The sequence below is a fragment of the Poecilia reticulata genome, chromosome 2, assembly GCF_904066995.2.
Source record: "Poecilia reticulata chromosome 2, P_reticulata-male-v2, whole genome shotgun sequence".
Lineage (NCBI taxonomy): Eukaryota > Metazoa > Chordata > Actinopteri > Cyprinodontiformes > Poeciliidae > Poecilia > Poecilia reticulata.
This window is the reverse complement of record NC_088831.1, coordinates 8,662,565-8,950,922: the sequence shown is the minus strand read 5'-3', so window position 1 is coordinate 8,950,922 and position 288,358 is coordinate 8,662,565. Positions and strand designations below refer to the sequence as shown.

Genomic DNA, 288,358 nt, shown 5'->3' with positions numbered 1-288,358 from the left:
GTAGCGTCATTAATGAAAACCAATTAGGTTGCTTTTTTTCTTCTTCTTCTTCCACCGGGCGCTTTCTAAGCATTAGCTTGTAATTTTAAGTTTTACTGTGCATGAGATAAAGCTGTCAAATGTACACTGTGAAATTAATTACTCAATCAAAACCTAATGATGAAAGCTCATTACTTTGCAAAAAAAAAAAAGTCAAATTCTTGCTGATAAAATGAGTTTGAGAGTTCTCAGAATGGCTTCTGAAAGGCTGAAGCGGATCTGGTGCAGAGGAGCATTTCACTTCTGTCATATGTTGTCAAGGTGAGTCTCATTGAAATCACTGAAGATATAAAAAAAATAAAAAAACATCACTTTTTCATGAAAACATATAATCTGATGATATCTTCCAGAGGAAATTGCCATAAAGCTGAGAGTCCAACGCATTCATTCTGCCTCGTTTTCCTCTTAAGAGTACAGCATTTGCAGAACTGGTGAAAAAAAAAGCACGTTTTGGTTTTTCCTTTGTGCGATATATTTTCTCCCGGCTCCCCGTTCGCCTTGTTTTCCCCCGTTCTTTTATTGGTTTACTTGAACCGCGAGCACCAAGCAGATGGGGAGACTGTGACAGCGACACACTGCTCGGGCAGCTGTGCGAGTGTGCAGACAAGAGGTAATGAATAATCAACCAGCAGCCCCCCAACTGCTTCATATTAATAGCTAGGTGTTCTAATTACATTTTCACAACTTGTTGGGTCTCAGCAAATGTGAGGGTGGTGGATAATGAAAGAATCAGACTTGCTTTAGTCTTGCAGCTTAACGATTACTTTTTTTTTTTTTAAACGTCCCTTAATTAAGTTGTCCAGGACAAATGCTCTATTAGTTTACTAAATCAAACCTATAAACATGGGGGAATGAATAACGCCACGTGAAGAAGATTGGATTTTGGGTTTGCGGAATGTTTCAAGCTGCTTCTTTAAAATAACCAAATTTCATTTTCATCAAATTCAACGGCAGGCCAGTGTAAGTATGATATTATTTTTCCCTCAAACCCCACTGTTAATAAGCTCAACATAATTATACTTGCTGCTGTTTTATGCAATGAAATCACATTTATGGAAATCTCTGTTTTGTATAGTTTATTTCAGCTGTTTATCTCATAAAACTAATAAGATATTTATTAATAAGGGGGTCTGGGTTTTCTTTTCTGTATTTTAAACCATTTTTGGACTCATTTTCCACATTACACAGTTTTACTCCACACACTGAAACACTCTTCTGTTTTAATGTAGAATGAAATAAAATAAGTTAATTATTTGGCAAAAACAAATATGTTTTGAGCTTTTTGTGCTAACAGGTCCTCAAGTTTTTAATTTACAAAAGCACTAAATAACGTGTTGGTAACATGGCTAACATGCAACTTGACAAAAAATGTATTGTTGCTCAATGTAAGATACTTTTTTTTTTGCTAATCTTAAAACAGCCTCTCTTTTAAACCTCCATCTAGTACTATAATACATCAAAATGATTATTTTTTTTAATTGCAAAATAAACTGATCAAATTTATTCCAATTTCTAAATCTTACTTTGAAGCAAGTCATTTCTTAATGTTTGACAACTTCAGACATTTTCCAGCAGCACATTTTGAAGTTCTTTTCCTGATAAAATATTTATGCCTTCTGGAAACAAAACAAATAACATAAAAGCCATTCATTTTTAAAGGGAAACATTTAGGTCCCGACACTTAACCTTGTGGGACTCCACTACAAACTCTGACCCTTTTTTGTGTGCCAAATAACTGCTCAGCTATTTATGAAAAAGTTTTTAAACCTTTGATATACCTCCAAGCATCGACCCATTAGAAACTGTAATAAACTGAGGCAATAAAAAATTATATATAAAAAAAAAATAGAGTTTCAGAGTATTAAAGATCAAACTCAGGTGTCAATATAGATAACCGCTTCCCTACTGTATCCATAGCATGAAAGTGAGATTAGCCTCCATAAAGCTAAAATTTACGACTCTCTGTTGAGGATTTGGCTCAATAAAGTTAATGTCTGCAAACAGCCAGATGTCCCTGTGCCTGAAGTCAAAGCACTTAAACCTCAACCTGCTGGTGGCATCAGGAGATGCTTTCTGGTGATGGCCCATTGATAGTGAATTATTGACCCAGTGGCTCCTCACAGAATTAGGTTTTATGTGAATGTAGGGCTTCCAGCTGCGTGTTGGAATACGTTCCCAGGCAGCGGTAAAGAAAAAAAAAAAAAATCACTGTTTCTGCTGCCGGAGTCACAGCGGTTGTTACATTATTCACCCCTCTGTGGAAGGGCTCTTACATCAGCGCCGCAATCGGCTGTCAATGCCCGAGAAGACACTTGTTCAAAATGCGCAAAAAGCTTACACACCGCCGTCCTCGAGCCTTCCAGCTGTAAACATCCTTAATGCAGCTTTAAAGCAGCAAGACTGCCGACATAAACTTTCGGTAAAATACTCAGCTCATAAACAAGGCGGTGAAACGGAGAGTTATCGGAGAACTGGAAGACAGAGCAAGGGTACGTGAAGGTGCTCTTGAGGTCAGAGAGGCCTTTATCTCGGAAACAAAAAATGGGTCGGGGAGGAAGGGCGTTGGCAGCCGCGGCAGCGGCGTCGACGTGCGTATGCGGGGCAATCTCGAGAACACCATGCATATGGATGTTGCTCGGCGAGCAGATGGAACAGAGGAAGTGACATTGTCGAGCGAGCGAACACCTGTGCAGTAGGTCTCCGGTCCCTGCAGTTTATGATCAAAGTGCCTTGTCTGCATTTTTGATGAATATGTGCATCGCTCTATGACAGCGGCTGGGGTGTTTGACACAGCATAGCAAGCACACTTAAATGCAATCCAAGCAGATTTATGAGCTGCAAACTTTGGGATTGGAAGCGGCCGAGTTTCAGTCGACTCCCTCGGTGCAGAGTCAATAATAACAGGAGAGAAATTGTAATTTTTGTAGAAAATCTGTACAAATTGCATATTGCATATACATTTTTTGCTTAAAACTTTATTGCGATTCAAGTTTGACAAAATTTTGAATGCAGGGGAATATTACTTTGTCTTGAGCAGTGGTTCCGAACACGTGGTTAGCCGGTCATTGAAGGCACTTGGTGGCAATTTGAGGTCACAAGTGTTTGTTTTTTCCTGTTCTTTTTTTTTTTAATCTAAAGTGCCTGACAATGACATTCAATAGTTAAGTTTTTTTATATTTTGTGTGTTCCGGGTGATGTGAACACACACATCGCATGTATTGTGGTCTTGCCTAGTGATGTGTTTTTTGATCGTTTGACAGTAAGGTCAAAAAGTTGAGCTTTGGTCTCCTCTGATTAAACTATTCCCTATATAATTAACTTCTGGTCCTGTCTCCCACTTAAGTGTAGAACAAACAGCCACTTGTAATTTTGTCAAATTTAAGGTGCTTCTATAAATTTTCTCTGAATTTTTGTGTCTTGTATTTGCTTTGCAAAGTTGAAAACCAGGAATTTAGACAACTTCCAAAAATAAAAAAAATAAAAAAAATCAAACTAACAGACAAACTTGTTATTGGATATCCTGAGAAAGTTACAAAAAATACCAATATTGGTTCACTTTACATTGAGGTACATTAATTACGTACAAAATGTGACACACCTTCAATATCTCAAGCAGCTTTTGGGCAAGAGAAAGAATCACCTGTTCATCATAGGACCATAAAGTAAATGCTTAAAAATGTTTATCTTAACTGAACCCCTCATAGTCCAGTACAACATCAGGTTTGCTGTTAGCTTTCAAGGCACTAGCTTCAAATTCAAAACCCTCAAACTTTGTCAACAGCCTCAACTTTTATTTCCACCATTAGTCACTCCGTCTACCTCGGAGTCATGAATCAGCATATCTTCAATATCTGTCTCCAATAACTGACATCAGCTGAAACTCTAATCTCTTGTGGAAAGAGAAAAAATAATAATCTGTCACCTACTTCTAAGATAGATGTAGGTACAGCAAAGTCACAGATGCTTAGGGAATTTCCCTAAAGACAGCAGCGGAGCTGTCCACTCCTCCCTGAACTCCATTTTTACTCATTAAGCAAGATGATATGCACACAGAGAGAACGGAAGGAGTGAGAAACTTTGCATATACTCTTGAATGTACAAGAACAGTTGACTCTATATTTTATGTCATTGTTTCGTCCCATTTTTTCTGCCTCTCAAGTGGGATTTCTCGCTCACTTTCCCCGACAGCTGAAAATCAGAATGGATCTTTCCTGTGGAGTTCTCAAAGCATTTGCAGTTTCCCCGTCCACGCATCGACATAATTACGATTCCCCGCTTTTGAAGTGACGTTCGCATGTTGAAGTCCAACGTTTTATGTTCTGATGTTCTGGAAAAAAAAAAAAAAAAGAAAAAAAGTGATTTTATGGCACTGGATTAATGGCAAATCCGCCGTATTTTACAGATTAAACATATCAAGTAAAATGTGTTTTCAAGCAGAAAACACATTTTACTCTACCGCCTTTAGCTGAAATAACTACTTGTAGCCATCTATCAATCTATCATCAGCTGAAAGAAAGTTTGATCCACTTGTAGGTTTGAGAGCTTTTTGTACATTTAAGTCAACCCACATCAACTCAACGAGATCAAAATGTGACCTTTGACAGTCCAGAACTTTCCATTTCTCAAATCCTTGGATTTTCTGCCATGTTTTGGGTAATTGCGTGACACAGGGTGTAGTTCTACTTCACATGTAATAACTATTATTTGAGACGTCTCACTCTTTGTACAAACGATACCCTAACATTTGACTATTTATGGATTCTGTGATGTTAGCTTGCTGGGTCCCGCTGCTGCAAACCACAACGCCTCACTTTTAAGAGGTCTTCTCTCGTAAAATGCTGCTTGATTCATGCCGAATATGTCGATCCCGAGTAACAATCTTCCCTTTTAAGTGAGAACAAAAGCGGAGCCTCCCACTTAATTTGTTAAATTACATCATCAAAAAAAGTTTTACATTTGCTTTTCTTCAGTGATTTATTTATTTATTTATTTTGCATGTGAAAGTTTGGAATTTTTCCAAATTAAAGACTTTCAATGGGTTCATGACTGTATGCTATTTTTTGCATCAAACATTTCAAATTATATAAAGCCGAAAAAAAAACAAAAAAAAAAAAAACGTAGGGACAATGATATTGAACAAACAAGCACACAGCTGTTGATTACATTTATCTTGAGAGTACACCACTGATGTACAACACTCCTTTGTTATCTGCTGAAAACCTATTGATTTCAACTTCTGAGAGGCAAAGATAGAAGCGTCGTTTGAATTACGACGCAGAGAGGAGAGACAATAGAATCATTTCCAGATATCAATGCGGCACTGTTATTACACTGCGTTGCTTTTACTCACTATCATAATAGACTTGATGCTAAATTATATGCCACCAGCCGGTTATCACTGCAGTCTATGATTTACTTCCAAAGAAGCCCGTCCGAGCCTTGATTAGTCATGTTTCATTGTTGCTCTTTGCAGAATTTTGTCAGCGTTGACGTTCGCTGCAAAATCACTAAGAGGAAATTGTCTGCATTTTGGATTCCTTCTTCAATGCATCACTGTGGAGGTTTAATAATGGCACCTGCTAATTCACTCAAATTAGAATATGTCACCTTCTTAAACAATAAAAGTTTGTTTTTTTTTTCCAATATTTTTCTCTGTGCGGTCCAAGACTTAAACTGGGTATGAACTGAACACTCCAGTACGTTATTTCGATACATTTTTCAGTGTTCGTTAAAATTAGTTGGATATTTATGAACCTGACTTTTGACCTGCTTCCATATGTCACATGTTGAATGTACAGAGCAGCGTCTAGAAATGCAAACAGTACCACGTCTGGGTGGACGCACACCCCTTTACTGAGCCTCGTGTTGCCGAATGCATCAGCAATGCAACTAATGTAAACAAGCAGGATTTATTGCCAGTTTTGATCAAAAGTAGAGTCCCACATGCTCTAAACGTTTGCCCCTGAAGCATGACTACAGGCAAGACTTCACAAATGCTCAAAAGTCCAAAGTTTCAAAATGAAGCGTGTGAAGACGAACGATCTAAACAGTTCATGATTAAATGCATTTTTATTCTACTTCATTCCTCCAACACACAGCAGGGTGTTACAATTTCAGACATTGAAGTTTTTCCTCATTGTGTGTGTTTTTTGTTTTAACTCGCTTTAAAGAATGTTTTTCTCATCTCTGTGCACAATGTTGCTTAGATGTAATATTCTTTTAAAAATAATGATTTTATTAATATAAATCGTTTTTCTTTCATTTATTACCCATCCCATCTTTTCTGTTATTACTTATTTCTACGTAGATTTAAAAAAAAAATAAAACTAGATCCAGACAACACTTCTGCTCATAGTTAAGGTAAATTATAAAAAAAATAAAACTATCCTTAAATCTTGAATCTTGAAGCTAATCTCGGTTAGCTTAAAGCTATTTTGGTCTCATCCCAAATTCCTTTAAACAAACCTTGGTTCTTATACATATTCACACTAAATATGTGGAGACATGTTGCTGCCAGCTAACTTTTTAAAGGGCAGCAAGTGCAACTTGGTAAACAAAAGTGAAAAAAAAAGATCTTGTATTAAACTTTTTGGTCACCAGCAGGTATTGCTCGCTTTTGAAAAACAAGTCAAACATTTTATTTTTTTGGCTCTTTTTTCTTACCTTCTCCATTACCTGCTTAAACAATATCCACTTAGTTTCTGCTAAGGTGACTAGATTATGTACCATGAGGATGCTATTGAACATTTTCAAAAACAATCAGGCACCTTTATTCTCCAAGAAAACAGCAAGAGCTGAAAACTACCGTTAATGACAACGTTGGGCTTGAATGCTTATACTCCTCATGAAGGCTGAATGCATTGAAATGACAGTCATTTCTTCACTACACTCATTCGGCAGATTCAATTATTTCCTCTGCATTAATTATTTAACAATGCGAACAAGTTATGACTACACTCGAAGAGGCAAACTTATTAAGAAAGAGGCAGAAAGAAATTTTTTTGCACACGTTGCTATAAATATCAGGAAATAGCAAAAATTCTGATGAGGATAAAATGGTCGAAACCAGACATGGCAACCGAGCATTTATGCGCCTGACACGCTTTTATCCCAGTCTGCTTATTGGATTTGAGGATATCTGAGTGGAAGGCAAACGGTTTTTGAAGAATTACTGAACAACTTTTCTGCGTGATAGAGAGGAACCGGTTTGGGCTTCCTGTTTGCTTGCATGGATCCAAAGATCCTCTGGATTAGCCATATTTGCCAGCGCCAGCAAATGGTGGATATGTCGAAAATTGCATTTTATCAAGAGGATTTGCTTTTTGAATAGTCTTTTTGTGGGGAAGATTAGGAAGAGGAGAGTGTCACGGCAACATTAATTCTAGCTCTGCGTTTGTTCTCGTAGTGCAAGCAGAAGAAACGCCAAACATCAAAAAACAAACGAAGCCGCACAACTTTTGGCAGATTCTGCGATTGTGATCTCCAAAGGGCAAGCACAACAGCAGAAATCTTTCTATCAAAGTAATTAAATAGTCCAAGACTGTTTGCCTTTGATTGCCTGATATCAGACAGAATTGTCAACTTGTTAGTCAACCCGGTGGAGTGGTTGAAATCAAAGGTCTGGACCCAGGCGATGCCTTGGAATCTGTCTTTGAAGATCAAGGAATGAACTTCAAATAGAGCTGCAGAAGCATTATAGGAAAAAAATAAAAATTCAAACGAAGTTGATTTGCTGTGATTAGAAGTAAAATTTGGCCAAATCTTTCCAAGACATGACCGACGCGTCCGAGAGATGTCCGACAAGCGCGGCGTCCTCGGAGCCTTGAAGGAAAGTCTGAGCCACGCTAGGTGTCTCTCAGCCGTGCAAACAATCAATCACTGGCAGTGGCAAGTGGATTACGATCCACTATCTGTGTTCACGCGCTTCTGGGTATCAGAGCACAGATATTCCCCAGACATGCTGAAAGTGAGTAAGTGGTGCAGGAGAAGAAAGGGCGCCGCAGTCTCGCAAGGAAGGTCTTCAGTCGGAGTCGTGGGTAAAGTATTGCTGCTTTACTGCACAGCTGTCCAGAGGGGAAGTTATGTTTTATTGTTACTGACACCGGACAGCAGGCTCCCCCCCCCATTTGGAGAAAATATCCCAAAGGGCTTCAAGTCCACCTCTGATGAAGCCACTGCTTTGATGTCGCTTTGAAAAATGTGCAGTGTGGAAGTGGAGGGTTTTGGATCGGCACAATGCTTGAAATGGACTTATAATTGACAGCTGAAGCAATAAGACGCAATGTGCTTTTCTTTCCTTCCCTCACACGTACAGCAAAATCTCATTTTCTCGTTGCTTTTTTTGATTTATGTTTTTTTTTTTAGATGAAATTGTAACCCGAAATAATAAATAATGCAAGACAATTACAATCTACTCTAATCAGAAATGTGGGTTTAAACAGCTTCTGTGCTTTTTCTACATTTCCGGAGGCTTTGACGTCATGGTTAATCACACAACGGGACGCCACAGTCCAAAATCTTCCCCAACAGGATCTGTATTCTTCTAAGTTTATTTATCTTCAATCTTTTAAATCAACAACATATTTTCTTAGGATTTACTTGCGAACAGTGAAAATTGATGGTGATCATATGTAATAGTAGAGCTTCAAATTTCATATTTCCAGTTAAGTGTAAACCAGAAGAACAGTTATGCTTTAATTAAATTCAGTTTGAAATAACTTTGCCTAACATTTGGCTATATTTTACATTTCTGTGCCTCTTTCTTTTTGGCACCATTGACAAAAATCTCTCAGTCATGGGTTTTTATTTGTCATCTTTCTTCTCTCCTGTAAGGAGAATGGGACGAGCCTCACTTGTGCTGAGTGCTACCCAATCTCCAATAGCACCGACGCTGTTTAAAAATAAGCTCTTTTCAAACAAGCGACAGCCTTAGAGAGACATGCCATTGTTTTAGAAAGGGCACACCTCGACAAAGAGAGAGGCCTCGTCCTCACACGAATTAGCTTTTAATAAGGAGAATGAAATCTCTTTCCAGTAATTGAATATTTTCTTATCGAATGTTTGGACAGACAGCACAGGCAATGCGGTGAAAGCTAAACCGAGTTTCACCTCTCATGCATGCAGCAGGTGGGTTTTCGCCAACTCTTCCCCCCTCAGGTCTCGACAGACGTATTCGCTCCATTTATGGTCATTTCTCACAATTCCAAGCGAAATGGAGGAGCACGACACAGAAATTGAAGCAAAAAAGCAGCTTCCGGTGTGAGGGGTCACGAAAGGCATAGCTGTTTGGTGTTGGGCCTAAACCATGGTGCTGACTGACAGAGATGTTGACTGATTTAGTGCAACAGATAAGCTAAAAGGTAGCTTATTATGCTTTCTTGTGTCATTTTCTAATTCATGTAACCCAAGGAAATTTACCTTAAAAGATGGTAAATTAAAACAAAAGTAGAAAGGTGCCAGGTCAAATATAAATGTACTTCTAGCAATTTTGCCTTTTGACCGTCAGATAATTCTGGCAACGTTTTAATGAATCTTCCCCACAGGTTTTTGGAATTGCTTCATACCGACTTCCTGCTGCCATACATCTTGTACTGACTACGGAAGCGATTATTTTTGCAATCTGCAGATGTTCAAGCAGTCTTCACCAACTTGTTTACCAACTTCTTTTTAGATCTCCAATGGGATCTTTGAACTCTCACAGTGTTCTGAGTAGGAGTCAGTCCGGTTGGAGCTTTCAGAAAACCTTTTTATGCTGCCGGAGACGCGCGCACCTCTTTTGATGGCCGTGATCAAGGAAAACCTTCTGAGCCACTTACTCAAAGCTTTTGGTGAAGGTACATTTTATATTTAGACCCTGTTGTGTAATCGTTCACTTTCGGGGAAAAGAAACAACGGCGTAAGTGAATCATTAAAGCAAAAACTAATATCCCGTCCAGTCCCATGAGGAGAAAGTATAATCTTCTGACTGTAAGTCGAGTTAAGATTCTTTCCTAACTTTTACATAAACTTCAGGGGTAAAATAAAATATTACTTCTGATTTCCTTCATGTTTCTTTTTTTTGTTTGAGTTGGCGTCTAGCCCGAAAATTTCACACCTTCACCTCTCTCTTGGCCACCGCTCCACTTGAGATTTGCATCGATCCCATGGCGCTCAATCAATAATAATTAGAAAAGCATTTAATGACTTTGTGAACTCCTAACCCCAAATGTTACATAATTGCAAAGCGGGGAGTTTTTCTGGTTAAGTAGACGGGGGTAAGCATAATGTAGTGGCTTCGAGTGTTTGCTGCAGATTTTCAAGTAGCCTTTTAGGATCAGATGAGAGGCAGCAGGGGGTGGATATTTATTTCTGGTGAGAATCCTGCTGCTGAGCAATGCACCCATTAAACGATGTTTTACTGGCGAATATTATGCATGATCATTCTTTTTCTTTTATATGATGCAATTTTCTTTTTTATCACTTTAACTCTAAATGCTCTTCTATGACTGGTATGAACCAAATCACAACTATATATGAAAAAGCTTTTCTTTTTTTTTTTTGGTCACATTACAATAACAGTTTGCAGTTTTTCCTTTAATATTTAAATAAACTAAACATTGTGGGTTGTGTTAATAGTCAGCCCCTTGAATGAACTATTCTTAGAACCTCATTTCAATCTAATTACATGTTCAAAATAGCTTGGAATGAAACAGAAAATTTTGTTCTATACTTATGGGGAAAAAAATAGACAAAGCTTCTGTGAAGACATTCTTAATTGCATTTAGGTTTGACATTTGACTAGGTCAGGGGTTAAAAAATGTTGACTGGTAGCCGACCAGTCATGGCAAATAACACTGTTATGATTGGAAAAAAAAAAAACAAAGGATAGAAAAATTAGAATTAAAAAAATAATTAATAAAATTAGCTTTTATTTGATATTTTTGCATTTATGTACCATTTATCTACCCTTAAACTTCCTGAAGCCCATCTATCGCCCTCTAGTGGCACCCCTTGTGGGCTGTGGCGCCTACTTTAATATGCACTGAACCAGGCCATTATAAAACAAGGCTGTGCTTTGAACTTTAATGTATGTAGAGGGTTTTTTCCCACTGGGAGATAAAGACTTTTAAAGCTTCTAAGAGACTTTCCTCCTACATTATCCAATATGTATCTCTATTAACCATCCCCCATTGCTTGTGATCAGTTGAAGAAATGCATCCCCACTTCATGATGCAACCAACGCCATGTTCTCCAAGTAAAACTTCAAGACCTTTACATTCTGAAGCCACAGGGTCACTCTAGCGAATCATCTGTGATCCATAATTATCCAGAAATATATATATTTTTTCAATCCTAATAAAATACATCACAGTTTGTGTCTGAAGAGGGAAAACATCACAGGGTATGGCAACTTCTGCAAAACACTGTAGTTGGTAGTTTAAAAACAAAAAACATCAATGACTTTTACCTCAAATTAATGAGTAGGTTTGCCTGCAGACTTTTCAAATATTAATGTAACAGGGGCACCACATGCTGTTTTAACACCTGAAGCGAGCAACATTCTTCCACGCAAGCCTTGTAACGGGGGGTCTTCAAAACTGAGCTGCCCAAAGCGAATGCCTTGCAAATGTATGATAATTTCCCCGCCCAATCGATAAAGACACGAAGGGCTTGTTTGCATAAAATAAATTAGGCTACGAGCAAATGGCCTGTGCCAAAGCTGGCCTTTTGAGATGATATTTCACTTTGTTAGGGCATTTTCAATCTGTAGCATGAGCGCTCCTTTATATACACTATGTTAATGAACAGTCAAACGCTGGCAAGATCCACTCCGAAAATCCATAGTCATTAATGTCCGGGCTCTTCTCATCAGAAATTACAATCAGGCAAAATTAGTTCATTTAAGAAGAAATCTATACAGTAACATTATCGTCATCATCATCTGCACTGCAGTGGTGTAGATTGAAACAAGGAAGCCTGTTCCAAATGCTCCATCGTCGAGAAAACATGTGTCATTACTAACAATGGGCAGCAATGATACAATCTGCATGTAAATAGATTGTATTTACATGATTGGATAGCAGAGTCTTACATTAGCAATTTTATTTTTTTTTATTTCTGCACAAAACGGTCTAGATTCTCGTCCTGCTGACTCCTATGTTAACACATATTTGACAGCTTGTTGGGGATTGTCACTTTTTACAAAAAAATCAAAACAGGACACTTGGTGGGGAAATGGGCTTCGTTGCCAAAATGCACATTGGCAGGAGGGGGTTTATTTGCATTTGTTGTTTTTGCCTCCGCTTGTGTCACAACTGATGCTTGTTGTTTCCAAAACAGTTGGGGTTTAATCACAAAGTTTTAATTTACAGACAATGAGCAAATATGCAGATATGCATTACCTTTGGATTTTGTAATCAAGAAATTAATGGATAATTCCATATATTACATTTTACACATCAGTAAAGCCATAAAGTAAACCTTTCCCTCACAAGCACAATGTAAAGCTCAACACATTAAATCAGGGGAGAAAAGTGATCAAATATTTCTTTATTAGCGTCTCAGTAGGCACATTTATGGATACAATTGAAATATTTATTGTATGTTTTAGTGTCTGTCCATGAACTCAACTAGTAATTTTGACTTCATGGGGGAGATGTGTGACAGACGACCATTTCTCCGTTCCTCTGTCACTCTTCAGAAATCAAAAAGACCATGAATATGCAATACAAATGTATATTTGTCTTCATAAGTCTGCAAAGAAGAAAAGTGGTATAGAAGCAGAAGGTAGGATCATATAAAAATGAAATAATCATTTTTTTTACTGTTCAATACGTACCGGAAACCATGGTGACCAAAAAGAGTAAGAGAGGACCCAAAAGCAAGGATCTTCTTTATTATTGTCAACTTATTAAACCTTTACACTAATGTTTTTTCTTTGAATACATATTTTTATTTACCATCTGTACAGTTAATTTTGTATGTAATAAGACTTTCGCAAAAATATTAGTGCACAAATATTTGGATTTTCTATTTTATGTAGCCACATTTACAAATGTGAATGTTTTAAATATGTTTTCTAAAATATTAAATATTTTCTAACGCCATTTTTTTCTACTTTTCTCATATAAGCTGAACTTATAACTGAATATTTCTCCTAGTGAACACAAACAAGAAAAATACTATCTTGGACTTGGGAAAATCTCTGTTTGAAGGGCTTACACTTGTTCTCCATCACGAAAACAACTGGGGATGAACAGCCAAAATAACATAAAGGAAAGACTACAAAGTAAATAGGAGTGACTTAAAAGAGAGTTGGGCACATAATTAATTTAAAAAAATTGCTAGAGGCAAGTTTGTTCCCCAGGAAACATCCTCTCGACATGCAACGGCAACGGGCCAGTGAGCAGCTCTATAATATCGATCGGCAATGTACATTTAAATTGGTTCACGACATAACTCAAGCTCATTGAAATTGATTGTCAATAGCCATGCCATTGATATGATCTGGATCAGTGTTTAAAATGCCGATGTCCAATGCATAAACAGGTGGATGGACGGGAATGTCTTATCAAAGCCTGGATAGGAACGATTCCAAACCGTTTGATCTGTTTGATCAAAAGGAGGCTGAAGAGGCCCAAGCAGGGCTGAAACTGTCGTTGCTTTTAACCACCATGACTCTGCACAATTGTCAAACCTCTAATTAGGGGTAATTTGCTTTCTTCTGAAAGTGCTGTTAAAATACTGTCTTGATAGGTCAAACCTCTAGCAAATTAAACCAAGAGTAATCAAAACGGAGTTTGCCATCACCGTAATCTGCAATTGGATCGAATGTCCGACGCTGCACCACCAGCAGAATATATATTTTAAAAAAAGAATTAAAAAAAAAGAAAACACATTGTGCGCATCCCGGACAGCGACTATTTTCGCTATCTGGGGCAAGTATCGGAAAGGACACAGATGTCACAAATTTGATGCGACCCAGATGTTTTGCAGTTTGCACGGCCACTGAAACATGGGACTCATTTGGACAGTAAAAGAAGAGCAGCATTCGACCCCATCTGTGCACACAGGCCACTTCGCAACTGGCAGCTGTTAAAGTAATATGGGACAATTCATGCTTGCAGCTGATAAAAACATTTACAGGGGGGGAAAGCTGTTGTACTGACGGGGGGCTTCTTGTGGATGCGACCTCAGAGAAACAAGACTACGAGTAAATGACCAGACTTTCGGATGTTTACTTATTAATCATCCGTACATGGCTGGATGGAAATACGTAAGCTGACATGACTCATTTCCTCTACGGTCATCTGGGTGAAGTTTGAAGACTGGCCAAGGCTGATGTGTGGTCTGCAGCGTTTGGAAGAGTGCCGAGCAAATGCTACACAAAGTAAACCATGGCCAACATTAAAATGGGGTTGAGGGTGTGTGGCTGAGGCAAGAAAGAAGAAATCCCTTCTCATTCCCAAGAGAGGAGCCAAAGTGAAAGACCTGTTGTGGTTGAAGAAAGAAGCGCAACACAAGCGAAGAAGAGTTTGAAATGTACTTGCTGAACACAAAGTGCTTTCCCAATAACTTTCCACTCAAATGTTTGACGAAGTGCAAATCAAACGTTCCATGAATTTGATTAATCTCCGAGGGTGGCCGAAGGCCTGCCGGCTGGAACAGTGGGGGACCTGTTGGCAACGCCGCTCTGACGTACCCGACTTTTGCTCTGCAGTGAGTCATTTCTTAATTGGGATGCAGTGAGAAATTCTCTTTGTTTTCGTTTATACCTTTGCACGACCCTTCTTTTCAGAGCCCAGAAACATCTCTTCGTGCTGGGCTGACTGAGTTGTTGATTCTCGAAGAGAAAACACTTCTTAAATAGGTCGCCTTTGAAGGGCTCGTGTCACGACTCTGCATTTATGTCAATCACAACGTGTGTCGTCACTCATTCATCTCTTCTCTTATTCGCCCCATTTGGGGCAAGACTACATATGCTGACACACATTAGACTGTATTCTCTAATTGGATGAACTGAAAGTAAGTGATTGTGTTCAAGACTCCCTAGCTCACATGATCTTTTTGATGTACAATGGACCAATTGTATTATGGGGACCAAAACTAGCCAAAAATTTCTAAAATCTGTGAATATTTGACATGCCTTACATAGAAATTCAAGAATAGAGGAATGTTTCAATAGAAGTTCAATAGTTTCTATTGCTTAATTCTAAGAGCAGTGTTCATAGGCTACTAACATGCTGCACACAAGCAACTTTAGATAGAGATTATTTTTGCACCACCGTGTTTCCACATTTCATTAACATTAAAAGTTTTAAGGTGCTGTTGAAGCATTCTTCAGAGCCTTAAAAGGCTATGTTCAATGCAGCGCTAAAAAGAAAGACAAAAAAAAAGACGGTGTGGGATTAAATAAAAAAGAGATTGGCAGCTGAAACAAGCTAAATCTTCAAAAGACAGCTCTCCCAAATAACTTTGGGAAAAAAAAACGTGCCAAGTGCCTACTTTAAAGTCAAGAAAAGCTCCCACCAAATATTGATTTGATTTAGTACTGTTTTTCTCTTAGCTGTAAAACTAGTCACGGCATTACTTTTGAAATCAAATTCCCTTTACTTTCATCTTCTGAACGTTTTTTTTCACGGTAGATCATATGCATACGACGACGAAAAGGGACAAACGCGAAACTAAATCCTCAGTTCTCAATCTATCCGATCTGAATTAGTAGATTGATACGATTTGAACACGTTTGCAAATTGCACTCCTGAAATCAAATCAACATCTGTTTTGCTTTTGGGTCGGGTTGTGATGTTCGTAGACAAATATATTGACCGGCTCGCTTGTATGAGATGAGCCATTCATTTGCTTTCCTCTCACAAAGATGCACACACAAGATCCTCCTATTTTGGTACTTCAGTGAGTGAGACGGATAACAGGCCGAAGGGGAGGAGCAGCAGAACACACAGTAAAGGAGTGTTGATTTGATATGCAAATATTGCATGACGTCAGAATAATATTTGCCCCACAAATAAACTTTTTAGTCTGTGTCGAATATTTTTGTATCACTCAAAAACTAAATTGTTTGATGATATAAATGTAGTTCCAAAACTCAATGTACAACCAATTAGTTAGCCTACAATCAAGCTAACTTCTTGCAAATGATAGTAGACAAAAAAACAAAAAATCTATTTTATTTTCCAACCCTTTCAATTATGACATTATTTAAATTGATTTCAAGTGCTTGGGAGATTCCAGATGGAATCAACTTTGTTGCATGTTGAAGTTGTCTGAGTTTCTAAATTGTTTGATATATGAAAACACCAGGAAATTAATTTGCTTGACCAAGCAAGAAATGTGATGCATAACAAGAAAAAAAAAGCAATATTGAGGAAAAAATTAAAAATAAACTGAGCAGCACGTTAAACAAACAAAGCCTTGTACCTCGGTTATGTGGCAACCATTTCACAGCAGGAGCTAACATAGCGACTGATTTAACGTGCCGAATTTGAGCTCTTGCAATGAACATTTCTGCTTAATTTGATGGCCAATTTTTTTCCCAATGGGGAGACTCATAATGTTAAAAATTTCGGTTATTTGGTTGTTATTGCCTAAATTATTCTCACAATTGACCACTCGGAAGCTAAATGGACATAACTCATAAAAAAAGGCAGTCTTGACTAAGCATGTTTTTTCTCTACACAACCCAGACTTTTCACAATATAACTTTAACTTAGGGTCTTTTAGATTAAGTCATATTGCACTTTTATCTGACAGCAACAAGCTTTAGTTCTAATTAGACATGCTACATTAATGTAAATAAACAATAGTCATACTCAGTTTAAAATTTGTTTGAAGAAAAAAAATATTACCTGTCGGGTGAGTTAACGGGTGTAGTCGAAATTAGAAGATTGAATTGAGAAACCGAGTCTACTATGAACCGATAAGATTAAAACAGCTATGAATCAACCAATATTTAATCACTGCTGATAAAAATACCCCAAGGAAATAAAAATACAAAAAAAAAACAACTAAACCAATTGAACCAAACCCTTTGAGCAGCCCGGCTACCACTTTGCCTCTTATGGCGAACGCCAAGAAAACCAAAGACAGACAAACTTCCTTCTTCACACAAAGTCAACAAAAATTAAATGGTGTCAAATTTCAGCAGTTGCCTAATTTGTTTTTTGTGTCGTTTGTAAAAAACTGCGAGTAATTACTCCTTCATTAGATACAGGTTGGTTTGGGCTGTATTTACCCAGAATGCCTTGCACTATCCTACTTTTGGAGAGTACTCGCTTGAGATAACTTTTTTTTAGAGTGCATTTTAGAGTAACTACAGCATGAACTTGGAGAGAGAGAATGTTATACTCTGCAGCATCTGAGAGAATTTGAGTGATGGTACCAATTTTAGTCCCAGTAATAAAGATTTTATGTAAGAAACAGGGTTCAGTAACAGTTTGGAGTGTCAGGAAAACAACTTATTTTGAGAAACCAGCTTATGTGTCCGTGAGTCACCCTAAAAGCTAAGCTAAGGGTTTGTTTTGGTTGAATCAGAAACTCCACTAAGACCAGCTGAAGCTGTCAGCAGAGCATGTTTGTGGACAAAAGATCAAAATTAAAAGGCCTCGATCGCTAAAATGTTTATTTTGCATCACAGGTATGCAGGAAGCGTGCTCTGTCAGAGAAAGTTTTAGAGTCCATTTCAGTTCCCATGCTTCACTGTAAATTTTTCACAATATTTCATTGATGGACATTTTCTCTGTTTTTTTAATTTCACATGAACGATGTGAAAACCATGAAATATATCAAATCTGGCTGCAGTTACTTTCCTATTTATTACACCAATTTCATAAGCATTTACTTCAGCCTATTTTTTTTTCTCCTCACTCTCTTCTGACAAAGTAAAAAGCCACATCCTCTCTAAAAGCCCCGTTCTCGGGATGTTTATTTCTTTGTGCCAACTGCGCCTTTCTATCCCGTCCACTTTAAAATCTATTTATTCCTTCAGTCTGACTGTCTGCTCTTTCAATCCATCCAAACACTCATGTTCTCCCGAGCCGAGCCCGGTGCCAAAAAGGTAACAAAAGAAAGTTCATCACAGTAAGCACCAAGATTCAATGACCACTGTTACTTAAAAAGGGTCTTTCAAATAGCTTTTCCAAGACCTGAAGAATATACATTTAAAAAAAGTTATTTAAAGGTCTATACTATCTGGATTTAAAAAAAATTGTTTAAGAGTTAAAGAAAAATAAGGGTTGAATAATCAAAGAGTAGATATTTAAGCTCTTAAAAGGATTAACCCAGCTCACCTTTTCTGATGCACCACAGCTGAAGATATCGAATATGACTTTTTTCCTTTAGAATGGTTTACACTATTATATAGCTTGACTTATGTGTTTTATTTAATTTCACATTGTTGATTCAAACCACAAATGAAATCATTTCTTTGACTTTTCCAAACATCCTTCATGAAAAACAGAAGACGGCAGACATGGATGCAACTCAATATGCAAAAGGCCAGGCGCTTGTGTGCCATTGGGAAATAATGTCATTATTTGAAGATACGTTAAATATGAGAGATGAGAGAGTTTAAAACAGAAAAACTGTTTGAGTAATTGCAGATGTATTTATACGGGACCCTACAATAGATGCTGTTAAACCTCTACAGCTGGTCAGAATTAATGGAAATAGTCACTAAATACATTTAGCTATGCTCATACGAAGAGTAGCTCAAAAGACTCGCAGTTGTAACTTGCGCCAAAAAATGGTTCCAAAAAAATAAAAAATCACTCCGATTACGTGAACACAAATACGTGCTTCATTTGTTAGAATATTCTGCGTAAAATACTTCAAAAACAATAAATCCGTCATGATTTGAGATGTAGATGTTGGACCCAAATGCAACCCAGACAGCACCAAGGTGATATTGAAACATTTTAAGAAAATTAAAAAAAGAACAATGTAGCAAATAAGTAAATAACTCCAAGCCTATAGAGTATCTGCGATAGTTGGGGATTTAAATTTCGGTCCGGCTCAAAGACACTTCATTACCAGATGCTTTTTCATCACAGAGAACTTATGTGCTTTCCCCCTAATTGCTATGCTGCCCCTTCTCTGCCACTGTTTGAAAAAGGGCGACTTATTTTAGAATTAAAACTCAAAGTATAGTTTGGGTCAAATTCAAAGCAAGTTCATGTTGACCGTGTCGGTCGTAAATTATAGTAGCTAATTAATTTTATCTTACACTCTCTCCTGTCTTCAAAAAGAATTAAAAAAACGGTAGATTCTGTAGTCTAAAAGCACTCGTGCTCACTGTTTCTCCCCTCTGAATACTAACGTGTACTTCTCTTTCTAAAATTGCCAATCTGTCTCTCCGATATTGACTTTTAAATGGTCGTGCCCTCATCTCCTGCATGTCAACACTGCAGAATCAACACGGCAATGTTCATCGGTGACTTACAACAGGGCTGAAGGGAGACGGCTCGCAGAAATGCCCAACTCATTTGAGCTGTTTTTGAAATGGGGAAAATAAAAAGGGGGGGAGGAGGGCAGAGACGCATTAAGGCTGAGGCAGGCTGTACACCGAGGTCAGCCGGGGTTAGTGGAACCTGGGTCGATGCTTAGAAAATGCTTAGGTAATCAATTGGCCTTTAGACCTCAGCGAAATACAGTGGCGAGACAGGAGCAAAACATCAGAAAGACTAAAAAATGTTAGAAATCGTCGTGTTGCTGCCTCCTCGTGCGTCTCGGCGCACAGCAAGGACTGAAAGAGCTTCAAATCGATAGTTAATTAAGCCTAAGTTTGTTTGAAGCTGCTCACCGCGGGCGCCTGAGCCAAGGACAGTGCTTTGCACCTACGTTCTGGTTCTAGATCTCTTCGTTACTGTTTGTTCTAATCAGCCGAGGTGAAGGTCAACCGTGCGTGTTGAAATGTTACCGTGCAGCATATGGGTATCACTGCCTTGGTAAATATCTATTTATGAAAGTGGAACAGTGGAGTCTAAGTGGCTATTCAAGCACATCGCGCGCACCGTGTCTCGGCTGTTGAACTGAGTGGATCTAATAGACGCTGCTGCATTGTACCCTGACCTTGTGGAGTGCAGTTATTTACAGGCGTCGGTAGAAAACAGATCCTTCCACTCGCCGTGACATCGAAAACGTTGCGCTTTGACGGATGTGTGGGATTTTAGAATGTCATTGCCTTTAGACGTGATCAGTCTGTTTTCTCTGAGTTGCTCCAAGAAGAATATGGAATCGGTCTGGCCCACGGCAGTGTTGATTTTTTTGGTATATAAAAGGGTCTTCAGTCTTGCCATCTCTCTGAAGACAATGGTTTCATTGCTTCAGGCCTGTCAGACTGAAAATCACCCTTATTGTTCCGTCATCATTGAGTTACTGAGCAACAGCTGAGTCCACTTGAAAGCAATTGTTGTTAATTCTCCGCAGATTCGATCTTACGAGAAAGAAAAAAATGTCTGCACTTATGAGTCAAACACTTGGAACGAGTGTCAAAAGATTTTTCCGGACCCAACGGTTCCACAGGCCTTCCAAAGCGCAATGTTTTTCCAAGGATTTCTTAAATTATTTCCTTGCGTGCGTTGAAACCCGGGACTTCATTTAAAATTGTGAAACAAGAGTGGAAAAACAAGGATCACGAGGAAACAAAAAGCACAACAAAACCGGTCACCGGAGGACACGAGGTGCACACCGGACCAGAGCTGCAAAGATCAATAGGTGGAAGAGTCTGTTGACAGGGTATCTGTTACTTATGCACTCTGCAAAGCTGTTTTCGTGGAGAAGTGCCAAAAAAACTCTTATTGAAAAGAAACTCTGGCAAGATGAGAGCGGAATGCAACTTTTTGACCTACATCAACAGCACTGCGTGGAGGGAAAGTAACACGGCACATAATGCTGGCGGTAACACCACGCTGCGAGGATTCCTTTCATCAGCAAGACGACGGGAGCAGCTCAGAATTGATAAGATGGATGTGGCACAACACGAGGCAATCCTTAAAGAAAACCTGGTAGGGGCCTGCAAGGCTTGAAACCGAGGTGGTGGTTCACTTTCCAGCCGGTGTACCTAAACACAACTGTGCTTCTGCTGTTCTGCAAAGAAAAAAAGAAAAACATAAACCTTCCAGAGACGGTGATTCTACAAAAGTACTGACCTGGAGAGGCTAAAAACAAAAAAAACCTGACATCGCCTGCATCTGTTTGGCTCTCACCAAGCAGAAAAAGTAGCAAGGTAGAGTCTGAAAAAGCATGTCTGGGTTTACTAGCACAGGCAGATGGACGAATTTATAATTAACCAACTTCTAAAAGCAGCTAAACTAAATGGATTCGGACTGCATATCCTCTTGATGTGACCCCCTCTTCTTACTGTCGCTGAATACAGGCAGATCTCATCAGCTGCACATTCTGACGTTTGAAATACCAACCCTGGCGCTTCAGCTTCCCCAAACGACAGAGGATGTTCGTTGCGGCTGAATACTTTAGTGTCAACTGCTAAGCGAAGCCGTAAATATGCCTGAAGACCGAGGATGCAGAAGAAGAGAGACGGGAGAGTGAAGCCAGGCGGAATGAAGAGAGTACAGCAAGTTGAAACATGAGCAAAATGGTAAGGGAGGCAATGACTCCATGGCAACAATAATGTGCTTTTGTTTCAGTCAGCATCATTACCAAGCTGAAATGTATGTTTGGACTTTAAACACTCAACTTTGATCCCACACAGTTAGAAGTACCAATAAATATGATGTATTACAGTAAACACCATTTGTAAAAGGAAAACAAATTGTATATTTTTCACGTCTTTCTCTTGGGAAGACATGAGTTCTTACTTGTTGAAATTCTTCCAGACATTTTCTTCTGGAAAGTTCTGGACATCTGTCAACAGTCTTCCCCCGTGATCATGTAGCAAACTGACCCGGAGTCTAACGGCTCAGCAAACTTTTGCAGGTGTTTGGAGTTAATTGGCTAATTAGGGTCGACACCATTCATTTTCATTAATGACCCATTTCCACAGTATTCTGATTTGAGACTTTGACTTTCGAGTTTTTATTACCAAAGTCACAATTCTCAAATTCACCCCTGGAATGTATTACTTTGTGTGCCGATTCTATGTAATATGCGAGTTTAACTTTCTGAGAGAACTAAGAAATATTGTGCCTTTATGCAATATTCGTTTTTCCGCCCCAGATGTATTAATTCAAATAGTGCATGAAAAAAAAAGGATTTTTAGAGAGAATAGTCTTGAATTTGAGAATTGCAGCTCTGGTCCGGTCTGAAGTACATTTCTTTTTCAAGTTCAAGCATTACAGCCTTAATGCAGAGGTAAAAAAATTACAGCAGTTATCTCCACACTGCAAGTCCAAATTTACTCTGGCCTTTTAAAAGGTAACCTTTCTGAAACGGAAACCTCAGGATTGGTGTGATCAAGCTATTGCCATAATGGCCCTTTGTTTAAAATTCCCCTTTGAAATGTATCCTGTAAGTACGTCATGTCTTCATATTATCTTTCTTGTAGATGGGTGGGGCAAAGCAAAGATTCCTTTCACAAAGATGAAGAGCCCAACTGAGAAGCTTTTTTAGATGGTTCTTTAATTTTTCTGCTTTTCATCCAAGTACTTTTTTTTTTTATAAGTTAATTGGTGAACTCCACGTACCGCTATCTAATGATCCATCCTGCTGCGTTTACACTCCGTTTCCTCCTCCTTCCTTCACCCCGCCGTCCACCTGCAGGCGAAGCTCCTCTCAGATCCTCAAGGCGAGTTTGCAGATAGCGCTTTCTGTGCACTTATCTGTTGCTCGGTATGTTGTGGCAGAATGCTACAGGACAAGACGGTTTGGGCAAAACGGAGAGAATTTAACAAGATATTGCTGTGATGTGGCTGCCGTTTCAGGCATACATACCTGCCACTCGATTTTAGCTAATTTCCTGTCATGTAAAAATTTAAATTTACAGTGAAAGTTGTTTTCTACTTGCAACAACACACGCTATGGTCAAGACGCAAAGAGCCTTCCACGATTTCCACGTGTCCGAGGTTAAGTTAGCAAAAATGTAATAGCTGTGCTCTTATTTCATTACGCTGCAAAATAAAGTCCAACACAATCAAACAAGTTCATACGAACGCAGACGTGGGTGAGTCATTTTGAAAGGAAAAAAAAAATACTAACAATGATCAAAAAATAACCTTTTACCCAACCTTTAGCTTTTAAGTGTTTTAGCACTGAAGTGCTCGTTTCCATCGTCTCAGAGTGATGAATCGAGGAGCTGCTCCTTGTCACCTTGCTTCATATAGATGCATAGGAGGTTGTGTGGGAGGGCATCTGCAGAACATTCGGCTCTGTACAAGCTAGATTAGCTCGCCGTCTTGGACTGCTGTGGTTTGGTGTCGATTCCTTTTTATGTGATACAAGCGCCGAGAGATGCATTAACTCATGCAGGACACGTTACATTTGCATGATCAAGGCTTAAAGTGTCGACAAAGGCAGCCTATTTTCAGATGTGGGCGGCCGATACGAGCCAATTCTTGCATAAAACATAGACGATCACCAAAACTCAAGTTAGACTCCATTCACCTTTCCCCCTTTTTTCTTTTTTTTATGCGTCTTTGAGTGCCAGTCAAACCAGAGCTGCCGCATGCGCATATGCATAAACATGAGTCCGAACCTGCTTAGACGACTTTGCCCTCGATTTATTCACTTTTTTACATTTTTTTATATATATTTTGCATAGCTAGATTCATGTAAATCATCTGCACCTGTTGAGAGGTGCTGCCCCTGCCACTTCCTGTCCCTCTGCGGATGTCAGCCTCCTGCTGACTCTGCCCTGGGATCAATGTTGCGGACAACGAGTTCCTTCAGGAAAACTTTGTTTCGTTGTGCTGGGCTTTGTGGAGGAAGTTAAGACTATTTTTCCACACGTGTGCTGATGTTAATTCAAGACTACGCAAAAGTACAGCCAAGGTAAAAAAGAAAAGTCAAACTGAAACACTAACTCTTTTTAGAACCTGCTGTATTAGTAGTTTTTTGTGACTTGATTGAGCAACCTTTGCTAGTTTGGCTGAAACTCAAACTTTTTCTCTCACCACTAACATTAAATTGAAATGGAGAGTTTTAGGGTTTAACTCTTGCGTTTTTTGCAATTTCTTGATCTTTTCTTGAGCTGAGATCGATAGCAGGAACAAACTGTTTTGCTGTCAATATTGCCAATATCTTTCCAAGTAATTCTTACTCTTCAGATAATAAAATATTCTGCTTTTATCAAGGTTTATGCAGACTAGATCATTTTCAATATGGTCTTAAACCCTATAAACTGTCTTGTGCTGTCTTGTATTTACAGTTTAAATGCGTTTTGTTTCCACAAAGATGCGATCTTAGATTCAACTGCCAACATGGGTCCAATCTTTTATTTTTCTTTAACTCCTCCAAATAATCCTTGTGTTGCCCAGATGACACCCTTTGCTGTCTGTTCCTTGGTGTTTGGCTCGTCAGGAAAATGACTTCCTCCATCTCCCGCATCAAAACAATGACCCATCTGTCGTCCTGCGCGGCCTGTCTTCCTCCCCCATCTTAAATAATTAGGGAGAAATCCGGATGCGCGTGCATCCTGAGCTGATCATCAAAAAGCCCTTTGAAACATAATGAGTAGACAGAAGTGACAGCGAACAAAGAATGTTATCTGCAAAGCCCGAAAGATCAAGCGGGTGTTCCATTCAATCTTTACACATTTAGAGGAAAATACATTGTCAGCGGGATCCAAATAATTCATTCTGAAGTCCCGTCGAATTGCTCTATTTAGTTCGGTTTGAGCGGGTTCATTGCTAGCAAAACAAAATATGAGATTTCAAAGCCTCTTCGCTGTTTGTTGAGATGAAATGCACTTCGACTGGATTATCAGTCTGCTTTCTATCGAGGGCTGTTCTGACACACAAACTATAAAAGGTAGAACATAATAAAAAATATATATTTACAAGGGATAAAGTAAAAGCTAGTTGAAATATATATATTTATACATTTATGCACTACTTTCAGTTGGCCCGTCACAAATATTCCCAGTGAAATACATTGTAATGTAACCAAATCTGAAAAATATCAGCGATGGCACCATAAATAAAAAAATCAAAATCGGGAAGAGAGAAAAATAATTAGGCAGTGAAGATGGAAGAGAAAAAAAGTCAGGTACAAAGAGTAAAAGAACAGAGAGAACAGGTAAAGAAAGAAAGAGCAAATGAAAAAAAAAGCATTAAAAAGATTATTTTAATGAGGCAGAGGAGAAACAAAGATGAGAGGGGAAAAAGCAGACGGGCAACAACATGCAGGGAACAGAGAATGGCAATTTATGGAAGTAAAGAAAAAAGTTATTAAATTTAATCACAGCAGTAGACAGTGTAATATCGTTCAATATAAAATAAAAAATAAAAACAAGTACACGCAGTGATTTATTTATACAGTTTAGAGTCGAGACATGACGATTTTCTCCGGGCTATTTCTGAAGCAGCATCAATGCCATCTGTGGAATGTGGTAACATCATTAAACATCTGATGTTTTTCTGCTTCGACGCATGAAGGATGACAGTAAGAAGTTGTCACAATGTTCAATACAAATTGGTTGCGGGCGTGTAATAGAGACGGAATGCGCATAAATTATGGGAGTCGTTCTTTTTACCCTCCATGTTGTACGTTTCGCAACGTCTCAAGCCGGCCGTACAACAGCCGATCATCCATTACGGCTCCGGTAATTCATTAAGTGCGTTCTTTATCATTATTATTGTGAACGATGCTTCTTTATTTCTCAAAGACACAATATCATGCCTGGGTGGCCAACATGCATCTTCCTCACGTTTCACTAATGAAGTGAAGCGTTTTCTGCGGCGTGAAATCATTTTTTTTTTCCCCCCACACGAGACGACCTCCCGCTGTTCACCATTTCGGCCCATTATTTACAAGACGGCGCCTTGCGCAATAAATCGCACTTGGGCCTCCACACAAGACTAAAGATCCTTCAAGTTCCCTCGGTTTCATGGCGTTTCCGTCACAATGATAGTCTTGTCGTTACGGTTTTTTTGGATGGGAGTGCACACTCTTCACTCTTCCGTCCAGCACTGAGCCGTCTCAATCGGTAAAAGGAAATCTGTCCATCAAAGTAGCCAGAGGCGGTTGACCTTTGATCTGTAGTCAAATTTCTGGTTGAACTTCACATCAAATGGTATTTCAGTTCGCTGTTGGACATGGAGGAGACTCGTAAAGTGCTCTTTGATTAAGATTTGTGAGCCCGGTAATAAAAACTCAGGGAAATTTTAACTTACTTTCCAACAATTTCTCAAATTGTGCCCGACGGAAGTAGAAATCCTTCTTAAAAATTGAACACTATCTATACTTCTCCACCCACAATAGAAAATCAATACGCACTAGATTTACTCCAAGATACTATCATCCAAGCTGACTAAAACTAAATAGCATAAAACAGACTAAAGTGCTGACTACATTGAGAGTTTGAAGGCTTTTAGCAAAGAATGGTTTTGGTAGTGATCACAATGACTGAGTGCTGCTGAGCACATCTCTTATTCATGGATGAATAGAACAAAAAAAATGTAATTAACAATCTGTAACTCCATACTTATAACTAAAAAACACATCCATGTATTCTTTAGTCAGGCTCTTAGAGGGACACTTCACATACAATCATATTTTTCAGCACTAAAAAGAAATCCTGATTGTATTAAATAACCAAGATTTTTCCTTTGCATGTCATTTAAGAAAAAAAAAAAAAAATGCTATTTTAGTCAAACACAAGGGTCCAACTGCCCAAGCATACACCGGTCTTTTGGTGGTTTGGTACTAGGCATCAGAGTAAGATCGTTTTGCTTCCATCGGGTGTGCTCGCCAAACAGGAAAACACCCGCTGGAGAGACAGGAGGCAGGAAGAGGATAACCCCTCGCTCAAAGGATTTGATGATCATGTCTGTGATCATCAAATCCTTTGAGTGACTGGTGTTAAAGAATCTGAAGGACATCACAGGCCCCCTGCAGGGCCCCCCTGCTGTATGCCTACCGGGCAAACAGCTTGGCAAATGATGCGGTTAACTTGGGACTACACTTCATCCCGGGTTCTCTCCACATTCCTCCTCTCTCTGTACACAGACCGGCACCTCAGCGGACCGGTCTGTGAAAGTTAGCGGCGACGATTCCCTCCCGTCACAAGAAGAACAACTTTCCTCTGCCCGATGTTTGTCAATCACTTGTGGCAAAATCCCCAAAACAGGAGTAGTCCAAACTGCAATGAACAATAAGACCTGCAGAGAAGATCATCGGTGCTGACTGTCCCTCCATGGAGGACTTGTATAGATTTAAGGTCATAAAACGGGCAGCTGAAATCTTTGCAGACCCCACACATGCTGGACACAAATTGTTTAAAAACATCAGCCGCAGAGAAAATTTCACCATGCCCAGAATGATATCTTGCATATTTCCACTAAATTACTCCTTTATCATAAAAAACAGATTTACAAGGAAAGAAATAAGGAAATTAAAAACATTATATATATATACACACATATATATATATATATATATATATATATATATATATATATATATATACATACATATGAAAGCTTATATGTATATAATATGTGCATGCGACTGAAATCAAAAGGCTTATACTTTCTGTTGATAAAGCAACATTTTAAAAAGGGGGACTTAATAAATCAAAGTATGCACAGAACGCAATCTTAGCATATGCTATTAAGTTTGGCATAAAAGTGCAAGGAATAGTTTTGTATGTAATTTAAAATCTCGCACCAATGGAGACAAGCTAGTGTGAAAGAATGTCATCCACTGAACATGTGTGACGTGGCAAAAAAGGCCTAATTATGCCAGTTTATATCACAAGACGACAGGATGTCATTCCTTCGCACCACAGACCGTGAATGACGAGCGAAAAATGCTAAACACTTTCCACTGACATACGTATCTTAAGGTTGTTATTCATAACCCCATTTCTCGTGACCATATCAAGTCAGATTACATCCTCTCCTTTTGTGACGTCTATTATTTAGTCTGCTACAGACAGCTGTGGTTTATTTGCCCTAAAAGAACAATTAGCAATCAATTACCACAATCTCAAAAATCGAAATGTGGGCAGCACTTCAAAGAAGTGCAACAAGAAAGTACTTAATTTGATTTTCTATGATTAAGCAGGATAGGAGATAGTAAATAAGGAAAGGATGTAGTCAACCTTTTTCATAGCCAAAGCACAGATTTGGCTAAGAAAGAAAGAAAGAAAGAAAGAAAGAAAGAAAGAAAGAAAGAAAGAAAGAAAGAAAGAAAGAAAGAAAGAAAGAAAGAAAGAAAGAAAGAAAGAAAGAAAGAAAGAAAGAAAGAAAGAAAGAAAGAAAGACTCAACAGGCAAGTACTTGGAAAAATTAAAGGGAAAAATCCAGACAATCTAGGAAAAATAAACTTAAAAAAAGGTAAGAAAGAAAAAAAAACAGAAATGGACAAATATGGTAACACCTTGGTGACATTAATGAACCCAAAGAAATGAACTGAATATGGCGAGACATAAACAATTTAAATAAACCACCACAGGAAAATGAGAAGAACATGCTTTTGTTAGCATTTTTCCTTAGTTTCTGAATATATATTGCAACACATAAGCAATTAAATAGTGTAATTGTAAGTTTTGAGACTTACAATTACAAGGATTATCTTTCAGAGCTCAAAGCAGAGTCTCAGAGTCTTCAGTGGTCAAATCCTTATTAGCTGAAATATTCATGAAGTCGGACGAACGGCTGTCAGTTGGAGCCACTTTAAGCATTCTGCATGCAGAGTGCAAACAAGGCGTTAAGACTACACTGCAGGTGTAAGTAGTGCATTTACTGCATCTTTGTTGCAACATTTCAGGAACCAATTTTCCATTACAGCAACTTGTATATGGCATACACTTTGACATCTCCAACCTGCTACATGTCCAAAGATAAAAAGTAAAAAACAAAAAAATAAATCACTGCTTGTTTGGCATCGCCTCAGATTTGCCAAAAACTTTACTAGAGCAGTAGTTAAAGAAATGCATTATTTTATGCAGTTTAAACACAAATCATGTGTGACCGACATTTTAAAATATGTGTGACCGACATATTTTAAAATGGGAAATTAATTACTATTACCTGGACTTTTGTCGTCTTGTCATAAAGCTGCATTAAGTTACAATTCACAGATTCAAAAGATGCTCGCATCACCCTACAGTCAAACAAGTACATCACCTGGCCATCGCAATGAAGGAAAGACGCTTTCTGAGTTAGACCAAGTGATTTGGATTTGCAGAGCAAATAAAGTAGATAAATAAATAAAGTAGAATCACTCCACCTCTTTTTTTTTTTGTTATAACAAGGCCGGTGTTGATCCTTGTGTGACAAATCAAAGCCTGACTAAAAATATATATTTGTTGAAAAGATGCATCATAAAGAAGCAATTCGTAACTCAACTCCAGAAGCAACTTTGAGGTATGAATAAAACTGTTTGAAGCTGAAAACTGCATCGCTACTGGCAAATTTATTAGTTCAACTTAACATAAATATCTAATGGGTAAATCACAGCACAAAAACTCAATGCATTTAGGAGTCAACACATGGAAAAGAAAACCTACTGAAAGTTTACAACAACGTAATTTTATGAGGTGAAACTCATATCATCATGATTGGTGTTGAGTAAGCTAGCAGTCTGTATTACCTTGCTATCAGTGCAGCATGTCCTGGGTATCATTGAACATTTTTAACACGTGAATGGCCATCTCATGCTAATGCACATGCTGTGTTGAGACTAGGGTTGCCACCTTTCAGAAATCAAAATAAGTACGCCCACCAAAACTACTCCAATCAGAGTAGCATACCTTCAACACGTTTATACTTGAGTGGATTCACTTAAGCTTTAATGAAGAAGGTGTAAAATGTGTCCAGAGACGGCCCAAAATATAAAAGTTATGTGAACATCCATCCATTTTCTTTACACCCTTGTCCCTCAGTGGGGTCGGGAGGGTTGCTGGTGCCCATCTCCAGCTAACGTTCCGGGCGAGAGGCGGGGTCACCCTGGACAGGTTGCCAGTCTGTCGCAGGGCAACACAGGACAAACAACCATGCACACACACACTCACACCTAGGGACAATTTGGAGAGGCCAATTAACCTAACAGTCATGTTTTTTGAACTGTGGGAGGAAACCGGAGTACCTGGAGAAAACCCACACATGCACAGGGAGAACATGCAAACTCCATGCAGAAAGACCCCAGGCCGGGAATCGAACCCAGAACCTTCTTGCTGCAAGGCAATAGTATTACCAAAATATTTATAGAAATAAGTAGATAGGTTTGATGTTTTTTTTCTTTTTTTGTGGGAAGCACTTAAAAAGAATGAAACAAACAAAACAAAAAAACAGAGCAATATATTTCATCATTTAACATTCTGAGCCAATCAGAGCGCTTGGGTCTCCAGATTCAGGTTGCAGATCCTGATCTAGCCGATGCAAATGGAAAATGTGATCCTATCTCCATACAGCAGCTAAAAGTGCAGAATTCTAATGTTTTATTATTTATTAAATATTTACCACTTAATATAAAAAAAAGGCATCTATTTGTTATAATTTCTTCTGTTGTCCCTCGTCTAGAACTGCCTCTGGGCTGCAGGTCTGTGTCTGGCGTATTCTTTGTTAGCATGTTTTTCTTCATTGATAGGAAGTCAATGTTACCCAAACTTGTAAACCACGTTAGTAAAATAACGTGGTTTATTTTTATTTATTTTATTTTTATTTATTTATTTTATTTCTCTAGTGAAATAATACATTAAATGACTGCTGAACAATTATTCATAAAATGTATCAACATTTCTAAATAAAACACACAGAAAGTCCTATCAAACCATTTAAAATAGGGAATATTTAGGTATGTACCGTTGATCTATTAGCATGATTTGTTCTTTAAATTGCCATTCATATTACTTTGGCTGATACTAATCATCAAAACTCAACACCTAAGCAAATAATCAAACCATAATAGTCTTTTAAAAGCGCAATAAGAAACTGAATCAGTAATAAAAAGTTCTGTACCGGATCAGCCTCAGGAGATGATTGAGGGCTGAAGAGACACAAACAGGTCTGCAGTTCTTCTCCTGATTCATTGTGTCTGATATCAATCACATCATACAGCAGCACACGGCACCACAATGGACATATTTTTTTAAATAATTGCCAGTTTAGCCTGGAATCAGACATTGTTCAGCCTGGAATGTGTGTCCCTTCATTCACGTCTGTATTTCTACCAGAGTTCTTACGTCTAAGGACGGAGTATCCGCTCGAGGACATTTTAAAAGTCACGGATTGATAGCAACTCACCGCGGGTGCGTAGTGTCCGTCTCTAGTCAACCTTCAGACCGTAGCGTTCCAGGGGTATGGAGGGGGGGTCCTTTATCTCCTACCACGACAATTTAGCTGACCTTAATATTTCCTGTGTTTTATTTTGGTCATTATTGTTACACTTAGTGCAGATATGTGTGTGACCCGTCCCGTATTGGACGATTCTGTATTTTACGGGGCGGGTGGCAACCCTAGTTGAGACCAATTCCTTCATCTGCTGTGCTTCTTCAACAAGAATGTTAGGGCAAAAATGGAAGTACTCTCACAGAAAAAAACAAAACAAAACAACAACAACAAAAAAAAAACAAGTAAAAAAAACTAACCAACGATTGGTGGTGGTGGTGGTAAAGGTGGGGATGCACTTGCGTATTTCATCATAAAGAAGGTCAGTCACATTGAAAGGCAGCAGAACATCCTCTCAATCAATTTGAAGTGGCAAAAAGATTTCAGAGAGACACATGTTGTGATTTGGAGAGACACATCTATTGCCACGGAGCAAATACAAGACATGCAACTTGAAACGAACATGTCAGTTACAATCTGCTTCTTCCTTCAGCTCTCACCAACACAGAGTGTTTGCAGTGAAGCAGAAAGACGCTGCGGATCATTGAGATGGTACATGACTTTTACATCCAATCATGGTATTGATTATGTAACCTTTATCCACCTATCCGGATGAAGGTCGTCATGTGTGGTTGTACTGTAATTACCATCCATCTTAAAAATCTATTTGATTTCTTGAGTATGAAGGGAAAATATCTTCTAACTCAAACACCCTGAATAAAATCACTTAATTTAATTTAATTACAATTATTCTTGCAGCAAAGATTGCTAAACTTTGATGGTCGTTGTGTCTTTCAGCATGAGAATACCCCAAAACACACACTCAGGTAAACTACAGAGTGACTCTGTCAGTAGCAATTGAACCGTCTGGAGGTGGCTAGGTAGTCTCTACACCTGAAACTGTAAAAAAAAAAAAAAAAAAAAAACCTTTAGAGAAGTCTGAAACAATGTATCTCAGTGATATCCCTGAAATCTGGAAAAAGATCTGTGTGGATTACTGGGCCAAAATCCTAGAAGACATCTGACTTTGTCAATTGCTTACTAAGGTTTCTCTACAAAATATTACATTCTTTCTTGTTCAGATCAAAAGAAACTTCATTCTTGTTCTCGGAGCTCTGGGTACGAGAACAAAGTTCTCTGTTCTTGCACAGAATGTACTGGCTTTGCTCCAACATAGTTGTTTTTTTGACATTTTGACTAAAGCCACAGTTGTAGTAACCCTCAACATTGCCTCACAGATGCCACAGCAAAACGCGAAACATCCATCATGTTGGTTTATACCTGGTTTTGTCATCTATTTTCTAATTTAATAGTATTTACTGAACTGAGCTGCCATAACTCTTATTTGATCTGATGTTCACGGGGTTAGGTTGCTGCAAAGTTGAATTTGAGTTGGGTTTTCGAAACAAAATTCCACTCCTGAGGGCCCATGTTTGACTGGGGGTAGTCTTGTGTGCCAGTCCCTCTAATAAGGTTGGAGATTCATGCAAACAGAACATCAACAAGGTCCCCAGCCAACAATCCTGCAGCCTCACTAAATGCCAAGTCCTCTGTACTATTCCGGTGTTTATCCCCTCTCCAAGTTATTGCCGTTACAAAACGGAGGAATAATCAAACTCTGGAGAACATTCAGAAATTTCTTGGCACCGCAAGAAAAACTACATGTTTATCACCCTTCACCCTTTCAGTGTCTCTCCCCGTTTCCCTCCAGCGGTAAGAGTAAAATTATAAATCATCTCCCTGCAGACAAAATTTCATGCTTGATGGGTGAACAACTCTAGCATCTGGTGGGGTCCTGTGATGAGGGGGTGTTCCAAGTCTCTTCTCGCTTCCAGCTTCCCCTGGGCTGATCCACACTGCTGCCAGCATCCTGCCAAACATGCACACGTGCAGCTAAAAAGATAAGACAAAAAAAAAAGAAGAAGAGGGGGGAAAAAAAACAACTAAATATGCAGGACACCTTTTGTATGGCGCTAGCAATGAGAGCTGCATGTAGGTGCTGGCTGATTCTTGTCGCATCACAAGATTTGTGCAAATCTCAAAGAGATTGTCTTCAGTGAGTGCCCACAGGACCCTGGAGAAGGTCCAAGCACACCTCGTCTCTCTAAACTACAAGCCTGGAGGCGGTGTAGCTCCAACTTCTCAATTCCCGTTCCCTTACCGTTAGGGTAATGACGACTGTGACAAGTAAAAGATTAAGAATGACATGGACGCACTCTTTCTGCCTCCTTTTGTCCTCAAAACCAACTGTTTAGACAAGCTGACCGCCTTTTTTTGATGATCAGCACAATGTGGAAACTCAAGAACAACTTCCAATCCTTCAAAATAAACCTCCAATATATGGATATCCCAGATTCCAGCGCACAATTATGCTAACTTCACAAGTTACAAGTCACAAAGCAAATGAAAAGCACCAGCATGCCAAACTTCGCTTTTCTTATGAAAGTTATCGCTGTTGCAATTCCATAACTTCTAATTCTGACAGAAACTTATTGCAATAGATTATAATAGTAAAACAATACTTAACTACAAAAGTTATTTTCTTCATAAAAAGGAATGTATGCTCTCCTAATTCTGTCGCTCCATTCATTTTTCATACTTTATTACATATTTGAGGAGTGGTTCCTTAATCTTTTAGCTTCTGACCAACAAAAATATCCAAAAATCTTACCGTACCTTTTCTGGCTGATGTACTATAAAGTATGGATAAAGAAATGGATTAGAATAGATTTCCTATCCTTTCACAAAAGCTAGAGTATATATTTTCTATCCTTTACAAAAGGCTCTAGGAGTCACACACAGCAACACCGTCTAACAAGATTTTGCAACAACTAGCTGGGTAAAATGGCCAGACATTTCCTGTCAGGAGAACATTATTACAGGTGTAGCTCCGGTTCTGCGAACTTCTTCCTTGCACTCTGGTTCCCAGTTATCGTCAAAAATTTTTTTTAACTAGATTGAACCCAATGTCTGAGTATTTTTTGCCACTTTATACTTTATTTTTTGTGAATTTTCTTGGTTTTGTGTCTTGTATTGACTTGCTGAAAAACCAACTCTCGTATTTTCTGATTCTTCAAATGTACATTTTGAGGTACACGGTCTTTAGATTTTTTTGTAGACGGACAAAATTCGGCATTGATCTCTTGCCTTTTGAGTGCGATATTGTGTTTACCCGACGCGACGGGTAAACACAAGCTTTTTCTCCGAGAAGAAAAAGCTTGCCCAACTTTTACGGACCGCTCCCCTGTCTTCATAAAGTTTTGGCAAGCCAAAATCACAGGTGTACAAGCATCAAGACAACAAATGCTAAAGTGTTCCGCCAAGACAGCCTCAACTTTCGGAGCAAATATATGCTTGTTTAACACGAAGAACAGCTTTTCGTAGCGGAGGAGACATATGGCTGGCTCCTGTTTCGACAACAAGTCACCATGTCACCTTGCCGGCCACCTGCAACCAGTGGCCAACCGAGAGGCGGTCGGACGGACGGGAGGAAGGGAGGGAGCAGTTGGGGGTGAAGCAGTCCGACAAACATATTTGTTGTTTTGCATTATCCCGAAAGGCCATATGCTTATCATCTTAACCTTTCGCCACGTCCGAAGGCATGTCACACACTCTGTCGCCGCGACCAAGCAGGCGTGAAGAGCAACCAGCCAGGGTCAGGACCACAGAGCCTTCTGTACAACACGCCCGTTCTCACTCTGCCTTTCTTCTTCTCTGCCCTCCCCCCACCTCCGTCCCCGCTCGCCTCCATTTCTGTTCTGATGCCCCGCACGTCCTGGCGAGCGACAGCGATTTGCATGATGTGATCGGCCTCTGCCTTCCTGCAGCTCTTTAGAAGTGTTTGTGTGCGTGTGTGCGTGTGTGCTCATGTGCGCGCGAGCGTTAATGTGTGCGGGCCGGCTGCCAGCCAGCTTCGCCGAGCTTTGAGCCTATAGATATCTCTTAGAGCAATCAGGGAAATATTCAAATACTCCGATTCGTGACAGGCAGAGTGTGTCACTCGGCTTGCATTTTTAATCCCGTGTGAGGTTTGGGTGTTGTAGCGCTGCCGCCGATTTAAGGTGAGGTGTTTGTTGGGGTAAAACTAGGGCAGGTAGCGTTTCTGGGATCCGTGCTTTCACACTTAACAGCCGCTCTGCGACTGCGTAGATAGCTGCGAGAAAATTGCCCATAAGAGGAGCAACTTTAATGGAGCTGCTGCTCTAATCCTCTAATTTGTCCCGTTGCTTTTAATATAGACGCAAGTGAGACAAAATGCTCCCTTTCTGGCTTTTATTTTCTTTAGAAAGAAAAATGGAGGCACAAGCCAGGCAACATGTTGCATAAATCACACTCAGAATTAGGCCCGGTCCAGTTACTCATGTAAAACACGGACTTGATATGTTAATATATTTAGCATTAGCATGGAGGGCGACAAAGATTAGTGAGATCTGTAATAGCAGCTAATCGTTAAAACAATCAAGTGTTTATGGAGTGATAGTTACAGAACCTTTAAAAAATGTACTCATGCCTCTTTAGGGCCAGAACAAGTCGGTCCTCCACAGAAACAACCGTTTTTAAAGCTCGATTTTTAGAGTTTATCGTTTCAAGACCCAAAACTTGAGTTTTAGAAAGAGCAGGAGCGGTTTTTAAAGAGACACAGGCCCAATTTTAAGACATTACATTCAAAAGTAGAATTTATTTTAAGTCAGGTATAATATTTTTACAACTGAAGTTAACATAAGTACTAGATTGTGCTTTAAAATGGCACTGTGTCTGGAAAACACATACATAATATCGCCTCTTTAAAAAAAAAATCCTTTTTGCTCTGCAAGTTTTATTTTTTAGTGGCGCAAAAGTGGCTTTTTGAATGGAAAACATAAACACTGAAGGTTGAGTTTGTTACATGACATTGTGACATTTGTATATAAAAAAAAAATAAAATAAAAATCTGCTTATCTGTAGTTTAGAAGTTTGGAAAACACCACAATATATTTGTCACTTTTTTATTATTTCTTTGTCAAAACCCTTCTCTAAATTCAACATTAGCTTTGATTAACATGCAAATAAAGATTCAGGGAAAAGGTTTGTTTCTGTATGGTGAAAGGGAAAAGCCAGCTTCCCATTCATCTTAATCACGATTTGAGCTTTTGTCTGCAGGTAGCTGAAATGGTGAGCAACAAGTTGCACCTAGAAGTGCAAAGAAAGGGTGAGGAGGGGTGAGGGGTGAGGAGGGGGGCACGTCTTTGTTCATTCGTCGATGGCATAATGAGGGATTCCAGTCACAGGCGGCTGGCTCCTCGCTGCTGGCAACCAGTCGGGCGCTGGCTGACTTGGTGGGGGGAATGAGGGGAAGAGAGGAAGGAGGTGAGAAACAGGCAGGTAGGAATAAGCGCGATGATTTAGAAGGAGGAGGAAAAAGGGGTTTGGGAATGAGAGGAAGTGAGATGGAGGTGGGAAAAGAGAGCACTCTTGAAATAGGGTCAAGGTTTCAGGATGTGCTGGCATGTTAAAGAGCATTCCCACAATCTGAAAGAAGGGTGCTGCAAAAGAGGGCTGCAGGGTTCATCCAGGAGTTCCCGTCTCCTCGTCTTCTGGTTTCTGATCTAACGACCGGCGAGTGGAAGGGCCAATCGCCGGGCGTCAGTCCACTGACACTGAACCCCATCTCCTGACGGCGACCGTCAACGCCAAGGAAAGAGAAAACCATTCAGAGAGACGGCGTGGAATTACAAGTTAAGATGTTGGCACGTAATTAAGTAGATATCACATACGTAGCATTCACTCTGCTAATTAATGCGCTGACTTAATTGAATCCCAATGAATATATAATGAGAGCAGCTGTCATATTTTCAGTTTAAATCAATTCACGCAGGAGTTCTTTCCAGAAGTCTGTATTATTATTATTACTATTATGTTTTATTCCTTCAAAACACAGAGGTGTTTTGCCTCCAGTGTTCAGCTAATCATGACTGCTAGCTCCGCTTTTGCGCAGTTGTTCTGTGGCCAAAAGGTGTTCTTAGACAAAATATGAGTTTTTTTGAGTTTCTCAGAAAAATGGAATATAATACGAGAAAAGCAAGAGCCATCGAACCACAAGGAAATCCTTGCCGTTTGCGTTCACACTAAAACCAGAATGATGGCGCACATCACCCCTGTTTTAAAAGTCTTTAAACTGGCTCCCCGTAGCTCGGAAAAAAAGACTTTTGAGTACTTCTGTATTTATCTGTTTCATAAATCAAATCAAAGGAAATTGGAGAAGAGGGCAAAAACTGTCAATGTCACAACGTCATTTCACAGGACGCCTGTGTTGAAAACACCTGCAGAGGTGTCAAAACTCAGAACAAAGTCCCATTAGAGAGGTTTTTGAAGACTTATTTTAAACACCCCGACTTTAAAGCTTGTTCTGGGCAGCTTTGCACTTGTTCTGCATTTTGAATGACTCCCGGTGTAAAGACGTGATAGAGCGACTTCAATCTGTTTCCTCCAACTGGCAGATTTTTATTTATTTATTTATTTTTATTTTTTGCCATCTCCAGCTCAGAACACGGCGGTCGAGTGATGCGTGCAGAGAACAAAGCCTGAACCTCTAAAACCGCCTGTCAATTGTCCGAATATTTTTAGATCAAAGACGGCGCTGAAAGAAAGGTGAACTAAGCCCGGTCCAAATATCGACAGAAAATCCCAGCTCCCGAATAAATTCATGGTTGTTTTTCGTTAAGAACTGCAAGCCTACACTCCCCTAATCATCTTTTGCAAAGCAAAAGGAAGTCATCACAGCAAAACTTTATCACTTAAGTCCACCAACAGTGTGTACACTCGCTAATTACCTTTCAGAGTCGAGTTCTTTTTTTTTTTTTGTCCTGCTGCTTCTGTGGACAAGCGCCTGTACCTGATGTCATCCTGTTACCGATAACAGCCTGTTTATTGTTGACTAACTATACGCTGCAGAGAGACTGCGTCAAGCTCCTGCTAATGGAGACAAACGCGCTAATTGTGAGGAACTACAACAGGTAGTCTTGCTGTTTTGTTCTCTCTCTCTATTCTTAGGACTGTTTATTTAATCTTTTTGTCTTCCAGGGAACAGCGCATTAAAAATGAAACAAAGCAACGATGAGTTGCTAAAAAGAGGAGCTGCGGGCACCGGCGTTGTGGTGTGTATTAAACCGTTTGTGTGCTGCTCATAATTGGATCACAGTCGCAATTATTATCGACTGACTACTTTATTAAAACTCAGCGAGTGTGTTCGTCTGTTGTGCTTTAGCTCTGAGTAAGCAGCCGGGATGATTGGGAACAAAAATAAATACATGAAAAACCCCAAAGATAAAAAAGAAAAACCTCAGCGGAAAAAAAAAAAGTATCATATTTTGCTGAATGTCATTGGACACAAAGCCGCAAAAACAAGGCAAGTTGGCGAAAAATCAGTCGGCAATTGTGAAACGCAGCGAGAATGTCTAATCCATGCAAACTGAAAAATGGCGATTCCTTAAAATACATGATAGTAAAATAGGCAGTGAAGTCATTATTAGCAAACAGGTGTGTTATCATGCCTGATAAACCTGTTAACCACTAAACAAAAGTGTCAACCAGACCAAATTTGACTACATCTCTACATAAATGACACAATTTAGAAAAAAATGAGAAAGAAACTGGACGATCTCAGTGCACAAATGATGTGTCAAACTTTTTTTTTAACACTCCATTATTTGCACGCACATTGATTTGCAGTAGCTTGAAGTGTCTTAAAAGACCAAACAGAGGTTCTTCACGGTTTCTCATAAACATCGCTTGTGTACACAGCCCCCCTCGGAGCTCACTCTGAGGAGGTGACGACAGCCCGCCGTGGCTCTGTGTTGCCGTCTGACGGCAATTTTCCCACCAAAGGTTAAAACTGTCGACTTGCATAAACTTAGCCCCGTCCTTTTTTCTTAAGTTTTTTTAATCATTTGGAGCAAGGTTTACAGTGGCGTGAAAAAGCTCTTGCCTACTTAAAACGTTCCTGTTTTTGTTGGGGGTTTTTTGTGTCACATTTACGCATTTAAGATCATTAAGCGTCACATTTTTATTCTTACACAAATATATAACCATGCTGTTTTACTATCATGATTTGATTTGAAAGTTAAAGGTTTCCAAACTAACCTTTTTTTTCCCCCTTGTTTAATCTAGATTTGAAATTTAATTTACGTTTTTTTGAAAGCTTCAGTTCATTTTCTGCTGCCAGACCCGTAGAATCCATCATTAAAGTAGAACATGTTTCACAACAGCAACCGTACGCCAAAAGATCTGAAAACAGAGCAGCATGTCATGGCCTGATTTTAAGAAATTCAAAAACAGTTGACAGAAAAAAAGAAAAGGTTTAAAAAAAGCCATGTTTTTTTGTTTTTTTTCCCCTCCCATACAAACTGGGGAAAAAAGAGAAAAGGCAGCAAACCTACTGAAGAAGGTTACCAAATTTACTCAAAGAATACACTGATGAGTCACCCGAGAGGTCACAAACTAAGAAAGAAAAATATCTAGAGCACTGGAAGCTTTTCTTGGCTCAGCTAAGGTCAATGTTGATGATTCAACAATAGAGACCTACACACAAAAAAAACCCTGCATCCTTGGGAGTCATCCAAAGTGAAAACCACTCCTGACCAAAAAGAAACACGACTGTGTCTGTATGACTGAAAAGTCCTCAAAACTTTTAGAAAACGTTACATAAAGGGTGAAAGTTTGCAAAGTTATGATGAAAAATAAGACAGCTAAAATAGCTTTAAATAAAAAATAAAAAAAGAAAGAAAACATGAAAACAGTCAAACATGGTAGTGGTAGTGTGATGGTGTGGGTGTATTTTTTAACATTTGGACGTTTTGTAGATATTGACAAGATATTGACTTGGCTTTCTGCCAGAAAATCCTGCAGGAATCAGTATGTGACCTTAAGTTCAAGCAGGACAATGCTTTAAAAACAACACTACTAAGTCCAGAAAAGCTCAACAGGAAATAAAACTTGGGACTTTCTGGAGTTTGATCAAGATATTTCACTCATATTGAGGAGCGGGCCTGACCACCTTCCTTCCCTAATGTGGTAAATCCCAGTTTCCACAAATACTACGTTTGCGCAATCAAGGCAGCTGCTCAGGGTCATTAAGTTTCTGCAGGTAATTATGTTTTTATATTGGCACCAAGTAGGCTTGGAGAGCGTTTTCCCCTTAATAAATAAAAACATTTACTCAGGTTACCTGTCTGATATTAAATTTGTTTCATCTTCTGAATACATTTAAACAGCATACACATCAAAAAGAAATCTGCAGACAGGGAAAAAAAAAAAAAAAAGCTTTTCCCAGCAGCGTTTGTGGCAGTTCAGTTTACACAGTTTAACTGGAGAGATCAAAGTGTAGCCAAAAGGTTTCTAAAAGTAAAGTTTACATTGGCATAATGAGCTTTAAATTATCGGGTTGAATCCACAGCTTTAATAGCAAAGACCTGATATTCGTTCATCACAAACTGTGACCTGTAAAAAAAGTGAGGATGTTTCTCGAACATTGAGAATCAGAGAACCGTCCGATCAGCAAGAAACATGCTTGGTCAATAAGTCTGATTTATTTTTCAGGTGAGGGCCATTAAAGCTTTTAAATGGGAGCGTCAAGATTTCGAGATCAATGCGAAATCCAGTGTGGAGCCGTCGCAGAGAGCACCGGGGTGATGAATCTGCGTCCTAACCATCCAGTGAATTAGTGAAGCCACGATGCTTTTTCCCCACCTGGAAACAGCGGAGGAAGTGCTGAATAATTTCCAAGTGTAGAACATTCGATAATCAGGGGCACTGAAGAGATAAAACACTGGACATTGATTTTCGAGCGGCAGCAGCTGAAGAAGATTTTGAACTTTGTCTTAAGAGGGGAAAAAAACTCAAAAACTTAGTAAAAAGATGGAAACTAAGATCAGAATCAAATGTTTTCTTTCAAATTCTTAACGATGTAAAGACTATCAATCTGTATACTAAGTTCAAGTATTTATTTTTTATATCTCCCCAAGTAATTCAAGGAATCAGGTGTTTATGTATTTATGTTCAGCTTACATTTTAAATACAAATTAGTTTTTAAAGTTTTTTATTTTTTTATTTTGGCTGCGTTTCGGCATCAATCTGCTAGGCGAGCTTTTTAAAACCGAAGCTCGACAACCGAGATGTTTTCAGTTGGGCTTTTCCTACAGCTTTAGCTGCTGCCGCCTGTGCCGCAGCGAGGAATTACTCGCTGATTTGGCATCCCCTTAAAGGAATGTAATTTGTCTAAATGCTAAAGAACAAGAAAGCGAAGGAGCTCAGGTTGTACATTATGCCCCTGGAAGGTTTTGTTGCTGCACTCTGCAACTTTTTTTCGGCTTTAAAAAAAAAATAAAAAATCGGAGCTGAGACGGCAATTAAAACAATTCCATCAAGCTGGAAATCACAGAAGTGTGTGTGAAAAAACATGCACTCAAAGAAAAACAAAAGACATTTAATTCACCCAGTGTTGGCTAAGCTCGACACGTGGATTTCACTTTGGCAAAACATACATCAGGGGTGGGTGATGAGCTCTTTGCAGGATCCTTTTATTTCCTGGATTAGCAACAAAGTCATGTTTTTGCATGCTTTATCATCATTTCACCCCTGCTGAAAGAAAATGTGCATTGTTTTATTAATTTCCAGCCATCCCCCAGGATGGACTTGATTTGGAAGATGGCTTAAAGTTCTCCCCAGGTCCGTCTTAATAAAGGCATGGGAAAGTGTTCAAGCAAAATCTCCCATTTCATATCCTTCAAAATTGCAGAGCGGCCGGGATTAAATACACTCATCTGTTTTCCAGACTCGACGTCACTGAAAGTCGGTCTGGATAAGAATTGTCAGCTAAACACTCAAAATGCGTTAACATGTATTTTCTCAAAGAAAATGCCCCCCAAAAAATTATGTGGGTTATGCATTCAGAGCCCCTTACGGTAATTATTAAAGAAGCACTTTGCAAACTAAAATATGTTGTTTAAAATGACAGCTAAGAAACAGATGATTGGATATCAATCATTCTTTATCAGTCGGGCAACAGTGCTTTTAATTCAGCTGCAGCCAGGCCAAACTGGAGGTTTATAACACAACAGAACAGGCGAAGGCATTAGGATTCAGAGCAGGGGTTCTCTCACAGCCTGCTGGACGCCAGGGCACGGTTCAGCAGACAAACACATATGTCATGTCACCAGTCTATTTGCAGTGCGGTGGCAGAAAAAAAAGCTATAAAAATGACCTTTAAACAAAGAAGTTTTAGAGGTTCGAGTCTACAAATCGAGAAGGGTGTCAGATTTTTTAAAGACGGCGCACTAGACTTACTGAAAAGATGGAAGACGAATGTAACGGACTGGGTTTTGTGAGCCACGGGAAAAAAAAGTAGGAGCACGAAATGCGACGTGTGATCTTCTAAGTCGCAATGTTGTGTTTAAAATTTTCATTCTCATCTATTAAGATGTCTGGAAACTACAAAGACGTGTTTTTAAATTGAAAATAATGGTTATGAATCCGAGTCAGTAGAGGTACGTTGTGGGGTTCCTCAGGGCTCCAGTCCTGGACCACTTTTGTTTGACATGAATGCTTTGATTATGGAGAACTGCAACATTTCTTACCATGTCTCTCCAACATAACAATCAGTGTGTCCGTAATAAGTGATGTGATGGGTCTGAATGTCCTGAAGGTTATTGCAAAGCAAACAAAGGTCAAAGTTTTTAGTCCCAAAAATGCAAGTTCAGCAATTTTTCAACCTCATACAATCAGGCTAAATATCACCTAGGATACCAGAAACCTGGGGGATGTTATGAATTAATTTCTAAATGTTGTGAAGAAAAAGCAAAATGGATAATGCATTCAAAACCTTAATGTTTATGTTTAACCTTTATGTTGCACTTTAGTTTTCTCATGGTTTCCTACTGTTAAATAATAATAATAATCTGAAATAATACCAACATTAATAATCTGATATTTTTAAGAGATTGCATAGAAACATAATCTGTCATTTCTATCAACTTTCACTGAATACAGTCTGTCCTTCTTTGCCCTTTTGAGGTTGAGGTTAATATACGCCACTGATTTTTAAAAAAATTTTTATACTTGTCCCATGTTTTCAAACGACTTAGCTGCTAGTTGGATGTTTGTCACAGAAATTGTAAGACTGCTAAAGCCTGCTTTATGTTACTGTTACCTGAGGTGATAGATTAGCCCTATAATCCTTTTAGTTTACAACATGGTGATCACAACGTGTTGATCATGGTCGTTCTCAACGCGCACTTCGCTTCGACGTCAAATAAAACAAACAAAAAAAAAACCCAGGCTTCGGGGAAACATTCTGCGCGTTTGTCTTTACTTTGACACAAAAGCGTGACATTCTCCTTTGTGTCGTACGGGTGACATGAATGGCGGATAGCGGAGGGATGCAAAGCGGTGAACTTGCCACCAGACTCACACCAGATGGCTGAATTCAAAGCCTCTCAGTTCACAGCGTGCTGTGACAGGCTGTCGCGGTGGGCGGCAGCAATTTCGGTCTTCAGCCTTAAAAATCATGCGACGATAATCAGTGGGGTCCAGTTTAAAGAGACGAGCGTAGTGGGCTGGCATCTGTGCTGCGGTTGCATTACGAAACGCAACACGGGAGGAAAAGGCACTCGGGCATCCGCTTACTCGTCCACAGAAAATCACAAAAGAAAGGCGTCGCGTTAGAGCAGCTTTTAATATAAATTCATCAGCATCTGGCGAAGAACTGACGGAAAACATTTGCCCCTGCAACACCTCTTGAAATAGTGGTGTGTGTTTACAAAAAATAAATAAATCTTTCCTCTTTGTGTTCGTCATACACATGAAAACATGTTTTTCTGCACCGACTTCTCAATTAAGCATGAATCACACACAAGTTTGTCACTTGGTACAGTTTTTTTTTTTTTTTTTCACAAAACACCATCACAAATATCTGTATGAGACCCACCGCTAAGATTAGTTATTCACACACTGAAAAAAAAGGATGTAAAATCAGATCAAAGACATAAACATGGTAGATTATTTGACTGCTTTTATATCTTAGTATTTAACGCCGAATGCCAAATTTGTTGTATTGCTAGAACAATGATTGAACTTCAACTCCCTTGACTACAGCCCAGCAAGTGATAACCGGGAAAAAAAAAAGATAAAATACAGTTGCAGTCAGTAATTTCTATACACCCATCTTGAGCAAGAACTCACGTATTTTGGGAGCTTGTAATTAATTTTTTGTTCTTTTTTTTCCCCCCCAAGGTGGAATGACTGTGCAATATGAAGGATTTATCTGAATAGGAATGAACAAAAAATGTGAGAGTTTGTGAGGTGAAACACCAAAACTCACGCACATTTCCTGAGTGGCTTTTCAGCATCTTTACATACATGCAGTATAATCTTCAAAACATTCACTTTGATATGTAAATATCACTCAAAACTTCAGCTGATACCAGCGTAACACTTTGACAAATCCTACCTAAATGGGGCCGGGAAGATGGAGGTGTGAATATCTCCTTTGCAACAAGGCTAGTTAAGGTGTGCCTCCTTCTCATTTTCTAAACTTGGCAGCAGAAACTGTAACACGGGAAGGTGAAAAGGGCAGCCTACAGTGCAGGAGAGCTAAATTGGAACTTTCTACAAAACACAGATGAGCCACTTAGAGATAACACATACCACTACACACACACACACACGCACACACACACCCCCACGCACACACACACACACACACACACACAGCTATCAGGATATACAATAAGTCCATTTCAACAGTTAATTTCAAATCTGATTACACCATCAAATATGTGTTGCGGGAGAGAAGACGGAGCGGTCTACGACCTCATTCCAAAGTCCAGTTTCTGTAAATTGCTTAATTCCCTTTTTCTATTTTGAAGACAGATTCTGAGTTAAGAGATTAGAAACTGGTGCAAGCTGACATGAATGGAAAAAAGAAAACGCTGGCTACAAAGAAATGCACCAATTTATTTGGTCAATTTTCTTTATGCCAAAACCTTAAATATTACAATTGCAGAGTCGAGCAGCAATCGAGGATCCTTAAATACACATTCCATATGTTAAGATTTCAAATATGACTTCAGTCACGGACTGGTCAAAGATGTCAAAACATACTAGAGCTTTGAAAACGTATGCTTAAATGTCGCCATGATTATGGTAAATAAAATAAAACATATTTTAATCTGATATATGTGTAGAAGGATAGATCACAGGCACAATTTATTTTCCCACAACTGCCTTTTTTGAACCAGTTTGTGATTATTTTGAAAAAAAGACGCCTTCAGAATCAGTAAAATCTTCCTTGAACGTGACGCCATCATTAGCATGCCGACCATTATTTCACTCATTTCAAAACCTCAGTTTGCCTTTGCCAAACACTCTCCTCAACTCTGCTGCGAGCTAGCTCAATCGTTGCCTCAAATAACTGCAAAAGGGATTCGGATCACCCATGTGGGAGGGTTCAAATTTCAGTAGTTATTCAACGTTAAAATTTTGGGACAGGTGTTGGTTTCTCTGCTAGTAACCGTGCTAATCTAAAACTGGCTTCACCGTGGAAGTCCCACTGGTTTTGTTGCAACTTTTAATAATTTACCTCAGGGGACACCCGAGTTTGTTCGTCACCAAACTAGGCAATTTCATCTGAAGGCAACGGTAATTTCCAGTCGCACTGTTTTTACTGCTAAAATGTCCCTTTATTTAGAAGCCAAAGAAACTGCAAGAGTGACTGGAGATTTTCCAGCTGGTTTGAGTGCGGAAGCGTACCTTTCCCTCACCTTAAGCCACACGCTGTCTGTTAGCTGCTATAATCAAGCCTATTATACTTTTCTTTACAAGCGAAACACATTTGGCTGTTTAGAAAGTCTCCCAGTGACAAAAAAAAAAAATGCTCCAAATGCACGAAAATAGATTTTTTCTTTTTTTGTCCGAACACCTTCCTCTTCTAACTCAAGAGACTAAGTTGTTAGGGTAACAAGACATTACAGGGTATTTAACCTCCAACTAATGAAGCCAATGACCTCTCAAGAGGCGTGATACATGGAACTCCAGGTAGGCCTGAGGAACCTGTCAGATTAAAGGTGAAACTCCCTAAATAACCAAAGTACTTAAGCTCTTAAGGGTCCTTTTTAGAATAATTATGTCTACGGGGAAAAAAAAAAAAAAAAAACCCATAAATGGAGCCAATAGAGTTTTGTGTTTCAAACTGGCCAAATAGTTCACCAGTACAAAGTTAATAAAAGCAACATATGAGTCAGTTTTCTACATAGTGTATTAAATGTTCTGCTTTCAGTGTTTGAAGAGTCTGACTATTAACATTTTTAAACTGGAGCTATTGCTGCCTCGTTTCTTCCTCATTGTTGAACCCGTTTTTACACATAGGTTCAAGATAGGTTGGAAAGGTCTTTGAAAATGATGCTAAATGACATTTAAATTGCCCTCTTGTATTTACTCAAGACTGAGTGAGAGGATAAATGCTTTTCCATGTGTAAGTAAGACACTCTAGAGTCTGGGATAACTTTACCCTCTGCTTTTCTCAAACTTCTCTCAGCCAGCGAGTCGATTTTTCATCTCGTACTCTACCTTACCACAAAGAGCTGCGCAGATCGATTCTGTTCAGTTTTCCCCACCCCGCACTTACCCAATGTATTTCTGAAAATAATACCAAGTCAGCTTGCATTGTAAGTAGGATAATAATGTTTCATCCGTCGGGCACCCTTCAATTATTCAGACGCAGTTATTGCTTATGCATGTCTTTTAAGCCTCGTTGATGACGCTCTGCCACATTACTCAGCATTTGGAAGTAGGTTACCATAAAAAAAAAAAATAAATAAAATTGGGATATAATTTCATATGAACTCTTATTTCGTAATGTGCTCCAACAAACAGCAAAATGCACCATGAGTTTATTCGTTTTGTTTTTAAATCGCAGTCGGGAAGCGTTGGGGATCCGGATGCCAAGCGAAACACGGCGCAGTTAGACGCAGAGCGTCACTGTCACTTCACATTAAAGGATAAGCGCGTTGAACCGGAGCCGAACGAAACGGTTGAGGTTATGACAAATGAACGATTGCAACAATTCAATGCGTATATATTTCAGCTCCTATTATTGGAGCTGGCAGAGTCACTCGTCTAATTTTATTTTTCACTCACCCAGGGTGTGTGTGTGTTTTTTTTTTTTTATCTCATAGTTACGGTTGAGGTGCTGCATTTGTTCATCTCTATTGTATATTTTCACGTACAATGCCTAGGAAAAAGAAATCATTGGCTTTGAACTTCATCACAAGTTTGTCATGTCACAAGCTGAGTTTAATGAGATTTCTTCATCAATTTTGAAGACTTTTTTTTTGCAAAAGCTTTCATCTTGCAAGTCTTTCATAAATGCCAGGATCTGTTAAGAGAAATAATTGTCCTGGTGACAGATCCTCCCACCTGACACGTGGATCTCAAACCTGTTTCTTTAATCAACACCTTCCTGGGCAGGTCAGTTTCAGTGGACGGCCATGTCTTGGTAGGTTTGCGGTATATGTCCTACAGTGAGAAGCTGCATTTATCATGAGAATCCAATCAATCAGTAAAATTTTAGGTTGCCAAATGACGCATTGTATTTGTACTACAGTCTACATCCTGGCTGCTTATGTGTGCTGTAGCTGAAGTTATCTTCATGTCCATTGTTCAAGGCCTCTGATGTCGTCCAATGAGTATTAGGTTGACAGCCTGTGTGAAATTCATCCCCCACCAACGGCAAACCCTTTAATTAGAAAGGAAACCATTGACGACGACAACAAACACTGGGCTTCCTTTATATGCCTCCTTGCCTTTTCAGCGTTTATCGGGAATCTAGCGTCTATCAGTCCATCCACCCTCCTGCCGCACACACCCGACGTCGCCTCTTCAGTCAAGTGTGATCCTCCCTCCATGGCAGAGAAATGGAGAAGGGTGAAATGAGAGATAGGGCGAAGAATGGAAAGAGATCCAAGAGGCCCGAGCCGCCTTTCATTTCCGCTGCTTGGCTGTGCAGCTTTGCCCCGCTTCCACGCTTCTGGCAAGCTGCACTTCTTCTTCCCCCCTTGAGAGGCCCATCTAGTTCACGATCTGAGCCCTCGTAATGCAGTCCCTGGTCTAAAAAAAAAAAAGATAGATCGCGCTACACGTGGGCTGCTATTGTCTGCCTTCGCCGATAAGCCGGTGGAGTCGCTGAGGCTGTTTTGCGTGCGCGAGCGCGTGTGCGATAAGTGTGAGGTTGCACTTCTAGATTAACATGTGCATTTTGGCATGACAAGTGTGACATCGCTCTCATTCCTCTGTCTGCCGCCCACCTGCCAAAACCCGAAACTGTGGCTTTTTGTGCCGTGATGTACGCTTCCGTAAGAGGCCTCGATGTTATTCAGAGGTGAGTCACTCCACGTGGAGGCCTGGTCCTGCATCACTAAAGACAAATCGCAGGGCTTAAGAGGCTGAGCATACGCACGTAAGTACCGTGACTCAGGCGAACAAAAATATCTCCCTGAGGCAGCTTCAAATGCGAACACGTGTAATGTATTTAAATAAATGTTGTCGTTTTCTGACTGCTATGAAGACTTCTGTATTCCCTCACATTGAAATATGTCCCCATGAAGTTAGGAAATCACCACACAGAGAGAGAGATAACTGAATCTATGTCACAAATAATTGTGAAAGTAAAAAGGGAATCTAACATTGCACTAGCAAGACAAATAAAGTTTATTTGGATAGTACATTTCAGCTAGTGGGCCGGTGACTTTAAATACTTTGCACACTTGGAACGGGTCACAATTACTATTCAAGCCTATATCAACTGACACTCTGACAGCCTGTATTAAATCAGGGGACATTCAAGGCCACTGCTTTCTTCTCCGATAGGTGGTGACCAATAAAAAGCAACCCAAAAGCAAAACAAGTAATAATCTGCAAGGTCGTGAGCAAAAATCCTTGAAAACAAACACGAAGGCTTTACATCTCAAGGTTATCTTCCTAAAATTCAATTCCCGACCACCAAGTCGCCTCATGTTTAAATTAAAACTGTGGCACAAATTCATCACAATCACCAAGTGTTCACAAATGTATGAGATTACATTTCACCATAGGCAGAGAGAACATGCACTAGTGTGAAAGCAGAACACTCGCTAAAACAGGACGAGAGGATTAATCCCTCCAAATTTTGGTATTCAGTTAAACCTGAATCTACTTTCAGGAGTATCTTTGTTGTACAATGTCTGCGCACTCTCTCTTTCTCTCTGCTCGAGTACACACAGGCGTGAAAAGCGTTGCTTTGAGCACGTTTTGGTGTGCGCGTGTGTGATGCATTTACGACAGCTTCCTTCCTGACTCCTTTGGGTGCCTGCAAATCTGGTTGATCTGAAGGGAACCTGACTGCCTAAATCACGTTGAAGAGGCAGAAACAGATGTTAATTAGCTTTAATTTGCCTTTTGTTGTTGTACTGCCAAGGCACCGCCAGACTCTTCTGTTTTACTGCGCTTGGTGTAACATTGCACGGTGGCGCGCACACGCACACACACACACACAAAACGAGAACAAATTTGCTGATTTTATGAAAGCAGTCGAGTCGCTCCGCTTTACAGCGACAGAGGGGAATAAATTCCAAAAGACAAAACTATAAAAACAGAAAGCATCAACAAATGGTAGAAATGTCTCACGTCACCACTGCCAACGCCTCTGACAGCTAGGATGAATGAACGACGCAGACGGCAGTGTCACTTTTTGATTTATAATCAGTTCCTTTTGAAAGTGCTGGTATTCAGTCACAGAAAACAAGTCTTTAAATGCCTCCTTGAATTTTATGATGCATTGTTTGTCAGGCAAACTGTTGTTTGATTGACAAATGGTCTTTGTCTGTCTGGGTTTGTAGACATCGATGTTTTCCATCCTCATAAAAATACTCTGTCTTTGTCTATTGCCAAATGTGCAAGCGAGCTACTGCTAATTCCTTTTTTTTTTTTCAGCGTCCGCTAACGGGAGTTCACCGTGTTCGAGAGTCGCATTCAAAAGTGTCTCAACTCCATGATAAGACAACTCATTCTAGTGACATAACACCATACGAAGGAAAAAAAAATAGGGTAGAGTGTGGATGACAAAGTAGAGCATTCCTCAGTTTAAGTCGCCTACTTATCGCCACTCTGCACCGTATGGATTTCTTGATTAGAAAGGCGAAAGTAGCTAAATAAATGTGCTAAAACATGATTAAACAAACTTGTATTTGAACAGTCTGAAGGCCGCGCGTCGTACAAAGACCGTGATTCGTGCGAGACATGTTTGTAGCCAAGGACGTACACTGAAGAAAATAATTAGATGAAAGAACAGGGACATACGGCAAGGGCAATACACTTGCTCACAACCAACAATTAACAAGGACGCGGCGTTCACAAGACACACAGCACCCATTAGCAATTACTTACTTGTGAGCACATCTTTATATATTTGAATCAGCTCCAGATCAATAAAGCGGCGCTGGGGAAAAAAAAAAAAAGACAAACATAAGGAGTGTTTTTTCTCATTTCCAAGCAACAAACATGCACAGCAAACAGGGCTTAGTTCTAAGCCATGCGTGTGATATTTAAGGCTCCCTGGTACTAATTTGTTGCAAGGTTACCACTGTGACCTCATTGCTAATTCAATCTCAGATGACTATCATATTTCAATCAACGTGTATCGGCAGACGGGGGGATAATGAGTACTGGTAACTGGATTAGTGTTGATACACTGATGGGAGAGATTAGTCGTGTGGAAGGCCGGTAAATGTTACCATGGTGAAATAAAAAAACATACAGTAGAGCTACATGAACTATATAGCTATACAAGTAAACACCAACATAAAGTGTACCAATTCCTGTAGTATTAACCAACACAAAATTTCAGTCCTACATTTATATCTCCTCTGCTTTTCTTGACATATGTACGCACACCAAAGTATTCAAGAACTTTGAAATTCAATAGTGCGTTTTTTTTTGTTTTTTTTCATTTTTTCTTCCACAAAAACAATTATAAAAACGTGGTATGCGTTTTTTCATTAGCGCCATTCACTTTGATTCCCCTAGATGCAATCCAGGGAAGCCAATTGTCTTCTAAAGTCATCTAATAAGTGTGTGTGGAATTTAATATCGGTGTGAATCCAGCTGTTCTCTGAAGACCTTAGAGGGTTTGCCAGAGAACATTCATCACAAACAGCAGGGGAAGCTCTAAACGGGACAGAGGTAAAGTTGTGGAGAAGCTTGCAGTGTACGCACTACTTTTTGGTAATCACTCACACACACACAAAAATCAGATCTGCTTTTATAGTGACAAACTGTGAAAATATTCAGTGTCTATGTATACTTTCATTTGCGTTACTTTGTTATAGCTTTAAGGAGGTTTTGCTTTGACAAATATCTCTTGTCGTTTTAATTTTGCTCATTTCTCCCAAGAGACCAAAGTGAGAAAGTATTTCTGGCTCCATTCAATTTTGTTCTTTGTGTCATGAAAGCGGAGGAGCTAAATATAGTTTTATATACTCAACAACAAAAAAAAGACTACAGATCTTAGCAAATACTGCAAAAGCAGTTTATACATGTGACCATCAAACACTATGGCCACTAAAAGAAATAGAAGAAATTAAAAAAAGTATTTATGGTCAAGAAAAAGGCAGACATTCAGCAGATTCTCACTTAGAAAAAAACTTTTCTTTTCTCAATGTGTCACACTAATTAACTCCCATCAACATCAAAGCTGGGAGAAGAGATAAAAAAATGTCTGTATAAATCTGCCAACAGTACTGTGAAGTTCAGAGAGATTAAAATCATGGAACCCATCAGTAGATCCCAATCATGAACAACAGATTTTTTTATTTATTTTTTCAGTAATTTCACAAAAAATTGTTTTTTGTACACCGGGTCCTTCTATTCCCTTGACAAGCTGCACTTTGAGAATTGTGTGTCTGCTGATGTTCCAAGAGACATTTTTTTTAGAGTTTCAATGCACAACCTGAAGCCCAGGTTTGCATGTGCTTCCTTATGCTAATGATGACGTGCCCAAGTCTTTGAAGAAACAAGGCCTAAAGTGGTCTATACTCTTAGAAGGCCTCCCCATAGTGTGTGCACACACACAGACTTCCCTCTGTAAAGGGCGGCAGATAAAATCATATGTTGAATATCTATAGAGAACATCTATAAAAGTCAATTTTCAAGCCTCACCACAGATTTTCAACTGAATTTAAATCCTCACAGCGGGACTCTCCCTCCTGCGTATTTCACCAGAGGGTAGGTGAATTCAGGGTGATTTGGGGAGTTAGTTTCCTGACTACACACACACACACACGGTTTTGCACGAAAAGCTCAATTTTAGTCACAATAAGAACAAAAGTCATTTTGGTACACTGCGGGTAGCAGTGTTCCTCACTCTCGTACAAGGTTTATGAAGTTTTTCTTCCACAGTTTAAAACAATGTTAGGTTAGCTGGGAGTCCTAAATCATTTCGGTAAACATGGATGTCTGCCTCTGTGTTAGCCATGCATCTGACTCGATGAGATGTTGATTTTCATTTTGACTTTAAGTTTATCATTCCCCCCCCCTCCCTTTGTTTTACTTCCTCCTCCTTTAGTGTACAACACTCTGTATTCAACACATCCACTGTTCCTTCTCTAACCTTTTCTTTTTAAATCTGTCCCAACTCAAACCGATCTTTACATTCTCACAAATCACCCACCGATTCATCTCCATTCACTCCTCCTCACATTTTTATGTAGCCTGCAGGTACTTGAACTCATCCACTTTCAGCATCTGTACTGTACTGTTCCACCCGTCTTCATACTTTTTTGTCACATGTCTTCTGTTTTCCTCTTCCAAGGTCTATTCATTTTGTGTTCAGAAAATGCCTCCACCTCCCCCCTCCATCTCCTCCACGTACCTCATGCAATCTGTAGATCACAGGATGTTGCCTGTACAACATCATTGTCCCAGGGGACTCATGCCTGACTTCATGTCGGCTCGCCTAGCCCCGTTACAAACAGGATGGAGCTCAGAGCTGATTTCTGATGTAATTCCACCCTTGCCTTAAACCCATCTGTCACTTCTGCACCACACCTCACCACTCGCTTGCTGGCATTTTGCATATGGCACATCCTCATGACTTTCTCTGCCACATTCACACAGCGCAGCTTCCCTGTGACCTTCGTTGTCATTTATCGTCCATTTTCTGACTACGGTCGCTCATGTTTTGCTTTAGACTGCACTTCTGGAGTTGGGCCCAGTGGCAATGTAATTAATATAAATGTTTATTTGGAGAAGAAATAAAGGACATCTCCGATTATATTATTTGGAATGCATCTGTAGAAAAGGGCAATGAAGTCTCATTCCTCGTAATATATCTTTAGTGGGTGAAGATTTTGTGAATTCAATTTTCTTGTCTTTAGATGAGTACACGTCCACTAAGTTTACACACGCTTATAAACCTGACTACCGTTTCACAAGTTTGATTTTACAGCATATTTTTAATCATCCACTTAAGCCCAAAACATACAAAAAAATGTATGTTAATATATTTGTCTATATCTTTCACTGAGTAATACCAATGTTTCCAGAATTTTATATTCCATTCTTCCTATGAAATTCCACCTGATTCTCATCTTCCTTCAGTACTCTGGGATTTCTCCTATTAACTCCCATTTCTCCAGCAGAAATGAGCTAATAGGCAGAGTTGTGGACGATTTATATGAATTTTCTTTCCTGTTTTAAAATTGTATTCTGGCTATACAGGGTTGTAGTTTGGCAATGACAACAGAGGAAGCAAACAAACTCATTCAGTCATTGTTGGCCATTCTTTCAAATATTGAGCAATTAGCAAGAGGAATGCGTTAAGAAATTTGATTGCTGGCTGAGATGTTTTGTTTATGTTGCATGCAATTTCTGGTAACCCTCTCTGACAACCACACAGACAACTGGATCTGACAAATCAGATCCAACTGCTTAAAACTTGAGTCCACGCATTCAGCAAGTTTATTTTTTCTATAGCCAAGAGTAAAGAAACTAAAATACTGTGGTCATATTTTGTATTTTTTTCTTTTAGAAATGTCAAACAATTTTATGGCTAGCTTTAGAAACACCATTACCGTCCTCCTTTGCTCTTAATGTGACTAATGCCATGTGGCAAGTCTGGAGCTTTTACACCATTTCCAGACACATCTGACGCTTCAAAGTCAGTCAGGGGACCTCGTGGCGTGCCGGTTACTGCATCTTCGCCAGCTGAGAGTCGATTGACTAGTACATTTTTGCCCGATTCGGGCCTGACATTACTTCCATGACTTCTAACTGTGAGAGTTGACTGCAGGCTCTTTGACTCACATATTCAAAAATGTCAGCAATGTGGCAGAAGCAAAGCGGCGCACAATGGCTGCCGGAGCACGGAAGTCATGCTGGAAATTGGCTTCAGGCTGTGCTTGCGTGAAAGAAAGCATTTGTTACATCTGAAAGCCCGTCTCTGATACCATCGTCACGAAAGATCCCACAGTGGAGGTAGAGGTGAGAAGAACAGTCAATGAATTTCCCTTTTTTTTGTGGCATCAATTATTTTCCAATTTGAGTTAAGTGTTTCCATTGACTGCTTCACAATGAAAGTGACTACTTAGCCATTTTGAACCGATCTGAAAAGGCATGTTAGATTTGTATTTCAATCTGGGTTTAAAAAACAGGGCTGGCTCACAGGACGTCCAAGCACAAAGTCTGTTCAATACCCACTAGCACATGATGCTCTTGGGCCAGTTATACAGCAACGTGTTTTCATCTGACCAACTCTGCAAATGAAATGACAAATCATTGATATTAATTCAAAATGCATGGCCAGAACAACACAAAAATGCTTCACTAGGCACGGAACCAAGTCTTCAATGACCATCTAAGTTATCAAATCTACAACAAATTAGATATTCAAAAATATATCATCTGTATGTTCTAACCTTGGAGAAGATTGTAGGCAAAGGCAAAGGCAAGGCGCTGTCGTAATAGCAAACAGGAAGAGTACACAATACTTACCAGCAAGAGAGAAGATTTGAAAACTAGAACCACTAAACAATTGTTTTACAATGGTAATGGAATAAGATGAAATGCAGCTGAAAAAAAAAAGATGAGAGCTAAATAAAATATTTACCAAAAAACGTCTAAAGCCATTTTATTACTTTGCGGTCTGAAAGTACTCTAATTACACTAACTGAATAGATGCATGAATAACTCAGTTTTTAACTTAGTTTCAGGCAACTCTGCATGAACTAAATCCTCTTACATTCTTTCACTGTTTAATATTTTATAGGACTGTCTTTTTCTTCCCCTTTCATCCAAAGCAGATGGAAGGTCATCTCCTTAAAAAGAAATTGATTTTCTTTGCTTTCTTGCTTTGACGTTCTTGTGTTGTTGTTAAACTGCGCTGCATGTTGACCACTAGGTCAGTTGTTGCCAACAAGTTTAGAGCCAGTTCTTCACAGCATGTGGATTTTTCTTGTCTATGCTTTCTTCTTCCAAAAATATGGACAAAGAAAAAAAATAATAAAATCATGTTCGCTTGAGGTTTGAGAAAATCTGGGGAATAAATATTCAGAGAAATTACATATTCCATTGGAGATAGCTGCTTGATTTCCTCAGAGTCTTTCGGCAAAGCGAGAGAGAATGGAGAGAGGAAGGTGGGTTGGGAGGCAGGGAAGATGCTGAGGGTAAAATTAAATTATGCCTAATTACCAGAACAGCAGATACCAAATTGAGTTGATATGCACCCTTCATGACTTAACTAGATGTGAGGATAGTGTGGTAGGATGTAAAATGAGTCGATGGGTAAAGGTGATGGAGAGGCAATGTTGATGGCGGGAGCAAAGAGAGAGAGAGAGAGTCCTGTATGATCTTATCTGTCAGATTTGTGGATGCTGCGTTTTGGCAGCTTTCCCAAAACCTGGAAATTGAGGAAACACGGGGGTAAGGTAGCTCTTATTGTCACTGGGGAACTTCTACCTCGTTGGACGTGTCGCGAAGCCCACACAGATCAAATTGTAAATAGGTGTGTCATTCCAAATGTCACTTTTAATTGAGAAATAAACAGGAAGTGGCATTTCTTTAAGCTACATTTCACAATTGTATTACCCTGGCGTGATCTTTTACGTGCCGCTGCTGCTGATTACCCATCGAATGACGTGAGAAGCGGATCTCATTGGGTTGAGGGGCCGTCCATCAGTTTCACGCCGGCAAAAATATCTGTCCCTCACATAAATGCCGTCCTTCCAATATATAAAAGCGTAAAGTTATATGACCTCGGCGTGTGCATTGTGACAGCTGATGATGGATAGCTGAAGTGATCCAAAGGGCCGCTCTGATGTCTCGGTAGACGACTGAGGCTTGATAATTAAAGAAAGCTCACTGTCAAAGTGTCACAAGCTCGATGGCTTTGATGATGCCTGAAAAGGAACATTCACACTTGACTGGTGGATGATCCGTCATTCTGCTCCAACCATTTGCTTTTGTTTAAAGTTATGACCATCAGTGTAATAGTGTGTTGATCTTTCTATTGCTCTCAAACCAACTTCAACTTATACACATGGACTGTAAATCAATGTGAAAACCAAAATGGACATGTTGGCAGCAAAAGCTCAGCTAATGCCCCCCTTATGTATCATTTTATATTTATATGAAGAGAAATGTATTAAAAAATAAGAGAGATGGTTTTTATACCTTTGATAAACATCATTAAAGCAAAGCCAAGTGAAACAGTGACACAACAAACTGTACCTAAAATTCTGCTTTCAATTTTTTTTGGGTGTACCAGCCAATAAGTGAGATCCAAGAACCTAAGCTGTTCAGAGTCGAAGCAACAAGCACAAGGACAATGTATAACAGCCTTAGTATGTCACCTTGTACTTATAATCAGGAGCACACCAGGAAGTCTAACTCTACCACCATTATTCTTTTTGAGTCATTCAGAGTGATTTTGTCAAAGTCTGAACTTAAATCTGACTCAGAAGAGAGTTATTTGCTAAAAAGGAAACAGCAGGCCAAAAATCCTCAGTGATGTAAAAGGGGACTTGATATTCTTCATTTCAGACAAGTTAGGATAGGCCTATGGGTTAAAAAAAAAAACCCATGTTTGTTATCTTTTTTGCTCGATCACTTTCAGATGAGATTTTTGGCCCCGCCTACAGTTTTTTACAGATGTGGAAATGGCTATAAACAGATGGGCGTTGCCGTTTCTCAAAACTTCCACATTTTCATGATTCTTGTGAAATTTCCTAAATGAGTTGGCAGTCTGATGCCGCATCATCTATTACAACAACAATGACGACAATTACACTCGCCGTTAGAGTTCCTGGTCACAACTCTTGAACCAAAATCTAAATATTACACACTTGTTTGATTATACAAATTACAGCCATTTTACTCCTGAGCTTAGACAGTTTGTGTCCCTGCATTTAGTGGATGATGTCAGGGTGGAGGCAGACAGTAGAAACTGGCCATGGTGATTGCATGAAATATTGTAGCAGAGCACTGTAGACATTGACACATTCAGTACCAACTGGCATCATTTATTGTAAACCGCTCCGTTTCTTCTGACCAAGTTTAGTTTGGCATTAAGGCTGTGAACGCATTCTAAGAACATTATTTTTATTTTTTCATTTGATCCAGTGGGTGGCGAAAGTTGTGTTTCCATAGCTCCCAGGTGCTTGATTAAAGTTGATTAAAGTTGCCACCTTTTTTCCCCCCTCTGAGCTTTGCAGAACTTTCCCTGACACGCAGTCTTTCTTCAAAACTACCACAAATTCTAGCAAAGCACACATTTATTGCGGTTTGAAGGACAAATTCACAGCTTCATTCTAGTTTTTATTGCTCCAGGCAAATGATGCAGTGATTGTCACTTGCATAAAACTTTCTGCCTTTTTCACTTTTGCTGGATTTCCAGCCCAGGTGGTGAAAGATTTCCGATCATAAAGACAACAGCCTGAACTGCCTGCGAGACACACAGATACAAAGCCAAACATCACAGAGGCACACAAAAACTTCCAAATACAGACAGACAATCTTAAGTTGTTCGTGGTGTTCTTTTGTCTTTGTCCGAGCCCTTCATCTCGCAGGTGTGGGCATCACATGTCACAACAAGCCGATGCTATTTGTTTTTGGCTCCACAGACTTTCTGCCATGCATTTGGAAAACGAGTGGGTATTACTTTTAATGATTGCTGATTGAAAATAATCTGTCTAATCAAAGGAACCTTTGCAATCTGTACACCTCGCACTTCCCTTCTGTTTATGCTGCGGGCTGTTTATGTTACACCTAAGTAGCACATATCAGCCCAAAGCGTTTTCCTCCTCCCCCCATCCATAATCAGGCAGACATTGGGTACGGATAATGATGTAAAGCTATAAGATGCATTTGCGTCACAGGTCCGAATGTCGTGCACTCACCTTTTTCTGAAGGACACAGAGAGCTTGAGGTAACTGGACAGAATTGTGAATATAAAGCAAGGACTCCATCTGTTGACGCAGTGACAAGAGATGTACAAGAGAAGATGTTGCATATATTAAGACATATTTTGCCTTAAGAACCAAAAGATTGATCAGTGCCTAACAAAACTATCAGCAACATTTTCTTTTCTAACTTCTGGAAGCTCTAAAAGAATCGTTTGGACTTTTGGCAGCTAATTGAAGTTTTAAATAAAATACAAGTACAACCGAGGCAATTCTTTGACGCTTCGATTTGCAGGAGCTGCATAAAAATGACCACACTTTTTTACATGTGTACTTTCACCTGACAGTAATGATCTACTTTGTTTTGTACAGTTTCAAAATTATCACAAGACTTCATGCACTTTGGTGTTGTAACTTGTGGGTATGAATGCATTTCTGATGCACTTGTGGTGACATATAGAGGAACATTTAGAGGTACAGCTTTTGCAAAATTAATGCAAAACTCTGAAGACAGTTTATTGCTTTTGCTTTGTCACTCTCCAAATGTTGTTAGGCGATAGACGGTATGGTGTTTGAAAACGTAGGTTCAAGAAAGTTTTTAAAGCCGTCGTAAATCTCGAAAAGTCTTTGCCGGTGTCGATGATGCTGATAGGGCCATATCTTATTATCTCTCAGTGAAATCCCCCATAAACCCTTCAGTTTTAGTATTCATATATAAATCCCTTTCAAAATGATCCATTGGAAAGTTTTATTTTTTGTGTGCACAGATCTCCTTGGCTGTCCTTGGTCAAGTCAGCCGGTGATGAATCATGCATCGCATCAAAGTGGGGCCGCCATCCTCGAGAGAGGGCACGGCGGTGTCTGCCATCGCCGTGGTTCCACCTGCCGCCCTGCGTCAGCGGCCACAGGTTAGCTTTCCTCGACGGGTGTCACAGCCGCCGTCCCTACCGCAACACCGAACCCTACAGAAGTGGGTTTTATTTAGTCCTATCCGGCGACAAGACTCTTCCTCACTCCACTGCCCCTGCAGCTGGTACTTGTTGGTGCCCATCTGTTAAGGGTATTGTTTATGTGCCTGGTGATCCAGAACTCATTAGCATCCCACCTTCCTCTTTTACACTATTGTTCTTTCAGCTAATATGGAGACTCTTCCTGCAGTCTGTCTTTGGGTGGAATATGAATTTGTGGTACAATGTGCCTCTAAGCAAAAAAAAAAAAAGACAAAAAAAAAAAAAAATCACACAACAGATGTTCAGGCTTGTTAAAAAAACGAGTGATTAAAATTCCTGATGCACAAATATGAGTTTGATTTTCTGAGTCCTTGGAAGTAGCGGCAAACTTGCTTTGTAACTTAAAAGTTTAACATTGCAACAACAACAAAAAAAAACGGCTTATGCAAAGACATTTCCAACAAATCCATTACTTTTAATGCCATGTTTTCAGGTTGCTATGAAAAATGCAACTTTTCTGCCTGGGAAGAGACTGAAATCATGGATTTATTTTTTTTTTTTTTTCAAATTTACCCTAATGAGCAAATAAAGTGATGATTAAAACAGCAAAAAAATCACATGCTGTTGAGATTGTTTATTTGTTGTCTCGAAAAAGAAACATGCACTGAACCAATAAGAATCTGCTGATCTGGCAACGTTGGGACGGTTTCTTTTTGCGTCCTATTCCCATGGAAATGTAATTCTAGATTGTTCCGTGTACATTAATGAGTTAATGGACCATCAATGCTAGTGGACCTCAAGACAGTTGACAAAATGCAATATTCTGTAAAGAAACAAAAGGCAACTGAGAAAGAATTAATCAATCTATACTAGTTCAACATCTCCTGTGTGTTGAAATATGCAACTTATTTGCATAGTGCAATATTTTTTCCGGTTTCACGGGCAATTTTTAGGCCTTTCATTCAAAAATCCATTAAAGAAGAAAATACCACCGTGCTTTAGAACCGCTCCTTTCTTTATTCCATTTCACATTCAAAGCCACCTCACTCAGTAGACTCAGATAAATGCTGCTGCAACTTCACCACAGTCGCCCAATTCTATCTCACACTTACTGTGAGCCAGGATTGTTTTACTGGAGCGAGTCTGCAGGGCACATTTAACTACCCATTGTAAACTTCTGTAGCACTCTTTGATTTGGAGCAGTATTGTTTAGCGGCTTCTGTGCTCTACGCAGTGCCACCCTCTTCGTCTTTATTCGTGTGAGCTGTGCCTTGAAACTTGGCTAAGGCTGCATTCTGCTGTTTGCAGCATAAAAAGAAACAAGCCTCCATGTCGACAGCGTCTCACAGAGTGTGAAAAAACACATCTAAGATCCTTAAATACTTGGGACCATCTTCAGTTTCCTGTGCAGCCATAGAGTAATTTAAGCTGCATTAACTGGCAATTTTTTCCTCTAAGCGATGCAACTAAGACAAAGCTTCTAGTGTCGCGAGATGTTTGCTTGGGCTTTTTTTCTTGACTGACCCGAGTTTGTTTTACACCAACCTTCACAGCATAAACAGTGTGCGCTCAATTGAGGCGATGACAGCATCAATGGATGGGCCCATCGGAAAACTGACAGCGGCGTATTGATAAGCCAAGTTTCCTCCATTTCATACAGCAAACCTGCCAATCCACTGGCAAAGTGCCCCGCAGAGTAGACCTGTTTATTCTCCACCTCTTGTATGAGCCCAGTTAGCTTCCATTTAATGGACTAAGCTCTTTTGTCCAACCCCAAGCGAACTTCAGCTGTTCAGAAATCAACCAATTATCACCCCATCAGTCTGCTATTTGCAGTCCCAGGTCCCAGGTGTCTTTCAAATACATATGCAGTTGCAGCCACTCTGTGAAATGCTCAAGGAGCAAATTGCTTCAATAAATACCCCGCGTGTATCTTAACAGGTAATATTAATAAATTCTCCAACAGCAAGTCACCCAAGCCTTGATAGATGTGTCTGGCTGCTGGGCCGATGAATAATGCAAATGAAGCTAATTCTTCCAGACCTGGTAGCCGAGCCCGGTACGCATTTATATGCGTTGCAAGTGAAAGATGTGCGGAGTTGCTTTTCTGAGAAAGAAGCATGCTGTATTTTAATAACAAAGCCGACAGACCTTGTCCTTGCTTTTCTTTAAAGGTTGATGTACAGCTTCAAATAAAAAGTTTGAACGTGAAATATAATACATTTCTTCCACCGGAGACAGAGACGAGTGTGATCAGATTACTGCACAATAACCAAGCTAGAAGATGAGCACCGACTATTGGTTTAATACCCCACAAATTATTTCAAATTGATGCCAGCAATTAATAAAAAAAAATTAAAAAAAACAGCTTTAGGACTTAAAGCAACTTTTCTTCATGAATCATTTTCCTCATCCATTGAAAAACCAATGTGGGAAACAGTCCTTCTAAACTTTCTTTCCAAATCATTTCAAACTTGTTCATGTCTGGATGTTTGAGAACATCAATTTTCAAGACAAAGAATTTTAAAAAGTACAATTTTCAGTAGTTTCCCATTTCTTGCACAGTACATTTTGTGATGTGAGCCTTTTCTTTTATATATTGTCATTATAATGTTCCCTTTTAGAAGATTTACTGGTTGGTGATGATTTTAGCTAACTCCTTGATAATTTTGCCTTAAATTAAAAAAATTTCCCAGTTTCTTCCATACTGATGAGATTCACGAATTAAAAACCTTGGGAAGAACAGATCTTATTTTTATGCTGGTTGAGCTCATGTGGATGACAAATTTAAAGTCTTATTCGCCCAAAAATATGCTGCAGATGTTTCAGCTGCTCGCAGACTGAAAAGAGCCCAACCATAAATACCCATTTGATTTTCACGTTTTTGAAAATACATAGAGATAAATCTTGGAGCATGGGCACGGCACTGTCCCGGGAGATTCCCGGCATACACAAGAAAAGTCTTGTTAACTTTAAATTGATACAGAGCTACCGCCTAATATTCTCATCTCACCACTCGGTTCGAGGCCCGGAAATGTACCTCAACCAAACCGCATTAGTTTAAATACAGAAGACAATTAGGGCCACTGGAAAAAAAAATAAAAACAGTTCTGACTTTAATCTTAGAATTCTGACTTCTGAGAAAAAATGTCAGAATTCTGACTTTTTTCTCAGAATTCAGATTTTTTTTCTCAGAATTCTGAGATTAAAGTCAGAACTCTTTAATTTTTTTTTCCAGTGGTCCTAATCCTCTTCCGTATTCAAATGATGTGAGCTTGTTTCCCTTTTTTTTTTCTAGATCAGCTACTGCTTTTAATAAAATCATATATCTGAGTTGACCAATTTAGATTTCCCCCAATGTAGTTTAAAAAGCTGAAACTGAAAAGTCTTGGATAAAATCTACAGAATCCAGGTAAGGAAAAAAAAAAAAAAAAAAGCAGGTTCTGTTCGTTGGCCCCGGCCCAGTCTCAGCTGACATGAAAATGACACACACAATAGTATGCAATGTCACCCCGGCTGGTACCTGTCAGGAATAATTCCACTCCATTTACCTGGCCATTTGCAAATTGGATATGACACTCTAGATGAGTTTCCCAACTTAAGATTCCAAACCAAATATCAGCACCTCGTCTCACCGTCTGCTAATTTAAACCGCCTGAAATCAATTTACAGGACCCAGTTGATGGCTTTGGATCGTCCCGGTGCACCTCTCTCTCCCCCCACTCGTTCAGCCGGGACCTATTCGAGGAGAACGCCTAATTCAACTACCACTCTATAAATTCTATTACATGGTGCCGGGGTACGGCGGAGAAGGGGCTGCGCCTAATGAAGAGTTCGCAGTACCTGACAGCCTGCTTCGAGTTGCGAAGGCTGCGGCATGTCATTCGGAGCAGCAAGTGTCCTGATGTGGAGAAAAAGTGGCAGAGATCAGTTTGGTCCAAGTGTAGCTATTTCTTCCCAGTAACATTTAGTTACTAGGTGCAGTCTCCAAGAGCAGAACTCGACAGACCAGGCGTTCCTGGGTTGGTGGCTTAGGAAACACCAATCCAAAGCCAAAAAGTGTACCGATTATTTCTGCACGATGGCGTTCTAACTTCCCCAGGTGCATTGTCTTAAAAATATTTAAGTATATTCTAAGAAAAAGAAGAAAAAATGGTGAACAGCCAGGTTTCCCCACATGTAATTTGAAATTTAGTTTGATAGAAAATCCCCCAAATAGGGGAATCTGCAAATACTGACTTAGTTTGTGTTAGTCTATCAGATCAATTTTAATACAATAAATTGAACATGCAAAATGATTCTGGTGGTGCGAATACATTTGCACAGTGATGCATATTCACAAATTTTCTCCCTTTGTTTCAGGTTCTATTGTTGCTGAAGACGCCGTTGTATGCACAGAGCTTTGGCCTGTGGAGATAAGTAGATAAGAACAAGAAGATGTACACAACGGATAAGACGGCAGTTAGACTGCATCATTATCATGCTGAATAAACACAATAAGCAGGATCCTATCAGTAGGTCCATGGTATGGTGTTTGTTTTTATTCTTTCTGATATTTTTTATTACAAGAGTCAGGTTTTACAGGAAATTAGCCACAATGCGTACTCCTACGTTTGTGAGACAATGCCGTACCAGTTCAAGGTAAAAAAAAAAAAACAATAAAAAAAATTCATCATCCATTTGTGGATAATCCTGTAAATTTATTCAACATGCAGTGCACTGCTGGTTCATCCGCTGTCGTTTCTGATTTGTGAATAAATGAGGTGGCAAGGTAGGTTCCATCTCTGCTCCAGTTTGGCAAAAACAAAGAAAAAAAAAACAACCTGAAGAGTGTACAAAAATTTTTAATGAATGCTTAATTTTAAATCTGGTTCCTTGTTTTAGTCAGCAAATATACCAAGCTATGATAGCATTTTAGTAATTGGAATTAACTGTGTCAAGGAAAGGTTTTTAAAAGTTAATAGTCAAGAATGTCCAACTATCCATCCTTCTTTTTCTACAGCTCCTTATTCCTTGTGAGGCGCTGGTCCCCATCTACAGTTTCAAAGAATTTCCATTGGTTAGGATTGTCAAGTACAGCAAGCAACACTGCCTTCTGTCAACACGGCGCCTGCTGAGATGCCCTTGGGCCAAGCTTTCAGTTCTCAGTTACCTCATTGGACCTACACGGTGCATAACTCTGGGAACTCTGCGGCTTTGCCTCAGATAGATTTCAGGGAAGTGTTTGAGTAAAGGGACATTTCAGCCGACTGCTGCTGCCCTCTTCAGATTTCTCCCATTGTGTTCATGATGTTTACTAGCTGCAGTGCATTTCTGGATTTCTAACACTTCGTTCAGCACAGTGTGTCCTTGATACAATTCAATTCTTCTTTACCACCAAACACTAAACTTTTCTGAAAAAAAAAAAAATATATATATATATATATATATCATTAAGTACCACTATGCTGACTTGAGTGAAATGTCTGGATTCTTTACCCACTGCGAGTAAATTCAACGGATGGAAAAACATAAAAGGCAAAAATGGCCAATTTATGTTAAAGCAAGACTTCTTTGTTTATGCACAAGCTTTGTTGTTTTGTTATTTTCTGTCTGCTGTGATAATTTATTAAAGCTGTCAGTAAACGTCAACCCCTTAAACAGCAAGACCTTTTTTCTTTTAATTTTAGCTATTCACAAGCTGTAATTGTGTTTTATTGTAAGCAAAATTAACCACAGAAATATGCTGCAAATCTTACAGGTCACATGCGAGTCACGGTCGGATGTATTGAACTCTAACCATCTGGACTGAACTTGGACTTTAACTTTCCTGTGACATCATTCACACAACCGCTCCTCATTGGGCAACCCAGTTGATCAGCAGTTTGTGTAATACTATGTCTGGTACCGTCAACCACAGATAATCACGAAGAAATAATGCCTAAATTTAAGGGCCGACTTTATCCCAAAAACAAAGAGAAAGGGTAAGTCCGATCGGTAGACTCAAAAACGAAATTGGCAAAAGATGTTAAAGAAAAAAGCCAATCCACAAAGTCACACATAATTATGCAATTGATTCTTTTTGTTGGCATTACAAAGACAGCAAAACAACAGAGGCAAAAGAGCAGAGCAGCAGTTTCTCTTCTACTGTTATTCAGTGCCAATTATCCTCTTGAAACCTAGTTTTGCCAGGGCTGGAAGAGCATGAATAGATTGGAAAAACCTCAGCTTGCTGCTAAGTAGTCCTGAGGAAGTTATTTCAAAGGGTGAGTGGAAGTGCATGAATAAATTTTGCAGCTCCGGTTCAAAAAATTGACATACCCAAGTGCAAATGGAGTGTTTTTATTCCCATTTTATTTACTTCAGGGTGTTTTTTCTTTTCTTTTTTTTCTGTAATGATGCCCTCTGATTCCGACATGGCATCTTGTCAGTAAAACCAAGTAAAACCGGGAGAGGAGGGGAGGAATGTTGCATTAAAAAAAATGAAATACAAGTCAAAGATTATGAAAGCAAAGGGAAATCGCGGCAACAAGAAGGAGAGGATGCTTGTCTGAGATGATGAAAAGTGACATTTGCTGAGAGTGCAAACAACACAGACTTTAGGAGACCAGTGTGTGGTTTTTTTTTCTTTTTTTTTGTCAGGATTTTTTTTTTTCCTTGACCACTGACAGCTTAAAATGAAAATGGACATTTCAATTCAGCTGCTGAAACCGCAGAGCTGCAACGCTTAGTGTTTGGGCACCTAGTGAGTACTAGTGCATACAGATGTTAAACACTAACCTAACCGAGGGAAAAGCAAAAGAGAAGGACCGGAGGCTCAGGGCTTTTGCCAAGGCTCGCAACAGTAAACAGACAACTTGCATAAATGCGTCACTCCACTTCAGCTATAATGAAAGTCTAAATCAGTTCTATAAATGCATCACTTTTTGATTTGTGTAATTTGTATTTCAAAGTTTATTAACATAGAAGCTACTTTTAAAGTGGTCTTAAAGCAGTTTCCCCATCTTGCTATGTATGTTGGTTTTTTATAAAATTAAAGGGAAAAAATGTGGATCTAAATTTGAGAAATTTGTGGAGAAAATTTTTTTTTTTTTATTAGAGGTTAGGGGAATTACAAGTTTCTACCCTCGGTGATGTTTACTTTAGCACACAGGTTGAAAAACATTAAATATTTACATCTATATTTTTGTTTTGGACCTCCAGTGACGAGTGTGTGTGTGTGTGAAAATACTTTTCAAAAAGTCCAATCTTCCGCCTCCTTATGAGAGGTGGGTGTTATATTTCACTGATAAAAGCAAAGTGCTGCTGTACATGATTCCCCAGTGCCAGGGGTGATATTTGCTTTAAAGTGGTGGTGCTGGAATACTTAGTTTTTCCTCTGTGGGATCTTGATAGTTTAGATTGCCTCACTTTAGCTCTCAGCTCAGCTTCTGCGAAAAGGAGGGGATAAAAACACAAACTCAACCTGCGTTGTAGAACCTTTTGTACGAGAGACACACAGAAGCTCAACACCACTTCCTAGTAAAGCACTAATCCAGTTTATTTCAACTGTGAATATTTTTACCAAACAAAAAAAACAACAAAAAAAAAATCAGAAATGGTCGCTGAACATGTTTTTTTGGCACGTCCATGCTAATATTTCTAAATAAAACCCACCCACGTGTCACCATTGGCAACAGCCTTAATATTACAGCTAAATACAGGTTTCTAAATGCACATTAGTGAACAAATAGCATAAAGAAACCCAATGTGTGCAGCAGACTGTCATAACACTGAATTTATAGATCAGTGTATTAACCCAACATGAAAGCTGAGAAGGTACAAATTTGTCTTCAAGGTGATGCATGCAATTACATCACGCAAGAACAAACAAAGATGTGTGTTTATACCCAAAAATATAAGTCAGTAAAAATCTTTGCAGTAGCCACTTTTGGCAGAAGTGAATGAAAATATTTCTGCCAAAAGATAGTCAAAGAAAAAAAAAATCTACAATATTTCCGAGCAGCCTTGGCTGTTTCAAAGGTTTTTCTTGTTTTTTTTGTTTTTTGTAGCCCTGGAAGAGCACAGTAGCCGGAATAAGTGCCGTCACTTGTAGTATGCTTCACATTGATTTTGACATGACTGATGTCACGACATGCTGTGAAATTTCTAGGAAAAGGCAGGAAAGAAAACACTTGTGCTCAATGAAATTACCACTTTGCCAGCATGAGGTCACTATGCCTGATCTGTTGCAGCATGAAAAAATAAATAAATAAATAAAATAAAAGTGTGTCTTTACGTGGCAACGACTGCATTAGTCTGCCGTAGGCTGTTGTACGTTTCGAGAGTGGAAGGTGTTGATTATGCAAATTGATTCATTTCATCAAAGGACAATTATAATGCGTAAAGTCCTTAAAAAATGCAGTACTAATCAAGTAAATGCACAAGGTCATGATCTCATAAAGTCCTGGAGAGCACACAGTTAGTCTATCAAGCTTCGTAATTCTGTATGAGTGAACGGAAAGTGCCAAAAAAAAAAAAATCTATATTTATCATCTAACTTTCATAATTAAGCAACTTGTCACATAAATTTATATTCTCAGATCCAAGTTTATTTTTTCCTCCCCAAGTGCCAGAAAGCTAACCGGACATCTGCGAACATTTCTTGGAAATAATAAACCGACAAACAACCCATGTAGCTCTGCGCAGTTTAACAACCGCATGCAATTCGACAGACTGAAATGTTTGATCTAAAAATAGTTTGTCTAACTACTACCTCCGGCAAATAGAAAGAACACACTTCTCTCATTCATTGTGCTTTGGCTTGACACAAATGAATGTGTTTGCCAATTCCCCCTGGCATCAGGGGTCAATACTTTGTCTTGAAGATGGATGGAGCTTTTACAATTGTCAAATGTCCTTGGGCACGTTACTTTTTTTTTTCTTTTTTTTCCCCCCTTTTCCTAATTTCTTCTTCTACATATAAACCCAACAATGATGGATTTATCAAACGAGAAAGTAAATCGACATTCCTACGGAACATCTTGGAGGGTCAGATAGCGCAAGTGTGTCTGTCCCAAACATTTTAGACAGATATATTTATACTTTAACTGGATTGCACACTAAATGAATGAAGTACGTACATGAAGTACGTCTCCAGATCCACAAAGCACATTAATTGGCCAATCATCAACTGACCCCCAACCACAAGGAAGCGGTCCACCATTTTTATTCTGTTTTTGGTTGCAAACCAGTGCCTCTTTGCCATTCATGGAATAAAACACGTTTCCAAGATTTTAACGCTTCTCCTTGTTATCACAGTAAAATCTGAAACTGCTCAGTATTTTGGCCATACTCTGTATGAACCAGTCAACTGTATGCACTCCAGTCTAATGCACACTAAAAATGCAACTCCTTTCAAACGCCATTAAGTTCTGGTAATGGCGTCTAACGAGGCGTGCCCTGTGTCTCGTGACCGTCCCTCACTCGATTGGTGATGTCACTCTGATGCGCATTTATATATATATAAAAGAACCGAAATGACCATGTATAATAGATCAAGTGAAACAAACAGATCATTAAATCCTTAGTGTGACAAAAGTTGTTTTTTTAATGCAGACTATACAGGCTCTCTACAGGCATGTACTGTATGTCACAGGGTGACATTAATAGACCCCGTGAACAGCCAATCCATTCATTTCCTGAACAGGAGTCGTGTCTGATTCATTTTGATTGCATTTACCCATGTGCTTTATGAGACGGTGCCAAAAGGTGAAGGAAGGTGGAGGCGGAGAGATAATGCTGCCATCATTTACCGATCCTTCCGCTGCACCTCAGCCTAACTGCGGCTCCTAATTTCTATCGCCCTTTTGGGGCCATTATGGCTGCAAACCCAGCATAATTAACTCTGCGGAGAGTTCCTAGGAATGGAACTGGCTTCTCTGCATTTCCTGGACGGAGAAAACGGCCGCGGCTGTGGTGACGTGTGACCGCTCGTGAGTTGCGCCGGCTGGATGGAACGCCTGTCAGCTCCAATTGAACCGAGGCCCTGAAACAGACTGTGGCGTCCCACCACTGCTGCTTCGCAGGGAGCATTCTTGTAGCCGACGGCAATTTTGTCATGTCATTTTACAGTCTATGAAAAAAAAGTTTGGTTAGGGTTCTTTTCTCAGTTTGCCATTACTCCACTGTGTTTTACATTTTAGCTTCTAATGTCATCGCGTCTGGTGTCTTCGTTTTGAATTTCACGATGTGCTTCGGCACGCTTTCTATTGCGGTTTGTCGCTTTTTTTAAAGTTTCAGGCACACGCTTTGCTGTGCTGAGGCGTCGGCGTTCTAACTCGAAAACCCTCCAGTGTCTGAATAAACCAACTCCACAAAGAAAAGTCGACCAGAATTCCTTCACTTCAATACGAAAGCCCGTTATCGGCTTGGGTCAAGTTCATTTGCATAGTTTTATCCCTTGGTAAATGAAACAGCTTTGTTTTTCCTCAGCTTGTCTTTGATATGGAAATAATGTGTTTGATGGTCTGAGATACATAATAGTGTCAAAAATAGCAATACAACATGACATTTTTTTTTTTTTTTACAAGGACAAATGACTTTTTTTCCCCCCATAGCGCTGTATGTACATTATCATAAAAATGGTAAGTTAGTAAGGAGTATGGAATTTATTCAAAGCTCTTCGCCTGACCTCGAGAGAGAGAAAAAAAAAAAAAGTTAAAAATGCCGGACAGCTGTCAGATTTAATAATCAGCTATGAAATCTGCCTCAACCCTCCTGGGTGAGAGGTGAGAGATGTCTCGCAGTCCTGCAGCAGTCGCTGCAAATTTGGATTGGCATATACAGACAGTTTTCACACTCTGAACCTATCTGTCCTGTAGTGTGAGACCATAATCCATCTGGCCACCTGGGAAACAAACGACTGCGAACAGGAAAAGAGGGGAAAAAAAAAAAGTCCCAAAGGCCATATTTCTAGAATGAGAAAAATAAAGGTTGTGAAGTCTTGTCACAAGGAATATCATATTTCCAAAATGATTTAATGATAGGAACTAATAATGAAAATGCATGGCCTCTATTGTAACCATAGTAGCAGGTACTAAATGATCAAAAATGTATAATATTCAGCTATTCAGCTTATAAAAACGACACTAATCAAACAGTAAATGCAATTTACAAATAGTCCAATTAAATCAATTCCAAAATTACTCTACTACAGTTGCAACAATTATTTTATGTAGAACAGTGACACTTAACTCCTAATTTAATTACATGCAATTCAAAGCCATCCATTTGGAATGTAATACGATAAGTTTCAACGGCTTACAAAGTGCTTACTAGTAAAACTTTGAGGCAATTTCACTCTTTGCGTTAAAGCACCCACTCATCCTGAACAAACAGATGGCAGTCATGAGCAACGACTCCATTTACATAGGAAAAAATTAAATAAAATCTCCATTAAAAAAAAAAAACAGGCTAGGTTTTATCTGCTTTCAGAGAGTCTGAAAGACAGGAAGAGAGTCAGAGGAAAAGGTCAAAGCAGTGCGCCAGGCATACTTTCTATGGAGGGAAGAGAAAGACAGAAAACACGCGTGTCAGGAATGATTAAAAGCACAGCTTCCGACCGGATTTGCAAAGTTTGAAGACAGAGGCGCAATAAATCTGTTCTGAGTAGGATTTGAAATGCCTGCGCCGTTTAAAAATAACCACACTTTTAGCACAGGACTCAAGTTAATGCCGGGCACAGTGCAGGAACGTCGACAGTTTATTCTTGCGGTGGAGCAAGTTTGAAGAAAAATGGGCTTTCATCTGAATTCCAAAAAACAAAACATCGGAGATTGGTCAGGTTTCAACACGATCAGATTCTAATTACCCGATGGTATTTATCAAAACTCAAAGCTAAAAATCCAGCACATTTAATATTTTATAATCGTTTCAAGACTTCAGTATATTTTGAACTAATATAAAAAAAGAAGAAGAAAAAAAAAAGAGCGTCTTGTTTGCTAAATTCTACAGGATAAATATCAAATTAGATACAGAAAATTGTGGCATGAAAGACTTTGCAGTCTTTTGAAACTCATGTCAAGTTTGTTGCAGTAAAGAAAGAAGGTGCCTTGCACAAAGTATTGGCATTTTCAGACCTTTTCAAAAAGCAGTTTTATTTTTCGCTTTCGCCAGCGAAGCCTTTCTTGGCTTAAATTTGGTACAAGTTGCAGTAATCTCTTTATTGCTCTAGGTCAGTCTGAAACTGCTGTGTTATATGCACTCAAACCTCTTTAAAGTTGTTTTTTCTTTCTTCCCACAGTACAAACAAACATTTAAAGATTTTTTTTTTCTTTTTACTCAGTTTTTGATTTGGATCCATCAGTTTTTTTTTTTTTACAACTTCATGATACACTTGTGAATAGTTTCATTGGGTATTTCAAGGTACTTTTAAAGACCTTTAGGTCAAAACTCTTGCTATTAATCTTAAATATTGATCCACAACAACAATACTTTTTGCACTGTAGATTGCACAACCCTATCTGGAGCACAATAGCACATGCATGCAGATACTCTTTATTGACTACAGCTCTGCTTTTGTTACTGTAATTCTGTCTATACTCTCAAAAAACACAAACAAAAAAATACCTTCTGTCTCTCCACCTCAGTGCAACGAAATCCCAGTTTTCTCGACTACAGCTGATGCAGATTAGAAATACTCACAATGCAACCCGACCCCGATGACCCTCAGGGAAGAGAGCTTAGCTCCCTGCTATACTGCATGTAGATCCATAAATGTACAGCTACATAATGAAAAGGAAAGATGAAAATCATAACTTCCTCTCTCTACAAGCTCTCTCCTCTGAATTCTGGTGAATCCAAAAGCATCAGTAAGGAAGAGGGGAAATTCAGTGCTCCTGATAAGTTTCATCTCTGATCCAGATGGATGTTTCTGAAAACATCCAAACTGAAGGACTCCTTTTATTATACATGCTCTGAACTTAAGCATCCCTTTCCTCATCTCCAAAGCTGATATGAGCAACCCTAACAAGCTAATCTTTTGAAAACAGGTCATGGTCACACTTAAATCCTTGCATATAGTAAATTGTTTCTGCACTCTATTCTATCACCAATCATAAACAAGACACCAAAATATTAAAACTCCTCCACATGAGCCCAACAAAATGGTCTTCAACCAGGATGAGCCACCAGACATGTAGTTTTGTCTGGTGGTTGCTTTGGTACCTTCAACTCCAGGATTCTCTCCATCTTTGACTGATCTGCCCCTAAAAAATCCTTGCAAATCGCAAGTTGTAAACCCAGAAACAATTAAACGTTGAAGGACGAATTGGCTGGTACATGTGAAGGTCAGGTCTTCTTTTTATGCATAGTTTTATACAAGAGTTACTGAGCTCTAAGGTTCTGGATATTTGCATTTTTTAAGTTTCAGACATTGTTCGTGAAGCAGTTGAATGACGGCTGAATTAAAACAGCTCTAAGGTGTGTAACTCTCTGAGGGTTTGCTGCTGGGTTGGAAAAGGCGCCGGAGAATGGCAGAATTGGGCTTTAAAGCGAAACAATGGCCACTGTGTGTGTGCGTGTGTGTGCGTGTGTGCGTGTGTGCGCGTGTGTGTGTGAGGCTTTGAAGTAATAGCAGATGCCCTTGAAGTGAAGTGCCTTAAGTCTCGTGCCGACTTGGTGTTGGCATCCGGTGTAATGCTGATTGTTCCCCACTGCGAATGTCATCCAATAAATCAAACGCTCACCCCTCCCTCTTTATTCTTCTTTACCGTTCTCTTTTTTTTTTTACCCCCACTCACAGTTCAACATCTCAGTCTCACACCGACTGCTATTTTTCCTCCCAACTTGAAATATTGGCAGTTACTATGAGGGCACTTTGGAGTGAAGGCTGTGGAATAAAATGCAGTCCTGAGGTTAATCTGAAAAGTAAAGACTTCATTGTCTTCTGGTCCTCCCGCTGAAAAGCCTTTCAGGTTGCCTGGCATAAAGGCGACTCTATAAACTTTAACCTGCATTTTAAACGAGTGGTGGAAAGGACATCTTTCTCTCTTCCACTTTAGGGCCTTCAGTAGTCACTTTGCGGGCTGATCGTGCGACGCAGGGAAAAGAAGGATGGATGGGAGAAGGAGGGAGAGCGTGGGCATTTTGCTGGGAGTGATTGCGAGAGGACAGCGGCGGCACAAGATGTCCTCTGCACAGTGATTAATTCCAGACCCAATTTGATTTATGGGCCCACCACAGTTGTTTTGTAGGTCACTTTGGTGCCACATCGCTCAAGCTGTGCAAACAATAAGTCCGATATCGCCGCTGGACGGCCGCAAAGAGGGACACCCATGCGCGACCATGTTGAAAATGAGCATGTGTTGTTTCAAAATCTGTTAGCCTCTCGTGCCATGAAATCTTGTGAATTGCTAAAAGCTATTCGGGGCTGTAAAAAATGTTGCGGTCCTTACAGATTTCTCCTGTTTGTGCTTTTGTGTCATACTGCTGCAAAGCAAAAGTTAGTTAAAAGGGTGATTTTATAATCCAATCTGACGCTGTGTGGGGAAAAAAATGACCACATGTTAAATCATAAGTGATCAATCCGTTAAAGACGGATTTATTTTTGCTTTGAGGTTGTAGTAAAGTCTAGCAGCTTGCCAATTTTAGCTGATTTTAGCAGCTTAAAATTACTTCACGCCAAAAGTGTTTACATACACCACCATCAAAATGGATATTAAAAATCTATAGTTTCAAAATACAATGTTGAATTTACATGTTAGGCCGAGAAGTCTTGAAAATTTAATTTTCAGCTTCAGGAAAAGTAAAAATATAATCTTATTTCGCATTTTCAACTTCAAAGAACATCCTAAAAGTTCCAGTGTTCAAATATTTTGCTTCTTGCCCTGTTATATTTTGTTAATAATATCAAATATCATTTATAGATGAGCTAAACTGAGCTAGCGGGTCAGAAAATGCTGGCTTATGGTGCCTCTTATGCTTTATCATAGTCATAATATTGGTCCTTTTAAGGACCATAAAAGATTACTAAAGCTAATGTGATTTGAAATTAATGACAGAGAAAATGGACCGAAATCAAAACACAGGATAATGAATGACTAACTGATTTGATTAAAGTCGATGTGATTAAAACGTTCATGACATATTAGAAGCAGAACCACATGTCATTATTTCCCCAAGTATGGAATAAATCATTCACCGAAGCTGTCAGTCATCATTTCAGCAAAGTGGTCTCAAGTTTTGAAGTCAATAAGTAATAATTCAAAATCATAAAACCCACATGGCAGCGGATGGGTCTTTCCCTCCTTTTGACCTGAAACAATGGACTTTTGTCTCATAGAGCACACAGTTTTTAATTTTGAACTTGATTTTAGTTAAAACTATGTCAAAGGCAGGATTTACATCCTAAAAAAGCCAGAGATAAAAATTACAGAATGGCATAAAAGCCCTGCTTTGCAGTCTGACCCACACACCAGTCCAGTCTTCATCGCTCATTAGGATGCGAGGAGAGTCGGGGAAAATGGCAAACTCACATCCTGGTGTTGACAGTGGATATTTGTTTTTGCCCATCTCAGCTAAATGCAGGCCTCTATTTGACATCTACATCTAGATTTAGAAAATACCTCAAATAACTACAAGATTTATCATCACAAACAGAGACGAATGACCTTACAAGAATAGTTGAAATGCAAAACCCCCTGGCCTGAACTACTGATATGCTTCTGGCTTTTGTTGCAGGTTTTCTATATCCGATTCAAAATGTGCTTCAAACGCCACAAAAACTGACTGAAAAAATACAATCCCCCCTCCTGTAGTAGAGGCTAAGAACCCCCCAACTATCCCAGACACAAAAATGGTCTGGCCACTGATGTAATTTCAGGGTTTGAGTTCTTTAAGTTGCTCCAACAAAGTATAAAATGCTCAATGCGCTACAGGCACAGAGGAAAATGCATAGCTTCAGTCTGTCGCTCCGCTCTGGGTCAGACAGCCGCTTCATCACTTTGATATAAAGAAGAGTGAGCAATATGGCCGTGCAAGAATACCCCAGGAACACACACCTCAAGCCTCTGGTACAGTCTGTCTCTCCGATCCACTTTCGCCTCCACTGGATCCCACATCGCAGCTTTAATGGCACCAACAGACTTAGCAGCTTCTGTCAGGAAACCTGTTGGTCCAAGGCGTTAGGAGCTTACATCTAAACAAGTCACGTAAACAGAAGACCTCCCAGCAGGTATGGAATGCCGAGAGTGCCACAATGCAATAGATTTAAAAATGTATGAACGTAAAATTTATAATTGGAGGTGTATGTATGACATGAATGGTATAAGTTTATCTAAAACAAAAGAAACATATCACAACAAGGACGTAAATTAAAGAGATCATTTTTATTTAATATCATACTTAAATGAGAATGCCCTAATGTAAATACTTTGAGCATATTTATTAGTTTCCTAAATAATAAATGAAGACTTTCATAATATATCAGAAAAATATTTAATAATTTTCAGTTGTATTCAAATTGATCAAGTTGAATATATTAGATAACTTCATTAATATGGGGATTTGTAGAAGTTTGTACAAGTAGATCATATTTCTCTTGCAGAAGTTTGGGAGTCAAAGGTCCCAAACTTTGGAACTAGAAATTCCAGGGTAGATGAGAAGGGAAAAGAAACGTCAGGGAGATATCGAAAGGAAAAGATGAGAAAGTGCAGTATCATGTCTAAATATAAAATAATTTTCCACTAGTTCTAGCAGTTAGTTATTGTGGTTTCAAACAAAAGGAAAAGAAAAACTCAAACATGTGAACGTGTACTTGACCACTTATTCATGAAAATACAGATATTTTATTTATAATTAATAAAAAATTCATTACAATTTGGTGAAGGTCAAAAGCTACTGCTACTGATCTGCTGTAATATCCCCTTCCCCAGAAATATTTATATTTCCTACATAATTTTTCATTAAAATACATATTATTGGCTCAGGCATATTATCACAATATTAATTGCATTTACAGCACGGAGCGAGTCGAGTTACGTGGATTTTCCACACACTGTGCAAGCGGCTACATGACGTGTGAATTGGCCTTGAAATAAATTTGCTACTTCCGTATCACAAAAGGAGGAAAATCTTGCTTTCTAGGCATGCGACTCCAGAGCAACTCTGCGGACTGAAATTAAATCCCATCTGCAGAAATACAAATTAAGTGGTTGCTAAGCGACATCAGTCCCGAAAGCCATTTATTCCTTGCCAACTTTAATCACTTTCTACATTGTGGTTCCAAGATTATGATGCAAGTTTCGAGCAAGAATTATTCAGGAAAATTCTGCTCTTTTGATGAATTGTTCCCGGTTTGTTCTTCATGTTGCTTTTGTTTCAAGTGACGGAGAGAGAAAGAAAAAAAAAGAAAAAAACCTCACCTGATTCATCATCATTGCAATTTATGAGGAGATCACAGTGATGGAAAAGTCTCTGAATATATGAACCCATTACTGATGAATACAAGTTGAAGAAAATCACTAAATGAAACTTTCAGTCCAACCTTTTGTCTTCTACACACAAGGCTTAAAGAAATGCTCAGCAGCAAAGAAAACTCAGCCCCTCTTTAACCCATTTGTACTTATTTTATGCCTTCAATCCACCGAACCAACTAATAAATAAGGTTATTTACTCTGGCTGAATTTGAAAGTATTGGGTGCTGGCAAGCCATAAGCTCTTTACAGATATTTACTCTTGGTCGAGACGACACAGAAATATCCCAAATAGATGAGGAGCAGAAAGACCATCTGTTCAGACTCACTTGGCGTCAGCCTCATCGTCCTCAAAAAACATCCATTACACAAATCTGCAGAATAAGTGGCACCGAATGATTAACAGACTATAATAACAATGGTAATAATAATGGGCTTGTAGATCGAGTCGAAGGTCACAAACAATCAGCGATGAGTAAATCTCTGAGACAAAAAGGAATGGCAGAGAGTTGTTTGTTGGTGGCCCGGAGGTACTCCACGTTTTTAATCAGTAAAAAAAAACAACTAATGAACTCTCAAGCTAATTACTTAAAGAGACTATTTTACTCAGAAGAATAAAGGAAAAAGAAAAAGTGCAGCAAGACATTGTGATATCGAAACAATTCAAGTGAAAGTTATAGAGCGTCCAAAATGGAAAAAAGAAAAAGAAAATAAAAGTCCCTGTCCCTTCAGTTAGTTGCCTGGAGATAAGAAACTTGTTTTTATCTTTTCCAGTTTCTGATAAATCTTGAATTTTACTTCTTTGCTTATCCCAACTGGCAGTTTGTTTAGTAAAATTAGTCAGATGTTGGGTTTACAGGCTGCTTTACTTAATCCTTGCAACGACTCAATTTAATTCTCAGTTCTATTGGTGTTCAGCTCTTGTTGAAATATTTGAAATCTCCATTTTATTTTGATTTCAAAATCAGCTTGTTTTTTTATTCTGCAATAAATTTAGATTCCTTTAAATTTTAGAGTTCAGTAATGAGTAATAAATGATCAGAATGACCAGTAAAGAAATCTTAATTTTTTTGTTTTCTACAAAAATCACTAAAGCTGTTTTTTTCTTACCTGTAAATGACCTTTACATTGTGAATAAAAATATGCAAAGTTGCATTTTGTCTGCCACCAATATGTGTGTATCACGTCATATTTGTACCAACATTAATTTGAAAAGGAACAAAGCCTTATTTTTACTGTGTCAAACATTGCTATTAAAAATAAGAATAATTAAAACATAATTAAATGCTTTTAATTCATTAGGAAGCAGCAAATTACATGATTTATTTTTTTTAATCACAAGCCCAGCACTGATTACAGCTAAACGGCTTCAGCCAAACACAGAATAGTCTAAGACTTATTTAACAGCGTCACAATGCAGTTGTTTGCATGGTAGTTTTATTTCTTTTTAATTGGGACACATTTTTTGCTTCCTTTTTTTTTCTTTTTTGCCCTATAGTGGTCAAACCAGTGCACTGTGTTGTAAAATATATTAAAAAATAATGATAAAGAACAAGAAGGTTAAAATGTGCAAAAGACTCAAGACAGAGAACACAACAGCCCTGAGAAAAAACAGACTTCAAATGTGAATTATTACTATTTTTTTCTTTCCCTTTTGGCTCTTCTGCAATTACTGTCAGCTGACTAGCAGATGTTTGCTTGCCTGAGCGGGAGCACAGGCACAGTAATGCGGCGGGCTTCATTAGCGTGGAGCATAAACCTCCGTCCGATTGCATAATATGGAGAGTTGAAATGAGGTCAAGCATACACGAAACCGCTCAGACGCCAGGTCTGAACATCACCACCAAATTTTGGCATCAAATTGGCAAAATGTCAGACACGTACCCTTTAAAGTCTTACCAAGATGAAAGCATACAATTTATTTATTTTTTTTAAGTTCTGTGATCATAATACCAGACAAACATGAAGGATAAACTGAACAGTTTTACTTTTAATGGCTTCTTCATTCGTACTTGCCATGAAAGGTTTTTAAATGTATACATTCAAAGAGGAATTGAAGAAATATGCTACTAATCATAAAATATATTCATGTAATTAACATGTATCCAGCTGCTAGCGGGAAAAAAATAATAATATGGAAAAGCTGTGGCATTGTGGGTAGGATGGGACCCCAGAAACAGCCAATCACACATCATCAGTCCTCAAACCAACAGATTCACTTGCTACTAGCACTGCTGTTGATGGAAATATGGACAGACAGCTTTCAACAAAGGAAAGAGACCAACTTGTTATGGTGGAGCAACTGCCTGGAAACCTGCTTCATTAAAATGTTTTCATTAAACATTTTAATGACTAACTTCCCTTCTGAGTTAGTCAGAAGTTTTAAGTGAGGAAAGGTTTTGATCTTGTAAGAGGCATCAAAAGACTTCTGGGTGTTTTTGGTGGAACCCCACCCTGAATTCACACAAAGAGGGACATTAAACGATGCCAAGTACAAAATCAGTTACTTGAAATCAGTTGGGCAAGATCTTCCTGATTGGTCTTTTAGCTACGCTAATCTTAGAGTCCAGACTTTGATCGTCTTCCTCCAGGAAAGGTGATGTCACAAGGAACGGATCAACAGATTACAGGCAGACATGAGGCAATCTTAAGAGTTTGGTCACATTAATCAGCCTATCAAAAGTAGTGGATTCTGTTTTTTTTCTATATCTATATGATTCATTTTAAATCATACAGAACTTTTTTTACAAGCTCAATATTCAAAGTTTTCTTCCAGTATTGATTTTCTATCAACAATGAATTTATTTTTTTCTCCCTACAGAAACTAGTTGTCCAGCTTCATGGCATCACAAGTTCAATATTCAATATTTGTAATATCCTTCAATTCAAGTAAAGTCAAGCAAGAAAAAGGTACATCTAAAGGCAAGTAATAACTTTTGAGACAGAAGAATATCTATTTACCACCACAAACGTCTTTCTTATTCTTCTTTTCTTTTTGTTTCGCTGACTTTCAGCGTGGGTGACTCATAACCTTTTTCCTTTTTCGCTCTCGTCTTTTCACTCATGTCAAAGGATCTGAGGTTGACGACTATGCCTGGAATGTGTTTTAGCCCCTTCGGTAAAGTTTATCACATTCTAAAAACATCCATTCATGTAGGATAAAAAGACAAGGCGAGCAGAATTTAGGCAACAAACAACCTTTACAGAGTTACTGAATAGAGAAATTGATGCCCAGCGTGTCTACAGCAACTCACTGTTATCATTTAAGTAACTTATTCATTATCACAATCATTTTCTCCTTGCTTAGTCGGTTTTTTCACCTCAGAACAAATTCCTGCAGAACGACATGATAACCTAAGCTGTATAAAATGCACAACCTCCAGCAGGCACTTAGACCAGCACAGATTCTTTGAAGAAAAAGGAAAATGTTTAATGTCAAGAGCCGTCTGTTCCGTCAGAATAAGGGACGCTGATCAGATCGTGTGGTTGTCACCTCCTTGTAAGATCACATTTTGGGAGCAGACTCCAGATAAGGCTCGATCTATGTCCATGCAAAGTCTTTGACTAAAAGAATGAAAGATGGATTTTTTTCCACTGCAGTCGTAACTGGATTTAATCCATCCCCCTCTTCCTGGTTACAGCTAATCCCATCCTCTAGGCTAAAGGGACCATTTACAGGCCACAGTGACATTTATTAGCACCTGAAGGGAAAAGGAAGGAAAGCCTGAGTGTGTTTGAAAAGTTTCAATAATTCAAAAAAAGGGAGATAGCAAACAATTAAATTCAAAATGGTCCTTTTTTGGCGAGGTATTATGTATTTTCCCAAACACACAGAAAACAAACTCTGCTACCTTCAGTTGTTAAAACGGTGTATACATCAGAAGTTAAAAGGATTTCAACTTCGGATGATGGTCTCGTCGAATGCCTTGAATTTGGGCTGTGTCTCTTTAAGAACCTCCTACCCTTCTCAACATCAAAGCCGTTTACAACCATTCTTAAGTGCGACGTAGTTTTGATAAGTTCAGCATCAACCAACAGGTGTTTGCCAACTGCTGCTGCTGGTCTGGTGGAGTTGTAACCGGGGGTAACGTTACCTCACTACGAATCCAGATGATCTCACTTTCCTGTCCCTCAGCATTGTGTGAAACTATCACAATAAAGTGCATTGAAAATAAAGTTGTGTGAAAATGTAAAAAAAAAACACAAAAAAAAAACATTCAAGGTTTTACATTGTTTGGAAGGATGTTTTCAATACATTTGAAAAAAAAAAAAAAAGTAAAACAAAATTCCAATAAATAGCTCTATATTCTGGATTTCCTGTCCTTTTTTTCCCCTTTCAATTTTCTCCTATGTGGTTTCAGCTAGTATTCACAGCACATTACATACAACTGAAAGGAAATGAATACAGTCCATCTCTATCCTCAAAGTGGGGGATTGAGGTTATAACCCAGACCTCCACTGCAGCTGCTGCAGCAAAGATCTTTTGGTGAACTAAGCTGTTAGATTGCACCCCGTGGCCGAAGATACCGCCTTAGCTTATCAGCCTCCTGGGCAGCGCCGGCTATTTGGCTGGGAAAAATTTGAGTAATATTCGTACTTTGTAGATTCGGATTTTCTTAACGCGCCACCTTTGCCGTCTCTCGGACCATTTTCTGGTTTGTGACCGGGAAGGATTTACCAAGCGAGCCCCAAATAGATGGGTGGAAAAAAAAAAAAAAGGGATATTTTCTTTGATTTATGAAAAATGTGAGTCAAAGAGTGAACCCACAGCCCCGCAGTCCTGAGTCATTTCTGTCTTCTCCTTGGACTCGGTAGCAGCAGCAGTAGCCGACAGTGACGGATTGAGGCTGTGACCCCTGTGATGGACTTCCACTGCGGCTGTCCGGGGGGTCCGCCACCGAAGCGGAGCTATTTGATTTCGCTCCAGGTCGAGATCAAGTCACTCCGCGCCAGCTTCCTGGTTTGACGGGAAACTCCAATAAATTTTTTTTGGGGCGACGTCGGGTGGTTCGACTGCGAATCCTGCCAGACGGACATGATTTTCTGTTTGACAGCTTAATTATAGAGCAATAACAGCGTTCGGAATCCTGAATCGGAGAAGACAAATTAAGTTACTGATCACAGAGTTAGTTTTTCTTGAAAACTGATGAAAATGGCAAAGCTCCAATAAATGTTTGGCACTTTGTTTTCGATTGAAAAAGTCTGGCAATTTGTTTCGTGTCAGCCAAATGATCTCCTGTTTCAAAGAAATGAAAACAACATCTGTTTTATGTCTGTCTATTATCACTTGGATTGGTGTTCATTTTTGTTGCCTCTGATTGCAGAGGAGCATCAAAGTTTATGCCATCCATATTTACTTCTGTAAACTGAAGCCTGTAGATGTGGGTCATTTTGTCCCTGGAGACCGCTAACACTGGAGACAGATAATTACCAAATAAACAACAATTCATCTACTACTAGATATGAAAAAAACAAACTTCACATCGCCTCTTTCTTGAAATTAGATGTTGCTACAAAGCCTTAGCTAACAGCTTTTGCCATAAAGTTTATAGTCCTCCTTATCCTACGCAAATCACCACACTCCAAGGTAATTACAACTTTTAGCTTCGAATTGGATTCTGATTTATATTTGCAAAAACTTTCCACGACGGATGAACTTTAATCCAACAAGGGGTAATTATTGCATTTTGTGGAAGCCATTTCCCTTAATGTGGCAGATATCTGTGATGGAGAGGGCATTCGGGTCAGTGGAGTGCTGCGGAGTGGACATAGTTTAAAAAAAAAAAAAAACAAGAAAACAACTATACTACAGAGCTCAATAATGGGAATCAGTATACTCTGCTAACAAAGTATTTTTTTTATCATTTTGTCAGGTTCATTCGAGGGAACGTAGGATGCCTCGTTTTATTGATCGCAGTTTGCGAGGCGTGCCGCGTTTGATCCGTTCGGGTATATATAACCGAGGGTGCAATGACAAACGGATTAACAGATAAATATGGGCACGGCAGTTTGAATTAAAACCGGAGCTCAGGACGTGAGGGGAAAAAATAAAAATAAAAAATCAAACTGGGGCTGGCACTTGCAGGCACACATCATCCTTCCTTCCCCTCACCCCGACCCCCCCTGCCCAATCCACTCTACAATCACTCAGACTTGCACTCACATCTCATCTACAGACAAACTGTTTGGTCTCCAAAAGGCTTTCGGAGAGATTACATATCTTTCCTTTCATAAAGATGCCATTAGTGTCTGGGGAGTAATGGCAGCCACTAATTTGATAGTCTGACCTTAAGCTATTCATCAGTACTGGGGGGAGGAGAAGAATAGATGATGCAGGAGATCACATTATAATTTGGCTACAGGATCCAGTAGCCTAATGACAGCATTAGCTCAGGCAGCTGCAAAAGGAAAATGTCTGGAGATGGAACAAAAAAAAAAAGCGAGGGTGGTGCGCCTGAACGTGGCAGGCGAATCGAGTCTGATTGTCCAACTTCGCAGCGGGGAGCAAATATAATATTCATACAGTTCCATAAACAGGGAGACGTCCTTGTCATTGTTTCTTGCTTGGCCCTCCAGCAGCTCTTAAAAGTCACCGTAAAGAATGATAATTGTTTCTCCTGAGGATGGGTTGAGGCCATAGCAAAGCTGAATTATTTACTTTTTTTCTTATGCTACTTTGTACATCAAGGTTGTTCCCTTTTAAATAGCAAACAATAGACGTTTGGAAATGGATTTCAATGGAGAGTAATGTTAACGCAAAGGTAAGCTGATGAAGTGGTTACAAACCCGGCCACACTTTTTTTTATTTCAGAAAATAAATGAATAATCAAGGGGCAGTTATCCCAATTCTACCCCCATGGGTTGGATTCCTGGGGCATCTTGATAGCATCAAGACAGAAACAGAACCCGCTTGCAAATGAGAAGGAGCCTGGCAGCGGGTGGGCTGCCGCGAGACAATGTCAAGATTTTGCGGAAAGGCAAGTCAAGCACGAGCGTGGAGAGGAGCCCGTGATTTGTGGAGAACACTCACGACGAGCGCTCTGATGATTGGGGCTGTTTACCGTCACAGGCAGAAATCTGTTTGCGTGTTTCCAGCTCTTGTTTTTATTCCCCCCCTCCTTCCCCGCCCTGTTCGGCTTACTTCAGACTTGGAGGTTGTTTAGCTGAGGATCCAAGAGAGAGCGCAGAGTTGAGCTACATGAGTTTGTGGCACTCCTTGACTACTTCTGATTGCCTGCACCGTTGCCCTCAGAACAACCTAGCATAGTTTCAACAAGGTCACTGGGACGTCTTAGTAAACCTGTGAACTGTGGCTCGTTTTTCTGTCTATACTTGACAGGACTTGCTGAATATTTGACGTTTTTTGAGAATTTCCTCAGCTTCCACTGACTCCTGTTTTTATGACTTGGAACTTAACCGTCAAGAAAAACACAACAGACAAACTGTATACATATATGGAGAACAACTTCCCTAGGGAAAGAAAAAGAAGGAATTGCATGCCATGGAGACGTGACCCTTGGCTTTTGCATTCATGGTTCACGGTTCTATTGCAACATGTGCATGTTTCACCGCAGATGGTCCCTGGATTGTCACATAGCCCTTGATCTTCATAGAAGCCAATTCACAAACTTTTGACCTCGACAACTCCGCATCCCCCGTTCTCTCCGCACGCTGTCGCCTCATCCGATCTCCAAAGACGTGCAGCAGCGAGGCGCAGGGGCACTGATAGATTCACTGCACAGAGGGAGTAATGTATTGTGGTCCTTCCAGGCAACAGAGATGAGGTTTAAATGATCTAGTACGCAGGGGTTTGTAATCTCGCTGATCAAATTTGCTGTAGATCCTCTCCCCACTGTCATCTATATATGGAGAAGTAATGGGGTCTACCACCAGCGAACACAAGAGCAGCACTCCATCAAGGGTAAATGCAGCACATCTCTGAATACAGATCTCCGGCTATTCAGCGGCACAGAGCAGCGCAACAAAGCACGCACACCCACTGCAGGCGACGAATTGGTACCTTTTATGTTTTGGTGAAAGCGGACGTAATTGTTTCAAAACACAAATGTAATTTGACAATTCCCTTTTGTTTCTGCGGGGCTCTTTATTAATTAGAATTTTTTAATCTAAATCTCTGCAAAAGTAAATAAAGTCAAATCAGAAATTTGGATCTTGCAGATTTATGAAAATCTCAGGTTTTATCCACAATGATACAGTCACTCCTGGACTAGTCCACTCTGCTATGTGTTTTCTCCATTTGCAGACTATCGCTCTTGCTGAGGCTGGCGAGACCAAAGCCTTAGATTTGGCTCCACAGGTCTTGCCGAGCTGGTAGATTTCAGTGAATTTGTCCGGATGTCAATGAATTTCTCTAAACTGAGGCACAATGTGATGGATTTTGAGTGTTCAGCCTGCTTGCTGCAAATACTATTCAAGCATTTGGTAATTCTGCAGTTCTTTCTTACAATTAATACTTGGTATGGCTAGCGCAATTGAACCCAGTTTCCTAAAACACGAACAGCCTACTTTTTCACAACACTCTAAAGAACAGAACATCATTGACAAAAGGCAATCTCTCCAGGAGATTCACTGACAAATGCTGGAGTACTGAGGTCGCCCTCTCCTCTTATGCAGTAATTTTCACCCAGCGAATATGTTTTTAGTGCCAAATATTTGTTCCGTTTGTTCAAAATTATTCCAATTACATACGTACGGTTCTCTGCGGAGGGCTTTGCGGAGACAAATGAGTCGTATTCATGGACGTTTCTCCACTCTATCCTTAGCTTTCTCTAAAGCCCTTGGAGGAAAGTACTTTCTTTGTATAGTAAACAAGACTTATGTGGATTTGTGGCATAAAGCTATTCTGTGGTTGGAGGTCTTCAGGCATGGGACACGTTCACCAAATCCTGAAACACTACTGCTGACATTTCCTAAGCCTACCAGCAAACAATGTGGATATCAGCTAATATGATGCACAATATGTGAAAGGCATCCAAACAACTGTCAGCTAAAGGCGGCACAATCTCTGTTTCCTCTCATCAGACATGAATGTTGAGAAAGTATTTGTAGTGGTTAACCAAGAAATCATTTCTGATATAAATTTGTTATAAAAGTATTACTGATTGCACTTTAAAAATTGGGTAACTTCATGTTATTAAAGGTAAAGTTTAAACAGTAATGATTTCTTGGTTAATGTCAAGTTGTCATAACAAAGACATTTTGAATAATGTCAACTTTGTATTAAAAGTGTCATAATTTACCAAATGACGCTTTATGACAACAGTCATAAATATTCATGAAGGCTTATTTATGTTCATGTCAGGTGTTATGTCATGTTTATGAAAGTGTCATGTCAGTCTTATTCACCCCCCTTCAAATAAAGTGTTACCAAAACTGCTTATTTTCGAAATAATCTACAGATAAGATGACTAACAATGAATGACTATGATAAAAGCTTTTGGCAAAATACTTTTTTTTTTTTTTTACAATATCATATCCTGTTTTTTAAATGCTGAGCACAAAGTACGTGTTTAAGGTTGACTTTAAGTTAAATTTGTTGTATTGATGCTTTAAATTTCGTTTCTACTGCATTCAAACTGTTTTTTGTTGTTGTTGTTTTTAAAGCTAAAATGGTTTCATACACAGTGGCCTCAATATTTCCCAGCAATATGCCGGTGTCTGTCAGCGCCTGTGAGCCTCTCTAATGTAGAGAGTCTCAAAGTTTCTCGTTAATCCCTCTTGCTGTTAATTTGTCAACACCTTAATCCACACAGAAACTTTTTTGTCCTCAGAAATGACTAACAAAGACAGCTAGTTTACTGTAGAGGGATAGAACTGGAAACAGAATGCTTACAATTTAGTCGAGTATTTCCTAAATCCCTATTGAAGGGTGTCTTTCGAACAATAAACAAGAAAGGGAGCGGATTATGCTTCTCCACAGATGGAGGTTGGAACACTAAGGTCATGTTAGACAAATCCCACAGCTTTTCTGCATGCATTTGACAAAGACAAATGAAAAGCAATATGGACAACACAGAGTCTGATGTCCACAGTTTTCCTCCGGGGAGCTCATTCATCTGCCCGTCTTTTCTCACTGTTTTAAAAAATCACAATCAGATGGGATTTGTCAACTTTCGCACTCATAGTCAATGACAGAATTCAAGATGGTGGAAAAACAGTAATGCAAAAAAAGGATGAAATGGAAAAAAAAAAATACAAAGAGACATTTGAAAACACAAACGAAATACCCGTTACCTGAGAAAGAGGCCATTCTGAGTGATGTCAGTTTTGAGAAGCAGAAACGAATTCACGCTAGATTTGTATTTTTTTCTACATTTGCTCCATCAGTCTACCTGCAAACAAAGTTTCTGTTCGTAAAATGGGAGATTTTTAAAAACTCTGCTCTTGTGTATAGAAAATCTCTAGATTAATGAAAAAAAAATCACATAGGCGCCCACTTCACCTATGGCCAATCTGGTTTTCCATTTTCCGGGAAAAACAAAAAAACAAGTGTCAGTTCTTTTATATCTTTTTTGCTTTCCTGCTTATATTAAGCTAAGATGTTAGCTGAACAAGTTAATGTCTGAAAGCAGTAATTGTTTCAGGAGAATGTTTAGCTTAGCCTCTGGACCTTGCTTGAGTTAGTCAATGCTGATATTATCGACACCTACTGGCAAAACATGGGTATTACAGTATTTTGACCCAGAATCGAGGAGGTAACAGAAAAAATGTCAGATCGAGGTTGTAGCCTATGAATTTAATTCAAATCTGTAATTTTAAGCCTGATTTGAGATCTTTATGTTTGTCCGAACATTTAATTCAACATGTAACAAAAATGAATAAATAAATATTACCTTAATGAGAAAACAAGATCTTGGAGTTAAGGTCTTTTTATGATCAGTTGGTGAAAACGACACTTATGAATCCAAAGTAGCTATGATCCATTAACAGCTCCTCTTTTGCAAATGTCCCTGTTTCATCAGCTGGAGATGCAGCCCTGTCAGAGTCGCAGTCTTTAGCTTACTTACTGTCAGTGCTTCCTTACTGAGAGCTTTATATAAATAAGACTATTTTAAAGGTTACTTTCAATTGCTTTCACTAAGACGTGAAAAGAAAATGTATATTGTGTGTAATGCATGTCAGATATACACCCAACGGTAACTCAAAGGAGAAATACACAAGCCAGCTTACACTTCTTACATGAGATAAAGATTGTTTATGACAATAGAGTACAACTGCAATCTTCAGAGCTGAAGTCTGAGTCGAGAATTGAAATCTGTTTTTGTGATTTAAGTGCGATTCAAGTCTAAGCTGCAGACATATAGGGATACGTCTTTTCAGTATCCCCACCTTTTTTTTTTTTTTAAATAAGTAGTGAATGAGTAAATGGCACAAAATTATATTATGAAACTTGCATCACAACTGCCTGTATATCGAGTGTGTTTACGCTTCTCCAGACCGAGTCGACTGCAGAGTGTGGACTCTGCTGATAACAGAACCGCACATTAAATAAATCAGAACTGGCCTTTTTCAAGACCGTTTTAAGAAAAGAAAGACACACAAGCCACACTCCAACTGTCACTATACAGTAAACAGGAGATTAAAAAAAATACTTTTTTTAAATTTAAGACACTTTTCTTGTTCTATTAACATGTTAGTTTTGACATATTCTAAAGGAAAAGCTGATTTAAGAGACAAGGCTGCACAGACGTGTAGCGTAGCATCACCCGAGGCCAAAAACAATGTCAACAACAATTGCGACTTAAACTAATCTATTTTTAAAGGTGGTGGAAAAACATAAGCAAACTGGTCTAACAAAAATGTTGATGTAGAAAGCCAAATAAGATTACTATTATGTTTTTTTTAAGTAGACAGTGTGGAATCCTGCTTATTTAGTGAAAATGTAAATGAAGTATTTTTCATTTTTTGATATGCATATGATTTGGTTCCCTATGAGCCAACGGAAAACATTATTCATGTTCTTATTTTTCTTGTCTTTGTTCCTTGCTCAAGTGTTCTTTAAAATCTCCCGTATTGAATTAAAATAAGCTTTCAAAAGGTTCAAGATAAAAAATTTAAAATAATAAAAAAAAATAAAAAACGACAGGTGATCGTAACAACCAGATACGAGGTTGTGAACCTTATTGTTTACCGTATTTGAAAAGCAAAAAGCCCATGAATTGTAAAAACATTTTTCATCAAGCCTGTGATTTTTTTTTTATGTATGGTAATCCTCAAGACAAGCAGTGTAGAAAAGATCAATAGTGCGATAAAAAGGCACTTTTGCTTCCGGCTCCGTGTGTGTGTGTGTGTGTGTGTGCGTGTGTGTGTGTGTGTGTGTGTGTGTGTGTGTGTATGCTGCGTGCGTTTGTTGCGACTGCTTCAACCTAACCCCGTCCTTCACCTCGGCTCTGCGTATCAGCGGAAAAACCAACACAATTTCCCATCTTTTATGAGGTTGCAGCAAACAATTTGAGACCTCCTCGACCTGCGCCGCGTGTTTTACAGCGTAGCAATACTGAACAAAATGAGCCCTCATATATGTGCTTAATGCAAACTGAGGAGGCAAAGCACTATGCATTTTTTCTCTTAAACAAGACACTGGGGTAAGCTGCAGAACGATGGGCACATTTAAGACTTTTAGACGACTCCTGGAAGATTTTCTTCTTTGTAAGAAACCAAAGTAATAATCCTCACATTTTTGTCCTGCTCTGTGCTAATAATCAAAATATAAGTGACATTTATATTTTATGTTGACCTGGTATTTCATCATTGCTTCTTCAAGAAAACAAAAAAAAAACAACCCTACTACGTCCTTGATCTAAACTACTCACATATGAGTGGACCTATTCTCAAAACATGTACATGCAGGGTTTCCCCCAGTGTATTATAGGCCTGACGGCCCGCCATGCTTTACTAGCGCCACCGCCAGGCTTAGCCTTTCTTGTTTATGATTTTAGGAAAACAAAATGAAAAAATAAAATAAAATCGCAGTTTTTTTTTTAAGCCAGATTGCAAGCGTCTCCGTTACTCTGAGCGTTTCACTATCGGAGCAGATTTATTCCTAAAAGATATGTTTATAGAAGATAGGTTTATAGTTTATGCATTTAAAGCCGGACCAATCACACCGCTGGCGACTGTGCGTTGCCTCGCGCGCTGCAGTAGCTTCATTAAGTTTACCTCAGCGCGGATCGGAAATAACTGATATTCATTTTAATTGTATTTTTTGATTAGTTGTTTTTAAGACTAGTTGTGGGCTTATATAGCAGTTCACTGACAATGTTTTCCCATAGCATATAATTACCCAGTGATATTTTTACTTTTCCTGTCTTCTTAACTTTAATACAAAAACACGGCGCCCCGACCACCGGGCTTAGCAAGTTTTTTGGGGGAAACCCTGACATGCAAGTATTTAATCTTCTTTTTTTTTCCTTTGGCAAGGAAATTATTAAACAAACAAAACAAAAACAAAACTAGAAGAAAAGGTTAAGTTTGCCTGATATTTTATGTTCAGTTCCTTCAAATCTTGGCATTTGGTCACTGATTATATTCAGCATCAAAATTTATTGTCTGATAAAAAAATTATAATAATACATATATAAAATTGAACAAATACAAGGCCATATCTGACCAGAAATATTTTATTTCTGTTTTTATATGGACCAGCTACAAACTGCTGGAGCAGAAACTAAGCACATTTGTATAAATCCCACATGTGTAGTAGAGGCAACATCAAAAATCTTATATACTTAACTTGTCCTGATAACGACACACAATAAATGCTGCTAAGGTAGTTGGACTTTGCAGGGTTCACTGCACTTTCAATAAAAAAAAATGAATTTTTAAATGCAAGATGAGAGGTGTGTTAAAAGTCCATGTTCCTACAGTTTTTGCAAAACCATCAAATGACATGTGATCCCACTTCTGTCTGCTGGGAAAACATAAGATCCACCGGATCTTTTAAAACTCTTCATTTTTAAGAAATACTGCATTCCAACAACGTGCAGCTCAAATAAATTGTTTATCCAAATGAAATGACAGCCCTGATCAAATATAACTAGAAACCAACACTGTAAATGTAGATTTCCTTAATCTAAACCATTCTTTTGGTGCTTTAGGTTTAAGTTTAGGCTAAAGTGAGCATCAACTGTGGATCTCTGCAGCTAATAATTACCAGGGTTTGTTAAATTGGTTGAGCAAACGAGTGAGGAAGGGAAAAAAAGAGGTGAAAGTGGAGCAAATACTTCATAGAAGGTTCTGTAGGTTGTGTGCTCAGCACAGAGCCGTACATGGACATGGCTGAATTCAAGGCTTAGCAAAATGAAAAAAAGGAAATAACTGTTGGAAACGATATACAACTTTGAGTTTGCTTTCTATCACTGTGGATATTTCCAAACATCTTAATTTGCTCTGTAGTCGCAGGCGTCGTACGGCAAGAACTGTATATTTGCAGAAAAAAACAAAGCCTTGAGAGACTTTGCCGCTTGTCTCTCCCTGCCTAATCCCTGCCTAAGTTCAATAACGTCTTTACATTTTATTACATTTTATTTTTGTAATACTGAGCAGATTAAAAGAATGGAAAGTCATTTAGAGAAATATAAACCCTCACCCTGAAGCCATAGTGCTCCTTTTTTGTGTCATAAATCATTTTCTTGTAAATCATTTTTTAGTTACTTTAAAGCAGCGAAGACACTCGGGGAGAGATCCTTGGTTGGCTGATTATGCCGCATGCTAACAGTTGCCTATTAATCAATCCTATAATCCCTAATTAATAAAACTTAGTTTCAAAGACAATTAGCTGCGGTCCAGCACACACAAAACATTACCGTTCAACTACAGCCTAAAGGCATTTGTGCGATATGTGATTTGCCTAATAATTGTCGGCGTGATTTTCTTAAAAGAGAAGTTCAAATGGGTACAGGCCTGTTGGGTGATTACACTGCGCATGAAGAAACGATGCAGTAAAACAAGTGTGTGCGCATCGTTGCATTTTATGGCCAGAAAAAAAAAAAAAACAGCAAAAAAACAAAGTGAAGTCGTTTTGAAATGCATTTCGAGTCGCATCCGTTCAAACAGGCAGGCGTTGCTCATTATGGCAGTGAAGGCACCGTCTGGAACTTTCTCGTGGTAATCACAGAACTGATTGTTTTCTTCTAAAAAAAAAAGAAAAGAAAAGAGGCAGCAGCAACAAGAAAATGTCAAATGCATGTGAAAGTACAAGAGTGGAGAGAACATTTTCACTGAAAACATAAAGGGTGAAGTGAAGGCTGAGAGTTTCTCCTCACCCAACAAACATAGTTCAATCAGAAGCCGGGTTTGGGGCAGGATTGTAAAAAAAAAGGATAGGAATTTGGGATGAAAGAAGAAGAAAACAAATACCTGAATGTGACCATGACTTGTAGTGGTTAAAAATCAACTAAGGTCCAAATCCCGCTTCCGGTAGCGTTCACACCACACCAGAATTGTTCCAACAAGTGACTAAAAGGGAATTTATACTGTAATATCTAAATATTAGTCCAACTCCAAAGTTATTTAAACTTTTATTCTAAATACAGTCGTTCCAAATCTTCATAATATTGAACATTTTCAAGTTGTTTTTGTAAAACTAATGCATTAATCTTTTTAAATTAATTGTATGTGACAACATTGAAAGACCTAAAAAAAAAAAACAATCCCAGTAAGTTATATAGTGGCCACATATAATGTATTCCTCTTCTTTATTTCTCTGAAATTGAGCCAGAAAAGGAATTACCTTCTATAAATGCCGTCAGAAGATTTCAACTTACCCCTTTAGCCACAACCTACACCGTTAGCTTTTATGAATTAAACATATATTTAAAAAATCTCGTATATCATTTGAGTTGTTCTCAAATGTTCACTTCGACAGCTACATACATGTAGCGCAGTAAAATCCTCGAGTAAAACAGTTATGTGACGGACAGTGGAACTTGCTCAAAGCTGCGGCACTCGAGCCTTTCTCCTGACCTCCTCCTCCTCACTGCATAAATCACCATAGAGATCTTCCCAACTGAAACTGAAGGTACAGATTTCACTTTCACAACTTGGATTGTATTTAGTTCAGTGGGATGTCCAATCTAAATGATTGTATGTTTTTGTATTGAAATGTTAAAGGTTCTTTTAAAGCAGCAGCGACACTCTAGAAACCTGCAAACGCTCCCAAATAGGAAATTAACACTTTTTTTTTTTTAGGTTTAGCAATATATCAGGCAAACGGCTATCATTTACTAAACTAAAATCTTGCATCTTAATTGGTGAAGCTAAAAGTAAAGGCAGTAGATTTAAAAAGTTGCAACTGTCAGTGGTGGTTTTTTTAGTTCGTGGCATAACGGCTACAAATGTCATCATCTATGAAAATAAAGGAAAACGTAATTTTTTTTCTTTACGATTCTCAGTGGATTTCAAACACCGTGGCTAAGTGGTTTGTTTGCGTCGCCGACGCCGGAGAGCCACATGTGGACCTGCGTCATGTTTATGCCGCGTGTGATTTTAGCCTCGGTTAATTGTCTTCTTAAAATTATGTATGAAAACACCACCTGCCGGAGCCTGCTGTAGCATTCCTGCTCACGAGCTGCCAAACACTCCATCCCTAATTAAAATATGGCTCCCCCACTGCTGTCTGCCTTAACATTTTCATAAGCAATCTGCCCTCTTGTAGGCTTATATCGGCTCCTCTTGTTTTGGAAATTACTGCTTTCCGTTGGCTCGCCGGCAGGCACAGATGTGGCTTTTCTTTTTTTTTTTTCTGAAAATCGCATCTATTGTGGGGGCTAAGGTCAAGTTCAGTAGGTTGATAGCCCTTTCAGAGTTTGCTATGGATCTCAAACTCATCTCTGCTAGCTGTCTCTGCTCCTGTGGCCCGCACAGTTTCGACCTTTCTGTCAAGCTGACTTCAGTTGCAGAGCATGGTTGGAGTTTTATCCTTACTTCCTTTTTTTATTTTATTTTTTTTTTTTTCTTCTCTCCCCTCTCCTCGGCAAGCACTGCATTCATGTTGACAGTTAATTTAAGCGGATCAAGGTGTCCAGTTGCCTTGTCTAAAGGAAAGGCTTAGTATGACAAATAGCAGTGCAGCACACTCCAGAGTCCATCTGGTCAGCACCACTGCCCAACACTTTGTCTGAAGATTAACCTTTCCAGCTCTGGTGACATTGGTTTCGAGTCCGACTGGCCGCAAAAACTGCTCAAAATGATGCAGACAAAAATAATGTTACCGTTAGTAATAATTAAACCCGTCAACTAAAGGTTAGTTGTATGACCTTCAAGTTTGGGGCAAATCTTGCTGGGTTATAAAAAGCTGCGTTTTTTTTTTTTTGTGTGTGCAAACTCAGTAAACAAAATAATACAGTTCTTTAGAAAGTTCCTCTGCCCCAAAACTTCCTTAAAGGTCGCATTTTGTTTCCAAAATTCCTAAATTGTTAAAACGGCCTTGGATGAAAATTTGTAGACACATTTGGGTAAATCCGTATTTTTATGTAAATGTTCAAGTCTTTCACAAAATACTAACTCATTCAAGTTACTTTTGAGCTGTTTAAATTCTAACTTACCTCAGGTGTCATAACAAAATGAAACGGTTCTACGTGTTAAAATAATGTTCGGGGGGAGACCATTTTTATTTCGCACCATTAGCATTAGACGAAGCAATTGGTGCATCACATCCATCTTCCTGAATCTGATCTTTCACAGTTCTGATTGCATATTCACAAAAAAATAAAAATCAATGTTCTTGTTTTTCTCATTATACTTTATTTGCACTCAAGAAGTGCGAAAGCGAAAGAGAAAACTCTCATTAGGAGAACCTTGAAATTTTAGAGTTGTTAACCAAATACGACGGCGCAAATAATTACCCAGCCTCAGCTTTAGTCTTGATTTTTTTTATGGAAAATTAAAAAACGTGTTGGCATTCCGTGACTGCGCTCTCATTTAGAATGGAGGCTTTTTCCTTTCTCCAGCTGAAGGTTATTGACAGGAAGGTAATGAGGTGTGTATTAATCCAGTCTTAAAGGCCAAACACTCCTATAGAACTATAAAACCCTTTAATCTTTCAAAATATGAAACAAAAAACTGCATTAACCCTTTTCATTGCACGAGTAAGTTTAAAACCACTTTTTAGCAACATAAAGGCTTTAAAAAAAATAAAACAAAAAAAAACAGGACCATATAGAGACGAGTATCAATCTGCTGTATAATGCAAACTACTGTACACACGAGCTGTTTCCTTGAGTAAAATAATAAATAAATAAATAAATCAGTGTTTCACTGCAGCTTCTGTTTGATGGTTTATTCATATTTTCATTTCAGTTCCATCACAAGTACCGTTATTTTGAGGGTGAAATGTTGTGGGAAAACTGCAGAAAAACTTTGAGTAGTTTGGTAAATGAACTCAGAAAAAATGTTTATTTTTGTAGCCACTATGGAGTTAAAACCCTGCAGGTGAAACAGACTTTATCTGGAAAACAGTGAGACTTGCAGAACCACTGCATGATCTGCTCAGATAAAATGGGCTATTTTAGTGACACATCAGTGTTAATGCCTGGTTTTGCCCTTCAGAGTAACAATGCTGGTCAGAACTGGAACAAAAATATGTCCAGGCTACCAGAATTGATGTATGTATTTATGATTTAAATCCATTTTTTGGGATGTCAGTCTTTTGGTTCTGTGAGTCTGTTTGCAAACAAAATGTATCCTGACTTCCTGTTTATTATTAGAGAAATTACCAAATCGATATTCTGTTTGTAAATTTAAAGTAGTTTGAGCTGGAGACGATGCTATTGGTACATTTGTTAGGTAGCAATTATGTTTATGTCTATAACAAATTACAGGGATTTTTAAATATATTTCTCAATTTCAGCTAATGTTACCCATGTCGGTACTAAAAATTAGAAGTTGTAAGATGTATGATATGCTCATTAAAGAATTTAAATACTACTTCACATAAACCATATTACATGAATAATTTCATAAGATGCTCTTTGGTATGTGTATAATAGAACCTCACAATATTGTCATACTGATGCAAATATCTATTTTTACTGACCTCTTTCTGAAAAAATAAAAGGAAAATGGGAAACTGAGGATTGTTTTGTAAATTGATGCTGCCATCAATTTGCTTTATAGAGTTTAATAGCATGGAGATTTCATGACTGTCTTTCCAGTCTGATACATGAACTCCCCTCATCACACACTGATATTTCATGTCATATTGACGCCATTATTTTCTCACTAATGTGCAAAGTTGCCAACCCCGGCGTTACCAATGAGCTGCAGACGCAGCATCTGCTCGCTCCTTCAGTGCGGATGGTGTTTGTGTGTGGGTGGATGGGTGTTTGTCTTTGACTTCTTTGTAAAATCCAGTATGTGCTGCTTCAAATTAAGCGATCAGCTCTCTAATCCTTCACCGGAATGGTTGCACTTCAAAGACTGCGGCTCATAGGCGGTCCTTCTTCAGGCTGCGGGCAGGCGTTCGATGATCTGTGCTTCCCCGCAGGCCTCTGAACATTCAGGTTGCCGGCTAACCTACAAAACAGCGGACGCTTTCTTTGTTCCCCCTTTTCAACCTCTTAATACCTCTTGTTGTCGTCTTTTTAAATCCCCCCTCCTATCTTTGTCCCGTTACCAGGGCTGATCCTTCTGACCAGTTGACATATCAAGTTGGATGCCTGCCAAGCTCTCTGTGACAGCACAGTGATGCATGCTCACACCACTTAGCATCTCACTCTGATACCTGCCCACAAACTGTCAAGAGGTCTTGGTCTGAAGCCACAAAGCATTTCCGCAACTGTGTGCTTAAAGCGTTGCTCAAAATAAAACGTCACGGTCGTTTATCTGGTCGCAAATCATTCCCAGTCTGCAACTTCGGATTTGGTCATCGGAAATATGATTCCAATTATTCAAGTTCAACAGCCACTTTTGAGGGTGCAGCTCCATTTACTTAAAGTTCACCTTAAAGTTCATTCATAAGGTTAAAGAATGTTTGAATAAGCAGAGCTTCACCAAAGAATTTAAAATAATAAGATATGCCTGTTAGAGCTGCAGGATGCATCGGACTTGTATTGCTATCGCTAAAAATATTTAGAAAAATTTGTATTTTTCCCAAAAACAGCAACTGTTTTTTTTTTTTTTATAATACATGATATCAATACATTCCAGTAGAGATACATTTTTATGTTAGTAATAAATGTATCGAGATGGATGAACTCACTGCGCTGGACAACAATACCTGATTTTTATATTAGTAGCATAAATGGTAATGAATTCTGAAAATTCTGAAAATGTAATTCACCACAATCTAATACTTGATTGTAGCTAATTAAATCCGTCATATGCAGCATTTACATAATCCAGATACATCGTAAACATTTTTTTTTTTGCCGTCTAGTTATAAAACAATTCATACAAAACAGATTAAGATGAATCCACTGCTGTACATAGAACAGAACAATGCGTCTCAGTGGAGAAATTGAATTTTGTTCTATTTTTTTATTTGATAAATGAAGTCGCCATACTTTGTAGCAAGTCAGAGGTCTGGATTCTTATGTCGTGTGGTCGAGCTATAATAAGTTTTGACTAACCTACACTATACTCCAGAGGTCAATAATGTGGCCAACAGCCCAACGCACACAACCAGAACATACCGACTGAGACTGATTCGCTGAAGTGTTCATGGTGAATGAAGCGAAATGAAGACGACGCTTGGAATAAAAGGAAAACTCTTACTTTCATCTATTTATGGCAGATGTGGAGGCTAACAAGATGGATGAGCTTCCTCCATTGGCCATGACATAGGCCAGTGGGACTCTAATGTTCACTGAGATGTTGCTTTGCTTTATGCCTCTGCCCAGGACTCTGTGGGGAGTTTTCCGTCTGAGCGAGCTGGAGAGACGAAATGAAGAAGATGGAGAGAGGCCTTGCCATTTTCAGTCTTTGTTGACGGGATAATCCAGGGTGTGTTGTATTTTCCTATTGTCTCAAGGACAAAAGAGACATTCGGTGTTGAGTTAGTATTGCTCACTCATTGCTAACCTATTTTGAATTCACTTATTGTTCGGTTGATTGGCTTGTTTCAAATGCTCCCTTTTCTGTTTGCTTTTCCCTCTCCAGCATGTCTACATGAGATTATTTGCTTAATTTAGGCAGTATGGGATGATCTACCCACTCAGCACTAACCCCAACCCTTCTATCTAGTTAAAAGCACATGCACAACAATATGCCTCAAAGGACTATTTTTTTATGCTGCAGAAAATTATCTTTACTTTAACATCTAACTGATTTGGTAAATATACAAAGCTGGTATCAAGCATATGAGCTCAATTTAACTATTTTCAGAGGAATAAAAATCTAGCAACTGAAAGTTGATTTATATTCTTCAAATCAGCCCAAATGAGAACCTTTAAAAACTGGGTTTTACTGCGATTACAGGTGGTTAAGGTTTGGGGTCTCTACCAACTGCGTAGTAGTGTGGTAAAAACCCAGCCTCATGTTCAACTCTTCGCTTTGCATAGACGGTCTGGAGGCTTGGCTATTGAGAAACAATGGTTTACTGAAGTTGGGGGCTTTGTTCAAGTTTACCCAATCGACTTGGCTGATGTTTGTAACGCGCCTGTTCGACCAAATCATCCGCTGCGGCGAAAAGAAAAGTGTGGAACCGAACTAGATGGCCGTTAATGCTAGTCCAACACTGCCATTACCAAACTATTTATAGACAGACAATTTTAAAATAGTGTAGAAAATTGACTTAATCATTCACAAAGTTTCCTTCGACTCGCTGATTGACTGGACTGAAATTCAACTTGGTAAATCACGCTGAATTGGAGAAATACCAGCTTGAGACCTGAAGAGAGATGAGAATTGAGCAGACTTGCACAGGAAGGCAATGGCAAGGTTGACGTTTTTGTTTTATTTAAACATTGCAACTGATCAATTCCACCACCTGAGCTGTTCCCCTCTACAGCTCCTGGAGAGTTACTATCAGACTCGACTACTTCTCTGCCGAAGGCAGTAATGCAGTCTGCTTGTTTAAAGGAGAAGAAACACATTTGCATGGCACTGTAGACAGAGAAAATACAGCGCTCAGCAAGTGTAAAATTGGACCAAACACAGGAAATCCATTGGGTCTCATTAATAAGAAACTGAAGTCCAATTTTAGTTAACACACACACACACACACACACAAAGCAAAGTATAACACTTTGAAACTAGTTATTCACAAAGCATTCACATCTTTAATGCAGTCACTCTGACTCTCAGTTGCACTCATTAGCTGAAGGCAATCACCAATTCATGGGAACCGAGTTGTCAACCAGAAATTGTCATCTTTTATTTCTTTATACAAGCTGGATCAAAGCACGAGTATAAAATGTTTATTTCATATTGGGATCCGATGCTCCGTTTGTGGATAAAAAAAATAAATAATAATAATAATATTTTATGGTAATTAAAATGAATCCCCGTCACTAAAGTAAACTTGAACTTTCTCAATGCCTTTTAAAAAAATCATTTTTGCATTTCTTTTTGTCGTTTTCGTTAATTTGTTGGAAACATTAAAGAGGCTCAGATTCCGTTTCTCATTCCGCTCACAATCACCGCTCAGGTCTGACAACAAACCCTTCAGTGAGTAATAGCATATGAAGGCTCGACATTAAGTTTGAGCACTTTGGTATCTTCTTCTGTTCACCCTGGGCCCTAAAGGAGGCGGCGACACCGGAACCTATTAACACGCGGATGATTAATGTGCCCAGACGAACCCTGCAGTGTAAATCATTCCGAAAAGTTGACGCACAAGACTGTGTAATTACATGATCACCAACGACCCAGACAAAATCATCACTGAAGTGCAGAGAAGATGGTGTTTAATGTTGATTAATGATTCGGTTTCCTGATCTCACTTCACACTTGACTTTGGGGATTTGTGGCGGCGGAGAGGAAGAGAGATCAGCAGGATTATACAATTCAGTGAATACAGAAACGCAAGTAAAGATAAATAAATGCACCCGAGCTCGCTGCTTCTTTTAGATTTAAGAGAAGTAGGAGCCAAAACGGTTGCGAGCAAAAGTGTTGGGTTTGCAAATTTAAACCAAAGTAGCGACTTTTGGTCATGTAGTACTTATGGAAATTAGCAACAGCCCTTTAGTTTTTATTATCCTACAGCCTAGAAAATACATTTATGGTTCAGGAGGACTTAAAACAAAGAAAGCAAGCAAACTTTCAAAATATTTTTGCTTTGCAAAAACTCCAGGTTGCAGTTACCCTCGTTACTTGTGCCCATGTCGTTGACCACTGTCTTTCCTTTCACTCAACTTTCCACGATTAACTTGGACACTGCACTGAGCCAGCTTCTTCAGCAGGAATTGGCTGCATCTCTGCGGAGCTGCAGAAGCAAAAACCCGGACAAGGACCAACTCCTCAGCACAAGACTCTAAAAGGTGTAACTGTACAGTAACTGTATCCCATAAAGGCATTCAACACAGAAAAAATAGTCAACATATATGCCTTCGTGTTTAGATGAACTACACTGTTTTCTTCTTGTTGCATGAAAAACGGCAGCCAGGCCTGGTTCACATTCATCACCTGGAGCCGATGTTTTAATCTCAAACCGCTGCCATCTGTTCTCAGACGCACACGGGGACAGGGCTCCTAAAGTACAAGGTTAAATTTTATTCTTTGCGAGGGGAAAATCAAACTTCTTACAGGTCACTGAACTGTGTGCAAAGAAGGACGTCGCTCCCGGCGTTGTGTGCGATTCGTATCTTCAAGTCGAAAGCCAGACTCTTGTCACCTAGAGAGTCACGGTCCAATTAACAAGATGTTTGAGTAGCGCTGCAGCACATGTGATGTTTGATTTGTTGGGCGATTCCGTGATCATGTGGAGGTGAACACCCCCTTTAGTCTCAATTTACCGTAATGGTTAACAACACATCCAGGTTGCTAACAAGAGCAGAACAATGACCTTTATTGCTTTTCTTTCCTCATGGGTCTTTTTTCTCTTACTTTTAATAAACCGGTCGGCTTCAAAAAGCCTTGAAACAAGTAATAGGCAACTTGGTTGCAAACAGAGATTCCCTAATCCTCAAAAGGTGCATCTAATTAATGAGAAATATGTTTTTAATTCAATTAACTGAATTTTTCTGTAGTATTTTAAGTGACTGGATAAGACTGTTGCGCAACAAGATAAATGATTGCTGTAGGTGAAAGAACAGCGGGGAAAACGCACATCCCTGGTGTTCACCGGATGAACACGGGCATCAGAATGAGAAATTAATTTCTTCCTCTCTTCTTGATCTCCATTTCAATCTGACTGACAGTGACAGAAAAACTCAGAGAAGTGGAGACAGAAAATCGAAGCTATTTACCGACAGAAAGCCAGACAAACTGAAAATGACTGACGGGCTTGGAGGCGGGAGAGCAGACTTTGTCAGGCCTCTGGAAAGTGTTTAATGGAACCGGACTGGACGGAGATACCGGTCCCATTGGTAGGAGTCCAGACTCTGATAACCAGCCGGTCAGCCTCAACTGAAGAGGAGAGTCAAAAGATGCGAGGGAACGGAAATGGAAAAGGTGGTGCAGATTGGCATTTTTTTTTTCTCCCCACAGGAAAATGATGCACCAGTTAGATCGACAGGTGGAGCAGCGATCTAGGAGAATTGTGCTATTGTCATCCTTCGAGCTCTCTCAGGCAGCTTTAAAGATGCAACAGAGCCAACAGTTTAGTGCCAAAAAAAAAAAAAAAACTAGAAATGTCTTCTGGGGAGATAAAGCTACTTAAAGCTTTTATCACACAATTACTTCCATGCGATATGACTTCCGGGCTGAAAATGGCCCTCGCCGAGTAGCTGCACTTCATCTGAGCGCTGATTAAACACTTATCTTGTTAAGGTGTAAAATCAAGCGTAAGTAATGAGATGTTACTTAGAGGGAGAACGCTCTAGATACATAAAGATGTCCATATTTTTTATTTATTTTATTTCAAAACAGTTTAAAGAAGGTTGAACAGGTCCATATCGTTGTCGGGAGTGACTCGTTGCTAAGTAAGCATTAAAAATGCTTTCTAATTTGCGACCTCGTATATTTCGGATTTTAGGACTCTTGGTAAGACCTTGAATTCACCGGACCGAGCATTTCTCTAAGCCAAACTTGGTCATTTTCGAACCTCAGCTTCCCTAAACTGTCCGCTGTGTTCCTCGGCACCGGCATCGTCAGAGGCCTTCCCAGAACAGCTGGCGTCCAAAGTTTGCGGCTGTGACGATACAACGGGGAAAAAGTTCCAGCGGTATGCAAGGATTTTTGCAAGCCACTGTAAAAAGGCGTCTCGCAAGCATATGGCTAATATAATCATAAATTGGTTGTTTCAAAGCTAAGCAGAAACAAAGGCAATAAGAACAGTGGATCTGCTGACTAGGCCACATTCCAGGCTGCTCATCCATCGGCGACATTTCAGTTGCTTTGTTTTTTTTCTAAATTTATCTTGTTAACAATTAATGATACAGTAAACCTTGATCTAACAGACTGGTCCTGTGAAACTATGCCTCTATCTGCCGGCAAATGTTTTCCCCTCTACTGAAGTTATGTGCTGGCCATTACTTGGCTCTAGAGCTAAAATAGGAAAAGATAGTGGGCATTATAGCCTTTAAGCTTGTTAAGAAGTTGTCATTATCTTATAAACTTATTGGCGCCAAAGTTAAGATATGTAAATTGCCTTATAGTAAAGTTATGCTAATCCCACTTTTTTTTTAACTTTTTTTTTTAAATAAAACCCTTAATTCCTTGTAATTAAATGTAACCAAAGTAGTTTTAAAAAGGCATTTCACTTTTCACAAAGCATGTAGGAAACTTTTAATTAATAGCCAAAGACTTCGGTTTTGCTCAAACTGTATCCCATATGAGTCGTGTATATTTAGTCATCATGACTCAAATTGAGAAAGAAAATGTGTTGGTGACATATCTGCTGTAGGTATTAATGTTGTTATTTTTTAAAATAATAAAATATTGTTTTAATAAAACCACTCACTTCTGGCTTTTTAGCTACTCTCCAGCAAAAAAGAAGATTACTTATTTTTAAGTCTGCCAGTTCTCTCATTCACAATAGAACTTAACCTGCACAATACACACACACGCAAACACACGCACACACACACAAAAAGTGTTTTATGGTTGTGGCACATCAAGGTTGCCTTTTGGCACTTGCCGAATTGCAAGAGACAAAACCTTGCCAAAATTTTCAGAGGTATGAGCTCCTTTATAAGTCATTATATTAGATGTAATGAAAGGCTCATTTGGAGAATAGATGGAGGTTCCTGCAGGGCGAATTTGTTTTGGGAATGCGTCTGCTGCAACATCCCCAAAACAATCTATTCTTCAAACGACTGACTTCATAATGTTTTTTTTATTCTGAATACACTGTAAATCCCATTCTTCCCCACTACATCATTACTCACTCAATATCCAGCATTTGTTGTGTGCCGATAAACACAAATTAAACTGGAGCTCGTTGCAGTGAAAAAAAAAAGAATAAGAATGCAAATCCGAAGGAATCTGAATGAGTTAAATTCGAATCAGACGAGCTTTTTCTCATAATTAGCCAATTGTGTTTGGAGAGCGAGAAAGTTAAATCTGCTTCTTGCTTTAAATAGGAATGTCTAGAGGCATTTAAAACAATGACTTATCTCCAATACACCGAGCACGTCTGGAAGACTTCCTATTAACATAGGATAACTGTGTGTTTGTTTTGGAAAAGACGCACATTGAAATTTTTTCTAAAGCTTCCCTGTGTCCTTTTAAGTGAAGAAAAAGTTGCATATATTTACAGGTTTCAGCTTATGATGTGACCCTGAACACTTACCTTCGTAATATGTCAATATGGACATGGAGTTGCCCTGTGTTTCATTTAAATCTTGTTTAAGTAAAAAAAAAAAATTGTAAACCACAGGGTGATTTATTTATATCTGAATAAACCTAAAGGAATGCCTGGCTAATAGTTTTATAAGTTTCTTCAGCATTCAGAAAAGTGCCATCTTAGCTGAACATCTGACATAAAAATCAGTCCTAGTCTTAACAGGTGTTTAAAATTTTGCATATATTATTTCTACACATTTAAAAAAATAATAATTAAACGAATCAAAAAGATTTCTCATATGTTCCAGCAGAAGTGCATTTGATCCAATAACTTTTAATCTGTTATAAATTATGCCACAAAATGCATTACAAAAAACAGTAGCAGTAGTGGATTTACAACATGAGCCGATTCCTTTTGAAAAACAACGGGGGGCTAATCTTGCCTTTAATATCAAAAGAGGCAACTAATTGGGTGTGGACCTCGCCTCCGAGAGAAAGCGCGGACACGTGGAGAAGAACCGGGGACTAGCGTCGGCAATCTGGCAGCGTCGGTCATATCAGATGGCGGGGACGGTCGGCCAAGTAGCCTCCGTTGTCCGCGACATTCACAAATAGCGCAGTGCAATTTCATGAGCCAATTAGGGACAGCGGCGAAGACGAGCTGCCTCCACCCGCTGCGCGGCATTAAAACTTGTGTGTTTTGCTTTCCCTTCTTTCCAACTACAGTTCAACCATCCGTCGCCCTGAAGGATCTTTCTGGTCCTTGCAGACATGAGAAACGGCCACATAGATCAAAGTGCGGAGCAGAGCCGGGGGGGGAGATGCATACATGAGGCTGAGCCTTGGGCTGCTTTACAGCAAAGCAGACTGCTATTACATATGGGTCTCCTCTGGCTACTGCAGGCTGGTAACAGCTTGATATATATATGAAAAATACATTTTTTTTAAAGCTTGCATAGGTTTTTAAAGTGCATTGCATCACTTTGAAGTGCAGAATACAACTGGTTACAGAGCTTTGTCGAAGCAAACGCAAAGCTACATCCATATTGCAACTACAAACTTTTCTTTGTGTGTTTTAGTAGTTAAAGTTTGCCTTTGATAAAAAGCTGCATTTTTGTTCAGCCCCATTTACTCTCAGCCCTCTTAAAGACAATCCACTGCCTTCAAAAGTTACCTAAGTAATGCTGTTTATGCAGTTTAACATTCTTTTGAACTCAAACCTCTTTTTATATAACTTCAGTAGTCAGTGGGTAAAACTAAAATGCCAATATTTCTTAAACCCTCTTCAGTTATCTAGTACATTAATCTATGTAGTTTGCTTAAAATCTAGGTGTTTGACTTGTAATGTTTCAATATACACCACTGGGGGGAAAAGGATAATCCTCGTATTAGTGCGTGACAAAAGAGTGCAAAAGAATTAAAGTACTTTTTTGTTCTTGAATACCAGACGTCCATCAGCTTTCAGTGATCAGCGATCTGCACAAATCCAAAGATCCAAAGTGCTAATTGGTCGTACATCTTCATTTATGAAAAGGTTAATTAGCCTCCCATTATGTGGGTGATGGAAAGCTGTGATGGATGGCGTAATGGCTTTTACTCCAGATGTGTTCTGCTGCCGTTCACTGCAGCTTGCATGATGTATGTCAAGATTTCCCCGTTAATCGACTGGGTAGCGCAGCGCCACCGAGCAGTTTGGAGTCCAAAATACCAAACGGCGCTTTCATTTCCCGCCGCATGTTTCCTCATCGCACGTAACTCCCAGAACAACAAGAGATCTTTAAATCAGGATCTGAGAAAAGCTGTCTTGATCAATGAAAAATGGGAGAAAAAACACTTAAGAGTTAATCTCTTGTGAAAATGACGTAGTGCACAAAATACAGTGGAAATACACAAAAAACATCACAAAGAGCGAACACAGGCATTCAAGGTGTCATCTTGGATCTTAACGCAGCAGTTTATACACAGTCTAAGAAACAGCTTGAAAATCTATGCACCAGGACAAGATGTTTAACCCTTACTACAATATCGTCATAAACTCTGCTTTAAATGCTCCTGGTTTTACTGACACCATGGCAACATATGCAGCCCAGTAATTGGTGCACATTTGACACATTATGGGAAAAGGATAACGGAGAACAAGAACCACGACCGTGTTGAGCATCCATCCAGAAGTGAGCCAATGACAAAGATGAACATCGTCCAGGCAACTGGTCAGAAATTTGCACTTAGTCATGATAGACGTAAAAAAAAAAGTAGCTCTCTAGTGAGGGTATATTAGCAGCTAGTTAGTACTAGCCTGAACTGTCTAAGACCAACTTACATTTAAAAAAAATTGTAAGACATTTTAAGGCCTTAATTTTAGATGCATGTATTTCAGACTTTATAAGGATTCGGGATGTTGGTAACAAAATGAGCCCCGATGAGGCTTGTTCCTGGATGCATCATGATCACATGTAGCGAGGATCTTCTGGTGATCAAAGTTATGCCCCAGCTTTACATTTACATACATATTTGAATGGCAAGTACCTGAATTTGATACATATTCATTATCAATACATCTCATCCAATGTGAAATAGCAGATGAGGGCATCCCTAATCAAAATGATTCATTCAAAGACTAATGCAGCTGTAGAGAGTAAAGTAAAGTATTGCTTCTTTCTTCACTCCCTTTGGGATGGCACACCACTGTAATAAATACAACCTCAGTCAGCCTTGCCCACATGAAGACTTACATATAAATCTGCTGGCCAAGAGGTTGGCAAAAACACAACTCCCTTCCCTCTGATCACCTTAATCCACATGACATGTTTAAAATTTGCAGAGGCGACTTAGATTAATCAAAAATTCTCCCCTCTTACTGCTGGTGTTCGGCAGAAACAGCCCCGCATGCCGTTTTTGTTTTTTTTCCCCTTGCCCACTGTTTAGAGAACCAGGCCATAAACCATACGTGATTGTTGGAATTACAATAATGCAGGCAGTTTGTAATCCCTGCCAGAAGGGGGCTGCTTAATCACAGCAGTGGGGTGAGATATCACCGTCAACAGACATTTGTCTACGATATTTGTAATCTATAGTCTCATTTGGAATCATGATCACTTTAATAACCAGCGCATACAACAAGTACAGACAAGGAGAAGGAGGGTGGTTGGAGGGGAGGGGGGGAGAACACATTTTTCATGCAACACATACTTTTCCCCTGATTAAAATTACCATAACATCCTGGGGGGGCAGTGAGCTCTTTGCCATGTATTATTTATATCAAACAACCTTTAAGCACTTAATAGAACCTTTAGCAAATGCACACACATGCCTAGGTGCAAAAGGAGGAATTAATATGCACGATGTGAGATAGCGCGATTTAATTGTTATTTATTTTACCAGTGCAATTACAAAATAATTAGCATTAGGCCATGGTGTGATTGAGCAAATATCCTGACCTAGACTCTTATCTAGAGATGAGTACGGTAATCAGTGCAAAACAAAACAAAAAACACTTGACTACTTCTGGAAGAGTTCGGAGACCACGTTGGTTGATTGATGATCGGTCATAATGCTAAACGGCACAATAACAGCGTCGTTGTTTATTGCCCTACCTGGTGCTGTTCCTCTCTTAAGGACATCCTAAGGGGCACGGTGCGTCCAACAATAACAAAAATCTTTCTTTTCAAATGGAGCTTGTAGCCTTGAAAGCAGAAAAACAGAAAAATAAATCAATAGCCACACAATCAACCCCAGGTGGCTTCAACATTTATTTGAAGCACAAAAAAACAAAAAACAAAGACAAAAAGAAAAGAAGTTATGTAAGCTGCTTTTTTCTTTCAGTTTGTGATCCAGTGTCTTGTCCTTATTTTGGCTGCTTTACTTCCAATTTGTCCAACCATGACTTAATATCATCTACATGTTTTTTTTTTCACATTACAACCTCAAACTTCAATTGGATAATGAGCAAGTCTTGAGCATGTAGGTATTAAATTCCAGCCTAAATCTGCAAATTTGCACACTTTAAAATGGCCGTTTGAAATACTTTGCTATGTTTTATGTATGAAAATCATGACAAAAATGCTGACTATGATTTTACAGTTAAAAAAGAAGCAATATCTACATTTCATTAATGTATATATATATAACCATACATGCATTGCACCCACACGAATCGCACTAGACCAACCTTTCTGCTCCCTGTTTTAATAAGCTCCATCTTATCTTGGTTTTTATCGCAAGCAGTCATAATAAAATCTACTGCGAAGTCTACGGCTTAATTGGCGATAATTTATTACTGTATCACTGGTGACTGAATTGGCTTAAATTGTCCATGGGCGAGTTTATGCATAAGTGAAGCCTTAGAGGGATCTTAATCAATTTTCAGAGCTGGAATGATGTTTGACAAAGTATGTGGAAAGTTAAAGAAAGAAAAAAAAAAACATGTACAGTGGAGAAAACTGGAAAGGATTTCTGGAGGGAAAAAAAATCATCTACAAAAAAAGTATAACAAAGCACCTGAGAGATTTGGCCCTTCAGTTGATTTATCTACTGTCCCCGTCAAAGTCTCTGCAGAGATGACATTAGTGTCGAGAAACGGAGAAAAGACGTATGCCATATTGCACAAGGGTGTGACTAAAACTGGAGTTCTTGCTTTTTGACCAGCCAATCACATATAAGCCAAGTTTCTGCAGAACTTCCCGGTCGAAACAGAAGCTTTCCAGGAACAAGTGAGACACATTGGAATGTTTCTGGAATAGTTTTAACCTGCCGGTGCTCCATGTGCTCATCTGATCAGAGTATTCAGAATGAAACACGCACACAAAACCCAACCTCTGCATCCTTTTACTCCCTTCCTCCTGGTTGCTAAATTGCATACCAGATTTTTTTTTTTTTTTTTTTTGACGGAGTGACAAATGCATTTTCTAAAAAGAGCCTTCGAATTGTTTTGGTTTCCCAGTACTGGTGTCGTTTTTATATTGCTTTAATTTTGACACCAGGAAGTTCATTTGGTGACAAAAGTGCTGGGACAAACTAATTTGACTTCTCCAAAAGTAAAGCCATTAAGTAGAAAAAACAGAAGTTGAATATGAAATTGAACACAGTTTCAATCTCATCAACAGGAGGACGTACGACAAGAGGTACATAAAATACTTTTATTTCTGATGATAAACATTACCATATTTAACTGCTTTGACCTTCAAGTTTTTCCTGATAACTTCATCAAAGACCTTTAATTCAAATACACAGTGGTAGTCACACAGTTAAAGTTGTTCTCCCTGAAGGCAGTTTAACCTTGAGGTAGTAATTAATCACCCCTAGGAAAATTTAATGACTTAAATAAGAGGTGAGTATCCTCTGAAGTAAAGCATATGTTCCTCCTGGAAGCGCTGTCATCAAATTTAATGGGATGAACGGGAGATGTTTCTTTATCTAATGAATGTGGTCAAAATGAAGTCAGGTTGATAACGGATTCAACTCTGGTCTCTATGGAGATTCAGCAAGTATAAATAAAAACCATCCAGTGAATCCAGATTGCGTGACCCGTTTTAGACTTTCAGTGTGTACTGTGCTGGTTTGTCATTAGGGGCATCTAGGGTGAGTGTGGGAACTCAGTTTGGTATCCCGGTGCCACCATTGACCAGGGCCGGATTTAGAGGGATGAGGGCCAGCAGTTTCGGGTGCCCTGTCTAGAAAAACAGAGACAAAAACAAAAATAAAGATAAAGGTATTTTATTAGGTAGAGCTAAACATCAGCAAGCTTGAAATGTGGAGTTTTTACAGGCACAAAAGTTATTAATGGTGATTGATACATTTCTGTCCAATTTTTGCTTGACTCCAGCCGAGGCTAATTAGCATACTTTCAAACTGAGGCCTTGCTCCTCCTGCCAGCTCTGTTCTCTTTATTTAGCCAGTTAATTTCCCACAGCCAGTCCGAGCCAGCCTCTACCTCAGTCAGTCAGCTTTGGAAGTTGTTCATGCTTTTTTTTCCCCACGGTTTAACTTTTTTTTTTATTTTCCAGCGTGTACAGTACAGCGTGGTAAACTGATGTATTTACTTCTGGTCTGTCATGCAGTGCTAAGTGTGTGATAATGTTGTGCGGAGGGAGTGCATTGTGGTCCGCTGTCGAGTTGCTTGAGGAGAATTCCTCCTATCAGCTTCCGACGCCTCAGAGGAATCCCCATGAAACCCGGTCTATCAGTCCATTCAGGATCTTTGACTCGCTAACTGATGGTGCTGCCTCAACAGAGGGCTGTGAAGAAAATCTTTACTTCACTACAGATTCAAAAAAAAACATCTAAAACCGCAATAAATGAGGAATTTCTCAAGAGCAACGTTCTTAGTCATGTTCCCCACCAAGCAAGAGATGACTGCTGCCAAGTGTGTAAGGTGGTTGGTTTCAAAATGTCGTAATAGAGACATATTTCGTTGTCTCCTCACTTGAAGTCCTTTTGTGCATTGTGTTCGATTCAGACGACGTCTTCTTTTCATACAAAGTCCTACAACGTAATTTTGCTGACTCTCCGCATCTACTCCAATCGTCTTGTTCCACAACTGCAGAGTTGTCGGGACTTGCATCCTTCTAACATCTGTCGAAATACTCAATGTGCATAATGAGAAGGAAAATGGAAAAAGCCCAAATTGTCTAAGTCTGGAACAAAACTTCAGCCTTGAGTGTGATAGAAACACTGGTCCTTTTAAGCTTCATGTCTCCCACAGAAACTCCAACGAAAAAGATAGAGAGAGACTGACAGACAAGGGGGGGAAGTCTAAGTGTTTCATGATGTAGCTGAAGGTGTTGTTGAAGCTGTCCTCAAGGTCCATGACTGAAGTGCAAGGTGAGATTGTTAAGGTGTGACAGGAAAGCTGTTGGTCCAGAAGGGCTTTAGTTCTTTGTGACAGGAGGCATGTGAGGAGACAGTAGAGCGTTCTCCTGAAGGGAACCCGTTTGGGGAAAAAAATAAATTTAGCCACTGGGGTTGAATGAGATTCAATTTGGTTCGCGTAAGCCTTTATAAAAGTACATCCTCAGATTCAAAGTCTACGGCGCCAAATGGATGTTGGCGAGCTTCATATTTTATTTTTGGGAAAAAAAAAACTTGAGATCTATCATGGTTTGGTTTACGGACCAAAGTGCAGAAAACCAACGGGAATGTTTTTTGAAATTTTTAACAAGGGGATAAAAAAAATAACTCATTTGCCCAGAGAAGTAGAGAGAAAATATAACGTAGGAATAGATAAAACACAGAAAACTAACACAAAAGCCCTGCACATAAGGTATTCAACAGCTAAGGAAAGCCTGATCAAAATGCAAGCAAGATCAACAGAAAAAGAATAGATGAGAATGAGTCCAAATAACAAATAAAAAGACCAAAAATGTGAAACCAAGAGAAAGCAAAAACCAAAGCAATTCTGAATCCTGACAAAAACATTTCAGTGGGGGAAAAACTATGTCACACTAGTTAAACTATTCCAACAGAAATGAAAGTGAAACTTTACTTTTGGGGTTGATAACGGTTTCCGTTAACTGCATTTTGAAATTTGTGTTGAACATTTTTCTAATCCACAGGAAGGCAAAAAAGTGTGAGTTTTTCCATTAAATTTATCGTAATTCCCTCTAATTATAGTCTTGCGGCTCGGTTCAGATGGGAGAATGCCGTTGTCAGTCCAACAATCCTAAATTGCAAACAAGCTGTTGCTGTAGTGGCTGTGCTTCAACTGAACCTGCCAAAGTGGAGCTTATATAGTTAGTGGCTTTAAGATTGTTTAGAGTTTTTTCTCTATTTTTATTTTTTTCCTTTTCAGTCAAGAAAAACTCCAAAAAACTTTCAATTATCTCCACAGTTAAGCATTAGAGATGTGAAGATGTAGCAAACCGCAACGGTTTGGAGAGACGAACAAATGATGAAAGTCTTAAAGCAGATTTCTATTTTTATTTATTTATTTTTTTCCCCCCACAGACTCACCGAAACAGGTACTGTAATACAAATGGACAATGGAAACATTTCCTAACCATCCCATCCCCTTCAATTTAATGTTTAATGTCAAGGCCACATATAATTACCGCGAGCTTATCTCGTCATCGCCTTGCAGCGGGGAGCCTTCAAAGCCCGATCAAAATGCATATATGCTTTTGATCCAATATCTCTGCCCCCTTTATCATGTTTCGGCAGGATTATTGGGATCACTGTCTGTCGGAAGCAATCTGAGGACCCAGATAGAAAGCATGACCAGCCAAACTCTGTTTTTCTGCTTGGTTAATCCGACAGCACCTTCTGAGGAGATCCAATTAAATCTCTCCTTCAAAGAATATGTGACTGCCCGGGCATAGAGGAGATGAGATGAGAATGACGGGCGGGGAAGGAAGCAGGGAGGGGGAGAAAGAAAAAGGATACTCCAATGGGAGGGCGATCTTGTGTTTTAATCGTAGTGGATCGCCGTTACCCGGTTGAATCTGGTGCCGTGCACCAGGAAACCGCGTTCTGGACAGTGGGAGATTAAAAGTGCTTTAAGTGTGTTTTTTTTTTATGAACACGGAGGGCAAAAATGAATGCATGGGAGGTACGAGGCCGCGCGGATAAACACATCATATATCTGTTGATTAAGGTGATAAGATAAACACCCTTTTAGATGAGATTTGTCAGCGCCTGTGATTACAGGGCAGAACACAAATTTCACAGTGACACACTGGATTAACACCATAAATTACTGCTTGAGCCTCGGAGAGCGAGGGCCATCTTTTCTCTTGGCGGCGGGGCGATTCATTCGCAGCACATTCATAATGCCAATTATGCGTTTTGTGGCACACTTTCAGTCGTGATGCTTTCTTGGAACGGTTTCGCCGGCAAATTACTCGACTTCTGGAGCGACTCATAACTGGGCCGAATGAAAGTGGGGAAAAAATAAAAAAAATAAAAACTAAGTGAATTGTTTTGGTGTGCTCTCTTGCAAGATTATGGCCTAAACTTCAAAGTTTATTAATATTGTTTTGCAGAAATTGTTTGGTAAAAGTGTCCACATCCATTTAATATTTCTACAGTACTTCATATTTTATTATTATATGGTATGCACAAGCCCACAGTATTGTAAAATTATAAAGAGTAATATGGTGTCCAAATCTATTTTCTATTCATCTTGAGTGAATTAACACTTGGTAGAACCATGATTTTTTTCTGCTGTAGCAGCATCTAGTTTGAGGTTTAACTCAGTAAGTAGCCCTGTTGCTCTTGTTGATCAATTCAGAAATTTGCTTAGACATTGATTATGCAAGTGCTTCTGGTGTGCTGGAGGGAAAATTGCTCCATGTTGTGAAAATGGCTTCACGCAGGGCCTGCAGAAACTAAAACAGTCTTGGTAAATATCCGTTGCCATCAAGACACAAATACTGTCTTTCGACTCAGGTCAAGGGAAGACATAGAGTGGTCCAAATACATGATATATTCATTAAAAAAATGTAAATATCAGATACACATTTGAGTTACTAAGCAACCTTAAAGTCAAAACATTTACCAACTAAACCCTATACTTAAACTACCAACATGCTACTTAAAGCTAAATTGGCTTGGTAGACATCTGATTTAATCAAGTAAATATTGAGTTATTTCATAATTTCAGCAGAATCCTCAGTGTTACTATGAATGATGGGAGATGCAGTCCTCCCAACAAATGTCCAACGCCTTGCTTTTGCATGTCCACAATCCTGCCACATTTGCCATCAGCAAGTCATTACAATGTGAATGCTGAACAAAAAAATAAAATAAAAGCCAGATTTGATCCAAACCGTTTCCTTTTAGATGAAGTTTTTCAATAAATTGCTTCTTATTTTTCCGCTTTAAAGCTTAGCTACTGACAAGCTGTACAATCAAATGCAGGTAAATCTCTGCAAATTGGAATATGTATATTTCATGAGCAGGCAATCATGTGGGTTTTTTTCCACTTTGTTAAGCAGCAATGGTTAACAGTTGACTGCTGTGAGTGTGCGCGTGTGCGTGGTATTTTCCTGTCAAGCTGTGGATGATGAATCAAATTCAGAATGTTTAAGGGGTTTGAGCACAAGGTCAATTACAGCTGGACGCGAGTCTTAAGTTTGCAAATTTGATAAATGCAGATTGATGTATTTGTAATTTTTACTCAATAATTCTAAAACGAGAAGTTGTGTGAAGTTGAATCCGTTCAAAATATGATTTTGCTACAATGTTTAAGGACTTTAAAGCAGCAGAGGTGCTGACTTCCCACATAAGAGTTTAGACCCTATTTTCTCTATCATAGTGGGGGGTGAAGGGGAAAAAAAGCCTCTTAGGGCTTAAAACCGATTTAAAAAAAACTTTTCGTTTTTTTTTTTCTTCTCTCTGCTGGAGTGTACATAGAACTCTTCGCCACACTTAAAGAGATCTTGAACACGAATATAATGGTGTGCCATCACAGTGTGACAGCTGCTTCGAACAATGCAGTGTGACATCCTGCAGAGTGGATAGTCCACCCTGGAAGTGATCCCTGACCAAATCTCCAAATAACCCGTAATTTTCGGTGTGGAGTCTCGAGCATTTGTCCTGGTTATCCGTGGCACCCCGAGACATCTTATGTCTGCCTTCTACTAATGAGAAACACTCAGAAAGTGCTGCTGAAGATGTCTAGCTGTGTGAAAATTACCCCCAGCAAAAACACTGGAAGGCCATACTTGGTGCTTAATATACAGAGCTATGTATGTTAAATTCATTTCCTTAGCAGAGTACACATTACACAGAGGCAGGGAGGATTTCTAATGGTCTTACTGACTTTATGAAGTAGATATTTTACATTGCTTAACTACCGGTACTCTCCTCCTTTGAGCCTTCTTGTTTGCATAAGAAGGCAGCAGAGTGTTGCTATTAAAATCTGTTAAATGATCAAGTCCAAAAATGCTTGCATATGGAATAATTGTCAAATAAAAGCACAAAATCAAGTTTCTGCCTCTAACAAAAGTATCCCAGAGTAATTCTTGAGAATCTAAAGCGTGTATAAGTATTTTTGATTTTCTTCTATTGTAATTGGTTTGTATTCTTTTCTCATTTTCCTCAACTTTGTCAAATAAGTAATTGTCTGAGAAGGTTAACATCTGTTGTCAGTTGATTGGCCTATTTTCTTCCTGGCTTTTTCAGGTGTTTTTAATGCCATTGTTTATTAAGTGTGTTGATAACAGCCTCCGGCTGAAAGGATGTTACCTTTCTTGCCTAAAAAAAAAGAACAAAATCACTTTGATTCCTAGTAAATTTGATTTCTATTGTGTTTTGAGATTTCAACACTGTGGTGATTTCACTTATGTTGCCATTTTCCTCCTTGGTCACTTAAACTATTTAGTTCTGGCAAAAAAAAAAAACAAAAAAAAAAACTTCTTATTTTTATAGACCGCTACAGATCTTACCACCATTTTCAAGAATACAATAATACATAAAATAATAATTACCTGAAAAGAAGGCTTGCTCATCTCATCCCCCTCATCTACATTAAATTGATACAAATTGCCTTTTAAGGTAGATAAAAATACAAACAAATCCCTGATTAGGGCTGTGAATTAAAATGTCGAACTCTGAAAACGTCAACCAGCAACTTAGCAAAAATACAGCAACAAAATTCCACGTCCTCTGTCATGGAAATGCACTTGTTTGATGTCCGTGATAACTTTGATAAGTACATGTCAACACGAGTTAAAGAGGACCTGATTATTCCTTGAAGCACATTACAAATCGGGGTTTGGAAAAACGACACACGAAGCTTCCGGACTTCGTTTTGGTCGCTTCCATCCATTGTGGGCATTAGCTGTCGCTCCTGTTTGGCGTTCATTCAACTCTGCACTCCAGTTTTGCACATGATGTTTGCTGCAGTATGCTGCATCTGTCAGTCTCATTGAAGGGACTGATTGTGTCCTCGGGGGAATGTCGTTTTAATCAGATGCCCGACATTCTGCTTGTGGACGGTTGTTTTTCATTTTCCTTCACGTCCATCGAATGCCATCACCTTTGAAAAGTAAAATGACTAATTGTAGCACTTCAGACATTTTTATCACATATGCTTCGTAAGAGAAAACATGTTTTCTCCCTGATTAAATCGGAGTGAGCGTTAAATGACACACAAGTTGTAAATTGTCCCATCAGAAACCTACAAAACCATGGCAAAAATGTGCAGTTTTGTTTTCCTTTTCCATCATATTTTTTTTTATTTCAATGAAAAAGCTTGTTCACCCCCTTACTATTTATTTGCATTCCGGTTCTCACTGCTCCAGACTTGCTTATAAATGTGTCCCCATTCTACAAATGCGTAGCTTGACCACTTTTGTCCTTTTCGAGTCGGCCTATTTCAGGGATGACCAGCTCCAGTCTTTAAAAGCCAGCGTCCTGCATAAGTTAGACTTTCCCCTGGTTTACCACACCTGAATAAAATGAAAGGCTCAGTACAAGGACTCTGTTGTATCTCCGCAGTATGTCATGAATTTCTGCAGTCGTTACTCAGCCGCGTTGCAGCAGGGACCAATCTAAAACATGCACACACCTGCTGTTGAGGAGCAGAGTCGCTGCTCAGCCTTGTCCACTCAACACATGCTTTGTAACTGTCTGGCAACTAATCGCAAGAAATCATTTAAATGGGGTGTATTACATGTTTTCCAGGCACACAGTGCCATTTATAGCACAAATAAGTTACCATTTCACCTTCTGTTGCCATGAAAATGCTGTATATCAAAAATAACTTTAAAAAAATTTGCTCCACGTCATCATTGTCCTCAGATGGCTATAGAAAGAAACCAAAATACTCAAAGTTGCCTCCGATTTGTTTCCACACCTGTTTCTTCAAGTGTCGTTTTGTCTCGATAATCTTTTAATTCAGCCAAGTCCTTTTTTTTTTTGCACCTCCACCTTGTTCTTTTCTCAAGGCCCTCTCGCTATTGTCGATGGGCGCCCTCACCAGTCATTGCTTGTTATTTTGCAAACCTCAAAAATACTTGACGAGAACAATGAACTGAGCAGAAAAGCTGGCGGTACTTGCCACATATTTTCTAAAATTCTTACCATTTTTATTCCCATAAATTGAGGTCAGGAGACATAATAATTTAACAGCATAACTGTTCAGACTCAAACAGAACTCAGTGTATACAAATATACAACCTTTTGTATATTCTTGACCTTGGTGAAAACGTTTAAATAGCTAACTTCACCGCAGGCTCCACACATAAGCAAAAGCTCTGTCAACACCGATGCGAGTTGTCGTCCTTTGCTAAAATATAGATTAGATGGAATAGAAGGTAGAGATCTAGGCGGCTGCTTTATGTTTAATTATATTCAGCTAAACCTGCAATGAGCTCACAAACAGAAAGCAAAAGGCAATCGAGAGTCTTATAAATGCCGTCATTTTTATGAATTACTGATTCGTAGCGCACTGTTTGGAAATGAAACTAACCTAAATGACCACATGCATCACAGGTAAACAACAGGAACAGCGGATGATCTGTCAGGTGAAATGGAGCAGGGAACACACTTGAAGCATCATCGCGCCGGCTAAGGATGTATGAGTTTTATGCTTGCTCGTGCGAATACTAATTGGAAGCTTGAGAAAGGAGAACATTTAGCAGATCAGTCATGACAAGTTGAGGGGGGAAAAAAAGCAGTACCTGTAATTGTGGGATGAAAAAAAAAAACTATTTTATGATGCAAGTAGACGTTTTACAAAGTGTGCTGTGCATATTTATCAAAATTTAGTCAAGACTTTACAGCAGCCTGTGCTTCTACAAGTTTGGCTAATATAGAGTCTAAAATTCTTGCCTGTCCTTTGCAAAATATCCCAATCTGAAATGGATTGAGAGGAGAGAATCTCCAAACAGAATTTTGTTTTTTCCCCAACATGCGTCAATTTCCCGAAAGAGACTGTGATTTGAAGCCTTCTTTTGTACTGTAGCGCTGGTTTTATGATTAAAAGGCGGTTGTGTCACTAGCTTACTTGTCTCTGCTGCAGAAAAGCTTTTCTGTCACATTCAATCACAATGAAGCAAGAAGTTTGTGGAACATGGAAAAAACAAAATAAGTAAAAAGTTCAAGCACTTGCAACAGGCGATGTGTTTGGTGAGCAGGTAGACGACTCTAAACAGGCCCGGTGTCTCAGTTTGTCTCACTAACTTTCCCGTTGTTGCGGCATGAAAGGAAATCTTTATTCCAGCACGAAAATGCGACGCCGTTTTTCTTCTCCGCCCCAGCTACACCCGTCGCTGCGAGGCTCTCTTCACAACCACTGAAGTGACACTGGAACATTTGCATGACAAAAAAAAAAGGAAACATAGGGTCTTATAGATATTCCTCTACTATCTGAATTTCCCCCTTAGTTCTTTTTTTTTTGTGGGCCCTGCTAACCATGGGACAAATAATTGTAAGGAATCTTGCTCCTTCTTGCTCCTCTTCTTAGCAGTAATGATGCTAAGCCTTTTGAGGTGAAACCAGGCTAGGGAACCAATTAGGGATTCTGAGTTTAGCCGGCTTCAGAGCGGGAAAGGTAGGAGGACCGATGATGTACTTTGTTAGGTAATAACACAGAATTTAGCCTTGCTGACGATCTCAGCCGGAGATGAATTTGGAGGAACTTTGTGTAATATTTGCGGGCGGGAGAACGGAACCTAGTCGTACTAACTACTTAATCCCAGAGATATCAGAACAAGACAATGGGAAAGAACGGGATTTTTGTCGTCTTGAGGTATTTAATCCTCTAAATCAAGTCAAACACGCAGCCTGGACTTCCTCCTCAAAGAACAAAAATCAATTACTGATGCAAAAACATGATCAGGGCGCCTGAAAATCCTTGGAACAAATGGGTCAGCATCTTGCCATGCATGAATAATGATGCGCCGCTTGGACTTTCTGCACTTGTCTTCGCTACCCTGCTGTCTCCTCTTCTTCTTCTTCTTCTCCTCGTCGACTCCCTCGCTGCCGATCGCTTTCTCTCTTCCAGGCGCGCAGAAATGAATGCCTCAGCTGCGAAATTTCCATGAGACTTGTGAAACGAGAGCTCGAAACAAAGACTGCAGCTGTGTTTTTGAAGTGAGGGAAGCCTTTCTCTCTCGGGAACAACTTGTGGAGCTGTCGATTTTTTTATTTATTTTATTCCCCCCCATCGACACCACCCTTCTCCTGTTCCTTCATTGTCGCACCACCGGTTTCTGGTTGGCTCTCTTTGCTGAAAGATTTGCCCTCCTTCCATTTTCACCCATGCTCATTATGTCCGCAATAAGGCCTGTGGCTACACACACAGGAAATATTGATTAAAGCCAAAGCGAAGGAATCAAGAGTACGAGAATGAGTGGCAGGGGGCCGACAATAACCAATTGGACTTAATTTCAAGTGTACGTTGTAGTTGTCGGGCACAATCGGTATTTCTTCCAGAAATTACAACAGAGACAACCAATTGGGATAGGAGAGACCTAATAAAATACCGGAAAAATGCCAGAAACGGCAACAAGTTCTTTCTCTTTTCTTGACAATATTCATCAGTATGATCACCTTTAAAAAGCTACATATTGACACAACCAAATTAAACGCGTATTCAACAAGAACCAGCAGAAAATCAACAGTTATTCCTACAACTCATGCCCTGCCAATAGATTGTGTTTGTGCAGCAAAATTCAATAACTGAAGTTATTGTTTTCCTAATAAGATGAATGCTTAAAGACATTTTACTTAGAGAACGCAAATTCTGTGTTTATACTCGCCTAACTTTTGAAAACCTTTGAAAATAAACTTCTCTAGCGCAGCTCGTTTGACATTTTTTATAGCTTTTTAATAGCTATATTCGGTATGAATTCGATAGCATTCGGTATGCTACTGAATTTGCTCTTAGCCACACAACTGCAGTTTTAAAATAGTGTTACCTTGATAATTAGCAAAGGGCCAACTTACTTTTTTTTCCCCATTGCTTTTGTTTCTATGTGAAGACTGGCAATATTTCTTTCATGACAACCTCCCCCCCAAAAAAAACAAAACAAAAAAATACAGTTCAAGCTATCTTTGTGTCAGCAAGTAAACAAGTACATGGACCATTAGCCAGCTGTGATGTCTGGGAATTCACTTCGTCTGTTTTATATTTAGACCCATCTGATTCAGCAAAGCATAGCTAATCCCCGGTAACATGAGATTAAAGTAGCATACGAGTTGTCCAGTCCTAATTCAATTAACTTGAACAAAAGATGGGAAATCAGCTCATGTGGTGGAGTAATGCTAAGCCGATTTAAAGCCCACAAGACATTTTTGTTTAATGCAACTTCAATGAGATGGACTTTTGTAACATTTTTATCTGTATTGTAAAAAAATATATATTTTTAAACTAAGTCTTGATTTTAGGCATGTCATGTTGATTATTCAGAATACTATGCAACCAATTTGGTGACGAGATCACACTTTTTAACCTCAACGTAACTTAAGGCAGGTTTCTTTTTGCCTTCTATACTAACATGATGCGTTATCCCAACTTATTACTTTTTTTTAAACACTAATTTTACCTATTCAGACTTAACTGTTTATTTTATTGTGGTATAATAACCAAGATGTAGTCATGTTATCTAGTTTTTTAAGTTGTTTTATGTAAAGGCCTTCTAAAAATATGAACCCTTACCAGGCATACTTTAAATTGTTACAAGATTTAAGGTAAGTTAGAAAGTTTCACAATAGCTTTTATCAACTGACTCATTGATTTTCAGATCGATTTCATCTTTTTTTTCTCCTTCATGTCATTCATAGAAAGGTCAGAGGTGACAAATGGTTCTATTCCTGGCAATATCTGTTAGAAATCGATACTGTTCCCTGCTGTTCCTCCACCAAATCAGCATATTGCAGAACGTGCGGCCTTGCTGTGGGGAAGGTGGCGGTGGGGACAGCCAGGCTTGGAGCAGAGGCGGAAGAGAAGTGAAAGATCTTCAAAGCGTCTGCTTTACAAGTCTGATGTGTTCTCGCTAGCTGTGCTAAAATCCTTTGTGTCTCATTAGGCTGCGATTTTTTTGGACCGGGCCTTTGTGCGCCGGACAAATTCTGTTTGAAATGCAAGCAGGGAGATGGATCTCTCGGCTGCCAGCGTACGCTGTGGGCTTCGGCTTTGTTAGGTAAAAAAGGAAAAGGGATCACGTGTCGCCACGATTTTTGTTTATTTATTTAATGTTTTTCATGACAATGATTTATTTTGGACACAAATTTGATAAACCAGAGGTGTGCTGTATTTAACTAGCGAAACAAAAGGACGCACATTTTGTTGTTATTCAGCATAATGAAATATCCATCTTCACTTGTATACAGTCATAAAGTACAACCAGAAACATTTTTGCTGGATTTTCTAAAAACATGCTTAACATGAGTTAAAATATGCAGAAATTAGGCACATTTTGATTTTAATTACTTCTTAATTCATGTCCACTAAATGAACAGTGTTGGTAAGTAACTGGTGTGTTGATATAGAGTGAAGAACTCGAGCTCCAATTAAACTGGTCAGACGTTGTGAACTTACCCTTTAGATCTCCTCATTGTTCATTTGAATCTGGTCTTCTCTAATTGCACAAGGCTGGCTGTGCGTATATTTTCATTCAATATTAAGACTTAAGACACAGTGTGAAGTTTTTCTTCTCTGATTTTCTGAAATCCAACACTACAGCATTTAAGAGTCCAGACTGCACCAAGAATACATCTAAAGTCATCTGTACGAGAAGTTTTTTTTTGGTTGGGTTTAGATCAGAATGAGAAAATTTGCTCATTAAGGAGTTGTTTTGAAATGCAGCAGTCAGTTCAGTTTTGCAAGACTTATCTTTTGAGCAGGAATACAAGTACATGAAAGGGTTACGTTGGAACAAAGAGAAACGCCATCAATTCCTCCAAATTTAACAGCTGACTGAGTAAAGAAGAAACAGAACTGCTAGTCTGCAGATAGTCACAGCTAAAAAGAACAAGAAGGGATTTAAAAAAAACTTGCAAGGATGTAATTAGCTATTCACAGAAAGGACCAAAGCACCCTGAAATGTAATATTTCCAAAGTCAAAACTTTCCCCAACATGTTCTCATGAGGTCTTTGAGCAAATTTGTTCTAAAACAGCAAGTAGTTTTGTTAAAAAAAAAAAGTCAGTATAGCAAAATCCTTAGTTTTTGCCTCAGTACAACCACATCTATTGGGAAAACTTGTTTTTTCCAAATAAAAACATAAAAATAACAATCCAACTTCAGACAAAAACACTGGAAATGTTTGATTTCTTACACATCCCTGAACTAATAGTTGCAAAATCACGACTTGAGAACTTCCCCAAATCAGTCTTCCAAGGAGTCGAGCAAATTCTAGAACCCTGAATTTGTAGATACGAACCAAGACAATTGGACCACATTAAAGTTACCCTGTTTTTTCGCTTTATACAGTGTATCTGATGTCACTGCACCAGTTTCCTACTCTGTTATGTTATCCTTGTTGGTCCAGAACCAAAAAGATGTTTGCTTACTGGTGTGTTTCTGGTTATTGTCTTGAATTTTGTTTCCATTTGGGATAAGTTTTCCTGAGTAGAAAATCTTTTTCTCCGCCAATATCAACTTTCTTAATTCACACCATATGTAACTGCACACACCTCTGTTTCGGCTTGTGATCCAGTCACAAAACGGCAGCATCTAAGCCATGACATTTGGTCTCTTGGTGTTCCATTGATCTACAACGCTCACGAGTAAATTTCAAACCAAACACAGGGATTGATGTCGCTATTGATGTTGGACTGCCGTTATTTAAAACAACTGCATGTTTTCGGGGCCGTTTTCGAGCTTCTACCGAGACTCCACGCTCTTGCCGGATAATGATTTCCATTCTGTTTCGCTTCCTCAACTTTGTTTTAATGAGCCATCTTCAGTTGTGGCCCTGCTTTTCACCTTGCAACCCTCACATCTTTGCAGGTCCTTACAGCACATTTCTCTACAGTATCTCCGGCACACGGTGACTCATTTGCCATCTTCAAATTAAAAAAAAAAAAAAAGTGGATGGAAATCAAAGCTGCGGTGAAACAGCCCAGGCACACGTTGCTACAAAAAAAGAAATCCTCTAAATGCCACACAAATCATTTATCATGAACAAACTTATACACGCTTCACCCAGGCAGCAGGGGAGGGCTGATTTGAAATATAGATGAGGGAGGAAAGGAAGCATGGCATAAAATTTGCATGAGCTTATGAATCAAATATCTGTGGAGGTATTAAGGAGACAGTCGGGGCGATCCTCTCCAACCGGCTGTCTTCATTGGGCGAAAAACGCTTCGGCCGTTCCACACCGACGCTGTACTTTAAGGATACCTGCCGCCGCAATCGGGCACACAACAGAGACGCTGACGACGCTGAATGCTAATGGCGAGCAGAAGAATTCCAGGATGAGATAAATCACTCCAGAAAGACGTCGCGTGACCCGCTCGACTTATGTAAAAAAAAAAAAAGGCTTGCGTATGTTTGCCGAGGGCGTTTGCGGTGAGAGTTTATTAAACTAACACGCTGCGCTCACGACCATCCTAATGTTCAGAAGCATTTTTCTCTGCTGTCAGTTCCGTGACAGATGTAAATTAGGCTGGAGACGCTGGAGGGACGTATCTTAGAGCCATTTCACAGAAACATATGGTTTCTAAGAAACCAAGCAAGAAATATCATTAAATTGAGTGAGCAAATTACAATAGATGGAGTCGTCTTTTTTTCTTTTTGTAAAGAGAATCCAAGCATGATTTTGCAAATGGAAATACTTTCTGCGAAAGTGGGTTTCTTTACTGATTTGATTTTTAAAAGACGGGCTTTGTGGTTTGCCAAATTTTTATTTTTTTTGCCTCGCGTGAACTTCCTCTTTTGCTTAGCCTTGATTTATCTGCGATGTGGTAAGTTCATTAGCCGCAATCACTGAGGCTTGTCAGAACCGCACTAAAGTGATTTTGTTAATGACTCTGGAGATGGATCATCCTGATGTATGTAGGCGTCTCGAAAGGAAAACAGGGTAATGTGGCTGCTCTCAAGACTTGGGCCTCCATTGGCTCAGCGAATGCTCTCAGAGAACAGTCAACACCTTCTCATTATAGTGGGAAAATAAACAAAACAACCCACACACACAGAACAGCAACAATCGGCTTGCTTGAACAGCGTCGCTTCGAAGAGAGAAAACAGAATCTCGGAATATTTGACTTCTTACTTCGCTTGGTAGCCGTTTTTTTCTGCTTCGTAACCGAGAGATGTTTGAACTTGAGGTCACAAACGCGGCTGAAGAATCTCCTTCAGGACTTTCGGGTCAGAGCCGAGTTCAAGGCTCCGTCAATTAAGGCCTTCATGGAGAAGTAGCGGAGCGGTATCAGACAATCACACCGAACAAAGTTTGGCAGTTTGCCTGTGGTCATTTCGTGCTGGACGTAACAGAAAGCACAGCGATGCACTTTAGTCTCATCAATCCACAGAATGTTTTGCCAAAATTCTTGTGAATTATCAAGCCATTTTATCAATGTGAGACGGGGCTTTGAAGGGTTTTTGGAATGCATTGCCTCTCTCTATTCTGTATTGTTGAATCATGTCGACCTTAACTCAATCAATCGAATTTTATTTGTATAGCACAATTCAGCAGCAAGGCATTTCAAGGTGCTTTACATAATAAAATAAATAAATAAAAACAGCATGTGACATTGAATAAACAGTAAGAAAGAGAAAGAGATTAAAAAAAAATAATAATTTAAAAGATAAAAACATTCTTTTGTTACGGATTTAAGCGCCTGTCGTCGCCGGACTCCGCCGTCCGTTTAATACGGGTATTATCCACAGGCCCCGTCGCCTAACAGGACAAGGTCTCCAACCTTGCAGCACTTGAGGCCTTCAGTGCTTTAAAATGCTGCTCTGGGTTCTATTTTGACTTCCTGGTTGAAGCATCTGGTTGTGGAGTAATTGTGTTGGGGCCGCCACACCTGGGAAGGTTCATGACTGTTCAATGATTTTTCTATTTGTGGATAATGACACAAGTGCTGACTGGGGAAAAAAAAAAAAAAAAAAAGAACTGGGTCAGTTGTCTTGGACCCTTACTAGAGGGGTGTCCAGCCATCACATAATGGCCAACAGTTTTATTTTATTTTATTTTTTAAACAGGGCTGTTTGTTAGGAGAATCTAGGACGGATATTGAAGTTATATAAAATCTTTACTAAATGCTAGGTGGGCTACCGTCTGGTGAATGGCAGCAGCTGCCCTGCAGATTATTTTTGACAACTCAGCATGTATGACAAAACGGCTACAATTCATTGGATTATTACGATTAGCCTTTTCATATTCATAGCCATCACCTACATGCAAATTGGTTTTTGGATGCCATGTGAAAAAACAAAAAGATAAAAAAGTAAGATTTTTCCTTTATGTTTTTATTAGTTTAACACCATCCCAGTCGACTCCACTTAGAGGATTTAGCTAATTTATGTGTTTTTACCTTGACAGAATATTTTATTCAATAAACTGTTTAGAAAATTATCCTGGGTGGTTTTGGTTTTGAAGGAGAACTACGGCTGCTACGCAGTTCGTTGAGGGGCTTTGCTACAGAGCGCGTCGGCCTCTGAGCTACATTTCTGTAATATTCATATACCAGGGACTCCCACTACACCAGCTTCACCATTAGGCCACCTCATTGATCTCCTCTCTTCATATAATAGGGCCGCAAAAACAGACACAATCCAAATAGCTCCCAAATAGCGCTCCTAAGGAGCTTAGTTCTGCTGCAGCCACCGTTGCTACAATTAAAGCATTATTTAGCCGAAACAGCGATTAGGACGCGCGCAGCTCGACTTGCGGAGCAGCACAGTATGGGATGCTGTCGTTTCCCGTGGCAGCTGGTGTGAAGACGGATCACGTGAAGAAAAAAGTGACAGCATTCTGCAGAATATGTTGATGTTTTGTAATTTTCTAGACAGAAAACAATAGCAATTCATAAACAAAAATGCAGAAATCCTTAAATGTATGCATCTTGGTGAAAGGAAGCAAGCCAATGTTATGGAAAATGTGGAAAGGCTTGGGGCAGTTATTGATTTTTTTGTTATTTTGTAACACTGCAGAGTTTATCAACAGTTTGATTTTCATTTACGGCCTCGTAAAAGTCTCCCTATTAGGAAACTGATTAAAACTTGACAATAAAGAGACAATTTATGGCATCGTACTCTTCTTCGAAGCACCTTGTAAAGTTGTGGCATGAATAAAATGACCCAAGTGATTCTAAATATTTGCAAAAAATGTTTGTTTCCCCGACAGAAAGACAGAGTGATGTAACGGGTCCTTTGTGTTCCTAAAGGAATATAGGGGGGCAACAGAGATGTATGTTGCAACGAATAATTAATATGCTTAAGGTTTGTTATTTTAACTAAGGTTTGTTATTTTAATTTTGAAAAAAAAATACAAGGCTTATAAAAATAAGATCCCAAATAACTGTAAACATAAAATGCTAATCAACAGGGTTTCTGGAGCTGCCTTATTCTTCGTTAACAATGAACTGAGATTTTTTTTCCCCCCCCACATTTATTTCCATGTATGGCTGACTCTCGGGATAATTCCTGTAGAAAGCGCACTTTCACCAAACTTTCCGTCAAATCGGAGAATGAGACTTTTGCATGGAAGACCAGCTGTCATAGAACAGAGCAAGTGGAGACGTCGACCCGCCGACAGTCCAATTCAGCTGCAGTTTGGGCCAAAAGCATCACCTTGCCTGGAATGTAATTTGTAATTAGATGCACAACAGAAACTCAATAGCGCATGATTGCAGCCCCCCGTTTTAAATGTGTTCAGCTCAGTCGGTTTGACATGTTGGTGGTGGTTCTTCCATTTCACCTCACCACAAGCGTATCAGTTAGGGGTTTTTTATTTTTATTGTTTTGGAACAGTGTGGTATTATGCCACTGCGCCTTATTGAAGGTTCAACCGTCTGAAGGCTAATGGTAATGATTCAATCTTTTGAGCAAACAGTAGCATGTGGATAGGGTTTTTACAGAGGACTGTTGACATGGATGTGCAGATGTGTGCTGAAAGCTTGTGGTCTGCTGGTCTGCACTGAAGGTGGGCGAATGTGATGAATGTTCATTGATGTTTACTTTGGACTCACCAAAAGCTTATTACTGCTTTTTTTTGTCTATACGGCTCTTAAAAGTATTTGAAATTTTAAGTTGTACTGGGTGAGTGTGGAATTCAGGCATTTTGAGTTAAGGCTTTGAGAATTAAACAGTATGATACATAATTGCAAATCAAAAGATGTGACGCATCGAAGATCCTCTGAAATTCAAAGGTGTACAGTAAAAACTGAGTCCTGTTTACATCACATTTCACTTGTAAAAAAAAATGTTTAAATTGAAAACCCATACACTTAGTTGAGAAATATTTATTTATATTTGAATTAAAAGGCTGAATAAGTTTGGCCCTGACTGGTCATTTCTCAGCTGTGGACTTTATTCTTTTTTTTTTTTTTTTATCTAATTCATGTTATACTGTCATGAAGTCATGACAGTTTTTACAAATGGGTACAATTAAAACGATAGGGTATGAAAACGTACAAGTCTACAGCTTTAATCAATCTATTTTTAATTGATCCCAAACGTCACCAGGCAAATATTCATAAAACAGCAACTGACTAAAAACTAATTTTCCTTGGCTGATGATTTAATGTGTATTTTTGTCACAATAGCTGGTTATGTTCACATTTTCCTTAATTAAATGGATCAATATCTTCTCTTTCTAGTCATTATTCACAAACATTTTAACCACAATGCTGGGCTGCAGCATCGACTTATTTTTATTTCTGTTGAATCGGAGTGTAGCATTAGCGTAGGGAGGCTTTTTAAGGCTAGCAGAGTTTGAGTGGCTTGAAAACAACATTTTGAACACAATAAAACACAATAAGTCGGTTGGAACATATACCCAAACAAATTACTAACTGTGCTCAGAGTCCCAACAAATGTACACCCCCCAAAAATAAAATAAAATAAAAAGGTCAGTGACGCAAATAGACAAATCAATTTCTGAAAAGGATAAAAAATTTACTCACTTCTCACAGAGGACTGCTCCCATTTCATTTTCTGTCTGATAATTTCATTTTCCATTAGCATCTACGTAGACCCAATTCCTAAAAATAACTGGAGCTTATGCACATTGCATTTATAATTTAAGCAGTTTGCACAGTTTTCTTTCCTGATCTTAAATGGCAGAAATGGATCATTAACAGCAATTATTTATCATTTCTCCTTAGTGTTTGGTCAAAATATTGCGTGAGTTGCTCTGTCAAATTTAACATCTAAATTTAATCAGGATGTTAAAGAACAACAATGATGCAACGAAAGCCACCTTTCAGAGGAACAACTCTGAATTGACATGGAAAGTTGCATTTTGCCAACATCAGCTGTGTGACACTGCATGCCGAGGTGCGCTTTTTTTTAATTGAGCCGTCAGCGACGCCAAGACCTGGAAGCGCGACGTAAATCCAGCGCGGCGTTTCTCCGACTGGGCATGCTACGGCATGGCAGAGGCTTCCTGTTTGTTTATTCACAGCGTTGTCAGCTTGGAGTCTTCGGAGCACTCTAGCCAAGAAGTGGGAGCAGCCGAGCGTTCAAATGTTTACATCGACGGGGAGCGATACCCAGCTGACTGGCGGAATGTGGGACTAAGCTCAAACTCACACTGTGAAGACGGGTGCTGGGATTCAACTCAAATAGAGACGCTTTCGAGCCGAAATACACACTTAGCAGGATTGTGAGTCAAAATGTGTTCCCACGCCGGTAATAGGTGTGGCAAATGTGGCGTTAACAGCTAGGCGGCTATTTATTCATTTCATAAACAGATGCGTTTCTCACAAGTGTACACTGGAGTCATGGTCAAAACAAAAATCTGAATTTCAACAGCCCCATTAGTGACCTTAGCGGCCCTATTTGTGAGACTGTTTCGAGTACAATTTATCAACCTGATGCGATGGTGTTCTAAACTAATGAAGCCCTTTAAATTAGACGGCAAATGTCTTTGATGCAGGAAAGAAGTCATACAGTAGGGTTAAAAAAAGTGATTTTCTGAAATAATTTTCACTTTCAAACTTGATAAACTTTGCTCCTCTAAGATTGCATCAATGATTCATCCAGAAGATTACAAAAGAAACATCTTAAACCTTACTTGCAGGAAGTTAAAACTATGAATCCTGAAGGAGAATGTGTGTCAACTTAAACTCACCTAAGTAGCAAGACATCAAGCTGGGCAACATCAGCAATTTTCTAGCTAAATGGAAGAAATCTGTAGGAGAGCAAATACTTTTTTATATGTACACAGTCCTGTCGGGGTGTACATATTCCACTGCTGGGTTTTTGCGTCAAGCTAGCACACCTTAATTTACCAAGACATTATTGGATACTTGCCCCGACGCACCAATCAATAAATGTACCAAAGTGTGAAGTGTGGACAACATATTTTTTCCTCTGCTCATCAAAAAAAGCAGATTTCCCGTTATGCAATGTAAAGTCAACAAGCCGTGGTAATGTCATCAAGTCAAGCCTCGGTTAAGAAAAATTTGATTTTTTTTCCCCCTTCCATTATGAATACATGTGTTGAATCATAGATTCAATCTCAAAGAAAGAACACAGTAAACACGCACACGCAGCAACGCTGAAGGAGCGCAAGGGCATGTTTAGGACTAGAAACATCAGACGTGACGAATACATTAGCCTACACGGCTGTGGTCACTTTGTGTGTTTAACAGATGGTTTACAATGATTCCTTATCAGGCAAGTAAATTGCAGGGGAGTTGGTACTCTCTTTTTTTTTGTGACAATCCTGCTGCAATTTTCCATTACACAATGCCCGCCAAATAAAGCGTCCTTTTCTTATCGCCTAGAGTCCTGGCGAGAGTTTTTAAGATGTTCCCTCTCCTCCATCTAGTTCTTGTTGAGCCGTGAAGATAACAGCCACGCTCCTCCTCCTGACTGCCCCGCTCCCGCTGACACATAATCACAAGCCCCGACAGAAGTGTGTATCTCTAAGAGCAGATTCTCATGCTTATAATAAGAGAGCACGGTACACATGAGGGTTGATGTGCATTTTCCCTTTGATTGTGTCCTGGGCAGCTGCCACAGCACCAAGTTCCATAATGTATTTTCAAAGGGAAGAGGATGAAGACTCGAGCAAACCCAAAGACTGAGATGAAAAGAAAACGCACATCACTGCGCGGAGATGTAGGGTTCTTTTTTTCTTTTACAAGTCATCTCTCACCATGTTCAAAAGTTGGGTAATATTTAGGGCTAAGTTTACACTATAATTAGCTTCCGTTCAATGGGTTTCACAAGGGTTCTCGTGTACAAGACTATCAATAGCGGGTAATTGTGAAATGGGAGATAAAGGGATAAAAAAAATTCTAAAAATTTTACATATAGAAACTGAAAAGCATGGCATACACTACTCTTAAGCACCTAAATACAATTGCCTTAATCAGATTGTCAAATGTAAGACAAGTCTCCACCTTGACCCACTGTTCAATAAAATCCTTCACTTGGATGAAGGATTCTAAGAAAACACATGTGAAGCCTCATTGGGACTTCCAAGAAACCAGAAAGAAAGAAATGCAACTTAATGTGAATAAAACTTGAGTAAAATTCATCTGCGGCCTTTCTCAGGCACAGATGATTAGGTACATCCTTTTGTCTTTGTCATAGAGCTAGGCGCAGTGAAGCCAGCCCTCCCATATCACCTTTATGTCAAAAGTGCAGAGTCTGCCCTTTTTAGCATGAGGTAATGATGCTCTCCACTTTCAGGCCACGTCTCTGCCAAAGTTTCCCTAGTGAGTTCAAACTCTGGTCAAGCTCAGTTTAAACTCCACACAACTGGCATAGCTGAAACAACCCAATAGCTTCGCCATAGAAAACGCTTCTTCCTACTCTAAGAGTATTTAAATATTTCATTGAATATTATTATTATTCATATTTGTTTTTTTGGTTATTGCAACAAGGCTTGCTGACCTGATGAACGGGATTTTTCTTAGATGTTAGCATGAAGCTATTTTGTCCAATGCTGAACTTCTGCAACATTACTTGAAAACCAATATTTGCAGTGATTGACTCATCAGATTTTTGATTTCCTTAGTATGCACTCTAAGCCATACCTACAGGGTAGTACTTGAGGAAAATGTCAATGGAACAGTCAAAGTCCAAAACAAAATTCAACTGAGTGTCAGAACCAGGACTCAAAATGGGCCACTCAAACATCTCCTTCCTTTGAGCTTTTTTAGAGAGAATGGGCAAGGACGTTTAAGAGGTACGAATACTTTTCCAAGGAACAGTGAATAGGGGAAGTGTTTTGTTGACGTATTGTTTTTTTCCCCACTCGCATCGCGATGCACAAGGTCCAGACACAGCTCAAGGTAATGCAATAACGCTCTCGGCATGCTCACAAGCACATTTTCCTTATTTCCTATGTATGTATTCCCTTTCAGTCGCCCAAGCTGCCAGGGCTGGCTCATCTTAACAGAATTTCTTATTCCGTTTGTGAAGTGACAGCTAAACTTATAGCAACATTTAACCACTTGGAGAAAACATCAATACAGCATCATTCCCGCTCCTGCCAAGGGCTCCCTGTACCTGCCTTTATATAGATGGAAATGTCAAACAAAGAGGGGAGATTTCCATCTCCATCGGCCTCGGTCGTTCTCTGAACCAGATAAAAAACAACACGAGCAGAAACAAAGTGCTTGTGTTGAAGCGAAGAAACCCGCAGGGGATTTTCTATACTGTCCGGACTCACGTGTGTCTACAAGCAATCTTAGGGGGGGAAAAAAAATTCCCTTGACAAGATCGTATCAAATTACTCTTCCGCAGATAGGATTACAATCCGGCATGTGCTGAAGCTAACAGCAAGCTAAATAAAATCTCAGCTTGGGCGCGTTTGCTTTCCGATGACCCGTGTCCGCTCTTGGGGGGGCAATCAATTGAAAACTGTTTTATGACTTAATAACCTTTTACTTCCGCTTCATAGATGAAAAGACATGAATCAATGTTGTGCTGTGCCTCAGCTTGTTTTACTGGACTCTAATAAGCTTTGTTATGTTGCGTGACTGGTGGAATCACTTCATCTTGTTGGTCACTTTGCACTGTTGCAATGGGACAAAATTATGAGTGAAAAAAAAAATCATTGCACATTTTGCTAAAAAGTTGCAAAGTAAACCTCCCTTTAAAAAAGAAAATGCCAAGACAAAACGGAAATGCATAAACTTTTCATTTGTATTTCAAACAGATTTTTGGCTCACTACAATCGCAACAGAATTTACACAGTGAGATGTTTAAAGATGAGTTATTACATGCAGCATACAATTAACCGAATGTTCAAATGATTCCTAGAAATTCCCTCAAATTTTACCTCTTGGTCCAGTCTCTCAGTGCATAGTGGTTTATGATTTAATCAAATTTTTTTTCTTATGATCCTCAATTAAATAATGAATGGACTCAGAAAACAGCCTCATTTTCCCTGTTTGCCTACAAACAGAGCTTCATGCATCTGCTTCTTGCCAGGACACAAGATTAAAGTTTGATTTGTCAGAATCTCGTATTATCCCTCACACTTAGTGAATGTGCGTGAACATGCTTTCTGAATTGATTGCCTTCACGGCTGGAGTGGGTGAAGCATCCAGAGGCTTGGAGTTGTATTGTGAAGAGACAAGCAGGGATATTGATTAAGTGCCAAGGCAACAACTGGGGATATTTGACTTAAATATTTGGACTATTTAAACTGCATTCAAAGACATTGTGTCATCCTTGGAGATCGACTATTTAGTCTGTTTTGCAGATACACAACCATCAGCTGTCTGTAAAGCAGTCTAATAGTAACAAAGGTAAAGCAATAATTTTGCATTTGTGTCTTAAGAGTCACAAGTCCTGGGACTTTTTGCTCAACAACGCTCATAAACGTCCTTTTCCTGACATACACTTCACTTCAGAAACTTGGCAATCATTTTCAAACCACAATTCATAACTCAATATCCTGTGAAATCAAATTTTAAGTCTGCAGAACTGCATTAAGTTTACTGGTTTAGGTCAGTTTAGTCACAAAGACAAAGATCAAATCAGTTATTTGAGTGGCTTGTTCGTTTACTCATGCCTGGTGCACACACCTTTGTTGTTCTGGCTTGTAGAACAGCTCTCTTTTGGTCAGTTGTTTCCTAAAATGTCTTTGTGAGAAGCAAACCCAGAGAGAGGCATTAATTTACACCGACATAAAATGCTAGTGATGCATTTGACTTCTGATCCAAGACTGAATGTCAGTTGACTTTGTACCATTTAAAGCTCTGGGACCTGCTGTCTCCCAACATAATTTCTCTGAAGTGGTCAGGGTTATGTGAAAAGGAGAAAAAAAAAAAAAAAAAAAGAGTAAAACTTATAAAATGTTTATGCTGCTAGGCAGGAAGGAAAACTCCCTTGGTGCTGCCAGTCACCACTGCTGGCTGTTGTTTGAGTTCTTTCCAAGATGGCCAGGCCTCGCTCCGGCTCCCCAGCTGTGTGCAGAGGAGAAACCTACATGTTTCATCTGCCAATGGCGACTCCTGCACCAAGCTCTTCTATTTTCGGACCCTGCAATTCCGTCAGGTCTACCTTTACATCACATGTAAAGGTAGACCCCATAACGACGATCCCCAAAGTATTGTGTCGGTGGCAAGAATAAAGTTTTAGAAAGTTTCCATTTAAAAATTTAAGTCTGTGGACTTCTAAGGCTAGAAAATGTATTTAAATCAATTGTAACGATTATACTCTGTCTGCAAAACCTCTGACCACTGGCAGCTGTAGTTACCGCTAATGAGAGGCAATTGAATAACCCCTCATTATTTGACCCAGGCGCCAGCGACCATCGGGCCAGTTTCACAGCTCGTCTCTTATGCCCTGTTCAAACATGTCAAATCTCATTTAGTCATGTCACATCGGCCTGCATGACGAACACAGGGGGCTGGGGGGAAACTAGAGGGACCACAACGAAGCTACACATTTCACACCGTTTCATCAGTGTGTCCGTTTCCACCGACACGCTGGCTTGAAAGATGATTCTCTACTTTGTTTAGCTGAAATTGACACAATAGATTACATTAACTTTAAGCAAGGCCGTGTTCTTGCAAGGTATTGCATTTGAGGACGTTGACAATTCTCCTCCTGATATTTAGGGGGATTTTTTCTTTCCATAACATACAATGAAGGAGCACTTTTGAAGTCCACTTTAAATGAAAGTGTATATTCTTTTCTTAGTAGACATTCTATTAAATAATGTATTTAAATAATGTATAAAAATCCATTTGAATGTTGTGTCAAATGCCTATAAGGCCGTAACTTAATCATCTTAATGATAATCTCTCTAAAAGACTTATTTTAAGGTTAGTATTTTGGCATTTAGTGAATAGAAGTACATGTATAAAAGGTGCAATTGAATTAACACACAGATTCAATCTTCCAGGATCAGATTTTAATTTGGATCATAATCCATTAGCTCCAATTAACTTTGGGTCAATAATTCCCATTTTATAACAGAATAACAGAAGAAAATATTTCAAATGAATACTGACCACTTAACTTTTCTTGCCTTTTTGTAAAGAAGCCAGGCAAGCGGCTCAATACACGAAAGCATATTGGCACATTTGTCTTCCTTTTATTAAATACATCTTCCTGCAAAGCTTCTCACAGCTACACAAACACGTCGCGAGTTCCAAGCATGCAAACTTAATAATGCGTGCCGACGCACCTGAATGCAGGATGAACGGAAGAAGCCAAACCGTGTTTGGAGAAATGTGCAAGACCCGACAGGCAGCCGCATTAGGCCAGTACGGGACGTACTGTATCATTGATTAACATTCATCATGCTCAATCTGGCTCAAAGTCCTGGTCGCCCAACCTGCGATGCAAATGTGAAGCAGCCTCCCCTCATCCGCCGCCACACAGCCGTGTTTGCAGACAGGGGTTAATGGGAACAGAGCGCCATGTCATTGTAATGCCATGTGCTGAGAAGACCTGCAGCCGGAAAGTTCAGAACAAGTGATGTTTACCCAGCAATACCTCAGCAACATGTCAGAGTGATTTGCCGCTGCTGAAGGTCAGATGGTAGCGAATCAGTGTACGTCTCCCTAAAGGGAAGGCATGCAAATGAACATACAGCTGGGGTCAAAGCCATGTATGGCTCATTAGATTGGCCTACATGTGTTTAAGGAATTGTTTTCTCTTGAGTTATTCTGAAGCATGGTGGAACGTCCGCTTAGAAGCTTTATGGAAATGCAGATTTCATTTTCCCGCAGGACTTGGCTCCAGTCCACGCTGCCAAATGTACCAATACCTGCTTTAATGAGGCTGGTACCATTGTGCTTGACTGGCCAGCTAAATGGTGAGACACAAACCACTTAAAGTGTCTACAAAGTATTTCTCAGACAAAGATTAGACATGAGAAGTAATGATGAGATGATTGCTTTTGTTTGATATTTTCAGGCGAGTTTTAAGAAACATTTTACACAATGATGCCGAAGTGAGTTGAACGATTATGACATCAAAGGAGCTAAAGAAATGTTGGGCAAGCATTCATTATTTATGCAAAAATAAAATTAATATCGCTGCACGTTTTGTACATTTTAAACATCTGTTGCAAATGTTAAAAACAAAAGATACTGAACTTAACTAAGTTCTCTGTCTTCTGATGTTAAAGTCAAATATGTCAAACTTAAAATACCACTGCAGTTCAAAATCAAAATTCTCTTCTGCATGCTTGACAACGAAATAGATTTGTCAAAAGTCATTGATAAAAAGAACTGATAAAAATAAAAGAAAAAGAAAAAAAACTTATGATCCTTCTTCCCACCTTTTCATTATTTTAAGGGCCGTCCTATTCCCTGTTCTCTACACACGATGACCGTCTACACTGCATTATGTAGTGAATACATACATACCTGCTGACTCCTTTGTTCTTACAGTCACTTTTTGATCAGTATGTCCCTCTGATGCTTTGGAACCTGTCTGTGGTCCATGGGTTTGAATAACAATAATGAATCTTAGAACAGCTTAAATTTGTTTGGGATTAATTAGAAACACTTCATGACTTCAGTATCAAGCTAAACATGACAAATCAAACTGAAAATGCTACACAATGATACTAGCTTTACTAGCAATCACTGTAGGACTTAATAATTATAAAAGAAACATGGACGGTGTGTGTGGAGTACTTCATAATGTGGGGACATGTGAATTTAGCTTGGAATTTTAAGTGCTGAACTATAAACATGAATTATTCCGATTCAATTTCAGAAAGCTTAACTTAAACGTAGTTTGGTGAGGGCTAAACTTGCGCACTGCCAGTCTAATTTAACTTGTCATAATGCAACAAACCAATGCAGCCAATGAAAAAAAGAAAAAAAAAGGTTATTAAAAAGTACATATCACACTTCTCTGAGTTGCTCCCAGGTTATGGTACGCACACTCGGCATTTAATCATCCCAAGCAGCGGTGAGTGCTTGTTAGGCGTCGTTTGTTCTGGGCTTCACCAGCTTCAGCTTAAGGCCTGCTGCTCTTAACGGCTCGTATTCGTTTCCACGTCGCACAACGTCAGCCGTGAAAAGAAAAATCGATTGCGCATTTGGAAGTAGCAGTTCCATGCAAGGGAGTAGCCCATGGATTTACAGACAATTACCTGGAATCGCTGCTTATGTGAAGCACAGGCGTCGCAGTATTGAACCAGTAACAACCGACTAATTGATTTGTGGATATTCACCCCTATGGATTTGACAAGTTACTATATGATGCATGTAAAAAAAAATTAAAAAATGAATATTTAATAGCTTTGCCTCCTACACTGAACTCATGCTTAACTGAAATGTAGAAAATAATTGCCAGCACTAAAGCCGTCTTTGACTGCATGCACTTATAGGACACATTGGTGAAAAACATCCAATATTTGGTCTTGTGCAAGTCAAAAAACATCTTTAGGCCAATTAATTAAAAAAAAAAAAGTATATACATTTTTTTTTTTCTGCTGCTGCAGATACTGTTAAGACGTTGCATATAAATGGAAAATAAGAGACGGGGCAGGTGGTGCTCATTTCCATCCACACACTCACAGGAGAGGTTATGTAGATCCTCGCACAGAAAACTCGGTGCACACCAGGTTCACGCTGAAAAGTCGGGGTGAAAGGTAGCAGGTGCTAGTTTGCAGTCGGGGAAAACAATAACCCAGACGCATATTGCTTTCTGAGTCAGTGTTCTTATTTTTTTTTCCCCCTCCTCCTTTTTGGGTTAGTTTTATGAAGAAATAAAAAAAAATATTTTTTTTTCCAGATAACAGCAGCTTAATTAGTCTCAGAATCTTCCCCCAAAAAATGAAAGATTTTACTACCATTAATCATTAAGATTAAGCAGGCGCACACACATTTTCTGAAATATTGATTAGATAATTTTTACATTTATTTCCTCCGCATAAAAGCAGTTGAATAAACTGCATTTATTCAATATCTACATTGTAGAGTTAATGTATGCGTAAGGAGGGATTGCGTTCCCTGGATTCTTATTTTCCAAAACATCTATTTTGTTTCAGGTATGCAGAAATCCCAATCAATATTGTTTGCGTGTTGTATTATATTAAATAAACAGCACCTTTTCCACGCCTTTCGGACTGTGCTGTAACCTGCGCATCTTTCGACGGTATGAACACAGCCATGCAATTAAAGGAAATGTGTTTCTGCTTTAGTTTCCCTCATCAGGATTTCTCTGAGTTTAATTTGATTTTCTGAAATAGAAAAAAAAAAAGCAGCACCTCAGCCAGTACAAAGATACATTTCGAATAATATACATTTGCGCATCAGAGCTGTACAGAAGAATCTGCTGGTGTTCGATTTTATACCAGACAGATTTGCAGTAGATGCAGATCATTTATGACTATGCAAAAATATTAGGCAGTTATTTTTTTTTCTTCCCCCACCCACTTTCCAAAAAGTACTTCCATAGTAGGACGAATGGAAAAAGTCAGGTAAGCTGGGTTAAATGGCCTCTGAAGACTGCCTGACTGATTTAAAACTCAAAGGCCACCTGCCTGGTACCCTTAGGCCTGTAATTGCCATCACTCCACTGACAGCAAGAAAGAAAGAAAGAAAAAACACACACACACACAAGAGGGGGATTATCTTGTGGCAAAAGGTTCTTGTGTGCAGTGGAAGCACACAGTTGATTGCATTAACGTTCCCATGGAGCCCACCCTTGTGGAGGAATTAAATATAAAAGCTGCGGTCACTGAATGCTGAGCTTTTAGATGGTTCCACTTAAAGGCTACTGTTAATCAGAGGTGAGCAAGTCACATGTCAACACGCGTCGAACGGGAGTAGGTTTCTGATTGGATAACACGTTTTTTTTGTGTTTTGTTGTAGAGCATGCGATGTCTAGAAATGTCTTCTACAAACCACATAAACTACCTACTCGGCATTCTACAAGCAGAATGCCGAGTAAAGCAACAATGTACCAGTTATTCTAGTGATCGAATTAGTCTATATGAAATCTAATAAAAACAAGTCTTCTGCTCGAAGTGCAACTCTGATTTAGGGTGTTTTTACACCTGGTAGTCCGATGGAGTCGGTTCAATTGGAGACCAGAATCGCAAAAGTTGTGGTCCACTTTCACACCGGACCTTCTCAAATGAGCCAAAAGCCTTGGGGAAAAAAAGGCTTTGAAAAAATGTTCCCCATAGAATTTGCTTTTCTGGTCCGCATCAGAGTTTGATTGCGCCTCCCCAAACGAACCAGACTTTCTAGGCAAATAAACCAAAGTTGGAATAAAGCGAACTAAACAAATATTTTATAAGTGAATCCCTCACATATCATGGTCTCTTTAATTGCTCCATTTCTACACCGCTGCATTAACAGCATGGTTCCATCTCTCCCAAATGAGTCCAGTTAATGAAAAGGGTTCTCTTTTCAGGTCTTTGGGTAACCGGTCCCACATGATGGAAATTCAAAGAGCTGGAGTGTTTCTGCTGGCGAGGGTAGGGCCTTTTGTTTGGGACTAAAAGTGGTTTACAATGAAACGAAAACTTCCACGTCTCTTCAGTATCTTTTTTAAACTTTCATTCCGTTGGATTTTATTGCATTTGACCTCAACACATCATCATTGAGAAGTTCTTCGAAGAGGGATCAATTTCAAGTTCGGCGTCGTTCATATTTTGGTTTATTTTATGAATATTCATTTTGTGGATCTTGACATTTAGCAATTAAAAAAAAATGTGACTGGCATAATCAGGCACCCCACTTGGCAGCTGAATTTTCTGCACTTTAGGTTGCAGACGTAATTGGCTCAAGTTCCTACTACAAAGGTAAATGTTTGCACTCAGAAATGCTTAGTAATAGATAAAAGCAAAACCTTCAAAAAGAAGAAAAAAAACAAACATTTGACTTGCATTTATTTTTTGGAATCAATTTAGAATTATATAGATCTCCAGGAAATAAACTACATTCGTATGATTTTCTGTTCCTTCAGTACAATATCTCCAAGTCAAACTAAATGGAGAACACTGATAAATGTTCCCGATTGAGTTTAGACCAAAGACCAAAAATATCTTATTAGTAAAAGGTATTGACATACCCATATCACCGCCATAGAAGTGCACAATACACCACTGTTGAGTTACAGATCGATTGGCTCATAATCCCTTTGTTAGCATTCATTTGCTAAAACACGCTGTATGACAAAAATGTGCTTTGATCAACTCCGCCAGCTACAGCGTGTAAAGCCCAGAAGGGGAAGCGGGGCAGAAAGCAGACTAGTGGATTTGCCGTCGTGCTTCTCCAGCCACGCCTCCCGTCTCTGTGCCTATCTCCCTCATTCAGTCCCACTGGTGGAAATAAACAGCTCTTTTTATATCAGGAAGTCGACGCACAGCTGGTCCGCTGTCACGCTGTGACTGGTTTTTTATTTTTTTTGCCTCCGTCGTGCAACTCATTGTCATCAATTATCATCTTGTTCCCAGATGACCATCTCTGCTTCGTGTAGCCTCTGTTGGGTTTTTGTGATGGCAGAAGGCAAAAATCATTGCGAAGCATTCGAAACTCACCCCATTTATATGCAATTTTTTTGCCGTTACAATAACATAATTGGATTATCACAAACAAACAAAAAAATCACTGTTAATGTCAAAAGGTTATTGTTAAATGGCATCATCTATTTTGCAGGGACTGTCATTTTATTACACAATTAACTATGTTACCTTTAAATATGAAAGCTTTGTGCATATCAAAAGCATGTTAAAAGAAATTTGTGTTTGCATCATAGCTGTAGCTACATGCCTTGAAAAACATTACATTGCAATGGCAAAAAGTAGAGAAAAGTTGCAATCCAGACTCAAAATGTTCTGGTTATTAAGTAAAAGCATGGGATTTTAGATTTACGGGAAATCAGGAAGGATTTCATTTTCCTATCCGTTGTTCGATATTCAGAGTTATTCATAATTCCCTTGATTTTAAGAAGAATCCTCCTTTGGAGTGAAACAGAACAGAAGCAGCCTTCTTTATCTTTATAAGAGTTATGAATAAGGCTTTAAGTGATCAAAAATCTATTTTGACAAGCTGAAAACACTCAGCCGCAGATTGAACTTCCATCAAGTTAGACAGAAATAAAATATATTTCTGTTTTAATTTGGGTGATCCCCATACAAAAAAAAGGTGAGGAGAACCAAGGGGATGCAAAGTAGTGTATGCGACTCCGGCTCTCGGTTCCAACAGGAGGTTCAACATCTAAAATGTACTTCTGTCATTGATTTTTATTGGTCTCAGTGACAGCACCTCTAAATTGTTATCGATTGCACAAACAAAAAGCAAAATAGAAGAAACGAGGTCAGACATTTGTCTTTAGAGACAAGCGGGCATTGGACATTTCGAAGATGTTAATGCTTGTGTTTCAGCAATTGAAGTCAGAGGAGATGTCGATGCAGCATTTTTTTTGTGTGTGTGTGTCTCCATGTGTGGGTCCTTAATTGCAGGTGTGAAAAAAAGTCCCACACTACAAAGTCATTTGGACCAAGACTTCTTAAACAAAAAATAAATCAACTATACTCAAAACGAAGCTGAATAAAAAGTATTTATGGACTTGTTTGAGAACTTTCATAGTGTAAAAAGCAGCTTGTTAGAATTACATAAAGCGGGAGCTGGATGATAAATGGCAGGGTTTCCCCCAGTGTATTATAGGCCTGGCGGCCCGCCATGCTTTACTAGCGCCACCGCCAGGCTAAGCCTTTCTTGTTTTTTTTTGTTGTTTTTTTAGGAAAATAAAATAAAAATAAAAATCGCCTTTTTTTAAGTCGGATTGCAAGTGTTTCTGTTGCTCCAAGCGTTTCACTATCAGAGCAGATTTATTCCTAAAAGATATGTTTATAGTTTATGCATTTAAAGCCGGACCAATCTCTGCGCGTTGCCTTGCGCGCTGCAGCAGCTGGATGTCTAAAGTTAACCTCAGCCCGGATCCCACGCTCCTCCTTTCACTCGAACTGGACACAGGCTGACCGCTATGGATATTTACATCAACCCCCTGTGAGGAATTATAATTAGTTATGAGGAGTTATTGATTAAGGTAAGAGTTTAAACCCACCGCGTTATGTCAAATTTAGCAGCAATGATAATCTCAATAAACAAATGCTACATTTATATATCTGTGGTCTATGTTGCAATATTAGCATTTATGGGGCCCCTGAAGCTCTGGGGGGCCTAATGGAGCCTCTGACTTAATTTGGATTCAACAGAAGTGGACATAATTGATATTCATTTTAATTACATTTTTTGATTAGTTGTTTTTAAGACTTTTTGTGGACTTATATAGTAGTTTACCGATAATGTTTTCCCATAACATATAATTACCCAGTGATATTTTTACTTTTATTGTCTACTTAACATCTTTTAATACAAAAACACGGTGGACCACCTCGGCGCCCCGACCACCGGGCTTAGCAAGTTCTCTGGGGGGAAACCCTGAATGGAAAAAATGTATTTCTCCTGTAGCAATTTCCAAGATCTGCGGCATATCATTTTTTCAGCATGCAATAATTTTATTTCTTACATCATATTTATTTTTTTCCACAAAGGGTATTTCAGTTACGTAGAGTATTTGTAATTAGGCTGCATGCTACATATGTAATATTTAGAAAGCATGCAAGTGCAATGTCATGAAAATGTGGCCTCAGTTTAACTCAAAAATTAACACCTTATATAGATCCAGTACATAAAGTGCACACAAGTTTTTATTTAGGTTAGTTTTGATAATCCTGGATAACAGCTAAGGAGAAGCAAAATTTAAGGGCCTCAAAAATGATCAGCTTCAATAAATGTTGACTTTAGTCTGAGTGTAACTAACGGAAACCCAGGTTGCTTTAGCAAATCCCACTCAACAATCTCAATTTTGGCACTAATATCTCACCATATAAAAGATCTTCCTGTTTCTGATCTCACTTGAATCTTGAAACTCCAGCCAATCATAGGTCAGTTTATGCCAAGACTTATGGTTTTATACACACCGTAGGCGCTTTATGGAGAAAAGAACACCTGCAAACTTTAAATAATTGAAACAATGTTTTAAATAAAAAGACAATGAAAGACTCTGAAATGACATTTATGTGAAACGCTTCAAGGCTGAGACATCCATAGCTGTTGTGTGCGAGGCACAAACACCGCAGCGATAAAGTGACGGATTCACGGTCAAGAAACCGCTTCATCACGTCAGCCCAAACGACAGATAGTCATCCTGACAAATGCCCGTTTAGCTGACTCGACTCATGACCTTGCTAAATATCAGCGAAATTACAGAGCGCATCATTTTTCTCCCTGGTCAGCGCCTCAAAATGCCATGGCAGCAGAGACCCCAGGTTACCGAAAGCAGAACTCCTGCCTGGCCAGTGCGTTCGTTACGAACCGCATCAGATGGCACGAGTGGCCTCAAGTGCAATTTCAATCTCTGTGTCCTTGCCTCTCAATTGACTCATCCATGAACATCGCGTTTTCTCTGGAGGGGATACAGCTGATGAAACTTTGTGCTCTGCAACAGGAATGCGGACAAGAAAAAAAATATATTTTGAAGACAACTTGCAATCTAACTTTAAAAAAAAGTAAATCTATGATCCAGTCACAGACATCCTGATCCACAATTACATCGCAAAGGGTCAAGTGGCTCTTTAAAAAATTATTTTCAGTTATAGCTAGTAAAAACGTCCGCAAGATTCAATGACGACCAAACCCGTCATTGTTCTCAACAGGCCTACGATGCTGATGGACGCTTTGAGCAAAATCAACCTCTGGTAATCTATCTTGTGTCTGAATAGTCCTCTTACTCATCTCAAGGTTACATTGTGAAATAATAAATGTGCTTTCATTTTAATAAAAAAAAATAAAAAAAACGAGTGAGATCAAGCAGGCGAACTGACCTCGGTGAAGTGTAGCTAAAGACTAATAGATGGAGCAGACTTGAGAACAGTGGACAGTTTATATTTGCCACTGAATAGTCCCTTTTCTCCATAAGTACTAATTTACTTTATGCCATGTTTTTTAGGTTTTTTTTTGAGAGAGAGAAACACAATCTTTGACAAGAGAACCGTGTCACCTTGACTTACTTTGAAGAAGAAGATGTTGATGTCTCTCACGTCGCAAGACTCGTCATGTGACAAGTTCCAATTTGGAGCTTTAACAGGTAAAGACACCCCGACTTGTTCAGGCACATCCTAAAAACACGCATTTAGCTCGACACCTGTTGAGAGAGCAATTAAACAGACCGGTGCTGTTTTCACATAAAAAAAAAAAGGCCCAGCTGGTTTAGCCTCGCCAGGATGCTGATGGTGTTTAACATTGTGCTGAATTCCCCATTAAAGCTTAAACATTAATGGGGAGACTGAAGGTGTCACGGAGAAATGCAAAATGTCAAACACAATAATTACTGCCTCGGCGCAGCGGTGACAGGCGGACGTGCTGCGCAGCGGTATGTAAGACGACAGCCGACTTTGACGGCGCTCGGCAGCCAGGGATCGATTCCTGGCAGATCTTGAATTTAATCTCTTCACGTCTTCAACTTTCTGTACAGAGACGGAAAGACGAAAATGAGCTTGAAGATTTCTCCGTGACATACGTCTGAAAGAAAGAAAAAAAAACTGCAAGGATTATTTCAAAAAGACTTTGTTTAGATCACCGTTTCTACACCATCCATTGAGTGAAAACTTCACAGAAGCTAAGCAATTTTAAACATCAATTAAAAATGTTTGATGCCGTATTACTCTAGATTTCTACAGGGTTTAATCCAGTCTGATGCCACTCTAATCAAAGACATGATAATTATTTTGAAATTACAAAACTTTCTTTACAATCCTCTCAAAACTAAAATCATTGTGAGTTTTCTACCACATTTTTTTTCCTTCCACATAACTTATCAATACAGTTTGTGGATGATTCTCTTCTAAAATAACATTCATGTCAGTAGTCATTCCAACACATTTCTGTATCAAAAATCCTCTTTTAATTACTCCTGTAACTTTCTAAAACTGAATTTTGGGTTTTTATTGGATGAAAAAAAGTCATGAAAAGCAAAGAAATGGCTGAGATTTATTATTGTGTGTAAAATAAACGTGAATAAAGTTCACATTTGAATTTAAAATAAATAAATAACTCAAGGTTGTTCATGGGTGATGAACGGACACTGTCGTCCGAATTCCCAGATTCAATTCAAGACTTCTCTTTAAATAGTTGAGTACTAATGGCAAATCAATAATCAAGCTGAAGCGTGATTAAACATTCCACATTTGACTAATGACGTCGTGCTCCGGGTTGCTCACGGCATCGACACCCTTTTCCCCTCAGAAACACGCTCGGCGGCTTGGCAACACTGACACGCATTCACGTTTACCGGGGAACACACCTGCAATCTTCACCAGCAGGACGGACAGGGCCAGAGGTCCAGCAAATCTGCATATAAACATCTCCATCTATTTTCAATTTAAAGACGCAATCGATTCGGGGCCTGTTGGTATGCGTGGCAAACTGGCAAAGGGGTTTGTGTTTGTTGTTCGGGGCGATGGAGCCAATCAAGTGGCTTTGTACAAACACATTAACACAAATTAAGCAAATTATACAAAAAAAAAAAAATGGTCATACAGCGGTGGTCATTTAGGATATAGGGAAATTACGTGAAGAAATGCAGTAAACAAAGAGTCTCTCCTTTCTTCTGTATGGATAACATTTATCTGGTGTCACTTTAGCGCCAGTGAAGGCGATCAATCCCAATGAGTGGGCAGATTAGCAAAGACTACATCAATGTTTTATGTTTACATGCGTCATTAAGTGTGTTAAACAAGTTGTAAATTATTTAAGGACGTAACCTAAAATATTCATTCTTTAGTCGGACCAACACCTTGCTTTTTTCCCCCCCACAAAAATGTCTCAAGAAATTTTTGCAAACTTAGATGGCTAAAGTAAAAAGAAGAAGCAACACATTTATTTCAAACTGTGAAAAAGTAACACAGCCATTGTTAAATCTTGAATTTAACAATTTAAATCTTTAGTTAAATGTGAGTTCAACCTCATTTTAAAACCACAGAGGGAGCCATTAACTATAAATCGAGAATACATTTAATTGTGGTAAATCTTCCTCGGACGGCCCAGACAATTGTAATTACTCCTGAAACGCATCAGAGACACATCAAGGAGGTCACAAATAAAGGAAAACACACTTGCCCAATCACCATTTCTAAGTATTTCTTTGAAAAAACAAAATAGGAGTGCCACTACTGACACACAGATTTTTGACACAGGCACCATTTGGAAGTGGTTTCCATTATTTTAAAAAGATTTCCAAACACTAAAAGCACTTACTAGAGTCCAGAGTTGTGAAACTGTTCCTTTTCCAAAATAAATAAAAAAAGACCATAACCCGAGAAGATCCAACTTGTCTTACGATTAATGGCTCATGTTGGAGGCCCCTGCTTTCCTATGACAAAGTAATGAACCGGAGACACATGGCTGGTGTTTACTCTGGACGCGCTCGGGGACCTCTGTGCCTGCCTGACAGACGACTTGACCAGAGCAAAACACAGAAGATGACTGTGTGAATGAAGGAAGCACATACAGTGGGAACTAGACACTTAAAAGACAGAAAAATCTGACAGCGCAAAGGCCAGTGCTCCGATTTCCTCCTACACACAGCTCGTTAGTGGCACAGTCTGTATTACTCGACCACTTTTTACATCGAGTTCCTCTAGATAGCTGCTGCAATGAGGCAAGTCAAAACCAAACCATTAACAGATAACGTATCTGACTAATTATTAAAAGTCAAAGGTCTGGTTGTAACCTCTAAACCTGCTTCATAAACATAAAGTTACAGGACAGAGTTTCTTCTGGGTTTCAATTGAGAGTGCAGAAAGTCCAGTACTTCTATTTGTTTTTTAAAGGAACAATGGAACACTGAAACATATTACAAAATGATGAGCCGCTCCTATAACGTGGGCCTTTGGTGTCCTTTTCTAGCTTTCCTCCCCAACGTCTCCCTTGACACATAGCCCAGAGCAGCCGGTTGCAGCTCCAGCTTGTTGCCCTCTCACCTTTGAACTTCTGTCAGCTAAACTGTCTATTCAACAGGTCGCAGCCCTGCTGCTTTCCAGTAGTGGGTGGATGGCCCTAGAAGACCAACATGGGCCCCAGGCAAGGCAGGGAAGTCTTTTCAACTCAGAAAAATTAATATGTAATAGTAAAGTGGTCTTAGTTAGGTCCTAGCTGGAGGGCTGAGATTTTTTTCCTCTAGTCTATTAAACCATTGCAATTTAGAAGTGCAAATACCCTGATTTTGAAATAATAAAAAAAGCCTATACAAATCAACTGGACACAATGTAAAAAAAAAAAAAAAAAGTAACGCCTCTTATTAAATCATGACAACTGCGGTCAGCTTTACTGACCAAACATCACTGTAAACTTGTCTGTTGACATAAAATAGGCTAAAAATTTCATAGACCACCACATTTGTCCCAGGCTAAACAAATTCAATGACACACAAAGCCATTTCTATGGCTTTAGGTCCCCAATGGTCATAAACCCAGGCACAAAAAAAGAGAATGTGGAGCAGAGGTGAAACTCCAAGTGTGGCTAGCTTATGGGAATTACTTAGTACTTTATCTCAGTATCTTTATGTAATATTAATCCTTTAGAGGATCTGAATTTGAGTATCCTAAAAGGAAAAAAAATTTGTATGTCAATATTCCACTGATAAATGTAAGAAAAAGATGCCATGTAGGTGTGATATCGTCAATCTCTTGCTTCTCCAGCAACTGATTACGAGAGGTGTTGAAGACACTCAAACTCCAGCTCGTTAAATTCACACTCTTTGCTACTCTTCTGACGCGCTCTGCACCAATCTCCTTCGTCCGAGTCTGACTGGCTTTCAGACCAACTAAAGAAATGGGGCGCATCGCACCAGGAAATGAATCCTGCTGAATGATGAGCTTCAGTGCCCGCTTGAAGTATCACGGAAGGGATGATTGAGTTTGGTCACCAACCTCCTGGACCTTATTGACTCAAACATCCTTGAGCGTGGAACAATGATGGTTCCGCCATTGTAAATGACTTTATTGATTCTTGCTGTACCCCCAGATTTGTCATTGCTCCCGTCCTGCAGAACAAAGCGCCAAAGATGTCTGCTAAACCTTAAGCTTGGTTGAAAATCTCCTGCATTTGATTGCAAGTATTGGTTTGGGATGTGACAATTCCTCCATTTCACAAGCTGCTGTTCCGTTGCAGCGCCATATTGTTGTGAGGCATGTCTACCAGCTGTAAAGAGTAAAATTTTTTATTTGTCGATAGATTTTTTACATGAAAATGTACTTGTAAGATAGTTTTGTGTTACAGCAAAAATACTTGGCAAGATTTCTGCTTTTTCCGTGTTTATTCGGTTTTAGCAACCGCAAATGTATTTAATCCCTTCCATTTCTTGGATAACAACTAATAGGAATGCATATAGGTGAAAGAAAAAAAAGAAATGTAGTGCCATCAATCCGTGAAAATATCAGTGATCTCAAACATGATCTCTGCGTTGTAGAAGAGACGCTGTAGTGAGATATCTCAGCATGACTCCATGTCTTCGCTGTCTCGCACAAAGAAAGCACGTCTCAAAAGAAAAGATTATATATTCGAAGAAACTATAAGGTTGTATAGCTTCAGGGAAGCCTTTTGTTTTCCCCCAATGTAAAGACTGTTCAGCAAAATGGGGGGGCGGGGGGGGAGCTGTTCGGAATTACAATTCAAGTACTATGAAGGTGTCTGCACTTTTAAACCTCTATGTGGAAAAAACCTGATCGAGCTACATCAACAAAAGAAACTCTGAACAATGTGACAAACTTGTACCATCACCGCATCTCCAGTTAAATTAGGGCCGCTAGACCCTCAAAGAAAATCTCAAAAAATAATGAATACAAAATAAATTTTTCAAACGCTCATCTTGTGTACTAAAAACAGCTTTCGAAACCAGACCGGTCATATTCCTCCCTAAACCTAATAAACGGTTTGGCCAACATTTGCAGTAACTGCCGCCATCAAGCATTTGTCAGAACTGCGAATGAGATTCATAATGCACTGCGGGGTAATATTGTGCCTACTGTGGTGGTGGCGTTTTATTATTACAGCCGGATTGGAGGATTTCTGATTTGGTTATCTTCTTCTCAAATACTGTCATGCAGCAGCACCTAAATCAGTTTCAGTTTCAATTCTGGAGTTTGACTAGGCCACCGTAGTTTAAGTTCGACTCCTATTGAGTGATTTATTGATTATACAGGAATGGCAGTAATCGAGCCTAGAGGGGTTTGGCTTGCTAATTGAATCGAGCTTGAATAAAAAGTCCAAAAAAAGTTGATTAATCATCAGTAATTAATAAAACCCCAAGGGGAGCAATTACTGGCTGCTTTGGACTGATGTTTTTCACTAATAAATTAATTAATTTGAAATCAGATTTTTGAAAGTTTAAGTGTACATTTAATGGAAATCTGTTGCTTTTCAAAGGAAATGTATGCATTTTCAATCCCCCAGTGTAGGCATCTTGCTTTCCACTCACTTTTCTTTTTACAGTTTATGTTTCTGAATATGAATACTCAAAGATATAAACAGGAGGAGGGGGGAGGGGCAAAGAAATTTCAGATTGTGTGTAACTGTGTTTTTATTAGTATAAATATTCATCTGTAGGTGCAATGTTTGCTTAAATTATTACTCTGCATCCTCGCCTATTTTAAAATCCACTAATCCAATAACTGACTTACAATGTTAACACTTTCTTTTTAAATAGCAAATGCATATAATGATTTGTTTGACAGAAAAGCTGAAAAAAAAGCATCTTCCTCAGGGGGTTAAACTGAATTGTTTTGGGTTAAAATGGCTTCTGTAGAAGAATTTCTATGTCCAGTAGTTACAGCTCAGGATTGTCCCATTGCTTTGTTGAATCATCTTGTGATCACTTAACTTAGCATGTACTGTCACGGCTCAAGATCCACGCAACGGAAAAAAAAAAAAAAAAAGAGGATAACTGAATTTGAAATCAATTGTTTGCTCTTTGTTGAATCTTACAGTGAAATTGGTTTTGCCTTGGCAAGTTTGACCCACTTTCATGCTTCATTTTTTAAATTTTTTTATGCTGTGTAACAACAAAGCCTTCAGCAGCAGAAGTCTTGTGAACTCGGATCAGTTTAAACCACTGCTTGTATACTATATGGGCAGTGATAACAAAACCTGCTGTAAGACTTTTCTTATAGTTTTAAGTTGTGTTAGTTTTGTCAGTCTTTGTATTAATTTAAAAAAAAAGAAGCTGTTTTATAAAATGTCCATTACAGATTGTAAGGTTGCATAAAGTTCTTCCATTTGGTGAGTAAACCTATCAGATGAATCCATGCCAACATGATGCAATTCCTTAAAAAAAAAAAGAAGCAGAAAACCTACACATATACTTTTGTCACATTACAAATCACAAACTTGAATGGATTTGAATAGATTAAAATTTTCAGCAAAATGTCAACATAGCTCAAGTGGCGTAAATATATTTGCCATACACTGTAGTGATGTAAAATCCATTAAAGTAACAAAACCTAAGCAAATATAAATAAGAAAACACAACATTTTTGCTATTATTGTACATTATCAAGAGATGCATGCAATGAATCTTTTGTTACATCTCAAAAATATATATTTTTTGCAAATGTTAATTCAAATGTAATGCCTTCGCCAAGGCCTTTGGCAGCCATGAATGAGAAATAAGATCTTTATGACAAACTTCAGCTGTGTCAGCCATGCCTGATTGCTAACAATATCAGGGGGTGGGATATAATTATGGGAATGGCAGCCCCCAACAGACAGCAATCTAAACAAGAAATTTAAATTGAAACTTTAAAATAACACATTCAATTTTGCTTCTCAGGTGCAAGCAAATGCATTTGTTGCTCTGACAGTCTGCAATTTGGAAGAAAAAAATAAAAATCTGCTCATATATGTCTTCATTTCACTGAATGTGTGCGTAACTGAATAACACAGTGAGAGGGGGAGAAGGCAGGAGGAGGGACAAGCCAGTTGTTTAAAAAGTGCACTTTTTTTTTTAAAGGAAAACTAAGGAGTAACTGTTGATGCAACAAGAGCGTCTTCACGGTGAAGAAATGGGAGCCTCACAAAAATGGCTTTTAGCATCAAAACAAATCACGATATGCTCCAACTAGTGCGTCGCCTCTTTAGTCTTATTTGTTTCCCTGGCAGAGCACAACTATTGGAGCCAGCAAACCATTTTCTACGCATGTTCATTCGGTTCAGAGCTGCTCATGCGTAATGCTCATTTATCATGAATGAACAATGCTGGCCCACCCACCAAACACAGCGGCCTGTAGCCTCACGTGCCAAAAGATCCATTTGTGAGGAACACAATTTGATTTTTTCTTTTTTTCTTTCCCGCCGCCTTAATTATCCACAGAAACTGTTCAAGCTTAGTTCTGCTCACTCAAAAACAAAAAAGCATTATGTATAGTTACCACTTTGACTCGAATTTCAATCAAAAGCAGTCTCAAATTATCTACAGGAAGAAATAAAAGAGAGAAAAACTACCAACATTCAGCACTTACTGTACGTACTCACACATAGTGAGGCTTCACCAGCTGCTCTTATGACCGCCGTACATCACGTCGCAGGACAATTCCCATCTCAAACACTATGTTGAAACACATCATGTGGACGAGCGGGAATCCTTTGAGAAGAATTGCTCCACAGAAACCCTCCCACCGGCAGAACATAACGGCATAAAATCATCTGTAACGAGAGACAGTGAAGGTATTAAGGACCTACCTGAGGGGGGCTGTGAGGTTGAAACGAGCAGCTTGGAAAAAGAGTGTGGAAAGGATTGTTAAAGTGCTTCCATCAGCACAAGAAGTGTTAGGCCAAGGGAACATACTGAAATGTGCCGAGCACACATTCACGTCAAATTTCAAGCAATATGGGAGCGACACAGTGAAGCTGTTAATAAAAATTAATGGTAATGTCCATCTAACCATCTCAAAAAATTTAGTTATGTAGAGGGTTAGCATCAATGTACAGTAATGAATTATTAAGAAAACAAGATGTTCGAAATCATTTTAGTGTGACCAAGAGTTCTCATATTGGTGGTGTCACATAGACAACACGGGTTTGTAAATTATGCATTATATCATTAAGTCTCCCTAACTGGTGTGAAACATTCCAGTCAAGATATGGCCATTTAGTTCTAAGGCGTTCCTAAAGCCGCAAAAGCATTTGAAATGTGTTTCTGCCTCAAATTTAATGTCTTACCAGGGCCAAAGTGAAGGAAAATTGGACTGTTGCTCAGTGGTCCAAAGTCCTCAGTTTGTATTTCATTTTAAGTTCCTCAAGTCTGGAAGAAGAGTGGGAAGGCTTGTAATCCATGATGCTTGAAGTCCAATATGAAGTTTCAACAGTCAGGGATGAAAAGGCGGTAAAAATATAATGATACATATAAAAAAAAACCGTTATGTACTCAGATCAATGAAAACCATAAAAGAATAATTTGGAATCTCAAATGCACGGCACATCATCCAGTGAGGAACGAGAAACACTCACTTCCTGGTGGATGAGAAACAGGTGTCACTAATCAGGAAATGCAGTGCAGGAACAAGATGTTCTGACAAGTTACAAAATAAAAGAAAATAAAGAGGAGATAAAACCAAGCACAAGAGGACAAGACTAATGTTTGAATATGAATCTAACACAATGCCCAAAAGCAGAATGCTGGAGAATTTCAACACAAAGGAATGCATTTGTATGGAACTCCATCAGTGATAAAATACCACAAAAAAAACAAAAAAACAAATACAAAAACTAAACAACAACCAAACTACAAACACCTACAAATCGCAACAGGAATCTCTAAAGGATAAATTGTGTAGCGGTGTCAACTATTTTATTTCTTTCTCAAACAAACCGAAGGTATTCACATTGCCTCGGGATAAAGAGCAAAGTTGTGTTCTCCGTGCTTATGCAACGCCATGCTATCCTTGTGTTTGGCCATGCTGAAGCTGGTAGCTTGTCAATCATTCATGAGGACGCTGCTTACTCCATAATACAATGTGCACTGCTATGTGTAGTAAAACTGCAACATGAATTATGGATACTCACAGAGGCAAGGCCTCTTTTCCCTACTCGCATAAGCCTGGCTTAAGTCAGCTTTTGTGTTTTAAATAGAAGTTTAATGTTGGAAACAGAAGCAACTCTGAGATTTATTGTACAGGTACATAAATTCAAATAACATGGATTCTTTATGCTCCAGTTTATGACCCGAGGTTGTTTTCAGCTATTTAATGAAAAGTACTAAACATTTCATTTTTTCTGGCAGTTTGTTTTTTAAGAACAAGAGAAATGTTTGGGATTTTAAGATTATTGTATTTATATGATTTTTGCAGTAATGTTTCCTGGATTAATCATCATTTATCTCATATTACCTTCTTTAAATTCATAGCTGTTGGCTGCTGTGCTCCGGTTTGGATCTGTAATAACCTCCTGATGTCAAACTGTGAATGGCTCACCTTTGAACAGCGATGCATGGGGCGTCCAAAGCACTTTCATGTCAGTAATTGCAGGATACATGGGCATGAAATGTCCAGGTTTTCCTGCAGCAATGGTAATGTCAGTGACCAAAAAACCTTTATGGTCAAAATAAACAATTTTAAAGAAATGTTGAACATTTTTAAGATGACTTTCAACTCCGACTACGACATTGGAGTACAAAGGACATAACTGTCAAAAATGCAAAACTGCAATCAGGTGTGTTATTTTTTAAAGTCAGCAAAATGTATGTGAAATACAAGAATTGAGTTAATTTTTCTTAAACTTTTGTAGTTTCAGTCTAATACAGAAGAAATGTGCACATTACGAGTAGGAATCAGAAATATACAAATAAGTCAATCCGCATACCAAATAGTTCTCCCATATTCACACTATGGGAATGAAAGTTTGAGATAAAATAACAATAGGTAACAATCTTTTAATACTATTGTGGCATGTAAAGGCCTGTTAACAGTCTAATATAATTCAGACATTACATTGCCAGGTTTTTCTGATATAAAAACTTGCCTATCTTCCAAAAAGGGCAAATTCAAAAACTGTAATACTAATTGTATTCCTTTTAATCTATTCTCTTTCCTGTTTGAGGCATTTTCAAACTGAAAATGGGTAAGAATGTTTAGTTTTTCTTTGCAGGGTTTAATATTTTAATGCAAATGTATTGAGTAATATTATTTTGTTCATGTTATGTGGAGGAAAAAAATAGAAATCTTTATTTAAATGCTACTATAACCTGAAGTCCCTGGATTTTTTTTCAAACCAGTTAATCAAGGTTTCTCATCAAGAACCTTCTTAAGGATTTATGCATCTTTGAACTACATTTATAATCAACATCAGTCTAAACGCAGGTGAAAAATTTTGGTTGCCGGGTGAATTTGTCACTGCGTATGACCCATTGCTCCCTGCTCCAATTATTTTTCTCCCACTGCTGCTCTGCCTTTTGCATCTCTGTTCAAATTTTAATCATCACTCTTCCAAACTGCCTGTTTTTTAGAACGTTATCAAAAAAAAAGAAAAAGCTTTTTTTCTTTTTTTTTAATGGCAAAAGTCACCCCTCGATCAAGTTGTTTCCACTTCACCATGCAGCTCACCTCAATGAGACACAGCACAGTCCACTGATATTTCACTCTAGGAAGGTATGAAAGAAGGTTGTAAAGTTCAGAGAAGCCATAAAAGATCTTTTTATTTTTCTATTACCGCAATGAAAATGAGTCCATCAGTTTGACTTATTAGAACTTCAGCGTGGAAATAAAACCAAGATGAAATTGGAGTTTCGCTTTGACTTATCCCACTGATGGCAAGAACATATTGCTCCCTCTCCCAGGTTAACTAAAACAATGGCTGAACAGATTTTGGTTGAATTACTCTGGTAATATGCATTTCAGAGATGAATGTATTACAAGCTGTTCTTTTTATGCACATGGTAACCTTAAAAAAATGTGTGTTAGTGAAATACAAATGATAGTTTCTTCAAAAAAAAATATATTTTTTTTAAATCTGGACTGATCTGAATTAATTTTTCCATCCCCTCGACAAGGGATTATTTCTTCTGTTTAGTTAAAACCAACACAAACCTATCAATGTCAATGTCAGAATCCTATTTGGGATGTGTGTGTTCTTGTGAGACTCTTTGGTGTGTTTACCGGATTGCAACTTCCACACCTGGCTTCAATCAACTCATTATTTTCGGAGGACTTAAGGAGCTGCTGGATGATCCTTTTTCACCTAATGTTCTGTCACCCTGGATGTGTGTTTGCCAGCCTTTAGAGGAACGGCGTCAACATTTTGATGCTACAACCTTGTCTTTTTTTTTCTGGAAGCCATTGTCCACTTTTAATCTTCATTGCAGCTCTGCAACCTCTTGCCAACTCTCATCTCATCCTCTCACAAGTCCTCTAGTACCAGGTCTGGATTCCCCAACAAACACCCTACTAGGGGTTGCACCAATTAGTCGACTAGTCGATTCTTTTCTCTGCAATTACTTTTTTCTGGGCCAGTCGACTAGTCGCAATCACGTGACAAAACAGATTTTTCCAAGGAAATGTAAGAAGATGGACTAGGTGAGTTCGCCAGAAAGCTCAAATTGTATAAAAATGTAAATGAACAAAGATAAACTGTAAATTACAGCATAGGGGCGTTAGCGCTGCACCCCGTATACAGAGACTTTAGGCCGCGGTAGTCAGGAGTTTGACTCCCGTTATCCATTCGCTGGGCCCAGGCCTCTCTCCGCTCTCTCTGCCCCGTCAGATTGCTGTCAAATAAACTAGTGCCGAAAAAATCCTAAAAAAAAAAAGACTGCCGGAGTAATGTGCGACAATGTGGCATGATGTCGGGGTTTTTTATCCCTCAACTACCCCCAACTGATCAGCATCACCCTGCGTACTGAAGCTTCTAACCTGGCAGCTTTACACTCTTATAAAAATACGGTTTGACAACATCTGGAAACTAAGTCCAAGCTTCATCCTGAGGGTCTGATAGAGGCGATCTCTGCCGCCGTCTGCATGTCGGTTCAGAGAGCCGCTGCTGAGTCAGCAGAGCTTCCTGCCGCGCATCAGGTGGAGGAGCAGCAGGAGGTTTCGTTGAATTCAACTGTAACCAAACGGGATCCGTTCATAATAAGTTTGGCTTGTGATGTTCCAAAAGCACCATTGTGGTTCAGTGTGATAATTTGACTTGTATACGAGTAACTATCCAGAGATCATCAGTATCAGCCGGCCTTTAGGAAAAAAAAAAACGTCAGACCTGACTTTGTGCAACAAACTTTTCTCCGCTGCTCACGAAGAATGATCTGTTTATTGCTCATTTAATTATGCATAATAGACTTGGTAAAAGCGGGAGAAGGGGAGAAGGGTGTAGGGGTTAATATTTGCCGTGAAAATAGCTGATAAAGCCTCCAAGTAGTGGTGAAGGGTTTTGCGCTTGCGTCACTGACGTCACCACGACTAGTCCACATCGACTCAACTATTATCACGATGTAGTCGACCTTAAAAAATATGTACTCGTTCAATCCCTACACCCTACTAGACTGTAACCAGGATTGTTTACCTACCCCCTCCAAGACCCAGTTTCTCCATGCAACAGTAACTGTTATACCCCATTGTTTTCAGTCCTGTTCAGTTTTTCTCTAACGTCCATGTTTCTTCCAGAATGTAGCCAGCCATAAAGTTCCAGGCATCTTGAATCTGTACATCTGGATTAAGCAATCTGAACTTTAATCAATTTTTTTTTTTTTTTTGAGCAAGTTTTATTTAGCTTATGGCTTTACTGATTAAAATAAATGGGTTTCTTTCAGGATGACAACAGTACTCTCCTTGGGAAAGCTGGAAAGGTGGGATTCTTTTGTGTCTTACATCAGTGGTCTGCAAGTCCAGTCCATGAGTCCCACTGTCCTGTGACTTTTGGTGGCATCCCTGCTCCAAAACCCCTGATTCAAATGAATTAAAATGAAGCAAAATGGTAGCTCAACCTTGTGATTCAGGTGAGTTGGAGCAAAAAATGCATCAGTCGACTGGTAATTTAAGTGTGGCGTTGTAGGCCTTTGGTGCATACAACAAACACAGGAAAAAGCACACATTCCTGGCGTCACAACAAAAACTGGACACCATCCGGTGGTTAAGGTGCAGAAAATTAATGTGAAAGTCAGTGGTGTAATGCTTAAATATGTTTGAGTGCATATGGAAGTGTTGAGGTGCAAAGGACAAATTTAAATGTGTATGAGTGGAGCTGAGGCCTGACAGGAGGCAGAGTGAACGCCGAAGGCAACCTTGAAGATGGAAACGGCCAGGTTTAAACACACTGTGCTCCAACTCAACAGATCGGTCACACCTGTAAAAAGGAGGATACGGTCAGACGCCAAGAACACCTGCAACCCTGCTCATATGGCCCAGGGCCGTCTCAGACTTCTTTCAGACCATGAAGACCATCGGCTACATTCCACGCATCCTGACAATAATCTTCAGTAAGCTCTGTTATGGAGCATGTTCACTTCCTCCTCTCACCTCTGACTTTGCAGAGCTCCTGGTTTCCAGTTCCATCCTGAACCAAAGACATTCACTATTTTTGTAATAAACATTCATTTTGACTGATCTGAGTGCCTGTGGGTCATTAACACGTGACAATTCTTAAATTACTCTACCTAAAGCCTCCAGTTGACCACTCATAACTGACAATGTACTGAGTTATGGTCTTGAACAAGGAGACGGTGCATAGTTTCAAAAGGCTTTCTATGCATGGAGGCATGGCGCACTGCTTTTAAACCTCAAACTTGGGCTCCTTCTGTATGTCAGGAAAATGAAAGAAAATTAGTTTCACATTACACTAATGGTGAAGGACCTTAAGTGAGTCAGTGGAGGTATTTGTCAAGAAAAATGATCACTCTATAGCCAATGTTAGCACTTATTTGATCCACCTGCCAGTTGGCCTATGTCAAAGTGAAACAAATAGCCCAGTGGCATAGGGATTTACCAAAATCCTCCTGGAGGTGTTTTGCTCCTGCAATCACCTAAGCCATGTTCTGATTGGTCTAAATTCACCTGTCAGTTGCTCAGTGTAAATATAACTGATTCACAGCCACAGGTTTGTACAATTTAACAGTGTCCCTAACCTTAGCCTGCCAGTAAAGCTCTGCCTGAGCGGGCACAGTCATGGAAAGGACCCTCTGTCCTTTGTGGTGATTGGGTGCACCACTCCCATCTGGCATTCTTTCATGCCATCAGCTCAACTTGCCAACAGGCAGTGATAAGTTGACGGCTCAGTTTCCCCTCCACACTGGATTGCCTAAGGCGTTTGGTTGCAGATCTCTATTGACACCATTGTGAAATCTGTCGTCCCTTTAACACCTGATTTCTTGGTCGCGTGTTTTCGCATTCCCGTTGCACCTCATCAGTCTTGAGCTGGGTCTTAATGTATTCACAGTGCATTGAATCTGTCAGAATATTTCCCAATGGTTCTTGGATCCATGCATAATTTTACTCAGCTGGCGTTTGTTATTCCTCTGTGTTCTTGAAACCTATTCACAAGGTCATCTCACATGTATCTGTTTATGCTAAAGAAACGTCTGCTGGTGTTGTGTACACAGATTCCATTTAAGTCACAAGAAGAGCAGCAACAATTTGATTACGTCATTTTTGACTGAACATACAAAGCATCAGTCAATTGCTTTGTCACGTAACTTCCAACTTCTATGAATTTTACTTTGTGAGTTTACATGATAGACCAAAATGTTCAAGTAACTCTTTTGCAAAGTTCTAAATTTAAAATGCTTTATCACCAAAAAATAGATTCTTACTGTTCCAAAATGCACGTTGTGCCTAGAAATTGTCCAATAGTCAAAATGAGCTTGTCAAGAGAATATATTTCAGTTTTGTTTAAACATACACAACCTCTCTCTAATTTCTCTTTCATGCTTGATTGACTTCAATAATTTCCTCATGATCTTGACTTTTCTTTTGACCTATAATTAATCTACCTTGCAGTCAGCGTTTTCCCCTCGCCACACAATTCTTCTCATGAATGATAAAGTCTCATTTATTACCGCAGGTACTTAATCGTAGGCCTCATTGGAAACAGCTGGTTGATAAATGGCTTGCATCAAATTAAACAGCAAGTGAACACAGAGGGTATCGTGGATGATTGCTTATCTCCTGGGATATCGGAAATAATGAACATGTAATTTACACAACAATTATTCAAAACGAACGCACCTGTTTTCTGAGGTGAGATCAGTAAATTTGGAAGTGGCGTTTCGTTGCGCAACTTCCAATAACACAAGGTTTCCGAGGTCTGAAAGAGTGAAACTTTTACAGCAAGAATTTAAAAAATAAAAATAAAGGATACACAAATAGTCGACGCTTATTTATCTGTGCAGGGTTGTTGGGGCAGGGGGGCGGGGGGGTTCCTGGTGCCGATCTTCAGTAGCCATTGGGCGAGAAGTTGGGTGCACCCTGGGCAGGTTGGCAAAGACAAATAACCATGACCGCACACAATAATACCTAAGGGTAATTTAGAGCAACTGATTACCCTAACAGTCACATTTTTAGACCCTGGGAGGAAGCCAGATAACCCCGTGAGAACCATGCATATAGAAGAAGATCATGCAAATTTCCAAGCACAAAGACCACAATGGAAAATGGCTTCTTCTATCTGGAAAAGGAAAAATTTCACCAAGGTTCTAAAACATAGCAATGTGTCCTTTTGTACTCTGCCTTCCACACTCACCAAATCTCAATCTAATCAAGCTAAATGGTGGCACCAGAGACGTGCATTATGGATTTGCAGTTGCTAAATCTGCAGCAGAAGTGTAATACTTTGAATTCAATATGTAATAAAAAAGAGTATTTCAGACTCCTTGCTGAATCTATGCCAAAAAATAATTAGGGCAGTTCTGAAGCCCAGAAGGGAGTCCGACTCGGTACTAGAGACATGGCCGGTGAAGTTTCTGTTTACGATTTGGTAAATCCCTCCCCCCATGCTTCCAAACACGATGGCTTCCATCAGAGACATTGAAGATTGACTGTGTAATAGAAAGCCTATTGGTGGCTAGGATTCAATGAACACAATGCACACGTGCACACGCACACACGCGCGTGATGGCATGAATTGCTTCATATAGAACGTTTTCTTCTCGCTACTGGACTTTCCTGCTTGTTTACCCCTGAAGCATGAAGGTAGAAAGGAAAAAAAAGAAATGAGGAAAAAAAAAGAACAGAGGAGGGGAGTTTGCAGAGGACCTTTGCCACGGTTTTGTGTCTTCTGGCATTTGTAATTAGTACCCGGCTGCCGCCTGACACTGAGAAGCAGATGCTGTCGATCCATTTGTCCCAGACTCTCATTTCTTTTTCACTAAGCAGAGTGAATGCCTTCTGCGTGTGCGTTTGTGTGTGTGTTTTATACATATAGACACACGCAGCATGTGTGCATGTCCGTTTGATCAATGGGGTTTTTTTGGTAATTACGGTATGACTGCATGTCTTCGAATCCTCGCTGTTAATTACCGCCCCATTTGTCCTATGTGTGCTCACTCGCTCTTTCCACATCATACCTCACTTTCTTTACATGCTCCATCTGCCACACTCAGACAAATGCATAATGGATCAAACTGTAACCTAAAATCATTGTCACTGGGTCACAACTTGTAGGATGAGTGAACGTTTGCAGTTCATTCAAAACATGTGGTGACTGAGGCTGTGAGTGCTGAAGTTGTGGATCTACAACAACTTATAAAAAAAGAAAATTAAATCCCTGAATATGAGGTACAACGATATAAAATTTCCCTTTGGAGATTAATAAAGTATTTTTGAATTGAATTGAAAAACAAGACTGTTGACCATCAGTATCTAATTTCTGATTCTGTGTTTCTGTAATTAGAACAAATTGAAATGTTTAATCTATTTGGTTGCTTAGAATCGCAGCAGTCCACCTCGGCAAGAAATATGCATGAATAACTGACATGCAGGCTTCATCAAAAAACACGAGCTCTGTCAGAGTCATGGGCTTCATTTTAAGTTAATGTAAAAAATCTTGAGCTATGGTTAACATTATTTTTTCTCTCTATCCTGTGTGGAAAATTCCCCTGGTTCTGTGGCAAGCTGTGATTCTTTCCTTAAAGGAGACATTGAAAGATTCCTTTCTTTTTCTTTCTCCATAGAAAGTACTCCTAGCCCCTGTGCCTATGTGTTCAGCTATGTTGTATTTTTTTGTTCCTGCAAAGAGCCCCAATATATTTATGCTCTTCATTTTTCTTTTCCATAAAAATAAGTCCAGTATTTCGCTTCATGACTCTCGACACTCGTTGATAATAGGGAGTGGTTCCTCTTCCCATTGTCTGGATAAAGATATCACTTGGCTTCAAATCACTCAGTGATTTTTTTAAAAACTTTTTCATACATTCCAAATTTTCAGATTATTTATCAACTGAACTCTCGCCGAAAATGAAACACTGGGCTAATTTTTGCACTTTCAGAGTCAAGTCCATGAAACACTACCGTGGCCTCAACGGTATGCTAATAAAAGACTAGCAAGGTGTAAATTAAAAATGATTTCCCCCATAAGGGATGATGGATGGGATCAATCACTGATGGATACTGTGGACAAGCTTGAGGTAACGGCGTGGTGTAAATCCTCTGCAGGCACAAAACTCACAAGAGAATTCTAGCTAAATTAATTTCTCATGCGAGAGTCTCATTTGTTTCCCTTTAAATATATAGATCATGTGATATAAGAAGAATATTAAAACTGACAAAAATAAGAAGAAGTCACTTCAGTGCTTTAGGTTAGGGTCACGGATGTCCAAGCCAAGATTGACTGACCCGGCGTTACAATTGAGCAAATTTCCAGTCGGGGAGACTTGGGTCTATTAGGGCTGTATGGGCTCTTTCCTCCACTATCTATTTGACAGAGCTATCACTTGAGGTCCATTACTCTCTGTCTGCTCGCTCTTCCAATAATGCCACTGCAACCATTGAGCGGGTTCTTAATGGAAAATGATATGCTTGTTGGCAGCTGGGTGTAGCAGTACTGCAGTGACCCATAACGTGTCATGATAAAATGGAAAGGAGAAGCAGATGGAAGAAAGAACACTGAGGAACCAGAGAGAAAACTGTTGCATGCCCACTGAAATATGATGAGAATATCAAAAAAAAAAAAAAAGAAAATCATCTTATAAGTGATAAAACAGTCGATTCTAGAAAAAAGAAGTTCTGACAGTAGTAGAAACATGAAATAACTTTCAGTAAGGTGGATTTTCTGGTACAGTAGCTCCCAGTTGTCCATTTCCCAAGCTCTGAAATCCATGTTTACTGGATGCTCCTAAAACAGCAGGCAATGGTGCATATAAATTCTATTTCAGGAAATACGAGACCCTAACCGATTACAAGGACAAAATGGTATCCCTTCTGTGCTCGTACACATTTGCAGAGCCTCCAAATTGTTGACTTGTGTGCGTGTGTATGCGTGTGTTTGTGTGTGCACGCGCGCGTGTGGGGTGTGCGCGTGTGTGCTTGCGTGTGCATGTGTAAGGAAAACTCAGGAAGTTAAAAAAAAAAAAAAGGAGGTTGCTAAAAGCAGAGCAAGCCCTGTCACACACTAGGGTGAGTTGGCAAGGCGTGACAACCGGCGCTGAAGGTTTAGCGTTTCTGTAATGCAGTTCAAATAGAGCAAAAAGCTGGCGGTGTCTGAAGAACTTAGCTGTTTGTGCAAACCTGTCAACGTAGAAACTTGGAAGTTTTTGGGGGGTTTTTCTCTCTTTTTGGTCATGTCTGGAAAAGGGGCAAATCTACTGCATTTTTTTTTTTTTTTAACAGTTGTCAAATCCATGTGCCTATTCATTTATGCTAAACCGGCTAATAAATGAAACATTCTTTAATTGCAAGTTAAATAGTGGGTGTTCTAGAAGCCACCAAATAGAAAGTAGAAAAATAATTAAATCCACATATACACTAACTTTAAATGTTGATTTAATTTTCCCGATTAGCTTAGCATCTCTCTAAGTAGGAGTACCCTGGAAGTAACCTAGCTTCTTGCATTTGGAACATGGAACCCCCGATGGAAAGGGCCTGGTTGAGATTAAACCTGTCAATCTTCCAGTTGTTCCCTGGACATCCCTTAAACTTGATGTGCAAAGGTGGCTGGAAATCTCTCACCAGTTAGTCCAAGAGTGAGTTTGCTGATAACAGTTGCTTCTCAAACTATCCACTTTTTTTTCCTGGAGCAAATGTTTTGCATTTGCTCCAGGACTTTGGAAGCATTCTGATCCAAGCGGTATCAATGGCAGCAAAGAATGAGCGTCAAGGGACCTAATTTGGTTTTCTTGATGTTTTGCAAAGAAAACATTGATTTCTGCAACATACACTTTCCATCATATCCAGTCCCCTGTGCATTGCATGGGACCCCTCTGTCTCGCGTCTAGTTAACTGGATCTAGGGGCAAATGGAGGTGCTTGTAAGAACAGAATCATCAAATACTTTGCATTTTTTTCCTCACGTCTCCAGATGACTAACAACAGGCTCCAGTGTGCAAGCCCCTAATGACAAAAAAGGCAAATATGGCATAAAGTGAACGCAATAAATCATTTTGTTTTCACTTTGTTTCCTCAATTTGGTGGCATAACTCTCATTTCCGACTATTTCTCTATATTTAGATATATAAATGTGTAAATAGAGACCATTTCAGAAAAGTAAAAAAAAAAAAACAGAAAATAGTGCTGGCTATATCTGAGTAAGGTCACCCTGTGGGGTTTATTGGGTTAAAACCAAGTTAATCTTTCCAGTGCAGAACAGCACATTAATGTCAATGACAAACATTTGCTGAAATTTAGGAAAGCTATTACACAAGTAGAAAATAACGAAGCACTTCTCTCTTTTCCCTCCTAGCATAGTTAATAAAAGTAAGCCATACAAATGTAAGCTCTCTCTGTTACTCTCTCTCTCTCTCTCTCTCTCGACCTCATTCTGGGAGTACATTGAGGCAGATTTATGCACAAATCTTGGGAGTAAAAACATCCAATTACAGATGATTCAGCACTTCCTCAAGCTACATAGAAGTTCACATTCTCCCAAGTAATCATATTTGGTCTGCAAATAATCACCGTCTGTGTGAGGCTTTAGAAATAAGCTGAATAAAAACCACAGGCACATGCAGAGCGGGCTTTATGCCAACCCCCCAAGTTATGCCCCTGGACCCCGGTGAACAGGCTTTACATGACAGAAATAAAATTCAGTGCTAAATCTTGTAAACGCGCAGTGTAATGCGAGTCGTAAAATAAGATTATGGTGCATCGTTTTATTCTCTGGTTTTCATTCAGTTCAGTCAATGAGCAAGCTGAAGCGTGGACCTGGAAGGGTTTAATATAGGTTACAAATATAAAGCATATGTGCTGTCTTCAAATTAGGTTCAATCACCTTTGGTTGCTTCCCTTTAAAACTCGAAAGTGCCGGATCGCATATCTTGTTTTTTGACATATTTAGGTAATCAAAGCAAAACAGTTTGACAAATTCAGAACTGACCCTCAAGGCAAAAATAAAACCCAACCTGCAGTCAGTGCACTCACCACCTGCAATCTGATTCCTAGATGTGAAATTTTGCGATGGGTAAAAACTGATTTACGAATAAATAAACAGGAACAAATGTAATAAATTAACTATGAAGTGAAAAATATGAAATCGTAGAGTTCTAATTGTGAGACAAATAGCTGCAAGTTGCAACAACGGAGGGCTGTGCAAAACGTATAAAAAGGTAAATCAACAAGGAATGTGGAAAAAAGTCGGCTGAGTGTAAAGATTGTGATAAACTAACATGCAAGTAAAGCTAGGAAGATGTTAAAATGGCAGAGTATAAATTCCAACAAAAGGTTTTAAACACAGATGGAAAAACACAGCAGTCAATGCAAAAATGACTGAAGAAATGTGTCCTTTGCCTTACAGAAATCACATTTTTCATCAATAATCTATTCCTCCATCCCATTAGAAAACCCAAAATGTGGCGTTCAGTGATTCAAAAAATAGTTTTAACTTCACTTGATCTGATAAAACGATGAGTAAATAAAATGGAATTCAATTGTTTTAGAAAATCAAACCAAACTCTCTTTTTTAGGACTGGAGCTATTAGTATATGTTTTTCTTGAAAAAAAAAAAAAAGAAGACAAAATGGAAAATGGATTTATTAGGAATTTGCGATAGATATTTAACATAATGACTATGATTATAACATAATGAATTCAAAACATATTAAAAAAAACTTTTTTTTTTTTTAGGTGGAATAAAAAAAAAAAAATCATTACTGTCCAAATTTTGTGTTTTGTGGGAAACACAGTTTGAGGTTAAGTTTCTGTTGGAGCTTCAACTCTAAAAACAATGTCCCACCCTAAACATATAGCTTTGAATAAAAGAAAAAGAAAAAAAAGGAAAGGTGGAGCTGAAGATGAGATGAAGAGTACAAAAAAAATGAAGCATTTAAAGGAGATTCAAAGACATTTTAGACACAGTGTTATTGCTTAATAGTTGAAAGCAAGGTTAAAAATAAGTCAGGTTTTTAGACACTGTTTGAAAATGTCATGGCTGCACAGGTATTCTCAGCGAGATTGCTCCAGAGCCTCAGGCGGTGAGTGCCGAGGGAAGTCGCAAAAGTTTCCACAACTTATAGACATGAACAAAAGGCCGGAGTCAGAAAATCCATAAGGGCCGTCTTGAACATGCTGCCCTTCATGTCCATGAGCGCATTTTTTTAAATTCAGAAGTCATTCTTCTCCTTTCGATTAGAAACATCATTCATTCTTTGAGGCTGTTCTCTTATTGTTTACTTGGCCTCAAAAAATACTAAGAAAAGCCAAGACCGTGATTTCTGTAAAGAAATAAAATGCCAAAGTGCTTGACACAACTGGTATGAAAAAAAGAAGACATTGGAAATGTCCCCAACGCCGGTCCCTTTTCACTGTGAAGATTGTAAGAAGTTCAAAGCAAGCAGGGAATCTTATTTGTGCGTCCCGTCAATCAGAATTTCATCATGAGCTGAATTAATTGCGGCTATCAGATGGTTGAATAGCCTGAAAGATTAAAAACAATAAATATCCCTGTTGTTGAACTCATGTGAGAATTTATTCAACAATTTGGCAGCAAAGAGGATTTTTGAAATCAAAATGTTGTTTATTTTGTGGATTCATGTTTTGATTAAAGGATGATTACTTGCAAATAATTAATGACATACCCCGCAATTAACTTGATTAACACACTTTTAATTGAGTTCCACCACTAATAATAATAATAATAATAATAATAATAATAAATAAATGCTTTCATATTCAAGAAATTGTGAAAATTTATATATTTTATATACAAATTTGTCCATTTTTGGACTAGATAGAAGTAAAAATCATGGCAAGCCAGATTTATTACTACCAAATTGTGGTAATAGGCATAAATTTATGCGATTATCAGAGAAGCGCAAGGCTACTGTTTTTACCTCATAAACGCCGGATGTGCCACAGTGTGAAGCCAACTTTACAACGTGTGTGTGTGTGTGTGCGTGTGTGTGCGTAGGTGTGTGTGTGTGTGTGTGTGTGTGTGTGTGTGTGTGTGTGCGTGTGAGTGACTGTGGCTCGCGCTCCAGTTGAAAAGATAAACAATATGTCCACATGCCAACAATATGACAATTAGCTGTTCATGCAATCCCAAATAGCGGACGGCCAATACGTCAGTATCGATAAATGCGGAGACGGAGACGTAATAAGATTTTTGGAATAAACAAATTCCAACAGCGCCATATCCTCATCGTGCAAAACATCCACTCTGAGTCAGATGTGAGCATCTTAATGACATTAAGTGCTACAGACAGTTTTCTTCACGAGGAAGTGTCTGACTCACTTTGTCTGAATGCTGATGAGACAGCATTGGGGGCGTCCAAGTTGCATGCTGATCGGGATAGAAAGGGACTTATTCATATGCAGCCCAGATAGCGACTTTAGTCAAACAAAGTGCATCTACCCCTCCCGCCCCCCTCAACCATCCCAACCTCCCTGCAGTCTTCTAATGACTTGGGGATTTGTAGATAGAAACAAACAAAGAAGAGGGCTCCATGATGGACTTGTAATTGTATTTCCACTGCCGAAAACTGTGTTTGTTTACACTGTTCTTATCTGGGCTTATTAAAAATTCACAATCAATATTATCAAGCATTAGGAGACAACACAGAGCGCATGTCAAGTTAAATTAGCATGCAACTGCTGTTTAACCAAGACGAATAGAAAAAAAAAGTATCTTTATTTCCAGATGTAGACACTAATGCTATCAAAAATATCTGATTTGTTTATGTTTGTATTTTTTTTATCTCTTGTAGATGGATAATTTCTGTCACTGTTCAAGCTTTGCCGATGCTTTAAATGTACAAAGTGCAGCATCAGAATTCAGTCTGGGGCGTATTTATAATAAAATCACAAGGAAAAGCAGACATATTTCATCTGCGAGATTTATTGGCATAATTCTATCGATCCCGACAAGGGAAAGTACTTTATCACAGGGTATGCCACTAAAATGCGATTCTATATTCAGAACCAAACACAATCAGGACTCTGTCCACGTGGGCATTACAGAATAATCGGTGACATGCAGTAAATAATGATCCGAGGGCTGTCCATGCTAAGGCAGACTAGCTTGCATTATTCTGTGAAGACCTACACTTAGTTTCCAGCAAAAATTACATTAAAAAATGCAGATACTGTCAAATGAAATTTATGGTCCTTTTTGAGATTTTTTTTTTTTTTCTGTAGATAAAACAATCTTAAACAAAAGCTTAAGATGTCTCGAAAAATTTCGTCACATGAAAACAACAGCTTAACACAGACCAAGGTTTAACCTAATAAAGATTATTTTCTTAATCTGATGTTTAATGTCTGTTTTCCTCAATGTTTCTAACTTTTGTTTACTTATCCGCACCACAACAGGTCAGCGCATGTGCTGTCAAAAGATAAATGATGTTCCCCTCGCGGACATCCCCCGCTACCAAGTATGGGTAACCAAGCAAATAACATCATTCTGTAGCCTTACCCCTCTCTGAATCAGTCAATTAACTCAAAGGCACTCACGTACCTGTCTACATAATTGTGTCCCCAGTGCTTAATTATCTGCAAGAATTGTAAGAAGATGAAGCCTGAATCTGTCAGAAGAGGGAATGAAGGGGTTGGGATGGGAGGGGTCGTACGATACCGCTGTGGTTTGTTGGTGATACAAAACTGATAGATAAGGAAGGTTCAAAATATTAATTTGCAAGAAGAAATCAATCCAGTGTGTCAGTGATGCTGCTAATCAGAGAATTTAAGATTAGTACGTCTCCCGATGCAGCCAGGTAGCAAGATCATCATGATTATAGGACTTTTCTTCTTACACCAAGGACAGTCATAAGAGTGTCATCAATTTTCAGGTGTTGCTAAAAATTGCCAATTAGATTTGTTGTAAACTATTTTATTGTAGCCTGGATGCACAATTAGGGTCATCCTGCCACAAGATGAACCTCTCCTGTCACAGATCTTCTGTAGACTCTAACTGATTTTCATCCACGTATAGAGCTTCACTCATTTTCCTATCAGTTCTATAAAGCTATCTTGGCCATTCTAATGAAATGATACCCAGAGCACGATTCCGCCTCCACCACGTTTGGTCAGAGGGATAGATGGAGAGTTTTTAGAGGCACAAGAGTGAGTCAGAAAGTTTTATCTGACCACAGTCTGTTCTTAACATGGGACATTGTTTACATGCTATTCCTTCTTTACAGTTTAAGTGAACACAGATCACATGAGAAATTCCTCACGGCTCTAGTCTCGTGCCACGTTTGTCCTACTGCATCGATTACACACATCTTTAGATGTTTGAACACATGACCACAGTTCCTCGCAGTCAATAAAAGTGTGTGCTTATTATATAAGAGTTCATGGGTCAAAATATATTTAAAGGTATTGCAGCAGCTACATACGCTCAGATTTGTAGTACCTAAAAGACATTGTTAGAGATCAGCACTCAACAATATTGCACTGCCATCAGTTGACGACTAAACGAGAGCAAAATTTATGTGCATTTCACTTTTTTCCCCATACATTTCTGTCTGCTCTACTTGATGCTGGTGTACCACATGAAATGCTAAGAATATATATTACTCTCGTCTATGTAGATGACAAAATGTGGGAACATTTAAGGAGCATTGGTATTTTTGCAAAGCACTACATGCCAATTAACATGCATCTTACACAACCTTGGAATCTCTTTATTTTTTTATTTTTTTTGCTGTTGTCTTTAATGCTTTACCATCTCACCAGCCCACAGTATACATTGTCACAACAACTGATGTCATGCTATAATACTTACAAGAAGTTATGCCTGCAGTTAGCAAGAATTCCCATTAAACATACCTTAAGATTGTCGTAGTGGGGAACTGCTCCAACATTTGACATAAGTCTCAATCGTCCAACACATTAAACAGTGTACATTATGTTTGAACAGTTAATGCAATGTGGAGAAACTGCAGTGAGTCCCCCACACAGGGTTTATAATGAGATAATACGGAGATGTATGCTGACATCTGATTTCTAGTTATTCACGTTCGCAAACCGAAATGAACATGAACGACACCCTGTAGTGAAACTGGGGCTCACGTTTAACCACTTCTCCAGGGTTTATTATGGTAAAAAAAAAAACACACAAAAAAAACCGATCAAATCTTCCGAACTTAACTCAATTTACAGCAGAATGGTATGGGATAGTGCCAAGAGCTTGGTAAATATCTCCCTGTGTGGCCATACCAACGCAGCTACTTAACGGACAAGATATACGAATACATAACTGCATTGCTTCAGGCTTTAAACATGCAATAATTCATTGTTTGTCCTCATGAGACCAATTTGCATGAGGCCTCTGTATATATTCCGTAGCCTTGAACCAGAACTAATCCTACAGGGAAGAAAAACTTTCCATTTTCCCTTCAGGTACATATTATTTTACTCTGTTTGCTGCTGGTTTTCTCCCCAGAAATGGTCAAGTGTTTTCATTAAAGCCTTAGATGCAGTCTCCTCCCTCAAGTAAACTTTTCACCTTGCCTCAGTATCATCTGGTGGAAGATCAAAAGAGATGGGCGTAGTTAATGAGAGACGCCGGGTGCTGTTGCTGCAAGTCCATGAACTAAATGGTAATCACCACCAAGATCAGATTTGATCAAAAGTAGAAACCGCTATTTATTACCTTTTGTGCTATAATTGTGCTATACATTGTCCACATTGTTTGTGACTTTTAGGACTGAACAGATCAATAAGTCACTCTTTATTTGGGTCACAAGAAGACATAAAAATCCACCTAAAACACCTCAAGTTTCAGACAGAAGGTCATGTCCTGGTTGCAGCAGGGTAAAGTTTTCCCTCCACTGCTCACCACTCAGCCTTGTGTTGACGACATTATTTCACTTAAGCTTTTTTTTTTTCCTGGTGATTAGAATGTTCTCCACGGTGCTGATAATTAGCCCGTTAATTGCCTCCACTTTCAGAAATGCATTTGAGCATTGAATTGATATTCCACCCAAATGAATCCTCGCCAGTTTTAGTCTCCAGTTCTCCAGCTGAAGGAGAAAATCCACAGCCATCGGACGCCGTGGGAGACGCAGACAATTTTGTGTGAAACTTCACTTTTGGAGTCGGTCATTTCACATCTTAAAACATTTTATTGAAACAAAGCATCCAAAAACACCACACAATCTCGTTTTTCCTAAGAGACGTTCTCCACGTGTACTGTACGTTTCTTCCTGGTTCAATTTACAATGCACCAATAAAGGTTACCCCCCTCCAGGTCTGCCACAGCTCAGTGTTTTGACAGTTTGAGGCTGAAAACCCCATCAGGACTTGCAGTTCCATGCATGAGAACTTTCCTGTTAAGGCTCCCACTGAGGAAAATGGGCCTTTCCCCTTAATTTACTGCCAGAGTCAAAGAAGAGTCCATTGATGCATTCTGAACTAACAACTGCAATCAGAGGCGTATTCCTCTGCCCTTCCTATTCTGTATCGCTTTATTTTTCTTTTATTTAGAACTCATGTTCCATTCAGTACTCTACAATGTCTTTCACTTCTTTGGGTGAAATAGATGAATCAGGGATTTTGATGCCAATGGCAGCTACTTGTTATCCACTCAGAAAAGCATTAGAAAAAAGGGAGAAACAACTCGAAGGTTTACACAACCAGTCAATTATAACATTGAAAGTGCATCCATTGGTTTTAAATGTAATTTGTCCAAATATCATTTTTATGCCATGTAACTTTCTGAATCTTCTCTGTCATTGTCTTTTGAATTGGGAGTCTAAGGATTTACATTTGTCTCTTATTATGGTTTCTTGTACGTGTAAGATCAGATCTAAGATTAAAAGAAAATATATAAAAATACAAACATGCCAAACCCTTTCACTTGTAATACATGCACATAAACATTTTTGTATGCAGAATAAGGAAATTATGTATATTAGCAGGGAAGTGGGTGGAAATGGAAATGACATACACCTTATTGTTGGAAATAAGAATGTAAATAGAAAACAAAATAGTGATGTTGGATACACAAAAAAAGCAACAATAAACTATTCTGAAAAAAATACATCCAGTTTCTGACTACACTGCTATTTTTAAACCTTCAGTTGCCCACCTGCTTTTTTTTTTCTTTTTCAAAAGTATTAATATCGAAGTTGTTTTATTAAAGGGTTTTGTTTATCAGGCAATAATTCTTAATTTCCAGGTCAGATCTCGGTACTCTGGTGGGCCGCTCTGTGTGTGTCTGGGTTGTCTTGTGTTCAAGGTAATCCTTTGTGCTCTCCATGTTTCACATTCAAACTATCACAATGGCTCTTTGGAAATAATCTTCACTTTGAAGGTACAAAGAGCTCGTATCTGCTGCCAATGTCAGACCTAACAGTTTGTTTTCCTACAATCAAAAAAGAGCTCTGATTCTATTTGTGTTTATTTCACACTGTGATGAGGAGATTTCAAAGACATACAACATAATTATCCAGTCATCTAACCAAATATTACCCACAATTGAGGTTTTACCACCTTGTAAACCAGAAAACAGTTTCATTTATTTCATCAAGGATTATCAATTTCATGTCAAAATGTTAAAAATAATACAAGAATTGTTGACACTTTATTTGAATTCATTCCTTTCCTTAATAATATTTTTGTATAATTCACCCATTCAACTTTATGAATTGGGTCAGATATTTAGACTATCTTTGAAAAAGCCATTATACACTCCTTGGGTTTTGTTCCACAGAACTGTCATAACTGGAAATTGTACCCAAGGTTGAGTCAGACTTCCAGAAGTCTCAAACGGATTTCTTGTTGTTCTTTTGAATTTTCCTTGAAGCCACAAATTGATTTAGTATCAAATTTACCATCAGGATTCTATCAAATTTAATATAATCCAGTTCAACTGGATACAACTCAGCTCCATGTCAAATGAAGGCAGTCGGATTCTGCCAGCCGCTTGTTTCTGTTCTCTCCTCCCCGCTACTGTACCCTCATTATGTGGGTGAATCGTACTCTGTGTTGTATTTCGCTGGATTAGCCCACGTATCAGCATGTGATGCACAGCGCATCCAGGCGAGCAAGAAATAATGTGCAATCTCAAAGTCACACATTGCACGGTTGTTTGTCCGAAGGCAGCGACCCCGATAGCGTGCAATCACAGAGACAGCTGTGCAAAGTTTTTTCCCAGAGTCCTCCTGTGCTCTAATCTCACCTCCGCCGTCTCCCATCTCTCCCATGTCCACTCGGAGAGAAGGCCACATACTCAGCGGCTCCGTCTCCACGGCAACGCGCAATTATCGCAGACATCAACAACTCGCGCCGAATAATTTTATCTGCGAACCGCATGGGCACGGCTGCGAAAGCAACCCCCTCAACGCACACACACACACACACGCACACACACAAACCTCATGCTCTATCTTTCACATTTAGATAATGTGCTCATCAGCTCCGATTTTCAGCAGCCAGTGTAAATATAACATGCAGGCATCCGGCTGCTGCTCGTGTGTGAGCGGTTGACGCGATCATCAATGAGGCGTCTTCTCTGAATTTTCCCTGCTGCTCATATATAAGGGCAAATTGCATGTCTGGTTGAGTTTATCTTAAATAAATTTCATACATCAAAGGCTGTTTGCAGCAAAAGTTGCGCGGAAAGCCAGACGGTGGCGAGGATGGGAAAATTCACTTTGACTCGACACATGTGCCACTGAATCACCACCACCTGATGATCAAGCATGACGAGAACTGAGAGGGAGTTGATCTTCTAATATACATATTGTCAATATAAAAATTAATAAAGCAAAGGATGGTTTTGGGCAGTTTTTTTTGTAAATGTCTCATGAATCAACGCATCCTGCGTCTTCCAGCTTCCCGAGCTGCATCCTCTTTTGAATGTTTTAGACGTGTTCTGTGGGGGAAAAAATCTACAAAAAAGCGGATTTCCCAGAAATAAGATTCAAAAGAGACGAAACTGGCGAATACACAAACATTTAACCAGGAACAGGTGTGGCTCCACAACAACCACTCTAAACATACAGCCGAAGCTAAAAATCAAGTTGTTTGGATTGAGGTGTATTCATATGGTTGAATGGCCCAGTCAAATCGAGAGATATGGCAAAACTTGTTAAAACATGTTGCTCTCCATAGACTTAGAGCTGAGGCCAACAAGATCTGAAAACGTCTTAGGAGTATAATCACTTTTACAGGGCTGTGTGAAGATTCTTCATTGTGTTTTGTTTGCAATAAACCAAACAGACTTGCTGAAAGGCCCCCAAAGTGTTGTTTTTTCAGCCTATAAAGTTAATCTAAGGTTTTAAAACTGTTTTACCCTAAAATATAGTCTGATTCAACTCTCCAGCCTCCCTTAAGCTACTTTTTTTTTTTTACCTCATCTTCTCCCTTTTTTTAAAGGCCAGCCCTAACTTGTTGATGTTCTCTGTTTGAATTAAGACCACAGGGACGTCTCTGTGCTTGGAGAGCTGTAGAAATCCATTAGCATCACTGTGAACGAGGGGGCCACTGTCTTTTCATAATGCCGGAGTTGTCGTCTCCCTTGTGGAAGAGTTTGGTGCATGTTGCATGGGGCCAGGAAGCTGAGCTGGAAGTGCGCGGCCACTTGCTCAAAAGAGGGAAAGGCTGTGAAAGGACGCGACAGAGGGGTTTCTAGGAAGGCAGTTTGGTCCCATTAAAAAGTTGACAGAGTTTATAGAACATCTTCTTCCAATAATCCTGTCACAACTCGATTCCTGCTCTTTTCTTTGGCCCGTCTTTTGGCAAAGGCATTCATGACATTTTACTCCTTTGCGAACAGGAAGTGTGACACAACGCTGCAGGAATGGTGAGTAAAAAGCCGCATTAGTGTCTCGACCTCCAAATTGAGTCTCGATGTTGAAATCATATGTATTCCCGTTCTTTTTTTCAGTCGAAGATATTCTAGTTTTAAATAAGTGCATCTGTAAATCACAGGAGACAGAGGGAATTATAATATCAGAATAAACTTCTGCGTTCGATTCCTTTTTCTGCTGTTGAAGTTTAACACCAGAATCCGAAGCTTTATCTTTGGAAACCATGTTGACACAAAATTCTCATTTGCCAGCGCTCTTTAAAGTTTACTCCTGGCTAACATCCCTCTTTTAGATCAAATATCACTCCTCCATGTCTCTTGGGGAAAAGAGACATCTGCAAGAGGACCAAATCCTATCTGTGGATGTTCGATATGTGCTTTGCCAAGGTTTTAAAAACTTTTTTTCTAAACCGTTTTTGCAGGGCCGTGCAGAGACCACTAAAGATGCAGGTGCTCAAAAAAAAAAAGGGCACATCTAACCGCATTTTAGGGCAGAATATTAACAAAGTCACCGCTTTCAGAGTTTAATAAACAATTATAAATTACAAATTGTGAGATATACAACCAGATTTAGTACATCTCAACATAATAAAAACATAACAGCTGCCTTGTAATATTAAATATATTGTTCACTACCAAAAACTGCATGTTGACCATGGTAAGAATCTTTATTTTTTTTGTTCTTACCTGTGGTACTTGTTCTGACCCAGTTGGTCAACAATCCACTACCTTTAGCTGCTTCTAGCAGATCCTTTATTTTTTTGTTTCTGACGTCTTTCTTTACATAGCATATTTGAGCTGAAAAAAGCAAAACATAATGAATTATGATCAGAACACTATATTAAACCACACTACCAATTATTTACCCTTGTGTTTAAACCAATATGTTTTTCAGTCCATACCACAACATAACAATATTACTTAAAGTCTGGGTTGAGTTTTTTCCCCTTCATTAATGACACACTTTTATTACATTCATTATATCTATCATGGTAATTCAGGGTGAGTTATTTTTAATTCTAAATGAATATCCTTGTTGGACTTTTATTTAAGTGTTATTCTCCTTCAAGATACATTTACCTAACGCTAGAATAAATGCAATGTACATTATGCAGCAAAGGAAATTAGAAGATCGGACATATAGCTATTATGGAGATGATAGATTTTGAATGGGCGATGTGACCCCATTGCATAAGCAATACTGAAGAATGACTGCTATCATTAACGATACAGGGAAGAAGCTTTTTAGTTATCTTGCTTTGCTAGCAAAGTCGTTAGCTAGCAGCTAGCTAATAGCACATCAACAACAGCCTAATGTCTGTATGATAAAAATACTGAATCGATAGATAAAAACAGTTTCTCCTCACCTGGCTGTCTCCTCCCGCTCAGTAGTTCTTCAGAGAAAGACGCAGAGGCCTGTCAGTGTCTGTTGTATTTCATTGCCTCTCTACTTAAACCACGACTCCGAGCTGAAGCAGAAACGATACGTTCAACGTTTTCCGTCATCTGACAAGTAGCAAGTCTACTCCACTTTATTCACCAAAAACTTGTTTTTTAATTCACCAAAACCTGTTCTGTAATCTAGAACGTTCTCTACGTTGAGCTTCACACTTAACCGCCTTATCTCACTGCATGAGAGGCAATTGCGTCGTGCGTCACGGGGAAAAGGTCAAAGGTAACAAGGTGACTGGAGGGTTTATTATGTTGTTTTTCTTGAAAAATACAAAAAAAAACAATAATAATTTCAGTACATGTTCTTATGTGTCAGAGGGCTTAGGAAATAATAATAATAATAATACAATAAAAAAATAAATAAAATTGACCAAAAGGGCACTTGGGGGCAAGGAGCAAAAGGGGCAGGTGCTCAAACCCCCTAGACCCCTCTCTGCATGTGCCTGCATTTTAGTGTAATTTAAGTGATATAGTTATACAAAGTGTTGCTTTTTCTTGTAAAGTACAGGAAAACTGTACTTAAAGAATTATTCAGAGAACCTGAATTGATTTAGCCACTGTTGAAGGAAACGCCAGGTAAGATTAAAAATCTACTTTTAGTCCGATTTGTGAAACACTCATCACCCTGAGCGCACCATCTCCACTGTGAAACATGGTGGTGGTACCGTCATGCTGTGGGGATGCTCAGAGGGACTGAGTGGAAGCGGGTGCCAAACATTACTGGCTTTATTTGCATACCTGCTGATTTATCAAAAAAAAGACACCAAAAACATGTGATTAAATATGACCTGGGCAGTTGTTAAAGCATTAACAAAAAAAAAAAAGAGACAGTCAAAATCATGGTATATTATCCCCACTTTCTTACCTTTACATGCAAAATTAAATTAATAACTCATCAGAAACATATAGATATGTCTTTTTTTTCTTTCTCCAACATCGGTGATGAGAGTTTTGTTGAATCTGCCCGAGCTGACACACATAAAACAAAATCCTACCTGGACATATATAACATTTCTTTAATTTTTCAAGTGTCTCAGGGCTAGCAGCAACACGCCTAATGAACTCATTCTAACTTGCAGTCATCATCGTGTCCTGATTCCATGTGAATCACTTTCCCCGTTTCGCCCTCTGCGCCTTCCTTCCCTCCCGTTGCCTGTGTATGAGTACAGTATTTCACCAGCACGGCCCATTTATCAGGTCCCATCTACGTCTCGTAATTGAAACTTTTATTGAGATGAACGGGATAATAGTTGTAAATGTGCTAAACTTGGCGCCTCGCACCCCGGACATGATGTAGAACCATCGGGAGGCATGTGAAACACACGCTGACTCCTGTGTCATGTATCACGCGGTGCCATTAGGCCACTCATGACTGACCTTCCAGGGCGGATGGCTCAGACGGCGTCTGGAAAGGCGAGTGTAGTCGAGGACAAACCTCGTAATTAACAAGCAACCACCCCCCGAACACAAGGCTCCACTCTTTCCGCCTGGGTTACGGCTCTCTAAAAGCCTGTCTTCATAACTTTTAAAAGGTAATGGACGTGCAGGTTGCCAGCCCATGCAAATCTAATAAGGCAGCGTGTGCCAAGACGTTTGTGCGATTGCAATTAAGCGCTTGTGAAAAGTGCTGTTGATAGAAAATAGAGAACGCGATGCTGCGGTGCTTAGATATCAACATTAACAGAAAAGTAAAACATAACCACAAACATAATAATTAGGGATACAAACACAAATAGTATGCTTCTATTTTCCATATGTTTGTTAAAAAAAGAATGTACACCTAAAGATGATTGAAGCTTAGAATAGATCATCTCAATAAATCAAAATATCATCAAAAATTCCATTCATTTAGATAGTTTAAGTTACATTTTGACTATATAAATCACACGTAGAGGGATAAGAGCATATTGGAAAGGTAAGTGGAAGGAAAAACTGTTAAAAAAGAAAAAAAAGTACAAAATTGTAAAGCCTTGAAGGGTTTAAGCAAATCCCGTCAGTTTATTATGTATGTTAGCTGCTGTACAAACTCCATTTGAATGATTTTCAGTAAAATACAAAGTTATGTGACAAGTTATTAATTGCGTATTGTTGCAAAACAGCAACAAAGAAGTTGTTTGGTTTTTGTGAGTTTGTAGTTGTTATGTCTACTAATATATCATCTACATTTTACGTAATTTTATTTAAGCTAGTTTACTGTCAGCCTATCACCACTGTGTTGTGAACAAACTCTGGTCTGTTTACTTTTATACAAAGATATATTTTTATTTTTTTAACTGAGAAAACTTCAAAAATGTAAACTATTCCTATAAATGTTCCGGCTTTGAAAGAGAGGGAAGGTTGATTTTCTGTAGCTTTCATAATAATCAGCTAAACAAAAAAAAAAAAAAAAAAAAAGAAGTCAAACTTTCCTTTTAAAATCAGCATTTTCACCAACAAGCTCAAAAACTCACAAAAAAATACTTTCAATACTTAATTTTGGACCTTTCAGAGTTATAAAAATGCTTTCTAAGTATTGTTTATCTATGCCGAAAAGCTGCAGTTGCAGCTTACGGAAAAAAAAACAACAAAAAAAACAAGGTTGGATTATTTGATCCACCTTTCCTGCCTTCTGGCCATGTCTGTTTCCAGAGAGGTGAGCGTTTGTGATCCATTCCTGATTTGCTCAGCGGAATTTACCTGAGGTGCGCGATGCAGTGTTTGCAGAATCACATCTCCTCGTGGGCTCCAAAAGCCCCTCAAACATTTGATGGATGGCTCCCGTGAAACCTTGTGGCCTCCAAATAAGCTATAATGTAATTCTGCTTCTTGTGTGATTTACCTCCGTGACCCCGTGCGAACAACAATCAGCAGCTTTCAGCAAAAACACAGTGCCAAGGTTCAAATATCGCAGAAAAAAAAGAAAGAAAATATACAAAGAGACTGCAACAAATGATTCTGAAAGGACTCCAAGGCGAGCTTGAACAAAACGGTGACAGGAGGCAATAGAACGGCTGCTTAAAAGTGTCTACAGCAATCCAGTAAAAGAAAGGAGCACATTGGCAGATATTCTTGCTGCGGCGTTTTGCTAAGGTATTCCTGCTCCCTTCAACTCGAGTCAAATAAAACATCAAGGCACGGAGAAATGAATTTTTTACGGCCTCATACATTGGGGAAAATTTATTTCCATATGTTGAAAAGTTTTACTTTTGAACACATTTGTTTTTAGCTTTGCCTGTTCAAAGCAACTTTAGAGTCTCACAGTTCACGTTTACCATTCTGTGCATCATTTTATTACAATTTTTTCACTTTTTAAAATAAAAAAATTATTCACCATTTTTATATATTTGTTTATCAAGGTTTCATTTCTAAAATAATGAAGTAATGGAAGATTTGGACCCAATGCGAAACACAGAAGGCTTGCAAATGCTTGACATTAACCCCAAAGTGAAACATGGTGGTAGCCGCATCATGCTGTGGGGATTCTTTGCTTCCATAGCAACAGATAAGTGGCTCAGAGGTGGTGGGAAGTTAAAGAAAAGCCTAAAAAAACAAATAAGATAAATATTTAGCTGTATGAATGGTTCAGACAACAATTTTTCAATTTTAATTTGCAAAATTGTCAGAAATCCATGTGGGACTCTCTGCGAAAAGTCGCACTCTGTGTTGGTGCAACAGGTAAACATACACACATACATTGTGATTGTAATCTGATAAAAAGCTTAATAAAAATGAGTGGTATTTGTTTCTGCGAGGCCCTGTGACATCTATAAATATTTTTTCTGTGAAATTGTTTTTATCTCGGGAGATTAGCACTTATCCGCAGATAAAAAGAAACAACAAAAAAGCAAAATGGAACAAACTCTCTGGATTATCTGCTTTCCAGAGTTTCCCAGTGATCTCTAATGGCTGAAACCTTGAGCTAAACCACAGGAGAAAAGATGCACAAAGCTGTAAGTTACAAAGAAAAGCATCCTGAACGGCTTCTTTGCTTTGCTGGACTCATCTTACTATTCAAATGATTTGCATGACTGACTTTATCGCAGCTGTAGCCACTTTATTTTAAAGCATGAACGTAACTGTGTGTCGGATCATTTTCTCACAACATTAAGTTGAAAGGTTTAAGTTTGTGTGCTTGCTCTGTATGCATCAATTTGCGTTTGGCTATTTAACCCCCATAACTGCATCATAAAAATATTTGTTCATGTGTCCTACTATCACAATTGTAAACATGAGTTTGCCTAGTCAAAACCTTTTTCTCTCCTTAGAGACATAAGCATTTGGGGAGTTTATAAACACACATCTGTAATATTCAGAGATGTAATCCATAATCATCTAAAAATAAATAAAGACTGTCTGCATTTCCTTTTCCCACTCCATGGTGTGGAAGATCTAAATCCACAAACGTGTGTGTATGTATGTCGCTGTGTCACACTGCGTAGATCTTAGCCAATCATCCCCAACCTTTGAAGTCACTCTTTCTCCCCTCTGTGAAGTCTTGCAGCTTCATAGTTCAGCTCAGGCGGTGGGAAACAGGCCCACTGCTGAGGAGAAGAAAAAAAAAAGGGCGCTTCAGCCCCCAGGGTCGGTCCACGCATAATGGATTGTTGAGCTGCAGCCAAACTAATTGTTGGGCTCCAAGAGTGGAGTCTGTGTAGAAGTCCATTCTGGTACTTTTGGATCGTACTTTGCATGAGGGAATGCCTGAACCTGAACCTGGGTGACGCGTTCGCAGTGTCGTTTTATGTAGATTGCATACAGCAACTTGCAAAAGTAAAGAATTATTTTCTATGTTTTGTCACATGGCCACCTCAATCCTTAGTGTATTTTATTAATATTATGTAATGGACAAAGTAGATGTCAGTGGAATGAAAAGGTATGATTGAAATCATTTTTTTTGTGATTAAAAATCTAGAAAGTTTGGCATGAATTTGGACTGAGAGTCACTTCTATCTCCATTTGTATGTAGAAACTGAAACTTTTGAGATAGCTCAAGATAAGTCAAATTGGCGTGAAACCATATTTGTGTCAAGTTTTACAGATTCTCTGCAAAATAAGTATCTGAACTTTTCTCTGTGAATTTTGTACAATCCCCATAAAACACATGGTTTGTTTTCGTGTCAACTGCAAATTCGTTTGCAAGGCCTCCATATTTTAACACATTTTCATCTGCATGAAACCACAATTACTGCAGCCAAAAATCAATCTCACAATTTCCCAATGGAGTTAGCAACACCAACTCCTCGCGTCCCAGTGCACAAAAGAAGTGAGAATGTTTCTTTGCATGTTAAAATCCATGTCCCTGCGTGTGAAGGAGACGGACATGTATGACGCGAATCTAAGGAAGAAAGGGGAACAGGATTGGAGACAGAAAAAAATTGGGAACATTTTGTTTCCTATTTCATCTTGGAGACCGCGAAGAGTCTCGGATTGTAGCAAACAACTGTCTTTGAGAGACCAGAGACAGAGTGACTTTAATGACTTTAATGCACAACAGAAAAAGGAGAGGGAAAAAGTAAGGAAAGTGGCATAGATTGAGTCGAAATGAATGTCAGGACTTTGATGGAAGGGGGGGGGGATGGCATGAGACACCCTTATATTCGACTCAGGCAATTTTTTCCGAATGGACTGATCGAGTGGTCAAGACTGGCCGTCCGGGCCTCTGAAGTCTGGTTCACTTCTAGGCTAATGCCGTCCCTCGCCACTTTTACTGAATGCCAACAAGATTCCTTTGTCGGAGCAAAAATAACAGATCAAAGGATCGTATGCCAGAATCCGTGATTAAATATTAGTGAATGGAATCTCAATCCCCAAGGAGTAAAATATGGCTTCGGCGACGCTAATGTCCCCCTTGAAGTTTCCAAATAACCATGGAAAAAAACAAAACAAACTAAAGCCGTTTTTTGTAGGCACTGATTGTATTCACTGAATAAGTATTTGTTTTAAATGTTGTGCTGAAAGAACAGACGTCTTATATTTCAGACACAGAAGCTGCAAAATTAGATTTTAAATCAGACCATTTCTAATGAACATGGAGATGAAAAAAAGACTTGATGCTTTATAGATTTTCTTTACTGTCTTTACTGTTTTATGGCTTTTTGTCCTGATTAAATGTTTCAGATGTTTGAGTCTATTCAGGTGCTATTTTAGTCATTTTTTGACATAAGTAGTAATAAAACAGAACCGAAAAAGCACTTGTCACAATTTATCTGGTATTTAAAAAGGATGAAAATTATGTTTTCCACATGGGATCAGGTTGATTTGGAAGACTTTATTCCCTTAAATGATTTGAACTGCATGTTGTATTTACTTTATTCATCTGTTTGTGATGCAGCAAACAGGGAATAGGTAAAATATTAACGGTGTGTCTGTCCATTGGTCAACCACAGAAGCACGTGGAAGCCGGAACCTTATAATCCCAGGATTGTTTTCTAGATTACACCACAGAGGATGATTAAACAAGAAAGTGTTATTCATCAAAATACAAGACAATATTTTTCACCATAAAAAAACGTCACACATCCAAAGCTCCATGACGATAGCTTAATATCAAACAACAGTCACATGATAAGCAGTTCTGTGGAGAGTGCAATCAGAATGAAGCAACTCATTTCAAATAGTCCAATCAAGTTGCTCTTCATACTTTGAGCCAATAGATGAAGACTGAGCTCGACTGGAAGGCTTTCAGTAATTAGTCCCCTCCCCCCGCCGCCCCCGCCAAAAAAACAAAAAATTCTTCAGAAGGCTCCAGTTTCTCAGAGGTAAATATTCACTTGATGTTTGACTGTGCCTCAAAGGTTGATCACCGGGCCAAAAACGGTCATCCGGCGGCTTTCTTTATCCCGCAGCAGACTGATGAGAAGATTGCGGTCAGGTGTGAGCACTGGCGCCCGTCTGACCGTGCCTGATGGAGAAAACCTGCAGGGCAGAAATCGTTGCAGGAGCACAAACATTCGAGAATCATGGCAACATGGGTGTACAGGCGCTGCCTTATTCCTATTGGCTTAGAGAGCATGCTGTACTGAATTTTAACATAAGCCCCTGACCACAAGCGTATCTGCTATGTTCAAATGTAAGCAACGTCAATTTAATCGTGAATTGATACAGAATATAACAAGCGGATGTTTTGACCCATAATTTACATTGAGTGTGACATGTCGATCACGAATCAAGTATCTTGAGCTTTAATTTCCCACAATCCGTAACATGGCAAAGACTCATTTTTCACCTCACAGGGGACCTGACCTCTTTATGGCAAACCGAGACCAGGGCAGAATAATTCTCTGTGTAAATATCGTCCACGCTGGAAAACTATTTCACTCTCCCACCCCGCCATTTCTGAGGGCGCCGGTGCCGTACTCCTGATCAACACCTCATTAAGCACCCTCATGTCCGCTTAAAGTCCAATTTGGAGGAAATTTCCCAAGATACCCAAATCCATTGGGCTTTTAGGAGGTCAATATGAACGCACATGCACAAAGTAGCAGCAACTGCTACGCCTGCACAGATCCGTTCCCTCAGAGGGCGCCAAGAGGAAATGTTTTTTTTTAAATATATATATATGAGTTAAGATGATTGCTTTCTTTCATTTGCAGTTGACATGGAAATCCTTGTTCTCTGTTTGCACGTCTTTGATGGTCAGTGGGAACCAAATTGGTTTTGAGACAGATGACAAGAAAGACATGACAATACATTCTAATCCAATATGCTCCCTTTAACAAGTACAACCTTTCTGGTGACATTTGGTAATAAAGGAGAATAATTTTCTTACTTACTGTCCTTTTTCCATTTCCCTTTTTGTATTTTTTTTATGTTGTTGTACTCTCGCTTGAACTCTCCAGAGAGCAGAATAAAACAAAATTTTCTTGATAACACAACAACAAAGATATTGAGAGCATGAAAACAAAATACAATTAGGGTATGTTTTAGAAGATGTGGTATGGTAATGATTTCAAGTCCAGTGGGAAAAGTTCTGCACAAATGACTGGATTTTTTTGTATTTTGCATAAAAAAAGGAAACACTAAAAGTAATGGGAGGGATACGGATGAAAAAGGACAGAAAGTTCATACCTTGGAAAAGTTATTAGCTCTTTTGTTTCAATCCTTTCAATCCTTAAAAGGTCTTTAAATAAGACAAACATGTATTTTCCATTGTTGCAAATTTACAAAACTTTTCATCTCAGCGTGAAGACAAGCATGACTGTACTGTTCTCCTGGTTCTTCCTAAACGGGGTTTTGCCTGCTGCTTTTCCTGCGTCTTACTGCAAAGCTATTAAAGCAGGCATGGCATCTGTATGAGGATATTTCTTGATATTCAGTATGATTTTCCAGTTCAATGGAAGCTTTCTGCACACAGCAGAAGAATTAGATGATACAGGTAAAAGTGGGCTTTAGTAAAAAAATAAATAAATAAAAAATGCCGCATAGTGTCAAGCGTGCCATCCTGTGCATTAATTTCAATCTGGCACATAAATATGTGAGTGAAGTCAGAAAGAATTACTCACACAAAACGCAAAGTGTGTTTTTCTCTGATAAATCTGAAAAAGTTATTGCACTACGATCCGCCCCTTGCATTTTTGCTTCCTTCCCCTTCGTTCCTGATGTCTCCTCGTCATCTAATACAATTCAGGGCTTCTCTTTGACAGCCTGACGGGAACATTTTGCGTCTGAAAAAAGTAATGGCAACCAGTCTATACGCATACAAGAGGGACTCACACTTCTCCAGAGATTCTGATCTCTTTGTACAAGGGAACCGATCGACCGATTGGAACGCAAATCTAACAGTGACGCCTAACTCTGTTTAATGTAATGTTAATGCACCCCATAAAATGTCTTCAAGATCCTGTAGAAGCATATCACGTCAACTGATTACTTTTAAATAGGTCTTATCTTCTTAGTTTGTGAAAAAGGGGATTACTTTCTACCTTTCCATGAGATACTTTTCTTGAGTTTTCGTTTCATGTTCATCATTAAGCATTAGGTTATTCTTTAACCTTTTCTCTTGTATGTGTATCTGACAGCGGTTGTCAACCCTTTCACAAAACAAGGCCAAATTTTACAAAATAAAGCCTTTGGGAGGACTTATAGTGCTTACTTATATTTTGAAGTGAAGATATATGAAGGTATCCCTTTCAAAACTAAGAGTCTGTCACTAGAAAGCATCTCTAATGTTTCCTTGGCACCTAAGAGTTCTTTTTTGTTAATCATTTTTTACCACAATCCACTCTAAATCAATATTGTAATATTCAAAATACTTAAATGATGACCAACGAACTTAGCAGACCAATGTTTTACATAAAAAAGTGAATAACTTTTTTCTTCACTATCATGTCAAAAAAGGGTCCAAAGGGTCAGAGTCAAAGTATTGTAATAAAGAAAGAACTATTTTCAGTCTGCGAGTTGATTTCACTGTTTGCCATTTTCATGCAAATACTGTTATGACATTCACAGCCATAACCACAGACAGTAAAAGAACTGCGGATGATTTATGGCAATGGCCAGGTTTTGTTATCTCCATTTTTTATGTTCCTTGAGAGGAGATTATTGTGGAGCCTGGCAAAGAACTTCTTCAGTTCTATAGAGAATATGAAAGGAAATAAGGGTACACATAAGGTGCACATAAAGTGCTTCCAACTGATTAAAGCGCACACTGACCAACACAAAGGATCTGTTAAACTGGGACTGTGATGATGAGAAGTCTTCCTCCAACAATTATTTTATTTTCTTCAAGTTTTTCTTTTTTTTTTTTCTACCTGTGCAGGAAATTTCTGTGCTTCCTGCAATCAGCGACAAGCCATATGTTCGCGGTCTTAATGAGTAGTCTGACTGTTCGTGGAAGTACTGAGCAGGTGATATCATTACACCTGTAGACATCAAAAGGCTGACAGAATCACAGCATTTCAAATTGCAATCACAAAGACTAATCAGGCCTCTATGTGCACATATTCAAAGTTTAGCTTGACGACAAGGTTGCAAGATTACCACGTCCTAAATGAGTTCTGATTTTTAGGACCGCACACACATTTAGAGATTTAAGCTGGTGAGTGATTTTTTATTTTATTTCTTTCTTTTTTTGTGTAGTCTTGTGTTGCAAACGTTTCAGGCAAAACATATGAAGAAGCTGGTTGTCTACAGCTGGTGGCAGAGAAATTATATATATATATATATATATATATATTTTTTTTTTACATTTGTATGATTCTTAAAAATGAGCTTGTACCTGTGTGTGTCAGTTGTCAGTTCAAATTTCTTGAGAAATTCAGAAAGTACCCACCAAACCATTGAGGGGAAAAAGAGCTAGCTGTTTCCATCAGATGCGTTCCAATAATAAGCTGGGTTTCTTTTGACCTGAAAATACTATAACACGCAGAATGTCGATTTTATTGCAGGAACATTTGCTAGGTCGTTTCTCAAAGGAGAAATCGGTGAGTGAGTGGCTGAGATATGACAGGCTTGGACGATGTTGTTCAGAACGGCAACAACCAACCTGTCTGGGGTTAATGCAGTGGTAAAGGGGAAAACCCAAGGGAGATGTGGACAAAGAAACGCTCTGGGTTTGGTTATGTGGGATGCGCTGTTTTACAGTTTCAGAAATATGGCAGGTGGAGACGAGACAGAAGTCAGGCAAAGGTCAAAAAACATTAAATCAGAGTCTGTAATAAAACTCAGACAGGGAAAGGCAAAAAGTCAGGGTTCAGGAGGCAGAAACGGGGTTATGTAGCCAATGACTTGGTTTGGTTTGGAAAGATTGAATTTTGTCTGCATGAAACTCAGATTATCTGATACCTATACTGTTACTGGGGGAGGCTTTTATTCTGAAGACCTAAGTACAGTAAATGAATAAAAATCACTGTAAGCGTTCATAAAATAACTTTCATTAGCTCTTTAAAACTTCTGAGTTGCTTTTAGATGGGAGGAACGAACTAACTGCATCCAGCATTTAGCTTCTTTTTTTTGTGTGAACTTGTCATATTTCCTAAGCCACAGTTGATTGGATGGCTGGCCACAACAAGCAAGACACAGAATTCTGGTAGCAACTTAAAGAAATCAAGTACAAGATAATTTTTTTTAAATATACAATTTTTTTTGTAGTTCTTCAAGTTTCTTCAAAGTTATCATTTTGTTCTGAGGATCATTCAGGCACCCTTTGGCCCCCTCTAGTTACAACCCTGCCACTTCGCAAAACTTCCAGACAATTACTTTGATCTACCTCGTCTGTGACAACCAGGGATTAACAGATAGTCAATAAAAACCCTGTCATCAGGGATTCGGGGAATGCAGTTTTGACTCAGAAACGCTCGTTGCATCTGTTTCTGAATGAGACGTGTGCGAGATGACCTCATGAAACTATTGGATTTGGGTATCCTAGCAACAGCTGGAAAATGGAGCAGTAATTGTGTAAAAATGGAGGGGTGATAGACATGTCTAACACAACAATTCTCCCTACCCTTCACGTGTCCTTGAGTGAACATCAAGCTACAGTATCTTCCATTCATAGTTTAAAATCACTTTATGAATACATATTACTTCTTTTTTTCCCAGGAGTGTTTTTCTTCTAGTAGCATATATCCTACATTGAAAAGAAAATACTTATTTTATTACTTGTGTGTGGAATAGTCACTTCTGTCATGGTTAAGGATAATTATTTAACGCTAAAATCATTTGCTTTTGAGAAAGGTGTCAGATGTGCAGGCTTGCTCTGGGTTTTAAAGCTGAGACGTGTTGAGCCAAAGTCAAATAACAGACATGTTTAAGCAGAGTGGCCTCCTTCAGTCAGGCCCTCGTTTTAATCTGGCCCCTACAAAGTGCCAAACCCGAAGGCTTTGCGGGCCAAATCCCCAGATTGAAAAGCTTTACCTCTAGATTTCCACTGAAAACCTTTAGCAAATCCTTCTCTCTAGCTATTTCTCTCTTTTTTTTTTTTTTTACCATTCTCCACAGTTTGACTACTAACGTCAATGCAGTCAAGTGACAGCTGTCATTTATAGCAATCCAGCCAAAAGTTGCGCTTATTTTAATTTTTTTTATTATTATGTCTTTTCAGGTGTGTTACCTCGTGATAATTATTCTGAAATCAAAAATACTCGGAAGAACTGAAAAAGCAAGACTTGTGGGAAGTACTCATGCCGCTCCACTTACAAAACATTAACTTGCTCTGGTCAGAATGAGCTCAAGATCAAACTGCAAAAACTGTCTTTCATATTTACTTGTCTGCTTGAAAAAGCACAACCTGGTTTATTTATGTTTTATTACTTCAATAGCCTAAGCGTAACAGGATTTGCCTTTTAAAATCCCAGCCATTAAATCCAAGGACCATTGAATACACAAAGATAGCAGCTTGTTATTGTATGGTTTCATTCAGAAATCAGTGTTTAATACATGGACTAAAATAAGTGTAAGTAATAACTACTGTTGCATCACTATTGTCTGAGTAATTTTTTTCTTTTCATGTGCGACTATTTGGCTCTATAACTTGTAAGTGCTTAACACTTTCAAATGTTTTCCTCGCACTTATAATAAACGACGGTGTCACAATACAAACGGCTAATCAGAGTCTCTGCCGGTGTAAGACGGCAACGAGAAAACGGCTTTCATCAATTTGAGTTTTCTCTTTAAGTCATATCGCCACTGGAGAGGCATGATATATTTGAAAAGCGACGAAGGAAAATTACCGATAGCAGGTTGCCGATGCCTCCGAGTATTGATTACGTCTCAACTGGGGGACTGTGAAATCCTGAATCCAAGCTCTGACCTTCAGAACCGGCGGTTATCGCTGTGCACAGATGCAAAGATCAAAGATTAGTTTATAGATATAAAAAAAAAAGTGTATTTTTTTTTTTTTGCACAACAGCTATCCCCAAGAAAAACAAGAATTGATGACTCAAGAGAAAGTAAATATGTTTGGAAGAAAAATGAGAATCAATAAAATGTCTGTTATCCTTGATATTACAACCACACCATCAGATCTAAATGAACTTAAAAACACAGAATAATGGTGCACGACATACAGAATAACGCAGATTCGACCTTACTTTATATTTTGCTTTCCTTTGATCCTGTAAAGTTTTTTTTGTCATCATGTAGATCACAGTTTTTATTTGGACTTTGGCAGATTTTCCCACTTCTTTCATCTTTTAAAGCCACTTAGCATGGGCATATAAATCAACCCAAACTCAAGTAGCAAACTAGGGGTGTGTAGACGCAAAACAAAATATCATTTGGATGAAAGCTCATCAGGCGCAATGCTTTAACAGTAACTCAGAAATGGAAAATGTACCAACAACATAATGAGATGCGGTCTAATTCAGTTGTTGTGGAACTTGTTGTTGTTCATTACAACAAGTCCAATTCATATTCCATTACATAGACTCATATTCAGTTCAGACCATTGTCAAAACACTGCAGTTCTTTCAAATCGCAGAATAAATCAGCGTTTCAGATTCAAAGACACACCAAAGAATTCAGCTGAGAGTTTAACGCAAAGAGAATAATGATGATAAACGGTAATATTTCAAGTCTGATGTCATTTCTCAGCTTCGTAAACCAGGATTGCCGAGTGCTAACGCTAATCTTTAGCACACCCATCAAAAACTCCTAAAAGCTAACAAGGAATTTTATTTAATTTTTTTAAATAAAATCCAAAGCAGACATGAGAAACTTCAAACATGTTTGGGGATTAAGACGCACAGACTTTTCTGTGCCTCCTGAAGCTACAGCTGCGAGCACATATTACATCATTAGTTGTGCGTCACTCCATGCTGAGGCTGATTCTGCCCTCCCTCATCAATCTCCCCTGCTGCTCCCACTTTGTCATAAACTGAAACGCGCGCACGCACTCACACACACACGCAAAACACTACTCCCCATTTTTCATCTCCTTTACTGAACTTTTTTTTTTTTTTTTCCCACTGAATCATTTCTAAAGCTTTTTTTTTGTCAAGCTTAACTGTCATTTTTTTTTTTCTGTCAGATGATTTGAGTGTCAAGTTACTGCTGAACAACAGCAGTTGTGCGAAGACAAACTGCTCGGCTTTCGCTTTGAAGCCACTGAAAGATGCATGTGTGGAGATGATTTGGTTTCTCGTTGTTTAAAACATGTTATTTGTTGCATGCCGATAACATCATCTTTCAACCAAAGTATGCTGTAGATTCTTTTTCCTTTTATTTTTATTGTAAATGTCCATTCCCCTGAGTAAAATGAAATTGCTGAAGACGTGTCAAACGAAAACAGCAAAAGCAGTGGGGCTTCAAGTTGAATCTCTGCAGATTTGCCCATTAAGGAACTTCAGTGCCAACCGCAGTTTACTGTGGAAAGATTTTTTCTGTCGTGATGTTGCAACACACTTTACAACAAGGAGAGGGGAGCGTCAGTTGTCGAACCTTTTTTTTTTTCCTTTTTGACTGTTTGCGCTTTTACGAACAAGGCACTTTAGCTAAAAAAAAAAAATACCATGATTTTTTTTCTTTTTTTTTTACTCCAAATTCATGAATGAAAAAATATCAACAATAACAATGTTATTTTAAGGCATTGTATATTTTTTTTAGAGATTTCGTTTTGTTACAAGAAAGAAAACAAACATCCTTTTTACGGACTTGGCCAATTTCAAAGCTAAAATCAGTATCCTACTTAAAAAAATGCAAAAATAGCAATGAAAGTCAACATTTAAATTTTGTATTTATGTACTTTGGGTCAACATATTCTCTAGTTTCAACCCATTTCTTACACTTTATGGACAAGATGTGCTTTTCCCACATCATCATCCTTGTTTTTAGAGTAAAAACCATTAAGAAAATTCCTCAATGGTTCTTTTAGTATGAAAATCAACTGGCTGTTCCTTTCCTATTTTTGAAGATTAGCTAAGAGACATGGTGTTCTCGCTCATGTCGTACTTGTATGCCAGAAGAACAGGAAGTCAAGAATGCTTTAAAAAGAAAATGTTCAGTCTAAGATTATGGTACTGCAATAAAAGATTAATTTATGTCAAGTCTTACATTTTAAATGGACATTCTCTGTTCATGATGCTTGTAAGACAACAAATGATTGGATCCAGCAATAAAAAACAGAACAGGGTGACGTTGTATACCAGGATATAATAAAAAAGTGATAATCAAAAATGCCTTAAAGAGTGAACACTCTTTTATTCTAATTGACTCTTCGGCAAAACAAGCTTAGCCAGCAAGCTGGGGAGAGACTGGCCTGTTTTTGTCAATGGAACAGTAGTTCATTGTGGCCTTTTGTATCACTGTCACGCTGTGAAATGAGTGAAAAGTAGCAGCAGGCTACTACCCACATATCAATGTACCGCTACGCTGTGCCAAGTAGTGCCTTGGAGCTGGAATCTGCAGTCCCCTTGTGGGAATACGCTCCGTCCAGAGTGTTTCCTGATTTTACAGACAAGGCAGAGAGTAGAAGAAGAGCAGAAGCCGAGGGAAAACCTGAACAAGGAGCCAAGTTTCACCCCTGTCACCAGATGACGGATCACTATCAGCGCTGAAATCAAACATGGTGCATATGTAGCTCCAGTCGGATTTAATAGAAATTAGTCCGAGGTAGAATGAAAAAGAAAAAAGCCCAAGATTATAAGGTGCAGGTCAATTAATAAAGAGTATATCTGAGGAAGTATGGGTCAAGCAGGACAAAATGAAAAGGTCAAGGAGAAGCGAAACGGGGGTTATGGTACGTCTGTGAAGTAGCAGCCAGGGGAGTCGGAAGCAAGTTGAAGAAACATCTCCAGAGGCTTCTTCAACCTTCTCGACTTTCTCGTAAGGTCAATCGACAAAGAAGGTGAAAGAAGAGGCTTTTTTGTGGGAAAAGCTGGAAATGTGAGTCCAAAAGAAGAGACAGAAGAACTGGTTATTTTTTTGGCTCTAGTGGATTTTATTTGTCAATGAAGTGAGAGGAAAGCGGGTTGTGCGAGAAGCGCAAGTCATGCTGCAAAGGTCAACAGGCCAGGACTCGAACTGGTGACCATCGCACAGAGGACAGAGGCCTCTGTGCGATGGGTCACACACTTTACCCCTATGCTACCCAGCAGCATCCGTTTCACGGAAAGAAACAAAAACAGAAGAAGTCTGTAAGGACGTGAACACTTTTCACAGCTCAGTGTGTCAGATGCCTAATAAATGGCATGCGACATAACTTTGCACTATTTATTTGGAGAGTTTCTGGGTTTAAGGCTTCACACTGAAGCAAATTGCTAAAAGAAAAAAAAGTTTTACCAGCTTGTTTGGTGGTAATTTGAGGTTTGGGACACAGGCAGTTAGAATGCCTCCTAATGAGGCTCCAAAGGAAGACTGCAGCTTTCCAGTTAGTCATATTTTGGGTCTTAGGTTCAAACAAATGCTCCAAAAACGTTTTTTGCAAGACACATGCCTCCATTTTTGCAAGACTATTAGAAATCACATGCAGAGGAAGCCATTGTTTTGCACAATATGACCGTCTGGGAATGCTCATATTAAGTTAATGAAAGTATCAGAGGCCCATAAGGTCTTAGAATTACAGTACAAAATCTGATTCAATCTGCGGAAATGAAAAGACTTTAACAGTAGCTGCTTTCATTGCCACTGCTGAGAATGCATTTATATTCCCACGGGACCATTTAAAATTAAAACTAATGCAAATGAGTCCCGACCGCTGCACTGGAAGTTATTTGTTTAAACAAACTGTCACCCAATGGAAATGCGGCGCTCATGTTGTCACATCCGCTCGTGCTGATTATGTCGGACAATGCCGAGCTGACTTAGCCCCGAAGCCGAACCCAAGATGAATGATGTTAATAAGCTCCGTGGGAACACACACAGTCACATGGGCATGTTTATAATGGCAGAGGTTGAGAGGGAACGTGATGGAGAAATGGAAACAGCCACAGGTCAGGACCCTCAAGCTATTGTCATCAAATACGAGATCCACATTTGCGCAATTCCAGGATGATTTTAGTTCTCTCGTTTGTTTTTGGCTTTCCTGAGAGTAAAAAAAAAATAAAAATAAAAAATCAGTGTTGGTTATCCTGACCCTGTCAGTGGTTTCCTTTAAAGAAGTAGAGCAATGTTTCATAAATCTAAACTATCTGATAAGGACATTTTGAAATGAAAAAAAAAATGTTTTGATGATGTTTTTATTCTTGCAAACAAATAGAAGAGTGTGGTAGCACAGAACCCTGGTTCCCATCTAAAGGCGCTTGGCTTCATCCTCAAAATGTTATCTACAACCTCTCCATCGATCAGTGTGATCTCGCACATATCCCATAATCCCAGTTTACCCTTTTATCTCAGGCCTGTTACAGTTAGCACAAATGCTAAATGTCAACCTTGACCCACGATTCTGTGTTAGTACTTTCAACTGAGCGCAGAGGTTTTGCAGAAAATAGTTGATATTTTTCCACATTTGTCAGATTTTGTGGAAACCGTGACTTCCTGGACTCATTTAGATTATCTTTGGTGCATTTGTTGGTAAGTTACATAGCACAAATTTACAACAATGTAGTTCGAGTATGAAAAACAAACAAACAAACAAACAAACAAAAAAAAAAGTAATTTTACACAAACATAACTTTTGTTCTGGTTGGAAGTGTCCCAATTTGTCAAAAGCTTTTCTACTAAAAATTGCAATTAAAAAGTTTTGTTTTCTTCTGGACAGAAAGGACTGACTGAAATGCCAGCATTTTATCAAAGCTCGGGAAATTAAATTGGAACTACAGTAACTCCAGTTCTTTGTGTAATTACTAAGGATTGACAACACACACAAGTCAAATCTAACAACTTTTGTAAACCAGACACTTTATTCTGCAGGACAAGTCTTTTTTTGTCATTTTACACACCAACAAAACTAAAAACCTAAAGGCAAGTCATCTACGTCGACTTTTTTGTTTTCTTCTTCCCAATAAAATCACTTCTCTTATTGTTGACTCGTATAGCCAAACGTCAACCAATCAAGTCCAGCTCTTCGCCGTTTTAAACAGAAAATCTCCCTCCAGGGTTATTGCTTTTTTTTTTTTTTCTTTTTTCTTTGTGATTCCAAAAGTGGCGTCGGCTCAACTTTGGAATTACAACCACCAGTGAACGCTTGGATGTTAATTAAAGAATGCAAATTTCATGTTTCTGGTCCAAGGCTGACACAAACCCAAGGCTCAGAGGTCCATAAGAGAGAACATGCACGCCAAACAACAAAAAAAAAGACCAAAAAAAAGAAAAGTTTTGAAGGCTCCAGTCCACAAATACTGATGAGGACACTAACGCACACATCCACAGGCAACCGAGGGCCCAATCAGTCCCTCTCATCACCCGCTTTGTTCTACAAGATAGAAATGAGATGGGCAACGAAGCAAATGACCTTAAGCTGGTGAAACTCAGGGAGCTGATTATACAAAAAGTTAGATGTTCATAAATATGTTTACCAGTGTGCAAAGAGAAGTCACAAAGTGGGTCAGAACTTTGGGGAAAGTTGGTCCTTTGACTTTGTGCGAATGCACGTGCGAACATCCACGCACGCACACACGCACGCCCCCACACACACACACGCACACACACGCACGCGCACACCCCCACACACACACACGCACACACACGCACGCGCACACCCCCACACACACACACGCACACGCACGCACACGCACACACACACGCACACACAGAGTGTGACTGAAAGCAAAACAAGGCCCAAGTTAACATGAAAAAAAAATCTAACTCTGAGAATATTTTTTTTTCTTATAACCAATTAAAGAGAAATTATTTTTCAGCTTTGTTATAATTCCAACAGAATGACACCCCCTCCTGAGAGCCGCCTGTCCCCTACGTGGATTTGCGAACAAATTAAAATCCTAATCAGTGTATTGACATTTTTTTTTTCATACCAGTAAAATTTCTCATATTTCTCCCCATTACTTCCCAGCATGCAGAAAATCCTTTTTTTGGGAGTTACGACATCAGACGGCATCGGTGGCCTTATTAGGCCATGAAAGTTGCTGAAAATGTGAAAGATTGTGAATGTTTTTTTTGCAATAGGAATACAGTTTGGCTTGTTTCTGCATGCGACGGTTGGACATCAGGCGTCGACTGGTCGTCCTACGGCTCCTTATGAACCCCAGCAAACCAGGGAGGGGGCTACTGTCAGGCAGCTCTCCAACAGAGATCCTCTGAAAAGGGAAGACCTCCCACTATCAGGTAAAAAACATGGAAAAGTCTGAATTTTAAGAAATTTGTGAAAAAAAATCATTATTAAGACATGTATTGTAATATTTCACAAACAATTCTGGACTGATTTAAAGCAGGAAATGTTGAATTACAATCAGAAAGTAAGAAAAAAAAAAGTTTCAATATCGGTTTAGCAGAAACGTCTGAACCGCTGATTTATGCAGACACGAGTTAAATTCTCCAGAAGAAATCTAAAGGAGTTATTTACTGCTCAGTTTCTGGAATAAAAAAAGTCAATATTTTTCCCATCACCACTGAGTTGAATTGTATTCTAAGAGTGTGTTTCGGTGGAGGTGGCGGACGAAATGTTGCCTGGAATCCTGAGAGATATTGTCGAGTTCCTCCTGTAAATATGCAGAATGTGCTCATCTCAGCAGCACATACATTTTATTTATTATTTTTTTTTCTCTCTCTCTCTCTGAGAAGTGAGAGTAAACTGTCCGCAAAAGCCTGTGGAGTTATAGTTTCATTACACTCGCATAATGGGCGAGAATAGATTTGAGTTTCTCTCTTTATGTATAATAAGTATGCTATCAATCATGCGTACAGTTGGAGAAGTTGCACAAGAATGAGCAAGCAGCAGACAGTGGGCACAGAAGTATGTCCACGCATGTCAGCACAACATTTATGTATAAAAAATAAAAACTACTGGAACATATTAGCAGGTGCAGCACAGCTTCACTGCGAGGCTTTTAATCTTGTAATAAAAAGAAACAAATTACTTCATCCACTTTGACAAGCTAATATGTTGTGTTTCACAGCTCTGTGCCCCGCAGGCTGAACGTACAGCACAATGCTCATTTCTTTTCTTTTTTTTTTCCTCCTTTCTGCAGGATTGATTTCTCTTTTCAAATAAGTCGTAAACTTTGTAAGAGGCAGCGAGCCTGTTGGCAGCGGAGTTTAAAGGCATAATCTGCACTCAGACAACAAAACAGAAATGATAATAGTCCTTCTTACCGAGTGGAGGGATTCGCCGGAGCTGTCGCTAAAGCTCGTGATCCAAAGTGTGACATAAAATGTTACATTTACTACAAACCTTTGGGATGTTTTCTGCTCCAATTTTGGAATGCGGCTTTTGTCACGTGCTACATTTTGCTCCAGGGATTGCATTTTTCTGCTGCTTTCGGACAAACAATTCGGCAGCTTATGAAACAAAGAATTTAAATGAGACATTTTATACATGGTTGACTTTGGGTTTAACGCAGAAATTGGGATTGAATTTGTCGTGTCAACTGGAATACTGGTGGAAGTTTTAGAGGCAGGAATTCAGCGCTGTGCTATGCTACGCTACGTTACACTGCTATGTGGCTAATAAATCAGTCGCATATCAAACGTCCAATCAAAAAAACTGCACCTTACTTATTTTTCTCATTGTCATGATTCTTTTCTGTCAGAAAATATCTACAGATTATGAGGAAATCACCATAAATTATCAATAGAATCAAAGTATACATGTATTTTTGATCTCCTAATAACAACAAAAGGTAATTATTTAAATACTAATGTAAATACTGTTATTCTACTAATTGAGCTGTGACGGTTATCCGGACTTTCAAGCCACATTGAATGAAAACATCTCCTCTGTGTCTGATTGTTATGTAGTTTAAGAGAAAAAGGAGGACATGTTTTGTGTTTTCCCACCGCATCTGTTGACGTTCATCTTCATGTCAGGCGGTACATGGGGGTTAGCCCCGCCTGAGCTGAATCAAGAGCGTCCGCTTGCTCGCAGTTGTTATTGCCAAACAAGCCGGTCTGTGTATGTTCTGAAACCACTGAACAATTTGGATTTTCTCGCAACATCTCCTGGGTTTACAACCAGTCCAAGGAAGAGAAAATGTCCAACGTGTGGAGGAAAACATCTCGTTTGTGTCAGAGGAGGCTGGAGCGAGGCGCAGAAATGCAACAGAAGCTCAAATAGACTCTAAATACAACTAAAGAAAATGCAGAATTCACTATTATTGCAATAGTAAATTATTGTAATGATAAATACTAATGTATTTACCATTAAAGGAGTCAAATGTGTTGTTTAAATAAAAGTGTAAAAGGAAAACATGCATACTTTATTTTCAGAGCAATATGTTGGATGTACCTATAACAGATTTCTTTTATATTGATATAGCTTATAATAAAACATTTTGTTCTCTGTGCACTTTATCTTTGCACCATCTGGTAAACACACCTCATAAACCAGATTTTTGTCTACGACATATACAGCAATGTGACAAATGTGCCCAAAGTTCCTCTTCTTTAGATGATAGCAATCTCTTCAAGTTGAATAAACTTTGTCGACTGCATGGATTGTTTCCCCCACAACCCCTTCAAAAACAAAAAAAAAAAAAAAACGAGGCCGAAGGGAGGCCCCCGCCGCCGCATCACAGGCCAGCGAGCACAAAGGACATGGGGCCACATTAAACTGTCAGTGAGGACAACATTCAAAGAATTTATGACCCTTGACTTCTATTGTGTCTGTGATGGCCGGGGGCTCGTCGCACGCCGAGGAGCGTGAGGGGCGTCAATGACTCCTGACTGTACAGTTTGGCATTTTTCAGGTCTGCCTGCTGCGCTTTTCGTCTTTACACACACTTGTGTCCTTGCGTATTTCCATGCCCACTTCTGAGTGTTTTAAAGACGAAGCGGAAAAAGGTCTAAGGTACAGAGAGACAGGAGTGTGTGCGTGCGCATGTGTGTGTGCGTGCGCATGTGTGTGCGCGCGCTTCTTGAATCCTCACTTGCTTAATTATAAATGTCTCCCGACTGTCTTAGGCTGCTTTTCCTGCATCACAAGAGCTTCTGTTAATATTTCATGCCACTGTCCTGTTCCCAGAGTTAAATGGCCAACCAGCAATTAGGCTCATCTGTAGTAGACCTTTACAAGAATGAGTAGCTCTCTGTGGGAACAAGAATGTGTTTACTAGCAGGAGAGAAAAAAAGCAGAGTTGTTTTTACTCCTTAAATTGTGTAGATTTATTCTCATCTTTGGTACAAAGGTTCAATCCAAACACTAGGAATAAATAATAATAATTTAAAAAAAAACAGCTGTAAAATTCCCAGGTTTCTACCATTTTTTTCCAGATCATCAAGCAAATTTAAATAGCCTACCACAAAATGAAATCCTGAGGAGATGTAAGACGTTTGTGTGGAGAGCTTTATTCCCTTGATCATTTTGCTCAAGCTACGTCTCGAATACTAAAGTTTGCTTGACGAGTTGAAACATGTAACAACTGAGCAAATCTGGAAAGTGGAAACTGCCTCCTCTCAATTTGAATGATTAAAAAAAAAACATTTCTGACCAAACACACCAAGATATGCCCATGTTTAATGGATTATGAACAGTTCAAGTATTTTACCACTTCAGCTGCCCTTCACTGACTTTATGTTTCCATGCAGATGAGTCATTTCCGAAACATAATTAATTCATCCTTGTATAGCCACTCCGTGCGGCATCAGATAGATTACCAAAACAGCGTGAGAGGAAGACGAAGGGGAAAAGATTCTTTTTTTTTTCTGCTCTCATCACTCATTCTGTCTCTGGGTTTAAAAAAAAAAAGATGAGAGGGGAAAAACACAGGAAGCAGAACTCACTTGAAGCACACAAGAAAAGCACTTTACTAGTCATTTCACCTTTTTTTTATTTTGCAAAAGACCCCCCCCCCAAATAAAAAATAAAAAAACTCCTCTATCAGACCTGAAGCAGTGTTTTTGTCTCATGAGGATGGATGCCACTCCCCCATGACCCCGCCAGGTTCTTAATAGCACAAACGTGACCTTTACCTTTCTTCTGAGGTCCCAATGCTGTCCTCTTATCAGGCTGTCCTGGAACCTCTATTGCTTCCTCCAGTGTCAAACAGCCACAGTGACCTTTATTTATGCCAGCATGGGAATGCGGTCTTGTTCGGTCTTCGGGGGACTTGAAGCCTCCATTGTAGCAGAAAGCCCTTGCAAAACAACAATCAAACCTCTAGTTGCTCTATAGTCCAGACTGACAGTCTGGAGAACTCAAGCTAGACTTACAGGACAATAGCTGGCTTTACTTTAATGTGGTACATTTTAGGAAAGAAATTATTTAGCTTACATTAGCTTAGTAGGCACCAGCAACCCTCCTGACCCCACTAGGGACAAGGGTGTCTAGAAAATGGATGGATGGATGGATGGATGGATGGATGGATGGATGGATGGATGGATGGATGGATGGATGGATGGATGGATGGATGGATGGATGGATGGATGGATGGATGGATGGATGGATGGATGGATGGATGGATGGATGGACATTAGCTTAGTCCATGTCAAAGTACCCTTCTTTATTAAAAATGGCTTCTTTCTGCAGCTGTTTGTGATGCACCACTGTCACCACTAGGAGGCGGTAATCCTACACATTGCTAGCCACAGTTATAAAGGTGCTAATAATGCGCTAGCGTTGCATTGTGTCAGTACTGTTTTTGATTACTTGAAGAAAAGACGACATCTTCTGAACAGAAATGACTAAAATGTTGTACAGTATAGAGACTTGTGGAGGCCATCTATATTAGCTACTCATGGACCATGTTGTTGGAGGGGATATATATTTTTATATTCCGCTGTCATCCCCAGAATGAGGAAACGGACGGCAATCTGATGGATGGACGGAAGGACAGACAGATTTACTTCCTTCCGTCCATCTCTGGACTCCGTGTCCCAACCCTGCTGATTAAAAATTCATATACAAATCTGTTTGCATGTTTTGTGTACAACAGTGGCAACACCTGTTCCAGGCTATTGCATCACATACTTGAAATGGCAATAATATATCAGTGGCTAACACTGCAAGAACCAAACCCAGCCTCCCTAAAGCGCTGTTGCCTGCCTTGGGCTGTTTTGACTGGAAATCTTTCTGGTAGTTTCCTCTTCTTGTAACTAAACATACAGCAGTAAGGTAACTAGAGTCATTCAGGAATGTTTGACTCTCTTTTCTTTACAAAATAATCTATGGTGTTCAATTAACTGCTGTATAAAACAGCAGATACCTCCCCAAGCAGTAGCGTGGTTAAAACTGTTGATGCGTTTTACAGTCAGATTTAGCAAATGTGTTGCAGAGTTGAAAGATCCTGGCGCTAATAAGTGTGAATGTTATTCAACACAAAGACAATTTGTCTAGAAATGACACATTTTAGCAAATCCAACCAATGTATTCATTATGCAGATATAACACGTGAATTTAGAGATTTTTATGTTTTATTCATTTCTAATTGCATTGAATTTCCACAACTAGATGACACTTTTCTAATGGAAGATGTGCTTTTTTTTGCATACCTTTCCACAAATAGCAGCATTGCATAGAAGAAAATGTGTCAATCTTATCAATAGATATTTATAATGTGACCTTATTTCACATTAACAGCTCTATAAGAAGTTTATTTTTTTTCCTGAATAAGAAAAAAAGCATCACAGCAGTGGTTGGCAGACTTTCTACATGTCTTAATATATATTTTATCATCAATGACCTCATAGTTAATTCAGTCGTTTATATATACATATATATATATATATATATATATATATATATATATATATATATATATATATATATATATATATATATATATATATATATATATATACAGCTATGCCTTACCAGTAATCAGATACCCTGCCGGAATAATTAGCTGGCCAATGGAAGAGATGAAGGCCACACGGATGTTAAGACTAGGAAGCTACTAACCATGCATGGAGGATTCCACCCCAAATCCAGCACCCTGAGACTGTACACGAGCCGTAAGGAAGGAGGCAGAGGACTAGTGAGTGTGAGAGCCACTGTCCAGGATGAAACATCCAAGATCCATAAATACATCAAGGACAAATCCTCAACGGACGATGTGCTCAGCGAATGTCTCAGGCAATGGGGAACAGAAGACAAGGTGCTGGAAGTACCATCATGGGAGGACAAGCCCCTACATGGGATGTACCACCGACAAATAACTGAAGTGGCTGATGTCAGGAAAACCTACCAATGGCTGGAGAAAGCTGGACTCAATGACAGCACAGAGGCTGTCATCCTGGCCGCCCAGGAACAGGCCCTAAACACCAGAGCAATAGAGGCTCAGATCTACCACACCAGACAAGACCCAAGGTGTAGGTTGTGCAAGGACGCCCCTGAGACAGTCCAGCACATAATAGCAGGGTGCAAGATGCTGGCAGGGAAACCGTACATGGAACGACATAACCAAGTGGCGGGCATAGTGTACAGGAACATCTGTGCAGAATATCGACTGGAAGCCCCGAGATCAAAGTGGGGAACACCCCCAAAAGTGGTGGAGAATGACCGAGCTAAGATCCTGTGGGACTTCCAAATCCAAACAGACAAGATGGTAATGGCGAACCAACCGGACATTGTGGTGGTGGATAAAGAACAGAGGAAAGCCGTTGTGGTGGATGTAGCAATACCAAGTGACTACAACATCAGGAAAAAGGAGCACGAGAAACTGGAGAAATACCAGGGCCTCAGGGAGGAACTGGAAAAGACCTGGAAGGTGAAGACCACAGTGGTGCCTGTGGTCATTGGGGCCCTCGGGGCAGTCACCCCCAAACTGGAGCAGTGGCTCAAACAGATCCCAGGAACAATATCAGACATCTCAGTCCAGAAATGTGCAGTTCTAGGCACAGCCAAGATACTGCGCAGAACCCTCAAGCTCCCAGGCCTCTGGTAGAGGACCCGAGCTCAGAGGATGAAACAGACCACCCGCGGAGGGTGAGAAGGGAATTTTTTTTTTTATATATATATATATATATAAATAAAATAGTATAATTTTTTTGTCTTTTTGAATTTCTCTTGTGATGTGAAGAAAGTATTTGTACCCTTTCCAATTCTTTCGTTTTTGTGTATTTGTTAGTTGCAAGCTGATGGTAGCAGTAGAGTCCATTGGGACAATCCATTGAGCTCCAGGTTATTGTGGTTTGGTTGGTTTAGCATGAAGTGTGACAGAATATGAGAGATGTTTGAAATCGTTGCTCTATTACCACTAAAAAACAAAAAGCCCCAAACACTCAGTAAATGGACACAGTCCATGACTGCGGTTAATCAAGAACAGGGACAGTGAAGCAGAACCTTACAAACTTGAAGAACTTTTTGAGAGCAGCAAGTCAGTATGTGCAAATATACAACTCACACAGAGATTACAACTCTCCTGTTTTCACGTGAGGGAATTTCATGCAAAAGCCTCAAATGTTGGCCTCATCAGGAATGCTCTCTAGCTGCAGGTACCAGGAATTAATGAGCATTTCTGCGCCGCACCTGAACATCATCATGCAGCCTAGCGGAGCATCCAATTTCCCTCCAACTGGCTCTGCCCTCATAGTTAACTGCTAAACCCCCACCGGCAGTGAGGAATTGTTTTCAGCGGCTAATTGACAAGTTCCTGGTCCTATTCCACATACACACCATGTGAGCTACTCGGAGGCGAGTGCACATGTATGCTTTCCATGGAACTTTAACCAACTATGCCACACACTTGAACTCTGACCTCTGTGCAGAGGTGTTTGTTTTGTACGCCAAAGGTCGCCACGGTCATTAGCAATGCTTTATCTGTAGAGTTAATTGGACACATCTAGTAACTATCTTTAGTTTTGAAAATGCTGGCATTGTCAATTTGTGTGCTGCTTTTTTTTTTCTTTTAAAGTTAGTTTGCTATTAATTAGTGAATTATATATGAATAAACCAAATGAGTTTATACTTTTGGGAGGTCAAAATGTGCAAAAACTCTGTTTTCACAGTTTATTTTCCAAGAAGTGGAATTTTTTTTTGGAAAATCTATTCAGCACATGATGTAAACTGCAAAACAAATACAGCAAACATGGAGTTGGGGATCTTTACATACAGCAGGCGTTTTAAACCAGCACCACTGAGCTGAGAAAGAGGGGTGCGAGCGGAAATGGTCCTGAACAAAACAGACACACCGTCTAGCTGCCGCTGTGTCTGTTTCTGCAGTGCAGCGGGAAAAAAACCCCCAAAAAACCCTGAGGGGGTAAAGCGATTCTGAGCCTGTGACTTTGCCAATAGGCAACTAATCCCCCCCCAACAAAGCTCAGCTGACCCGAAGCTGCGGCTCCACAGCTTTTATAGCTTGCCCACAAACAATGACACATAAATTAAATACTCCCATTTTTTCCTGTTGTTACCCAGAGTGCTTGTTCCCTCAAGCATTTTGTGTGCATGCCCACCCATACACAGGTGCATCTCAGTGAAATAATCGTTTATATTTCACTAAGAAAAGACTAAGAATGTTACAAAAGACCAAAATAGTCCATCTCTCTTGACTTGTGTGCTGTCCAGCATACATTAACTGACCCCCAAAAGTGTCCCATTGCAGAATATGTACTCCATTCATACTTTAAATGTTAAGAGATCATGAGAACCAAAGGGTTGCAGCTTACAACTTACCATAAACCTGAACCTCACATAAGGTGGACTTTAAATAAAAGCAAAGTTGTTGTGCTCTATTTCAGATCAGTAGGGCACACCAGGTATTTGCTAATTGCTGCTGGCTAGTCTGAAGGAGCTAAATCGTGGAGCTGCTCAGCTCTGTGAGACAGAAGCTCTAAGTATTTGAAACTGCAGCTCTGAGGAGGAGATGCACCTCAAAGGCGGTGCTTGGTCCAACCATGTGTTTGGCAAAGCTGAATGATGGCAAACAGAGATTAAAGGATTTCTGAAACATATTGAAAGTTATTGGTTCAATATGCAATAAAAAAAAAAAGTCACTGCCAGCACAAAGCAAAAACGGGATTGGGAGAAGCCCAAACTAGACAGGCTCCCGTCCACCACCACCACTTCAGATCATCAACATCACATAGCCAGTGAGAGTCCAACTCTATCCTAAGAATCCAAGCACAGCTTTTGCTTTGATTGTAAAAGATCCACAGAGACTTCAAAAGCATTGCTAGCACTCCATGATCCTATAGTTCCCCGCTCCCCCCCAAAAAAATGCCTTGAGGGACAGTGCCATCAACCCTTTAGCTGCTCAATATGGGTAAAGTTTGGCAAGCGCTCAGTCTGAAGCATTATCTTTAAAAGACACTATAAAATGATTTTTTTTCAAAAGTTCAACAGGCTGTCGTAGATAAAAGCCAGACAAACCTTTACCAAAAGATGTAGGATGCATGAAAAGCTCTCCGCAGTCTGTCATTGAACTAAATTTCTCTTATTCATCTGGTTGGAATCCTGTTTAAATGTAAATCCACACACAATGTAATCCGTTTCAAAATAATTATGTGGAAAAGAAAGGATGTTGCACTACCACATGGACGCTTGTGCATGTTGCAGGATGTAGAAATGCCCTTGGAGGCTCTTAGGGAGCCCTGAGAGCTACACATGCCGTGTCACACATCAAACTGACTTTAACGCATCAAGCCGAAGTAGACAAAGGATTTCATTTGGATCTTGATGTAATTGTTTGGCTGGCTTTGCTCTGAGAATCCTCAAACAAGCTGCTTTTTCAAATGCCAAGAGAGTCAGGGTTGGGACTCTTCTCTGTATGAGCTGGCATTAATTTTAAATACGCTATTCGTACGAGTAAGGGTTCTCTTTAAAAAGCAGCCGGATCTATAGGAATGACTGATGCCCAAATAGTACCACAGAGTATGACAGACTGTACTTTTCTTGCATTATGCCACAAAGTATCCCTTGCTTGTCAGCATGGGGCAAGAAACAAATGAATAAATAAATACACCTGCACGCATGGACATGCATGCACAAGGCAAACATATTCACAGCAAAGGAATTCCCTTGGAGAGTTGCTGTGTACACGGTGTTTACTGCTCTTCTCAATTATTGATTAGTTGTTTTCCTTCTGTTATGAGAGGCCACCCCCTTATGATTGGGGAGAAAGGAACGCTCATAAAAATTGCAGCAGGGCTTGTTCTTCCAAACCAGACTGCGCTTTATTGACCCCGGGCTCCATTGTGAACAGGACGCTTGCTTCTCTTCCCACCATCTCTCTCTCCCTCTCTCTGCTCCTACCACAGATTCTCCCCATCTCACCGACACCGTCTCTTACTCGTCTTATTTATTCCCGTGCCCTCCCACTGCCCTTTCCTTTCTCTCACCTAGGAAAACCTCTTGAGACTAAGGCGTCTCCATAAACTAGGCTGCGGAAAACCCAGACAACCCATCAGTTGACAATAAATTATTGAGAACCGCTTCCAGTTTGTGTTAACAAAATGCTTGGAATACAGTGCGACTAAAGGGAATTAATATCCTCCGTCGGGTCAAGTTGTTGTTGTGAGTACGTGGAAATATGCGCCATCAATGACGCGCCACAGCAAATCAAATCCCAATCATGATATTACCACCTTCGTGAGTTATGGATATCATAGAAGCAGCGGCTTTTTTCAGTCTTTTATTCATAGTGTTTCTGTCTTATACAGGTGGACATATGAACCCAACATTGAGTGTAAACGAGTCTTTGATTGTACTTGAACCTTTGACTGGATTCCTTTGAGACCAGGAACTAACTCAAAAGAAAACCCAAGTTCAAATTGCAAAATGTCTTGAGTTTCACACCGAACATTAACAGTTTTTGCTGCTGTTGTTGTTTTTTTTATGTTGACAGTCAGCCTCACTGCCCAGGGTGCTTATGCATTGGGGAAAAATGTAGTTATGTCAGCTTTCCGTTGCTTGTTTGCATGACAACTCAATGAGGGATATTGTTCACTCTATATCACATTTCATCCATTTCTGAATTTGTTTTTTTACACATGTGGCATATTTTAATATATGTTTGATGTTTAATGTGTTCCAAAACAGTGATGCCCCCAAAAAATACATGTTCTGTAATGTACGCCAAGTTTTCCAGGTCCCAAAGCAGTGATGCAGCCACGAACCATCGTACTACCATCATCTTGCTGAAATTTAATTTCATCTGGTTTTATGCCAGAAGAACAGGAGATTGTATAGCAAGTGGAACATTAACAAAACAAGACAAAAATATATATTTTTAGTTAGCAGAAACTAACTTTTTTTTACTGATTAGTTTTGATATTATTCCTCCAAGCACTAATGAGGATTAGAGAAAATCCAAAATGTATCACAAACATTTAAGAATCCGCGTATATATCTAATTTTAAATCCTGAGAAACACTTACGGCCCAGCATTCAAATTCGCACAGACTGGTGGAGTATCTCGGTTTCCCAGCCACATGAGGGTCTCACTTTCTGGCACGCCGTCTCCGGCACCGCCGCTCCTGAAGACGGAAGATAAAACACAGTAATGGAAATGCCATCATGTTAAAGAAGATGGGGGCTTCAGCATTAACAAAAAACAAACAAACAAACAAAACTAAGTCAATATTGAGGAGAGAAAAAGATGTGGAAATAGAAAATTGTCAAACGGTGGTCTGACTTGGCAGGAGGAAAACAATCTCAAATGGCATGCAAAACAATGTCATCCACCGTGTTATTGTTTTAGGAATATTTGAGTCTGTGTGTGTGTGTGTGTGTGTGTGTGTGCGTGTGTGTGAAGGAGAAAAAGACAGAGGAGAGAACAGATGTGTGTTTCCTTCTCCACCTGTTGTCAAAAAGGAAGCTTTTGCATGTGATATCTAAAAAGCTCCACACGCAATCCCAGCTTTCCCACCTGCCCGACTCCCGCTTTGATTTTTGGCTTGAGAGGAAAGCAGAGAGCTCCTCGCCGAATAGGCTTAGCATGCTCACACCTGGCTGTAACATTTACGAAACCAAAGTGAAAGTGCCTTAAAGCTTTCTTCCCCGGTTGCTCATAAGTAGCATTTCGCCGGTTCAAACTCCAGAAGTTCAGCGTCAAGGTGTTTACACATTGCCTTCTTCTCTGGCCGTCATGTTGACATGGCTCAAGCATTATTCTCTTCCCTTAAGAAGAGAACTCAGAGTTATTGTGGATGGTTCGCAGGTGAATCTTTTTTATTCCCTTGTGAGTTAACTACACTGTGAGAAACAAGGGAAGACAGTGACTGTCGTAGGCAGAAGCAGAAAGTCGCCATCAGAGGGAGAGACAGACCACTTCAGGGTATACCCGACTTAGACACGGTCATCATAAATGATTAAAGGCCGATTTCCCATTCCGACAAGCCAACCAATCTTTGCTCAGTGTAATGGAAACCAAAGTGAAACGAGCATCAAGCAATCACAGCGGGGACGTGTTTAAAGGGTCGGGATGGAGAGGGACAGTCGCACCAAGCTTTTTTCCACCATTATACTCTCTTCAAATGGCGGACATTACCTGTGCACCCAGCCGCCGAGGGCAGTCGGCATTTTGTTTGAGGTTCCTCCTGCTAATATTCCTTCCAACTGTTGACGGTTTGGCGAGGAAGGTTGTGACACCGTCTTTATAATTCCACAGTGTGATCTATCGGGAGAGGAGAAGTCGTGACCTCAGAGGCAGGGGTGGAAATTGCACTCGTGGTGCCATGATGGAAGAAATGAATGATGGAGCAGACAAAAGAGATGGAAAACATAAAGTCCTAGCTAAAGCACAAAAAAAGGAGATTTGTGGGTCTGTAAACTTTTTTATGTCTTGAAGTACCTGATTGAATTCTGAGCAGGGACGTTTGTTCATGTCCAAAGACAAAAACAATTAAGCTAAACTTTTGAAGAGTATTGATTTATTTAACAAGTAATCCAAGAATATAAGCAAACTATTTGTACTGAAATCTTTGGTGGGGAGACCCATGTCCCTGTCACGGGACATGGGTTAGGGACATGGGTCCCCGACAGGAGGGACTGTTTCTCGATTTTTAATTCTCGTTTCTTGGTCCTGTCTAAGGTTCAGGGGGCAGCACTTGCACTTCTTCTAATATTTTGCACTAAAAGAGCAGTTCCACCAGACTTCATGCTTGAAGATATCCTAAAGCAAATATGCCGATAAGCCATACGCAAACATCATCAGTGCAAATGGGGGGGGAGCACTGAGTGTACAGTCCGAAAGTCAATATAGAATATGATAATAGATGAATTAACGAAATATTCCAGGGATGATCCGGAGGTTTTAAACTCGTTCATATTTCAGGTATGGCCCAAAGCAGCACCAGCGCTGCACAGCAATGGCTGCCTATCTTTCAGGCCACGGATGATGGATTATATGAGCGGTGATATTGCTAACCAAGAGGTTTTCCATACAGATGAGGAGTTAAATGAGCCAAACCTGAGCAGTCATTAAATGATAAATCATGTCATTTCTGTGCCTAGAAGCAATTGTGTTGAAGAGGGGAAAAAAAAACAAACAGATGAAAGAGGAAAGAGTATTTTAATGTTTTTCCTTCAAAGATGAGAGGGAAACGACGCACGCATTTGCATCAATTTGTTGCTTTGCAGACATTTGGCGATATTGTCCAGCTGTTCTTTATTGCACTGACGCATCTTTTCTTTTTTGCATCTTTTACTTTCTCTGTTTGCTTTTTAGCATTCCAACGGGCGTGTTGCATCTTCTGGCAGCTCATACCGCGCCATGCTGATTGATGATACGCCACATCTCGGAGGCTATCGTTGAATCCTGTTATATTTCTGACCCACATTCCTGCCCTTGTTTGGTAGGCATTACAAAATGCATGACTCACTTTGGCTTTCTGGGATTTGCCTCTTTTTCTCAGTTTCAAGATGTTATACACTTTATTGCAATTTGGTTTGTATAAGATAGCTGGACAAAGTTACTTTTCTTAATCACTTTTTCAAAAATATTTTCTTACGACCATTTTCTTTTTTAAAATATGACTTGAGAATAAATCTGAACAGACCCTCCAAATGCTGAACATTTACAGAAGCAATTTTATGACACTGAGATTGGCCAATTCTGGTAGGCCCAGTATAATTTTAATCTTAAAGATTTTGAAAGTCAAGCCTGGTTAGCTCATTTCACTTTTCAACCACATTTGGACAATGTTATGTCTGCAATGAAGGTGAAATCATCTGTTTTATATCTTGCCAATAAATTTTTTTCTAGCATCTGGAGACTAACACAACTCACTACTTTGACAGAACTATTCAAGCTAACTCCTACGTGCTACGTGTTAACTTGTGTGTTGGTCTAAAAAGGACTGGGGTGACAAGGACCATTGAGGTGAAGCTTTTCTCTTACTACTCTATCAAAAGATAGTCAGTCACAGCATCATCAGCTAACACATGTAAAGGTTAGCTGGCTTTGTAGCAGCAGTCACAGAGGGCCGTTAACACATATCGGACAGGTTGTATGACAAGACAGCTTCAGCTACGACTGATTTATTCATGTTTTAACATGCCTTTGGTCAAGTCATAACCTGTAAAATTATGAAATTACTAACATGACAGTTGGGCATTTGACAGCCACTGACATTCTCTATGAGGATGGTAAGCTACAAAATGTCAAAGCTAAAAATGGGGGCAAGGGACAATGTGTCCTGTCTTCAGCGTTTCATATGGGAGGATGGTTGCCGTCATGTGCCAATGTACAATTGCTCTACTAAAAGTATACCTGAAGATACCAACTGTGTGATTGACTTCATCAAATCAAAACTACATACAGAAAAGAAGGCCACATTAGTGCAATAATAATCTGTGTTTGGATAGTCATTTGGATACTCACTGCCATCTTGCCTGGCCTTAGTTGTCAATGGAGTATTGGAGTATGAAGAGGATGATGGGAGACACCAGAGTCAACAATGCAGGTGTTACAGAAACTTGGGTTCTCATGTACTATGAAATGCAAGGACCTTCTTCTCTCCATTAAAATCCTTGACTTTAATTGGTTTTCTGTGTTATTATCATTTCCATAAAACCCGAATTTGGAGCTTTTATTACCTTCATATGAATAAAACGAATCAAACAGTTAAACTATATTGTGGACTCAGATTTTAAATTGAATTTCTTTAATAAATCAATTCTTCCATTATATTCTAATATAGTGACTGATGATTTACGGATGAGTTTGCACCCAAGGAAGAAAAAAAAAGATTACTCTACAGTTCATGTGCTTGTTTCCAAATGAGTGATGTTTTTTTTTTTTTTTTGATTCACTGTTCTGTCGAGCAGGCTCAATAATTCAGCCGATGACCACATAGTGAGGCATGACATACGCAAGTGAGGGCAATACAAGGTAAAAGGAAAAATACATTAAAATGCATTTTTCATCTAGCTCCGTCCTCCATTCACCTCCAGATGACACACTTAAATGCATCTGATAACACGCAATTACCTTGGAATAAAATCCGACCCCTTCATCTTCTATCTTAAGAGAAAGTGGCTGTGATGTGAAGGCGGAATATGTTAATTCGCTAACAGACAAAAGAAGAAATGCTCGACTGGTCAGCTTGCAATTTTTGGCAAACCATGACAAGGGACCAAATGAAACGTATGACGTTTAAGTTCATTATTGATGTGCCTTAAAACCAGAGCGGCTCAGATATCCCTATTTGTCCACAGCTAAATTTAGCGCAAGGTGTCTCTCCGCCGGCGTTTTAATATCACTGCTCAGAGACAAACCGCTAATTAGGAGCAGTCCGCTTGATCCCGCCAGGCGCGTCTACGTCGGCGTACGCTCGCGCGTCGGTTTGTGTAAGCGCGAGCGTGTTTTCGCAGAGCGAGGGCATTAACCTGCAACTCATTTTATGCTGTCCCGCTAAGCTAGCGGCTCTCCTAATAATACGGGAACGAGACAGATTTGTCATAATAGGGATGAGCCGAGGCAGCATGAGGCTGCATCACATGAACGGTCCAGAAAATAAAGTACCGGAGAGACCGTGACTTATTTAATCCAGTTTTTTCCCCCTCCTTTACTGTCCCAGTAATAGCTATCCCTCTCAGCCAGTGTGAGTCTCTCCTTTTATGTCTTGTTTTCTCCTTTCTATTTTTTTTTCCATAATTTTTTGCTCCCCCTCCCCAATAGTCCTGCACTCTGTCCTCAATCCGCCCCACTAACTCCCCTTGTCTCTCCCCCTCCTCTCCTCCATCTTAAACTTGCTCTCCCTTCCTCTTCTCTCATGGGGAACAATATATATCACAGGCCGGCTCCTCTTGTTGCCACGGTAACCGACCTCATCACAGCATCTACTCTGTCTCTCTGCCCCCACCCCTTTTTTTCGTGTCCTCCATCTCTCTTTCCTGCTTTATCTCTCTCTCTTTCTGTCTCTTTTTGCCTTTTTTCCCCGCTTCATCACCTTCTCCCTGTATCGCAATCCTTTCATGGAGGGTTGTGGTGGGGGGGGTGGGGGGGGTCTTTAATTTGTAAGTGCCCCTCTGCAAGCAAAGCAGCTGGATTAATCATTGGGCAAACTACAGCGTCAACCTCAGGGCTCTCAATTTTGAAAGCACCTAATTTCTATTTCTGGGCGAAACAGATAAAAATAAAAGGATAAATATTTATAGGTCCACACATACGTGACCCAATTTATAGGACTGAAGGCATTAAAGAGGTAACGACATTGAGCTTACATATAAAAAACAAGCGGGCTGCACAGTGGCGCAGTTGGTAGAGCTGTTGCCTTGCAGCAAGAAGGTTCTGGGTTCAATTCCCGGCCCTGGTCTTTCTGCATGGAGTTTGCATGTTCTCTGTGTGCATGTGTGGGTTTTCTCCGGGTACTCCGGTTTCCTCCCACAGTCTAAAAACATGACTGTCAGGTTAATTGGCCTTTCCAAATTGCCCCTAGGTGTGAGTGTATGTGTGCATGGTTGTGTGTCCTGTGTGTCTCTGTGTTGCCCTGCGACAGACTGGCGACCTGTCCAGGGTGACCCCGCCTCTCGTCCGGCACACCAGCTGGAGATAGGCACCAGCAACCCTCCCAACCCCACCAAGGGACAAGGGTGCAGGAAAATGGATGGATGGATAAAAAACAAGCATGCTTTTTCTTCATGCAAAGCTGAGTGACCTTATGCATTGATTCACTTTAAGTACAAATAGTAAATTTTCTGCAACAGATTCGGAGCTTTAGCCTCATCCTGTCAGAGGCAACATTTAGGGCTGTGGTAAATGTCATTAGAGCAACATTAAATACGCAATATTCACATTAATACCATCATAATGTTTGGTGTTTTTTTATGTGTTTGAGTTTTTATTTCTTAAATGTAAAAACACAAAAAATACACTCATTACTTATTCGTTAAAAGTTTATTTTTCACAAGTTTTCCTGATGAAAAAATAGAGAAATTTGACACCAGATATACAAAATTTGTAGCTTGCAAAGTCACAGACCAAGTTCATAAAAATGTTGGTACGAGGACCAACTTACTGACGTAGTGCTTTTATTATTTTGACAAAGGAAAATTGGACTGAATGATGACTTATTGTCGTTTCAAAGGTGTTGAAGTGGTGCTTTTAAGATAATAAAATATTTTGAAGCCTGTACTAATGTGTTCAACAAACACCTGAACTCACTGGCCACTTTACTGAGTACTCAATGCATTTAGGCATCTCGACTGGGTTAAGATGACCTTAATATGAATGTAGGGTTATGTAAAGCTTAAAGATGGTACAGAATGCATTAAACTATATGTGGGATTTGCTCTTTTTTTGTCGCTTATGCTAATAATTCATAAAAACACAATACATGTAAACCTCTACATTATGGTTGAAGTATATGGGTGTGCAGTACTTTGTTTATGGGTCACAATAGAAATAAGAAAGGATGAAATGGCAATGTGTTGGTACAAATAGGGGATAATTTTTTATTTTTTTTGCTGATACATGCAGTACAGTTTGTTAAGCAATTTTCTTTGCTCTTTGTTTTGCTAATTCTGCCCTCTGTTCAGAAACAAACTTCTACTCAGCCTCCATTCATGAAGGATTCGGCCATATATCAGGGGGCGACAAGGGCAGGGGAGCCTTTTTCCTGCTCTGGGAATTTATGTGGGATCATTATTTAACCTAATTGCATTGAAGACAAGTGGAGGGCCGCATGCATTCTCCGAGCGGTGAGTACAAGCGGAGCATCAATCACGTGTTTGGCTTCACGTCAAAGACACATACCTTCACTTACGTGTTATGTGCTGTAGAAGTTTTAGATGTTAATTACTTAAAGGAGGTCATGGACAACACAGATCTCTCTCTTGACTCGCATTTTCTGCTGCAGACATCAAGATATTCAGTCGTGCTTGACGAAATTCTGCATCTCCTTTGGGTGCTCCCTTTATCTCTCTCAGCGACTCAAACACATTCACCCAGACGTTCAAGTACACACTTGTTATCATGCAGCGCAACGCGATTGTTGTCCTCCATCTGTCAGTTTTATTCACAAGGAAATGGAGATGTGGCCTTTGAGCGATGAGTTATCCTTAGGAAATGGCCCAGTCAAAACCTCTCGGAAAGCCACCCAATCTATTCATAAAAAAAACAAAAAAACATCTATGTACATATTGTTCTCTTTATATTACATTTCCTCTAAAGTATGTTTGTACAGTTACCCTGTGAAAACAAAGTCAAAATTCTTGTTTATGCACACAGTCTTGACCAATGTAGATGATTGATTCTTTTCTGACGATACCAATACAATTCATAAAAATGTCAATACTTGAACTTCAGTAAACTTTGTTTTCTGTCTCTTAATAATTCAACTCTCTCAATCAGAGTAACATTGTACTGGACAGGGTAACATACAAAACTGCAAGAAAAACTCACGCTTTGAAGTATCTACGAATTTATGTTAAGTGGAAAAAAACAACAACCTGAAAGCGTTTAAAGCCAAAGAGCTAGCCAAATGGGACTCCTGCTTTAGCAGATTTTTAAAGCAACTCAAACTAAAGCTTTTTGCATCTTTGGAATCCAACTTTGCATAATGGAAATTGCACTCGTGGTGCATAGTGGAAACTGTTATCAATAATAACTACACAGAACATGAATTAAAACAATGCGAATCACTGTGCAATGCTTTCCCGGATACTCCCTGCATGACAGTCTATTTGAAGAATGGGGTATATGAAACATTGTAAAACAGTTTTGCGATAAATAAATACCAGTTTTAAAGTTTAGTTATTTTTGAAGGGCAACGCAGTGGAAAAAGGGAAACTGCAGTAATGAGATTTGAATACCACAGAAATGAAATCTATCAAGGTCGATGTGTTCCCAGATCTCTACAGCCGCTGTGTTATTATGACAGAAATGGATAAAAACTTAAATATTTTTCTCTTTATGAAGCTATCACCTTTCGAATATCATATTTGCACGTCGCGAGCGTCTTTGGAACCAGTTGATTATCCGGGTGGCATCGTGAAAGCCTGCTTACGTAAGCGAGATATGGCCACACGCCGCTCAATGGCTGCAGTTGTACATTTTAGTGATGATAATGCAGAAGAGTTTCCTACAAAGGGCCAACGTCAGTCCCAGTGTGATAGGAAGAGGAAGGCGGCGCAGGAAAATGACAGCAAGGAAAGCGGTCATGTATCTGCCAATCACGGCATAAAGTGAGGGGATTGCTTTTTCTTACTCATTGACTCATGCTCTGACACCAACTTCCCCCCCACTACCCCCCCACCTCACACCTGCTGCTATCTCTCTTTGTTTGTTGGGATCTCTCCATAAAATATCTGACACCGTGTCACCCTGAACCTCACTCGCTATACCCGCAGCCTGGAGACTGCCATTACACAGATGTCAGACACAGATGTGATATCATCATAGAAAAAGTTGGCGGCACACTCGCGTGCGCACGCACACACGCGTGGAGGCAGCGAGCAGGGGGAATGGAAGGGAAGAGGTTTCGGGGGAGTCAGATAGAAGTGCAATTACACTCACGGATGTGCTTTGGCCCATATTATGATGTTGGGAGATGATAAGATGGCAACAGCGCACACACACACACAACAACCAAAAAAAAAAAAACCGGCACGCACACAGACTCGCTCGTTCACAGACAATAGCCTCAGCTATGATGGATGTCAGGATGCAGACATACTCCAAGCAGAAAATAGATGAGTTCCCTTCCTTTCAGCCAAATGGTAAGTGCAACTTAGAAGGTTCCAGGTTGTGTATCACATGGCTAAAGAGCTGGAGCTGTATTTAGAGCATAGATGCTGGGGTGCAATGGTGATGAAACTAGGGCGGAAATAAATAATGACCCGTCATTCCTCTTTTTAGGGGTCAGTTTGTGAACACCGACGCATTGTAACCTTATAGGCAGCTCAATTTGATGCGGAAACTTATTGTTGGGACATAATCAGATTTTAGTCCTACCCTAAAACTGTTGCCCACTCTACCTAGTGTTTTTTAAGTTTTCTAGACAAATGTTTGACAAATAGATAAACACAGTCTGAGTGCTTAGTTTGCATGGTTACAAATGTTTGGGCTTCACACTGTGTGCAGTGGAGGGACCCGTGGGACCCTTACTGACGGGTACAGAATAATAATAGTAAGTGACGTTACACAGGAATACAGCGGTTGCAGTCTTTCTTTACAGTGAGTAGAGTTCCACTCACCGATCTGTGGATGCTATTAGTACTGTGAAGTAATGATAAAAACACACACAAACACAAGAAAATGGTTATCAAAGAATCTCATTTGTCATTATTGACCAGTGCAAAGGAAACGCATTGATTTCCACACTGGCCTCTTTGCATCATGTCTGGCTTGTTTTGTGCTACTGGCTTTTCTGATCACACCGTTTCTCCTCATATTTCCAGAAATTGGACCAACATGTCCTGCAGAAAACATTTGGTCTTAAGTTTTGCTGCAGAGGGTTTAGAAATATCCCCGGTTTCCTGGCTGGTATTTAATGCTGCGCCACGACTTCATTACCTTCTGGCACTCTTGTGAACATCTGAATAAATTAGACAAATGAAAAATGGAATCATTTCAGTGACCAGGTTCCAAAACAGAAACTCATTGATGAATGACAGAGTGATATATTTCAAGTATTTATTTCTGTGGATTAAAGGATTACGGCTTACAAGAAAAGAAAACCTAAGAGTCGGGTTGTCAGAAAATTTTAATTAATCTGGCCAATAGTCTGATACACATCTCTGTTGGTTCTTAAAGGTGTATTTTGAGATGTAATACACAAGTTGTGTAATTTTTGCAAACTCTAAATTAGACTTTACTTCACTGTTCTTACAAGGCTGTTATTGACAATGTGTTTTTTATTGGTGCTGCATAACATTCACATTTTCTGAGAAGCAAAATTTGGTTTTCCCTTTGCAGTAAGTCCTAATCATCAAAATTAACACCCCTAATCACCCAAAAAGTCTTGTCCCACTTACTTGAACCGTGTAATCAAATTACAGACTTTTTTATTTTTTTCCTCCTACTGTGTCATCTACCTCCTAGATTGGATAACCTCTGTTGGCTTAAATGCTTCATTATCCATTTTGCAAGCACAGGCTGAAAAAAAAAAAACAACAGAAGATGCAAACAATTTTATAAGGAAATTATACTAACTGCTTGTTTTTGCTCAGAGTGAGTCAGAGTTCCCTGAAACGTTATTAAACGCTAATGATTCTTTTTATATCAGACGCAAACATCTTTAGTTAATAATACACAAGCGAATGGGCAGCATGACAGCAGGGACGCAGTGATACTTAGCGACACAGTTGCCAGATTAAGAAAAAGGCGGTTTTGTTGACATCCCTGTCCTTCGGTCAGTGTGAGACAGGTCATCACACTGTTTTTACACCACAGTGAGGCTGGTGACAATGCACTTATCCCTGACGGGCAAGTCCGCGTGTCAGTTTGCACCCTGGAGCTACGGAAAGGCACGGTGAGGAACTGGTGGGTGTAAGAGCAATGTGTCTTTTGGGATTACCGTGGCTTATGGCTCACGAAAACCCAATATCCAGTTCTGCCGGAAAATACGAATATTATGCAAGACCAAAAACACTTTAATAAGGAAATGTTTTTGACCTACAAAATAATGGGATAGATTTGTTACGTTGACAGTCTTCCAGCAGACGGTCATTAACGCCCCCCTCCAAGGACTCAGACATAAAAAGTTGCGTATTGATTTTCTGTGATATTCAAATTTTCTGAGAAACTGAATTTTGTGCTAGTCACATTCATTAGAAGTAAAATAAACATTTATTATGCCGTGTTATGACTCACTATGGTATAGCAAATTAGACGGTTGAATAGACATTCTGGCATTTTGGACTCGGGGACCTTTCCCCATTTAAAATGTTCATAAATTGTCATGTGATTTCTTAAGAAAATCCCCGGACTGGCAGACATAATGCCACCTGAGTAGCTGTGTAGTTTGAAGGGAGAATGTATGTTTCAATATTTAAAAAAAGAAAAAAAATGTCCTGAGGTAAGTGCCCTCAGGCTACATCATGTGCAACCAGCATCACACAAGCCTCTAACCCGGCTGTCAGTGTTGGGTTGCGTTGTTGGTAATGAAGCATCCGACATAAGGATATAAATGTGTGTGAAGGGGGGTAAAAAAAAAAGGAGCTTTGTTCTTCTGACTTTCAACTACAACAACCTTTCAAGGAATGGTTGCGTAATCTAAAATGATAGAACCCAAAATTACATGCATACGAGAAGGTTCATCTTTCTTCTTTTTACTTTATTTATAATTTGAAAGGGAGAACAAACTCCCTGCTAACTAACACACTAGAAACTGCTGCTAAAACTACAGAAAATCTGGAAAATAGAGTGAACACTGTTAAACTGCTTATCTCACCTGTCAATCTTAACGTAACTTAATTCTTTATACTTACAGAATCTAAGTGGAGAGAAAAGAAAGAATAAAAATCAAACACTAAAGCAAGAACACCGATGGAAATGGTCTCATTTTAGATTATCTCGATCAGAGTAGAACTTAAAAAGTCTACCTCTGACATACACAGCCTTAAACTTTTGATTATCCGCCTTTTTGGAAAACTATGCAAAGTTTCAGTCATCACAACCAAAGTCCATCTCTTTAGAAATGGCAACAAAGCAATTTCAAAGGCTTCTCCATCTTCCCAAATTGAGAAAACACGGAACTAAAGAGTTGCTGGCCAACCAAAAATTCAGACGATTCACGCAGGAGGTCGCCAAAGAGCCCGCCACAAACTTTAAATCTCACCTGCCTCAGTTAAAGACAGACGGACAAAAAGCTGAATTCTCACATTTGAAGCAAAACTGATGCAAAAGGCAGTTTCCACCACACTCTAGAGGGCGCTGTATTTACAGGCACAACATTTCCACGAGCAACAAAGCGACCTCCTTGAACCTTTTGTAGCTTAAAGGAAACAAAATTAGCATTTGCTTAAAATTGATCTCCTTCCAAACTGGCTGGCGAGTGCCGGAGCCCAGCTGCAATCGCTGCTAATGCATCAGTCTGGTGTGACACCCACACAATCTCTTGTCACGCTGAAGATGAAAATGCCACGAGCGAGTGACTGATACCTGCACAGATCATACCGATGTCTTCTTGGGGGAGGAAAAGAACCAGCACATATGGCTACATGAATAATTCCATCCGGTGCCGCCGTCCCCGCTACCCCGCGCAAGATAAATTGCGCAACGACGAGTGCTGCTCCCACTTTTTTAAAGCCGGCATGATTTATTCAGAGATGCACGGTGTTTCAACTTTGAGCGAGCACCTGAAGGATACCGTAGAAAGGTGGAGGTAGATGCAGCGGGAGGTATTAATTAATAATAGGAATAACGTGTGTTTTTTCTTGTGATGTGGTGAAGTGGGATTTCATAACCAGGAACATCAATACCAGAGCTACAGTTTTAAAATGTGTGTTTTTATGAAGTTAAAGACCCAAGCACTTTGTCTCTTCATTTCATTTTTTATTTTTTTTTTACTCCATCCTGCTTTTTGAACCACAAACACATCAGACAGACATAGATGCACCAGCGTCACATGGACAATGAAAGCGCCTTTGCCAGGTGACTGATACCTGCCCGGATTTTGTTAATGGCACCATTTTGATGACAAACGAGCCCGGCAGACAGCTATAATGCAACTTCATCTTCCGCTGGTGTCATTATGCGCAGCCAGTCACAAATCAAGGCCTTTTCCAAGCTCTGATGAGCTGAAAAGAAAAAAGGTTCCTGATGAAATATGTATTCATACAGGTAATCATAAATCTCGAGAAAAACGGAAAGGAAATGACTCTGGCTTCCAGCGAGGTTCTCAGTCTGTTCAGCCAAGAAATTTGGGCTTTTTTCCCCCAGTGTGTTGTGCTCATTATTGCAACTGTAAGTTACAGCGTATTTTCTTTTTTTTTTGTGATCATCACTTTGCTATTTTTGGAAAGCGATCCTGGGCATTTAAAGCATGATGCATTTCAATGAAGAGCTCAAATGTTGAAATTCCCCATGTTTACCAGGCACGTTCTGAAAATTACGATGGGGATTTATAGGAATTTCTAATCACAAAAGTCCCTGTTGTGTCATTTCACTCAAGTTTTTGTTTAATTCTATTAGGTCAGAAGACACTTATGTCTTGAAATCTATCTGTATGCTGCCTCTCAAAGGTTCATCAGTGGTAAACCTCAGACAGATCCAACAAGATGGACGTTCTGCTTTGTTAGGAGGCTTTGATCTGTTGTTGGGGATTAGTTTGGGGTCGAGGGTAAGCGGTGCGAGACGCCCGATAAACCCCAAAACACTTCTATTAGAACTTGTTTCTATCAAAGCTTGAAAATATTGAGGTGGGCAATTATTTTCAATTTGGTTTCTCACTGTCTGACATTCAATGAGGCTAAACTTTTCCCATTTGAAGTCAGCAGGGATTATTGCCAGAACCACGAGAGAGAGACTCTTCTGTTACTTTCTTCAACTTCAGAGGTTCACATAAGACTAACACGGCTTTTAGCAATGAGGAGAAGTTTGGATGATGATGTTGTGGCTTTGATTGCAGTTGTTCTAACAACTCACCTTGTGCAACAGCAGTCAGCCTTAATTGAAAGACACTCAATACCTTCCTGACCTGCATCATATTCATCTATCCACTCTCCAAACATTGCAATAAGGGTTTTTAAATTTGTTTTAAAATTAAATTTACATATTTGTTTATAATGGGTTCATGTTAGTCAAAAAATCAAAGTTCAGCAACTAATAAATACATTTTTTCTTTGGCTACAATTTTTTATATATAGTTTTTATTTTTTTCAAACCAATTATCTATGCAATGGCGTTGGAAGCTAGTCAATAATAGAACATAAATGTATTCGTTTTTTTTTTTAGAGTTCTTAAAGTTCACAAATAATGTCTCTTAAGAACGATGCTGTTTTTTCTGTTAATCAAATGCAAAAGGCAGAGACGGACTAAAAGTCCTTGATTATTTATGTGAATTCAATAACTTCAGTGAATGAAATAAAAAGTATAACATGCAAAGTGTTGAAGAACTTGTGTAAATAAGTTAAAGGGAAAAAAAAACTTGAATTTACACCCTGGACATTTTATTACAAGTTTGATTGTTTGAGAGAGAAAAAGAAGCTAAATAACAAAGGACATATCGGCAGCTCAACACATTATGATGTCTAGACATGTTGAGGACAACTTGTTCAAGTTCAAACCACGCATCAGCATGAGAATGAAACTGGATTTCAGTGACTTTGAAAGTGGCCTGGTACTTGGTGCCATTACCTGCTGCTTTGAGTACTGTAGAAACTGTTGATCTACCGGGATTTTCACACAAAACCGTCTCAGCTTCACAGAGAATGTTTCTTAAATAATAATTACCAAAAAAAAAAGAGAAACAGTCAAAAGCAGCAAAAAAAAAAAAAAAAATTCTGTTAAAGTCAGGGGAGAATGACCAGACTGGTTTGAGACGAGTGAAAGGCTGCTGGGTGCCACTGCTGTCGACTGAAAACTGCGGCTACAATTTGTTCAGACTCATCAAAATCTACTAACAGCAAATCATTTACCTGCTCTGAGTTATTTCAGCTGCTACATTTCAGTAATATATTGAGATTTTGACATTAAAAAGTAATGATCAACACTTGCTGGTGCCACCAATTCAGGCTCTTGGTTGTAGTGTAATAGGATGACGGCTAGTTGCTTGGCACAGTTTGGGCAACTTGAGCTTCATATAAACGCTATCAATCAATCAAATTTTATTTGTATAGCACATTTCAGCAGCAAGGCATTTCAAGGTGCTTTACATAATAAAAAAAATAAAATAAAATAAAAACAGCATGTGACATTGAATAAACAGTAAAAAAGAGAGAATAAAAAAAAAAATAAAACAGATAAAAACATACTTATGTTACAGAATTTAAGCGCCTGTCGTCGCCGGACTCCGCCGTCCGTTTAACACAGGTATTATCCAGGCCCCGTCGCCTAACAGGACAAGGTCTCCAACCTTGCAGCACCAGGCTCCGTCCACCTGTCACATGAATTTTTGTGCTAGGACTTCGCCGTCCTACACAGATTTTTGTGCACTATTTTTACCTGTTAGTCTAGAATTTACATGGTTTTTCTGACCCTCAGTCACTCGCCACTTTTACATCATTAGAAAGAGAAATAAAAAGAAATTAATAACAGCAGTATTTTAAAGTCTATTCTCTGAGCTACAGGGAGCCAGGGTAGGGACTTTAAAACTGGTGTTATGTGCTCTATCTTCCTGGTTTTAGTGAGAACACGAGCAGCAGCATTCTGGATCAGCTGCAGCTGTTTGTTTGATTTATTAGTCAGACCTGTGAAGACACTGTTGCAGTAATCAATGCGGCTAAAGATAAACGCATGGATGAGCTTCTCTAGATTGTGCTGAGACACATGTCCTCTAATCCTAGAGATGTTCTTCAGGTGATAGAAGGCCGACTTTGTGACTGTCTTAATGTGGCTCTGAAGGTTCAGGTCAGAGTCCATCACTACTCCCAGGTTTCGGGCCTGATCGTTGGTTTTCAGTTGTAATAACTGAAGCTGTGCATTGATTCTGGTTCGCTCTTCTTTAGGTCCAAAGATAATAACTTCAGTTTTGTTTCTGTTCACCTGGAGAAAGTTTTGGCACATCCATACATTGATCTGTTCTAAGCATCTATTCAGTGATTGGATGGGTTCAGAGTCACCTGGTGACATCGTGATGTAGAGCTGTGTATCATCCACGTGGTTATGGTAGCTAATCTTATTTCCTGTCATAACCTGAGCCAGTGGGAGCAGTCAGCCTAAGGGTTGTTGTCAACCGTGCCCATCCCTTTATGCCCTCATTGTACAAATCTTCAGGATAACGCACCAAAAAAGTAGGACTGCTCATGTGGAATTGTCTTCTGGAATATGGGAGGAAGCTCACTATGCTGAATACAGTGAGTAGAAGATTGGAATCATGCATGTGCAGCCAAAACAAAAGTGAGGAGCACCTAATGCACTGTCACTGTTAATGCCGTAAGCTCTTTACACGCCTCAATCAAAACAACTTTGAATCTCATTATCCATACACGACTGATCAATAAGTAATCATATTTACGACATCGAGGACATGTTTACTCCGATCGCCGCCAAGTGCTATCAGTCATCTTAACCTTTATTACGGCGAGGCAAGTGTCAAAACACTGCTTTAACAAAAAAAAATAAAATCAAAAATGGAAATGTGAACATTCACACGTGTCGCCCGTTATTGATTACACCTCCATCCACAGCCGCTGTAAGTTTGGCATTGGCTTTTTTTTCTTTGTTTTTTTCTCTCAATCAAGTTGTTTCCAGCGGTGCCAGAAAGAAGACAAAAGCTTAATAATGAAGCACCTCATAAATGGACCTTAATTATACTCAATCCGTCTTCCAAAAAAGGCAGGTTTTATGCCTCGGTCATTATGGCTCGCAAGTGCATAATACCTACAAAGGATAGCTCATGCCAGAGGAAAAGCGGGGACGAAATGAGGTGCTTTGAAAAAAGTTTTATCCCACATTCTTAGCAGTAACAACCTCCTCTCTCTGTGAAAGGGAACAATTTGTCCTCTCTGCTACAACTCAACTGAGCTTCACAGCCCCCAAAAAAATAAAAAACAAAGGAATAAGCAGACATAGTTCATTACAGGGGGTACTTTGACCAGACCTGGGATTCTCATTATGTTGTTTTTTGGCTTCCTGACTGGTGACAATTACAATTTAGACGACAACTTCCTCCCTGGGCGGCAGAGACAATTGACCGCATGAGCAGACAGTTACCGCATGGACGTTTGTAACAAGATGAGTAGATCAAGAGGACAAACAGGGGTTGGGTGGTTAAGTGGGGAGGTATGAGTGGGAATTGATGTGTTGCAGGTTGGTGGGCGACCTTTGGAGAGCCAAAGTTTCTTGGAGTTAGATGAGAATTCACCCCAGTGTGAAAACCTGGACCGACATCGAAAGTTAGCGCTTAAAAACAAAGCAAAACAAAAAGAATGTCTTCTGCAACTTTGCAACTAATTTTCCAGCAGTTCTGTTACAAAAAAAGAAGAAAAAAGAAATCATCACTTTATTTGGGTGAAATTAATCCTCCAAGCCACTTCTGAAACACTACACATTTTCTGTTGCTTCACAAGACTTAAAAAGCTGTTTTAAATTTTGAATCCATTTCAGTCCCATTCATTAGAAAATTAAGCTCCACTTAACGCGCTCTTGTAGAAAGAAATAATTAGTGTTAGGGAACCCTTGTAAATTCCAATTATGTATAAAATATCCCGACAGAGTGAAATAAATCTTAGAAGTGGCACATTTTAACGCTGAGAGGGACATTTTGCTTGCAAGAAAAAAAATAAATAAATAAGTGAAAGGGAGCGTGATTGGGGGGTGTTCCTCTACCTGGAAAAATGCGTATGTTTATATTAATTTCTCCTCTGGTGTAAGCAGAAAGTAATCGGAAAGGGACACCAAGCTCCAATACGAGAAATATGAAAAACTCAATCTGGTTTGGGGAAATTAAGTGTTAGTTTCATTTCACTAAAGAATTACAGAGACCGAAAGTACAAAAGTGTTTTCTTTTTTTGTTGACATTAGCAAAACATTGACAAAGATTTGCAGACATGGGTCTGGCAATGCATTGCCAGACCAATGTCAATACATTGCAGGCAATGTCACCATTTCAATACGAAGCAACTGTATCCCAATTACTTGTTCAAAGCATAAAGTCATGTTTGGTAGATTGGAGCCTAAACACAAGCAGGCCACTTCACAACGGATGAACTTGCACCGGATCCAACTCTCGCAAGTTCCCTGTCCAAACATCCATGTAGAAGCAAAGCCTTGTTGCTGTTGGAGAACAACAACAACAAAAAAAGAGCATGCAAATTCAGCTTCTTGTTTCCTGTCAAGGAACTCGTGTTCACCAAGGCGACATTCGGCAATCTCAGCTGCACAAGCGAGAGCGTGGGCCGTTCGACGCCGCGGCCCTGTGACCCCGTCACTCTGGCGATGACAAATTGGCCACAAGTCAGCGTGTCATGTGACCTTGTCTGTGCTGGTGAGGCAGCGCTTCTGACAGGCTCTCTGCAAAACACTGACAACATGGATGTCACTTCCTATTGATCAGGGGCCCAGCGCCAGAGTTTGGAGTTTTCTATGTGCGTGAGAAAATGGTTCAAAGCTGGTTTTTGCCCCAGATGTTTGTAGCAGTAAGTATCTGATCCCATCCTTTCAATGCCACACGTTCTGCTGCTTCATTTTAAAATATCCCCCTTCTAAAATGTTCAGTGAACCCGAAACGTGCAGCATCGCCAACACCAATCGAGCTCCTTATTTCACAGCTTTGTCGCCAACATTTCCGACGCACCGCTGACAAATTCGACGTGACGCTGGAAGTTTTAATCACAAAAAGGTCTCCGAAGAAACCTGAAAAGAGCACTCTACGTACTTTGAGATACAAAAGATTTTCTCCCAGAATCAAAAAGGGAATAGTTGGTAGTGAAGGTTAAATCAAAGATGCTTACTTTAGTCACAGAGAAGCAGCAGCTTACCTCAGACTAAAACAGATCAAAAGGTTTCCCTTCTTTAATCTGCGGCACCCGAATGCATCGTTTGCGTCACCAGATATTAAGTCTAGAAAAACATCCCTTCATGTGCCTCTTTTTTTCCCCCTTCTTGTTCAAAAACTGTATTTCGGAGCATGAGAGGAAGATTTGGAGGAACTGTGAGGTCAAAAAAGGCAAAAATCAAGAGCAAAATGAATTCCTCCATGTGTAGCACAGCAAGTTCATTTCCTTCAATCCAAAGGCATTGCTTTGGTGAAGCACTTACTTTTCAGCATGAGACGTAAGCTCTTATAGAGCAGAAATGACAAAAAGAGGAGAAAAACATATAAACAGGAACGCTTTAGAGGCTGAAATCTTAAAGGAATACAAATTAAGAGGGTACTGAAAGGAATGGGCAAATATTTACACCTCAAGGAACTTTTACTTGGAAGCTGCAGTAAATTATTTCAAAAGTTTATGCATTTTTTTTTAAAGAATTTTTTTTCTTTTCAGTTCTTTTCTTATGCTTCCAGGTTGCAACAGATTGAGAAATAGGCAAATATATCAAGTAAATAAATCCAGCACAAAGCAGCCCAAAAACTGAACAAGAGTGGTGATGATTAAAGGGAAATAAATGCTGGAATACAATAAGCTGAAGTCAAATGTTGCTCTTCATTTGGCTCAGACAGAGAGAAATCAAATCGATGGTCACAACATAACATGTAGAAGGATTGTTTGGTGACCACAGTTATGTATCTTTGCAACAAATGTTAAACTACACCTTTATTTTCTTTGACAGACATCAGAACAATAAAAAGCGATCACAATGTATTTAGGATTCAAAATTTCAAGACTTTTATGGACCTTTTAAGAATTTGCTCCAAAATATAGGGTTTTAAGACTGTAAAATATGCTGATATTATTTCCTTTGGAAGTAAAACCTCTCAAATATGCATGCATGATTTTTCCATGTTAGATGATAGGTGTATGTATGAATAAAAAAAAAAGAGAGAAAAAAGCAGCTCCACAGTATTATCTTGCCGGATGACTAATGCTGCGGAGGTTACAGAAAGTTTAAAGACAAAATTTCAGAATCCAGGTCACAACTGATGCTCTGGATCTTAAAAGGTATAGTTTTGCTAATATGTTCTTTAAAAAAAAAAAGGTTTCTGCTTCCCTGAACTGAGACGATTTGCATTCCCAGCCCGTCATGAAATCAGCCAGAGACACCCGTACGGGGAGCTCTCCATCGCCACTCCTCTCCTCACCCAGATGCACCCACCTTGAAGGAACCTTGTTATCTGCATTGAGCATGTTGTCATTGCACATCCAATACATCATTTGCTTTGCACGCACCAAGACGCCAGTGCCCTACTTCACGAACTGAAGTCAGGCCAGTGCTCGCTCGAGGGCATGTGAGTCAGTATTTACATAGATATGGCGCTCTTCACAGGCCTGCCTTCAACATGTACTGAATTTAATTCACTAGGTAACGCAGCCTGTGCCTCATCAGAAACAAGAAGCGGACAAAAAGAGAAGAAAAGAGAAAAGAGAATTATAGTGTTATAGTGATGCCCTTGTTATTTATTTTAAGTTTTTATTATTTTAAAATTTGCTTGCTATGAAGCGTTACAGTGCGGCACAAAAGCAAAGAACATTTGAGAAACTAAATGTTACATTGCCGAACACAATTTGTATTCATGATCTTCACAGTCCAGTTGTACGAGGGCCGTGAGAGATTCTGTTACCTGTAATTTTATGCAAATATTACATTTTTGCACCAGGCTTTATTGCATTGCGGTGAGTTGCCTTCGTACTCATTTGCCATGTCGTTAATTTTTCCCAAATGGCAGTGGGATACTTGCGGTTAAGAAAGATTTGTGATCCTTGAAATTATGAAATCCATGCTTTTAGGAGTTACAAGATATTATGCAAAATGGGAGTGGGAGTGAGAAAAAAATCCGGGAGATAGATGAACAGTTTTCGCTCCAGACATGTACAGTAGAAGGAACGGATCCCCTTTTTTATCCCACCGCCCAACGTTAGGCTGCAATACAGCTGAAGACTCAAGGTTTTCTTGTAGATATATCCGAGCGTAGAAAAAAATATATATATTCTAGTCATATCCGAGGCTTCTTTACCATTTACCAGTCAACTGAAACCATTACATCAGGCATCAATCACCATGTTTGAGCTTTTCACCATAAATAATCAGTACATTAGCTCAGCCAGTATTTCAGTAATTCATAAGTCAATGTCGAGGCGTATTTCCATTTCGGTGCATGGATTCACTGCATGCAGCCGCTCTCCCGGAGCCATATGTAGAGTGCAGTGCGTGTCCAGCCCTGAAAGGGCCTTTAATAAATACACAAGACTGGTAGTGCATCAAGTTGACGGGCCGTTGCGTGTCCTGTCTGCGAAAGAGGGAATTAATGATTCATGAATCCCAATTATGTTTTAATCCGAATCGGAGATTGGAGCCGAGTTAGGGGGCAGCCTGCGCGGCGGCAGGGTGCCCGAGCGCCTGGATCGGTCAGCGTGTGACTGTGACAGCAGGCCAGAAGAGAGGAAAACGCCTCAACACACAGAAAAACGCAGCTTCCGATGTTTTTGGCATCGCAAAAGTAAATCTAAAAGTAAACATTTTGTCAGTTTGCGACTTTAAATCTAAATGTGTTTCTTTGGAATTGCGTACGTCCAATGTAACATTTTGTATTGAGCCCAAGTAGTTCGGTTTCTTCTTTTCAATCTTCTGCACAGACATGATTTGTTTGGTGCTGAACTAATGGTTGTCCTGTCAACAGATTGTCCCGCCTGAGCTGAGGTGCAACTGTACCCGATTATCTGATTATTTGATTTTTATTTCTTTTCGTCAACCAATTATGTGCTTTTACATATCAAAAAGTTTGGCATCATTGCAAAAAAAAAAAAAGTGTGGAAAAAAAAGGCTCTTTTGCAAAGCATCATACATTTAGTTCATTTTCCGGCATGGAAATGACTTTCAACTTAGACCGCCAGAAGGAATGTCTTTCTTCCTCATGCTGCTTCTGTTGGTAAATCAACAACAAAATCAAGGGGGTTTTGTTGTTGGTGTCGAACGAGTCAAAGCGCAAAAAAGAAAAGGCAACAGGCTTTGAATTTCCACTGGTAATTTGTTCCTTGGCAGTGTTCTCCAAATCGCTCAATACAATCTCTCTAAAAGTTTTCATTAATCAATTGTTTTCCCTTTCCTCCCCCTCCTCACCAGCCTCCCCCTTCTTCTTCAAAAGGCTCCAGAACAAGAGAGCTGGGACAGGCAAAATCCTTCATTCATTAATGAAAGGCATCTATTACTGTCAAACGACGACAGAGTTAATGTAAATAAATGAATTCTCCAACCCACTTAACTGTGGTTTATTATGAGCGAGCAAGGCATAATTGTGTTTCTGATCAGTTCAGATAAATTCAGACGCACAGAACCTCCACCCCTACTGCCATTTCTCATTTGCATGCCAAGTTCGGCGGCTACGGGGGATATATCACGCGGCTTATTACTAAGTCTTCAACTAATGACACGAGGATATGAGAGAAACTGCATTAAGACAAACGTGGTAATGCTAGACTTTGGAGGACGGAAGCCACTTAGATACGTTATCGGATGCCGCTTCGGCAGAAAAACCTGGAACGTATGTTTCTACAAAAATATGAAAAAATAAAAAAACAATAACTTCATGCGATTTCATTGGAACTTCAATACCTTTAGGTAAATGAATAGATTTGAGTTTTAATCTAGAGTCTTAGCAATAGACAGCTCAAGGAAGCATTGAATGAAAGAAAAAAACGAAACCCAGCCAGACTGACGGAACCACATGACTAGAATCCAGATAATACTGATTAATCCGAAGTGCTAACTATTACGGCTGGAGTCTAGTGATTCCATCTATGTTGATGCAACACAAATAGGCAAAACCCATGGTTTCAACCGAGGTCGAATTAAAATCCACAGATACAGATGGCCGTTTTGTTCAGCAAAATCAAAAAAACTCCTCATGTGACGTCAATAAGACTACAGCGTCAAGATGAATAAAACTCGTGTAGGTTCACGTCGTAAACTATTTGCTTGCACAAAGGCCGAAGTGCTCATTATTTCTTCAGCTTATATGGCTTTGGTCTCTCTTACAAATCTGCCTCATCACAAAACCGTATGCATGCGCACAAAGGTAATTTTCATTATTGTGAGCGAAAGTCGACACTTGCTCTATTAATCATTTTGCGTTGAAAAATGCTGTTTGCGCAGCAAGTTAATAGAGTTGGCGTCGGCGGGAAAACAACAAAGAAGAATTTTATTGAGAGTGAAAATGTGGCCTCCATCAGCGAAGTGGGGAAAAAGGTAATGTGTCCTCTTAATGAACACGGCGGACTGGAGAGAAATCTAAATAACAACGCAATTTAGCCGACGCCCCGAACTATCAGTCATACGAGTGTTTCCTGTGTGGTATATCAGACACAAATGAAGGAAACGCCATTATGAGGTGTTGGAACAGAAAACAATCAATAGGGTCCCACAAAGAGGGCTGCTGGGGTAAATAAGATTCCCAAGATTCCCACATCCTTCCCAACTTCCTTTAGTTTTACTAACTTTAGAATTGACAATGATGCTAAGACTTTGATTCCACATTAAATATGCATCGACGATGAAGAAACATTCACAGACAATTCAATCTCCCTTCTGAAGCTTGATTTGAATTTTAGCAAGTGTTTTAGGCACATTTTAGATGCCTAAGTGCATTGGGTGCTGCCATGTGAATAAGCTCCCAGTGTTTGTGTTAATCAAACAGGTGTACCCATATAAAAGCTATTGAGTGTGTTTTTAATATAGGATTTAATTGCCAAAAAAATGTAGGGCTCAGCTCTGATAACAGAAAACATGTCAGGTTGGGGCTCTTTGAAATCACTCTTCGTTAATTTTGGCTGAAAGCCCCTCAATAAACGTCACATAACCTCTGCGCAGTAAAACAGTCTAGAAAAAGTCCAATGCCATTAAAGCAGCAGCATTTTAAAAGAGGACGTTTTTCACCCCGCTGCTTTCATTTATAGACACTCGACTAAGAGCTGCCCTGTAAATCTGGGGGGTTTCCACTCTTGGCCAGTGTTCATCTGTAATGGAGCATGAGGGGCTCCTCATTTATTCCCCCCCACTTCAACCCAGATCCCAAAAAAAAAAAAAGATTGTGCACGGTGATCTTTCTCAGAGTTGAACGCCGGACAAATAAAACCGGCTCACCACCGAATCAGTGGAGCCAAGTACTCACAGTACCACAAACATTATCTACTGAATCGCCAATTCTATTCTTTCATTACGCCACAATCTTCACACACAAACCCACAGCTAATCTCACTGTACTATGTTTTCATACTCCACAGTCCAAAGGGATCGGATACATTTGCAAGACTCGCTCTCTTTGCTGCTCTCTTAAGGCAGCCGCCGGACGAGTTTAGGGCTTTACTCTGAGCATTTTATGCATCTGAATGGCTGTAAGCAGAGCACGTACATCCTGTTATGGGAATAGTGGCGTAATGAATCAGGAGGAAAACAATAAAGCTGGCGCAGGTCTGTGGAATCCGAGTGTCTTCTCAATCATCACCACTGAGGACTCCGCGGAGATATTCCCAAGGTGGAAAACTCTTATTATTTGTCAGTCGGCGCTACATCGGCGCCGGCACGAGGAAGGCACTGTTTGCTCAAGGATGTCCATGTGTTTGTGTGGCTTCCTATAAATTGCTCTGAAAAACATTAGTGCACTTTCAACCTTTTTTAGACATCGTTTAATGCTAAAATCACAAACTGCAGTCCAATTTATTTGGGATTTTTTTTGTGATAAACTCAAAAAGTTTGGCTAACATTTGATTTCTGGTCCATGTCAGTCATTTTCAAAGTTACAAGTCAGTAAATAAAGTAAAACATAATATTTTGCCTTTTATGAAGTAAAATCAAAGAGTTTTGTATTTGGTTGCTTTTTGAATGTTTCTAGTTTATTCCTTCTGGTAGTGTGGATTCTTATTTTAGATGTTAGATGCTACTAAAGAATGTCGACCCTCTTTTGAACCAAACTGGTCCAACCGTTTCCAGACTGCTACAGGTTAGTAAATTTGTTCCTCACATGTTTTTTGAGTTTTTTTTAAATCGGGTCGTATATTTTCACCTACTGCATGTCGTCATGCAAGTTCACAGTAAGGAATTGCTTTTGATTTAAGACGTCAGGACAGGAAGGAGCTGCTGAAATTTATTTAGTTCATCACCGTCAATTAATTTGTGTCTCACACTGGGGTAGGTCGGTTTGGACAGCTTTTGAAATGAATACATAATTTTATATCTAGCTTGTTTATTGATATTTTGCAATGTGAAACAGTGAGAGAGAACATGTTCACTAAATGATCTTATATTACTCTGTGTTATGAGTTTAATGCCTCACAGGTTTGGTGAGAAACCCCTAATAGTATGTTGCCAATTGATTCCTTCTTTTGTTTATGTCTCTATAATTTGGTGCCACAAACTTATTCAGTAGTGCAACTTGGACTTTTTGCAGTGGGAACATTTTGTATTTACCAAAGTTCCCACTCCGACATGGATATTTTCTCACTTTATGTTAATACCCCGAAACAAGGTCATGTTAATTTATCATCTGCAATTTCTTAATTGCAGTGTCCCTCAGTCAACATTCAAAAACGTACAGCAGCCTCCACCTTTTGAACTCTTTTATTCTGCTGTAAGTTCCAAAATGGGGACTTTGTTCTCAAAAAAAGTAATAGAAAACATAATCATGTGCAAATTATATATCTCGTTCTTTTGTGAGCTACCTAGGATTTCCTTCATACAATTTAGTTCTTCCAGGAAATACGCTTGTAACACAGAACCCAATGACATTCTCGACTGATGTCCTTTGAAACCTTCTCGTTCAGAGAAAATGCATACTCTGATGATTTTGTCGAGTAGTTTACACTTTGATTCATTTGACGTAATTAAGTTCTAAATGAAATATAATGAACATGAGCATACATGTGATATAGGTACAGTGTGTCCAATATATGGAAACAAATCCAAAGCAAAAAGAATTATAAATGCCTAACAGGTTTACTGTTATTTATATATGGACGACTAGGGAATACTTAACTACTTAGACATTTTTGTTTTCTGTATATGAGAAATTTAGGTAAAGAAAAGTGTAGAAAACATGTATATTAAAAAGGTGAGGCAAGTTTTACCTTTTATCTTATGTAATAAAATTGCTCTCTGATTGGGACCAAATTCCTCCTTTACACTGAATGTCAATTACCTTGAGACTAAATTTACCATCAAAACTGATACATTTCAGATACTTTCTGTAATTTTTTTAAAGCTGTATGCGCTTAATCAGATTTCTATTTTCAGTTCAAAGTTCTGCTTTTTGACTCCTTGTCTTAGTCTTGTCACGGATTGGAACTACACTTGTTTTCTGCTTCCGTTTCCCACCTCCTTTTACGGCGCATTTGGACTTGAATATGCCATTCCGTGTTAAGTCTTGTTTTGGTTCCCGTTCCCTAGCAGACCTCAAAGTGCAAAGAGCTTTGAATGGGAACATGAGGTTATTCCACCATGTGCAGAGTTGTGTTTTGAAGTGCCTTCTTCAAAGAAAGCTTCTCTTGGTAAAGCGCTGCTTAAGCTCCTCTCAGAACCATTCATTGTTTTCAGGTACGTGTGTGATTCTACATTCAAAAGCTTCATTTTCTGCCACCACCCAAATGTGTGGCTCTGGCTAAGTCAACAGTAAATCAGTTTCTGACGAGAATTAAATGCAGGTCCTGTGCAAATGTAGAGGGGAATGTTTCCAAAATTACATTTCCCTGTTACAACCACAATTTTTATGTATTTATTTATTTAAAAAAATACAATTTTGTCAGATCCTCCGACCTGAGTAATCACGGGCCACTTGATTGCTTCTCTTATTAATGCTCTCTTTGCAAAGGCCATCAATTAAGGTTAAAAAAAAGTCCATATTTGGTAGTATTCATGTTAAAGTACTATTTTGGTACACTTCAATCAATAAAAAAAAAAAAAAAAGAAAACAGGTGTTTTTTGTTACTTCGATAGGAAGTAAATCATTCATTTTGTCGTTATTTCTAAAATTATTTTAATTCAAATTTACTTTAGTGGAGATCTTTTCTGAATCTTTTCAATGAGTGAGTAATATAAACAGATATGGTAAATATCTGGATAGATAACTCAGTGACATAACCCCATTGTCAGTGCTTCACAATATTTTAAATAAAAACTTTGCTCATAACTTAAAACATGTCCCTTTGAAGTTGTTTTGATATTATGACAACCTCCGTGTCCCGCTGCACCTGAATGCAGCATGAGCAGCTCCCATCAGCGGGTATTTCATGACATGTTTGGACAAACTGGATGCTGCAGGTAGACGTTTGGACTTCAGCTGGGATTTATTCAGTTCCAGTGATGTTTGCATTCAGGCTGACACTATTTCAGGTGCACACTGCTTCCTAATTTTGCTGTTTAAGAAAAAAAAAAATTGCCAACAAAATTTGGTTTGGTTCACTGCAGTTGCAAACCTAATCTCCCCAAATTGCAGATTTTAATGATATTTAATATCCAATGACAATCCTCTGGTTTGTTTTGATGTAATTTTAAAAAAAGTTGCGCTACATAACTTTTCACGCCTGCTTAATTCAATCATGAGACATTAATCTTTGTTAAGAAGTTGAACATGGATGCAAATATCTGTTGCAAAAAAACAAAAACCTTTCGTTTCAATAAAAGAGGAATTGACTTTAAAAAAAAAGAAAGAAAAAAAAAACACTGCTGGTTTGTGTCAAAGCCTCTGTGTGTAGGACGACATACGCGACTCGTGTTGCGAGAACACAGACGCGACAACTGAAAACTGAAAATAAGAGAGTGTACACTGAAGATAAGTTGCTCAATGGTAAAAACACTAACAGGGTCCCTCTCATCTGTATCCAAAGCTTTTATAATAACACATGCTCATTTCCTATCATAGGCAGAACAAATGACACGCTGGGGCTTATCAGCGCAAGAATACTGGCCAGTGTTTTCTCTTTCAATTTCCTCCTTTGGAAATTATTTCCTTTATGCAAAGATATAAATGATATTTAGCTAGATACGGCGGTTGCTGAATATTTATGAGGGCGGTAAATTGTAAACAGCATCATTTAGGGTGACTACTGGAGGGGGCGAGGTCTTACGCAATAACAGAGCAACAATGCGTACATGGGAAGTATTATTAATGTAATTGTGAATTATTCAGTGCCTTCAAAATATTGTGGGACTCTGCTTGAGTTCTGTTGATAAAGCTAAGTAAGGATAGCAGGGAGAGGCATGCTTCCTGTTTACAACCTATTTTATTATTCAGCCGTAACCTGTCAAGTCTGTGACAAATATGCGTCGCCGTGCAAAACATAAACAGTGACAGTTTCATTATTAATAACATGTCCTCACCTCTTTTCGAACCCCGAGACGGAACTGAATTAATAAATGGCCTCATATCTGCATTCACACACCTTAAACTATTTCGTATTTTGTCTGATTACAACTAAAATCTTGAATGTACTTCAATAGGAATTTCTCTGATAGACCAACAGGAAGTAGTAAATCACTGAAAAGCAGAACAATGATTTTTATTTTATTTTTCTGAATAACGCTGTATAAATGTAGAATAGTTAAAAGTAAAAAAAAAAAGACACTGCTGTTCACTTACAAGGAAGAATTAACGACGCTGCACAAAGTGACTGTTTTATTCCTTTTGTAAAATAATAACTGCTTCTATAAGTAGAACATTTGTTGTTGTAACAGCCTAATTCTTTACTATGCTTAATAAGCGAATGGGTTTAACAACAGGACAGCTCCGAACGCAGATTTTTAGGGTTTAATGGTTTGCATAATTCCAGCTCCATCCTGTAGAGGAGGAGTAGCGAGGGAGTCGGGGTGTGTTTGGATAAGAGGCCGAGATAATGCGAGGAAAGTTTTCCCGTCTCACAGGAGCTTTCAGTTTTCCACCAAATGGAGATCCTTCTTTGTTTACTCATCTGTTGCAAGCATTTTATTTTATTTAGTTTTTCGTTTCAATACCTCCCATTATGTCAGCGGTATGCAGCCAGGCCCTCTTCCTACGCTGGTTTTATTGATCTCACTGGTGAATATAAGGCATTAACAAAATAAAACTCTCCCAGTACGTTATGCATCCATAATAGTGCATCAAATCCATCATGAAGCAGCACAACAAACCTCGAATATCTAACTTACTATCATATTCTACAATGAACTATCCCAGACCTAGATCTAATTAAGAAATTAAAATTTATGTTAACCGATTCTCCTCATTAAATCTTTTTGAGCGGGCTGAAATTTCAGCCTCTAGTTGTGCAAAGCTGTTAGAAGCTAAATGAAAGCCACATTTTCCAAACTATTACTTTGTAAAATACTTTGAAGACCTTCTTCTCATTTGTGGGTCATTTTTGTGTTGGTCTTCCACATAAAATCACAATAAAGTAATTTGGCATCTACGGTTGTAACTTCACAAAAACAACCAGTGAGTTCAGGGGCTACATATTAAACTAGTCACTGTATGTGATGACAATAATCCTCTCAAAACCCATCTTCTGTCGTGGGTTATATAACGCCAGTATTTCAAAGGACTATCATCCATCTGCCAAGATTTACTCCAAAAAACCCTGAAATAAATCATTTATTTAAACTTGCTGTAGATTAAATAACCTTGACTAAAACTGCACAGCATTGAGAAAGTATGATTGCTAAAGGCTTATAGAGTGAGATGTGAGGTGGAAAGCATTGTCTGATAAAAGTTAATTAAAAAAATAATAATAAGGCAGCTCTACAAAAAAAAAGGGTTTAATAGAAGTAACACTTAAAAGCTTTCGAGTTCGTATTTTGCTATTCTCGGCATCTTCAACACACCGCATGTATAAAATTAAAGTCCTGATTTAAAACAAAAAACATAAAGTTTGAAATGTTAGGATGAAGCCTGATGAAGACTGTTAACATTTTCCTCCTGGCAGCTGATTAATTCAGTCCCTGTCTGTATTTGCATACCGTCTACTCGCCTTAAAGTGTCTGTGTGCTTGCAAGGTTACCTCGTCATATGGAGACGTATTTCAAGAGCTTGTGAGGGTTGCGGTTTGTTTGCGCGCAAGTGCAACGGATAAACAAAGACAAAGGGGGGGGGGGGGGGGGGAGAGGAGGGATAACAAAGTAGAGAGGAAAATAAATGCCAGCTGTCTGCTCTATCGCAGCGATAATAACAATAAAAGGACTTGGCAACAGACGCTTCAAAAAGTTGCAATGGAATATCTGCAGCAGCACATCACAACCCTGTGGCCGGGCCTATTGCCAGAGATTATAAGTACTGACAATCTCTTTTGTTGCACTTCTGTAACATGTTCAAGCGAGAGAGAAAAATAAATAAATAAATAAATAAATGGCAGCTTTTGAAATTTCTGATAAGTAGCTTGAGAAGGAACGGTGATGAGGGGTTTAATTTGTCAGCGTGACCTTCAGATTTACGGGTCTGGTGAGCACTGATGAAGAAATGCAACACTGAGCCGAACTACAAAGCAGCATGCGTTCGACTGTGCTTTTGTAACTATAAGCCGCTATTATTTCTTCATTCAAAATAAAGCCAAAAAGGAAAGGCAATGAGTGGAAGAACTAAGTACACCCTCGCTGTTTTTTTAAAGGAAAAAAAAAAAAAGTTATTTAGAAGAGTGGACTAAATTTCCTTCACCCCCACATGATGGATTGATAATGCAATATAGAAAATGACTACTGAGAGCGACTGCTACTGAAGCTGGTTCTACAAGCTGCTGAATCATTCGTCGCAACCAAGATTTTTATGCGCAGCTTTTCAGTTTTGGCCTAATCTCTGCTCCATAAATAACGATAAGTGCAACAGTGTACTTTTGATTGGGTTTAAATTTGTTCCGAACCTGGTGAAGGACAGATCATTGAGATGATGTCCAGGCAATACAGAGTCTACCTGGTGATAAAGAACTAAACACTGAACGTGAAATTGCCTTTTCTATCAAAATAAACGACATACATTTATTTTGAGGAGTAAAAAAGCAAGACTTTTTTACTCCTCTTCTCTAAAGTGTCAAAGTAGACCAAAAAGACACGCATTAACACTCCTCACACTCCGAATCTCCTTCATAATAAATTTTTCTGCAACCCTTTTAAATCTCCCCAATGGCATACCCTAGATGTGTGTGTGTGTGTGTGTGTGTGTGTGTGCGTATGTGGTACCAATATGAACGTGGCAGCGGCCCTTTCAGCGTTTCAGCAATCCCGGTGACTACTAACGACACTTGACTGAGGACGGCTGCATTTGCGGACGCGCGAGGCGTTTCCACGGCCACGTCAGATACAGTAAATGCCAATTAATTACTCTCATTAATTTCCACGGGGGTTTGCAAAGCTTGAGTAGGGGCTGAGTCTGCTAAGCAAAGGCTGATGAATAAGTGGAAAGATAGCCAGTTAGTTTTATAATGCCACCAGCGCGTTTTGATGACGGCGGCAGCAATGAACCCCCTTATTGCTTCTCGCGAACCAGAAGCCCCTCTGTGGACCATAATCACCGCATTTGTTGGATGCTGAGACTCCAAGAAAACGTTAATGACCCTGTAAACAAGCGAGCTCCGTCTGCATAGCTTGCACATTGCTAAATGTCAAGAAAAAGAGTGAGGCTAACGGATTAAGTAGGGGAAAAAAAAAAAAAAAAAAGTTAGTGGGTTTTGGTTTATTTCGCACAAGACTGGGTAACTCTTTGCAAGACAGTTACAGGAAGAGAGGAGAGGGAGTTTCGTAAAAAAAAAAGAATATGCTGTGAACCAGAGGCAAAACGTGTGACCATGTGTTGACTTTTAATCCGTGTATTACTTACCTATGGATATTGATGAATACTCTCTGAAGAATAACTTGGAATTAGATTAAAAATCACAGGGACTTGTGCTGGAAACAGACGATTTACATCAGCAGTCCAATTCTAGGAATAGATTGAGAGAGAGAGACAAAAAAAGTCTTTAAAGTTACAATTAAATTCTGCATTTATCATTTTAATTACAAAATTTCCCAAAGGGTAAAAAAAGAGAGAGAGAGAGAGATGTGCAGGGCTACAAATGTATACAACAGAATCGAGTGACTAGCAGAAAACCAACAGCGGTTTTCATCTCAATAAGCTCCCACAAAGTCCTATTAATTGATTTGCTCTCACTCTCTCTTCCTCTCTCGCTCAATTTTTTTTCCACATTAGCATCAATTATTAAGTTTTTGTTGCTGTGAGGCCTTCTGGAGAAATTGTGTTTTCAAGGGAGCGAGCGGGGTAGCAAATCACCGTGGCGCGCACAGATAGACAACAAACCAACGCCTCATCTTGCAATCAGCGGAGCTTCAGTCATTTGTCACGACGACAGAAAAGAAGATGACAAACAATGCCAACTACGCCCAGCCGGTGCTGTTTTTGTTTTGATTCGGGCTGGGCTCTGTGAGAGTCGGAGATGGCCGTCTGAGCAGTAGCACCGGAGGCAGATGATGTTCTTGGGGGTCATTAATTAACTCATCCAGAGCCTTTATTAGCTCCTTAATGGATCTGGTTAGAGCATATCAGGAGCTTGATTACCTCCCGTTGGCTACGGGAGGAGATTGACTATACATCTGTGTGTGCGTGCGTGAGCGTGTGTGTGTTTGCTAGATATCTGAAACTGTGATGTCCTTCTTACAGACACAGGTCTTACAAACTTTCAAGATTTCTCCCATTTTTGATTCAGATCATCAAATACATTTTAATTTAGGAAAAAAGAGCTAACTAAATGAGCTTTCTAATAATTTCTTTTAGTGCTATCAAAGCAAAACCTGTTTTTGTGACGACTAGCCGTTACCATTTACCATCACAGTGGAGATATTTAAATTTACCAACAGCTTTGACACCACATCTGAATCAGGTTTACATCCAGACTTTGATTAGGCCACGAAAACAACCTTTATTTTGTTTGTCTTTAACCACTGGGAAACAGACTTAGTGATGCGCTTCGGATCATTGCCCTGCAGCAAAGCCCCAGTAATCCTTGGGCTTAACATCATTAACTGATAGTTGGATATTCTCATTCAGAGATTTTTTTAGCTGAAATTTCATGGTTTTATCAATTTCGGCAAGCTTTCTGAGCCATGAAGCTGCAAAGGATTCAGTGATCATCATCTTCGAATACAATGAATACCGGTTTTGTTTTCCGAGTTGCTCTTTTATCTTTTCACAAGATGTAACAGGATGTCCTTAAAGGTCATCTACTAATCCATTGTTTTTTGGTTTTTTTGGGCAGTAGAGGTAAATGACCATTCTTAAATATTTTTTGTTCGTTCTTCATCATTATAAAAGTTTTTTTTTTTTTTTTGTCATCATTTCCTTCAGTTGTTAGTTGGGTTAGCATTGCTCAATAATATAATGTCATATTCTAAACCCGTCATGATTGGTCTTTGCGATGGACCCGAAATGGTTTTGAAGACTCAATAAATAGTAAAACAAAATCTTACAACAAACACCAAGGAGAACACAGGGAGCCAGATCAGAACAAAAACAACAGGAACAACAGAGAAGTTAATTAAGTAGGATTTCACAGGAGAAGCCAGCAAGGAGTGTGAGCAGGAAAGGGGTTGAAATACTGAGAGAGTGACTACTGAAACAAAAGACCTGGGCTGATTAGCTAACAGGTTGCAGGTGTGAGGGGAGAGAGAGAGAGAATGGCATAGGGGTGGTGGAGGTGAACTAGACACAAGGAATACATAAACTAGAATCATTGAGAAAGGACTGAACTGAAGTCGAATAGAAAGGCTGATGCAATGAAAAGAAACTAAGGAACACAATAATTCACAGCACTGAAAGCACAGAGTTCAGGATTTACTAATAAATGTGTCGCTCTTGTCCATTTAAAACAACAAAGGTGTCCGATTTTAGCCAGTCATCTTCCGAAGAAGGCACCACTAAGCTAAATGTGTGAAATATGTCCAGCCTAGTTTCACAGAAAGCACAAAGTGAGGTAGCATCTGCTCCATCTCCATCCTCTCCTCGGTCTCCAGCTCTCGGCCATTATGCCACTTGTGGTATTTGCAGTCAGGCAGGTGCCAGCTTGTGCGATGTTCATCATGTAATTGGCTTCACAGCCCAAGTGCCTATTAAAACTGCTAGAGAAAAAGTTTTCTTTTTTTTTTTCCTTTTAGAAGATACTGAACTACATTTGCTTAATGGAGTCATTTTGTACCTCATGTAAATGCATTGAGTAGTACTTGCTGAAATCCAGATGCTTTCTTTAAAAAAAGTAATTTTGCACTCCTCAATTGCAGTTAGAAAGAGGTGGAAGAGATAGCCATGAGAAAACCATATATATATATATATATGCACGCCGATTAGTGCTGCCGATCAATTAAAAAATTTAATCAGTTGTGATTAATCACGATTAATCACTATGCCTAACTTTGCAAGCTTGAAATGTCAAAAACTGCCATCATATGCACGTTGAAAACAGAAAAGAAAAAAAAAATTGTTTTATAGTCTCAAACGTAACATGTCTGAAGATTCTCATTTTCCAGGTTTTTATATTCAGGAAATATTTTGTTTTAAGTGTTAATTTAGAAACATCCCTCTCCCTCTCCATTTATATGGGACTTGTGTGATGAGGCGACGGTCGTAATTCGTGCGTGTAAATTTTTGACGAAAGAGCAACGAAAGACAGCAAAAGTTGAATATTTTCAATTTTTGTCGCCATCTGCTGACGCCAAAAGCTTTCGCCTTTCACCTTTTGCAGTCTTTTGCCGTTTGTCGTCGCTCCCCGTGTTTTGCTGCGACTGCAGGCACACACCCCAGTTCTAGTCCTCGCTAAAGCAGTCCCTCCCAGCTGCACTCGGGAGCGCACGGTTATTTGTTTTCACCGACTTCATTGCAACATGACGGTAAACATGGCAGCTGTCGTCAGACACGTCGGGTGAAATTTTTCATCTTTGCCGGGACCGGAAACCCTCCCGGCCGAGCCGTTGCTAAAAAAAAAAAAAAAAAAAGCCTTCAAGAGTTAATTACATCTATTCAGAACTCTTTCTTTGGTGACCTTTCCTCACAGGAGGAATGACACCACTCTGCTCTCTTCACAAAGTTTATCTTCCTATCAAGAGAGCATTTTCTGTTTAATTCCACTTCTCTCCCTCTTTAACCTTTGAAACAGCGGTTCAGTATGCAAATCGTCATCTTCATATTGTTAGCGAGGTGAATTAGCATTTGCCTTTCTTTTTTTTTTTTTTTTTTCCGCCACATTATCTCACTTTGGGTTTACATAAACGTTCATTGTCAGGGTAGCAGTGACTGTCTGAATTATGCATGAGGTCCTCTCCTCGACCGAATCCTAGAAGCAAAGATCAGCATATTTTTAGACGTTTGCCCGTTTTCTCGGCACATTTCGCTTTAAGCCTCGCCTAAAACTCTGATAGCAATGCGGTGCTAACATGCACAACCCCGGCTTTCTTTGACAAATACGTGCACAATAGCAAAGATAAACTTATGTCGATTTGACAAATGTTTTGATGTGTATTTTTTATAGTTTGAGCGATAAGCAGTGGTTTACTGCTTAGCATATCAAATGCCTTACTGTTAGATGTTGGGGGCCGTGGTGCATATTTGTACTCCCTCTTATCTCTCTGGAAAGATCAGTGTTTTGAAAGAGATCAAAAGCAAACCTCGCCAAACTTTACTCATCATTAGAAAACGTGAACACTTGCAGAGATTGATTGATTGATTGATTGATTGATTGATTGCAGAGATTGAACAATGTGAGAGCTTTTGATTTAGGAGAAAAAGAAACCTGTCAATTATGCACAAGAAAAAACAAATTTGAGTCAGTTCTCCAAACTCTTAAACAATGATTATCTTCTAACATTTGACCCCAAACTACAGCAAAGTTTTGCAGAAAAGAATGACTCAGCAAAAAGGAAGGTACACTTTGGTATAGCTGGAAAAAACATGGGTACAGTTTCATCTTTTAGACTCTTCTGTCACCGACTTGCCTTGCAGCAACTGTATTCCAGCAGGTGTTGTCATTGTAAGATGGTCTTGGTCTCCCCAGCTGGTAGAGTTTCTCCGTCTTGTTCTCCCATTCCTATCATTTCCTTATGTTCAGTCTGTAGGGGTTCAGGTGGGCAGGTTTGCAATTTTCAAAGAAAAAAAAATAATTTATTGGATGTCTTTTGAGTGCATCCAAAAGTTTCACTCTTGTGCTCTCACTGTGGTCTCGTTCTTTGGGAAAAGTAGCAGATTTTGCGAGTCCAGCCAACCTGAGGCTTAAACAAGAACAAGACTTTAAAAACGTGGTCAAAATTGGTCTTCTGCCTCACCATGTTTCAATTAAAGAGTGACTCTAATCTCTGTTTGAGCTTGTAGACTTTTGTGATTTATGACAAATCATTATCCATGATTAAATCAAAAAAAGACTGCCTAAATTTTCTTTTTTATTACATTAGGAAACAAAACAAGTTGCGATAGATAGTTAAAAATCACAAAAGAGCAAAATAGAATACGGACAAATTGACCAAAAATCAAAGTAAAAGTTTTTTACTTTGATTTTCATCCTGGCATCAGTTGATGTTTGTGTTGTTTGCCTCGCTGACTCTCTTCGGTTTTGTATTTGAGTCCTCTGTTACCCGACGGCAACGCAACCAAGAAGTGAAAAGCTACACATGAACTCGCTCAAGTGTGTGTTGGAGGAAGGGGGTTCTTTGGTTCTTTATCAGATTCTCACTACGTCATGGCAGATCAATTGTACCACTACGAATTTAGGCAGTGTTCAGGTTAAAACAGCACGTCATCAAATATATATAGGCCTCCTTAAAAGTTTTCTTGTGTATCTTTGCAGGATGAACCAACTTAAATTATTGAAAGTTGTTTTTGTGTTCTTTTCCTTTTGACAGGAAAGAACGTTTCCCTGAGAGGGAGGAATCTACTGTTCATCCTGTTAAGGCTGATTGGAGTTGGAGGGTTTCTTGTTGTTTTCGTTTTTTGTCCAAAAATGATTCATTGTAACACATTTAAAACTTCTTTTAATTTACAACAAATAAAACAGTCACTATTACAAGACAAATTTTAATTTGCTATACAAGGATTGTATTGGTGCTTTAAGTCCTTGAATATGCTTGAATTTCTTTACTTAAAATTTGCAAATGTTTCAAAAGCGCTTTGTGCTTCTATAAGGTTCTTCATTTGTCTTCGTCTCTTTTTGTTTTCTATTTTACATCACTTTTGCACTGCTTTCTGCTGTGTTTTTGGAAAAAATCCACATTAAACTCAAGATTTTGCACCCACTTTGAATTACATATGTACGTGGTAATAAGTCCATCTGTCAAAAAAAAGGTTTAAATAGGTAATTAAAAGGCTAAAAAACACTAAACTGACATTCTAAAACGCCAAACAATGTAATGACTACCTTTTAGGTCATAGCAAAGAAAAAAATTCCAACAAAATGACTCAGATTTTTTTTTTTTTTTTTTAGTTTTCTCAGGTGCACAATAAAAGCTTCAGCAAAAGACAAATTCCTTCACTGCATGCCACAGCACTGTAATTCTGCTTGTCACAAGCTTTATTTCCCCCTTTTTATTATACTTCAATTGCGTTTTTTCTTTAAATACAACTATTTGGCAGAAACCTTGACAACTGCAGCTAGAGTAAAAACATGTAGCTGTCTGGGTAACTGATGTGGGTGACAGGTATCAACTGCTGCGGGTTATTTTTTTTTTCTTTTCCTATAAACATCATTCATCTAGATAATTGGATCTTTCACATTGCATACATATTTACGCTTATTGTGTAGTTTATTTTAGATACTATCAAAAACTGGGCTTGTAAAACAATAAAAATGATACTTGAGAGCAGCGCTGGGCTGGTAAGAATTTCAGTTTGTGATAAATAAATATCCTTAAATTACTCTATTTCCCCATAAAACAAGAACAGCTGTGTTTTTTTCCCTCTTCATTAACACCTCGTATCAGTGCTCCCGTCTCAGAAAGCAGAAGGACTTTAAACTCCCACTCTTGGTCATCATCGTTGTTTACATCTGCGCCCTGAGTTCCACTGTCAACTTCTCAAGGAAACAGACTATTTAGCAACAAGGAGCGTGCCCACAGAGGTCCAGAAGTATGCCAACTGTTTAGTCAACAACAGTGAATGATGTCTAGCAGTTGAAAATTTATATTTCAAAAGAAAATATATAAAATGGAGAAGCATTAATGCGATGACTTGCTGAATCAGGAGAGTTGGGTAAGGAGGTTCTTAAAGAGAGAAGCCAATCTCAAGGTATGAGACGGCTGTAATGCAAAGTCATATTTCTTTTAAATTGTTTTTGATAGATGCAGCATTTTCATAGCAACTGAAGGTAGCACAGTTACTTGATTGTGGTATAAAATGGCACGATGTGAATGGAAAATTTATTCTAACCTCCCAGCGTTAAAAAGAAAAAAATGATGTCATCAGTGATTTTTGAATTAATTATTGAGAAGGGTGTAAGAAAGTTTTGAATGTCGTTTAAACAAAAGTCGATTCTTCTTTTTACACTGTTTGATTATAGTTTGAGAGATGGATCTCCATTTTTCAATCAGAAATAATATTCTTGGAGGAATAAAAATAATACTTTTGGGATTTTGAGGTTCTTTTATAGAACATTCTTACTTGCTGGTCATATTACCTCATCTTTGGACTCATAACTTTCCTCCCCACCCCCCAAGAGTCTTCCAAAAACTACTTATCGTTTGAGCAAACAGTACATTCAGCTAGGTAATCTGATGTTGCAAACATAAACAGCCAATATTCAACATTTTTCCAAAAATATATAAAAACATCGTCTTCAAATAAATAAAAAAAATGCATTGTATTCCCAGTGTGAGTGTCAGGTTTCAGATGTAAAGCCGAAACATTCAGGCATTGTTGTCGTTCCCCTACTCATACTCTCATCTGTCTTTTGTAAGCAGCTGCCAGAGGAGCACTCAGAGGGCTGCGTTGGTAATTCTGCAAACTGGACTCTAATAAAAATCATAGATCAGAAAAAAAAAAAAAAAAAAAGCTATTCAACTAAAACGCAACCTTATGAAACATCTTTATTAGCATCAGAGCTATTTACTGGGGTGCCATCAAAGAAAATGACCATTTATAGATGGTACTCCGAGAGGGAGACAATGGACGGTAATGGCGTTATGATGACTATGATTATGTTCCTGGAGAAAACAAAAGGGTACGACTGAATTAATAATGCACAACATGTAATATTTAAAACAATAGGGACACATTTGTGCATCTAAACTGGCCCAAACAAAATTCCAGTATTTTATTTATTTTTTATTTTTTTAGCATACTCATCGCCGGGGTTGGAAAGCTTCTCAAAAGCTGACTCGTGTTATATTTTCCCAGATTAGGTGAAGAAGACGAATGGAAGTGACAGTTTTCTACCGCGTACAAAATATACATCGACTACTTGACGTGTAAAAAGAAAAAAAAAATGGAGCAAGCTCCTTTGCCGTCACCGGTGTGATCTGCCTCGCGTGTGCCTGAGGGAGAAACATTTCATCGGCATCACTCGGCAGAATCTAAAAATCAAAGCGGCGGACCCCTGCCTGGCTACTGGAACATTTTCCCCCTTATCTTAGCCATCTTGAGCACTGGCGGGTAGACGTGACTGTAAATGGCAGCCCGCCCTCTGAAAATGAGTGTAATGTCTGTATCTTGGCTGAGCACACTTTGCCCCGTAGCATCCACCAAACATAGTAACTTCACACAGAGACTGATGCCGGTTGCCAGGTCCTGACTTTTTTTATCAGGTTCCCTTCGTCTGGCAGCATGAACAAGCAAGTCTGTGTTAGTGGGAATTAATCCTGCAGACAGTCTGACAGGATTCCAAAGTCCCCCAAAAATCAGAAAATATATCCACTGCATAGAAAAACATGCTCACATGACACTGGGATATGACTGAATCGATTATTAAACAGAATTTAAGTAGAGGAATGCCGTTTTGTCAAAGAAACACTGACAATAGGAATGCTGCTATTACAATAAATAAAAATTGATTTAATTTCCCTTCGCAGTGATTACAAATAGAAGCTGAAAACTCAAGATTTCATAATGCAAGGTAAAAAGAAGGCAAGGATATATTTTTATTTACTGGGTTACCATTTCTGTGGTATGACTCCATGTGGACTCTCCATTGTCTATTCTTTGTAAGCTGAACCAAACAGACAAATTTCTGGCAAAACTAATAGAAAAAGCTTTCAGAAATGATAATACCTGTACCAGGCATCAGAGAGATCCCAAACTGATGCTAACCGGGACTCTGAGAACAGTTCTCTACAAAGAGACTCTCCTACTCCAGATGGAAGAAAGAAATCCTTCAAGATTTTATTTTATTTTTTTACAGCTTATCTTCTAAAACTGTAAAACTGGTAAACATCAATATAAATCCTTTCAAAATTGCTTTAGCCTAGGGGGACAGATGGAGTCAAATCCATCTAAAAACAAAAAACGTGGTTATATTCACTTTGCTCTTCTTTGTCTTTGCTCGGATTTGGTAAATGCTTGAAATCCTTGAGCAGTCATGGAACGTGTCAAGTTTCAAATTGGGTTACGGACGCTCTGGTATCTGCTGTGAGAGCAGGGGAGCAGTCATGTTCCTTTGGGTTTTACCTCATCACCCCAAAGACTAGAAGAGAAAAAGCTGCTTTCAGCTGCTACACCTACAGCTACTCCTCAAATTATGTCAGACCTCCAGACTCCATTTTCATTTTTTTTTTTTACGATTTACTCAAGACATATCAAGGAAACACAGCCATGTTGCTCTTGATCTTTACTCCATTAGCGTTAGATGTTTAAATTTACACTTAAACATCCTCCTTTTAAATTTCAACTTGTCAACGTCTCTCCATTTTGTTTCATCTGCACGCAACACTTCTGAAGAAAGGATCCCAAATTGATTCCCTCGCCGGAGTCTGCTACCAGTTTCCTCCGGTGAGGCAGCAGGGGGCCCAAACACGTCTCCTAAGGGCACCTCAGCTGGGTTACATGAGTGATTGGACGACTCCACACATTTAATTTCCCGCTGAGGTCTTCATTAGTTTTTCCTGGATTGGTTTTCTCGGGCGCTTTCATTCCGCAGGCCTGCAGCGCAGCCGCGTTCGCCAGGAATGGACGGACAGTCTTCTGCACGCGCAATGATTTCCAGTGCCAGTCCACAGATCAGCGCTGATTGAGTTTCAATGCTTTTTTTTTATTTTTTATTTTTTATTCCAGCTGGAATTGGAGTATAGACAACATACCGAGAATTGTCCCTTATCAGGCAGAAACTCTGCAGTCATTCTGTCGCATTCACAGCTAGACAAACATTTGGCTTAACCCCCAGTCAATATGCAATTAGCCATGGCCAAGAGCTCACTAAAGTCCAAAGATACAGAGGGCTGAATTTGATAGCGATTCATCCATCATGTCAGCCATGCAATATTTATATCCTGATAAGAATAAATAATTTAATCCATGACGATCAATTATGTATAGATTTAGAAGAAGTAAAAGCAATAGACTTTATCCACAGAGGGCCTAAAGGAAGAAAAAAATGCAATAATTAAGAGACAGAGAGGATTTTGTTTGTGTCAAGGTTTTAAATGTCAATCAGCGAGTATTCAGTCGACGGCAACTCATTCGACTGCACAGATTCGAGCTGCCTTATCTATGCCAGCGCTCGCTTCCAGCACGCACGTTCGCAGCTGCGTCTTTTCTGTAGGTTTATGCAGGTGCGGCGTGTTCCCCCGCAATTTGGAGCTTTATTATTGTTTCATCACTGGGATTAATTATGGAGAAAATGTTCATTTTCTCCACTTCAGCCGTCAAAATCGCATGAGGTGTGATGTGCCAATGTCTGACTGAAAGTCGTGGCTGTAGTGTTTCGCAACAACTCTCGGTGTCGTGATACAGATTGTAGCCGTGCAGCTTGAACAATTGGTTGTTTGCTTTGATTGTTTTTTTCTCAAAAAGTTATGTGTAATATTGCTTTGTCCTACTTTCAAATTTACTTCAAGTAATTTTGCGCTGTTTTTAAAAAGTGATCTTTAGAACAAGAAAGAAAAATACTAGCTCATGACTGGGACGGTTTTCCAAGGTTTCAAAAATAATCAAAAAGTATGTTGTTGTATTTTATATTTATATATATATATATAAAATACAGCCTCAGAATCTAGCATAAACATCGATCCATCCATCCATTTTCTTTACACCCTTGTCCCTTAATGGGGTCGGGAGGTGCTGGTGCCCATCTCCAGCTAACGTTCCGGGCGAGAGGCGGGGTCACCCTGGACAGGTCGCCAGTCTGTTGCAGGGCATCTAGCATAAACAATTTGAATATTTCAAAATTCCTAATTTGTAAATAATTCAGTCATGTAAGAGAAACTGCCACATTCATTCAAAACTCTTTTTTAGGAAACGATTGACAAAGTCATAAAAACTCTCATTTTGGAGATGATATCTGTGTGGATCACATTTTTAAGATGTGTACAAAATATTTCTCGTAGCCAATTCCAGACTTATGAAGATTGGCATACTTACCTCACGGAAATGTCCTTTTTTAATCTTTCCAAAGTGGTTAAAGATATGTGAATGTTTTTCATCATATTTACACACAGGAAGTCATAAATTTTAGAAATGTTTTATTTCTATCTTGAAGTTAAAATTCTTCAGATGTAATCCTAATATAGCCTAGCTATTTCTACAATTTTCATTGAGAAATCGTGGTACTCCAACCAACGACGGCTGTATTTCAAGACATTTTGCACATCTTCATCGCAAAACGTATCCTCCTAATTTGAGGAAGCGTATTAGCCCAATGAGAGTTATGGCAGCGCCTTGTTTTTTGGTGGAATTGAAGATGCTGCAGATGTCCCTGAGGGGTGAAGCAGGTAAACGGACCTGAATTAGACTTCCTTTCTGTACACACTCCAGCATTTTTCGAGTGGAACAACTTGAACATCTCGACCGGCGGAATTAATTGAAGCTAAGCGAGCTAAATTGCTTTTAAGTGCAATCCAGCTCTTGAGTCATTTTTTAAGCTAATTATGTCAAAATATCAGATTATTCGCCAAATTAGTCGGGAGGTAAAACCACGGATGAAGGAGCGGATGAGAAACTGGAGAGCAGGCGAGAGCCTGGGAGTGCAGGGGAATTATAAGATGGCAAACGGGATGTTGCCAGGTGAAGATGTATTTGGTTGTGTGTTTTTTTACTGGGTAACTCTTAAACCTTGTGATGAATGACTTTCTCTGTGTCAAAGAAAACAAAGTGGCCCTCTAGGAGCCCTTTGCAATCACAAGTTTTCTCCTAGTCTGACAGTGACAAAGTGAACATAAAGAAAGAGATTTCCAACTAGCCACAGATTGTCTCACTGTATTAAAATTTAAAGCAGGCTTCCCGAGGTGTGATGGCGCATGTTAACGTGCTACATGTGTAGTTGATTGTACAAGAGGAAAGGCTGTTTCTGCTATTGGTGACTGCATACTGGACAGAGTGCAATCAGTGTAATTTGCTTGAGGAAGGAATGTTAGGTGTTAATCCCATGAGTTGTGCCTCGCATCTGACATCGCCGCCTCTCGATACTAACCTCAATTTTTCAGCGGCCCCTGAAAATCAATTTGTTCTCGAGATGCTCCGACCTTTTCCTCCACCTTTTGATTCTTTCAGAATTCCTATTGATTATTTTTAACTTGCACGGATCCAAAGACATTTCGCCGTAGCCCTCCAGGAGATTATTAGGTTTGGATTGGCATTCCTTGTTTTCCTTCAGCGAAGGCCACATTAATCAGCGTGCATTGATATCAGTCTTAAATTGGAGTTAGGTCTGCTGCCTGTATGTCAAGTCGCTTGGATGCTGTGCATCTAAACTCTTAGTTCCAGATTGTGGTTCTTAGATTTCCAAATAAAATAAGAGATTTATTATCATCTGAAAAGAGGACCACAGTTCAATAGGTAAAGAGTGGCTTAAAGGAAACGCAACAATTGTATTCCTTGTCCTAGATGCACCTTGAAGTGCTCAAAAACTCACTGGGAGGTTTGCAGTATTGCATATTTTGCTATCAATCCAATTCAAAGTAAACACAGGGCCAGTATCGCCAATACCAAAGCAATACTGTTATTGTTTACGTTTGAGACATCATTACATTTCTGACCTTTAGGTGACCTTTGAGCCATTTTGTTAAATCTTTGGACAGAGTTTTGAAAAAAAAAAAAAAAGTTCACAGGTAACTACAAAGCGCTTTAATAATACCAACATAATAAACAGGGAGAATTTTTATTTGATTTTTAATCTGTTGTTGCGCATCATGTCTGTTTTTTTTATGTATATGTGCCAAAAATGTCATCAAAATAAAATCTAAGACATAGAATTGAGAAACAATAATCTAAAAAAAGACATTTCTGAAACTAAAAAATAGATCTTGTATCAATCAGATACTGATACTGATTCAGTATCGATATTATTGACATTTTTTGGATTGATCTGCCCTCCTCCTCTAGCAATCCCATTCCAAGCCTCGACACTCGTCTCCAAATTCTTGAACTAACTTTGCTTCGCATGGACCACTACTGCTCATGCAACATTTTCTACTCACTTTGTCCTTCCACTAAACTTTCCATTAATATGCATTTATAATTGTTAACAATATCTACTATACTTTGCTGCATTTCTTTGTATTTCTGGCTAAGACAAAGTTGGGTTGCATATCCAGTAAGCTGTATAATGAAACATCTTAAGACTGACTCCAAAGTTGTGGGTTTTGTGTGAAAATATAACTCCTAACGTCCAGCTACTCAAACAAATGGAAAGTTTCAGCACTTATATCAAACAGTGTATTATCACAAAGGCTGGAGACTCTGCAAACATCCGTAAATTAACAATTCGAAAACCGCGGCTTGTGTTTAGTTGGTCGGGAAATGAACTGAGTGGGTAAAGCGGAGAGAAAATGAACAGGGTAAGATGGGGTAAACAAATGCGAATGGAGTAAACAAGATATACGAGAAGCAATTGGAACAGGTCTAAGATTCGGGAGATAAACACGGAGAAGACGATTTTCTCTCAAAATGCAAAATATCTCATTTGGAAAATCAATAACCTCAATGATAAATTTATTGCTGGGATGAAAGGACAACTTATTATGGCTTGCCATTAAAATTTGCTGAGTCACAACCAAATTTGCTGTTGCGTTAAATAGTGTGCCTGTGCATATGAGCCTTATGAGCATTTTTTAACATTAGGGAGAAATTAAAAGTCTTCTAATAAAAGATCAGTCAGACTTTTTTACTTTTTCTTTGGGTTGCTGATTACAAGATAACAACATACTATAAATATAATCTTTAGATACTTCAAAGATTTCCATCAATTTGATTAGTAATTTGCCTGGTATTCCTAATTATATCTTGATTGCTTGAGAGCAAAACAGAATAAAAGTGTAATTGTCTAATTAAGCGTCATTAATTCAGATTTAGACATTAAATTGGGGGAGATATTTAATTTATGGCATTGGAGTGGGTTGAAATGAGGATCTTAGAGAGAAAAAAATCCTCCAAAATTAAACTTGCTCAATGCAGGGGGTCTGTGAAAAAGATTAATTTCTAAAAACATGTATGAATCAGAACGGCATTAAAGAAAATGTTCATTACAAAAATGAAGGTAGTTCCAACAAGAGTATTTCTCAGTGTTTTGCTGTTCTGCATCAACACAGGTAGTCCTTATGGACTATTTGTTGCAGTTTAAATGCCTTTTTTTTCTTTTTGTCTTCAATAAGTAAAACACTTTAGCTATGGAAAGTAAAACTGTCATAATCTCCAAAGTCTCAAAGACTGGAGAGAACTTCTGGACTTTGCAGGATTGTCAGATTTTGCATCAGATTGTCAGATCTGCAATGTCATTGAAGAGCGTACATATCTGTGCTTTTTCAAGGTCACACCGTTTTTTGGAATCTCTTGAGGCCCAAATACTCTAATATTATGTTAATAAAGAGATTACTTCTTATGAAGCAAACTAGCACAATGTTTAGTGTTCCTATAACACACAAAGGTGCACAAGGAATTTCACCATATCCCAAAGTCCGCTTTCTTTAGCACTTGGTGCAACTTTCTTGGCTTAGGCTCAGTGATGCAATCAGGAATTATCTGGTGTCTTTTGTCAGTCAAACAATCTGGACACTGGCTAATCACATCCCATCTTGTACCCAACTTGTCTGTTCTGCACAGGTCATCACTCCTTAAATCACAGCTATCTTGATGGCTGCCCGTGCCAGCAGATATCCATCTCATGTACAATGCCAAGAAGCTTAAAGGCCATGCATTGGAATTGGCTGCCAATTGACACAACAACCTTGCATTCATCACTTTGTCTTAAAAGGTCTTTGGAGCAGTCAATTCGAGTGACTTGGCTTGCTGTTTTTGGACACAAGCATCATGTCTTGAGAGTCTCGAAAGGCAGAGAAAGAAACAATGTTGCATGTGGTCGGAAGGAGTTTCACTGAAACGTTACAATGGGTCAAACGTGGGCGTCTCAGCTGCACACCAGCCCTCCATCATGTAAATGTGACACGTGTCACATCTCTTGTCCAAGTCCTTTACTAAAAAGTCACGAGTGAGCTCTGCACAGCAGCGGCGTTGCAGGGCACGGACCAGAAAACGACAGCAGATGGTGTGATTTCCTCTTATATGCCACACTTGTGACATCAAAGATGTAACATCTTCGGAAAACGTAAAGCACAAGAGCCGCCCTCTTCAGTCTTCTCAACATTATGCCTTGTCATTCCACATTCATGCAACGAACCTCGGCTCGAGTGGACTGAGAGTGCACTCGCTCTCGAAGCCAAAGCAAGCATCAGTAGTGACTAAATTGACAATGACTTAAGAGGTCAGCCAAATGGGCTTGAGAGGCTGCTTAAGAGAAAGCTTTAAACAATATAAACAAGAAGGCTACCCCACTACAGCCATCACTACTACTACTACTATTATTGTTGCTGCTGCTGCTATGTGGAGCAGCTGATATACTTAAACAATTACCTTTACCTTCATAAATATATTACACTCCAGACACATCAAAGTTGTATAGCGTTTTCTAAAGACAGATGGAACATACAAGAAGCATTGCAAGGCATAAAGGTTCTGCACTTAAAATTTGCATAATTTCAAATAAATACTTACTGTGTGGATGCTTAAATTTAAATGCATACATGTCAAACTTGGTGCGACAGACTGGCGACCTGTCCAGGGTGACCCCCGCCTCTCGCCCGGAACGTCAACTGGAGATGGGCACCAGCAACCCTCCCGACCCCCCTGAGGGACAAGGGTGTATAGAAAATGGATGGATGGATGTCAAACTTGGGTGTAAAGGTCAATCCAGACACTTTCCCTGGACTGTCTACTGTGTTTTGTATTTTCAATTTCCTGGTAAAAAGATATGAAAGTCAATTAATTTAGGCACCCCGATACTTAGTCCTCTACATTAGCAGAAGCAAACACCAGGTAACCCTTCAGCCATCTTGTCTGTTGTCAATAGTTTGAGAAAGTAAATCATTTTACCAATTTAAGGTTTTTCTGGGTTGTAAAAATGCCTTCCTGTAGAAGGCGTCCCTGGTTGTTGATTAAAATCACAATCAAGTTTGCCACGTCCCATATTAGCTTAACTCCTGAGCATATTGATTTCATTCTTTTTAATACATTTCCAGTTTTCCTAGGCGACTTGTTAACATTTCTCTCTTGTCATTCTCTCACGCTCAAAGTAAGATAAGATGTGCCCTTGACAATAAACAAGCATAATCTGCCACACATATTTAGAAAACTCACTACTGCTGCTCCTCTAATTATTGCATATTTTACTCGGTGTTTACAACTTGAGCACAGACTGCCAAAAGATGGGAACAGGTTGCTTGTCTCGTATGTTTTGCAAATGAGCCTGTGCAGAGCTAATGTAGCCAGACTTGGGAAGTATTTTCACACAAAGTAAACATGGCTCCCCAACACAATTGTCTCCCAAGGGGATGGTAATATCGGGAGAGGGACAGAGATATTGGGTAAGGACGACGCATGGTTACAGCCATTACTCTTTTAAGTGGAGGGAAAAACAGTTCTGCACACCGGGGGTTTAAATCTCCTACATAGCAGATTTCTGCCTGAATCCATTCATTGATCATGGAAATCAAGCCCAAGCATATTTATTTGCCAGTCAGTCTCTATCGCTCAAGTTGGCTGAACATTTGTTTGCCTTGTTGTCACCCCGTCTCCCGGGAGCTATCTGCCACCTGTTCGGCTTCCGGGTGGAAAATGATTGTCTGGAAGTAAGAAAAAAGTATTTTCTTTCTTTCTTTCTTTTTTTTAATTGAGAGTAGCTGTAAAGGTTTGGAGGCAACGTAGCTTTGGGTTCAACTAGCAATTCACCGTAGATGGGTCAGAAGCTTCCCAGGGAAATGACTGACAGAAAACTTATGAGGGGATTTTCTGTCTGGTTTCAACTGTGAGATTTTAACAAGAAAAAAAATAAAATTTTACATGTATGAATTTAAAATCAAATCACATTTATTTTCTTCTTTTTTAATTGTGGCTGAGTATGGCAGAGAGCGTGGTTAGACTCCTATCCTTTGGTCCTTATTGCACGTCTTTCTAATTTTACTATTCACATTAATATTACAAAGAGAAATTAGCAATCAGGCCTGAAATCTGGTTGTGGTGAAGAGCTCGGACCTGAACCTTCAGAGTCACATAAGGAGAGTCACAGGGAGTATTTAAACTCCCTGTAGCTCTTAGAATAGACTTTAAAATACTTATTAGTTTATAAATGATAAACAGAATGTTAAACAACAGGAAAAAATAGACATCAGGTCTGTCCAGGGCGATAAAATAACTAAGACAGAAAAGTAGATGCTGGAAATAATGGGAGCAGTCTTTCTGATGCTTTCCTTTATTTACCATTCATGTGCTGACCTTTCGTCCTGCGAGGGCACTTGCAGCCTGTGCAGCGCTCTGGCCTTTGCCCTCATGCCAATTTTAAGCGCACGCAATCCACAGACAGTTTGCATGCAGCTCAGCTTTCACGTCCCTTCATCTCCCACTGAACCAGAAAATAATGTCTAGTGAAGACCTTACTGAGGTCTGTCGTATTTCTTTGTTGTTTTTTTTTTCCCTCCACATCTAGTAAATTCCAAAAGAGGTTATTTCACATCTGCTCCTCTGTGTGCTTCTGCTAAGGTCATTCTTGATTGCACTACTTTTCTTTAAATGAGGTTTTCTCCTCTCTTTCACAATCGTGAGGCAAGGCGAGGATACAGGACTTTAAAGTGACGCCCACAGTGGCAAAGGAAGATTAGAAAGAATTGTTAAAGTTTTTCTCTCCTGCCAAAACATTCTAGTCATTTAGCTTTGGAGGAGCAGACTCGGGTCTTAGGGGGCAGCTTTACTTTTCAAGCATGAGCCAGTGCTGTATTAACCTTCAAAGGAGGAGCGCGAAACAGGAGGTAAAAATTGACAGAAATCCTCGTCAACAAATGGGGTTGGACAGCATTGGGAGCAACGGGAAAAAGGTGATGATGAAAACAGGAAATGACACGCGGAGAGGCAGCTGAAGAAAATGAGGGCAGAGCAGAGAATAGAGCGCTGTCTTCCATAATGAGCCCCGGCTAAGGAGCGGCAATATGTCTGTGTCTGTCGGGTTTCATTTCGTAACTGTACCAATGTGCCTTTTTCTCTCTCGCCCTTTCTTAGTTTACCCTCTGTCATCATGTTGTGTTGTAGAACTTTTAAAATAAAAGAAAAAGCACAAACATAACAAGCGTTTTTTTTTTTTCTTTTGTTTCCCCAGGTGGCTCTTCTACCCTTGCAATTTCAGACTTTGGATGTTTTCAAAGTTTTTTTTTTGTATTCATGGATAGGGTTTTCTTGTCTCATAATCAGAAGAGACAGTCAACGCTGCTTTCACGTCCTCAAAACCAATGCAAATCAACAGATTCTTCTTGACATTGCAAACTTCTGGTTGGTCTTCCTTCATCTTAACATTGTCGTGTCCCCAACAAGACTAGAATAATTGCAAATCATACTATTACTTCATAAAAAGTGAACTTCTTCTCACAGAGAATCAAGTCTATGAAAGCTCCACTTATTACCCTAAAAAAAGCAACTTTGACATATCACAGGTCCCTCAAGTTGTCCATGCCATGAAAGCATGAATTCAATTTCTCACCACTGGTTTAATTTGCTGCACAACTGCCGAAGGGTTGGAAAAAAAAACTTTGGCATCTCTCGGACTGCATGTTTATTCCAAGTTCCAAAGCCGTGCTGTCTAATTGGAGAGTTTCAAAGAGATTCCCTATTTCTAAAGAAAGCAAGCTTAAAAAAAAGAAGTTTCACCATAGCCATCTGCAGTCCACTCCAGAATTATTGGAACAATAAGGCGAATTTCTTTATCATCGCTGTTGACAAGAAGAAGCAATACAGAAGACACCATGTGTAATCTCATCAATCTGAAATATATCCATAATCTATTGTCTATAGCAACTTATCCATGCAGGGTCATGAATTTGAATGAAAGTGCAGATATGTAAAAATGTTAGGTTGTGTGGTTTTCTACCGTATTTCACTAATGAATATTTTAGCAAAAACATTTATTTTGGGTGGAATGATGGGACAAACATGTGACATGGATTGGTGTATTTAGCTTAAAATGCACATAATAAACTAGAAGATGGAAAAAAATTAATAAATCTGAACTATCAAGTCACCCCAAACCCACATGATGTCCAAATATTTCATTTGGACTCAAAGTTGAAAATGTGCCAAAATAACAGCCAAAAACCTCCACTAACATAATGTTCAAGAACACAGAGGGGCTGGGTTGATGAGGCTCTAAAAATTGATCTAGCAGTATGCACAGATTTTTTAGAGTGGAATTTAAGCAATAAAATAATTCACCCTCAAATAAATGAAGAAATAATTCACAGTTCAAATAAAGTAATTTGACAACTTAACAAAATTCCCAATTTCAGACAAGGTTAGCCAGACAATAAAAGAAGTAAACCATTAATTGAATATTTGTCAAATTGGAACTACTTACAAAAGTCCATTTATATAAAGTTGAGCCAGAGTATTTTTTCTGAGAATTGTCACAAAAACACCACTGATCTCCTGGTTGGAGAGCGAATTAAGAGAACAGAACTCAAACGTCTTCAATTACCTGGAACCCACAGGAGTTGCGTTATTTAAAAGCTGCATGTTCTGTAATTTGAAATGTTTGCAAGCACTTGGAAGGTTGTTTTTTTTCTCTCTCCAAAGAATAGCCAGACAGCTTACACACAGAGTTTCACTTTGAGGGTCAGACCACTTTCATGTCCCAAATGTTATTTTGATTCATGCATTTCTGCCTTTTATCACCACCAAGCTGTTTCCTCTGACACTTTCCCCCCGTAGACCAATTATTTTAGCTTTTCATTGGCATTCTCATTTTTCTATTAGAGCGGGCTCGTATGCACGCTGCTACGGAATCATACAACGTCTTCAGTAAAGCATTTTGACAGGATTTTGTACTCAGGTGCTGACTGAGAAAGCGTTGCATCAGTGCGCTCTTGTTATGAATCTTTTTTTAAGTCCACAGAATCGAAGCCGTGTCTCCAGGGGAAGCCTGTCCAGCCTCACCAGAGAAACCAAATAAGAAAGATGGAGTAAAAAAAAACCTGTAAAGGCTGTCAAAGAAACAAAGAAAGTTCACCCAGGCTTAATGAAATTGGGAACACAAACACCAAAAGCGCTTCATGGCTATGTCATGCCGCTGTAATGATTCCACACACTGAACTGTACCAATTCCAAGCAATTTCAGAGCGGTGTTTACTCCGACTGAGTGGCCAGCGCCCACGGCTGTCTTCGCAACGAGACATTTCATTTAGATTTGTGAGCGCCATCATAGCGCGGCACGGGTTGCTGGCTGGTGTGTTTATTTTCAAAGTCTGCCTGAAACGTTTGAGACGGCAAACCCAGAGCCCCCCGATTGGTGTATTTTCTTTCATTGAATATGTTCGAAACTTGATAAATTCAAAGACCAAAGTTTGGAGAGAGAATCCTACTAAATTTCTTTTCTCATATTCCATGCAGGTAGAGAAAAGTTGAAGCCCCTCTGCACCACCGGCCCCTTACCTGGAGACAGTTCTGACCCATTGAGGCTTAGACTCGATGCGACTTCTGTATCTGTCCTTTGGAATCACGTACCAACACGTTAGGAGCAGATCCTTTAAGTCCTGTAAGCTGCAAGGTGGGGCCTCTGAGGATATGACTTGTTTTTCCAGCTCATCCCACATATCGATCGAAAGGAGATCTCGGGAATTCAGAGGCCAAGTCAACACCTTGAACTCTTTGACATGTTCCTCAAAGGATTTGTGGGCTGGTTTTTGCTGTGTGGCAGAGTGGAACACAGCCATTGGCTGTAAGGTTTATGGGGGAACATGGAGAGGTGTATGGGAATTTAGATTTATTTTTAATCAAATGTTTTAGTGGGAAAACATTAAGATCTCTTCTAAACATTACACGTACAGCAAAGGAAGGAAGAAACCCAATTAGTGGCACCTCTGAAAGATGATATTAAATAAATGTAACTGAAGTATTTTTGGACTTCATAATTCCCACTGGTACCAAAATGACATCATGCATAGGATGAGTTCTTCCTCAAAATAGGAAAGAGAAGTGAACATGACTTTCTAGTAAGATAGATGTTGGCTTTTTTATTTTCCTGAGTTAGAGAATAAAAATATCTATTTGCACAAATTTTGTGAAAAAACATTCTCCCCCTCACAGAATGTTGTCACACTTATGCATTTCATATTATCCAACATTAATATCTTGCAAAAATCAATGCTGTTTTTCAATAGGAATTGTGTTTATTGATGAAAAATAAAACACTATCTAGACCTCAATGTGGTAAGGTCATCGTTTCCTACACTTAGTTGTATGGCCCTTGATGACTGCGATGAAGTAATTTTAACTAGGTCAAAACCTTCATTTTGTTGAGTCATTTAGGGATGATTAGTTACAAACATCCATGTTGTTTTGGACATTTTTTTTTCACTTGATATAGAAAATTATCTTGAAATAAACAACTGAGGAGCAATGCAGAACATTCTTTGTTTTTTTGCCACCACCCACAGATTGAAATTCATATCTTTGGCAAATCTGTTGAAAGTATTCCCATAAAGCTGAAATATACTGGCAGAGATGCTGACAATAACAAAGCATAAATTTCACACTTACTCACCTTCCCATAACACCAGGGTGAAGAGATCGCATTGACCAGCCGCACACTCAGGGACACGGGGGCCTGATATAGAGTGGTGTTCACCCTCAACGAGTAATAAAACAGTCAAAGAATGGCCTCTTGCTGCCATGGTAACAAATGTCCACCTAGGTAACCCTCGGTGTGTGGCGAGGAGAAGTGACGGGAAGCCGACGTACGGGGGGAAAGTAAAATATGTAACCTCAGAACAGAGGTCAATTATGTTGGAAGTTATCCACGGCTTAGAGCGGGGACAACGGCACCGTAACACAAGATAATAGCTACTAGTGACGAGTTGGTAAAAGTCAGGGAGTCTGCACAGAGCAATAATTCCTCCAAGGACATACACCAGCAGTGTCAGCTTGCATCTATAAGGTATTCTCTGCAAAAGAGAAAAAAAAAGAAAAAAAGTGGTAAAAGCCGTTTTGTAGGTCAAACACAGCAGGCTTCAGGAAATTTTGATAAATAGTTCCTGGCAAGACTTTTGTGCCAGGCTTTTCTTCCCAATTTGTTTATTTGCTCTGGTCTGCTGTGATGCATCTCTGATCTATACCATTCCTAATCCACTGCAGCACTGGATTTGACAGCTTTTGTAAAGGAAGACAGAGCATTAATCAGAAAATAAAATCCCCCCTCTTCTGTTGTTTGGAGGCCTAACGCTTGCCGAATATGAAAGTATTTATTTTAGAGTCAAAACTCTATGTTTCATGTAACAAATATCAAACCTGAGGTGTATTTTTTTTGTATATTTTTGTTTCATTGCCCACTTCTTAAAGAGGAAATCGCCCCCCTTTTCTGTCTTTCATTTCTAACCCTCCAGTCTGTCTTTTTGCTGCCTCTGAAGATGGCCTTCACACAGATTGAAGGGGAAAATGAGCTCGGCGAGAGGGCAGGCCGACACGGTACCGTCAGACAAAGAAGCGAGATGCAACCTGGCAGTCTGTACATACAAACACGTGGGCCTATGGCTACATTACGTGAGGAAAAGCAAGTCGGATGCTGTTTACCGCTGTTGGAAGGCTGCTGATACTGGAGAGATGAGCGCCACTGGACGTAATGTTCCAGTCCAGAATCAATAAGTGCCACAGGTGTCGTTACGGACACACAAAGAAGCACCTACTTGTTGAGACGGCACAACGCCGCAGGTGCCGGATAAATCTCTCCTAATGCATCATCTGCAAATACATCTTGCTGCTTTTAATGTCGCTGACAGATGAGGGCTGCTAGTTTGTTGCACCATAAGCATTGAGGCAGGCACTACTGTTCTTTTCTTCAATCAACGGATTTACTCCCCCATCTTGTGACAGTATTCTAATGTATAAACAAAGGGATAAAAACTAATGTGTTTTTGTAACCAAAATATGTTGCGTTTTTTTTCTCTTCGGTCAGCTCCAATAGGAATTTTATTAAAAAAAAGGAAATTGCAAACTGTAGCTATTTCATTAAGTTAACTATAGTCACGCACTAGGGCCATAATCTGCTCGTAACCATAACAACACACCTGCCAGCCGAGAATGTTATAAAAAGAAAGATATTGAGGATCATTTTTATTAAACATAATGAGAGGATTGTTAACCAAGTCTGCAGGGTTTTAGGTTCTATATTGGCTTTGACTGATTGACGGAGCTCAGACTCTGGAATAGCAGCATGGCTTTAATCCAGGCTGTTGAAAGGTGGACCCGATTTTTACAATTGCTGAATTGCTGATGGTGTTTCAGTACTCTGCAAAATACCCCCACAGTATTTTGTGGGGGTGTTGCAAGAGAAAGGGGTACTTGGGTTTATTTTAGGGGTTATATGCAGCTAATTTGAGTAATTTGACTCAAAACAACAGTTAAATTCCATTAAGACAATCGAGTTAAGGAAATGAAATTTCCTCATGATTTATTTGGAGTTGTTGCCACCAATTGTGGCACAATCGGATTTAGAGGCATTACTTAAAGTTGCTTTAGATAGCTTACTTTTTTGTTTTACCTTACGAAAGTAAACTGTCATTCGAAAACAGCTTCTATTTATGGAGGTAATTTTTGTTTCATATTAAAACTTATCCTCCTGTAGGTCAGACGAAAAGAAAAAATCTGTATGGGAGTAAATACTAACTCACGGTGCTGTGTCTGTTTATATGACACAACCATATTCTGTTAGGTAAATATGACTTAACTTTAAGACCCTGTCCATGTTCCAACTTTTTAAGATGGAAGTTATTAAACACAGATCTAGCAGAAAAGCGTCTGAGAGCTGGTTCAGACTGTCTGACAAACCATGGTGCTCTTCTTCAGTACAGAAGCAGGAGAACACAATTCTACAATGAAGTGACAGAGGAAAAAAAACAAAACAAAACAAAATGCGAATGAATGAGTGGGAGGAGGAACACTATAGAACTAATTGGTGAGAGATTCCAGCTGCCAACAGTCTCCGCTATTATCTTGTGGTCTTGCTAATTACACCAAGGCAGAATCCACTGGTTGATGTAAAATGCTTAATGCAGACAAATAATGCATACAGCGGTGTCAATGCCAGTTAAAACACCAAACACCTTTATTTCATCCGATTCTCATCTTTGCAGATAATAGATTCTGTGTAATTAGTTTGAAACAATGCAAATGCGTCGCCTTAAGTACAAAAAGGCATTTCATTTTTAAAGGGCCCCGCAACGACTGTAAAACCTGGAATCTGATTGTGAAGCGGAGAGACATAAATTAAACATTTAAATGGCATTCCTGTGGGGACGGGATTTTATTTTAGGTTGGTGCTACACGTGGGTCATTCACTTATAAGAAGGATTCAGGCGGGTGGAGTTCCTGCCCCCTAATATGGGAGATGCTGCTTTCTTTAAGAGGGGATGTAACCACATATAACATTTTATTGCACAATTTCAGAAAGTGTAGCGAGGGTAACATTTCAGAGCTATCCGTCTACGAGTAGGCTTGGCTCAAAGCTCATGGGGTCCCAGTTAATTGGTTGGCACATTTGAATGCAGTTCCATGTCCAGTCGTGAGCGAGATTGACAGGAGCAGCAACCAGCTCTTGCAATTTCAAAATGTAAGTCACTGAGGTTTGTTTAATAGGGACACAGGCCAACGCATTGAGAAAATGATAGAATCATATGCTTTGTTGCATTAGCAAGATTCCCCAGAGGGACTTTGAAAACAAAAAAAGTTTCACAAAACGACTTGTAATACAACTATAACTAAATAACTGTTGCAAAATTATTCTTTTTTTATCTAACAGACCAACGCTGAAGTAGTGCATAGATGTGAAGTGGAAAGTTGGACTTGTGCCATATGGTTAAATTTGCTGAAAAATGAATGCAATGAAACATTAGTGTGCTAGCATCATGCCGTTTGGATGCTTGAGCAACCCTTCATACATACAATACCAGCTGCAATGGAATCACTGCAATCAAAGCATAAAGTAGAATAGACTAGTCAAAGTCAAGATCCAGCCCTGAATCTAATTAGAAATATTAAATAAAGATTTGAAATTGCTGTTTTCCGATGCTCTCTGGAATTCTTGCAAGATATTTTCTAAATTTGGATTCTTAGTTACTGATGATTATTTCTGATAACTGATCTACAAAGTAAAAAAAATAAAAAATTAAACACTACAAAAGCAAGAGTCAAACTCGTGTCATTGGATCAAAACATTAGCAAGTTTTGCACAGAAAATGTCTTTGTGACATTAGTATCCTGGTGATAAAATATGGCCCATGCATATAATACCTGACAGCACAGCAGAGCTACTTCATGTAACCGTCACTTTGGCAAGAAAGGAAACAAAACAACAAAAAATCTATAAAATCCATGTCTGCGTAAGCAAATCCAAACTTTACTCCAGACGCCGCCTTGACAGGAACGAGACGATCGCTGCGTTTTGTTGTTTACACCGGCTCTGATTGTCTCTGATACAACTGGGTGAGAAAATCATACATATCGCCTGCATTCTGATGAGTTGTTATCGGCCAATTATTTTCCTCCGGCTGTCAACAGAAATGAAGCTGTATTTCTGCAAGCGTGGCTAACAACCCACTGGGAGGCCTGTCTATCAGATGTGCGGCAGTGGTTCTATGTGTGTGTGCTATTTGAGGCAGTTGTGCTACATAAGTCAAACAAATAGACTACCTTCTTCTGGAGTCGGTTTCCCTATTCCTGTTCACATTCCAGCTGTTATTCCATCACCTTTACTCCCTTTTGGTGTTTTCCCTCATCATTCTTATTTTTATCTCCACAGTACTATTTTCTGGAAAAAAACACTAGAAATAGTTCTATTTTTTTGTATGTTTTCCCCAAACTCTCTAAACATAGAGTTAGGTAACAGCTGTGAGACAGTTTTACCAGAAGCAATGACTTGACCATCTGGCATCTGCCTCAGGAAGCCCACTCCTCTGAAATACAGCTTCTTGATTGCGGCTGATGAACGTCCGCTGGAGGCTTCGTCATGCCGGTCACACCCTGAGGTGGAGGAAGGCTGGCGAAACACACACAACCCAGCACACAACCCCGTGGACACAACACCCAACTAAAGCACCTGTTTTCACCCGTTTACGTTGAGCCTGCGGGCTGTTTCTTCGATTAATGGTCTTGCAGCACAGCCCGTCGTTGATGGATTAAGGAGTCCTCTGTGAGAAGTTCAAAGTTTTGCATTTTGTTTCAGGACCTAGCTTTGTCTTCTATCATGAAATGGTTCCGGAGTATGAATATATTTGCAAGGCACTGCACAAGCAGACTGTTTCTGTAGCATGAATCTGCTCTGCTCCCCCCTCCCCATCTCATTTCACTTTGGTCTCCTGCTGCTGGTGTTGTCCTCTGATCTGCCTCTTGCTGGTTTTAAGGTTTGTGTCATGACTTATATTTTTCCCTGTCAGCTTACATGTGCACTCTCATATACATATGTAAGAAGGAAAAAAAAAACGGGGCATGTATACCCAAACACGTGCACCGTCTATGCAAAGCAGTTATCTGAACCAATTGAGACGCAAGCAAAGTAAACAGGAGCAGGCAACTGACACAGTCACGAGGGAGCAAAGGCATAACAGGCCAAAAACAATTAAGAGCAGGGAGGAGACGGGCCTGCTAGTGAGGGACATTTACATTATTGAAAAAGACTTTGAGGGGGAGCAATGGAAGCTGCATGCCCAGAAAACACACACAGGCCGCCTGCTTCACTGATGGACAAGCCAAATAATGATTTCTCCTCTGTCTCTCTTGCCCCCCTCAACCCACCCAGTCTCTGTTTGTAAGTCTTCCGCCTCAATTCTGTCTCACTCCCTATTTTCTCTTCTGTTGTCTAATTATTGTGCCATCCACTGTCATCCAAATCTCAGTGTAATTGTTACAAATGGCATATTCCAGAAGATTCATGCATAATTATGCCTGAATGCTAAGAGCTGCAGGATGGCTGTGCTGTGGTTCTTTATTTCATGCAAGCAGAAGCACACCAACAGTGTTGTAAATAAGGATTAGCCTCATCAAGTTTAGTTTCGCTGGCCACCAGTACTAATCAGAAACAGATCTGTAAAATCAAGCAGTCACCTAAGCAGAACCTGTGTGACAGGTCTACAACAGAAAACAAGAGAAATAAAGTTAATATTATGATTGATGGTCTAAAAAGGGTTGCAAAGCTACATTTAAGGCTCACCACAGTGAGAGCCATTATCCACAGAAGACATTAGCAATACTCTATACTTACTCTTCAGTGATGTGATATACATGGTATAGTGAGGCCAGTTAGCAGTGATGGTAAATTTTATCCAATTAAATTATGATTTACAATGGCATAAATCAAAATGAAGAACTGACCAACTTTTAATTTTATTGAGGTTATTATATGAGCTTAATTTATCTGAGTTTACAGTCTGGCTAGTACTTTGAAGAGGCATGCAGCAGAAGACATCCAACAATTGACCTCTCAGCACCCCTCTGAAAATTCAAGATTAAGCTTTTGTGACAGCAGATAAGAAATGAAAGGGTCACTGATTCATCTTCAGGGTCAAGTGGGTAAAGAAAGAACCTCTTATTAAGCTACCTGTGGGTCTTGATTGATTGTAGTCATTGTTAAAGCTGCAGTATGTTACTTGTATATATATATAAAAAAAATGTTTTTACATATTTGTTGAAACTGTTGCTGTGTTGTGACAATATGGTATGAGACACATAATATCAGATAACCGCCTTCTCCCAGTGCAAGCTAGGAACAGTGACAACAGATAACGGTTTTCCTGGAAGGAATTGGGATGCAGGATCTGACCCCCCGCCCCCACCAGTAGGTCCTTCCTACAGGGAAAGGGGCATTGGAGAGCTGCAACAGAGCAACCAGATACTCCTGGGCCAGAAGGGAGCCACTAGAAGGACCTAATGCCCCTTCTGAAGGACTCTCAGGAGTGTTGGGCCTCTCAGGGAAAGCAGCACTCTCGGACAGTCACGTGCCAGTGCGTCCTGGCCCAGGGGACTGGCACTTTCTACCAGAGAGAACCATAGCGGGCAATGTGTCGTCTCTTGGGAAAATAGTTCTTCAGCTGCTTTGCCATACCTCTCCCAAATGACCCTCACTACCTCTGGATGGAGCCTCCACTCACCGAGTAGAGGGCATCCCAGAGACAGAATATTGGCTGGCCCATTCTGCACCCCTTGAATGTGAGCTGCCTTCAGGCTGGCAAAAAGAGGGGCTGCCCAGATCAAGAACTTCTGGGTCAGCCTCAGCAATGTCATCGACCATGTCCCCCCCGATGGTTGATATGAAACACTGCCTAAGTATTGTCTGACCGCACCAGGACATGCCTTCCATGCAAGCCTGGGAGGAAGTCTTGTAGCACCCACTGCACTGCCTCGTTTTTTCCCCACGGAGACCATCTCCCCCGGGCAATCTGTCTCTGCCAAGATGACACCCATCCTGCGGTGGATGCGTCGGTAGAGACAACCTCTCGCCCAGATGGCAGCGAGCCCAGTGGAACCCCCATTGTCATTATCACTGGCCACTGAGCCAGTGATGAAAGGCATTGAGGGGACACCAGCAGTTTTTTGCATCAGTACAGTGAACGAGATGGGTCCAGCCTCAGGCTGTTGAGCCACATATGTAGTGGTCGCAGAGACAACAGTCCCAGGGGTATTACTGTAGCAGTATCAGTCAGCTTACTCAACAAAAGAAGGCAAACAATAAAAGGGGGTTGCACAGCTAGGCAGAAAGGTGGGCAGCATTTGCAGAATCCCCTCGACACGCTGAGGCAACGGGCAAGCAGTCATGGTGGGGGAGTTCATCGTGATCCCAAGAAACGTGACCTCCTGAGATGGAACAAGGTTGCTCTTCTGCCAGTTCACATGAAGACCCAACAGGTCTATGTGATTGAGTAATGTTTGTGTGTCTGCATCCGCCTGAGCTTCTGTGGATGCACGGATCAGCCAATAATCCAAGTACAGCAGGAGTGAACACATGAAGGGACAGTGAAAGACCGAATGGAAGAACTCTGAACTTGAAATCCTTGCCCTGAACTGCAAAGCGGAGAAACTGCCAATGGCGTGGTGCAATCGGTACATGAAAGTATGTATCCCTCAAGTCGACAAAGGTGATCCAGTCGCCTCGGGAGATTGTCTGAAGCACATCTCTAATGCTCAACATGTGGAAAGGGATAGTCTTCAGAAACACATTCAGATTTCTCAGGTCCAAAATTGGTTGGAGTCCACCTTTCTTCTTTGGGACTAAAAAATACTTTGAATAAAAGCCCTCTGGATGCCGCAGGGGTTGGACAAGCAATATTACGCCCTTGGCCAGCAAGGCGTCTATCTCGTGGCTTAGTGTCAGAGTTTTACCTGGTCGTGAATCACCGTCATCCTGACTTGACCAGGAACAGAAGGGCGGCGGCGGAACTGCAGCAAGTAACCACGAGTTAGTGTAAACACCACCCATGGATTGGAAACGAGAGTGGTCCAGCAACTGAGCTGACCCCAACTGAGCTGACTGGGTCAGGTCGAGCTGAAATCATCACTCTTGACACTCAAGTCGAACACAGCTGCACTCAACCAAAAAACAAGCACGAAAACGCCTGCAACAATAGAGGCAAGCCGAACACGGCTGCACAATGTAAACTAAAGTAAGCCCGAAATCGGCTGCGATAATAAAATAAAGATGAGCCAAATATTGCGGCACAATATAAAGAAAAAGCAAGCCCAAAAACGGCTGCAATACAACTACAAGCTGATACGGCTAAGCAAACAAGCTGGTCGGAAACGACTAACACCGTACCACCAGCAATAAGGCAAAACCGAAGCGGGTAGCGAATGTTCTATCGCCGATTAAAAAGAAAAACAACTTACCAATCGAAGAACAAAAGTTGTATTAAAGGGGAGCTTGCACAGTCTCTGGAGGGCCAGATGATCCTTGCAGCTCCGACCCTAGTCTCGAGACTACCAGCGACAAGCAAAGAAACAAAGGTCTTACCATCTGTTCAACCTGCATGCTCACGTGACTATATGTCATTGTCACGTGACTATATAGACTTACCGGTCTCACCCGGAGTCACACATGACCATGTTGGTATAAGATACTCGACCTGTGGATGTGCAAGAATCATCATTCAGTGCTTTAAGCACCGCTTCTGGCAATGTGCTCTACTTCCACATGTGGGCGGAGTCAGCGTCATGTAATTTGATTGATAGTGATAGGATGCGCCTCCTGGCTTTGGTCGTTTTCGACCAGCAACGATGCTGTGGGGTAGCTTTTTACAGGTTATCTGTCTCACATATTCTGCCACGATATAGGGACAGTTTTGACAAATATGTTAAATAAATAAATGAATAAATAATTTTTATTTATAATAGTGACATGCTGCAGCTGGACTGGTTTTGTTGAGGAAACTATGCGTGGTGTATCTGTGTTGTTTTGGTACTCAAATGTCCTGAAGCAGTGAATGCACCATCTGGAAAGGCGTACCGCAGTGATTGGGCTGATGAGCTCCACCTGTGCAGTTGTGTCCTTGCTAACAGACGGTAGGAGAAGAAGGAACATGGTATATATTATATTTAAAGACATTGGTTACGAAATGGGATGTTCGCTTTTTGGAGATGATTTCACTGTATGGAAAAGAGGTAATATTTATTACTTTAATGTGAAGAAAATGCAATAAGATATTTTTAAAGAAGTGAGAAACGTATGACAGAGTGTTGGGCTATGCAGACGAAAAACGGAAATAGAGTAATATTACGAGAATAAAGTCATAATATCAGAAATATAAAGTCGACATAATACGAGAATTATGTATTAAAAACAATTTGTTTAGGTTCAAGTTGTGTATCATTGACTTTAAAACAAACATACAGATAGTAGGCCTGACATTTTATTTCAAATGTATACTTTATTTAGAATACAAAACATGGGTTTAACAATAATATTTGTGTGGGTATCAACACATATTGAAGTAACACAACTGTAGATGACGGTTGTGTCATCTATGACTGTGTCATCAGTTGTAGATGACACAAATGAAGACAGTAAAAAAAATCCCACAAGGTTCATAGCAAAAATAAGCAAATCTGAAGGAAAGAATGTCATTAAACAAAACCTGATGGAAAAAATAGTAAAAAAAAAAAAAAAAAAAAAGTGGGATGAAGAAAGAAAAGGAAAATGGGTTTTATAAAATCCCAAAAGTAGTAGGTGAAATAAGACCTGGGAGAAGAAATAGAAAGAAGGAAACATTTCTAAGAATATTGGACATATGGAACTTAATTATGCACATTTTAAAATACAAAAGCATAATAGAGGGAAATGTGATTTTTGTGGAATGGATGAAACCATTGAACATGTTTTATTAGAATATCTGAAATATGAAGGAGAGAATTTGAAGAAAACACTAGTTTAATATGATGGTTACACTGAAAAAAAAACTTGGTGAGTAAACATACAAATAACATAAAAACAATGTCCTTTGTTTGTGATTGGGTAATGTTCCAACATGTAATTTACAAACTAATGATTTGGAGTGCCGGCAAAGCAGGGTTTACTGATGTATCAAACTGTTACTCTATGGCCCAATTTATATGTTTTGCAAGTGTCTCTACTCCAGCATACCTGATTCAAATGATTGTATTTTGTCCTATAGCCACTAAGTGCTGCAAAAGTCTGTAAATCAGTCTTAGAAAAAAGTCTGGTGTGTGACAGCAGGGATATACCTAAAACATGCTGCACAGTAGACTTGGGTCGAGAACAAAATTATGTGAAAGTGATTTCTCTTGTTTAAATAAAGAGTACCCATTTTTCACTCTCTGGCCCTGTAAGCTAAATGTATCACAAATTGATAAACTGGAGCTTAGTTTGAATGCAGGGTGGTGATGACCTTTCAGTCAGGAGATTCTGATGGCTGCGGCTTTGGTTTATGTCTCCCTGTTTAACTGCCTGCTGAAATAAAACAACGGCCAGAATAGCAGTAGTTCATGGCTAGCAGTGAGTGCAAGGACAGAGACAAGGAGAGCAGCTGTTTAAAAAAAAAATTGCATCAGTTTAAGCTATAAAATGCAAATGGACAATTTTCTTAATGTTGGGATAGCTGAATTATTTGACTTAATTCAGCAATTAAAAAAAATGTATATTCAGTTATAGATCCTTTTAAATTGGACTAAAATTACAAAAATGTCTAGGCGCAGCCGAGTTGTTGAGGGGATCCGTTTTGGTGGCCTTTGGATCGCATCTCTGCTTTTTGCGGATGATGTGGTCCTGTTGGCTTCATCGGAACGTGATCTGCAGCTCTCACTGGAGCGGTTCGCGGCCGAGTGTGAAGCGGCCGGGATGAGGCTCAGTGCCTCCAAATCCGAGGCCATGGTCTTGAGCCGGAAAAGGGTAGAGTGCCTTCTCCGGGTCAGGGGGGTCGTCCTGCCTCAAGTGGAGGAGTTTAAGTATCTGGGGATCTTGTTCACGAATGAGGGAAGAAGGGAGCGGGAGATCAACAGGTGGATTGGGGCAGCGTCTACTGTGAAGCGGGCGCTGTACCGGTCCGTCGTGGTGAAGAGAGAGCTGAGCAAAAAAGCGAAGCTCTCGATTTACCGGTCGATCTACGTTCCCACCCTCATCTATGGTCATGAGCTTTGGGTCATGACCAAAAGAACGAGATCACGGGTACAAGCGGCCGAAATGGGCTTCCTCCGCAGATTGGCTGGGCTCTCCCTTAGAGATAGGGTGAGAAGCTCGGTCATCCGGGAGGGACTCAGAGTAGAGCCGCTGCTACTCCACGTCGAGAGGAGCCAGTTGAGGTGGCTCGGGCATCTGGTCAGGATGCCTCCTGGACGCCTCCCTGGTGAGGTGTTCCGGGCACATCCCACCGGGAGGAGGCCTCGGGGAAAACCCAGGACACGCTGGAGGGATTACGTCTTTCGGCTGGCCTGGGAACGCCTTGGGATTCCCCCGGAGGAGCTGGAAGAAGTGGCTGGGGAGAGGGAAGTCAGGGCCTCCCTTCTGAAGCTGCTGCCCCCGCGACTCGACCCCGGATAAGCGGAAGAAAATGGATGGATGGATGGATGGATGGATGAAGTTACACTATTAATAATACAATTTAAAAAAATGATTCTATACGTATTGGTTCGCTTGTGTAGATATATTTTCTTATGTCTCCTAAAACTTAAAATCATATATGCATATATTTATTTCTTATGCATAAGTGATATATATCAACTGATTGTGCTAACGAATCACAATGACATTTATTACAGAAATATTATGGCTATTCTATTGGCAGTCAAATTAAAGAAGTATGTATCCAATCATATTTGTAGAAAGTTGAGTGGAAGAAAAAACACAAAACCTTATCCTTAAGAAGATTATGAAGCAAAGTCCACTAGTAGGTTGAGGCTCATTTTGAAATTGTTACTGCATCAATGCAGCATGTTATTGAGATGATTAGCCTGTTGCTATGATGTGTTCAGGAAGTCAAATTTGCTTATTAGAAGCATATTAGATCATGTAAACATCAGACTGGACCACAAGCAACTTGGATTCTGTGCCTCTCCACTCTTCCTTCAGTTGGAAAATGGTCCAGTCAAAACATTTCTTTCTCACAATCCATCCATTTTTCCCCCATTTGCCTAAGTAAGAAGATTCTGATATTTTTTATGCTGGAGTGGCTCAACACAAGAAATCAAACGGTTGTGGCTCATGTCCTGGATATGTGTGTGTGATGGCTCTTGACGCTGTGTTGTAACTCTTCCCAAACTCTCAGACCAAACCTCTGAATTCTGCAGTCTTTCTGCAGTGTAACGTTTTCTGCTAAACTTGATTTCTGCCACTCAGTTCTTCCACTCCTTCCATTTATGTCTTTGGGTTCCACACTGCGAGCAGCCAGCTTGCATAGCGTTGACCTTTTTGTAGTTTATCTTCCTTGTGGAGGACTTGACAACTTCCAAATCAGCATTTTTACCCAAAATTGTGTAAAGCATAACTTGACTAAACTTACAAAGTTTTTTCTGTTATATTCAAGTATAATACAATCTTTTTGTCACAAATGTTTCTGTATAGTTTAGGTTAGACTAGGTTATATTGATATACTTTTTCCTATTCATAGGTTTTGATCCAGTGCTCTGTCTGACCACTGGATGACAATAACATTTTATTAACATATGCTATGGATCTGATTTTCTTCCCATATTTTTTTCTTTTTTTCTTCTATCCCTGTGATCAGTCGATTTCTGATGTTAATGTTATGTTACATGCCTGTAGTTTTTCCGTTTGCCCATGATCGGATGATCCTCTTGCAAACAGAATTGGTTTCTTAGGTTTTAAGGCGATATGCTGCTGCTTTTGCACATCTGTTTTGCTGTTCTTTTATTGTCCTTTTGCATGCAGTTGAAGTATTTAAGGATAGCCTATATGGTCTGTAATAAGCTCCCAGCCCACAATGATAATTCCCATAAAACACAATCCTGTGCACATCTGATTCAGACACTCCCTCCACTCTCTTGTTTCTGGGGAGTGGCTCGCTGAAATATCACCTAGAGTCTTGCCATTTTCCAACCTCATTTACTTTATAACAGCAAATGTCTGCCACAAAGCGAGGGAGGGAAACAAATAAGAAAAGTAGGAGAGTGTGGGACGGCATATTATGCTTCCACACATTCTGAAAATGACGTGTTTCCATGTGCAGACCACAGTAATCAGTCTCGAGGGGTACCCCTGCACTAACATGGGAAGAAAGAGAGATTAATAGAAGGAGGAGAGCGTTTGTCTGTTTGGATAAATGCACAAGGCTGGTAGAAGTGGCTGTAGGCTTTTGGGGAGGGGTAGAATGAGGGTGGTCTGTTGCCATCAGCAGCACAAGCCAGAAGGAAATGACATGCTTACCACAGAAGTGGAAGAATGACCCAAACTTCCTTGCAGTCTCTCCTCTCAAGTCATCCTTCATTCATCCATCACTCTCTTGCTCGTAGAGTCTTGCATCTATATTTTCCCCTCTACTTGTTCTGTATTTATCCCCTCACACCACTGTTTTCTCTGCAGTGCTGTAAAATAGTTTGTATTCTCCCAGTAGGCTTTTGTGTTTTGACTTTTTCCCACCATTTAAGAAAAATAATCTCCCCTAAAACATACTTTGTTGTGCCTCACTTGATGTTTTCAAGTAGTCCACTCTCCTTTATAAGTTTTAATTTTAAGTCTGGACTTTGATTAGGCCACTCCAAAACTTTCAATATCAGTTTTGAGTCCCTTTATTCAAATTTTGTGGGGGTTAGACAATATCCTACGTGTACTTAAACTTAGGGTACTTAGGATATTATGGGCAAAAATGGAATGCTGAAAATTGTCCTTGGAGATTCAACTTCATGTTGTCAGAAAATCTGTTTAGTTTATTTTGCCATGTAAAGTTGAACCAAAATTGTATGGCAATTATTTTTGGTAAATAGTTTAAGAGACATTTTTTTCTGAAGGGGACCATTTTTAACTATGATAGGTTTCTTCCCCTGGAATGAAAGACTACTTGATAACTCTGGAAACAAACATGCCAGAGATGAAGGCTCCACTCCCTCCATTTCAGATGGCTGTAATGATTGCTTTTTCACCTCCATTGTTAGGGCAGCTAATACACAAAAAACAGGTGAAGAATGGACAGAAAAGGACACAAAGCTGCTGTATGGCTTCTTTTCTTAGTCTGCCAACTTTCATCTTCAGAGGAAAGACACAATGGAGCTGTTTTGACAAGGATGAAGGTACAAAAACCATTTTTTTCCCCCTCACAATGCCGCCCAGTCATTATAATGTCCTGACTCATCGCTTGGCGTTCTGCCACACACGCTCACACCGGACGTGGCCCTGTGTAAATTATAGCTTGACTGGTAGAAATCAAATGCAAATTGCATACACAAACAGAAGGAAACCGAGTGGATGTTAATGATATGACAGTCAAATGTGTTTTGAAATGTCGTCGGGCAAATACCAATTAAAGGGCGAAATGGAGCAACAATATGGAGAGCTTTTTGTATACAAATGATGCTGACGGTATACTTTGTACTGACATACGTCTTCCTTGATGTTTTCAATGGGAAATTATGCAAATGCTTCAGGCTACGGCAAAACATTCTCTTGTTCCATGCACTAAAAAGTTTATTTCTTTTGCAATATTTTACTGATTGAACTCCAACGCAAACTCAGCATGTGACGTATGCAACACACAAATATCAAATTTGACTTTTCATGCACCATAACTGTTTTTGTCAATGCCCCTTTAAAATATATTATATACCCTTACTTGGAAGAAAAGCACATTCAGTCAAACTTTAAATTCTGTTTATACAAGTCATACAAACACTGGTTATGTTACTATAGTCATTGTGGCCTTCATCCTTTAATGCATACAAAAATATGCAGTGTTGCACACATCTACTTCTCTCTCTATGCAGTTTCATTAATCTGGTTTGGAAAATGCAACATAGCTCGTTTACATTACTCCAAATCTGTCTCTGATTGGCTAATCAGTCCTCTTGATGTTTTCTTCCACAACAGTGTCCTCTTCCAAGAAGATGAAAAGTGTTTTCACTCAATGAAACAGCAGCCCATCAAGACCTGCCTAACCATGTAGTGCAATAAATGTTTTTTCTTCATTTGTGTGCGAAATTATGAAAGATTTCATTTTTTTGCAACACTGAACCACATGTCCATTGTCACTTGGCAGCTTACACAGCATTTTTTCTTTGTATTAAACTTTTTCCGAAGTGAGGAACCAGCAAGACATCCAACGATCTGGGCCAGAACCAGCAGCTCCCAGTGAGCCCCAGGCAGACAAAAAGTCACTCTTCCTGCAGTAAAGACACATGGGGTGATGGAACATTATGGGGAGAAGGCACAGTTGATTCTACTCGATACACCCCCACCGAACCCAAGGTAAGCCACTTGGCAGCTCTACCTCTGATTGATCTCGCGTTAAAAGCTGATGGATCAGAAGTAGTCCTAAGACACTGAATTCATCCTACCTTTTAATTCATCTGCAAAATAAAAGGGAAAGTTGAGGTAGTCACCAATTCTCCTTAAACTCTTGGTGCATTTTAAACTGAAATCAGTATTGCTATTGTTGTTTTGATAATACAGCATTTTACAGGTTTTTTTTTCATTGATTAAATCATAAGTAAAAAGTTTGATTGAATTTGTTACGTCCTGAATGGAGAGAGATCCATATATTTTAGAACCTGTGGAAACTGAATCCTTGGACCGAATTTTAGTATATGAAACTGAGTTGACAGACTAATTCCGATTTGATTTGCACTCTGGAGTCAGACTTTTTACGTTCTAAACTGTACTGCATGCAAATAGGAGCTCCTATAGTCCTTGGAGAACTAAGCATACTACAAATGCCCCTTTTCCACCGGCCCGGCTCTACTCGACTTGCTTTGCAAGCGTTTCCACTGGCTTTTTTTTTTAGGCTGGCCCTGCTTTTTAGGTCCCTGCTTCAGAGTAGGGCCAGCTGGGCCAGCTCTGCTTTTGTGGGTGATGCAAGCTTCACTCCTGTTCACTGATTGGGCGTGGTCAAATGTAAAAGCAAAGAGAGAAGAAAAACGAAGGCGCAACATTTCAAACTCGCTGCAACACGGAAGTTATGGAAGCTACAAGTAAGCGGAGGACAAAGATACCGGCTTTTCTTTGCATCAGATTTCAATATTCACTGGCAGCTCGATGGAGCAGTGAGGGATGAGTCGTTTTTGTCAACGTAGCTGAGAGAATGGAAAGCCTCGTTAGCTACTTTGAAGCCGATGGAGCCCCACGGTGAACCCCGACTCAGATGCAGCTAACGCTGCTGCCAGGTGAGCAGTTTGCGGATATATCCGTCTGGTTTTTACTATTTTTAAGGTTGCCTATATACAATCATGGAAGACATTTGAAACACAAAGTCTGCTGTATTTTTATTGGTTCAACACCACGTGCATTTTCTGAAGATTGCACATTCCTGTTATAAATGTCAATATTGTTCAGCATGTTGCCTTCATTTTTTTTTTTTTTTTTTTGTTTTATTTTTGCGTGAATCTACGTGCTTCGATTGTTTCTAATTTTGCTGTTGCACTGGAGTTTCCACCATTGTGAGATTATAAAACATGTTATAAATATTCTATTGTAAAATGGCTAGATTTCAGTTCTCTAATTAAACGGATATAAACTATTAATTGTACAGGACTTAAAAATGAACAATAAACCTGAAGAAAACGAGTGGTATTTTATCCATGGCTGTATGTCTGCATAGGTCTAAAGTTTAAAAGTAATTAGGTTTTGTTTTTAATTTACACAATATTCCAGTTAATTAATTATGTATGTAAGGATGGATGTTTGTATATAAAGTCTGTTTCAAACAATTCCTTCTGTGGATGTTACTTCCACATTAGTAACTCATTTCGTTGACACTTAACATTGTAGATTACCAATAAAGGTATCCAAAAGTGAATACATTGTTGTGTTTAATTTCTACTCTGTATAATATAATCCTATCCAATATAAAACAATAGCTCAGCTTTCTCTTCTTCTTTTGTCTCAGGAAAAACAACAACTCACATTAGGTCGCATAGTAACGAAGCACAGCATATGGCACCTGGAGGCAGGGCGCTATACCCCTCACCACCAGGAGGCGTCACCCTGCTACAAACCGAGCCGGGCGTGGAAACGCGTTCACCCTGAAGTCGAGCTGAGCTGGTGGAAAAGGGGCAACACAGAACCTAAATGATATGCTAACCACTGGGTTTTATCCATTGAGCTCTATTTCTCAGAATCCATTTCATCCTGGCCAATTAGTAAACAGAAGAAGTTGTGAACAATGTCGATTTTCTGTGCCGTTATTCAGTTGTAGTCTGCCTATGGTTGTACTTTGGTAACGCAGCGGAGGAAATGAATGAAGCCATTAAGTCTGTTCATGTTGGCCATGCTTCCAAATATTGATCAATTAAAATCAGCAACAGGATTGTTTACGAAACTGTATTGTTGACAAACCAGGTGATGTAAACTGTGGGTGCCAGTAAAGTTTGTGCTCCAATATAAAGAAGTCAGCAGTTTGTACACATCTTATGTTTTCAGGTAGTTGAGTCCAAAGTTTGTTGAAGCGTTTGAGGAAGTTTGCAGATATATCAATGTCATAATCTACTTTGAAATTAAATGATTGTAATGCTATGGATCATTTTTTTGCCATTAAATTGTAAATGCTCCTTTATATCAATATTTCTAAGCTCACAGTATTTCTGTGCAGCCTTTGCTTATTCTGCCAGTTGGCCTAGATAAGCACAGAAGATGTTAAGGCTCCAGGAGAGCTGAAACTACAGCACTGTATTAGTGCTGCTTTCACTCACTCAGATGAGGAAACACTGAAAGTGATTAAGCTCCTTGTGGATATGTGTGCTTGCTAGGATATGACCGTGTGTGTGTCTTTTGGGAGCCTGAAGTGGAGCCTTAAATTATACATACGTTCTCATTCCATTACCAGTGGCAACTACTAAAGGCTTCCCAGAATTTCCATTACCAAAATGAAGCAGTACACACTCGCTTACAGTACAACTCACTCTCTCTCTCACACACGCACACACACGCACACACACACACACACCCACACACACACACACACACACGTGTATATAAAACTAAAAGTGCAAATTCTTAAGCAGGACAGTGAGTTTGAGCTTTCACTCATTCAGTTACATTAAACTACCAATATGGAATATGGGGAGGGCATCAGATAACGATGATCATTTTTGCAAACAGAAGTCCATCTGTGACCACGCAGCTGCCAATTCTGATCCACCAAAGAGTGTTGAAATCTCGATGTGTGAAATGAATTAATAATTTTTTGCCCACCTTGTAACAGCCACTAGTGAGACGCCATTGGGACTGGTATCTAATCCACCTCTGTTGCGGAACTGCTCAATGCCCTCCAGCAGTGGGCTCTTGTCTTCCACTGGGCAGCAACCAGTGATGAATAGTTTAGCATAAAAGAGTACAGTCAAAAATTCATGTCGAGCAGAGTGGAAAAGTCTGGGATTTCACTTGGTGTTTTCAGTGTTGGGAAGGGAAAAGAATAATAAAAAAAGAAATTGGTGAGGATAAAATGTTGGAAAAATGTGTTAACATATATTAGTTTTTTATCCCGTTGTCTCCCTTTTATCCAACCTTTTGTAAGTTGTTCATAAAAAATCTGTCCTTTTAACTATGAATATGTACATATTCTGTTCAACTTTTCAAACTCCCATCCAATTATCCTTTGTTCATTTGCTTTTATCTCTCCACCAAATTGTCCTTATAGTTTTTTTCCTCGTTCATCTAGTTGCCCTTACATCTTTTTGTCCATCAGTTCTTTAATCTATCTAGCTGTCCACAAGTTGTTTTTTTTAATCTTTCCGTCATTCATGAACTTGGTTCTGTTGTCATTGTTTCCCTGTCTGTCATCCATCTTTTTGTTTTGCTTTCTCATTTTCCATATATAAATGTCTACCTCTGTAGCAAACATATTTATATAATTAAGCTCAGAAGGACTGAGTTTTGAGTCTGGAAAAATACAGAATTCTCTCTGAAAATATGTAGGAATCCTTATTTATGCCTCATTTACTTGACGGTGAAGCTGACCGTAAAATATCTACATCAGCTGCAGTTCAAATTCATTTATAGTTTCTGTTTTAAAAGCAAATATGGCATTTGGGGTGTAAAACAAAGTTGACAGAGCAATAAGAGCTTTGCTTTTGTTTTGTTTTTTTCACCATATCCCACTTTAGACAGTTTCAGCAATTCACGGTGAACCTTGCTTCCGATAAGTCCGTCGCACTCAACCTTAGCTGCTTCTTAAAGCATCTTAGGTAAACAGCAATACCTGGCTGTGTCTGCCTCTCATCAGCTTTCCCGATCAAATCGAACTGGCGGGCTCTAAGGAGAGGCGTTATCAGGCAGCCGAAAGGAGAGGTCCAGTCAGTCGACGCTACAGTCATTTGAGTCAGGCTGTGAGCTTGAGACAACATCAGACAAGGATTAAATCAACAAACCAGGCTGACCCAGGGTGACCACGGAAGGCTACTTACAACTCTGTGGAGAGAGTATTAAGGCTGCTGTGGAGGAATGGAAGGGCGGGAGGGCGAGAGTGGGTCAAATGAGTAAACGAATCAAGAATATTCAAGGAGACAGTATTGAGAAGAAAACTTTCAGAGAGTAGTCATTTTCAATACAACTATGATGATTCATGCAAGTGCTGTGTTTATATGTGTATATATATGTACAGTGTGTGTGTAAATGAATAACAAGCAGTTGCCATGGAGAGTGGGATGATTTTTGGAATTTTTTTTTTCTTAGCTGTTCAACCTGTCAATCGCAATTTTTTAAATTTTCATTTCCGTAGCTAAGAAAATGCAGAACTATCCAAGATTTATGTGTAGAAAATATCAGACTCTTCACCACCAAGTAACTCAGAGCAGCTTGGGTTAAAAAATGGCTGTTTGACAAATACAACAATAAATCTTTTGTCATGGGGAGACTGAATCTGATCTAATTTATCTAATGGGTTAACCTTCTTGGTTTATGTGAGATGAAGCAGACATGCACTTCCTTGAAAAGTATCATGCCTCTTTCTCATTTTGCTATCATTTTACGTCTTTTTACAGTGTAGTGTTCTACACACTACACTGTAACCCCCCACCCCCAAAAAAAAAAAAAAAAATCCAAAGATTTCAGAAGGGCTCTTTTTGTCCAGAGGCAAAAGGGCATGTTCATGTCTGCATCCCAGCACTGCAGCACGTTGATCAGGACATATAAAATATGGGACGATATTCTGAGTTAATCTTACATTTTATTGACCAACATATGAAGTTGCAGCAGGTACATTAACAAATCATCTTCTATTGATGCCAAATTATTCTGAAACTCCCAACAGACGCAGCTGCATCACAGATGATCTGTTTTGTTGTATTTTTTTCCTTCCTAAGATTTTTGGACATTACACCCAATTTACATCTTGGTTATATTTACATTTACACCGAAATGAAACAAAAAACAGGTTGTTCTTCCTCGAATAAGGTAGTGTAATTGTGAGTGGCCTGGTAATAAATCTGCTGCAGATTGTAAACCATCTGTGCATTTCTTTCTCTGCTGAGATGGGAACGGCTGAAAATGTACAAAAACCACTAATTCAACAGTCATTGCAGTTTCTAGAACAAAAATTCAAATCAACAGAAAATGACATATTGAGCTACAAATCTGGGCCCTGGCTGTCAGTATCTCTTCTGACTATCTAAATCTGTCACAGAGCTTATTCCTCTATTTGAGCTCTCAGCAAACCAAGAAGAAGGGGGGAAAAACCCTGCCTGCACTCAATCTCATCCATGGGCAAAGCCATCACTCACTCCGTCATATTTGAATTAGATGTCTAGACGTACAGTTTGGCAAAGGACTCCTCTGCTCTGTTGTCCAGGGGATCTGCCCAGCCCTTATCCTTCATCAAAATGATCGAGTCCCAGAATAGATCCAAGGCCAGAAATAAATGTGGTTGTAAATAGGGGACATCCAAAGGGGCGTTCTGGTAGTGGGGTCTAAAAAAAAAAAAACTAAGAAAATTCTCATTTTAAGGGAAGTAAATTCTTAAGGTGAATAATATATATATGTGTAATGTTGGTTTTGTAGAAGCAGCAACAATAGGACTGTAAAACGGAAGCGACTTTCAACTGCAGCTGTTGATGAGTTGGATTTGAAAGCACCGTTATAATTATATGCTCTACATATCCATAACAATTCAAATTGCAGTCATTGAATGAATAAAAAAAATAGACAGACAGAAACTTAGAGGGTGGCTAAAGATGATGGAAAGATGTCTGGAGCTAAATACAGGACAGTTCTTCAAAAACATGTTAGAAGCTTCCCAATACAACAACAAATTGCTAGCATTAGTGTAGAAGAAGGCATATCCATGTGTTGGAGCGTCTCAGTAAATTTCCTGACTTGATCTTTGGTAAAACTTTGTTCAATATGCATGAATGCTCTCAAATTATTTTGACTACGTTTGAGTGTTTTTACAAGATGCACAAAACTAGTAGAGACATATCCAACAGACTTTCAACTCCAATTGTAGCAAAAACATTTTCTCTACAAACAAGTCCTTCAAACTGGGTACTTGCATAAACCACACAGGCCTCATAATTTCTTTTGAAAAAACACTAAATACCAAACAATGGTCTCAGTTTCAGACTGAACTATTGGTTATGTCCTTATTTTCACGTAATCTTGACTTTTACCACATTGGCAGCATGTCCACTCCTGCTTCCATTTTCACCTGTCTCATCCTGGAGGAAATTGAACTTGCTCTCTGATTAGTGGTGTTTATGCACTCATCCAGTTCTGTCTTTCACTCCCTCACCAAGAAACGATGCAGGCTTCCATTTTATTACCAAATTATTGTTGCAGTAATTCTATTTTATGTGTTGCATATAAGTAGTAACAGTGAACATGAATCTGTCCGTCCGTGTGTGAGTGTTCGTACATTGATGCCAGTCAATTAAACAGACAGACGGTGTTCTTGGGTGAGCTTTCTGGACTCCTCAAGCGCCTAGCTTCGATTCAGGAAACACTACAGTTCTGTGTGTTAGATTCCCGGCTGTATAACCGGCTCCATCATGGACGCCATGTGCTGAAAGAGCACGAGGGAAAAGTGGAGGAGGTAAAAAAGATGGATGGAGGGAAATGGAGGATGGGGAGAAAGAGACAACATGAGACAGAAACAGAGACCTAGAAAAGAGAAGAGAGAAAGAAAACGCAACCGAAGTGTGAATTCGCCACCCAACAGTGCCATCTAGTGGCTTTCTCTTTCCTGCTTTTCTGCTCATCTTTCTCTTTTTTTATTATTGCTCCTCTCCTTCTCCCTGCGACACATCCCTCCATGTCCCACACAGTTTTCCTAGTCGGGCAGGCTTGCACATGACACACTGTTAATAGGCATGCAGGGCCATGCTCTGCACCCATTCAGCATGCTAAAACAAAAATGACTTGTAATCTTCCCTGAGCCTTACACATCTTCCCAGACGCAAACAGACACTGAAGAAGTTGCAAGTCAGAAGAATAAATAATAAAAAAAAAACACACTTGTTTGTCCCGGCTGTCCTCTTACCCTTGTTTACTACTTCCCCGCCATTCCATTCGCTTTGTTTTTGTCTCGTTCTTTTTTGCATCCCCCCCCCCATTGTAGATTCTCTTCATCCCCCTCTTCTCCAGAGCCCCCACCACCCAGACTGTAAACATCGGTGATGGATTACTAATTGTCCTGCTCTGGATGCATCGGGGTGTCGACAGCTGCAGGTGGGTGGACCGGGAATTTTAGTGAGAGTCTGTGTGCCTGAATGTGAATCGCACAATCAGAATAAATAGCTGAGCTCTGAGAGATAAAAAGTGGAAGAAAAAAAAAGTACTGTCACGTCCACACAACAGCCTGAGCCATTAGCATGCTCTGGGGTCATCCATATTCTGCGGTAGCAACTGAAGATGATGAGATGCAGTGTGACGGTGCATGCTGACCTTCACACTGTCATATGTCCTTGATGAAGCATTCTCTCTTTGATACCTTACCCATTAGTTTTGCTTTGATAGCTGTAATTAGGCCCTTGGGGATCTGCTGCAATCTTCGAGCAATAAACCTTGTGTCCTGCAACGTCAAAGTAAAGCGAGGTTTTACGGCAAAGGTGGGTTTCTTAAGTGCTTGCTCAACAAATATATCCCTACTTTTGATGAAAACTGGCGGCGGTGTTGACACCCTGCAGTGGGAGCAGAAGTGGAGGCAAAATAGTTTCATTAGATGCAGTTAAATAACTGAATTAGTCTGATCTGTTCCAACTTCTTTTTTTGTCTAGTAATTGTCGGTACTTATTCCTTTTCACGGCTGAAGATAACACAATTTTCTCTTGAATGTTAGAGTATCATCAAAAAAGGAAGACTTGAGTATAACACAAATATTAATTACAAGCAAAGTGAGACATAACTTATGTTTCTGTTAAAAGGGACTTTTAGCATAGAAATTGTATTTTCCCCCACAATATCCTGCAGAAGTTGACACCTATTACAAGGAGGCCATTTTTACAAGAATATTGATTGAAAGTTAAGTGGAGGGAAAAACTGTGGCTGAAAGAGATTCATGTAAAAAAACCAAAAAAAAGACGGATAACCTGTGCCTAAAGATTATTAGCTCAAATCTTTCTTCATTGTCATTTTTATTGATCTTTAGTGCTAATCCACAGTTCTAACACACTTTTTGTTTTGTGTTCGCTGTGAGCTGTAATTCTAAAAATTAAAAGAAACAAATGCTTGAAATATATCACCCTGCATGTCATGAATTTGTTTCTATTTTTGACTTTATTTTTTTTATTTTAGGCAGTATTTTTGTTGATATACCAATTTATTATGATGCACTTAGAACATAACCTAAGTAACTTTTGACAAACCTTTGACAATTCTCCCTTGGTGAGAAGTGCAGTAACATTTGACTTATTTTTAGTGACGGGAATAGGAATGCAAATTTCCATACATTTTCTATAGATAATTCACTACGTAAAGCTTGTTTGTAATATGACATTTTCCTAAATAAAATTTTAACCATTATTTTACACCTAATTAGCAAAACTAAGCCAAATGCTAAGAAAAAACTTTACTGAATTCAAGGTACATTATGAGTTTCAGTACAACGCCTTAAGGCTTCTGGCAAAAAAATATTTAATATTTTTGGAGACGGTCCAATACTAAATTTATCACTAATCTGGATAAAATTGGCAACTCATGTCTCTCTGTGCTCAGATGAATCTCACTCCAAATAAGGACAAGAGGCATCCATGAGTCTGATTCACACCACCGTGTCAAAGCACAAAGTCCCAAGGTCTAAGCTCCGGATAAAGTTTCTCTTGTCTTTATGAATTGATGCAGCATAACCAGCCTTTAATATTCCCAAGGTGACGTGTTTTACTGCTTCAGCACCAGTTGGGATGTGAGTTGTAAAAATTGTTGTACAGTACAGCCGTAATATCCATAAAATCTTAATACCACACTAAAAACGAAGCTTGACTCAGCACGCTATCACTCACACACATCCCTTTATCTCCACCTCCTCCTGCTTCCTGCCTCTTTCTGTCCGAGTGGTCACATCGGCCATCACTCAGCAGACATGATCCAATGAAGATCTTATCTGGGGAGGATTTGGTTCCCTGCGGAGGAAAGAGTTGATTGCCTTAAGGAGTCACATATGCATCATTGATCCTATCATTTTTGCCTGGCTTTTCTAAATCTGTATTTACATAACATGTCACTTTGTCTTATCTTTGCCTGCTTGCTTTGTATGCTCTGCTTCTGGCAGACTGGATGGTCCAGGAGTGGTGCCAAGTGTGCTTATGTAAAGCTTTCCAGCTCAGATTATCAAGAAGGAAATGTTTGCATACCTGAAATCTTGTTACTGATGGAAATTGCTCATTTCTCCCCAAAAGTTCCTTGAATCCATGTGTTAAGTTCACAAACTTTTCCCCAATGAAATGGATGCCATGGATTCATGGATGATTGATTGATGGTAAGATTGACTGATTTCGCCTGCGAAGAGAAACCTCTGTCCTCCTCTGGTAGCTATTGAGCAGCACCGCTGCTCCGCAAATGTCATTCATAATTAAAACATACAAAAAAGATGAGTTCAGGCAGTAGCAGCCCAGCAGGCCAGATCTTCTCGACTTCTTTAGAGCGGTGAGGATTGATCTGATCTAGCATCATCCTGCTTCCCAAAGAGGCCAGAAAAAGTAGGATGAGGGAGGGGAGGTGGGACGGGGTTGGTCCTCTGAGCAGACTGGTGAATAATTCAAACACACAAATTCAAACTCTGGCAGCTTCCATACTGATTTAATTTTTTTTTTCTTTTAACTCATTGCATGCGTGCATGGTTAGGCATATAAACGCTAAAATATTATCTACTGCAAAATGCATACTTGTTTAATAATATGGAACAGTTGTTTGCATTTGTACATGCATTTTATTCTGAATGACACTGTTTGTTGGTGAGAATGAAAATGTATTAACCCAGTTGTGAGCAGAAAGTATTGCTGTTCCATACTTTGTGCGTGTCTTACAACATGAGGACTGGATTGCATAGACTGTTAGTCATATGAAAACATACACAGTATTTCAAAAATAATTCATAAATTATTTATGTGATAGAACAAAGTGCATAATTATGAAGTCGAAGGAAAATTGCATATATTTTTTGACTCTTTATAAACTAAAAAATTCCAAAGTATCAAGTGCACTAAAATTGATTCACTTCTCTTTACCTGAACTGCTCTGAAGAAAAAATAATTGAAATCCAGTGTCTTGAATTGCCTTTAGATGTCCCCTAATTAATGAAAGGGGTCCTTTTATTCTCTATAAATACAGGTGTTTTGTTAAGATCTTAGAGGCTTGTTGGAGAATATTAGTGAATCAATGAAGCTCAAGGAATACAAAAGACAGATCAGGAAGCAAGAAATACCAACAGAAGGAAATGTAAGAAACATTACAATTTTGCGCCACAATTCAACCAAGACTTCCAGACTATCAAGTGTGAAAATCCCTTAACGCTCCCACAACTCCCTGGCCATGCCGTCGTCTCGGTGAAACAGACTGGCAACCTTATCAAAGAATTATTTTCTACAGCAGACACAAGCTAGTCAGGGTTAATAAAGACGATACTTTTGTAAGGTAGACATATAAAGTCCTACAGTCCTTTTGGTCATACTTACATTTTTTTCCACTTATTTTTGTTTTCTCTGTTCCAGGCACCAAAACTCTTTTTTAAAAAGAAAAAAAAAGACATGTTGGTAAAAATTACAGCAACTAAAGCTCAACATTTCCCTCCCGAAATGTCACTGAGAAGTGGTGACAGCCTGCTTTTTTGTTTTGAGTGAAAAATATCGATCAGATGTGTCACAAAGTTTTGAAGATCACACAATCATTTTTTTTCCTTCCTTTTTTTCCCAAATCTTTCAGCTCTTCTATTCAACTTGTCAAAACAAACTGAACCAAAAGAAAGCTCGTCCTTTTTTCTTAAGATGTCAGGCTGCCATGGTAAAATCTTTCCTATTGTTTACTGCTTACCAGCAGACCAAATCGAGACAAAACAACTTGTCACCAATAATGTGGTTTCGTACACAGATTGGGGCGTTGTGATGACAAGTCAGTTACTGAGTGTTGCCAGTGACGCGAGAGCTTTTGTTTCACAGCATTCTGATCTTGGGTAATCAAGGAGAGAGGAACTCCAGGGTTTGTCACTTCTCTGAGATATTTCTTTCCATACAGCTGAAACGCTCCTGAAGCTCCAAATTTAAGTGCCTCCAAAGTACAGTAGACTGTTTGAGGAGGAGGAGGAGGAGGAGAGGGGGGGTAAGTGAGCTATAATTGCCATCATCTTCACACTGGAGCCTTTCATTTCCCCTTCCAGTCCAGGAAATTCAACTTGACATTCTAAGACACATCAAGCACCCTTTAGACCCTCGGTTTCCATCTGCTACCCTCTACTTTGTCTCTGTCCCTCTTATATAGTATGGCCTTGTGCTACAAAAAGCATCCACTATTACATTTAGATTTTTATGGAAAAAAGGGTGGGAAGTGAAGAAGTTGTAGGGGCGAATGTATCTGTGTGCAGATAGTCGTGCCTTTAACCATCCGACTGAATCTGACAAAAAAAAGTACTTGCCTACTTTCTTCTTTCCTACAGTACTATGTGGATGTGCAGTTTTTTTTTGTTTTGTTTTTTTTGCTGCCTTTCTGTGTGTTACAAATGGACAAATGAGAATGGATGCACACACTGAATCCTGCGCGCACACAAACAGCCTCACTGCTTTGGTCACTACACCCCATGGGCCAAGCGATGAGTCAGTACCTTAATCGTATTTTCAGGGGATTGATGCCCAGTGAAGAGTTTTCTTACCACAGATAGAAAAAAAAAGGAATAAGGACAGAAAGAAAGAAAGAAAGAAAGAGGTCCCTCTCATCACTAGAAAAAAGAAGGTGCAGCTATTGAACCTCTGCAACTGTTTCCCTGCAAACTCATTATTGTTCTCGCCGCTGAGAAGAGACGGCCTTATTATTCTCCTGTGCATAACAGGAACTCATAACGGGAGATTGCTTGCAGTGTTTATGGAGTTGGGATAATGCCTAGGTGCTTCTTGTCTTCACCTTTGGCACACTCCTTTCTCCCTTAATCCAATCATTTAGGTATTTGTGAGCTTATTTTCCTTGTTAGTATGTCTCACTCTGCTAGGAAGCAGAGGATGGTGGGGGTGTTGGCGGTGGATGTTTGGGAAGGATTAATGAAGGGTTGTGGAGGTTGGAAATCTGACTAGTGAAACAAACATACTAAATCAAGTTGGATTTGCTCCATTTTCCGTTTCTTTCAGTCTTACCCTCTCTACTCTGTCAACAAGGCATAAATTATTAGCCAAGCTGTCATCACAAAGAAATCCTTGTACATGTAAGGATTTCAAAATGAAGCAGTGATACTTGCTGGGGTTGTTTTTGTTTTTTGTTTTTATTATGTTTTTATGTATAATATGCTTGGGTTTTATATTTAGAGCTTCAAAAACAATGGTAAAGCCATTATAATTCCTCCCATCAAAGGAGCTGAAAGCTTTGTCTGTTCAGTCGAATGGACACTCATGGCCCACTTTACCTTCCAAGTGATTGTCAGCTCAAATGGTTACTTAGCCAATCACATCAATGCATTTAGGTATCTAGACATTTTGCATACATGTTGCTGAAAACATGGATCTGAATGGGGAAGAAAGAGCTTAAAGTGACTTTGAACATAGCATTGTTGCATAAGCCAGATGCGGTGTTTCAGTATTTAAAATTTTTTTTTACTGCTGATCTACTCAGTATTTCATGTGTCTCTGTGGATATATTTTATTTCTGAGAAGGCAAGATGCTGGTCCACTTTATGGACTAGCCAGGAAGCTACAGTTTCCTCTGGAGACTATGGTAAGTTAGACTGCAACTTTTAAGTTGGACGGTTTGATAAAACCAAAAAAAAATGGTGTGCTTTTACAATTTTTGGAAGAAATCGCTACCCATGTGTAGCTTCCTTTCCACAAATTTCTGAGTGTTGCACCAGAATAATTCAAAAGCAGGCCAGCACAAATGAAATATCCCTAGAGAAGACTGTTGCAATTTCTCCAGCTCATAAATAAACAAAGCCCCACCGATGTGTTGCAATGGTGCCATTCTCCATTTAAGCATCTTAAGAATACTTGTGTAGTCACTTATTTTCTGTAATAGTTCATTCTCTTAGAAATTGTACTGAGACTAGCACTTATCCTAGCAATCAATGGGACAGATTTGGGAAACATCCTGAAGAGCTGTCAATCCCTTGTGGGTCCGGCTGTGGACTCATAAGACAGATAATTATGTATGCATCAATTTAGGTTTTCCCCTAGCTATTGAACATGACCGTTTCACTGTGGAGCCGATCTTTACACTTTGCTGAAGGCCTAATTAGAGTTTGACTGTGCTGTCCATTTTTATTTTTTCCAGACCTACACAAAGCTTTTTTTTTTTTTTTTAGCAGATAACGGAAGAGTAAGAAGGTGCCAAAGTCAATTTTATGACTTGCCCATAGATAGCCATTGCTGCAGCTGTGTTGCTCTATCCAAGCTACGTATTATCTATGATCATGTTTTTGGTGTTTAAAGACAGGAGCTCAAGGTGTGTTAGCTTTTTTTTTAGATAATGTTATTCTGCTGGTGGAGTTGAGATATTACCTTTATTGTGTGATGGAGCAGTTTTCTGCCAAGTGTTAAGCACCCAAGAGGAGCTTTTGTAAGTTTGAGCCCTTAGTGATCAATCAGAAAATGATGCACTACTTATGGGTAGAAAGTGACTTGGTTTCTAGGAATTTTCAAATGTTAATTCATGACCGTTTCGCTGTGGTATAGCACAAAAACTCATTTTCCTTAGCCAATTCTCAAAATGAGGAAGAGAACATGCTATTGCTACTGACCAGAAGCTCATAGCTACTTTTAGAGTAACTATTAAAAATGTAAAACACCT

The 288,358-nt window shown here is 39.3% G+C and overlaps 4 long non-coding RNA genes across 7 annotated transcripts; 3 read left to right on the top strand and 1 right to left on the bottom strand.

Moving 5' to 3' along the window:
* Positions 1 to 57,659: 57,659 nt before the first annotated feature.
* LOC145555294 (uncharacterized) lies at positions 57,660 to 67,048 on the top strand. The gene is made up of 2 exons (XR_014091405.1): positions 57,660 to 59,844; positions 64,249 to 67,048. It is a non-coding gene; the product is annotated as an uncharacterized LOC145555294 (long non-coding RNA).
* Positions 67,049 to 109,030: 41,982 nt separating this feature from the next.
* Positions 109,031 to 267,511, bottom strand: LOC103475973 (uncharacterized). Of its 4 annotated transcripts, XR_014091394.1 has the most exons (7): positions 267,359 to 267,511; positions 267,172 to 267,261; positions 237,427 to 237,528; positions 206,949 to 207,074; positions 205,837 to 205,935; positions 151,259 to 151,429; positions 109,031 to 109,831 (listed from the first exon to the last, which is right to left on the bottom strand). It is a non-coding gene; the product is annotated as an uncharacterized LOC103475973 (long non-coding RNA). The 4 variants fall into 4 exon arrangements; XR_014091393.1 differs by lacking the exon at positions 109,031 to 109,831 and having other exon boundaries at positions 150,171 to 151,429; positions 267,359 to 267,506; XR_014091381.1 differs by lacking the exons at positions 109,031 to 109,831; positions 151,259 to 151,429 and adding an exon at positions 181,451 to 182,451 and having other exon boundaries at positions 267,359 to 267,507.
* Positions 153,756 to 157,672, top strand: LOC103475986 (uncharacterized). The gene is made up of 3 exons (XR_014090160.1): positions 153,756 to 155,292; positions 156,525 to 156,710; positions 157,047 to 157,672. It is a non-coding gene; the product is annotated as an uncharacterized LOC103475986 (long non-coding RNA).
* Positions 267,512 to 267,832: 321 nt separating the features above from the next.
* On the top strand, positions 267,833 to 276,499 carry LOC103475967 (uncharacterized). The gene is made up of 3 exons (XR_535382.2): positions 267,833 to 267,942; positions 274,040 to 274,207; positions 275,844 to 276,499. It is a non-coding gene; the product is annotated as an uncharacterized LOC103475967 (long non-coding RNA).
* The last annotated feature ends 11,859 nt before the right edge of the window (positions 276,500 to 288,358 follow it).